General features: G+C 34.8%; 1 protein-coding gene across 1 annotated transcript; it reads right to left on the bottom strand.

The window, feature by feature from the left end:
* Positions 1-55,503: 55,503 nt before the first annotated feature.
* Positions 55,504-215,180, bottom strand: LOC123381506. The gene is made up of 4 exons (XM_045042719.1): positions 215,065-215,180; positions 214,409-214,957; positions 60,748-60,857; positions 55,504-60,061 (listed from the first exon to the last, which is right to left on the bottom strand). The coding sequence occupies exons 1-4, from the start codon at positions 215,178-215,180 to the stop codon at positions 60,054-60,056; spliced, it is 783 nt and encodes a 260-aa protein (XP_044898654.1). The 3' UTR covers positions 55,504-60,053.
* Positions 215,181-236,440: the final 21,260 nt, after the last annotated feature.

The following is a 236,440-nucleotide window of genomic DNA, read 5'->3' on the forward strand; positions in this document are numbered from 1 at the left end:
GACATCATTGGATTAAAAATCTACCATCTTGCTAATTTTTTTCCTCTTTACCAATTTGGTTTTTTCCCTTTTACTTTTCTTTTTATTCTGCCTTATTTTGAATTAATTGATTTTTCTATGCTTCAATGTTAACTTACTTATCTGCTATAGCTCTTTTAGTTGTATTAGGAAATATATATTGTATATATCTTTAATTTATAGTATATTTCAATATCAAAGTACTTCATGAAATGTGTAAGAATCTTATAATAGTATATTTCTATTTCTCCCCTGCTAGCACATGTACTATCATTTTCATAACCTTATTTTGTATATACTATACTGCCTCATTGCATTTTTTATATTCAGTCATCTTATGTTAAAGAGATTTGAATAAGAATAAAAATCTTAACTCTGTGTCTTCATCATTTATGGTGCTCTTTATTTCCAAGATCTATACTTTCACCAGGTATCATTTTCCTTCTGCCAGAAGAGCTTCTTTTAATATTTCTTATAGTGCATTTCTACTAGTTATGACACATTTCAGATTTTCAATGATTAAAAAAGTCTTTATTTCATCTTCACGTTTCAAAAATATTTTATTAAGTATAGAATCCAAAGCAATTTTTCTTTCTATACTTTAGAAATATTGTTCCTCTGCCTTCTCAGGTGCATTGTTTATGATGAGAAATCTGCTGTCATTAATTGTTATTTTGCTATAGCTAATGTATCTCTCTCTCTCTCTCTGGCTACCTTTAAGATATTCTCTTTATCACTCATTTTAAGTAATTTGAATATGATGTGCCTTTTTTGTAGTTTTCTTTGTGCTTCTTGTACATGGGATTTGTTCTACATCTTGGATCTGTGAGTTTGACATATCAAATTTGGAAAAAAAATCGAGCCATGATTTTCACATACGTTCTTCTGTGTCCCACAATTTGGGGGGGATTCCAATGTTTTCAGTTACTTTAAGTTGTGTTAATGCTCACTCTAACTCTGTACTTCTCTTAAAGTCTTTAAACTCTTGTGTTACATTTTGGATAGTATATGTCACTATGTCTTCGAAATCAACCTGTATTTTCTTCAACGGTGTTTTCTGCTATTAATCACATCCTGGGTATTTTTAATCTCAAAAATTATAGTTGTTTTGTTGTTTTTTTATCTCTTGAAGTTCAAATTTAGATCTTATATCTTTTAGGTCTTATTTTTAAGCTTTTTGGGGATATAATTCACATACCTTACAATTCATTTGTTTAAAATTTATAATTCAGTGCTTTTTCATTTTCTTCCATGTATGTACAATTATTACCATAGTGAAATATCATAATAATCTCTGATTATTCCCTTAATATTTAGTAATAGAATTTCTGAGATAAAGGATATATAAAATTGTAAAGCTTTTGGTATATACTGGCATCCACAAAGTCATCAACACTCTCTACAGAATTACATGTGTTAAAAACATTTTTATGAAGGCTTTTCTTTTTAATTTTTTTCATTTCAGAATATTTCACACACAATGTTACATTAGTTTCAAGTACACAACATAATGATTCAACTTCTCTATGTATTATGCTATGCTCACCATAGTCTAGTTATCATCTGATACCACATAACACTATTATAATATCACTGACCATATTCCTTTTGTTACAGTAAAATTACAAAAGCAAAAAACTATGATTGAATAAATTTACATTTTAAAATATTTTATTCATAATCTTCAAATGTTTCTACTTCAGATTCTTAGACCTATAGGCAACCCTATACCTTTACCCTGTTGTTTTCAAATACTGTACACATTTTCTCAATAACCATGAATTCAACACCCTCAAGTCTAGCTCATGTAGAGGCTAGAATGCTGGAATGAATGTGAATGGTGTCTGTTTTTAAGAAGTCATTCCTAAAGTAGTAGAATCAGTGTGGACAGAGTTGGTTTTGGACTTAACATTTGAGATGGTGATAGAAACATAGCTATTACTATTTGCTGGTCCTTTATAGACTCAAAAATGTCATTTAAGCATGGAGTTAATATTTAAATTTATTTTCTGATTAAGAAAAGTGGAGAATATTTAATCATAGTGTATTTTGAAAAAGAATGACACCCATTTGAAAAATATATATCAGAACAGTGGACTCAAGAAAGGAAAGTGCAAAAGAAACAGGACAGATTTTCTACAGTATTATTTTCTCTTCTCATACTACAGGTGATTTGTGGAATCAACATCTTCCATCAATGCTCTTACTCTTTACAATGATCAAGTATACATGCATTTGGATCAAATGAAATGCCTTGGCTTACTCTGGGAATGTTTATTCACTACAGGAGCCATCTGGACACTAGACTTTTTTTTCCACTTCATCCTTTTTCAGAAACTTGAAGTGTTCATAAGTGTGTACTCCTTGAGTTTATAAGGGAATATATGGAGGAATGAAAAATCACAGTAATTATCTCAATAATTTAAAAAATTAAGATAGCTTGATATAAAGGCAGAGATCTAAAATGATATTTAAAAGTAGGCAACTAACCTCTGTAATAAACTCAAATTTCAAATATGAATGCCACCTTTTATCTTTCAAGTTCAAATAGAGGTGATATTCAAACAACATTATCAAGGCAGTGATCTGAAAGTTTTAATTCTGTGTCTTACTCTAAAATTTTACTTCATTTATAAAGCACATCTCTGATTACCTAATAAGAATGCCCCTTTCTTCATTATCCTCTTCAGAGCTTTATTAGTGCCACTTTAGACAGATTACAATAAATTGAGGGTTTCTTATCACTTATTTCCAATTTTTCAATGAACAACTGTTGCAAATGCACTATATCACTGCTTTTTACTGCTGTCCTTGGACCCACTGACCACAATTTAGATCAAGGACACCAAATCTTTGTATATTAATTACTACTTAACATTTCCTTTGAGAATGAAAAGAAATATATAATGTAGCCTTATAAAAATCTTCCCTTAATCCTAACACTCTCCCATTAAAGATGCGCACTTATGAAGACTTCATTTACAGAAGTAATTAATTTTGAATAAAAGATAATACAAAAAAAACTTTCAAAAATTTGTTCTTTCAAGGCTCATAAGTAATTGCAACTTCTTACATTTTTTTTACTGGCTGTTGTCTTTGTCTTAGATCCTGTTACCCCAGATCTTTCAAATGATTGGTTGACTTCTCATTATTGAGGACTCACCTCCTCAGAGTTTGTTTTCCTTTAACAACCTATTTAAAGGAGTCATGAATTATCCCGTCTTATTTTCTTTTTATATGACTGGGAAATATCTTTAATCCCAATGTACTTATGTTTTGGCATGCTCATTATCTGCCTCCCATTGTAGAATGCAAAACTCCTTAAGGGCTAATACTCTACCTCCCCAACACCTAACATGATTCCTGGGACAGTAGGCACTTAAATGTTTATGGATATGAGTGCTGAAGTAGTATATCTGCATGCAACTTTTTCAGCAATTTTACTGGCTCTTATCTCTCTAATGCAAAAATGAGCAAGCAGGATAGGTCTTGCCCCGAGAAGCCACAATGGAGAGACAAGTATAAATTAATATTAATAACATGATACAATAAGGGATCTTCAAGGTGGTATTTAACTGTTACAGGAACATAGATAGGGTAGTCAGTTGTTCTGCTTTCAGAGTCTAAGAGGCAACATAGATTACCTTGTACTGAGGCTTATGGGAGAAAAGAAAGCACAAATTGTTTAACGGGCATTAAAATAAGCATTAGGAGAGGTGATAGCAGGAATAGAAACTAAAAGATAAAATCCTATTAATATTTTGCATTGCTTCTGGCAAACATCTTACCTTAAGGCTATAGGGGTGGTTTCAACACTGAGAGTTATTTCAATAATGACTGTGTTAATATCACTATTTATAGTGCTTGTATGAAATTCCTTTCATGTGTTATCTCATTTAATACAATCTTGAATAACTGATTTTATTTCTCTTACAGGGAGGAGTAAACCATCTCCAATCTAGTTTTATATGCAAAAATTCATTATGACACTGAATTTTTTTACCTTGACCATTCCTGCACACTTGTTCTTAAGATGACAAATACAGGGGTGCCTGGGTGGCTCAGGTGGTTAAGTGTCTGACTCTTGATTTTGGCTCAGGTCATGATCTCACAGTTTGTGAGTTTGAGGCCCACATCAGGCTCTGTGCTGACAGTGTGGAGCCTGCTTGAGGTTCTCTCTCTCCTTCTCTCTCTGCGCCTCCCCCACTCACGTGTGCTCTTGTGCTCTCTCTCCCAAAAATACATAAACGTTAAAATAAATAAATAAAAAGATGACAAATACAAAGGGAAACATGGTGGCCCTGTTGATTTAGAGCTGCAACTAGCTTATTGCTTTTTAGGGACTGATTTTCTTAGTTTTACAAATTTTATGTAATGTGTTCCTTTTTTTTTTTTAATTTTTTTAATTTATTTTTGGGACAGAGAGAGACAGAGCATGAACAGGGGAGGGGCAGAGAGACAGGGAGACACAGAATCTGAAACAGGCTCCAGGCTCTGAGCCATCAGCCCAGAGCCTGACGCAGGGCTCGAATTCACAGACCGCGAGATCGTGACCTGGCTGAAGTCAGATGCTTAACCGACTGCGCCACCCAGGCGTCCCTATGTGATGTGTTTCAAGAGAAAATTGATCAAGAGAAAATTAACTTCTGTATGAATTTCTGCATGATACTGTAATTTTAATAAAACACAAGCTGGGGAGCTGTAATAGGAGTCCATCAAAAGCAATAAGAAATATAAATCCCAGATCCTCAAAAGAGATATCTACATATCCCTTCGTTTCAGTCCTACGATATCCCAAAACATGGTGAAATAGAATAAGAAAGGGGAGAAAAAGAAAAAGACAAAAACTCTCATTCCTGCAGTCTATATTTTTCATCCTTCTCTTAAAACATTAAACAATTTTGTTAAATAATGTTTGAGTCTTCCATGCATTTCGGCTTAACATTCTGGACTACATTTTCAATTTCCTAGTTCCAAGGACTATGCCGCTTTGATGTTTTCCACTATATGTAGTTTAGAAAACATCTTTAATTATTTCTCAAATGTGATTTTTAAAATATCTTAAGATGTCTTATTAATTTTCCTCAAATGACCTTATATTTAGATTAACACATTATATTATATGAATAATGTCATATTTTGTATTTACACAAAATGCATCTTTATTGCTGCAGAATAGGTACACAAGAGGAACTAAGATGTGATTTGTTGTATAAAGCTCAGATACCCACTCACAGATAGAGAGATGGAATTTGGAATCAGAACAGCCAAGTTTGAATCACATATTTGAGTCCAATCAATCCATGCTTTGGCAAATCATTTAGCCTTTGTGAGACATTTTTTTTCATCTCTTAATCTGCATAGTAATGACACTTATTTCAATTATTATAGTGAATATAAAATATAATGTATAAGGAAGTACGTTGTAAACTATAAATTTCCATTCTGTTATTATGTAAGCAATTGCATGTAAGAAATTTTTTTACCAGAGATTAGTTTCTTGCCTCTGCCAACCAAACCCAGCCAATGCCAAAATTTAAAATATAGCCATTTAATATCAGCTCTTTTTTAAGGGACAAAAAATATACATCTCCCCTGAGGCCCACAAATAGGTCAGATATTGGACAACTCATTAATTTCAAACTGCATCCATCTCTTCAGAGAAAATAAATAATCCAGGGTTGTTTCTAAAACTATAAAGCGAAAACCATTATATTAAAAGATTGATAATCTCTCATGTTAAGTCATAATCGTAAGTCATTCCTGTTAAAACTGGACCTTACAATTCAAGGGTAATTTAATCAGGTGTCAAATCATAGTTACATTAGTATTTTTAAACAACTCTTTTTAGTGCCTTTTATTTAAAATTAGCGTTAAATGGCACATGTTCTTATTCAAAACTATCTCACTTTGTCAGTCTACTAATTCAATATCATTTTAGGAAAGCCTTTAATCCAGAACTGTAATATTTGGAGAAGCATTATTTTAAAGGACTTTTATAAGGGTTTTTAAATCTTCAGAAATTGTGTACAAATCTAATATCAAGCTTCCTCTTTTGCATTTAGAAATAATAGTTTTAAAACTCTTCACCCAGAATCTAAATTACAGAAGACCAGAAACATTACAACTCTCAATAATTCAAGAGCTATTTGTCACACAATCTGATGGAAAGTAAAACCAGGTATTCAAACAAATCAATGGAAATACAACAAAGAAATGCTGTGCATATCATGACATGTTCCTGGAAATTAAGTTATTTTTGAGCAGAGGTTCAGCCCCTCTCTTCTTCCCCATCCCCTAAAGGAATCTGTGGAACATTGTTTTGGTCTTCAACAAATACTAATTTAAGAAGGAAAAATAAATTAAATAACTTTGGACTTCCACTTTTAAAGAAGAGTAGAGCTATCTTAGGTTTATAAGTAGAACATGTTAGGATGCATTGGAGAGAACAGAATGGGAGGATGTTATAAAGGGTACTGAAGCAAATTTCACTTCTTTCTAGTAACTTGGTAAGGTAAAATAGGCCAGAGCCAAATAGGGCAAATCCATCTCTCTATTTGGCATTCTCTGTCTCTTTCCTCTCGCCCAGTGACTCTCAAGTTTCCTTACTTCTGCAAACCTGTAGGAAAGCCCAACAGGAATTAGGGAGAAGAAAGTCACTTAGAACAACAAAGCTATACTTACAACTAACTGCAAGAACAGCTGCTGTTAGTGGGATTAAAGATCCGAGGACCACAGAAGGATTATCAAACTACTAGAACAGCTACATTTAGGTGGGCAAAGTCTTAAGAAAGAGGAAAGCATATACACGGTCAACGATCTCTACAGGCAAAACTGATCATATGGGTTTTAGGAATTCTCAATATAGGTGGCCTTGAAAAATCTCAGAATGCAGTCAGCTGCACTTTTGGTAAATAAATGCCTATCTGTAGAGGGAAAAGCTCTTGGATCTTGATCATTCTTTTTTCCTGGTTAGAGAGATTTCAGTGTCTTCCTGCCCACCCCTTCCAGGGCACTGGGGTAGGAATTGCTCCAAACAGGGAAGTCTGACTTACAGACTTTCCATTAATGATGTCCATTGTGGTAGGTGGGAAAATATTTGCTACCCAGATTCCTTTTCCCTTTATTCTGTTACTCAACCATACTTTACAAACATTTCTCAGTGAATTCCAAATGCAGCAGAAAAATCACACAAAGACATTTTATTCTGCAACTGTGATGGTTAATTAAATGCCAAGAGATGCAAACACTAGGGAAAAGCAAGGTATGAATGGAAACACATTTTTATTGTTTTTAAGGTTGTTTGTTGGCTTTTCTTTGAGAATAAAATTAGAGAAAGGCTAATGGATGCAACATTTGGTTTATAATAAAGTTCTCAGGAGTGAAATCCATAGACATATAATAGAGATCCCTCTATAAGGCTCCTCCAATTGAGCTTTTACATTTACATTGTATCATTTCACAGTAGGTTTTAATTACACAAGCACATATTTTGCAACATGCACTTTATTAAAATATATATATTTTATATATATATATACTATATATATATAAATATACTATATATATAGTACCAGATTTATATTTAAAAAAGTTCTTCTCATTCCTGTCTGATCTCATTCCTAAATGGTAACTAGTATCAGCAATTTGATTTTGTTTTTCCTTTTTGATGTTAAAATATATACAGTAAGTTCATTCATTTTGGTAACTGCATTGACATGAGTTACTGAATCAATTACTATTTGAAAACATTTGGGTGATGATATTTTTATTGAATAAATAATGCTGCAATTAACACATAAGATTTAGAGTTTAAAGTGTTCTCAAGAGAACCACCAAGCTAATGCCCTGTCTTTAGGCTAGCAGATAGTATCATAATGAATGAACACCCAAAGTACCAAGCAAGTCTCTTAACTAATAGAGTTGTGGTTAGTATCAGTCTGGTTAAGAAACAATGACAAAGTCGAATTTGTACTAATACAAATGCTTCTAACAGGTAGAATAGCTTTAAATGAAAAAAAAATGCATGTGTATTTTTAAAAACTTTAAATAGTGCAGCTCCCCAACTCCCAAACCCAATTTACTTTTAATTTCACAGGTTATAAACTCCAGACAACTAACAGCAATTGGCAGGCATTCTGCCAAAATTACAAAACAGGAAATCTTATCTTTTAGCTCCCATTTTCCCTATCTTTCCCCCAAATATTATAAAGCCTTTATTATCAATCCTAGTTGTTAATAAAAATGTGAAACTAGATTATAGTTCGTATTATTTTCTCTGGGAGAACACTTTTGCTTATTATGAGAAGTTTGGCCCTTATGTATAGGAAGCTACTGTGGCCATATTTGATTCTAGATATATATTTGCATTTCCTAAATTTTATGGATACATAGCTGGTGCTTTGATCATATTATATGTCCTGTTGTTCTTCCAGACTATTTTTGTATGAAAAACACTAAAAGAGCGACACAATTCCTACTAGAGGAAAATCACAACTGCTAAAGGGGAAACATAGAACTCCAAATAGGAAACCAAGATTTCTCTGTTGTAATGAAACAGAATAATTTAAAGTACAATATAAAGAGGATATAGTGTACGTGTTTAAAGGCCATGATATTTCATGTATGAAGAACACAAGAATTACTCTGAAATCTTTTAAATTCTCTATGTAAAAGCAGAAAGATATTTGTTTACTATTTATTACTGAGCAGTAGACTATTTCACTATCTCCTAGTTTGGGCTTTTTGTTGTAGTTGTTGGTCTCTAATGCACATTACATAATCTTACTTGAATTTGTTCAGGCACCAAAAATGAGCATAATCAATAAGTATCTTAAGTCAGATGGAATTCCCAAACTGAGGCACAATATGTCCTCATTTAATTAATGCATAGATTTTCAAATTTCAGTAACTTTGAGGGAAACATCATATTCCCTTCTAAAAGTTTTCAACAACTTTCAACAGTAGTCCCATATGGATGAGGGGGCATGGCTGGGGAGAGAAGTAATGACCTGAAAAAGCGTGGGCAGAGATTCCCTAATTCTTTGCATATTTCTTCCTTTGATAGAAAAAGAAGAATCTACAGTTGACTGTGAATGGGCTATAAAATGGTTTGTTTGGGTAAAGATGAGAACTAACTATTTGAAGAAAAGCAATAAGGACAAAACCAGAAAATACCTAATAAGGAGAATATCACAGCTGGCCTTTCCTCCACAGCACTACCAACTAGAACTCAACAAAAAGTGTTTATGAAGACATTAATAAGTATATTTCTCAGAAGAAGTGTAAAAACTATTTTTTTTAAATCAAATGGCCATTTGATTTCTTTCTCCAAAAATGCATGCATACTCTTAGAAAATTTCCAGGCCATTCTCACTTGACTCTCTTTTTCTTGATTCTGCTCTTTGTATTCTCTGGAAACATTTTTCCATGATTCCAAAAAAATAAGATTAGCTTTTGCTCTGCCTGGGAAGGCCTAGGTAAATTCAAGGCCAAGAAAATTTCAAATTAATATTTTGCTCTGATGTTTTTGTTTCTTGCTAACATATTTGTATATTGGGACAATTCTATTCTTGTCACTAGAGTCCTGGAGACAGAGAACATTGAGCATCAATGTGGAGTTTGGAGGAAAGGGACTATAGAGTCATTTGCTACTGTTGGATCCAGGCTCTGGAGTTGTCTGTAGCGCAGCCATTAGTGATTCCTTGTAGTCCAGGAGTTCATGAGGGATTGCATTAGAGTTTGGAATCAAATCTCCTAACATTGTAAAACAGTCCCTTTTTCTATGAAACCACAAGGATTGGTAGGTGACTAGATGAGAATAACAATCAAGGACTTAGGGTCCCATATTATCAGGAAAACTGGGTTTAAATAAGCATGCATAACTGAATGTAAACCTGAAACATGACACTAAAGATAAACAGCCAAATATAAAGGAAATTCTGTGGGATATTTCAAACTTTTGAAAGATGTTAATTAAAAATCAAAATTAATTGTTTTAGGATAAAAAAGAAAGAAGTGCAAACAAGAAAGAATCTCATATATAAAACCAAGTTATACTCGCTTGATTTCAAAAGGAACATTTCAGTATGAAGAGTATTTTTTGTTTCAGCTTCTAAATGTATTGTCCCTTATTACAGATACTAAACCACATAATGGTGCATATTATTGCAGGTCCGTTCATTATTTTTCCTTTACTGGATCCTGGGCTCAGAATTATTTTCCAGTTTCAAATGTTGAAAAAATAAACTCCCCTAGTAAACACTAAACATGATAATGACTTTGAATTGACATTTTAAAGGTATGGGTGGGTATATACAAATCTGAAGACGAAGTTGTGGAGTGCACTCAGAATTTTGGCCCATCCGCATAGCTGGATCTTTCTTACTTAAAATACCACTTTCATGCAAAATTTTCAGCGATTGTATACAAATTCTTTCTACCTAATAACAATGTCACCTAGGAAAAAGACTGGAGTATATCAAGCTACTACCAAAACTTTATGATTCTGTGTTACTGATTTATATCCAATTTATGCGGGTACTCATTTTTTCTTTAGTGATTTTAAAGAATCAGAGTTTACAGTGAATTTGTAAAAGTGGCTAAAAAATAATTTGAAAATTTTTTAGGGATTCTTATAAGCCTCTAACAATTTGGGGGAATAAATTTTTGAAACTGACAGGCCATATTTTGCAAAAGTACACCAGTGAATCTTTTATCATAACAGAATCGGAAAGAGAATGCAAACTTATCAGTGAAAAATACACCATCTCTCCTAGTTGATAATTTTAAATCCAAGTGTTACCAAGTGCTGGAAAGTGCTAGCACTTGACTTTATAAACATCAGAAAATAACTAATGATTCTGAGAAGGACAAAACTAAAATGAACTTAAGGTTGCATAATATTCCATTGTATATACATGCCACATCTTCCTTATCCATTTGTCTATTGATGAGCATTTAGGTTGCTTCCATACCTTGGCTATTGTAAATAATGCTGCAATAAATATAGGGATACAAGTATCTTTCAAATTAGTGAATGATATCACTATATTGTTATAGTGGTGTATTGGGAAGATTGTGGATGGCAGATGGTATCTACACTTGTGGTGAACAGAGCATAATGTATAAAATTGTTGAATCACTATGTTGGACACCTGAAATTAATGTAACATTGAGTGTCAACTATACTAAAAAAAAATACATCCAAGATTGGTTAAATTGTGATTTTAAATAATGTCATAGAAGATTATTCATTTACATGGGTAAATTTTTATAATATATCAGGTGAAGAAAGCACATAACAAAATAGCATATTCAATATGATTATATTTTATAAAAAGTATAGAACTATTTCTGGATAATACAGTGATACATGATTTTTATTTTCTTCTTTGTATCTTTTCATGTTTTCCAAATTATCAGTAAGCATGTGTTAGTTTAATGGTCAGAAATAAATGAATAATAAATGCTTAAATAAAACTAAATGAGTTTATCTGGTAATAAATGCACTAACCTACAACATAAATATTATAAATATAGGGAAGAAAGGAGATTTATCATTATTTACAGATAATAGCATCATATACAAAATGAAAAAGCAAAGAGAAACAGTTACAAAACAACCCAAGGAATTGAAGAATGATAAGATAAAATTAGAATACCAACAGCATACTTATTTATCAGGAAAATAAAATTGAAGAATATAACGAAAACACACTTAACCTTGAAAGTACCAGACAAAAGTCATAAATACATAGGAATAGCCATAATAAAAATGTGCTACATCTGGATCTATTTTTAATAAAAATTAAGGAGATAGGACTAGAGTGTATAGAGTTTTATACTATAATGCAAGATAGAAAGCCTATTAATTATTTTCTAAAATAAAATTATAGATTTAACACACATCTACCAATATTTAGTGGAATGTATATTGGAACTTACAAATTTATTCTAAAGTCCACATAAAAAATATTGTATTTCATTGATTCTACAATGTACAATTTTTTTTACATGTTAACAGCTCTAAAATCAAAGTGTGTTTTATAATTGAGGGAGTGTCCTGCTTTATTTGAATTTTTTTTCTTAGTTTTATATAATATAAAGGATTTTATTATAAATTATAGTATCTCATATATGATAAGGTATACAAATACAGTTAAAATACTTTTCAGAAGGGAAATGATTATTGGACAAGAATAGTGAAAGTAAAATCACTATATAAAATATCAAGTAGAAAGATTAAAACGTGTCTACAGAGTGCTAGACAGAGAGAACACAAAAACAGAACTAAGACATATGCAAGGATTTAAGCCTAATTAAAAAAGAATTATAAACTAACTAGAAAAGTGTTATTTCATAACATGTGTTGGGGTACTTTCAAATAAAACTTAGAGTCTCACACCTCAACTTATTTAAAAAAATAATGTTTATTTTTGAGAGAGAGAAAGAGAGGGAGAGACAGAGAAAGAGAAAGAGAGCATGAATGGGGAAAAGGCAGAGAGAGCGGGAGACATAGAATCCAAAGCAGGCTCCAGGCTCTGAGTTGTCAGCACAGAGCCCAACATGGGGTTCCAACTCATGAATCGAGCGAGATCCTTATCTGAGCCGAAGTCAGACGCCCAACTGACTGAGGCACCCTGACACCTCAACTTTCATTAAAATATACTGTAGATGAAACAGTTAAAGTATCTTTATATAAAGTATATCAACTATGAAAATGGAATTAGAAAGTTGAGGGGTATCTGGGTGGCTCAGTAGGTTAAGCGTCCCACTCATGATTTCAGCTCAGGTCATGATCTCACAGTTTGTGAGTTCAAGTCCCGCGTCCAGTTCTGTGCAGACAGCATGGAACCTACTTATGATCCTTATCTGTCTTTCCCTTGCTTATGCTCCCTCTCTCTCAAAATAAACTTAAAAAAAAAAAGAAATATAGTAAAACCCTGGTTTGCGAGCATAATTCATTCTAGAAACATGCTGTAATACAAAGCACTCATATATCAAAGCAAATTTCAAGAACCAATGGTTCAGTTGTGATCATGTGACATTCGCACCACTTACTACACGTATTGAAAGACATCACTCGTTTATCAAGTTAAAAATTATTAGAAATGTTTGCTCGTCTTGCAGAACACTTGAAGAACAATTTACTTGCAATCCAAGATTTCAATGTATTTGAGACTTTAATAATGGAAATAACTTACCAGCTTAAAAATTACTGAAGAATCACACAGAAGAAATATGATACATTTGTCTATTTACAATGTTTTATTGTACTTGATTTATTTTTTTCCATTATGAAACTTTTACATATACACTAAACTAAAAACTATATTTGTACAGTTTATGCAGTAATAATGAATAAGTTGTGTAAATTTCTACAGCTTAATAAATAATGTATTACCATAACCTCATAACTCCTTGGATACCTTTTCTGATTTCACAGCCTCCTTAGAGGAAAGACTTATATGCAATAATCATTTCCTTGCATTCCTCAATAATTTTACACATATAGCTGCCCTTACTATTCAGATTCCACATTTGCAATTTGCATACTTGCTAAAATTTATTTGTGATCCCCAAATCAACTATCACAGTACTTTCATGATTAATTATAGCTAAACACAAACAGGTAAAAAAAAAAATTGGAGTCTCCTGATGCATACATTCTCAGGTGAGATAGAACAAGGTGATGTTCCATCTTTGGATTTCAGCTCTCATACTATAAATGTGTCTTTTTCACTGTCTACTTAGTGTCACTTTTTCTCAGGTTTGTATTTTTTAGTAGTGATTTCACTTTTAAAATGATTCCCAAGCATAGTGCTGAAGTGCCATTTAGAGTTCCTAAGCATGAGAAGGTGATGAAATGTCTTATGGACAAAATATGTGAGTTAGATAAGTGTCTTTCCATATGAGTTATAGTGCTGTTACCAGTGAGTTCAATGTTAAGGAATCAATGGTGTATATTAAAAAAAGGGTATCTTTAAACAGAAACACACATTACACAAATTATGTATTGTTTGGCTGATAAAATGTTGTGACAAGAGACTCACAGGAATCTGTCCCTATATTTCTGCTAGGAGCAATGGTTCAGTATTCATCAATCCATTGTTTGCAGGACACTTTACTATAATGAGGATCAACTGTCCATATTAACCACAAGTCACTATAAGATTCAGTTCTGACTCTTCATGTTTACATTTAGCTTTTCATACTATATGTATTCTTCTGTAATACATTCTTCTTGTTATTTTGCTAAGTATTTTGACATGTGTCAATGGTGAAAGAAGTCAACAATAAAATCGGTTAAAATTGTTATGATAGCTAGAGAAAACTGGTTATAGTTTTGGTTGTTAAATACTCACAGTACTTCAGAAGGAAACAGTGCAAATAAGTCTTATAATGAAAGTCTGGTGTGTGGTCAGGCAGTTTAGAGCAGAGTCTCACTATATTTCAGGAGCAACTGTAGATTTTTTAAATATTTTGCAACGTTGTCTGGACCCAAGTCCTATACTTCATGCTTCCTCTCAGTCTGGTGGTAGCTTTCAACAAAATATTTTAGCATATTGATTTAGCACTGGCACTTACTTCAAATGACAGAGAAGAAGGCATGCTGAATGAATACATTGATGAGCATGTCTATAATAATGGCATTCCATTTTAATGGTATTTAAGTGGGGTAACTTCTAATTTCTAGTGTCCACACTCTGTAAACATATCTGCAATTAGATGGAATTATCAAATAGGTCTATGATTATTTAACTTAATCATCTGACCAGCTTGGTACATAGGGCAACCATTATAGTGAAAGCAGTAATGATGATCTTTAGATGGAGTTTTATGACTATGACATAAAATTTTATCTAATTGCCAAAAACCCTTAATTTTCAAAAATCAAATGCAGCACTGAGGATAATACATCCAGCTATACTTAACCAAAGGAAAGTTATCTGCTTATTTATTCCCTGCTCCAGGAAGCAAGGTGCTGGGAGTCACCCCAGACTTTCTGAAAGTAAAATTTAAAGATATGCTCCTTAAATTTGCAAGTCTGATCATTTTCAAATGTTTATTAATAGCATAGTTTCTGTGCTAGAAAATTTCAAAATCTTGACTCAATACATTGAAGTAATTTAAGCAAATGCGCAACGGTTCCTCTATTAGACATCTTAGTGGTTAGATGGGAAATGTCATGAACTGCATTAATTACACTAGGATTCAAAATATTGGCAGCAGCTTCTCTGTGTGTTCTAATTATGCTGCTCACAATAGTTATTCCAATTAGGTTTCTTGTAATGCTAAGGTTTTCATTCTTGAAACCTAAAGTTTTTGTTTGTTTGTTTGTTTCAGAGGGTGAAAGGACTGCAGAAAGAGTGGACAAAACAACATATTAGGGAATCTCCTACTGACCCTTTTCACCTTAAGACCACTATTAGAAGCTGCTGGTTTCTGTTTGTTTGTTACAAGGTACAGAGGTTTTCCAAAGGCACTCTAATTTCTGCAGCTCTAAGCCCTTAATTCTAGTGGCTGCTGCTCTAGCTAGAGAAAGTGATATGTGCACTAGGAAATGAGAGTGAATTTTCCTATCCCTATTTTGTCCTTCAACAGCCTCCAGAGGCAAAAGTTGTTTGTCTGTAATATTGGATTTTAAAGGTCACTTTTTATTTTATAGCTCTAGGTTGGTTTTTATTTCTAGATATTTTACATGACCTGTGGTAAATTAGAATCTAACCTGTACTGAAGGACAAACTCTGTGTCTAATACCCTAGAACTTCATTTTCACACTTTAAAGTAAATATTTTAAAGCTGCCCTAACAAAGCTCTGTGGTAATTCCTTTGGATTGGTACTTATAGAGTGTATTATAACTTTTAAAAACTTAAATATTAGGATAAGACAAACACAGGTTGGGCTTTTTAAATATTTACTAGCTGTTGGACACTCTATATGTTGAAAATGAAGCATATAGACGATATATTTTATGTAAAACTGAGGCAATCATGGTTCTATATTATGGGATTGCTGTAAAAATTAAGTGGAATAATACATTTAAGACATTAATAAAGAGAACAGATGTATAAAAATGATCAATATATTATTAAATGAGACCATATTTTATATTTTATTATATCCTAAAAGTCATTAAAGCATTTAATGATTTTTAAAATCATTTTCATACAAAGTTAATGACAGCACTTTAAATTTCACTATAAAATCATGCAAATAGTAAGAATATAACAATTCAATTAGATAAGTATGGCAGGTAGAAAAATGTTCTAATTTCACCTTTCAGAATATAATTGAAATTAAACTTGAAAAATAAGCTTACACTTGCTATTTTTATATATCCTTAAAATAGGTATATAAAACCTAACACCAGTGGTTAGATAGATGCTATTCCCAAAGTTGTTTATGATGTGATGGCTTCCTTTGCATTTTTGAACAGTGAAAGATCTTGTAATTTCCAAAAGTTTATCCATGTTTAAATTAATGGTGAGTGTAATACCTGGTGCTAAGTAAATGCCTTTTGAATGAACTAGTGTTTGAATGAGAAAGCCTCTGGTGATTGTCCAAGCATGTCACTTTTGGAAAACTACTGTTCACATGTTTATTTTTTTTAACCATCTAATTTTTAAAATAATCTACCTGAGTTATAACTCAAAGATATAACCAATGAAATTATCTGGCATAAAATGTGGAAAATACCATAAGCCTATAAGAATATACAGTACAATTCAGTGTATTTGTTCCCTATTAAAAGCACCATAAACCATATATTGATTCTTTAAAAAAGAAAGGAGAATAACCTTGTACCAACTGAGGCATACAAATTACCTGGCAAATAAAACAAGTCCCTTTCATGGAGTTTCTACACTGTAATTGGTATGCTGACTGTGTCAAAAAGAATAAAGGACAAGAAAAAAGTGTAAAAATGAATGTAAAGCAACAAATATTTACTCACAGTGATCCCAATCCCAGTTCAAAAGAAATATTAATCAAAAAGACATTTGTCCAGAGATCAGTATAATATTAAAAGTTCAGATAATGGTAGTACATTTACAGTTAGGAAAAAAAATTTCTAAATGAATCAAAAAGTTGTATGATGCTAAGTCATTCAGTCAGAAATTTGGATTCTATTTCTTATCGGCACACATACTTACACATACATGTGCACACACACACACACACAAGTCCAAAATTTATGAAAAGGTTTTTATTGGGAGTAAATGCCAAGGTAACTGAAATAATTTCCAGTATATATAAAAACACTAAGCACAATAGAAATTCTATTTCAAAGAGAACAATCAACTTCCTTTGACAAAAAGGTAGATTAGACTTCTATTTCCCTCCTCTTCACACTAAGTACAATTAAATATCCTTCATATTACATATAAAGCAAATAATAATAAGGCTCTGAAAGTTGGAAAGAAGTTAAAACAATGAAAGACCATGGAAGCCAAGAAACAACACAGTGGTGAGTTTCTTGGAGTTTCATTTTGCCTCATATTTCCTAGGCTTAGACATGAAGAAGCTGGCAAACCAGAGATATAAATGGACACAAATCAAAAAATCCCCAATAAAAACCCTCCTTCTAATCAAAAAACCAGGAAAGAGATAAACTAGCAAGACAGAAAAATTTTAGACTACAACTTCTATATATAAATATGGCCCCATTCCAACCATGACCAGCAAAGGCGAGCTAGGGAGTTTGGATTTCCTCCTTTGCTTGGCTATAAAAAGTCACCTACTACCCCACTGGGGTAGTGTCAGAGATGATCTAATATGAAGCTGGGATTTTATTTCCACTTGGTACTAACAACATCTTCTTCTCATATTAGTACATATCATGTGCAGAACTTGGATTTCTATTCTTACAAATACAGTTAAAAAGCAAATTAGAAAATATTTTTCAGGAGGTGCTTGGGTGGCTCAGTTTGTTGAACTTCCAATTCTTGATTTTGGTTTAGGTCATGATCTCATCATTCATGGGTTCAAGTCCCACACTGGCCTCCTCACTGACAGCACACAGCCTGCTTGGTATTCTCTCTCTGCCCCTCCCCCACTCATGTGTGCTCTCTTTCTCAAAATAAATAAATAAATAAATTTTTAAAAAAAGAAAATAGTTTTCAGAAGGAAAATAATTATTGGACAATAATAGTGTGAATAAGATCACTATATTAAATTATGATGCAGAAAGATTAAAAATTATGCCTATAGTATGCAAGACAGAACATAAAAACAGAACTAAGACATATAAAGGATTTTAGGCCTAATTAAAAAGCATTATAGGGGCACCTGGGTGGCTCAGTCGGTTGGGCGGCTGACTTCAGCTCAGGTCATGATCTCAGAGCTCGTGAGTTAGAGCCCCGTGTTGGGCTCTGTGCTGACAGCTTAGAGCCTGGAGCCTGCTTCAGCTTCTGTGTCTCCCTCTCTCTCTTTACCCCTCCCATGCTCACGCTCTGTCTCTCTCTCTCTCAAAAATAAATAAACATTAAAAAAATATTTATTTTTAAAAAGTATTATAAACTAACTGGAAAAAGTTATTCCATACACTGTATTGGGTTAGTAGTTAATAGCTTGCAAATAAAATTTAAGAGTCTCACACCTCAACTTTCACTAGAATATACTATAGATGAAACAGTTAAAATATCTTTATAAAAGGTATATCTATTATAAAAATGGAAATAGAAATAGCTGAAACTTCAATAATGAAAATAATTTACCAGCTTAAAAATTACAAAAGAAACCATGCAGTAAAAGTATGATTGATACCTTAGTCTGTTTACAATATTTTTATGTTTGAGGAGTTGGTTTCAGGACCTATTGGAGAGTAAGGATTTTCGTCACCACCAAGTAGTAACAAGATCCCTATGGTGTCAGCAGAAGTCATAAGAGAAGCAGTAACAAGGCATTCCTATCCTCACCAGTAAGGCAACATCTGGAGAGGTCTGGAGAGAAGCCAGAACTCCCACAGCAGTAATGAGGAGCCCTCACCCTTACAAGTATCAATAGAGGCAGGGGAGGGAGCCTGGATTCCTACCCAATTCTTTTTCTTTCTTTTTTTATTCTTCTCTTCTTTTTCTTTTTTTCTTTTCCTTCCTTCTTTTTTTTTTCTTTGCCACAACAGTATCAGGGAAAGCCAGATCAAATAAAATCTTTGAATAAGTTCCAGAGTCTTATAATAACCACAAGATAAAAAAAAAAACCATATTACTGAAAATAAGGAAAACTCCAACTTGAATGAAAAAGACACAATCTATGTAACAAAGACATAAGAATTATCTAACAAAAGTTTTAAAGGTGCCATTATAAAAATGCTTCAACAAGCATTTATCTACATATTTGAGACCAATGGAAAAATATATAAAAGTATAAGATATGAAGAACCAAATACTAATTTTAGGACTAAAATATACATAACTCCTTCCCACAACACACAAATTCAGTATTGGCTTTAATAGCAGAATAAAGCATACAACAGGAAGAAATCAGTGAATTAAAACATAGAAGAAGGAATTACCCAATCTGAACAAGAGTCAGAAAAAAGAAAACATGAAGAGAGCCTTTGGGACCTGTGACAAGTACAGCCAAAGATTTACCATGTATTTTGTGGGAGACCAGCAAAGATAAGAGAAACAGGGTGAGGTTGAAAAAGTACTTAAAGGAATACAACTTCCCAAATTTGGCAGAAGATGTAAATCTATAGATTTAAGAGGCTAAATAAACCTTAATTAGGATAAACACAATAACAGTCACTGCAAAGCACATCATAGTTACAGCTGGGAAATGAAGGCAAAGAAAATACCTCACAAGAAGCCAGAGAGGACTGATGCTTAACCTGGAACCAAATCTAATGACAGTGGATTTCTCACATGAAACTATGGAGGCCAGAATAAAATGGATCTCCATGTTTTAAATGCTGAAAGAAAAGAACTGTCAAATCAGAATTCTATTTCCAGTGAAAATATCCTATGGGGATAAAAGAAAACTAAGTGAATTTGTTGTCAGCAGACCTACCTAAAAAAACGGCTAAAGGGAATTGTCTAATCACTACAGAATCCTGTAATACAAGGAATGGAGAAAGAACAACAGGAATAATAAAAGACTGGGTAACTGGGCAATTATACACATTATTATTTTCATTTTGAATTTTCTAAAGAATGTTTTATGACTAAAGCAAAATTATAATACTAGCTGATATACTTTTCAATATACATAAAATATTTAAATCAATTATATGATAAATTAAAAAGGTAAAGGGGCATAATGAGAGATTAATTTTATACATTGTATATTTTGTTCAACCTGGTAAAATGTCAATACCAACAGACTGTGATAAGTTACATATATATAATGTAACACCAAGAACTATTAAAAAATAATGCAAAGAGATGCATTCACAACAAAAAAATTTACATCAATTCCAAAATAACCCAAAGAAGGCAGGAAAGGGAAAACAGAAATAAAAGGCAGAGAGAAAAAACAGAAAGCATAAAATAAAATAGCTCACTAAATCTCTGACATATCAATAACTATATTAGATGTAAATGGCCTACACACAAAAATTAAAATTCAGATACTGGTAGAGTGAATTAAAAAAATTACCTAATTATAAAACTGCTGTAGAATTACCTCTCCCTTTGAGAAAAGTAGACAATAAAACACAAGAGATCTCTGAATTCTGGTAGCAGCTTGCTACTTAGAGATCTGTGGATCCTGTAGGAGCACTGGGAGTAAGTCCACATTGGCCTTGTATGAAAATCAGATCCTCTAAGGAGCTAAGAGATTAAGCAGGTAGGCCGAATTTCTGTGCCACTCATGTAGGAGGATCAGAAAGAAATCCAAGACCAGAGAGGGTTTTTCTAGATAACTATAAAGGATAGGCATCGTGTCTACTATTACATTGTAGGCTCACAAGTGTGGGTATCACTGTGTTTCACTATTCAAAGAATTGATTCCATTTGCCTCATAAGATACTGAGATGAAGTGAGTTAGAAGGAAGGAGGTAGGAAGAATGGATGGATGGATGGAAGGAAGGAAGGAAGGAAGGAAGGAAGGAAGGAAGGGAGGGAGGGAGGGAGGGAGGGAGGGATGATGGTAGTCCCAAATCATCCATGAGGGCCATGTCAGAGAGAGTATCAAACAAAACGAATACAAACCATAGGTGGTTAAATAGTTTAACTGTTGGAACACATGGTCAAGAAACTGAATTGAAAATTTTTTTAAAATAGGGGTGCCTGGGTGGCTCAGTCAGCCAAGTATTCAACTTCGCCTCAGATCATGATCTCACAGTTCATGGGTTCAAGTCCCACATCAGGTTGGCTCTGTGCTGACAGCTGGAGTCTGCTTTGGATTCTTTGTCTCCCTCTCTCTCTCTGCCCCTCCCCTGCCTGTGCTCTCTCAAAAGATAAACAAATATTAAACATTTTTTTAAATTATCTCATTAAAAATTAAAGAAAAATAATAAAAAAAATCCTTTGTGAACTTTAAATGAAACACTTTCTGGAGACAAATGTATGACTTTACAATGAAAGGAGACTGATCTGGGTAAATATATATGAATGTACAGACAAAATTTTAAAAAATCATAACAAAACATGAAGTATAAACCCAGGAAAAATAGCTTATAGATAATGGCTGCATCAACAATAATTGAAAATAATTTCTAAACGAAAAATGAAAATTCATTGAGGTAAAGAAAGGTCTCAGTGTCAAAATTGAAAGGGTTCTCTAGGTTCCAGGTTGCAATTATTTGAAAACACACACACACACACACACACACACACACACACACAAACTCTCTCTCTCTCTCTCTCTCTCTCTCTCCATATACACACGTGAATCTGAACCTTCAGGATAAATTCATGTTTGACTGTGTTCAAAAACAGAAAACTTCTCAGAAGCATGAGACTCCTTCCATAGAATAAACCATATCTAGACTTCTTATAAATATATAGTGTATTTCCATAATTCTTCTTATACATGAATACAGTGGGAAAATATCTCACTTGTCTCTATTAGTTCTTAAAATGTGATAAAAGCTAAGAATCACCTGACAGCAATAGTCCCAAATAATTTTACACCACTGCCCCAGGTCTTCCTTTTGCTATCTATTAACACTCTGGTATTAGATCTAACATTATGTAGCTCTCAATATGCATACAAAGCAATACACACTTCTAATTACAGATGTTTAAAATTATGTTACATACTTTATATACTTAGTTTTCAGTAATTTTCATAATGCTTCAGGAATACCAAAAAAATATAGTACTCAATCAGGGTTTTGAAAGCATAAAAGTAAACTTCTTCTAAACCTCTCTCTCAGTTTAATCAGAATCGTTTCAACCTTGAAAATACATAAATGGCTATAGTTGTGATATCACTACAAAAATTTGGGCAAAAGCATACACACATACATACATGTATGTACACATATGTTGTAATTGTATATGTATATGCATATTAAGGAAATATAATTAAAAACAAAATTCTGTCAACTCAGAAATCCCTTCCACAAAGGTATTAGAGATAGAAAACACTTTCACTGTTAAATAAGTATTAAGCTGAAATGTAATGCACATCACAAGCAACCCACCCTCACTCCTACATAGCCAAGCAGGTACAACGTAAACAACATAAACAATGACCAGTCTTCACATAAGAGGTTGACAGCACCTTTTGTCACACAGAGTTCACCCTAAATGTATCTATTAGTTGGGCTGACCAAATGTTTAGGATTGACCTTATCTGGGGTGCCGTGGTGGCGTGGTTAGCCTTTGACTTTGGCTCAGGTCATGATCTCCTGATTCATGAGTTCGAGCCCAGACCTATGCTGACAGCTCAGAGGCTGGAGCTGCTTTGGATCCTGTGTCTCCCTCTTTCTCTGCCCCTCCCCTGCTCATGCACAGTCTCTATCTCTCTCAAAAATAAACATTAAAAAAAAGTAAAAAAAAAAAAAAAAAAGAATTGACTTTATCCAGAAGAAAAAAAAAAAAAAACTTCATATGTCTTTATTGCAAGAGGTAGTTTTACAACTTGAAGCAAGGTGTCTACGGGTTAAGTTCAGGCCTCACTGTAGAAACTGGGAGTCAGGTGTGCTATCTAGCTTCATGTTTACATTTCAAAGAAATGGTTCCCACATCTTGAAAAAGATATTGTCGGGTCACAAAGCTGACAAAATTCCTACTTAGTTTTCAAAAGGATTTATACAGATTCAAAGAGAAAAAAGTACTTACAATTACAAGCTTTCTAAAGTAAATGCTCTAAGAGAATGGATAGGAGAGAAATCTCTTTTCTTACTTCAATAAGGAAAATTAAGTCTCTTATTTTTAATTTACTTTTGCCCTTACAATAGTTAAGTTCATATTCATATGGATTATGTATGTATTTGTAGATGAACATGTATATGCCATATATATTCTTCAGTTTAGTCATTCCTAGTCCTCCTCCACTCTTTATTTTCTGTACCTGGTATCCACTGCTGTATCCCACATCTTATTTTCTATTGTCAATATCAATATATAATCTCTTCTTCCTTTTCTTCAAATGAAATATGCTGCCTTAAGTGAATCAGCTTATTCAATTACAAATTAATAAAGTTGATGAATAAATCTTATACATGGAATCATAAGTAAATATTTAGGAATCTTAAAAATGTCTTAATTCAATTTAAAATAAATCCTTCTGGGGGCATCTGGGTGACTCAGTCTGTTAAGCATCCAACTCTTGATACTGGCTCAGGTCATGATCTCATGGTTGTGATTGTGAACTCCGTGCCAAGGTTGATGCTAAGTGTGGACCCTGCTTGGGAATCTCTCCCTCTCGCTCTTATTCCTTTCCCTGCTTGCTCGCTCTAAAAATAAATAAACATTAAAATTAAATTAAATTAAATTAAATTAAATCAAATTAAAATTAAATTAAAATAAAATAAATCCTTCTATTGTCATTATCTGAAATTTACATATGATCTTGTTGATTTCTGAGACCTCTGTCCTAAAAATCTCACGGGGAATATATCCACATTTGGCAGTACTTACATGTAATTATGTGTTATTAATTAATGAGATGCAAATCAATTCATACAAACTACGTTCTTAGGCTTCTAAAACCATAATTCTCCACCCAAGAGTAAGTGCAAAAGGCTGAGGTAGAAAAAACTGAAACTAGGACTAGTTATCTAATTATCTTTACCTTTAGGAATGATACATTTCCCTTGCTAGAGGTTTTATTCCTTACTGCTTGTGTCAGTTTTTTGTGGCTCTTATAGTCAGAGACTATATTTTCCTCTAACAAATATTATATTGGTTTGAAATTCAATAGAATAACACATTTCATATGTTAATAACAAATACATTTTAAGGTCACTTTGTAATTCAGGTATGTTATGTGATTAAAATTCCTATATTGTACATTCCCCAATTAAATATGGTTGAAATAGAAATTTTGTGTTTCAAGTTTATTTCCCCATCACAACCCTAGTCCTAGAGTGGACAGGCATTCCATAAATATATTGACCAAAAGAATGATGATAATGCCTCATAACCAAAATGTCATGAGAGTTTTTTTAGCTCTATAAAATTATAAATCATAAAACTGCCAGAATATGTCCAGCCTGGCAACTATAATATTTACATAAAAAGGCAGAATATCAAAAATGAAAGTCACTAATGTAAACTTACAGATTTGAAATAGCAACCATGTTTTTAAATGTTCAAAAATTCTATAGTTTTTAATGTATACTTTTAAAAAGACTAAGCATGGAATTGCTCGAATGTCTAAATATCTTCACATACCAAAAACAATTTAAGACAAAGGACAAAGATGTTTTAGTTAAGATTATGACTAGTTCCTCATTTCTTTGTAACCTACCTAGGTAATCAGGTTCTCTGATGCCTCTCATTTGGCTGTTTACCAAGATGCTTAAGGAGAGCTGATTCTTCAAAGTCAATTACTTGTCCTGAGTACCAACTCCCTGATACCATTAACTCCTCCTAATTCTTTCAAGGAGTAGAGAGAGACTATTGAGCTAATTGAACCATATTTCCAATGGCTGTTAATGATTTAATGTGCTCATCCTCCCAGATAATATATTTGCATTTTAACAGGAAAATAAAATGTCTAAGTGGAAAGAATGACTACTGTGACGACTTTCAGATAGATTATGAATATTAATGCACTTTAAGTGAAGTTCCCTGGGAGATATGGTTGTGTTTGTTGAACAGGAAAATGTAACTGACAACTGTTTCAAAAATATGTTTGGGGAAATCAATTCCTTTGTACAGTCATTTTAATAAAAATCTTAGTCCAAAAACTAGGCAAAATTTGTCCATTTAATCTAGATGAAATGACATATAGTAAGTAAAAATTTGAGAGAATAAAACTTTAAACAATTACCAGTTGAGATAAAATTATTAGTTATTTATGCAATTATATTTTCAGCTCTTTCAGTGTTATTGCCTCCTTAGTTTTACATTTAATAGACTTGTTGAGTATAACTAATATATAATAAATTTCATAAATTAAAAGGGTACAGTTTGATAAGGTTGAAATATCTATTAAACTATGAAGCCATTACCACAACCAACATATATTCATTACCTTCTGAAATCACCATGCAACCGAGGTAGGAAAGCTGAAGGGACTCCTTTTTAGAATGGCTCCATCTTAGGGCACCTGGATGGGTCAGTCTGTTGAGCATCCCACTCTTGGTTTCAGCTCAGGTCATGATTTTGTGGTTCATGAGTTCAAGCCTGGAGTCAGGCCCCACACTGACAGTGCAGAGCCTGCCTGGGATTCTCTCTTTGCCCCTCCCCTGCTCATGCACTCCCTCCCTCCCTCTCTCTCTCTCTCAAAATAAATAAATAAACTTAAAAAAAAGGCTCTGCTATTTTTCTACTAGGCCTCATTTACTCATGTTCTATATTTTGCTTCTGAATCAGCCAAAGAAGTTTTGTTCCTACTTCAAGAGGGAAGCAATAAAGTAAATCATTCTGAGTTTTGTCCTAGGTCCCCAAATATCTGATATTATCTAAGACCCAGATCCCAAACATGTTCTAGGACATTAGCTTCACACAAACCTCAACTGATTCTGGCATCAACACCCCCTACCCTCATGATTTCTAAAATAACACCTATTATTCACCTGTCACTTGCCTTTGATTGGACACTAGCTTGGATTCCTACAGGAATACATATCATAGACACCTTTTCCAATATAGCCCCTAATCCCTAGTGACAATGAGACCCCTCCTTTCCTTTCTGAGCCTCCCAGACACTCCATCTATTATTCTCTACCTGCCACTTACAGTATTCAATAAACTGTTTTCGCTTTCTCTGGCTCCAATTTGATTTCTATCCTGTGTGAAGCCAAGGACCCTCTTGGCTGGTCCTGTGGGACCCCTCTCCAGATTCTCAGACCCAGCTTGCCTGAATCACAACTTTCTGCAATCCATTCTTCTTCCCTCCTATCCCTACCCACAGTCCTCTGGCATCTACTGATCTTCTCTGTCACTAGAGATAACTTTGTATTTTACAGAATTTTCCCAGAATAGGATCATACAGTATGCAAAATATTTTTTCTGAACTCTCATTCAGCATAATTGTTTTAATTTTCATTCATATTGTTGCATGTATCAATACTTGATTGTGCGGCTGAGTTGTACTACATTGTTTGGATAAACCACATTTTGTATATCCATTTGTTGATGGACATTTGTATTGGTTTTAGTTGATGTCTATTTCAAATAAAGCTGCTAAAAATGTGTGTACAATTCTTGGTATGATCATATGCTTTAATTTATATTGGGTAAATTACCTAGCAAGAGAATCTTTGGTATATAAACACCTTTAAAAAGTAAACAGTTTTAGAAACACAAAACAGTTGAAAAGATGGTACAAATAGTTCTCATAAACCTCACACCCCAATACCCCTATTATCAACATCTTACATTAGTATGGTATATTTGCCACCAATATTGAACCAATAGTATTCATTAATTGGAAACTAAAGTCCAAACTTTATTCATATTTCTTTAGTTTTTACCTAATATTCTTTTTCTGTTCCAGATCTCTAGCCAGGATTCCACATTTACTTGTCTTATCTATTTACAATGCTCATGGCTGTAACAGTTTCTCAGACTTTCCTTGTTTGTTTGTTTTTATTGATGAACAACTTTTCCCCCAGCTTTACTGAGGTAACCTGACAGTGAAAAATTATATATATTTAAGGTATACAACTTAATATTTTATATATGTATATACTGATAAATATGGAGCACAATCAAACTAATTAACATTTACATCACCTCAGTTACTGTTTCTCTTTGTTTTATAGTAATAAAACTTAAAATCCATCATCTTAGCAGAGTTCAAATATGCAATACAATTCTGTTAACTTTGTTTTTGATAGCCTTCGGAGTACTGAAGAGTATCAGTTATTTTGCAGCATGCCTCTCTACTGGGATTTTTCTGCTATTGTCTCATGATTAGACTGCATTTTATATTTTGGGGAGGAAAACCAGAGAATAAAAGCTATTTAAATAACATATCAGAAGCACATTCTGTCACTCTGATTTGACATTCTTAATGTTAACCCTAATCACATGACTGAGGTAATAATGACTGTAAGGTTACACTTTCCCCCCTTTCCATACTGCACTCTTTAGAACAAAGTCAGTATGTACAACCCACATGTAAGGAGTGGGGAGTTATGTTCTATCTCCCTGGGAAAAGGTATTGATACAAATTTTGGGGGATTATTTGCGTGGACATTTGTCTGTTTTCCTCTATCTTAAGTAGCCAATCATGTATTTATATTAGCATGGACTCAAAGATATCTATTTTCTATTCTAAGAATCCTTACATATTCTGAATACAAATCATTTGTCAGATACACAATTTGTAAATATTTTCTCCTACTTTGTTGCTTATCTTGCATTCTCTAATGGTAACTTTCAAAGAGGGGAAGATTTTACTCTTGATGAAGTTCTATTTGTTACTGCCTTCCTCTTTTATGGGTCATACATTTGGTATCATACTTAGAAAGTCTTTGCCTATCCAAAGTCCCAAATATTTATATCCATGATTTCTTTTAGGATAGATACATTTTAGGGGCACTTGGGTGGCTCAATTGGTTAAGCGTCCAACTTCGGCTCAGGTCATGATCTCATGGTTTGTGAATTTGAGCCCTACGTCAGACACTATATGGACAGCTAAGAGCCTGGAGCCTGCTTTGGATTCTGGGTCTCCCAGTCTCTCTCTCTGCCCTCCCCCACTGGTGCGCTCTCTCTCTCTCTCTCTCAAAACTAAATAAACATCAAAATATTTACAATGTATACTTTTTAATATTTATAGCTATGAATAATTTTGAGCCAATCTTAATATATGCTGCATAGTGTGGTCAAAATTCAGTTTTATTTTAGACTAGGCATTAAACTAGAATGTAATGTACAACACAAGCAATCCCCTAAGAGACTACAAAGACAGAAAGAAATCTTACCCTTGTATATATAGTCAATCAGATACAACCGATTACATACATGTTCAAAAAGTACATGGTAAGTAGTCCTCAGGCAAGAGGACTTGATAGCTCTATTTGTCACACATAGTTTATCCTAATTTCCCCTGACAACTGGGGTGGTCATTGATATTTGCTAATTATTGATTTTTCTTTAAAGAGCTAATTATCTTTAAAAGATTTTTAAAACTAGAAAAATCGATGGTAAAAACATATTTCCAAAGATATTTATCATTTTCCCTACTCTTAATTCCTTTGTGTAGATCCAGATGTGCCTCCATTAAGTGCCTAAAAGACTTCTTTTAACATACCTATAAATGAGGGGCTGCTGGTGACAAAATCTTTTTACCTCTTTTATGCCTGAGGTATTATTCTCATTAATATTTAATGGTCGTTTGAATACAAATTTAAATAGTCTTGTTTATTTGTGGTTGGAGTATTTTGACATTGGCAGATCTGTAGCTTTATGGTTTTAATCAAATTAGGAAAAGTTCATCAGTTATTCAAATATTTTTTCTCTCTTCATCCCTTTCCATTAGGAATTCCAGTAACACTTAGAAAAGCCAATAATGTCTCATAATTTACTGATACTTAGTTCATTCTTTTGTAGTTGGACCTTTTTTCCTTCTCTGTGTTTTATTTTCAATAGTTTCCAATGCAATGCATTCTATTAACTTACTTCTTCAATGTCTAATCTGCTGTTAATTACATCTAGCATATTTATTCTTAAATCCAGGGTAGTTAATATACAGTGTAATAATGATTTCAGGAATAGAATTTAGTGATTCATCACTTACATATAACACCCAGTGTTCATCTCAACAAGTGCCCTCCTTAAAGCCCATTGCCCATTTAGCCCATCCCTCCACCCACATCCCCTCCAGCAACCCTCAGTTTGTTCTCTGTATTTAAAAGCCTCTTATGATTTGGCTTCCTCTGTTTTTATCTTGTTTTTGCTTCCCTTCCCCTATATTCATCTGTTTGTTTCTTAAATTCCACATGAGTGAAACCATATGATATTTGTCTTTCTCTGACTTATTTCACTTAGCATAACATGCCCTAGTTCCATCCACGTTGTTGCAAATGGAATGATTTCATTCTTTTTGATAGCTGAGCAATATTCCATTGTATATTTATACCACATCTTCTTTATCCATTCATCAGTTGATGGGCATTTGGTCTCTTTCCATACTTTAGCTATTGTAGATAGGGCTTCTAAAAACACTGGGGCGCATGTGCCCCTTTGAATCAGCATTTTTGTATCTCTGGGTAAATAACTAGTAGTGCAATTGCTGTGTCATAGGGTAGGTCTATTTTTAATTTTTAGGAACCTCCATACTGTTTACTAGAGTGCCTACACCAGTTTTCATTCATACCAGCAGTACAAAAGAGTTTCCATTTCTCTGCATCATCACCAACATCTGTTTTTCCCTAAGTTGTTAATTTTAGCCATTCCAAGTGAAGTGGTATCTCACTGTGGTTTTGATTTGTATTTACCTGATGATGAGTGATGTAGAGCATTTTTTCATGTGTCTGTTAGCCATCTGGATGTCTTATTTGGAGAAGTGTCTATTCATGTCTTTTGACCATTTCTTCAATGGATTATTTGTTTTTCGGGTGTTGAGTCTGATAAGTTCTTTAGAGATTTTGGATACTAACCCGTTATCTGTCATTTGTAAATATCTTCTCCCATTCCATTAAGTTGCCTTACAGTTTTGCTGATTGTTTCCTTCACTGAAGCTTTTTATCTTGAGGAGGTCCCAATAGTTCATTTTTGCTTTTGTTTCCCTTGCTTCTGGAGACAAATCAAGTACAAGCTTGCTGTGACTGATGTCAAAGAGGTTGTTGTCTGTTTTCTCCTCTAGGATATTTATGGTTTCCTGTCTTACATTTAGGTCTTTCATCCATTTTATTTTTTATGTATCATGTAAGAAAATGGTCCAGGTCATTCTTCTGCATGTTGCCATCCAGTTTTCCAAACACCATATGCTGAATAAACTGTCTCCCAACCCCCCACCCCCACTGGATATTCCTTCCAGCTTTGCCAAAGATTAGGCAGGCATACATTTGTGGGTCCATTTCTGAGTTCTCTATTCTGTTCTATTGATCTATGTGTCTGTTTCTGTGCAAGTACCATACTCTCTTGATAATTACAGCTTTGTAATATAGCTTAAAGTCCTGAATGCTGATGTTTCCAGCTTTGGTTTTCTTTTCAAACATTGTTTTGGCTATCCAGGGTCTTTTCAGGTTCCATACAAATTTTTTAATTGTTCTATCTCTGTGTAGAATGCTGGTATTATTTTGATAGGGATTACAGTGAATATGTAGATTGCTGTGGGTAGTATTGACATTTTAACAATGTTCTTTCAGTCCATGAGCATGGAATGTTTTTTCCATTTCTTTCTGTCTTCTGCAATTTCTTTTATAAGCTTTCTATAGTTTTCAGTACATAGATTTTCCACCTCCTTGGCTAAGTTTATTCCTAGGTATTTTATGGATTTTGGTGCAATTGTAATTGGGATCAATTCCTTGGTTTCTCTTTCTGCTGCTTCATTATTGGCGTAAGGAAATGCAACCAAATTCTGTATGTTGGTTTTATACCCTGTGACTTTGATGAATTCATGTATCAGGTCTAGAAGTTTTTTGGTGGAGTCTTTTGGGTTTTCCACTTAGAGTATCATGTTGTTTGCAAACAGTAAAAGTTTGACATCATCCTTGCCAATTTGGATCCTTTTCTTTTTGTTGTCTGATTCCTGAAACTAGTACTTCCAGTATTATGTTAAATAGCAATGGTGAGAGTGGACATCTCTGTCTTGTTCCTGACCTTAGGGGGAATCCTCTCAGTTTTTCCCCACTAAGGATAATATTAGCTGTGGGTCCTTATATATGGCAGTTATGATCCCGAGCTATGTTCCTTCTCTCCCTACTTTTCTTGAGGGTTTTTATCAAGAAAGGATGATGCATTTTGTCAAATGCTTTTTCTGCATCTATTGACAGGACCATGTGGTTCTCTTCCTTCCTTTTATTGACGTGATGTATCACATTGATTGATTTGCAAATATTGAACCAGCCCTGTATTTCAGGAATAAATCCCACCTGATTGAGGTGAATAATTCTTTTAATGTACTCTTGGATACAGTTTGCTAGTATCTTGTTGAGAATTTTTCATCCGTGTTCATCAGGGAAATTGGTCTATAGTTCCCTTTTTTAGTGGGGTCTTTGGTTTTGGAATCAAGGTAACCCTGGCCTTGTAGAATGAGTTTGGAAGTTTTCCTTCCATTTCTACTTTTTGGCACAGCTTCAAAAAATAGATGTTAACTCTTCTTTAAATGTTTGGTGGAATTCCCCTGGGTATCCATCTGGCCCTGGACTCTTGTTAGTTGGGAGATTTTTGATTACTGATTCAATATCTTTACTGATTATGGGTCTGTTCAAATTTTCTATTTCTTCCTACTTCAGTTTTGGGAGTTTATGTTTCTAGGAATTTGTCCATTTCTTCCAGATTGCCCAATTTATCGGCATATAATTGCTCATAATATCCTCTTATTATTGTTTGTATTTCTGTGGTGTTCTTTGTGATCTCTCCCCTTTGTGATTTTATTTATTTGGGTCCTTTCCTTTTCCTTTTTGACCAATCTGGCCAAGGGTTTCTCAATTTTGTTAAATCTTTCAAGAACCAGCTCCTAGTTTCACTGATCTGTTCTTTTTTTGTTTTTCGTTTTTCCCATAGCATTGATTTCTGCTTTAATCTTTATTATTTCTCTTCTTCTATTGGCTTTAGGCTTTATTTGCTGTTCTTTTTCCAGCTCCTTTACGTGTAAGGTTAGGTTGTGTATTTGAGACCTTTCTTCCTTCTTTAGGAAGGTCTGGATTAATAAATAATTCTGTCTTATGACCGCCTTTACTGCCTTACAGAGGTTTTGGACTGTGGTGTTTTCATTTTCATTGGCTTCCATGCACTTTTTAATTTCCTCTTTAATTTCTTGATTAACCCATCCATCCTGTAGTAAGACATTCTTTAATCTCCAAGTATTCATTGTCTTTTCAAATGTTTTCTTGTGGTTGATTTCAAGTTTCATAACATTGTGTTCTGAAAATATGCATGGTGTTTAATCAATCTTTTTGCAGTTGTTGAGGGCTGATTTGTGAACCAGTATGTGATTCATTCTGGACAATGTTCCATGTGTACTCAACAAGAATGCTTATTCTGATGCTTTAGGAAGAATTGTTCTGAATATATCTGGTAAGTCAATCTGGTCCAGGGTGTCATTCAAAGCCATTGTTTCCTTGTTGATTTTCTGCTTACGTGATCTGCCCATTGTTATAAGTGGGATGTTAAAGTTCCCTACTATTATGGTATTATCAAAGAGTTTCGTTATATTTTTGATTAAGTGATTTATATATTTGTGTGCTTTCAAGTTGGGGGCATAAATATTTATAATTGATAGATCTTCTTGGTGGATAGACCCCTAATTATGATATGATGCCCTTCTTCATCTCTTATTACAGTCTTTATTTATTTACTTTTATTTATTTTTAACTCTATATTTTAAAATATAGGGGTGCTTGGGTGCCTCAGTTGGTTAAGTGCCATGATCTCACAACTTATGAATTTGAGCCCTGCATTGGGATCTCCACTCTCAGCATAGCGCCTCCTTCAGATCCTTGATCCTCCGTCTCCCTCTCTCTCTCTCTGCCCATCCCCTGCTTATGCAAGCACTCTCTCTCTCTGTGTCTCAAAAATAAATAAACATTAATAAATAAGACAAAATAAAATAAAATAAAATAAAATAAAATAAAATAAAATAAAATAAAATAAAATAAAAATATCAAGTTTTTCTGATATAAGTATGGCTACCCCAGCTTTCTCTTGACGATCATTAACGTGATAGATGGTTCTCCATCCCTTTACTTCCAATCTGCAGGTGTCTTTAGGTCTAAAATGAGTTTCTTATAGGCGGCATATAGATGGGTCATGTTTTCTTATCCATTCTGATACCATATGTAGCATATTTTTTATCTCAAATATTTTTGTTTTCATATCTAGGAGTTTACTTGGGCCATTTTATTTCTCCCATATCTCTACTTGATATACAATCCTCTCTCAGCCTTTGTGAGTATAGAGAATATATTTATATAACATTTAGTGCCCTTGTTTGCTAGTTCTATTATGAATGCTCTCACAAAGATTATTAATATTGATTTTTCCCCATTATGGGTCAAACTTTCCTGCATCTTTGTATTCCTGGTATTTTTCTTATTTGAATGCCTGATATGAAGAATTTTATCTTGTTGGAAGCTAGATATGTTATATTTTTATAATTACTCTTTAACTTTGCCTTGGAATTAAGTTAAATTGCTTGGAAATCCTTTTCTGGTTTTATTGTTAAAATTTCTTAGATAAGAAATTAGTCTTTGGCTAATTTTAGGTAAAATTCTCCAATTATTCCATCCAACGTCCTATGAATAATGATGTTTTCCACTCTAGTTAGTGGGAAATGAAGTTTTCCCAGCTCTGTTTGAGCTTTGGGATTGTTCTCTGTTTCTTTTGCCCACTTCTTTTCCCAGCCTCAGACAGTTTTCTAACTTACATCCATTGATACCTAAATAAAAACTAAGGGACCTTACAAGTCTCTGGAATTCTCTTTCTGAGGTTTCTCCTCTCAGGTATTCTGCTTGCAATCTCTAACTGCCATGGTCACTGTATTCCCAATGATTACCTTAACTCAAGTAGTTCTGGATTCTGACAGATTTTCCTATCTCTATAATGTAATTTAGGAACACCTTCCAATCAGGAAGGCTGAACAACCCTAAAGATGCAAAACAAAAACAAAAACAAAAACAAAAAACTTTTTTCTGGTGAAGGTACAACTCATTCAATTTCATACCTTTCACCACCCTGGAAGAAGTCAAATTTGTATCTAATACAAATTTATTTCAGTAATTGCCACTGTCCATGCATGTGTCTGTTCCCTGGATTCTCCCCTGAATTATTTTTTTAACACCGTACTGTATCCTTTACTTATAGGTCAAATAATTAGCACTTGTTCATTTTATATTTGAAAAGTAACAATTCTACCTATTTTAAAATTATCTTTTTAAAAAGTATAGGTGTAATATTCCATGAGGTGGAATTTTCTTAACTCCCAACTGATGGATATTTGGATATTTTTCATTTTTGCTATTATAAATTTATCAACTCATTCCATATATATGGCTTATTTTTTTTCTATTTAAAACTCTTATTCAGGGAAAATCCAAAGTATACACAGATATGCCAAGAAGACTATCATTTTTAAAGACCATGGCACAGATTGCTTAATTGGGATATTAGTTCTGACTACTCACCTACAGGTATGCCTGCCCATATCTAATTAAATTGTTAGTTGCAGAAATTTTGGCTGTAAAGATATTGTGCTTCAGCATCAATAACTTTGTTATTGGCTTTGAGATAAAACTTGAAGATGCACAGTGGGATTTTAATTATATTTTTGTTAATAAAAGCTGATAGTAAGTACAAGAATGAAGTTCAAGTTTCCTAGTTTAGTATGTTTACAGTTGGGGCTTCTGTAGACCCTACTAGCACTAATTTATAGTTTCCTGCTGCAGACACTTTCTTTCTTTATGGCCTCATTTAAGATGATGTAAAGTCACCAAGGGCATGTATGGCATAAAGACTCATTTCTGAGGTTAAAAATAAATAGTAAGTACTGCCAAGAGAGTTCCTGTGCATATATGTTTGAGTGTGTGTGCATTTTTCATTTAGTAATGCTTCTTTAAATAAGAAACAATTCTTTAACTTTTATTCCTAATAGTAGGTCAGAGAAGTTCATGAGAAAAAATTATCTTCAGTGACTTTGATTTCACAGCCATCGCCTACTGACGTGAAATAATAGAATTCAGAACCTAATTCCTTCTCACAATATTTTAACTGTACCTTAACTGATATTCCTACCAATGTGTCTAGGTCTAATTGAAGCCTCATGATTGCAGTACTGTTATTTCTTATTAGACTGAAATCCAAATCAAGTCAAGCAGAATTGACAATCCGGGATCTTAATATAAACTTTAAAAACTGGTCCTTAAACTTTACCAAAATTTACAATTGGGAAGCATAACACTGGATTGTCCTCTAATGCTCAAAAATAAATTACTGTACTTATAACCTTGTGAAGGGACAGTTACATTATACATTCATTTGTTTATTCTTATATTTATATATTTTTATCTAAACAATTATTGGGTATCTGTTTTGTGTCAGGCTAAATATTAGTATGTGGAAATAAAAATAAAAGTGCTATTTTGTCCCTGCATTGAAGACATGTTAGAAATGCTGTGTAAAAAGGTCCCACAAAATCAGAAAATTGCGGGGGGATGGGGCAATCCAGCACTCTGGAAGCACCAGAGGAAGATTTGTATGTAAGCACATATTTTAGTCTAAACCATGGGTAGATTAGTATTTCTGAAGTGACAGAATAAATGCCAGGCACAAGAAACATGAACAAGTGGAAAAATTTACCCTATGGTTAGAGAAGAATTCCAGGCACAGTTTATATGAGTTTTGTGGAGACATAAAGCTAAAGGTGATAGAATTTATGTAGGGGAATTAGGTTATACTTAAATAATGCAAGAGTCATGTAGATAATATAGTATTTTGACCTTTTCAAATTGGGGAATTTTAGAATGTTCAAGGAAATAATTATATTTGCAGGACTGAGTACAAGGAGAAACTGAAGCACGTAGATCACAATTAGGAGGCTCTTATAATAATCTTGATAAAAATTGCAGTAGTTAGAATTAAGATGACCAGATGGCTCAAAGAACCTTCACAGATGGAATTTTTAGAGTGAAATGGGGAGAATAATTTTCCAAAGGTTGGGTCCTGATTTTAATATTATTTTATTAAGCATAACATTAAAATATTTTAATTCCAACACTAATAATAATAATAATAATAATTTAGTATTGTGATAGACAAGACTATTTTAAGAATAATTTCAACCTTTCTATTTTGAAAGTTCAAAATGTCTTTAATTTTTTTTAATGTTTATTTTTGAGAGAGACAGAGAGAGACAGAGAGAGAGACAGACAGAGCATGAGCAGGGAAGGGGTCAAGAGAGAGGGAGACACAGAATCTGAAGCAGGCTCCACGATCTGAGCTGTCAGCACAGAGCCCAACACAGGGCTCGAACTCAGGAACCATGAGATCATGACCTGAGCCAAAGTCAGATGATGCTTAACTGACTGAGTCATCCAGGTGCCCCAAAGGTTCAAAATACTTTTAGTAGCAAATTTTAGACATTTAAATGATCTCTTTCAAATTCTAGTATAGCATCCAGTTGGGATTTTAGAAAATTAAAAACCACATTTCCCAGATTCCCTTGCAACTACAAATCTCAATATTTCCTAATAGAAGAACTCTTTTGAGACTTACAAAGAAATAAGAAAAAAACAGCCTTGGATCTATTCCCCAGAGTTAGTAGCGTTCTTAAATCTCAGAATCTGTTTGTTATGGGAATCATATGGAAAGCCTAGAGTAGAATTTGATTCTATAATCATTCCAATGATTTTAAAATATCTAGAATGGTGTTTCTGCTGTTTATGCTCAACTCTAACAATCAGGTTTATGTTAGAGAACATACAAATAGTTTCAAATTCACACTCTTGAAAAATTACAATGTATACACCCCCTAAACTAGTACTATGTGTAGATTTTAAACATTATAATTAAGACACAATTAGTATATCATCAAATCATGTAAACATGTTAATGCATGTAAGTAAGTACAGTTTTTTGTTTTGTTTTGTTTTTTTAGTATATTTACACTGTTGCATAACCATCACCACTCATTCCAAAACACTTTCATCACCCCAAAGAGGAAACCTGGGGTTCCTCTATGATGAAACGTTAAAGAATATTTTTTTGCTACAATATTAAATATGTAATACATTTTGAAATAAGTATAAATAAAACCTTTCTAGATAAATGGGTAGTTGGTAAAAGTAGCCATGATGCATGATGACTGGATGTTTGCCACAAGCTTTTGTTCTAAAGCTCATGTTATATCCAATATTTCTTTTTTTTCTTCAAGTAGTCATTTGGATGTAAAGTGTAATACTCCCTATTTACAAACTGGGCCGCTATTTACAAACTGGGTATTAAATAAAAATACATTAACATCCAAATCATAGCTTTTAAGTGCCAGAGCTAGGATTTAATGTTCTTTGATTCCAATGTCCATGTTCTTAAAAGTATTAAATAAAACAATTATATCTACCTCTAGGTCGTGCTATTAAGAGAAATGTTAACATTTTGAAAAAAGATACTGTGAAATTTCTATAGTGAAGTGATAGTTAATAGAGATAAAGGGATCATAAAAAATGTATAACTGATTTTCATTTCTTCTATGTGTATGGTTATTTCTGAAATCCTTGAAGTGTCATGAAAATATATCATAAATGCTTTGATAGTGCTTAGACTCTATAATTTTTACTCATTGAAAAAATAGATTTTTCTCAAATTATCTTTGGTTTTGGAAAATATGCTCATCAAATTGACAGGCAACCTTAAACTTCCTTAAACACAATTTAGTTTGTCTGTATAACATTCTCTATTTGGAAAATAATTTACTTAAATATATAAATGATGGTATGCTCTTAACTTATAGCCCTCAAAATTATTACATAACAAATATTTCTGAATTTTTCTTCATATTTTTGAGTATTTTCTAAAAAAACAGGAATTCATTAAAAATCTATTTGTCTTGAAGTATATGGATACATTCAATGCTCTTCACATATATCACCAAATTTAAACATACATATTTTAAACAATCATTTTCAAATTAATTAATAGACTTTATATTTAGAACCGTTTTGAACTTACAGAAAAGTTGAGCAGATAATACAGAGATTGCCATATACTGTCCTTCCTCATACACCTTTCACCTAGTAATAACATCTTGCACTCGATTAGCCCACCTTGTATTAACATCTTATATATTTGACACAATTAATGAATGACTATTATTTTAATCTTACTAACTATAGCTCACTTCTATTATTGATATATTGATTATAATGTTTGAAAATAAGCAAAAAAAAATCTACAGATACAGCTTTGGTTGTATATCTACCTATGCAGGGATGTATTTTAGGGTCACTCTGACATGGAACAATAATCTCATTCTTAAGATATTCATAATACAATCAGTGGCCATTCATTAAAGCATAGATGCAAACCACAGCATTTGTCATAATGGTAATTTAAAAAATAACAATAGAGCTAATAATAACTATGCTTAACTTTTTCGAGAACTTACTTATCAAACGTTCGTCCTTTATATGCATTGCTTCATTCGAATCTCTTAATATCATAAAGATCTAGTATTTGTTACTGTATTTTATAAAGAAAGTGATACTTACAGGGATTAAATAAATAGCTTGAGCATCACATAGCTAGTATACTGCAGAAGTGGGATTTGAAACAAAACCCAACCTGAAGACCATTATACCATAGCTACAAATTGACAGTTGCTATTTCCCTGGTGCCAACTCCCTAAAAACTTTCCAAATTAGACTTCTAAAAAGAAACAAAGTTAACCAAAAGTTTACTTTTTATAACCTGTAAAAGTAATAGGATATTGAGTAATAAAGGCTTTAAAAGAGCAAAATGAATTCCGAATATGATCCAGTGACTACTAAATACTGCATGATAATTCTATATTAATGGAATTTAAGAGACAGAGTAGTTCAAGCAGGTAATCCCTAGTCCCAGTTTACTGTGAATTTATCTTTTTTTTATTTTTTTAATGCACTTAAAACTGTTTCTAAAATTATAGTGGATGTGTACCTGTCCTAGAAAGGATGAAATCTTCCACAACTGAAAACAACATTTATTTACATACAGGTCATTTTTTCCAGGTGCCCAGACATTACTGTTTGTACTGTTTCTCTGTAAACAAATGGAAATAATTCATCAATCTGAGAAATAGTGGATAATCTTTACTAATCAGTGATGGGTTTCTGCAACATGATAAATCGTCTTTTCTTACCATGTGTCTATAAATAATTAAAACCATCCTTTAACAACATAAGGAGAAAAATATTTTTTTTTAATTTGTGGGTTAGCAAACTAGAGTCTGGAGAGCATTAAAAAATACTTTAGGGAAAACTTTTTCAGTCACAAAAATAAGAATATGTAAGATTTTCAAATCTTTATCTAATAAAAACAATTCTTGTAATTGATAAAATAAAAAAAAACAGCTTCATTAGGAGATAATATGAATGTAATTGTCAAAAGAAATATCTCAGGTATATAAATGAAATGTTGTTGATTCTTCAATAAGGTACAGGGGCGCCTGGGTGGCTCAGTTGTTTAAGAGTCTGACTCTTGATTTTGGCTCGGGTCACGATCTCATGTTTCTTAGGTTTGAACTCTGCACTATCAGTGCAGAACCTGACTGGATTTTCTCTCTCTCTCTCTTTCTGCCCCTCCCGTGTGCTCACTCACTCTCTCTCTCAAAACAAATAAATAAAACTTTTAAAAAATGATGTACACAAACATATGGAACACATGGTAGAGGGCAACTGCATTCATAAAAGCATCTCAGTTTCAGTTCTACATTGTTTGGTATTTAATTAAAAAAAAAATAGTCCTTGAAATAATTCCAAACATATTTTAAAAATAGATTTTAATAGATAAGTAAATAATTTGTAGATTACACCAATCTATATCTTAAAGGCTCTGAAACATAACAGTGGCTATTATTTATTAAGAAGATATTTCAGTGTTTATACCACTAAGGACTTTGGCTACTTAAGAATGAATAAAGTAAATCCTCACTCTTTAGAAAGAGAACCAGAGAAAATAAAATGTAAGATATAACAACATGTTATTGCCTACATAAACAATGCAGAGTCACTGAAGGATTCATAGCAGAGTTCATGTCTGGGAGAAGTCTTGACAGATAAGAATTTGGGAATATGGCAAGAACATTCTGTGGATAAGAAAAAAAGAAGCATTGTGTATATATGCAGGAGCATAGGAGTACTTGAACATTACTGAAGAAATGGTTAGAAAGAAAGACAACTAAGAAGTTATTTTCAAAACATGAAAGGCTGGTATTCTTTGGAAAAAAAATAACACAAAATTATAATCATTCATTCCTTCATTGAAAAAAAAATAGATGTTTCAGTAAGTGCCAGCCATTGAAGTTATCAAGCAAATTACAGTCTATTGGGAAATGTATACTAATAAACAGACCATTAAATTACACTCTGGTAAATCCTATATTAAGGGTAAGTTATTTGGGAGGATAACTTTGTGTAAAGGAGAGTCACCACTGTAAGGTACCCAGAAGTTAAGTAAGTTAAGACTAAGGTCATAAATAACTGGGGAAACAGTATCCAAAAGAGCAGAAAGAGCGGTTGCAAAACACAGAAACTAACAACCATCATGCTGCAGTCAAGTCCTTCTACATGCCCAGACAACTGAAAATAAGGACTATAGAACTTTTTTTTTCAAAGAAAATTAAGTTCATGGACTTTGAGATTTAATAGATCATGGTTCCAGTCCAAAGACTTAATAATTAATTGTTACGCCTTAGTTAATAGACTTCTCTTAAGTAAAGTTTTTTCCTCTGTAAAATGTAGCAAATAATAGTGGCTTTCTCGTGGGGCACTGCAGGAATTATAGGGAATTACATAATTTATGCTCAGCTTCTTTCTCAGAGTAAGTGCTAGATAAGTAAAAATGATGGTGGTTATGAGATACCTAGTTAGTTCTTAGAACAGTACCTGACACATAATAAGGTACTAATTTAGGTTCCTGAATGCATCAACATTGAATTATCACAGAATCTAAAGGATAAGCTTTTGGTACAGAGGTAGGCTAAGACTTAACTGCACCCACATAAGAACAACCCTGAAATATTATTTTCTTCAGTTATGAAACAAAGAAGTCACTAGTAATTTCTATTATCAATTCAGCAATAGGTGAGTAGGAATTAATGATAAATTAAGAAATATAGAGACCAGTATAAAAACATTTTTCAAGCAATTACCATAAATAAGGAGGATGGAAATAGGACTGTGGTTGAAGGAAGGGATAGAGAATTTTTTTTTTCCAAATTGGATTTGGGAAGAGGTAGCAAAGAAAGTTAAATTTTAGTTAATATACAGTGTAAAAATGTAAATAATAAAAAAAAGGACACCCTGCCATATGTAACATGGACGCATCTGGAGGACATTATGAATAAACCAGCCACAGAAGGACAAATACTGCATGATTACACTTGAATGGAGTATCTAAAATAATCAGACTGCATCGAAACAGAACAGAATGTTGGTTTCCAAGGACTGGGGGGGGGGGGGGGAAGGGGTAGTATAATGTTATTGTTCAACAGGTATCAACTTTTGGTTATGCCAGATGAGTGAGTTCTACAAATGTGCTGTGCAACATTGTGTCCACAATTAGTAACACTGTATCGTACACTGAAGACTTTGTTAAGGGTACAGATGCCATATAAAGTGTTCTTTATATGCCAATAATAACAGCAATAACAATAACAATAAAAAAAGACATTTTTAAAATCTAAAAAAAAAGAGAAAGTTGTTAAAGAAACAGAGATATCATGGATGAATGAAGTCTGTGATGAGATAAAAAGAAGAGAGAATACAGATGGAGAATTAGGTCACAACTCCAGCATCACTTCCAATATACCATAAGGAAGACGACTCAGATGAACAGGAGAGTGGACTCAGGAGGCCTGGGTTACTCAATATTTGAACATTCAAAACCTAGACTATCCTTTGGCCAGTCATAGGAGATGATCTTTGAGGTCCTGAATTATTCTGCTTGATAATTGTTTCTATATGCTTGAGGGCTTGAGACACACTGTTACTGTTTGATCAAATAAGTTTATTCACTAATATAATGTATGAAACCTCCCATATCCTACATATAACACTTCCATTTTGTCATGACCACAACCAAGAAAGCTGGGGAATAAAGTCTTTATTGAAGGTAAGTATATGTCTAGTTACAGAATTACACAAATTCATAATTGAATTCAAATTATGAATTTGTGTAATTCTGTAACTAGAGCAGAAGAATTGAAATGGGATAATTGGCCACCAAGAAAGTTGCTATACATGGGTTTTACATAGACTCTGTCATCTAATTTACACCACAGTCTTATGAAAAAGAGTCCTAGGTAGATTAAATAGATTTCCTAAACTCACACAGGTAGTAAATGCCAGGTCCAGGAAACAAATCTAGCTACATATGATCTCCAAGTCCATATAATTTTCACTAGAAAAATGATTTTTAAATATGTAGGCATTTTCAAGATGACTTGAGAATCTCAAAAAGTTATAGTCCATAGAAAAACATACTGATAAGACTTCTTTAAACTTCTGAGGGCAGAGCCTGTGAAGCCAAAAAGAGTACATCACAGCAGTAATTCTTAACAACACTATGAAGGGTTATTTATTAGAACCTGATCAGAATTTGTATTAGCAGCGGAGAGATGGATATAAATATGCACAATAAATATATGACCTGCATCTTTAACTAGTTATTCCTAGGCTACTGGTTTACAGTAGCAAGGCCCCAGAAGACACAGGGCCTATTAAGAACTATCAAGACACCCTGAAACACACCTTGTTCCTCAAAATTTTCTCAACTGCAAAGAATTTAAGAATAGAACTGCAAAGGCTCTGGATGGCTCAGCAGTTTAAGCACTTGACTCTTGATTTTAGCTCAGGTCTAGAGCTCATGGTTGTGAGATCAAGTTCCATGTCAGGCTCTGCGTAGTGCCTGCTTAAGATTCTCTCTCCCTCACCCTCTGCCCCTCTCTTTCTCTTTCTCTTTCTCTTTCTCTCTCTCTCTTCCTTCCTTCCTCACTTCCTCCCTCCTTCCTTCCTTCCCTCTCTCTCTCAAAAAACAAAAACACAAAAAACAAACAGAATTTCAGATTTTAATATACCTGTTTTTGTTTTTAGGCAATTTTTAAAATTGTACAAAAAACCCCCCTCTATTTTGGGTGTGTGTGTGCCTGGCTATATGGAGTATAAAAGAACACCTAGCTCTCTAACCTTCAAACATTTCTAAGAATTTTAAAGATTCCAATTATTATCCTTTTTGGTTTTTTTAAAGATTCAGAAATTTAAGAAGGTATGGGTGGGAAGAAACAGCTTTCCTCAGATCTCAGAAGCAAATGAACCAAGACCACTACTACAAATACTTTTTATATTAAAAGCAGGTCAAATCCTAAATTGTTGCACTTTCCCCAAGTAACAAATTACTTATGTAGATGGCATTCAAAAAAGTGTGTAAATAATTAACATTAGTGAACTATCTTAGAAAAAAGAACTGTAAAATGCAAATAAGATATTTAGAGAGAACATTGATTATAAATACTGTAATTATCTTCATAGCATTCTATTATATCCATTTTAAAACTGGGTCATGGTTTCTCACGAAGGCATAAAAGCATTACTTCTTTTCCCTTCCTTTAAGATACCTATTAGTTCAGTCATCATTTTATGACATTGCACTTACCCAGAGAAAATTATGGGGAATTAAATGTAAAAGCTTTCCTGTCCACCCACTGACTGCCCCATCCCCTGGAGTTCCTCCTTTTCAGAGAAAATCATATAGAATTAAATAATGCTGGAGTTGTAAGGAGCCTTAGAGGTTACCCACTTAAACCACCTTTCTGAAGCATGAATTGGATACTTGATTGTAAGGTGTGACAATCGTAGTGAATGTAATTTCATGGAGAAATAGTTAGGGCTCTAGGATATGTCCTGTAGACAACAATAAAAGTAGAGAAACTTTCTCAAAAACTTTTAATCTGTGGAGGCCAGGACAGGACTACAGCATTCCTCTCACACTTAAAACTACAGACAGATGTTGCTACACAGATATGGAAATGATAAAAAGAGAAAGCCAAAAATACTTGAGAAGCAGCCGCCACCCAAGTAAGAGGGAATGATTTGAAAACCTCAGAGAATATCTATGTTACACAGGTTGCTCCCATGGGTGACTCTATATATTGTTCATTTACTTATTTTTGGAGTGGTGGTGCTGACAGTAGGGGAGAAACTACAAGGGAATGAAAATCAGGGCACTGACAAAAGAGAAACCAGGGAAGGTAGATGAAGACATTTGTGCTGAAATAGGAGGTCAGTTTTCTCATTCTTGCAGAGAATTAAATCCTGTAATTAAATCTTGTAATAGCATAGCCCCACATCAATATCCCAGAGATATTTAAATGAGAAGTAAGTATGTTTAGAGGGTGTGAAAATATACTTATTAAAAGCAGAGGGCATGCAAGTTTGTTATTATTCCCTGTCCACATAGTACCTGCCTTCTGCATAAAGTACAGCTGTACATCTTGAACAGAGTAAATATCACATTACCCTGAAAGAATTATCTGACAATCCTTATAGTTTCAAGGATAAAATTCATAATTTTTAAAATTCTTATGTTGCACTATTCAAATTTATGGTGTCTCTGTGTTTGTATACTAGTCAGCTGTGTCTGAGTTTGTATCCTTCAATGCATCAGTGAATATAGGGACCTCATTTCATACGATGCGGCACCATCCTCTCAGCATAACGCATAAAGAGCACAGCAGTATATGGAATGGAACAGGCACTAAAAAACTTCTGAAGAAATACATGAAATTTGGTAAGACACTTTGATAGACATAGAGGAGTGATAGTTACAGAAGTAGCAAGGATTTTATTGCACTAATTTTCTGATACCAAACTTTTACTTGATCCATCCCTCCCATTAGATATCCCATCTTAACAAGTCAAGGCATCCCAAAGTTTTAGATATACGTTTGTTAATATTGAGTGTATTAATTATTTAGTCTATTTCATATCAGTTCCATGCTTATATGAGTAACACAGTCAAGTTATCTAAGTTTGAAACAAAGTGTTTGGTATTACATTCTTCTATCTTTCCTTCACTCTCCAATTATCTCCTAACTGGTGACTCAAGCAGGTGTCTACAACCTGAATGTATACTCATTCTCAGTTAATTCTGTCTGGAATTGATTGTGTTGCATTCTTCCTGCTACTTGGGCAAAAAATTTGATATATTTTAATACCATCTATATAATATAATATAATACCATCTATATAGTAAGGTTGTCATGAAGGTTAAATTACATTTTTTAAAACAAATACATAGCCAAGTTCTTGGAATATATATATATATATATATATATATATATATATATATATATATATATATATATATAAAACACCTCCAGTGAAAGTAAGCTATTATTTTTCTATCAGTGTTGCTGCTATTGCTGCTGCTACTACAACTACTGCTAGTAGTAGTAATTTCTTTTTTCTGGGTTTTTTTCTGCTTTCTGGGCTTTTTACACCATACACAAAATAAATTCAAAATGAATTAAAGACCCAAGTATGAGACCTGAAACCATAAAACTCCAAGAACAGAACACAGGTAATAATCTGTTTGACATCAGTCTTAGTAACACTTTTCTAGATACATCTTCTAGGACAAAGAAAAGAAAAAGCAAAAATTAACTATTGGGAGTAAACAAAATAAAAAGCATTTGCACAGTGAAAGAAGCCATCAACAAAGTGAAAAAAAACAACCTAATGAATAGGAGAAGACATTTGCAAATGATATACCCAACAAGTGGTCCAAAAATATAAAGAACTTATACAACTCAATATACACACACACACACACACACACACACACACACACACACACACACACACACACAAACAAAACACAAATAATCCAACTTAAAAAAATGGACCTGAAAAGACCTTTTTTGCAAAGAAGACATACAGATGGCCAACAGACACATGAAGATGCTCAATAATATTACTTATCATCAGGGAAATGAATATCAAAATCACAGTGAGATATCATCTTACACTTGTCAGAATGGCTAGGACAAAAAGACAAGAAATAACAAGTGTCAACAAAGGATGTAGAGAAAAAGGAACCTTTGTGCACTGTTGGTGGGAATGCAAACTGGTGCAGCCACTGTGGAAAACATTATGAAGGCTCTTAATTTTTTTTTTTAATACCATACAATCCAATAATTCCATTACTGGGTATTTACCCAAAGCAAATGAAAACGCTAATTTGAAGAGATACATGCACCTCTATGTTTAATGCAGCATTAAACACCATAGCGAAGATATCATAGCAATCTAATGTCCATCCACAGATGAATGGATAAAGAAGATATGGTACACACACACACACACAAATACTGTACAGCCATAAGAAAGGATGAGCTCTTCCCATTTGTGACATAAATGCCTGGAGGACATTATACAACATAAAACAAGTCAGACAGAGAAAGACAAATACCGTTTAATTTCACTTATATGTAGAATCTCAAAAACAAAACAGACAAACAAAAGCAGAAACAGACGCATAAATAGAGGGAAAAACTGCTGGTTACCAGAGAGAGGGGAAATAGGGGGATGGGAAAAAAGTGTGAAGGGGAGTGAGAATTATAGACTTCCAGTTATAAAATGAATAAGTCACAATGTTGAAAGGCACAGCATAAGAAATGTAGTCAATGGTCCTGTAATAACATTGTACGGTAACAGATGGTAGCTACAGTTGTGGTGAGCATAGTATAACTACAGAGTTGTCAAATCGGTATGTTTTACACCTGAAATTAATCTAACAGTGTGTGTCACGTATACTTCAATTAAAAGGGAAAAAAAATATCAGTGATGTCCTACCTGAGCTACTTTTCAACCTTGAATCTTTCCCTTCAAAAAACAAAACAAAACAGAACAAAAACAGTATTGTTTGGTCTTCTCAAAAGATTTTCAGATTCCAGCCAGAAGACCTCTCTCAGAAATGTCTCTTTCACTAGTGCACAGACATGAGTCTGGAATCCCACCTTCAAGTACAGCCAAGAAAAGTGAGATGATGTATGGCTATAATGACCACCACATAAAACTTTTCAGTGCATTCATTTGCACAAATCTCTATTGCATGTTCTAATTACTGCAAAAGGTGATTTCAAAATTATTGACTCAGCAGATAAGCTCTAAAGATTAATATGTGGGAATTGAAAGCAAATTATTACTACAATGATCCCAAATTGTTTGACGTGATTGATGCTCAACTCAAATAACTACATAATGCACAAGCAAGTTCTGGAAGCATACAATAATTCCTAAAAACTCATAAATTAGAGAGTAAGATTTTTAATATTTTCTATCCTCAAGAAGTTTTGCTCCAAAAGTCTGACTGAATATATACTTTTAAAACCATCCTCAATGTTCACTGGCATGTTTCAGATCTCAGACATTCTTGAGAATCTTAGGTGACTTCTGAAATGAAATTCATGGCTTTATTCAGGCATACAAAATTCCCTATACAGCACCCAACATCTGAACATCCTGTGAATTAAATGGAAGAATATTTCTAATGGTAGCTATTGATCTTAAGGGAATACAATCAGAATTTTAGAATATATATATATATATATATATATATATATATATATATATATATATATATATATAATGTCAACTGTGAGTTATCGTTGAAGAGCATGAATCACAAAGCCAGCCCTTGCTTTAAACCACAACTTTGGGTCATAAATATTTGTTTACTCATTCAACAAATATGTCCTACCTATAAGCACTTTGCCGCAAAACTACAGGCAGATCGCTTCACTTCTGTAAGCTTTGTTTCATTAATTAATATGGTTAACATTATGTACCTTCACAATAACTGTGAAGCCTATATTAATGCTTAGTAAAAGGGCAAAGTGAGTATATGATCCCTGCTTCTCTTTAAACATGTGATCAAATGTCTACATTTCAGATAAGAAACAGCATACTCCTCTCTAAAAATCATGGCAGTGAAGAATTTAAAATTATTTCACATTAGCAGATTTCTTCTATAAACTGAAGAGCAATAGAACTCCAGAAAAATGAATATCCTTATAGGAAAATGGTTAGATCACTCCCGATCTTTTCACACTTGTTGCAGAAGTACTTCATATTTGTGCTTCTTTTTGTTTTATTTTGAGCTCTATCATTTTACCCTAATAAACTGGCGAGTTTTCCAGACATATGAGCACAAACAAAAATAATTTTGTGGAGCAACTTTGAGCCTTAGTCACAAGCTGGTCAGAACACTCCACTCCAACAGTTCTCAGTCTCTAATGTGGAGTAAACAGATCAGTCTGGACTCCCAAACCCCACATTGTAATTAATATTGATGAACAAAGGGACCTTCCCGTCTCCTTCTCTTTCTTTTTTAATTCAGTGGAAATTCTTTCAAAAAGAGCATAAACCACTTGAGAAATGGAAAAAGTAACTGCTTGTATCTTTTCCTTTTAAGTTTCTGGACCCCAAAATAATTTTGACTACATGTTCCCTAAGCAAATTCTCTGTGCACTACTGGCCTATCTTTATGAAATAAGTACTTATTCATATACACTTAAGAAGAGAGAATGCCTATCTCTCCTACATTTCATAAACTAAGCAGAGGCACTTAACTCTTCCTGGAACAAAAATGTTTCCTTGAAAGGTAATTTTTTAAACTGAATATACAGAGTTAGAGACAATATAGTGGAATTTAAGAAAGAGAAGAAAAGAGAGGTGCCTGGGTGGCTCAGTCGGATAAGCATCTGACTGGATTTCAGCTCAGGTCATGATCTCGCAGTCTGTGAGTTTGAGCCTCACGTAGGCTCGGCTCTGTGCTGACAGCTCAGAGCCTGGAGCCTGCTTCCGATTATGTGTCTCCCTCACTCTCTGCCCCTCCCCATCTCGTGCTCACTTGCACTCTCTCTCTCAAAAATGAATATTAAATTTTTTTTTAAAGAAACAGAATAAGCAGAGGGAGAGAGAGAGAGAGAGAGAGAGAGAGAGAGAGAGAGAGAGAGAGAGAGAGAGAGAGAGAGAGAGAGGCAAAGCAAGACATAAACTCTTAACTATAGAGAACTGATAGTTACCAGAAGGGAGGCAGGTGGGGGAATGGGGTAAATAGGTGATGGAGGTTATAGTGGTCATTTGTGATGAGTACCAGAGTTGTATAAAAGTGTTGAATCACTAAATTATACACCTGAAACTAATGTGCAGTATGTAATCTAACTCGAATTTAAATAAAAGCTTTTAAAAAATCAAAAAAATAAAGTGGATAGAAATCCCAAATCACCTATGTTTTGGCCACTAATAATTAACAAATGTTGGGGTGTTATCACACGTGCTTCATACCACACCCTTCCTCCCCCACAGATATAATTAAAACCTCATGCGTTCTACTTTACTTTATTTCCATCTCTTTGAGTAATTTTCTTGCATATATTTCTATTTTTCCATGAAATATGTATTAATGAAAATGTATACATATACTGTAACATTTTAAGGATATTGATATATCATTTTCCAACATGCTTTATAGTCACTTGCTACATATTATGTAATACATTCTAACTTCATGCAATGTTCCATTTGTAAAAATTCCACAATATCTTTATTCAATTACCTATTGATGGCATATATAGGCGAATTCAGTTCTGGAATGAATCCTGCTGCATGTGCATAACACTTTCTTTAGGGTATCTAACTAGAAGTCGGTTTATTGAGTCATAAGTAATTTACACCTTCACCTTCACAACACATTGTTAAATGCTCTTCAGCATGATATTTCCAACGTGGACACTCAAAGGAATTGTTTTTTTCCTTCTTTGATATTTGCCAAACTTTCTGATTGTTGCCCTCTGATAAATTTGAAAGAGTAGCTTATTGTAGAGTTTTTCTTCTACTTATTTCATGCAAAGTTGAGTATTTTTGAAATGTTTATTTACTTTTCTGGTTTCCTGTTTCTCAGTAATTCTTTAAGTTTCCCTTTTCTGTTAGTTTATTATTTATCATGTAGTTTCAAAAAACTATTTTGAATATATATCCTCTCCAGTCATACAGTGATAATGTAGATATATTATCACTTCTCCACTCTATGACTTGTCCTTTAACATTGTTATAATATTACAATATTATAATATATATGATATATATAAAATACAATATATACACAATATATATGTATATATACATATAAATATGTACATATTGTATATATATATACATATATTGCATATATGTATATATATGTACAATATATACAATGTTACAATATATACAATATATATATTATACACAATATATAATATATTGTATATATTACAATATTACATATTGTATCTTTCACCCAACAGAAATTGTTTTCAACACAGTAAAATATATCAATATTTTATTTTTTGAATCATGCTTTTTCATAAAATATCTCTAAAATTAAGTTTTCCACTTTAAGGTATTTATATTCTCTTACACTTTTACAATAAAGTATTATTTTACATTTAGGTCTTTAACCAGCTGGAAAATTAGGGTGAATTTCAATATCCACCTGGTTAAAGAAGAAACTGGAAGCTTTCTCACTAAATAAAATTCTGCCATGTACTAGGTGCCCAGATAAAGAAAATACTGGAACATCTTATTACTGGGTTAGTCAAAAGTAAATCTTACGCTAAGACTAGATTCTAAAATAAACACACAAAGCAATAACCACTTACTGTCAAATCTGTTATTAAAAATTCCTTAAGAATGCGCAGTAAAGGACTTCAAAATACTACCTTTCTATCATGTAATTAAGACATTTCCCCTTCCACTGTTGGGCCAAATTATGTTGATTTACTGAGTCCAACTATGGGGGTGACATGCTGTTTTACTTGCTGGAATTCTGGTCACTACATTGAGACACACTTTTGGGATATAACGAAGGACTGAGACATACTGTAGAAAATTCTTCCATCTCAGTAGCATCTGTGTCATATGATTATTGAATACAATTTCTACTACTTTGATATTAAAGGGAAAAAGATTTTTGGAGACACCTACATAGATCTTGGCCCTAGTGGAAGTCATTGCTTATTAAATGAATGATTATCACATATGGTAAACAATAGTTCACTCAACCGAACATATGCAATTATTTCTTATACAGCTTCTTATGTAAAACTTTTCAATAACAGACATCCACTGAAGAAATCAGTGTAAAGAAGGGGACACTGACTTTAGACCACATCAGCAGAGTGGACCAAGGGTGACTGAATGATGATCAATGACCTAATATGCAGCCTAGAATAAAACGCAATGCCCAGCTAATACTTACAAATGAAATACATTCTCTGGTATTTGAATTGGAGTATAGCTAGGACTTGATTGTTGACAGCATGCCAGATAGAAGCACACAAAGTGTAGCTGAATGATGTCATAGCAGAACACAAGAATGAAGGTCCTCAAACTACAGTTGAAATCTCTAGAGCCACTTCTGACTTCAGAATCATCAATACTGAGAGCATGGAATAAAATAATAAAACACTACCAATTACACCATGAAAGAGAGGACGTTAGCAATAAAAAGCATATGTAACATACTTTCATATGTTGTTCATAGTGTGTCTCTATAAAACCATCCATGATGGGCTGAATGTAACTCACAGTTATCAGGGATAAACAAAATACACCCTAAGGGAGGACTTCTGGATTACGCTGACTGCCCTTTTGAAAGGTAGTGCAAAATTTATTCACCAAAAAGGCTAAGAGAAACTTGGCTTTATAATTCATGAAAGATCTTAGAAACTACCAGGAATTCCCAGATGGAAACAGTAGTTTCCCCAAGATTCCAAAGATACAATTTTTTATCGTAACATCAGGTTGGTTAATCTGAAACTTTTCTAGATTGGTATAGTGAGGCAGATTTCACTATTAGAATGCTCTTCTTCCCTTTAACTTGAAATCTGTCTCCTTCTTACTATTTCTCCATACGTGGCTCAGTCAGTTAAGTGTCTGACTCTTGATTTCACAGTTTGTGAGATCAAGCCCTGCATAGGGTTCAGCGGTGACAGTGTTAAGCCGGCTTGGAATTCTCTCTCCCTATCTCTCTGCCCCTCCAATGCCCACATTTATTCATTCTCCCTCTTTCTCTCTCTCTCTCAAAATAAAAAAAGAAACATTAAAAAAAGAGAAGAAATTTTTTAAAAGGAAGGTAATTTTGTTCTACCTGAAAAGACAAGATTTATTGTTTATATTTGTACTTTTCAGTATGAAATGGTGATAAAAATAGAAAACAGAATGTGATGTAATTTTGGCACAGTATAATAAATGAAAAATTACCCAATGAAATAAAGATATAATATTAGGTTGGAAACTTTTTCTCACTTTCCAGTTATATATATGTATAGGTCTCATAATACATAGTATATTTTTACATATATATGCATATACATATATGCATAATATACATATACTATATATACATTCAACTATATTTCACATACTAGTTTTTAGTAGCCAAAAGCAAAACTTATAATTTAGATTGCTTTGAATCCACCCATACTAACACAGAAATAAAATATGCTAATTGCAGATAAGAAATCTGAGGTTCTGATAAGACATTTTGTACAAAGACATACAATGGGTAGACCCAAAGCTAGACTTTAAAAAAAAATTTTTTTAATGTTTCTTTGGTTTTGAGACAGAGCATGAGCAGGAGAAGGGCAGAGAGAGAGGGAGACACAGAATCCTTAGCAGGCTCCGAGCTCTGAGCTGTCAGCACAGAGCTCAACTGTGGCTCGAACTCACAAACTATGAGATCATGACCTAAGCTGAAGTCAGACACTTAACTGATTGAGCCATTCAGGCAGCCCCCCAAAGCTAGACTTTGAATTCAGATTCTTTTGTCCCTAATGCCACAGAAGTTTCTATTTTCAATTGTATTTATTAAATTATTGAGTTTTATAAAATTTGAATGGAAAACTGTTTGACATTCATGAAATTTAGAGCAGTACTTTTTATCATGATGATAGTATGTTAACAAATATTGGACCTTTGGTCATGGTAAAGTTTTACAAATATTTGCCAAAGAAATCAAGATTTTATGTCTTGACTGAGAATGAAATATTGAGTAAGTAAGAATTCACTTACCTATTATGGAAAACACACACTATAGTGGTCCCCATGATTCTTACACCCTAGTACCCATGCCAAACTCTCCTTGAGTTTGGGTAGGACATCTAACTTTAAGTTATTTAAAATGGAGATTGTCCTTTGTAAGCCTGACCTAATTAGAGAAACCCTCCAAAACATCTTGTAGAGATCACTCAAATAAGCAGAGATAAACACTCTTTTTATTTGTTGCTGGCTTAGAATACATAAGTGTCAATGCATCAGACAATTGAAGAGAAATGGGTTCTGCCTGTAATCTTAGGATGCCTAGAAGTAGATCATTTCCTGCTCAAGCTTCCAGATGAGTATGCAGCCTGGTTTCAGCCTCATGATATCCTTAGCAGAGAACCCGTGTAAGTCTGTACCCAGACTTCTAACCCACACAAATTGTGAAATAATAAATGGGTATCATTTCAAGCTCCTAAATTTGTGATAATTTTTTTACATAGTCATAGATAATGAATGCCCCTAATGAATAAATAATAATGAAGAAAAAGGCAAGACAGAAAGAAGATTTTAGTAATTTTAAGGATTTTAAATTATAAGTTTTATGTTTATAAAATGTATAAATGAATATGCTAAGTTAAACAATGAAAGCTTTATTTTGTTAACATCCCCAAATCCTCTCATTTAAAAGTCAGACGTAAAAAAAAAGAGATGAAAGTTTAACTTCTGATTTCCAAGTCACATAAGAAGTGAAGAAAGTGAGACAGTAGCACCTTTACTGAACCTTAGTGCAGTAAAACAACCATTTGTTATATTTATGAATACTACGGGTCTACAGTTTCAGCTGGGAGCAGGGGAAATGACTTGATTCTGCTTCAGAATGTCTGGAGATTCAAACAAAAGACTCAAAGAGTAGGAGCTAGAATAATGTGAGGAGAATTCCCTTAAATGACTGGAGGATGATGTTAGATATGAGATGGGTACCTCGGTTCTTCTAAATATGGGTTTTTCCATGTTGTCTTTCCACATGATACAGCATGGGCTTCTTAAGGATCTGATGGCCGAGTGAGTTCCAAGTGTATCAAGAAACTATAAGTGCAGAGGGCAAGCAAGAATACACAACGGTGCCAGGAAGAAGCCATATGTGGTTTTCTTTATAAAACGTAGCCTCATAAATCATGTAACATAATGTCCACCATACTCCATTGTGAGGAAGAATCACAAGCCTACCCAATACATAGGGAAGGAAAAGTAGACCCAATCTATTGATGGAGGACTGGCATTGCTCCATTAGGGTAAGTAGGAACATAAATATTTCTACAGCGATTTTTGAAAAATATAATCTCTCACCTGTGTATTTCCTATTCCCTCTAATTTATACTTGGATCTAGATTTATTTGACAAATAAGAAGGGGTTACAGTCTTATATGTTACACAATTCATTAAAATGTTAATTTTAGCTGTTCTGCATATTTTCAATTTAGAAAATAATCTGCAAAAATATATGTATCTTTAAACCAGGTACCTTCAAATCCTTATGAATTACAGGGACTCTCTTGTCTGCTGTTTCCTTTATAAATTCATTATGGCTTCCCAGAAATTTATGCTCCTAAACTACAGTTATCTTTAGCTCTCAAGAATTGAGATACCTTCCTTTAAAAGCTGTTTCCCGAAGGATAATTTGCATGTTTAAAAATCTGAAACCGGGACGCCTGGGTGGCTCAGTCGGTTAAGCGTCCGACTTTGGCTCAGGTCATGATTACGCGGTCCGTGGGTTTGAGCCCCATGTCGGGCTCTGTGCTGAAAGCTTGGAGCCTGGAGCCTGCTTCGGATTCCGTGTCTCCCTCTCTCTCTGACCCTCCCCCGTTCATGATCTGTCTCTCTCTGTCTCAAAAATAAATAAACGTTAAAAAACATTTAAATCTGAAACCTAATCAAAGATTTCCTTTCTTTTCTTTCTTTCTTTCTTTCTTTCTTTCTTTCTTTCTTTCTTTCTTTCTTTCTTTGAGAAAGTTCTCCATACTTCACTGGATTATTCTTTCAAACTTGGCCTTGTCTGACTTCCTTATGTTTGCAAATGCATTCAAGTAGTGTTCTCTAAACATAAGGCAAACTTGTCTCCTTAACTTTCCTTGTTCTAATCTCCCTTTATGAAAAAACTTTCGCTTTACTATCCACAATACTATTCACCATATTTTAGTTCCCATGTCATTTATACTCTCCCACATAGTATTCATTTTTCCCATATTTAGAGCAGAGATGAGATCTCACTTGTATTTCCAGCACTTATTATGGTGTAATATATTATAGCAATTAAGATTCTAGGTAGTTATCTGTTTAATTATCTGGCCACAGCCTGACTCTCCCTAAAGACCTGAGATCTTCTATAGTAGATGTACCCGGGGATTAGAATTAACTTTTTTTCTTAATCAGATTTGGTGGTAATTGGAATAACTCCGTATCAAGTGTTCATGGGCAGACATGAGCACATGTACATACAGACTCCATTAGAAGTAGTTATAATGCATAAATCTTTTGCTCAATCCTTTCAACATTTTAAACAATTAACAGCAGTAAATGTTGTCTAATTGAGGCTTGCAAAATATAAGCAGAATCTGTGTAGTCACTGAATTTCAGTGGCTTAACACCCCACACATGTACACACAAATTCATTATTTCTAATAAAACCTTACTGGGAAAATAACCAGGTCTTGGACTACCCACATCCATGCTTTAATTCAGGCATCTATGTTGACAGACTGCCATCTTCAATGCACAGATTTCAAGATTAACCTACAGGGTACACTGAAGTTGGTCAGAAAGAGAAAGACCATTGCAGAATGAAAAGGATTTTATTTTTCCAGAGCCATAACTGATGCACATTACCACTGTTTCTATTCCATTCACTATAACTCAGGCACATGAAAATTTCTAAGTACAAGAGAGATAGAACATGAACAGCTATCCAGTAACAGCACTGTATGATGGCAGGGTGGACAGACTTCTGGTGGACAGTCAGCCCTATCATATGATCAATCACGTATTCCTGGGTAAAGGTTGGAGCTAAGTAAGGTCCAAATTCTGCTCAATTATTTTATTTGAAGCACTACTACGCATTAGGTCAATGTGTCTTATGCATTCTATATGTTTAAATGCATATGATGATGTAGAAATGATGAAAAAGTACAAATAACTCCATATTATATTCTTCCACAGTGCCCAGTTCCATACTACTCGAAATTGACTTTAAAATGGTTAAATAACCCCACTAAATTCATTTATATATGGTTGGTTTCTACAGACTAGTATATTCTGAATTGTAAAATAAACTGACACCTCAAAAATATGTTATTTTTTTTTCTAATGTTTACTTATTTTTGAGGGGGGTAGGGTAGAGAAAACGGGAGATACAGAATGTGAAGCAGGCTCCAGACTCAGAGCTGTCAACAACAGATCAGGGCTTGAACTTGTGAATCATGAGATCATGACCTGGGCCAAAGTCAGAGACTTAACCAACTGAGCCACCCAGGCATCTCGTTGATTTTATACATTTTTACCACAAATTAGAGACTTTACCACAAGTTAAATATCCACAAGTTGTGTTTTCTAAGGTAGCCTTAGCTTTAGTAGTAAGCCAAAGATTTCATTGTTGTAAATGAAAAATGCTTTAAATGTTAAAAAATGTATCTACAATAAGTATTAGTTTTTTTTTTTTAATTTTTCACACTTGCCTACCACAACAGATGATTCTGTGTATACCTATATGTATGGCTGTACATTCAAGAACAATTCATTTAGATAATTATGTAAGAACACATTAACAAACTTTATATTGAGTATTTGTTTCTCCCAAATTTATATGTTGAAATCCTAATTCCCAAGATGATGGCACTGGGGGATGGAGCCTTTAGGAGGTGATTAAATCATGAAGTTAGAAACCTCATAAATGATAACCATGGCCTTATAAAAGAGGTCTGAGAGAATTCTCTCACCAACTTCCACCATGTAAAGAAACAAAGAGAAGTCAGCAATCTGCAACCTGTAAGAAAGTACTCCCTAGAATCTGACCATGCCAGCACCTTGATCTTAGACTTTCCACCTCCAGAATGGTAAGCAATAAATTTCTGCTATGTATAAGCCACCCAGTCTATAGTATTTTGGTATAGCAGCCCTAATCTCCCTAAGACACTACTGTTAATACATTAATACTAATTGCTCATTTGCCTCTAAAATAAGCAATTATGCTAATAAACAGTGTTAAACTTGTTCATATAAATTAACCCTGCATAACGGAAGCTGTATTGTTAATAAATTATTTCAGTGTGTACTTCTTTATTGAAACAATGTAAGAAAAAAATGGTAGAAAAACCTCACCCACTATGTAATAAGAATAACAGATTGCCTTATGAATCTGATTTATGACCAGTAACTAAATATGGTAACCTTGAGAACAGGGTAAAAAACAAATTGAAATGCCAGATAATCTAAATTCAGCAGACTTTAGGTGATGTTTTCCTATAAATCATGGCTTGTTTCCTTCAAAATCTAACACTTCACAACACTGTTAGGTAATTTTCCTAAGTGAAACATACACACTAATTAATAGGACTCGAGATCTAAGGTTTTAAAAATATTTTAGTCCATGCTATTCCTATGGAAAAGATGTACATTACATACCAGGAGCACAGCTTTTCCTTTTCTCTTACAGCCTTGCCAGTCTCTAACAACAACCTGGACCAAGTCTTATACCATCAGTTTTCCTGGTTCTCAGGCCTTCAGACCCAGACTGGTATCAATACCATTGGTTCTTCAGCTTGCTGACTTCAGATCTTAGGACTTTTGGGCCTCCATAAGCATGTGAGTCCATTCCTTATAATAATTCAACAAATATAACAGATATATATAGCTCCTGTTGGTTTTGTTTCTCTGGAGAACCCAGACTAATATATCACTACGTTACAAACATTCACTAGAGTTTCTTCTAGTTATGACTTCAACTTTTTTTGTCTTTCTAGTACATCTAAAGAATTTTTGGTATATGAATATTTTTGTAGCATTTCAAAGTGATCTGAATCAAGTTGAAATTTTTGAGCCTTTTTAAACCACTATTAATTTTTAGAAGATTTCCATATTGAAATCATATTATATGTGCTACATATAATCATGCTTTAACTGCACTTCATATAAAGGATTATTCTGATTCTTTAGAAATATGTCATGATTTAAGTACAGAGGGCTGTTTATTACTTCATTTAGTGTAAGAACTCTGATTTATTCTTTTCTTGCTACTCATTTAGAATGTTGCCATAATTTATCACTTATTATATGTTAGACACTGTGCTTTTTTCATATTCATATTTAATTCCACAATTATTTCTTCTTTACAGATGAGAAAATGGAAGCATATAGAGGTTAAGAAACCTAGACAAGATAAACAGAAAATAAATGGCCAACCGAAGATTTGAATCCGGCTATCATCCTATACAAACCATGTTCATATACATACCATATTCGGTCTTGTTCTCTGTCTAAATAATTATTTTTGATTTGCTGGTATAAGGTAACAAATTTCCTTTCAGGAAAATAATGTTGTTTGTATTTACTATGATTATATTGTTCAGTACAATACACTTCCTGTCCTTATCAGCATTAGTTATGTTATTTTTTATATTTGGTAATTTAAAACACCAAATAAAATTTCTATTTCATTTTAACTTCTTACATTACTAGTTTAAAAAATACCAAATTATCAATATAGACTGATTTTGATACACAAGAATGGCAATTTAATACGGTTCAAGTAATTATAAATGAGGTTGAAATATATTTTCCGTTTTTAATATTTTAAAATCTCTTGTGAATTTTCTATCACACTTGCTTTTTCTTACATTGCCAAAGTATTTTTCTTATCAATTTGTATGAGCTTTGCACATACAACATTAACTTTTTGATCTAGTAACTTGATGAATAAACAAGGGTATTAAAACATAACCAGATAATGCTCAATATTTCAATATAAAAGATTAATGTTGTAGGGTAATTTTGATGTTATCTAGAGACAAAAACCCAAAACTCACAGATATTTAAATATTATTAAGGTAAACAGAGACAACTGATAATTTTGCATTTTAAACAAAAATACCACTTAAATAAAACAGGTGCATATGGAAAGCAAAAGTACCTACATTTATTATTCTTTTTTTATTTTTTTAACATTTATTCATTTTTGAGAGACAGAGAGAAACAGAGTATGAGCGGGGAAAGGGCAGAGAGAGGAAGACACAGAATCAGAAGCAGACTCCAGGCTCTGAGCAGTCAGCACAGACCCCGATATGGGGCTCAAATTCACAAACTGCAAGATCGTGACCTGAGCCAAAGTCGGTTACTCAACCGACTGGGCCACACAGGCACCCCCATACACTTATTATTCTTTAGCATTATCTTAACTTAAAATAACTCTGGTGCAAAATTGAAGTAACTGATTAGTAACTTCATTTACTATATCCAGTCACATCCAGAAGTACATCAAGATTCTGTGGGATAAGGAAGAAAGGTGGTGGAGGGGGGAAATGGAGTTACCTGATTGCCAACTAGTATTCAGGATAGACATTACATATTTTTAACATTTAATCTCACAAGTACAGAACCTAAAGAATTAAATATTTGCAAATGTATATTTATACATTCACAAAGAATTGTTTTAGAAATTATGTACTTATGTATACAAAACTGAAGTATCAACTTTTCTCTTTCTTAATAATTTCCACAGAGGTCTTTCTTGACTTCATCTTTAAAATATACTCATTGTGTACATGTAATTAAAAGCTTTTGATTGCTGTAGTTTTTCTTGACTCTTTCAAAAGGCAGTGAATGAAATCATTGATACTAATTACATATAGGAAGAAAAGATTTATTTTTACTAAATCAAATATGTGAAATACTTAAATATATGCTTTGCATATTTTTATAAGTTTAATCCTCATAACAGCATTATAATTTTATTAGCTTTAAACTAAAAAAACTAAACTAAAAAAAAATCTCAAAGGTTGCTAAAGAACAATTAGGCACTGTATGGTGGCTTTGTAAAGCATCAGCTTTACTAGGCTGAACTGCATTTCCCAAAATGCCTTTTCTTGTATGTTTCCATCTATGGGAGGTTTTTGTGGAAGACAGAAGCGAAGTGGCAGCTATTTAGTAGCTCACACACATTGTCACTTACCTGCTGGCTCATCATTTTGGCTGGAGGTATTCGCAAAGTCTTCCTCTGGATTCTCCTTCTGTTCTCTGACCCCAGCTATAGATTTAGCTCCAAGAGGAAGGTCCTGGTTCCTACAAGACAGCCATACCATCAAGGTCAGAGGCAACAAGAATCCGTATGGATTTTCACTCATAGTCGTGGACTCTGGTTTGTGTTTGGAGGTCCAGATTCTTCTAGTTCTACTTCTCTGATAGAATCCTAATACAAGTACAAAATGATCAAAGAGTAGATGACAATCCCTGTGCCACAATGGTGCTTACTTGGTGAATATAAGCTCAGGATTTGGCCAATGTTTGAACCTGGTGTTTTGTAACACAACTATTCCGTCTCTTTTCGCTGCCAACATAGTGACTTAATATATTAAAGCACTTTGAGAAGTTGTGAGGTATTATACAAATTTAGGTGTTTATTGCTATTACTAGTATCAACATTATTATTAAATTTTGCCTGCTGAATAGGCAAAGCATGCTTTCAAATACAAACTTTATTAGAGGTATACTAATACTAAATGTTAAAATTTGGTTACAGATGATACAGGTTTCCATTTTTATTGGACCTTGAAATCCTCTCAAAGGCATTAGGTTGTTTAATTACTGAGCTAAGAAACAGCTGAAAAAGTCAAGAAGTCAAACAATCTTTTAATTGAACCCACTGGTTCAACACAGAATCTCAATGTACTTAGTCCCTTTTACTGTTGACATCTGTTATACAGCTACCAGCTACTGCCCTCATTTCTGCCATAATTGAACACAATGAATATATAGAGATAGAGATACACAGTTGACCCTTGAACAACATGGGTTTGAACTGTGTGGGTCCACTTATACACAGATTTTTTTTTCACTAAAGTAAAGCGCTCTAAATATATTTACCTTATGAATTTCTTAACATCTTCCTTTCTCTAGCTTACTTTATTGTAAGAACACACTATATAATATGTGTAACATACAAAATGTGTGTCGATCAACTGTTATTGGTAAGCTGGCCGAAAGTAGGCTACCAGCAGTTAAATTCTGTGGGGGAAGTGGGTTAAAAGTTACACACAAATTTTAGACTTAGAGTGATGTCAGTGCCCCTAACCCCTGTATTTTTCATGGTCAACTGTACATTACATGTATAACAAATAAATACATATACTTTAGAAAATGAAAGACAGGTTTCCCACTGATGGAAGAAGTCAGAAATCACCAAATAGAGAATGACATAATAAATCCCAAAGTGCTGGATTAGATTTGGAGTTATCAGTTATTTGGAGTTATTAGTTATTTTGAGTTTGGTATGATTTCACACCTTTTAGAAATATGTGTGTATATAAAAGAAATATAGGAGTGTGAAGCATTTCCTGTCTGTATCCAACGAGAGAACCTAGAGCAGTGATACTGAGGTAGCAGCTAGTACAACTAGTGAACCAGTGCACAGACCTTAGTTTCTAAATACAATCCCCGAATAAAAGGGACCAGGGACTCTTGGAAGTAGTTGATTCTAAGGCAAAGATGAAGAAAATAAACATAAACCAGGAGTATCTTAATATTGCCAAGAGATAAAGAACTGATAAAAGAAGAGGACAATGATGACAGCATGTCAAAGGGACACAGAAGCCAATATGAAAGAGCTCTCAGTGGCCAAATCTAAAACAATTTGAGAAACAAGTATTGATAGTTTTGTATAATAACCCAGAGATTAAAGCAAATATCGATGGGTCCATGGCAGTATAAATAAAACTCTTCATTAAATTTTCAATTTTATAAATGTAATGAAGGAAGACCAGAACCCCACAGTAATAATTGTTGTAGCTCAACATTAGTGAATAAAATTACAAAGAGAAATAGAATTTTGTATAACCTCAAATGATTTTCCCTCTGATACTGCTTAATTACCTGAGGTAAAATTGTAACTCTACAGTTGGAGAAACTAGGTAGACATCACCTTAACCAAAAGATCAAAGTTAAAATCAGCATAACAAGCATACTGACATCATGCAACTGTTGATGTGATCCATTCATATTAGCAGGGCCCATCTCTTCTATTTTTTTACCAAAATTCAAAACTTCAACATAATCATGAGAAAACATCAGCCAGACATCAGACTCAAACTGAAAGACATTCTATAAAATACTTTCAAAAATGTCAAATGCTCCTCAGAAATGTCAATGTCATGAAAGACAAAAGACAGAAACTGTCACAAACCAGAGGCAACTAAGAAGAGAGGACAACTAACTGCAAGGTAGGGTTCTGGATTAGATCTTGGAATAAAAAAAAATAAGGAAAGATAGCAAAATCCAAATAAATTTTGTATTTTAGTTAACAGTATTTTACCAGTGTTTATAGTATCACCCCACTTATCTTAATTTTGAGAACAGTACCATGACTATGATGTTAACTCTGAAGGTGGGTAACGGGTATCCAAGAACTTTAATTTATTTTAGGGCAGAATTGATATGAGGTTAAGAAAACACTGGCGCTGATGCTGGCATTGATATTTGGTAAAATGAGGTGTTGAATTTTGAAGCTGTCTTCAGTCTTGATTAGAAATCAGAACAACAACGGAGCCTGGGCAGCTCAGTCGGTTAAGAGTCTGACTTCAGCTGAGGTCATGATATCGTGGTTTGGGAGTTCAAGCCTCATGTCTGGCTCTGTGCTGACAGCTCAGAGCCTGGCACCTGCTTCAGATTCTGTCTCCCCCTCTCTGTCTCCCATGATCACGCTGTCTCTCTCTCTCAAAAATAAATAAATATTTTAAAAAATCAGAATAACAAAAGTGCTTCTAAAAATTATGTGGAATCTGATCCTCACACTGTGCTGTACTTAGTCATGCAGCTATCATTGAGCATATAAATGATTCAGTCAGAAAGAGTTAACACTATTAGAATATACAATTTTTTTCAAATATTAAAGCAGTTTTAAGCTATTAACATTACACAAATTACATGTGGTCTTCAGAACCATTTATTTATAAATATTACCCAAAAACTATGTATTAAAATATAAGTATGAATCTAATGTTATGCTTTCATTTATGATCTACCTTGTTTTATCAGGATTTAAAGTAGATATGCCCTAATAAACCTATTAGTAATAATGGGCCAGAAAAATTATTTTTCATAATTTTCCCATAGATCTGGGAAAACTTCTTAGATAAGGGAGAGGCAAAATTGAACTATCTATAGAGGTATTAATAACTGACAAATCAGCTAATTTGGGTCATAAGCTAACAATTGTAAGGAATATTACAGGAAATCATTTAGTAGATACAAGCAGCCATTTAAATTTTGCAAAAGAATGAATTTATCATTTTAGATCAGATGGTTTTGATTCCAATTATACTGATATATTAGTACTATATAAAACCTGAGAAGACCATAGCCAGACCAATCATTTCTTTTTTTTAAAAAAATTTTTTAATGTTTTATTTTTGACAGAAAGAGCGAGCGAGCACACACACATGAGTAGGGGAGGGTTAGAGAGAGGGAGACAGAATCTAAAGCGGTTCCAGGCTCCGAGCTGTCAGCACAGAGCCCCACACAGGGCTCGAACTCACCGACCACAAGATCATGACCTGAGCCAAAGTTGGATGCTCAACTGAGCCACCCAGGTGCCCCCCATCATTTCACTCTTTGAGTGAAGAAACTAAAGCCATTTATGGGTTCTCTATTAGAATACTGAACTTCACTTTTGCACAACAGATTTGCTGCCAGAATTCAGGTGTTGTGAAAACCACCACTAAACCTAAACCTAAACCTAAACCTAAACCAAAATGGGAAAAGACACGTGTCAATATCTGCGTCATTGGACACATTGATTCTCCAACTCTAATACCACAGGTCATGTGATCTACAAATGTGGTAGAATCAACAAACTATCAAAAAATTTGAGAAGGAGGCTGCTGAGCTGGGGAAGGGCTCCTTTAGGTATGCCTGGGTCTTGGATAAACTGAAAGCTGAACATGACCGTGGTATCACCATTGCTATTTTCCTGTGGAAATTTGAGATCAGCAAATATCACTGATGCCCCAGAACACAGAGACTTTATCAAAAACATGATTATAGACACATCTCAGGCTGGCTCTGCTAATTCTGATTGTTGCTGATCGTGTTGGCGAACCTAAAGCAGGTCAGATCTGTGAACATGCCCTTTTGCCTTATGCACTGGGTCGGAAACAACTAATTGTTGGTGTTAACAAAATGGCTTCTACTGGGCTATTCTATAGCCAGAAGAGATACAAGGAAATCATTAAGGAAGCCATCACCTACATTAAAATAACTGGTGGGGTGCCAGGTGGGTCAGTCAGTTAAGCGTCTGACTCTGGACTTCTGCTCAGGTCATGCTATCGTGGTTCATGGAATCGAGTCCCATGTCAGGCTCTGCACTGGCAACAAGGAGTCTGCTTGGGACTCTCTATTTCCCTCTCTCTCTGCCCCTCCTCTTCTCTCTAATATAAATAAACATTTTTTTTAATTTTTTTTTCAACGTTTATTTATTTTTGGGACAGAGAGAGACAGAGCATGAACGGGGGAGGGGCAGAGAGAGAGGGAGACACAGAATTGGAAACAGGCTCCAGGCTCTGAGCCATCAGCCCAGAGCCTGACGTGGGGCTCGAACTCACGGACCGCGAGATTGTGACCTGGCTGAAGTCAGACACTTAACCGACTGCGCCACCCAGGTGCCCCTAAATAAACATTTTTTAAAAAAAGAAAGAAACTTGGCTACAACCATGACACAGCAGCATTTTTGTCAATGTCTGGTTGGAATTGAGACAACATGCTGGAGCCAAGTGCTAATATACCTTGGTTAAAGGTATATTTATCCATCCATAAAGATGGTAATACCAGTGGAACCACACTGCTTGAAGCTCTGAATTGCATTCTACCTCCAACTCATCCCACTGAAAAGCCCTTGTGTCTGCCCCTCCAGGATGTCTACAAAATTGTTGGTATTGATACTGTCTCTGTGGGCAGAGTGGAGACTATTGTTCTTAAACCCAGCATGGTGGTCATCTTTGTTCCAATGTTACAACTGAAGTAAATTCTGTTGAAATGCACATGAAGCTCTGAGGGAGGCTCTTCCCAGGAACAATGTGGGCTTCAACATCAAGGACATAACTGTCAAGGATGTTTGTCATGGCAATGTGGCTGGTGACAGCAAAAATGAGCCACCACCAATGCAAGGAGCTGGCATTACAGCTCAGGTGATTATTCTGAACCATCCAGGCCAACTCAGTATTGGATACCCACCTATGCTGAACTGTTGCACAGCTCACATTGGATGGATCATTGTTCTAGAAAAAAGCTGGAAAATGGCCCCCCAACTTCTTGAAATCTGTTGATACTGCCATAATTGATATGGTTCCTGGCAAGCCTATGTGTGTTGAGAGCTTCTCTATCCTCCTCTGGGGTATTTTGCTGTTTGTGACATGAGACAGATGGTTTCTGAGGGTGTCATAAAAGCATTGAAAGAGAAGGCAACTGGAGCTGGCGAGGTCACCAAGTTTTCCCAAAAAGCTCGGAAGGTTAAATGAATACTATCCCAATATCTGTCACTCATCATTTTTTTTTATTTCTCTTTTTGAGAAAGAGCAAGCAGGGAAGAGGGGCAGAGAGACAGAGAAAGAATCCCAAGCAGGCTCCCTGCTCACTGCAGAGCCAGACGAGGGGTTTGATTCCACAACCTTGGGATCACTACCCAAACCAAAATCAAGAGTCAGACACTCAACTGAGTAAGCCACCCAGGCTCCCCACCAGTTTTCATCACTGGTGGAAGAATGGTCTCAGAACTGTTTGTGTTACTTGACCATTTAAGTTTAATAGTAAAAGACTGGTTAAAGATAACAATAAAACATTCCGAAGTAAAGGAGATAAAATAAGTACTTTTTTTGTAGTTTCAAGCTATTTAAATTCCAGTTAACATATATATTGTAATTTAATTTCAGAAGTAGAATTTGTTAATTCATCGCTTACATACAACACCTCACAACAAATGCCCTCCTTAATACACATCACTCCTTTAAACCATCCCCCACCCACCACCCCTCCAGCAATCTTCAGTTTGCTCTCTATAGATAAAAGTCCATCATACGGTTTGCCTTTCTTTTTTTCCCCCTATATTCATCTGTTTCATTTCTTAAATTCCACATATGAATGAAATTTTGGTCCAGTTGTTTCCATTTAAAAGTACTGATTTTAGTCAAAACTTGACCAAAAATCCATCACAGAATTTTGAGATCCATTAAAACAAAAGTTTAATGAGAAGAAAAAGAATACTAAGCACCATGTTGGTCTTCAGCTGATTAATTTTTCATCACGTATGGAAAAAAAATATCTAATTCTGTGTGAAAACATTCAAAAATAAGCAAATAGATGTCCCAATCATAATTTTATGAACATATCTGCCAGTCTTCCTTTTATGTTTTCTCTGTCTTTACCAACTAGCCTCTATGCTATCTATCCCCCAAAATACATGTGTTCTACTTTAAGTCTGTTTGCTCTGTTTCTCCTACCTAGAAAAATTTCTCATTTTTCTTTTCCTAATGTATGCATTTCCATTCCTTCTTTAAGAACCAGTTAAAGTAACACCTATTCTAAAAGAATTCCCCAGCAAGAATTAATTGCTCTCTTCCCTGTACTCTCTATAACACTGTTTTTCTCTAACTACACTCATTCATTAGCCCATCTATCCATTTTTCAACAAATATATATGTTGAACTATGTATATGTAGAACTATGTGTTAGTTCTAAGAATTGGATGTACATTGATAAAAAGAAAAAGCACACATGGTTCCCAGATCGAAAACACAGTAATAGCAGAACATTTAAATGTAAGTGTGTGGGTTTTTTTCTAGGCATATAGATTAACAGATGATGGATAGGCATAAGCATTTATGATATGTAAGTGTAATATGTAATTTTTACCTACCATCTCTGAATTACTATATTTCCTATATTGGAATAATTACTATCATTCTATGAGCATCATGCGAAACAATAAAGCAGATTGTATTTTTTTTTCTAAAACCACTATGTCATCCTAGGAGTTAAAAAACATCATACCACAGAAGTAATAAAGAAATTAAAGACAAACTTGTATGTTTACAATTATCACAAAATACAAAAAGGCAAATATTTCCAATTGGTCTACCTAGAATGAGTCAGTCATGTTTCCTACACATTTAAAACTTTGCTAATAAACTGCTGTATAGAATCATAGTGGTATGTTATATGCACAAAGTACCCATTTTAATCTTGAATTTTCACACATTTTTCAAGATAAGATAGTAAAATTAAAGTGAACTTCACTGGTAATCATATCCAATTTCTTAAATGACATGCTGAAAAACAAATGTTTTAACCACTGAAAAATGTGTTAGCCCCTACAGGAAAATGTAATTAACTTTTACAGATGGTTAATTAAAAATATGAGGCAATTATGGTGCAAAGCTTTCTGTATGTGTCCTTTCTTTCAATTCAATATAGCAATACTAAAACAAAAATAGCAAAGAGACTGTCCCAGCCCATGTCTCTAATTCCAGTGCTCACAATAATGCCATAATAATGTACATAATACCCCAATAGGAGTTTGGGGAATTGACTTATATTTTACAAAGAATAATGCAACCCAGATAACCTAGACATTAAGCAATAGAAGTGGAATTCTGGGGCACCTGGGTGGCTAGGTCGGTTAAGCATCCGACTTCAGCTCAGGTCGTGATCTCATGGTTTGTGGGTTCAAGCCCTGCATTGGGCTCTGTGCTGACAGCTCAGAGACTGGAGCCTGTTTCAGATTCTGTGTCTCCTGCTCTGCACCCCACCCCCCCACTCATGCTTTGTCTCCCTCTGTCTCAAAAATAAATAAACATTAAAAAAATTTTTAAAAGAAGTGGAATTCTAACTTCAGCTCTGATTGAGTTCAAGATATTTCCAAAGTGAGTTTATTCATTGGACTAGCCCCCCCTCCCCCCCCCCCGCCAAAAGAGAGAGAGAGAGAGAGAGAGAGAGAGAGAGAGAGAGAGAGAGAGAGAGAGAAGTGCAATTAAAGTAACATTTTTTTAAAGTAACATTTTTAGCAAGAAGCCCCCCCATACTGTGAGCATACGATGTGACAAATCAAATGTTTAGTGATTTGATCCCTAACAGTGGAAATACCAGGTGTCAACAATGTTCCCATTTTCTTGGAGAGTTATAGCCACTTCAAAATTTCAGAGAAAACAGAAATTTGTTCTCTAAATGGACAATTGAATGAAATTTTCTCTCCTGACAGAAACCCTTGGCAATTATGTAACTCTAACTCAAAAAAAAAAAAAAAAAAGACAAAATAGCTTTCCTCTTCCTTTTACCAAAGATGATCCTTTTAAAAAGGTAAACTTCATATTTCATCATAGAATAAGAAAATGAAAATAAAAAACTGGACAGCTCGCTTCATTTTATTCATGGAGAGATCATTCTATACAACACAAATTCAAAAATTAGCCATTGGAAATTTTAGGGCATTAATCACAATTTTCAAAGACAAATAGAAAAAAATGCCCATGATGCTACAGTGAGTTGGTAACAAAAATAATCTACATTCCAAGTTAACATATAATATTTTCAAATTAATATTAATTCCTTGAAAACTATAATCCAGTATACACTGAACCTTAACTGTAGATGTCACCTATTCCTTCTGGAACGTTAAAGGATGATATAGTAAAAACAGCAACACCTCTGTTTGAATGAATTAGGGAGACTAACTTTGAAATCCACCAATACTATCAGTACAGACGAATTATTTGCCTCTCTGAGCTTCAATTGCTTTATCTACAAAATAAGTATAAATATTAAACAAGAAGCACGTATTACAAAATTGAAACAAGTATACTTAGACATGTATCAATGCTTAAATAAAATATTTGAGCTATTGTAAAATCTTGGAAATATGAGAACTTGTATTTACAGATGCCTACAAAACATTTCTCAAAATGTTGTCTATAGACTGTTGGGAGTCTCTAAAACAAGTGAGTTCATGAAATTAAAACTTTTCATACTAAGGCATGGTTTGCCTTTTCTTTTTCTCTAATGCATGTGCAAAAGAGATTTCCAGAGGTTACAAGACATGTGATAATATGACTCTGGAAACTAATGGAATGTTTATTTCCATATTATATTTTGACTATCAGATTAACTAACATGATAAATACTGATAGATATATACCACACATACAAAATTTCATGTGTTCTTCAATAATTTATAAGTGTCCTGAGATCAAAAATTTGAGAACTGTTGGCCTAGAGATATATTGACTGCCACAGTATTTTAGAGCATAATGATCATAGAAAAAAAATGCTAGATAATTTCAATCTTCCTACCCTTACAGCTTGAAAATATTTAGACAAGACAAAACTGTCTAAAAAACTTCCAGGAATGTGTTATCAGGTTGAACTAACACAGTCAAACTCCAGTCCTCAGTCTTATTTTTATAGAAACTGACTGCTTTCAATAGATCCAGAGCTGAACAGTATTTGCTACACAAATGTACCTATGTATAAATGTGCATCAAAAATAAATCTAAATGTCAATTTTTATGTAAACTATGACAGCTATCCCTGTGCCATTTATCTATGGAGTTTCTTTTTCCACTTTCAGGAACCTGGAAGTATGATCTTAGCCATATCACTCATCCAAAATGTACAGGGTTAGAGCAAAGTGATCTGAGATATATTATGACATGGTTTGCTCAATCCATGTAAAACTTTGGAAATATCTTGACCCAGGCCAAAATATAACCTAATATTTGTCATGATATTTAAGTTAAACTTATCTCCCTCCAAATAAAAGTCAACCCCAATATTTAAAAAAAGACAAAAAGGATTATATTAAAAGAATACCAGATAATTCACAGAATCTATGGGAAGACTGGAGAAACAATAGTGCCATAAGTGTAAAATCCAAAACAAAAGGTGTGGTGCCAAAAAATAGAGTCAATATCATGAACACAAATATTAGATATGTAAGATACTATTATATAGTATCTTATCTACAGTATAATATAATTTGTAGTATAATATCTACAAATATTAGATATATAAGATACTATTGCCACAAAAGACTGGATACTGCCTCTAGTAGTGTTGTCTTTCTTTTCTAACATGAATGAGTCCCAAAATATCCTTGCTCATTCACTCCAAATTAAAAATTCCAAATGGGAGCTTCAGATTGGTCAAGTTTATAGGTCCTTGCCCCATTTTGGTGTTTGGCTCCATTGATTTAATCAGAATAATGCAACCATTTTTCAAACCACAGAAATTGGAATCATCCACATTCCCAGAGACCTCACCAAAATCTCATTAGTTAACTACATTAACCAGTTCCAAGCCAAGATCTCCAGGGGAAATAAAAACCTCCTCTAGTTCAGGCACCCTTCTGCTTCCATATCCCATATACCTACACACACCTACACACACCTACACACACACACACACACACACACACACACACACACACACACACTTCACTACCACAAAAGTCCCTTATTTAAAAAAAAGCAAAAATAGGAAACCAGACACAAAATCAGGTAAAATAAATACATGTATGATTCAGCCAAGAATAAAAACTAAATAGAGGTTGCAGTATTCATTTCTACAACTACCCATGTGGTTGTAATCAGTATTTTAATTTTTCCCCACCTTTTTGAATGGTCTTTTTTGAAACATAAAAAGCTGTATGTATTTAATGTATACAGCTTGTTGAGTTTGGAGATAAATATACACCCGTGAAACTAACACCACAATCTATGCCATAACAAATCCATCACCTCCAAAAGCTTGTTTTCTGGTGTTAGCATTCCATGTGTCCTTTCCCCTCAAGCAACACCGGTTTTAAAATTTTTGACCAAGTAGTGTACTTTAATTTCCTATTGTTGCTATAACTTTGTGGCTTAAAACAACACAAACATGTATTATTTTAGAGTTCTGAAACATGTCTTACTGAAAAAAATCAAGATTCTGGCAGGGCTGCATTTCTTCTGTAGGCTTTAGGGAAGAACCTAGCTCTGTTTTTCTGTCTTCTAGAGGACTCCTGTGTTCCCTTAAAACCAGGTGTATAACACTTTCAAAATCTCTTATTCCCCTGCCTCCCTCTTAAATGCCACCTGTGATCATCTTAGGACCAACTGGGCATTCCTTACCTTAATAGCACCTACAATGTACTTTTTAGAGATAAAACAATTACAGAGTTTGGGAATTAAGATGTTGACATCTTTGGGGAACCATTATTCTGCCTACCATGTGGTTAAACCAAATCTTCATTCCTGTGTCACCTAAGAATTTTTCTTATCCCTGTATTGTAAATAGTTGTAGTAGTTTCTATTAATATTTACCCTGGCCATGGTAGTACTAGTTCCATCTATACACCTCCCTTAACCCATTGTAAAGCCTTGTCACAGTTTGATATACAGAGGTAATACCTCCCATTTATTGGAAACTTGTTTTGTGTCCTTTTGTAGAATCATTTCTCCTTTTAAGTTAAATCAATAGACTCCAGAAACTATGGGTTAGAAACTTACATATAAGTAATTAGATATGACGGTAACAGAAGTCATCAAGTCTTCCACTTCATGGTTCCCAGATCTGAGGACTTTGGTTAAGGAAGAAATAAATCATATATTAACAGATGAATGAGTATGTATCTTATTACTGATATTACCCAAATCACCTTATTCTTGCAAAGTGCAAGACGCAGCTATGATGTAGAATAAGCAAGTCTTTGCACTAGATACATCTATGTTGTTGATTATATATATGTATATGTGTATATGTATATGTCTATGTATCTGTCTCTACCTAATAGCTTTTGTTTTATCAAGACATTGATCAAGCTAAGGGGTGGCAAATAAAACAAGTTCACATGATTGTTTCCCACTATTCTTTGCTTTTTCATCCTTAAAATAAGAGTGCAAATTTTATGTAGAGCTGCAATGTGTCTACCTAAAAGACTTTTTTTTGTCCCCCATCCAGGTGAAAGCACATGGTTAAGTTCTGATCAGTGATAAAAAAAAAAAAAAAAAAAAAAAAAAAAAACTATTGTGAAAGATTTCCAAAACATGGCTTAGCTGGTATTTGGGTCATTTTGTAGTCCAGCCCTCCCTCATTCCTGTCCCTTGGCATGCAAAATTGAGGGCTGGAGTCTCCAGTAACAATTCTTTGCCATGAGCTGAACTTGAAAGTGGGAGGAACGTTAGTAAGAGTGAGGCAGAAAATAGAAAGAAAATAGTTCACTCATGAAAATGAAACTCCCATAACAGCCATGGACTGCATAGCTCAAGGTGTTTTCTATTAGAGAAAAATATACTTCTAAGTTTTTAAAATTGCTGGCCTTTTATTTTTCCTGTTATATACAGTAATGCCTGATTTTAAATTATTTAGAGATCACTGATATTTATACAAGTAGATGTTCTTAACTAACATGAAGAACCACCTCCTTAGGGGTGCCTGGGTAAGTCAGTCAGTTCAGCGACCAACTCTTGATCTTGGCTCAGGTAACTATCTCACAGTTTGTGAGATTGAGCCCCATATTGAGCTCTGTGCTGACAGTACTTAGCCTGCTTGGGCTCTCGCTCTCTCTTTCTCTTTCCCTGCTTGTGTGCGCTCTCACTCGCTTGCTCTCTCTCAAAATAAAATAAGTAAAAATAAAATTTAAAAAAAACTTAAAAAAAGGAACCACCTCCAGAGTGGGACATTTAATATGTATTTAAAGCAACTATTTTACAAGTTTTGTGAGGTCCAGTCATATACTACTTCTTGAAACACCGTTATCACTAATTCTACAATTTTATTCCTCCCAAATCTCTGATCATCAGCCGAAAAAACTGGTCACTTCCCATGAATCCCTGAAGATTATTATCTCAAACCAACTCATCTTCCTGGCAGAGGCAATGATGTTTCCTGCTTAGAGTTTTTTGTTTTGTTTTTTTTGTTTTTTTGTTTTTTTGTTTACAATAAAAGAACTTTCCTGTAGATGTTGAGGGCACTTCTGTATGAGGTTCTAACGGCACAGCAGTAAACATTTGGCCGTTACAATCAATAAAGTCATTTATAAATCAAGCTCATGTTTTCCAACTCATTCAGTTATTTATAAGGCATTCCACATGAATCCTTGAGTGTGTGTTAAGGACAGAGGAGAAGTGAAACCAAACTGTTGGGGATAGAAGAAGCTTTTACCCACAACTAACGTACGCCTTCAGAATATCCTTGGGTCTGGTGTCATAAAAAGTACATTCACAAGAAGAAAAGAGTGTTTCAGGGCACAACTGCCTTAATGCTAAGCAGATAGACACCATCTAGTTGATAAAAGACAACTTTCTAGGAGGCATGTTCACTTGTCCCATGCATGGTCAGACGTTCAAACTTCATAAGGGTTTAGTAGCAGATGAAAGGCCTTTTATTTTAAAGGAGAATCACTACTTATTAAAGAGAGAATGACTTTAATGAAAGAAGGAGAGGAGAGGAGAGGAGAGGAGAGGAGAGGAGAGGAGAGGAGAGGAGAGGAGAGGAGAGGAGAGGAGAGGAGAGGAGAGGAGAGGAGAGGAGAGGAGAGGAGAGGAGAGGAGAGGAGAGGAGAGGAGAAAGAAACAAATCAGGGCCTCGTGTTTCTCACAAGATTGGAAAATGAGTTGGTTTGAGATAGGTTTTGCCTTGGTTTAAATAAAGCACCCTTTTCTACTACAAGAATTGTGAGCCATCAGTGGACTTGCTGAGTTATAAAGGTGAATACGAAATTGCTCCAACTGAAATCTAACAGGTAAATGGTTTAAATGTAAAAGCCTTTCAATGACAACTACATCAATTGGAGTAGTATCCTCAAAAGTAATTTGAATTGCATCTAAATGTTTCTCACTTTTCATTTTTTAATTGAGGCATAATGGACAGTGCAATGTTACATTAGTTTTGGGTGAATAGCACAATTTGATATTTGTATGTATTGTAAGATGAGCAAACCAATAAGTCTAGTTAACATCCCTCACCATACGTAGTCACCAATTTTTTTTGAGAACTTTTAAGATTCACTAACAACTTTCAAATGTACAATATAGTATTATTAATAGAGTATTAACTATAGCAGCCATGCTGTACCTTGCATCCCCATTACAATTCAATTTTTATTAAACTCACTAGGTGTTTTAACTCTTTCCTGGTGAAACTGGTTCTATGATGGATTTATCTGTTGCTTTGAAGGAGATTTTGCAGTATGCTGCAAGTCACTGTACATGTAGAAAGTTTAGTGAGGATGAAAATCTGTTTTTTCATTGCCTTTGTTACACATTTTTGAGTAAGATGGTTTTTCTTACCTAGACATTTAATGAAGAAAACTCTACTTCCTGTTTTCCAAGATTTTTAAAGAAAACTAGATGATGGTTTAAGATTTTTAAGTACCCTACTAAGCTGCTGCCCCTGCCAGGTGAAAGCAGAAAGCTTTTTATGTTTGCTGTTTACTGGTTTAGAGTGGGAAAAAAGTTATCTCTGGATCAATAACAGCATACCAGATGCCAGGGGCTGTATTGATTTGCTTTAGTAAGGAAAGCACATTTGGGATAGTAGTTGCGATTGGAAACCACCTAATTAAATTCATGATAAAGCTCTGTAACTCTTAAGGATAAATTTATCTTTTGTCTCAGCCAAACTGAAGAGTTAAATGGTAATGTAATAGGGATTAACACTTCTGAAATTTGCTAGTTTTATGATGTGTGATTCACACAGAAGTGCACTATTGCTTTTGACTACTGACACACAGAACTATTCCAGGAACTTCCATTTCATCTTTCTTAAAGTCATGAATCTCCCAAAGGTAAGAAAAACAAGTATGAGAGGATGTGAGATGAGATGTATCCTTACTATTCACTTATAAATGGGAGACATTTCAATGCATGGATTCCACTGGACGTAACACAAAACTGACTAGTTTAAAAAGTATATTACTTTACCTATCATAAGCCTCTTCCACATTTTCTTGTAGGTTTCAGTAACAAATTTGTACCAAAGGAAAATTATCTCAGAACAAATTTATCAGAGTTAATTTAAAACAACACACATACATATCACTAGAAGGATTGTAAGAATAAGGTCTTTAACATGGAATTTAAAAAATATATATGCATAGTAAGTGGTCGGATGTGCAGGTTACAATCTACCATAGCAACTGTCGAGTATTCCCTGAAATAAACTCTGTATTTTCCTTTACACTGTATACTGTTACTTGAATAAATAGGTGCAGATCACCCTAGGGTATAGTAAGAAGGAGAGTGAGAATATCTATGATTTGACTACCATATGCTTCCTTTGGTGAACCTAGTCTCCCTTTATTTACAAATAACTTTAATAGCTAGTGAACATTTAAAACTTGCAGTTTTTATGGCTAAATAACCAGATTAACTGAAACCCAAAATTTTTTGTCTGTTTTGATTATGAATTCCAAGTAGCACCTTATCTGTATGAACAGATGAGTCATTTATTCCTAAGGCCATCATGAACAATTAAAATGAAGAAAGATCCTTTAGGGTTAGATTGTTTTGTTTGCCATGTTCATTCTCTTGTTTATTGAGGTAAACCATATCCATTTGGCCCCTGAACAAGTAGAAACTAAGCGCCTCTACTTACCATCTGGCACCCTGCTATCCTCTCACCCTCTTTCAAATCAAGGGTCCTTTTTCAACTATACAATCTCACATCAGAAAGCAAGACTACAGAACAGAGACATTCAGGCATTATTCAAAAATTCTGCTCCCTCATCAATTGGGCAGCTGAGAGCTAACACAGTTTAGAAAGGCCTACACGTGGGGCGCCTGGGTGGCATAGTCGGTTAAGCGTCTGACTTCAGCCAGGTCACGATCTCGCGGTCCGTGAGTTCGAGCCCCGCGTCAGGTTCTGGGCTGATGGCTCAGAGCCTGGAGCCTGTTTCAGATTCTGTGTCTCCCTCTCTCTCTGCCCCTCCCCCATTCATGCTCTGTCTCTCTCTGTCCCAAAAATAAATAAACGTTAAAAAAAAAAAGTTTAAAAAAAAAGGCCTACACGTAAAGTTGGAAATTGGCTAGATTCTGGAAACTTGGGATTTTACAAGGGTTCTCACAATTCCTAGAACTGATAAAAATGGCTCACCATGCCTAGACGGTTTGTATAAACAACATGGTTTATGCTGAACACCCGCTTTACTTCTAAAGTCTGAAATTTTGGCATGTGCTAAGAAGAAGGTGCCTATGTGACCAGGTCTCAATAAAAACATTGAGTAGTGAATCTATAATGAGCTTCCCTGGTAGACGACATTTCTCACACGCTGTCCTAACTCCTTGCTAGAGGAATTAAACATGTCATGTAGGCCTCCACCAAGAGAAGATTCTTCAAAGCTTGAGCTTGGTTTCCTCTGGACTTTCCCCTCATGCACATTTTGCCTTTGCTGATTTTGTTTTGTACCCCTTCACTATAATAAATCATAGCCATGACTACAACTACATCATGAATCCTGTGAGTCCTCATAGTGAATCACTGAATCTGGGAATTTTGGGAACTCCCTACACACCAATATATTTTTTCAGACTTTGGTAGAGGATTTGTTTATGGAGTCCTCAAGGATGAGAGGGGTAATAGGTGAGTTTACATATTTAAAGTCCAGTACATCATTTTTATTTCCCTAAATCATTGGATTCATTCCCCAATATAAAATAAAGGAAATTCTAGTACCTCAACTTTATTTGCCACTGCATCCAATTGTCAACAGGTGCACAAAAATTTGAACAATGTCCCACTGCTAGAATTAACAAAACTAATCCAGAAATTCTGGTAAATGTACTTCTATTAATAAATCCAGATTGATTCAACATGTTATTCTTCTCTTCTTAGTCAAGCATCATCAAAATGTCTTCACACATATCCTCAACATATTTTATATAAATTATAAAAATATTCCAGCTACTTTTGTATTTTAGAATTGTTCCTCCACTCCCAATAACACATCTGAACTTAATTCTAGATATGGTGGTAGACACAGAGAAGAGCAAATGTAATGCCACAACGAGAACTTGCCTAATTTCCCACATAATTCCCTACATTCATGACATAACAATTATTTAACAGAGAGGAAAAATCAGTTTCATTGCCAAGGGGAAAGGGCACTTTAGTAAGTTCTTTCAGTAACATGTTTTTCTTTTTTTAAAAATTTCACTATCATTCTTGAGATTTCGAGAGAGATAAAAGTCTCTAAACTCTAACATTTCCAATTCTTGGTCTCTCACACTTAAAACAATAAATGCCCCAAATTTTACAAAAGAGGCCAAGCAAGGTTGCAAAACAAGTAACATTTTAATTTAGTAACCTTAAAGGTAAAACTTCACATTAGGTTTTCAGTTACTTCAGCTTGCAACATCAGAGTACAAGAGATCAATTATGGATAGAAATAGAAAGCCTGAAACATTCATTTGGTGCCTCAGGTTATTAGTTGTCTGAACAGTTTTTCTTTAAGCTATCCAAGTGCAATATTTGTGGCTTTTTCACTCTGATATTCCTTATGCCTGTCATACTGTTGTATGGAATTGGTAATTCTCTCCCCAACCACTTATTTTTATCTGGAAATTATTTTCAAATAAATATACATGATTATGTGGCTATTTCTCTACTATGCATTGTGTGCTTTTACCCAAACTCTGATTATTAAATTTGTGCTGCCTCTAATTTCAAATGTGCAAGACACCAACCCACTCAAATTCCCTCTATCTAGGTGTCGTTATCTGTAACAAACTTTTTAGATCCCAGTAATAACAAACTCTGAAATAGAATTTATTAAAGCTATGGAGTGGCCCATATAAACAAGAAGATGCTAGAAAATTTATCTGAGAAAACTAGCCAAGAATCAAGAATATGTAGGCAACTGAATTCATGACCAAGGGCATAACTCAGGAACAACTTGGTTCCATGGTCCCACCACTGGCACACTATGGCACACTTACTGAAATATCACTGTTACCAGCAAAAGAATGAATTTTAAGGTGTTTCTGTCTTACACCAATTTATTAAAATAATTTGGGGGGATTAGATTTGTCAAGCTTAGGTTACCTGCTCACATGCATGCAGTATCTGGCCTTTTTAGCTTTAGCAATAGAGTGTTCTAGGATTGTGGAAGATCCCTGCCTTATGGAAGGGCTCGTTCTATGATGGGATTCCCAAAACATACCATTGTCATCTGAATTCCATTATTACATGAAGTTTATAAGCTTTCCTTCCTTCAACCTTAGAAATTTAAATAACTAACTTCCTATGGTTTCAGGTTGTATCACACTTTAGAAACAGAATACTAAAGATTACAAATGATACCTATACTTAATTAATACAGTATAGAAGTGAATCAGATTTGCACTATTGGTTTTGGCTTAATGGCAAAAAGTTTCCCATAATGCACAGATTGAGATTACTTTTTTGGATACAAATGTAAAGAGACCCAAATATAAAGATACTTCAGCAACCTGTTGAAGTAAGGATAATATATTATCAGAAATGGCATACAAAGCATATATTTAATGATGGTGTATTTGCCAACACTTCTTTTCTATAAGAAAACTATTTCTATTAATTAGGCTTTCTTTTTTCTCTAATAGTTATTTTTATATATCCCTGGTTTTTTCCTGATTTTTTCATTGGAGAGTCTTAGATTTATGATATAAATTGCATAAATTTTTAGCTAGGCCTAAGCTTTAGAATTACTACCACATCTACTACTACCTAATATGTCCTCAGGCTTAGTATGCCACACCTGGTTCTAAAGGCTTTGCATGCAGTATCTCATGTTTTCCCTGCCCTCTCTAAAATCCTATGTGTTCCTGATAATGATTTCCCACATTGATTAGTGAACAAGACAATGACTTTTCTTTATCTAAGAATACAAATTAAAAGGCCTTCAATCCACAGTAGCTGGGTTTTGATCAGTATTTTTGAAGACATATGATCAATTAGGTATTCATTCTCAAATCTCTATTTTCTTGCTTACTGAGTTCATTGTAAAGATCACTCTGTTTATGTATACCCATTGAATCATTCTCAGTCTCTACAGAAGTTTCTCTGACCACATTCATTGCATTTGCATAAAACTCTTAGCGTCCTGCAAGATAAACATAATATTCCTAAATTCTGCTACTTAGGCTATATTACTCAAGAGAATTAAGCTAGATTTTAGGCAGTTTGGGGGTCAGGTTTTTAGCCTTCTTTTCAAAAAATTCTTTGTACCTCCTTGCAATTCCTGGATATTACACTTATTTGTGTAATGTACTCCAATCTGTAACAGCTGTTCCTCATGTACTCCTGCAAAAATCAGTCAGGCTTCAAGCTTATGTGGTATTTCTGGAGAGGTACTGTTTTTCCATGTGATCACCACCACACTGAAATGTCAAGACATCTGTTTGAAGTTACTGTTTTTGGTTAGCCTTACACTACTGGAAAAACATTGGTTTCTTCTGCAGGAGACAGAAAATAAACTCTGACAAAACTTCCAACTTTCCTGATACCCATGTTACCAAATTCACTTGAAATCCAGTTTGTCAGTTTCCACTTTAAAACCTAAAGTGGGTGCTTAATATTAAGCCTACTATGTATTCATTTATTCTTTTGCTCATTCTATAGGTTTTAAAAATATTAGGGGCGCCTGGGTGGCGCAGTCGGTTAAGCGTCCGACTTCAGCCAGGTCATGATCTCGCGGTCCGTGAGTTCGAGCCCCGCGTCAGGCTCTGGGCTGATGGCTCGGAGCCTGGAGCCTGTTTCCGATTCTGTGTCTCCCTCTCTCTCTGCCCCTCCCCTGTTCATGCTCTGTCTCTCTCTGTCCCAAAAATAAAAATAAAAAAACGTTGAAAAAAAAATTTTAAAACAAAAAAAAAAAAAAAATATTATTTATGGTTTTCCAGACACTATATTTTCCTTTGATCACTTCTGACAATTTTCTTCTAAGATTATATTTTATTTCCTTTTTTCCCCCATTTAATCAGAATTGGGTTCATGTAGATCTGACAAATATTTGAGGGCCTTCTTTGAACTATAGATTGGGATACGCGCTAGGGAGTCACATTGGTCAAGAATATACAAAGAGATACAATCAGTATTCACACTGCCCAGTCACCTAGCAACTGAAAAAAGATGAATAAATCCTAGAAGCACTAAGAAGTAGTGGTGGAAGTGAATAGTTTCTAGACAGTGCATCCCAGAGCCAGCATGACAAATCGTAGGAACTGAAGAACTGAACTTCTGCTATCAGGGAAAAAACAAAACAAAACAAAACAAAAATGATAATTCTTCAGAACCAAGGACTTTACTCCCTGGTTGGCTTCAGATATTCAGCAGTGCTTTGCACTTTCAAAGGACAAATGTGAGAAATAATTAACACTTAAGGCAAGATTTTGAGTTGTTTTGATTTTCTGCATGACTCACAGTCCAAAAACTTCTGAAAAATACAAAATAAAATGGACTCATAATTTTGTTGAATTGCATTTCACATTATCTATAATAAATGGAAAATCTCAAAAATTCCTGAAAAATATAAATGCTTAAAATACACTTACATGCCATGGTTCAGGTAATCTTTGGAAACCCTCCCAATTGTTACTGAGAGACCATAAATATAATTATAAACACCTAAGAACTGCTACATGGTAGCAGACATAAGAGATGAAGGACTGAAAGAACAGTTAGCTCCTTTAATAAAAAGCTAAACAGTTGACTTTGAAATTTTTATAGCAAAGCAAATAAAAGAATATGGGCATTGTAAATCACTTTTTAAACAGAATAAAAATACATTCTGAATATGCATAATCTTCCTGATGAGGACTATAATAACAACTACTATATTAGTCAACTATGTCTACTCATGATTTTCAGGCTTAGTTGTGTAACATTTTAGTATGAATTAAATGTTAAGGGAGATATGGTTTTATTTTATAATATATTCCAATTCATATTACAACAAAACATATAAAATTAGATTCCACTACAATATTTTATAGCTTACTAAATTCTTTCACCAAATGTATTCTCACTACATTTTAACAACAAACCTATGTTATTGGTAGAGCAGATTATTGTTTCCATTTACCTGACGCTCAAAGATGTTACGTAACTAGGTTAATATGAAAAAAAAAAAAGCCACATATCTCATCCTCCAGTTCAGAACCTATCATTCATGTGTCCTTATAATTTCCACAGCTTTTAACAGAACAAAAAATAATAATGAATTTGGGAAATAATAGGGGGAAAAGTTTTTTACATTACGTACCTATCTTCATTATGTTTAAGTAACGTGCCTTTTCTTACAGTTCTACTTTTTGTATTAGTGCTATATACTCCCAAAAGCTTTTGCATCAAAGAAGACCTAATCTGGTTGAATAAAAATTCTTTACCTTGGCAATGGCAGGATGAAGTTGGCAGGATTGACAAACAGTAATGTGCTTTTTAGACAAATCTATTTAGCCATCTAAGAATGAAACCAGGACCCAATGTCCCAAATATAGCATTAAAGGAATATTTTTGAGCAAGTAAGTATCCTGACCATACCTTCAATCCACAACATGCAATGTCATTTGTGTAAACAAGGTTACTTACCATTTGTATTCCCAAAGACAATAGTTGCCTAATGTCTTCTATCAAGCTCTTAAATACAATATGATAATCTCTTTTAGAGGACAGAGGAAAGTTTTGTGTTTGGGATTAAAAAGGATAATTGTGAATTGGACTTTCACGATACAAATAATGATTTAATACAAAGAAACATGGTAAAGCACTTAACATCTGAGAGTCACTGCACACTTTTCCACATGGTCACCATGGGCTCCTTCGTTTCACATATGTGGCTACCTACCTGGAGAGAATGGACTATTTTCCCAATTCCTGGTTTAAACATCTTGAGAAAGAATTCTAACAGACCTGGGTTGGTCCAAGGGACCAAACAGAAGCTAGTCACTATTGACAGAGGGAAGGAGTAGTATTCCTAGTGGGCCTTCTATGGTTAAATCTCTGGGACAATTAGCTAAAGACAAAATGACAGGATCTTATAATATAGACTTATAGACTTATAATATAGATAAGACTTCTTTATATTTTCAGAGAGAAGAAAATGTTTTAGAGGAGAAGAGTAAATTCAGGATTTTCTAAATTACAAATAGTATCTAATTTTGTTTGTGAAAATAATGTAAACTTAAACTTCATTACAAAATTGAAAATTTACAAAGAAAACAAAACTAAGCATATTTACAATGAAGTGATAATAAATGTTTGTAACTAAAAATAACCATTAATTTCACATTAGTAAAATTGATATTATAAGACATTTTTAATATTGAAATAATTATACATGTTATTTCATATTAATATGGGAATTTATTGCATTGTTTACAATGTAGTTAGTGTGAAATATTTCTGGATGTCATATTCCCACTCATCAGAGCTCTTGAGAATGTCTGAAATATTGGATCAGTATTCAGTTCAAGTTACGTCGAGTTTAATCAACATCAAATGTTATCCATAAAGCCAAGAAATGTGTAGAATGAACGAACATACTAGAAATTCCTGACACACCTTAGTACTCAGAATTTACTCACTAACAGGTAAACGTGTTGTCTAGAATAAATAGTGCAATTTTGTGATTTTTTTTCAATTCGAAGATGCCTAAAATTTCATTTGATTGTGCTGATCCACAGACCTACTAATAAAAAGAAGTTTCCATTTTCATGGGATTAACCTGGAACACAATATTCATGATTTAAGGTTACTTCAAAACCTATTTCTGATCTTCTTCAACACAATTATTATCTCCTTGACATTTTTTTTGGAAATCATACAACCTTGCCATTGTGCCTAGTTGTCTATCATGCTCTTTCTCTTCTCTACATGATTTCAGACCATCATTTGCTGATTCTACTAATAGGGAGGAAACTGCATTTTACTTATTGGAGGTCACGACAGTTTTTCTTTCCTTAAATCCTATTTCAGAATATCTTCATTCACTTTATACATGTTCTTGTAACATTGCCAAGATTTCTCTTCTAACAGTAATTTAAACAATAATGACATAAAAACACAGACAATAAATCTCAACACCTATCTAAAAATCAAAGGCAACTGAGGCGCCTGGGTGGCTCAGTCGGTTAAGTGTCCAACTTCAGCTCAGGTCAGATCTCACGGTTTGAGTTCGAGCCCCACATCAAGCTCTGTGCTGACAGCTTGGAGCCTGGAGCCTACTTCAGATTCTGTGCCTCCCTCTCTCTCACACGCTCTCTCAAAAATAAATAAACATTAAAAATCAAAGGCAATAAAAAATAGAATATATCAGAAAGTATGGAGTTGAGGTTACGCAAATAGCAATATTTTTCATCCCTTCCTTCCTAATTCCTTCCTTGCTACTTATTTCTTTCCTTCTTTGTGAAAAATTATTCAAAATATTACTCTACTACTTTTATATTGTAAGCTAGAATGAAGCATGAGGGTAAAATCAAAACTTGATTTCCATTAGGAATGTATGTTGTCCAAGTACTTCATTATTTTAAATTAATATGTTGCTACATATTTCTACAATTCTTTAACAGATTAAAAGTGATCCCAGTACAGAGTTGGTCCATCTGAAGAACTTATTAAAACAACCGATAAAATAAGCTGGCTGTTAGAAATATGGCAGGTGACACATTTTGATGAAAATGAAAAGGAATGCTTTTGTGACTTTTCACAGGATCTTCAATTTGAAATGAAATAATATTCAAGTAAGGTCAATTGGAAGATGGAAAGATGAACATAAAATGTACCCATTATTCCAAGGAGGTATCCTGTGTTGCAAATGCAATCAATATTTTAAGTTTTAAGAAGAAATAATAAACTCTGATATTTAAAATTTTACTATTGACAGTAAAAGAACAGAGGAGTTTGGTGCGTGATATTTTTAACACCCATCAATGAAGGAGGGTTTAATGAGAAATATCCTAATGTTCAGTGAGTAGTTTCAGATGTAAAGTATAGAAAATACCAGGTTAAAAATTAAAAGATGGGGTAATAGAAAGTATAGAATATCCAGAATTGACCTAGAGTTAATCCAGGCAATGCTGCAGTGCTTATCTGGAGTAGCTGTGGGCAGGGTCTGCGCCGCCCTGGTGGATACGCAGTTACCCAGTGCAAGAAATGCAGTTTGGTGTAATCTGGACCCACCTCCACCATGGGCCCCAGGAGTGATCCCTGAGGCCCCGCCTTGGTGGTGGTGGAGTGGGGGGAGGTGAAATGGTGATCCCCCAGTCTCTTCTCCACAGAGCCGGATCTGGTGGACTCTGTTTGAATCGTCCTCAGTGTGCCACGGGTGCAGCCGGCGGGAGGGTTCCTTCCTGCTCCCACAACTCCCCTGATCCTGTGCTTGGCTAGGATTCAAAGTCCTGCTCCATGCGCTCTGGCACTGGGGAAGCGCCTCTCAGTGCGCGGGATCTGTGGTCCTGGCTGGCTTTATGTTTGCCTCCGCACTTCAGGGAGGACAACCTTCTCCTACTGCGGACTGAGCCGCAGCCTCAGGGACGCAGGCAGACACAGGCTTTGTCCATTCCCACGGCACTCCAGGAAGACAGCCACCTTTTCCTACTGCAGACTACACCCTCAGCCCAGCCACAGAGCCCAGGGGTGGCGGACACAGGCAGGCTATGTACTATCGCGCAGCCCTCCAGGGAGAAAACCACTTTCTCCAACTGGGGACTGATCCCCTGAATTAACACTGCACCCAGGCCTGGCTCCCCTCCTCCCCAGGTGCACAAACAGGGAGCTGGCCCCAGTCCGAAGAAAGCCCCGCAGTTGTAGATCGGATCCCTCTCAGTCTCGGTCCAAGGTCTTTCTCCTGCCCAGGTAGGGTCCTACACTTTGCTAGCTGCTCTTTCTCTTCCCTTTGTCTCTCCGCAGAAGGGGGTTCCTCTCCTCCGTGCCCATGTGGCCTTTTTTCATCTCCCCCAGTTCTCAGTCACCCACCTATCTTTTCTCCAGCTTTCCTATTTTCTTCCTGGTACATTCAGTCTCTTTTCCTCCCAGGCTCTGGTGTTCAAAGTCCTTTGGCTTCTGCACTTTGTTTGAGAGACGTGGGAAGTATGGATTCCCCTACTTCTCCGCCATGGTGGCCCCTCCTATTATGAATTCTCAATATAAATACATTACAAAGGTTTAGGGGTTTTGTTGTCATTTCTTAATCAGCAGCTTTTATTTTCAATATGAATATATTCAGCTAAGTTCCTCACCATGTTCTTTGTTCAAGGAATTAAATTGAATGTAACTTTTATATTTTACACAGACTTCTTATACCACTCTTCTATTCAATGTTGTGATGTCATATTAATGTCCAGGTAATTTTTGCTATATGCCTGGAATATGCAGGATGTAACAAACGTGTATACAGGATGAATGCAAGCATTAATTCTTGGTTTCCTTGGAAATATCTCTTGTCCCTCTGAGAAGACAAAATGAGTTTCCTTTACCAAGGATCTTGGCTATAATGCAATCTGCATAGCATCTGCCTGATAAAGTTAGGCTTAACATAATGTCTGTATGATTACAATCCTTCAGGTATTTCACATTTCTGCAGATTCGGCTTTGGTTAAGTCTTTCAAATTAATCATTTTTCCTGTGTTCCATTTTTGCTGGAAAAGACTTCTGTATGTCAGAATAATATCTTCCATTATATTTGAAGCATGAGAAAAGGAAAAACAAATATTGGGTAGAATTGAGAACAAAGACATGCCAAGTACTAAGTCACTTCTCTGCCTACAGTTTGTAAATGGCACAGTAGTAAGTTATGTTCTTTGGCATTTTCGTAACTAAAGGACAGAACAGATGGTAAAGGCGTATTTAAAATTCAAAGAGAGAAAATATTTATTTAAAAGAATTGAACTGCCAAGATGCAATTTATTCGGTGTAGGGGTTGGGCATGTGTTCAATGAAGCTTGGTCTTAACTAGAGTGCGATAATACACTACAAATTGATAGCCCCTTCACTTAAGTGAATTTACATTAAGAAATCCACAGTGACAGAAAAATATTCTCCACCGCATTTGCTGTGTATCACCCTGAAATGTTAGGCACAGCATTTTAAATTCAATTATTGTCTTTGGTTTCCAAGAAACAATCCATATATGAGACTGATGACTAGATACTAATTACTGGATTTATGTTTGAAAGAAAAGACAATCTAATTTCATTTGAAGTCTGCACGAATAAGATATTGAACTTGATATTCCTCAGTGGAAAAAAGAAAAAAAGAAAAAAAAAACCTAGACAGTAAGTCAAGTGATTTGGAAAACAGATTAAGTTTCTTAGACTATTAGGTACTGTATGGCTACTTCTTAACTTTCTATTGCAGATGCATTCCTCTGATATTCCTAACTTGAAAATTGGGTTAAACTAATAAACCCCACTTCTGTTGGTAAATAGCATACAACTGATTGAAATACAGAAATCAAGATTCATAAGTATTTCTATTGTTGGGTATCTCAAACCAGGGTTCACAAACTCTACTACCTACCTATAGAAGTAAAGGTGGGTATAAGGCAAAAGATACATATTTAATGCTAAATATTTTGCTTTCATAGTCAATTCTCAGAAAAATGTTTATTTCCTAAGTCTCTCCCACTTTTTAAAATCATTACCTCGTCCAGATTTACTTTTCACTTACACATTTTTGTTAGAGACCTAGAAACAGGGAAATATTTGCTTATTCTAAGAGAAACAACAAATGTGATGATGAATTATAGTTGACATTCAGCTTTTCTGTCAAAGAAACAATAAATTGATGGTATTTTGTTGAACTGGAAAGTGTTATCTTGTCTAAACTGTGTAAGAGCAATTTAGTTCCAGTAGAATGCTGGTCAATGTTTCCAAATCTTTCGGTCATTTTCCCCAAGAAATAAAGAAAATCAGATTTTCAATGGGAAGATACTGATTTTTAAAATGTTGGCCTACTTTAATAAAAGTACTTAAAAACTATGTAAAAGAGAACATTTTAGGCTAAACAATACTGGTATTCAGACTAGGCTTGGCAGTAGGCAAAGAATTCCTAGGTATTAGAATATTTAAGCAGATATTGACAGAAACAAACCACCTGAAAACAAAGGAAACTAAGAGTTTGATTCTATGGTAGTAAAAAGCTAGAAGATGCAAAGCTCCAATCAGTTGAGTAAGGACTATATACCAGTATCCAAACTATGAATATGTGCTGTTTTAAGTGCCTCCAGATGTTACCTATATTCCCTAGTTTATCTAAAATGAACTAAATAAAAATGATTAGAATGCCAAGTATTTCTTATTTTTGTATATAACTCTTCATCAACTTGCATTAGCTGCCTATAGACTTTTCCTAATGTGTTGTGATATGATTAGGAAGAATTATTACATCAAAAATTTTCCCATAAACCATGTGCATGAAATTATTTTAGGTTTTTGTTATTTACATTTTGAGGTGTTTTTTTATATATTGTGCGCAGCTATTAAGTAACTAGGAATTAACTACATTTTGAGTAAAAACTACTCAGAAAAATAAAACTTGTCACTAACATGGTGGCTAGCAATCTAATGGCATGAGCCACTTTTAAAAGAGTTGCCTTTACAGTCAATGTAGTTGTCCACAGAGGAAAAATGAATAATAGTAAAGTTACTACTATCTTTTAGATAGGCAGCTAAGTTACTAGTCAAAGAAATAAAAACAGAAGACAGGAAATTACATCATTTGTCAAAGTTACAAAGCTACAAAAATGTAATAGGAGGAATTCAAATGTGGACCTCTCACACTCAAAATCATGCTCTTCTATTGCTGCCTTTCCATTTAGGGAGTAAGATATTTTTCACTTAATAATCACTAAGAAACAATTGTCTGAACAAACAAATGCATGGGTGGAGAATAAGAATTTTCACACAAGCACACTATACTAATTTACCAACTGGTAAGGGACATTAGCCACTTGTTCATAGGCATTATCCAGTTGCTGGGATTATTTGTAACATATTTAAGGTCCGACATGGATTTAGGAATAAAATAATGATTTCTATCCAATCATAAGCTGGAATCTTAAGACTCATTGAGAGGTGTTTTGTTTTTAAATACCACAAGTATATCAAAACTGTATCATCAGTTGCATTTTCTTTGACAATAAAAATGAAATTGCTTTCATTAGCTTGGCTATATTCAGACTCATAATGACAGCCACAGAAGGAACATGCAAGTCTATCTCGTTCACTTACCTACACTGAGAGAACAAAGATGTGTGTAAATAAAAAGACAGGCCTAATAAATGGATTAGGGATTTTCTTCCTGGGTGACTAAAATATAACAGTTTCACAAACTCTGCAAATTACTTACTGAGAAATGTTTGAGTCCATTTAAATGTTTTATTTCCTCTGCTTGTCACAGAGAGACTTTCAAAGCCTTTCCTACTGATTGAATATAAATGTGTATTATTAAAACATTCTTCATTCCAAATAGGCCTTCATAATGCACTTTTAGGTGCTATAAGAACAACTCAGTGAGTGATGTGGTTAGAGTCCTTCTAGCTCAATGTTCTGTCCATCTGAATTTATGCTGACTATTCAAAAATCATGCCCTAATACTTCAGTTTTTCCCCAACAAGACTCTTCCAAATAAGTGCATACTATTAACAGCCAATAACTAACTTTTAAAGTGTAACCAATAATCTGCTGAAAATGTTCACTTCCAATTTAGTACATAACCACTACTTCAAAATAGAAAAAGACATAGAAGAGAACACATATGTTCTGATTTTCAGCAACTTGATAAAATAATTTTATGGAAGTTATACTCAGTGATCCTCAAATTAAGTTAACAAGTCATTGTTAAATTAACAAATAAGTCAACAAATATTGTGTAATATGTAGTATTAACCATGAAGGAGATCTGGACCTCCCCTTTAACACTCCTTAAATTCAAAGAAAAAAATTTCAATGCAATAAATGTCAAAATAGATTCTCTCTTGAGTAAGGCAGGAGACCCAAAAACATTATGGCATACATTTATTTGGTTGTTCAAAATCCAATGATCTTTTTATAAATCTATGTGTTTAAATTCAAGTTAGTTGACATACAGTATAGCATTTGTTTCAGGAGTAGAACCCAGTGATACATAACTTACATACAACACCTAGCACTCATCCCAACAACTGCCCCTCCTTAATGCCCATTACCCATTTAGCCCATTACCCCACCCACCTCCCCTCCAGCAACCCTCAGTTTGTTCTCTGTATTTAAGAGTCTCATGGTTTGCCTTACTCTCTGTTTTTATCTTATTTTTGCTTCCCTTCCCCTATGTTCATCTGTTTTGTTTCTTAAATTCCACTTATTAGTGAAATCATGTAATTGTCTTTCTCTGACTTATGATTTTTATTTAGGTAAGAATATTTCACATTTGTATGTATACTCTTGGACACAAAGGAACATCTCCTTTGTATGTGTCCCTTTGTTGGCAGCATGTAAGAGGTCTTATTCCTAACAACAAAAAACAATTAAAATATGGGCAAAAGACTTGAATAGACATTTCTCCAAAGAAGATATAGAAATAAATGGTCAACAAGCACATGATAAAATTCTTAACTTCATTAGCCATGAGGAATGTGCAAATTAAAATCATTAGACACTATTTCACAGCTTTAACAACAACTATAACAACAACAGTAACAAACAGAAAATAACAAGACTTGGCACGTACAAGGATAAATTGGAATCACTGAATACTGCTGATGGGAATGCATAATGGTACAGTCACTGTGGAAACCAGTTTGGTGATTCCTCAAAAAATTAAGCATAGGATCACTATATAACACAGAAATCCCACTCCTAGATATGTTACCCTAAGATTTGAAAATTTAAACAATTGTACATGGATATTCACAACAGCACTATTTAAAATAACCAAAGGTGGGAAAAATCCTAATGTTCATCAGTGTATGAATGAACAAATTACAGTATATGCATTCAATGAAATATTATTCCATATTGAAATATTATTCCATAAAAAGGAATGGAGTACTGATACACGTTATATAACAAGGATATCTCTATAGATTTATAGGCAAAAAGCAAATTGGTGGTTTTGAGGGTCCAGGGGAAAGGAAGAATGAGGAGTAATAGCTTAGTAAGTATGAGGTATTAATCTGGGGGCAATGAAAATGTTTTATAAACAGACAAAAATGGTGGTTGCCCAATATTGTGAATGTACTAAATGTCACTGAATTGTTGGGTTAATTTTACATCATGTGAATTTCACCACAATTAAAAACAAAAATATTACACAAAAAGATGTCCTCTTTTCCTCTGCCCAAGGGGATAACCACATGACAACGCTTGGACAAATAGTCTTTTATTTGAGACTTTGTTACATGAGAGATGAATTTATACAGAAATGTTAACCATTTTCCATTACAATGAAAGTTATGATGGTGATGTTTATTGGCATTATAATTATTTCTATAATTCTTATTTATTTTGAGAGAGAGAGAAAACAAGAGTGGGTTGGGGCAGAGAGAAAGGGAGAGGATGAATCCCAAGCAGGCTCCTCATTCAGCATGGAGCCCAACACGGGGCTTAATCCCATAACCATGAGATCATGACCTGAGCTGAAATCAAGAGTCAGTCACCCAAATGACTGAACCATGCAGGTACCCTTATGATTCTTATTAATAGATAATTTTGTTTTATACTGCATGACACCAAATATATTTCTGTGCACAGAATATACAATAAATCTATGAAGGAGGGTTTCCTAAGATTCTAAATCTATAGATTAGATTTATACAGCTTTGTGCTTTAAAATGTGGGTGGAGCTGCTAGCTTTATCATCATTCCACCACAAGATTCCCCTTGTTGTTTACTTGAATTCAACTTTATGAAAACAGTCCACTTGAAAACTTGTAGCCAGTTACTTAATCATACCATATTCTTAACACTATGTTACACTGCTCTCTCTTTATTATAACACACCTTAAACCCCAAACTGTTCCTAAAAAAACAAAAACAAAAAACTAATTTGTCATAAGAAAGCTAGTGTCCTCTCCTGAAAGCTCTACTTCTACAGTCCTCTCAAAAAGAAATTTCTCAAGAGCCCAAATGTCTATTGACTGATGTATGGATAAAGAAGATGTGGTGTGTGTGTGAGTGTGTGTGTGTGTGTGTGTGTGTAATGGAATACTACTCAGCAGTCATAAAGAATGAAATGTTGCCATTTGCAACAAAGTGGATGGAACTAGAGTGTATCAAGCTAAGCAAAATAAATCAGAGAAAGACACATATCATATGATTTCACTCATTTGTGGAATTTAAGATACAAAATAGATGAACATAAGGGAAGAGAAACAAAAATATAAAAACAGAAATGGAGATAAACCATAAGAGATTCTTAAATGCAGAGAACATACTGAGGGTTGCTGGAGGGGTGTTGGGTAGGAGGATGGGCTAAATGGGCAAGGAGCAGTAAGGAACACACTTGTTGAGATGAGCACTGGGTGTTTTATATGATTCTTACATACACAACATATATATATAATCCTACTTTCTATCCCTGACATCATTATTACACTATATGTTAACTAAGTTGGATTTGAATTTAAAAAAAAATAAATTTCTCATTAATTTGACCCTGTATTATTTCAAGTTTTTAAATTAGAGATAAAATGCTTAAGACAGAGTTTATTTCAGACTATTAATCTTCAAATTATTTCTAACAACACTGCTTTTTCTTTGAAAATTATCCAGTCTATTCTATAACGTTCTCATCTGTGTCATCTATTGATTTAGGACTTGCAGCTATTCCTAATTAATCAAAGAGTTTGTCAAATTACTCACAGTTTTCTCATCCAATTCAGCTTCTATCATCATCTTTGGGGACTTAAAAGTTCAACATCAAGGAGCACCTGGGTGGCTCAGTCAGTTAAGCATGTGACTCTTGATTTGGGGTCATCATCTCACAGTCATGAGATCAATCCTTGCGTCAGGCTCTGCACTGGTCATGGAGCCTTAAGATTCTCTCTCTTCCTGTGCCCCTCCCCTGTTCATGCTCATGTTCATGCTCTCTCTTTTTCTCTGTCTCTCTCTCTCCCCCCCCCTCTCAAAAAGAACTCAACATCAGATTTTCATACTGGTTATTTACCACACAGAAGACAAACACACTTCCTTTGATTATCTAATACAAGTTACCTAAGGCTTCAAAATAAACATTAACAATGACTCCCAAATCTCTACCTCCAACAGATATCCCTCACCTGGTGCACATCTCAATCTGGAAATCTTCCAGACATTTCAAAATTAACTTATGTTTCAACTATACTACAATTTTAAATAATTTAACCTGATCAAACTTAAATTTTAAACACGTTCCCCTTCTCAAAGTGAATCTTTCTACCTTTCAGTCAGAAACAGTACGTCATCCTTGACCTCTCCCTCACTCTTGCAGCCTATCACTCACCTCATTTAAAAATTTCTATTGTTAGAATTCTATCTTGAATCTATCCATAGCCACGTTCACACCTTAGATGGTGTCTTCATAATTTTAGATTACTGAAACATTCTTTAATTGTAGACCTATCTATGAGTTTCTGTATGCCTCATATTAGATATTTTCAAATGGTAAATGTGATCAGATATAATGCATACTTAAACATTCCATAATTTATTATATTTGTCATTTTAAGTTCAATATTCTTAAAACAGATTTTCTGCCATAGCTTTCCATCATCATATTAACTCCTTTCATATTTATAGATCCACATCCCTTTATTCAGCCCTAAGTCTTTGATTATTGTGTTCCTTTTACCTTGATTGCTACTAACCAATCCTTGTTTTGATGCTTATTCTAAAGAAATTAGTTCTGGCTAAGTACCTCCTAGAAGCTTTATTCTCTCCATGACACTACTACCATTATATATGTACTTACCATTGTCATATCATCTGTGTATCTTATCGTTGCATTTACGAAGTTATTTTCTACATAAAATGCTTATATTATATAAGCATTACGTAAAATAGTTTATTAAACAGTACATGATCATTACAAATATGTGAATGCATAATTTACTAAATCAAATTTTAAAAACAAGTATTTAAATGTATCCATAGAAAATATTTGTGGGAGGTGAAAAAAAGCTTTACAGTATATGAATTTTATGTGTTTGTAGTTGGGAATGTTTACAACTAGAAATGCAGTTGTAGGTAAGACAGCTATGGTCTTTTCTCTGAAGATCTAACACTGACTTACAGTGAAAGAAAACAATAAAATGGACCCCCAAAATACACAAAATTTATTATAAGTGTGGTAGGTTTTAAGAAAGATAAATTAGAGCTACATGATAGGGAGTAATTACTTTTTGGGAAGGTGTTTTGTTTCAGATAATCAGAGACCTTTTAGAAATGGTGTCATTTTAATTCCGACTTGAATAATAAATGGGGGTCAGCTTAATGGTACTCTAGGACAGAAAGGCACAGGATGATAGAAAGGCAAGTGAAAGGCCCTTCAATAGGAAATTTTTGGCATTTTTATGGAAATGAAAAGGAGACAATGTGATTAGAAAGTATAAAATGAGGCTGAGGAGATGTCTGTTCATGTGTTTAGTCATAGAAGGCATTCTTAACTTCGATTTTATTATGCTTTCACACAACAATGGAAAAACCTCAAAAGATTTTAAACAGATAAGTGATATAATCTGAGCTATTTTTAAAAGCCATTCTGGATAATGTAACTCAATTCTAAGAGGACAGGTGGATTGTACCAAGAGTAGAGGCAGGGAGACCAATAAAAAAGCTATTGTAGTCATCTAGTGAGAAGCAATGGAAGGGGGTAGTGTGAAGGTACTAGAGAGGAAGTGGAGAGATTTCATTTCATCTTTTTAAGATAGTCTGAATAAGAACTGCTGACAGATTACATAGGGGGTAGGTTACAGGAAGGGAGAATACACACTGTATCTGAAGTCATTTGCTTCTCAATTAGATAAATGGACATGTAAACATTTATTGATACAAGGAAGAAAGAGGAAGTGCAAATTACCTGTTTTGATATTAACTTGGATATGCCTAACATCACCCAAATGCAGACATTAGGTAGATCTATGGTATCACAATAGAATGTTAAAATTTGAAAATTTGAAATTTGAAACAAATATTCAGCAGATATCAAATTCCAAAGCAATTACTGAGATAGACCTTCCTGATGGCTACATAAAGAAAGTATTGGAGGATTTATTTACATTTACTTTCATAAGCATTGACACTGTTGTGTGGCTAGAAAATGAGAAAGTTGTTGAAGGAAAGCTATTTGGAAAACAAAAAAAAAGCCTTGTACAGGAAGTCCCACCCTTCCTCAAAGGAGATTTAATGGGATTCTTTGGAGAGCTTCATAAATTGCCTGGCAGTTAGGAAATACACACCAAACAGGTATTTTTTTTAAGTCTTCTTGGGAAATCTACAGGATGAGAGATGGGCTCCCTGCTTTGGGGGCAGAACAAAAGGGAGTGGCTCCTGCCTTGGGATTCATCTCTACTCCCAGCGATGCTTCAGGAGAATGCTTGAGTGGATCTTGTGGAACATCTGTGGGGCATATAGGACAGAGAGCTACCTACTCATGCCATGCAAGCTACCTAAAGGCTGATATGGAAATTAGAAGGAAAAGATGTCTATTGAGTATATGACTATGAGAAAGGATGAAGCAACTGCAGGACTGGACAGGATTTGCCAACAACAAAACTGCCAACAAAATTCTCTATTTAGGAAGCAGTGAGATTTAAACAACTTATAAACCCAGACATGGTAACAGCATTGTTTGACAATATTGATAAGGAAATCCCCTGCCTTCCTAACCTCTACTTGCTTTTTATTTTCCCATAAACAATAATGAAGGAGAGAATTATATTATATACTTACTACTCTATAACTATACACTTAACTAGTAAAGGTACGAATTATACCCTTACTAATTGACAGCATATACTGTCAATTAGGATCTAGCCCACAGTAGGACTTTCCTAATAAGAATTTCAGGGATTTTATTACATAAGTAAAACATGTTTATTACTAAAAGGTCATGTTGGCAATTTATAATGGTCATACAACTTTCTGGTACCCATGAATGACTAGGAAAAGTATGTGGCCTCACAAGCACTCATCCATTTGAAAGGGAAGTGTGAAGTGAGATACAAACTGGAAGCCAAAAGATATATTTGGCATTTAAAGGCATAAAAGTGAATGAGTTAACTCATAGGGTCCGAGACTCAGAGGTAAATGCATGCTGTTCTTACCTCTGTGGTTCTGAAGAGCCATGTGTGTATCTCAGTAAAGGATGAAACAGTAAAGAATGATGTCATTTAGGACTATATTTTCTAATTGCAAAAATGTCAGGTATCCAGCAAACTTCTAGATCTGCAGTATTTTTCTTTAAATTTTGTTAAACTTCTATTTAGAGGAAATAACTATTTCAATGGAAATAGAATTATTTAGCAATAATCAAAAAGATCATTAAATATATTTGAAAACATTAAATCTCACTTAAATTCCCTCTAATAGCAAATATGTACAGTATCATAAGGAAGGAGAAAACTGGAAGCTAGGGGTGCCTGGGTGGCTCAGTTGGTTAAGCATCTGACTTGGGCTCAGGTCAGGATCTCACATTTCATGGGTTCGAGCCCTGCATCAGTCTCTGTGCTGACAGCTCAGAGCCTGGAGCCTGCTTCAGATTCTGTGTCTCCCTCTCTCTCTGCTCCTCCACCATTCATATTCTCTGTCTCTCAAAAATAAATAAAAGTTTAAAAAGAAATTTTTAAAAACCTGGAAGCTAAAGCTATGGGACATAATGGGGAAAAAATAAAATACTGGATTCACACAAATACAGTATTGAATCTGCTGAATCTAGGCTTCAGCACTTCTAAAGTATGGAACCTAGAAATTATCCTAAATGACAAAATATATCAACTTCATGTAATCTGTTCTGTAGATTACAGAACAGGGAAAGTATCTTACATAGTACTCAAAACATGTTAGTTTTCTTTCTTTTCATAATATGTTGTAAAGAACTTATTTTTCCAAGTCATACTTCCTAAATACTGCATTGATAAATATATATACAAGCATGCAAATTTTCAAAACCTACCCTTCATTTAAATCTCAAATACAGCTGTGAACTACCTATAAAAAGCTTTCCTAAGTCATGAAGGTATTTTCTGATTCTTTTGCACTGCTATTTCTTCAAATTATTAATAGGCTTTGAGACAGATTTCATTTCATTTAAGAAATTTCACTTTCACGGGCTCTGCTGTGCTCACCCCCAGGGCATCCTCTACCCATAGCCAAATGATTCATTGCACAGTTGTTACAGTTCATTAAAAGAATGAGGGATGCTGATAATTCAGAAGATGAAATTCGTTGGCCTCTTTATGGGTCAGCTACCACTGTGAGCTTTGCCCAGTGGAATGGGGCAGCATGAGGTGGGAAAGTTAAAAAAAAAAAAAAAGAAACAAACTTTGTCTCTAAGCTTTGGTTTAGTACACCCTTTGTAAATCAAATCAATAAATGTCTCCCAATAGTTTCAAGTTGCAGGGATTTTTTTTTCAACATTATTTTGACCATCACTGTTTCACATCAAGAGATGTTCACTACGACTCAGTGTGAGTTGTTTTTATTTTTATTTTTTCTAGCAACACTGATCTCTATATGGGTAACAACAATGGAATTTTAATACCAAGAAAGACCATACATGGATAAAAAATAATTAACATAATATGGCAATATTGAGAATATTGTCAGTGATAGGTATTTAGTGTGTGCCAGGCCATGTTTTAAGTACTCAAAATATAGTGGTAAAAAAAACAGGCATAGGATATAAGGAAAGAAAGACAGGAAGATTACAAACTGATGCACTATCAATCCTGCTACCACTAAATGACTACAAGTAATGAGAGATATGGTTGCTCATGAGACTTACACACTTTCTACACAGGATTTGTCTGATTAGAACAGGAGGGTGAGCTAGTCTTTGGTGTAGTCTATGAGAGAGTGAGGAGAAGGGAAATGTATCTCTTAACTCCTACTGGTCAAAATTCAACCCACAGGGTGATGCGTTCCTTTCTATTCTGAATTCCATCTTCTGGGCCATTTGGAGGCCCTCAGAATGTCAGATCTAATATTCTGTGGTGTGCTGCTTCATCTAAATCCAGAAAATGTGGGAAAAGCTTCAACCGACTATGAGCTGTTTGGCCAGTTAGCAAAAAGGAAGGCCTCGTGTGCTCAAAGCATGTCACTTGGAGGTTCAGGATGCAGTATGAGAGAAAAGCAGCACTTAGACAATGCAGGGGCCAATCACAAGTGAGGAGGTGCCAAAAGATGATTTCCAAAAAAATGCCATAGACTTAACGCAGACAGCATTGTGAAGTCTGCCAAAGACTAACTCAACAGTTAATGTTTGATAATTAATAACAGATTGACTGAATAGATGACTGAAAGTCACGTACTAGACAACTGCTTTGTGAGACATAAAAGATGGGAAAGTGAAGATAAAAAAAGATTAAATACATAAATTATTTTTCCACAAATGATGCTCTTTTTTCAGTTTATGGTAGAGCTGCAATTTATGTCTCCATAATGTGATTTTGAAACATAATTCTTCCTTAAATACTGAGAACTATGGAGAATTATAAAGCAAAGATATATTGTTCATTAAGATGCTGGAAAAGAAAGCAATCAATCGTTGGCTAATTCAGCTAAAACAAAAGACAAATGGAATATTTGCAAAGTGTTCATTTTAATAAAGAAAGTTTACATACTTTACCTCTCCTAATCCTTTTCTGTTCTTAGCTATCAAATTAGTCTTTTCCAAACTATTTACATCAAGATAAAAGAGCTTACTGCATATTTTCATAGTTCAAGTCACTGTCACCTTCTCTTCTCTGACAAACATGCAGGAAAAATGTGCAAGTAAAATGTGTGATATTAAATCCTAGTATCTTGGTGTTGTAAAGAATGAGCTAAATGAGTTTTGGAAGTGTAGGCAACTATTCCCCAAAACAAAGCTTTTTAAAAATGTGTTAAGGCTCTATCCATTGCTGCGCCTTATGGAATCTGTATTTTTCAAAATGTGTTTTTCAAGTCTGGAAGGAATATACAGATTGTGGTAGACAGGTTGCACAGTTTGTGCCACGTGACAAAAGCTTTATTCTGGCCTCCTCCACGCCAGAATTATATTCTCCAGAAACATAGTACTCATAGAAACACAAGCATTTATAGTATTTATATACTTAAATATTATACTTATGGATACTTATGTATGTATAGTACATACATACTTATGTATTATAAGGGCCAGAAATTTTCTTTTATTTGGTTCACAAATTTATGTGCTTCTCTTGTAGAAATTATATATGTATCACCAAAGCACACACTATACACCCCCCAATTTTATCATTAAAAATTTTTTCTCATTAAAGGTCAAATAGATAGTAATATATGGTTAATTTTCAATAGTTCCAAGTGTAAACACACAACTGATTGCAGTTTCAGAAATCTGAATTTGTTAGTACTTTCTAATGCATTTAGAATAAAGTTTAACCACCAAGGCTACTATTCAGAATCATCCAAGGAATAAATACTCTAGACAAATATACATAATATAAATAGTATATACTTATATATATGTATATAATATATATGTAATATAAATACTATAAATAATAAATACAGATTACACAAAGTAGAGCTTAGAACTTCCTGATTAGTGTGTTATGTGGACATAGGGATGCAGTGGCAGTTACAATAGGAAGAAGGTTTCATTCAAAATTTGAAAAGCCTTTTGTTACCATGATGAAGATTTGTGTTATTCAGACATTGCGGAGTCTGAACAGCTATAAACCTGAAATTTGCCCTCTATGTGTATACCTTTCTCCTACACATGGTATTGTCACCTACAGTTCCCTATGTAGACATTTTCAAGCCAGACTTTCCTGATTGCACTTGGGAACATGTACAATCTCTCAGATCTCTAGACCTTCAAATGCCACTGAGGTATGATGTTAGATTTGCCACCTTCAGAGCTTCATAATCAGATTTTGTCTTGTGCTTGAATGTCAAACATGATGTGTTATCAAGTATATAGTAGGAAGGAATGGCTTGTGGAGCTTACCACAATGTTTAATTTTTTTCCCAATAGAAAATATAAAACTATATTTTATCATCTTGATGAAACAAGTATCACATAGACCAATCAGGTAACCAGACCACCTATACTGTCCTTTTCTTTTGAGCATATACTTTCAACAGCAGAACCATTTGAACATCAATTACAACTTACAAAATTTGGTTTTAATATACATCATTCCCCAGAACCAAATTTTAATTTAAGTGTTCTAGTCAGTTACCTATTTGAGGCCTTTGCAGACTACACTGTGTACTTACAGCATAAGAATTCATGAGACAACTTCAGCATTTTCATTAGAAACAGCATGTCCAAAATCATGACTCTCCCTTCAGGCTCCTCAGCTGACACAGAAATCTAATGCAGACCTAGTAATATATTTTAAATTTCCTTGCTGCTACATATATCCTCTCAAGAAAAAAGGCCCATATATTTTGATGAGGGCAAATTATAACTCTGTTTCCCAAGTTAACGTTTGTCTCCACTGAACGTGAACCTACAAGGGTGTTATGCAATCAGCACATCAAAACTAATGATGGCCTATGTTCAGGGCACAAAAAAGTTGAAACCGACTACCTGAGGATTTTCTAACTGCTGTCACAAGTCTACATATTTCTTTTCTACTTTAAAAAAAAACAGTAATAGGAAGAAAAGGGTAATAATTGTGAGAAGGCAAAGGGAAGCTTATGAAATACTGAAAATATGGTATTTCTTTCCTGAGAAAAGATTATACATAGATGTCCACATGTTGGCTTAGGAGCTGTGCATTTTTTTTTTTTGTATATATGCTATAACCAATTAAAAAAAAGTTTTTTTTGTTTTTTTTTTTTTAAATGACCATCTGGGAAGATGGCAACGCAGAAGGATTCTAAGCTCATCTCTTCCCACGGATACAACCAGATACCACTCACATCAGTGTAAATAACCCAGAAATTGACCCAAAGACTGGCAGAACAGAATCTCCACAGCTAAATATAGAGAAGAGGCCACATAGAAGAGAGTAGCAAATCAGAGACGAGAGAAGGAGCTAAACAGACCCAAAGAACTAGCTACAGAAGGAAAGGATGCCAAGGGTGCAGAGGAGGAAAACAACAACAACAACAACAACAACAACAACAAAAACATACCCTCACACTAGGCACCCCAGGCACAAAGAAACTACACAGAAATACGGATCCCTATAACATTTGGCTTTGAAAACCAGAAAGGCATAATTTCATGAGTTCTTACAATCAGCAGTTCTTAACACCTGGAACCTTAAAAATCAGCAGGTTAGGCTCAAGAAGAGCCAGGAGGGTGATAAGAAACTGAGTTCCCACAATTAAAGAAACAGTACAACAGTCCCATGGAGATACAGCATAGAAGCAGCCGTTTAAAAAATGCCTGGAATATACAAGAGATCTATTCACTAATCTCAGAGTCTGTGCTGGAGGAATAGAGATCATGGGGAGACTTTTCTGGGAAAAGAGGAACTGATGGGCGACATTTTCCTCCCATGCACCCCAGCCTCAACACAGGGACACCTGCATGGAACCTGTGCAGCACCAATACTATATACCTAATTTTCTAAGAGCATGCCCTGCCCCCAAGTAGGAGTAAAAAAAGGAGGAAGCACAAAAGCAATAAAATTAAGTATATCTATAGAAGTCACTCAAAGAATTCAACAAATAAAAGCATATAAGTATGACACCATATACCTGAAACATGGAGGAAAAATAAGGAAAATTAGGTTCAAACTTATGCAACCATCAACTTAATATACACTACTGTAGGCATAAGATGTTATATACAAACTTAATGGTAAACACAAATCAAAATCCAGCAAGAGATATTCAAAAACTAAAGAGAGGAATCCAAGTATATCACAAAGGAAGCCAGTAACTATGAGAGAAAAGAACAAGAAAGGAACAGAGAGCTACATAAACAAACACAAAATAACAAGATGGCAGTAAGTACATATCTACATAGTAATTATTTCAAATACAAATGGACTAAATGCTCCAGTCAAAAGACACAGGGTGACAGAATAGATAAAAAACAAGACCCGTCTATCTGCTACCTATAAGAGATATATTTCAGATATAAAGATACATGCAGATTTAAAGGAAGGGATGGAAGACATTTATCAGGCAAATGGAAGTGAAAAGAAAGCCAGGGTAGCAATACTTATATCAGACAAAATACACTTTAAAATGTAGACTGTAACAAGAGACAAAGACAGATGCTACCATAAAGGAAATAATCCATCAGAAAAGACAACAATTATAAATAATTATGCACCCAAAATGGAAATACTGAAATATATAAAGCACCTATTAATGCAATAATGGGAGACTTTAATACCCCCCACTTACTTCAATGGATATACCACCCAAACAGAAAATCCACAAGGAAACAGTGGTTTTGAAAGGTACGCTGAACCAGACGAATCTAACAGATATATTCAGAACATTTCACCCTAAAATATCAGAATTCACATTCTTTACAAGTGCCCATAGAACACCGTCCAGATTAGATCACATATTAGGCTGCAAAACGAGTCTTAAGAAATTAAAAAATAATAAATTAATACCAAACATATTTTCCAACCATAATGTTATAAAACCAGAAATCACAAGAAAAAATACGGAAAAAAGATAAATACATGGAGGCAAAATAAGATGCTACCAAACAATGAATGGGTCAACCAGAAAATAAAAGAGGAAATCAAAAATTACATGGAGACTAATAAAAATGAAAACACAATAGTACAAAATCTTTAGGATTAAGCAGAAGCTGTTCTAAGAAGATTACAGCAATACAAGCCTACCCCAAGAGGCAAGAAATATTTCCCAAACAACCTAACTTTATAGTTAAAGCTTAAAAAAACAACAAGATGCAAAACTAGTAGAAGGAAGGAAATAATAGAGATTAGAGCAGAAACAAATGAAATGGAAAGTAAAAACCAAACAAAAAAACAAAACCAGGAGCTGGTTCTGGTTCTTTGAAAAGATCAAAAAAATTGATAAACTTTTAGCCAGACTCAACAAAAATAAATAAGACTCAAGTAAACAAAATCCGAAGTTAAGGAGAAGAAATGACAACTGACACCACAGAAATACAAAGAATTATAAGAAAATATTATGAAAAAAATTATATGTCAACAAATTGGACAATCTAAAAGAAATGGATACATTTCTAAAACATAAATCTACCAAAACTGAATCAGAGAGAAACAGAAAATTTGAACTGATTACTAGCAATGAAACCAGATCAGTAATCCAAAAAGTCCCAACAAAATCCAGAAAAAGATTATTGATTTCTACCAAATATTCAAAGAAGAGTTAAACCAATTCTTCTCAATCTATTCCAAATTGCCAAACTCATTCTAAAAGGCCAGCATAAAACAAGATAAAGGCACTATTTAAAAAAATAAATAAATAAATATAGGCCAATAGCTCTGATGTATATAGATGCAAAAATCCTAATCAAAATACTAGGAAACAGAATCCAATAGAATCCATTAAGAGAAAAAAAAACATTCACCACAATCAAGTTGTATGTATTTCTAAGATGCAAGGGTGGTTCAACATCTGCAAATCAATCAATCAATCAACATGTATGTCACATCAACAAGAGAAAGGATTAGAAACCATATGTTCATTTCAACAGATGAAAAAAAGGCATTTGACAAAGTACAATATCCATTCATGAAAAAATCCTCAACTAAGGGTTTAGAGGGAACACACATCAACATTACTAAGCCCATGTAGGAAAAAGCCATAGCTAATATCATAATGGGTAAAAACTGAGAGCTTTTCCCCTAAAATCAAGAACAAGACAAAAATGTCCACTCCAACTACTTTACTTAATAGAGTACTGGAAGTCTTAGCCACAGCATTCAAACAACAATAAGAAATACAAGACATCCTGGGGCACCTAGATGACTTAGTCGGTTAAGTGTCTGACTTTGGCTCAGGTCATGATCTTGCAGTTTGTGAGTTTGAGCCCTGTGTGGGGCTCTGTCCTGACAGCTCAGAGCCTAGAGCCTGCTTCAGATTCTGTCTCCCCCTTTCTCTGCCCTTCCCATGCTCATACTCTGTCTCTGTCTCCAAATAATAAATAGAAAAAAATTAAAAAAAAAAAACAGAAGACATCCAAATTGATAAAGAAGAAGTAGGAGATGAGGGAAGATGGCAGCATAGGAGGATACTGAGCTCACCTTGCCCTGCTGATCGCTTAGATTCCACCCACAGTGGCCTAAATAATCCAGAAAACTGCCAGAAGACTAGCAGAATGGACTCTCCGGAGGCAAGCATCGACAAGAGGCCCACAGAAGAGGGTAGGAAGGGCAGAGAGGTGGTGCTTGCTACACAGACTGGCGGGAGGGAGCCGGGGTGGTGAGAGAGCAGCCTGCCCAGCAAGGCAGAGCCCCTGAAGTCTAGCGTGCAAAAGCCGAGGGGCCAGACTGTGTGAGTTCTGACAGCCAGTGGGACTTAACATCTGGAATGGTAAAAGTCAACAGCTCTGCTCTCGGAGAGTGGGGAGGGCGAGAGGACACTGGGTGGGAGAGTTGTTGAACCCCGGAAGACAGAGCTCAGCGGGAACAAAGGCGCTGGCAAGTACCATTTCCCTCTCCCATCCCCAGCCAAAATTCCAAAGGGAACCAGTTCCCAGCACCAAACTTGCTTGCACTATGCAAACGCCCAACACTGTGCTTCTGTGGATCCATCCCTCCGATGGGCCTGCCTCCCTCCTGGTGCTACAGGGCCACTCCTGCAGAGGACCACTGGCAAAGCTAGCTAAACCTGCCCCTCCTGCCCCTGTGCACCTTGCAGATCCATCCCCGCTAATATGTCCTTGGCAAGATCCCATGGAAGCAGCACCACAAGCAGTGTGCAAGCAGTCCAGACAGGGGCCACACCACTCCACAGTGAGTCTTGTCCCTAGGAGAGGAGAAGATAAGGTACACACCAGTCTGATTGTGGCCCCAGTGGTTGGCTGGGGGCAGACATCCGGTCTGACTGCTGCCCTGCCCACCAACACAAGGTTCTCAGGACAGGACAGGGGAAGCGCCCTGCAGTTTAGAGCTACCACAGGAACAACCCAAAATGATGAAATGGAAGAATTCTCCTCAAAATAAACTCCAGGAAGCTAATGAAATTATCAAAACCGATTTAAGCAATATAATGGAACAAGAATTTAGAATAGTAGTCATAAAATTAATTTCTGGGCTTGAAAAAAGCATAGAGGACTCCAGAGAATCTATTGCTCCAGAGATCAAGGGACTAAAAAATAGTCATGAGGAACTAAAAAATCCTATAAATGAGGTGCAAAATAAAATGGAGGTGGCCATAGCAAAGATTGAAGAGGGAGAGAACAGGTGAATTAGAAGAAAAAATTACGGAAAAAGAGGAAGCTGAGGAAAAGAGAGATAAAAAATAAATCCAGGAGTATGAGGGGAGAAGTAGAGAACTAAGTGATGCAATCAAACAGAACAATGTCTGTATCACAGGAATTCCAGAAGAAGAAGAGAGAAAGAGAAAGAGAAAGGGCTGAAGGTGTACTTGAACAAATCATAGCTGAGAACTTCCCTGATCTGGGGAAGGAAACAGGCATTGATATCCAAGAGGCACAGAGAACTCCCTTCAGACCTAACTTGAATCCATCTTCTGTACGACATATAGTGAACTGGCAAAATACAAGGATAAAGAGAGAATTCTGAAAGCAGCTAGAGATAGACAGGCTCTAACTTACAAAGGGAGACCCATAAGAGTAGTGGCAGACCTAGCTACTGAAACTTGGCAGGCCAGAAAGGAATGGCAGGAAATCTTCAATGTGATGAACAGAAAAAATATGCAGCCGAGAATTCTTTATCCAGCAAGTCTGTCATTCAGAACAGAAGGAGATATAAAGGTTTTCCTAAACAAACAAAAACTGAAGGAATCCATTACCACTAAACAAGCCCTACAAGAGATCCTAAGGGGGACTCTGAGTGAAATGTTACAAGGACCACAGAGTACCAGAGACACCACTTCAAGCATGAAACCTACAGACATCACAATGACTCTAAACCCATATCTTTCAATAATAACACTGATAACATGTATATGGTTTAAATGCTCCAACCAAAAGATACAGGGTATCAGAATGGATAAAAAAAAAAAAAGACCCATCTATCTGCTGCCTACAAGAGACTCAAATTAGATCTGAAGACACCTTCAGATTGAAAGTGAGGGGATGGAAATCTATCATGCTACTGGAAGTCAAAAGAAAGCTGGAGTAGCCATACTTATATCAGACAAACTAGACTTTAAATTAAAAGCTGTAATAAGAGATGAAGAAGGGCATTATATAATAATTACAGAGTCTATCCATCAAGAAGAACTAACAATTATAAATGTCTATGCGCCAAATAAGGGAGCCCCCAAATATATAAAACAATCACAAACATAAGCAACCTTATTGATAAGAATGTGGTAATTGCAGGGGACTTTAATACCTCACTTACACCAATGGATAGGTCATCTAGACAGAGGATCAATAAAGAAACAAGGGCCCTGAATGATACATTGGATCAGATGGACTTGACAGATATATTTAGAACTCTGCATCCCAAAGCAATAGAATATACTTTCTTCTCGAGTGCACATGGAACATTCTCCAAGACTTATCACATACTGGGTCACAAAACAGCCCTTCATAAGTATAAAAGAATGGAGATCATACCATGCACACTTTCAGATCACAATACTATGAAACTTGAAATAACCACAGGAAAAAGTCTGGAAAACCTTCAAAAGCATGGAAGTTAAAGAACACCCTACTAAAGAATGAATGGGTCAATGAGGCAATTAAAGAAGAAATTAAAAAATATATGGAAAGAAATGAAAATGAAAATACAACAATCCAAACGTTTTGGGATGCAGCAAAGGCAGTCCTGAGAGTGAAAATATATTGTAATCCAGGCCCATCTCAAGAAGCAAGAAAAATCCCAAATACAAAATCTAACAGCACACCTAATGGAAATAGAAGCAGAACAGCAAGGACACCCCAAACCCAGTCGAAGAAGAGAAATAATAAAGATCGGAGAAGAAATAAACAATATAGAATAAAAAAAAACACAGTAGAGCAGAACAGTGAAACCAAGAGTTGGTTTTTTGAAAAAGTAAACAAAGTTGATAAACCTCTAGCCAGGCTTCTCAAAAAGAAAAGGGAGAGGACCCAAATAGATAAAATCATGAATGAAAATGGAATTATTACAACCAATCCCTCAGAGATACAAACAATTATCAGGGAATACTATGAAAAACTATATGCCAACAAACTGGACAACCTGGAAGAAATGGACAAATTCCTAAGCACCCACACATTTCCAAAACTCAAACAGGAAGAAATAGAAATAGAAGAAATAGAAAATTTGAACAGACCCACAACCAGCACATGAAAAGATGCTCAACGTCACTCCTCATCTGGGAAATACAAATCAAAATCACACTCAGATATCCCCTCATGCCAGTCAGAGTGGCTAAAATGAACAAATTAGGAGACTATAGATACTGGAGAGGATGTGGAGAAATGGGAACCCTCTTGCACTGTTGGTGGGAATGCAAACTGGTGCAGCCACTGTGGAAAACGGTGTGGAGGATCCTCAAAAAATTAAAAATAGATCTACCCTATGACCCAGCAATAGCACAGCTAGGAATTTACCCAAGGGATACAAGAGTGCTGATGCATAGGGGCACTTGTACCCCAATGTTTATAGCAGCACTCTCAATAGCCAAATTATGGAAAGATCCTAAATGTCTATCAATTGATGAATGGATAAAGAAGTTGTGGTTTATATACACAATGGAATACTACTTGGCAATGAGAAAAAATGAAATATGGCCTTTTGTAGCAACGTGGATGGAACTGGAGAGTGTTATGCTAAGTGAAATAAGTCATACAGAGAAAGACGGATACCATATGTTTTCACTCTTATGTGGATCCTGAGAAACTTAACAGAGGACCATGGAGGAGGGGAAGGGGAAAAAAAAAGCTACAGAGAGGGAAGGAGGCAAACCATAAGAGACTCTTAAAAACTGAGAATAAACTGAGGGTTGATGGGGGTGAGAGGGAGGGGAAAGTGTGTGATAGGCATTGAGGAAGGCACTTGTGGGGATGAGCACTGGGTGTTTTATGGAAACCAATTTGACAATAAATTTTATTAAAAAAGGGAAAAAGTAAAATTTTAATTATTTGCAGATGACATGATAGGGTGTAGAACACCCTAAAGACTCTACCAAAAAAACTATTAGAACTCATCAATGAATTCAGTAAGGTCACAGGATACACAATCATATACAGAAACCCACTGCATTTCTATATACTAATAATGAAGTAGCAGAAAGAGAAATTAGGAACAAAATCCCATTTTCAATTGCACTAAAAATAGTAAAATACCTAGAAATAAACTTAACCAAGGAGGTATAAGACCTGTACTCTGAGAATTATAAAACACTGATGAATGAAATACACTGAAGATGACATGAACAAAGATATTTCTTGCTCATAGATTAGAAGAATAAATATTGTTAAAACATCCATACTACCCAAAGAAGTCTACAGATATAATGCAATACCTATCAGTTTTTTTTTCATGGAACTAGAACAAATAATCCTAAAATTTGTATGAAACCACCAAAGACCCAAAATGGACAGAGCAATCTTAAAAAAGAAGTACAAAGCTGGAGGTATAACAATCCACAATTTCAAGATACACTACAAAGCTGTAGTAATCAAAGCAGTATGCCGACACAAAATAGATGCATAGGTCAACAGAATAGGATAGAGAGCCCAGAAAGACAGACAGACACACACACACAATTGTATGGTCAATTAATCTTCAACAAAGGTAGCAAGAATATACAATAGGAAGACAGTCTCTTCTACAAATGGTGTTTGGAAAACTGCAGAGCTACAAGCAAACAAATGAAACTTTCTTACACCATTACACAAAAGTAAACTCAAAATGGGTTAAACACCTAAATGTGAGACCTAGAAGAAATATCCTAGAAGAAAGCACAGGTAGTAATTTCTCTGACATTGGCCACAGAAACACTTTTCTAGATAGGTCTCCTGAGGCAAGGAAAATAAAAGCAAAAGTAAACTATTGAGACTACAACAAAGTCAAAAGTTCTGAACAGCAAAGAAAACTATCAAAAACCTAAAAAACAACCTACATAACGGTAGAAAATATTTGAAAATGACATTTTATGGGAAAGGGTCAGTATCCAAAACGTATAAAGAACTTATACAATTCAACACACACACGCGCGCATGCACACGCATGCATGCACAAAACAATCTAATTTAAAAAGTTGAAAGAAGACATGAAGAGATAATTCTCTAGAGAAGATATAAAGATGACCAACAAATACATGAAAAGATTCTCAACATCATTCATCATCAGGGAAATATAAGTCAAACCACAATGAAATACTACCTCACACCCGTCAGAATGGCTAAAATCAACCACTCAACAAACAACAAATGTTGAGGAAGATGTGAAGAAAAAGGCGCCCTCATGCACTATTGGCAGGAGAGTAAATTGGTATAGCCACTGTGGAAAACAATATGGAGGTACATCAAAAAATTAAAAGTAGAATTACCATATGATCCAGTAATTCCACTACTAGGTATTCACCCACAGAAAATAAAAACACTAATTTGAAAATAATATGCATCTCTATGTTTTTTGCAGCACTGTTTATAATAGTCAAGATGTGACTGTAACCTAAGTGTCCATCAGTAGAATAGATGAATGAATAAAGAAGTATATATACACACTGGAATACTATTCTGCCATTAAAAAGGAATGAAATCTAGCCTTTTACAACAACGTGGATGGATCTAGAGTATAATGCTAAGTGAAAAAAGTCAGAGAAAAACAAACACCATATGGCTTCACTCATGCAGAATTTAAGAAACAAAAGAACAATGGGGGAAAAAAAGAGACAAACCAAACCATACAGAACAAGCTGCTGGTTTACAGAGTGGAAACGGGTTGAGAGATGGGTGAAATAGGTGATGGGGATTCACAGTACACTTATCATAATGACCACTGAGTTATACATAGAATTGTTGAATCTCTATATTGTACATCTGAAATAATAAGCTATGTTAATTATACTGGAATTTTTAAAAATGACAGTCTGTATAATAGTTTCAAGAAGTTGAAACCAACATCAGAGGATTTCTTAACTGCTACCATCATGTCAGCATCTCAAACTTCTCTTGGTTAAACAGTTACAAACATAGCTTAACTCATTTGGGAGCGTAGAATGAGATCATGACAACACTGTTAAATTTTAAGTCCTTGTTTGAAGAAATGGGATTCTTTTGTTGTTCTTACCCAATTTTACTCATAAAATACTGCAGCAACTTGTGAATGAAAAATTCTATTTAAGCCATCAATATAGCATTTTAAATTATCATCTCTTATTTGTTCATTAACAGTTACATATATGGCCTTGAAGCTCAAGGTCTGGAATATAACCAACAGACTATTTATGATAGTTAATTCAATGAAAATGGATGAAAATGCTGAGAGAGAGAGAACACAGAACGAGAAAAAAATGACCAGGAATACAAATGTGAGAGATACCAAGATTAAAAGGGAAAGGGGAAGATGATCCAGTAGAAAACAGGACCAGCTACCTGAATAGCTAAAGTGTAGCTATGTGTTATCAGAATCCAGTGATGATGGGTCAAAACAGAGGGAAGACCAAGCACACAAAATGAGGCAAAGGTAGAGTCAACATTTAAAGTTGCTGCCTTGGGCAGGTCTAAAATCTAAAAAGGTAATAATAAGAAAGTTAAAAATATACAAGAGAATGAAAATCCAAAATCCAGGTATGAGAAATTCACTCTAATCAGAGTTAAGACTTATTCAATAGCTACTAAATGCTAAACATTTTAGTCATCTTGTCTAGTGTGAATTTTACTCAATACCACAAGAAATTAATCACTGCTTTACTGCTAACTTTACCAAAATATCATCCTTAGAGTAATTAGCAAGTGCTTTGTATTTATTCATACATCGACCATACTATCACTGTATGCTAATTTCTCTCCTGTTAATTATGGAATTTTTCCAAGAATCTTTTAATTTTACCCAGGTCTAAGGTCTAACATGATATTTTTATAATACTTTAATTTTTATACGTGTTGGTATAGGTTTTTTAAAATAAATTTGGCCATGATTGGTACCCCGATTATATTTACCTGTGTTTACGCCTCACAAAGTCAAAGTATATATGTTAAATTATGCAAATTGAATATTTTATTGAAATTTATTTAATTGTAAACTCCTTTGTGAGCGTTTTACAGTAAATGATCTAACACAAATAAGTAAAGGTAACTTCATTTACACAGTGAGGGTAAAAATAGTCTTCCAAAATAAACTTTCCAAAGTTATATGCATTGATTTGATTAGTTATATTCAATAAGATCCATTAATATACTAGGCAAGAAAAAAAGCAAAATTACAAAGGAGATACTTTAATCCACCGACCATAAAATGGAACCATGCAGTAATTTTACAAGAATGGTTTCATCATTGCTAATTATAGGATCAATTGTGTAAATGCTTTTTGGATTCTTATGTTATGTAAAATATTCTTTCAAATGGATACAATTCTAAAATCCTTGTTCTTTTGTATCTGAATCAATAGCCCTTTCTCCTCTTATCTGTCGTTTGTAAGGCCTTTATTTTCATGACTATGGGCAGAATTCTGTTTGTATAAAGTGAATCAGAAAGTAAGGGGCTAAAGAAATCCTGTTGTAAAAACAGAGAGAAAGTACAGGGGCTCAGACAAATATATAGTATAACTGATTTTTAGGAAACAAATATGAAGCCCACAATAGTTTCTTTTATACTGATTACATTACTCTCCAGCTTGAAATATTTTAATACCTCCCTTTTGCCAAGGCCCTTAGAACTATAAACTGGTCTTCCACAACCTGTCTTCTTAATGCTTCCAACCTAATCTCTTTCCTCAGGCCCTCATGGACTCTATGCTTAGGCCATACCAAAGAGCAGTTTTCCAAATGCCCCAGACCACTTCAAACCTCTATAAATTTCCATACTTAAAGCATCTACAATATTAGCTCCTTCTTATACCTGAAATGGTTTCTCTCTTTATCCTCTTACCTGTTATTCTTTCTAACCTATTCTTTAGTATCCTCCTTGGTAACTCCCTCCTTACACTTGGCCTCCCTCCACTGTACCCAAAAGTACTGACACGTTTCAAGCCCAGTCTCTTTTTTATGTTCTATGACATCTGCTAAAATCCCTGCTCCTCTAACACCTTAAGCATTTTGAAGAAAAGATTATGATTCACTCACCTCAGTATCCTCTGCAAACCTTAATTCTGAATACCATTAAAAAACTATCTATGAAATAAGGAATCCAGAAATAGACCCACACAAATATGCTCAAATGATTTCTGACAAAGACACAAAAGCAATTTAATGAAGGTAGTACAATCTGTTCAACAAGTACTACTGGGGCAATTGAACACGAATAGTGAAAAACAAGAATCTTGACCTAAACCCCACAAAATTATGTAAAATTTAACTCAAAATAGGTCACAGATTTAAATAAAAAACAAACACCATCAGGGACATGCCAATTAAAACTACAACAAAATGTTACTACACACCTATCATAATGCCTAGAATAAAAAAAAAAATAGTGACAATATCACTATGGCAGGAATGCAGACAAATTGAAACACTTATCCATTGCTGATGAGAATGTACAATAATTGTACAGTTGATGAGGGAGCATGAGACAGCCTAAGGGCCAAATACAGGTTGGCACCCCCTTTCCCCCACCCATAGGATATGTGTGATATTCCTGGAACACTCCCAGCTACCCAAGAACAAAAGAAAGGGGTTTAAGTACTTGCCATGGTTATGTGGGAAACTAAGGCAAATGAAAAACTAAATTCCCTTACTGCCTACAGCCCATTGACAAGTTCTTGAAACCAGCAGAGTGGCCTCCCTCTAGTTCAGCTGCCTTGATGATGATGACACTTGGCAAGGGGCCAAAGAGAACCTTGGCTTAACACCGTCCCAACCTCAAGGATCCTGTAGGTCTACTTCCTTTATTTCAACTGCCCCAGGATATATGCTGGCAATCAAGCTCCAAGCTTATGGCCCCCCAGAGATATGCATCTGAGGACTCTCACAGCTGAGGTTTTAATAAATGGTGATAGGGGCGCCTGGGTGGCTCAGTCAGTTGAGCGTCCGGCTTTGGCTCAGGTCATGGTCTCACAGTTTGTGGGTTTGAGCCCCTCATGGGGCTCTGTGCTGACAGCTTAGAGCCTGGAGCCTGCTTCGAATTCTGTGTCTCCCTCTCTCTCTGCTCCTCCCTTGCTTATGTTCTGTCTCTCTCTCTCTCTCTCTCTCTCTCTCTCTCTCTCTCTCTCTCTCTCTCTCTCTCTCCCCCCCTTCAAAAATAAATAAAAACATTTAAAAAAATTTTTTTTAAAATAAATGGTGATAAATTGCGTTTCCTTAGCAACAGCTAGCCCCTAAAGGTCCTGGAAACCTTGCTTCCAAAATACCTTAGAGACTTACTCAATCCCTGACCCCCTCCCAACCTGAGGGTATATAATAAGTTACCATCATGACTCCAGTGCAGCTCCTTCTGACTATGGGTCCTGTCCCCATGCTTTAATAAAATCATCTTTTTTTTTTTTTTTTTGCACCAAAGACGTCTTCAAGAATTCTTTCTTGGCCATCAGATATAGACCCCATGAACCCCACATCACCCCAAAACTTCATCAGAGACACTGTAGAAGACAACTGGGCAGTTTCTCACAAAAATAAATATGAACCTATCATGTCTTAGCAATTGTAAATCTTGGCCATTTTCCCTAGACAAGTAAAACTTATGTTCACAAATGTTTGCAGCAGCTTTATTGTCACAGCAGCTTTATTTTTAATAATCCAACACCGAAAAGAACCCACACCTTCAACAGGCATATACAAAAACATGGAATATTACAACAGAGATAAAAAAGAATGAGCTATTGATACTTATGATCACTTGAGGAAATCTTCAGGCATTTTGAGATTTAAAAAAAAAGCCAGTATCAAAAGGTTACATTGTATCATTCCGTTCACATGTTGGAGAAGTGAGTAAGTATGCCAAAGATGGCCAATGGGGCTAAAACAAACTCTGGTCTCTAGCTTAGAAAGCCCCTCCTCTGGGTTCTTCTTCCTTTGTTTGCTGCACATGCAAAAACCCCCACAGATAGGAAAGCTGTCGACTATAAATTACCCTCCCCACTTGCATTCAGTGCTCAGATCTTTGGAGAAACGGTCTCCTCTGAGCCCACTGGTGTTAAATAAATCTCCAATCCACCAAGATCTCCGAGTGCCACTTGGTTTTTCTGCCAGTGTTCCAGCCTGGTTCCATAACACATAGAACACCATGAAATAACAAAATTTTAGAGATGCATATGAGATTAGTGATTGCCAGGTGCTAGGGTCTGGATAAGTAAAAGAGGGAGATAATTATGATTACAAAGAGGCAATATGAGCGATTCTTGTGACCACTGAACTGTTCAGTATCTTGATTGTGGATACAATCCACAAGGTTGGACAAAAGAACATAGTCACGACACAATTGTACAGAATTAAACACACAGACAGGAGTACAATTGAGGAAATCTGAGTAAAATCAGTGGGTGTTATCAGTATCAATATCCTCATTGTACTACAGTTTTACAAAATGCTAAAACATTGGAGGGAATTGATAAAGGGTATATGGGGGGGGTGCCTGGGTGGCTCAGTCGGTTGAGCATCCAACTTCGGCTCAGGTCATGGTCTCAAGGCTCCTGAGTTTGAGCCCCGCATGGGGGCCTGTGCTGACAGCTTGGAGCCTGCTTCCGATTCTGTGTCTCCTCTCTCCGCCCCTCCCCCACTCATGCTCTGTCTCTGTCTCTCTTTCTCTCTCTCAAAAGTAAATAAACATTCAAAAAATTTTTTTTAATTTTTTAAATAAAAAATAAAAATAAAGGGTATATGGTATCTTTATTTATTCTTACAACTGCATGTGAATCTATAATTACCTCAATATAATTTTCAATAAAATACATTAGTTGAATAAATGCATTGTTTGTGTTTGCAACAAATATTTTGTTTAATAAAACCTATGGAAACAAAACAAGCAAAATGACAAATTTACCTTTTCAGCTAAATACTTTAATAAGCCTAGTTCATTTTTTAAATTAAATTTGGGGGTAACTGAGATAATTATTGGGGCTTTTTTAGGAGGAACATAGGACTGTACCTCACTGGCATTTCCAGATTTCTGGCTTCTTTAGCTTCATATCTGTTACATATAAAGCCAAAAGCCCAGAGAAATTATCATCATGTTGTTCCCCATGTCCTTAAGTGCCTAGCCAAGTCTGCCTTTTCTCCACACTTCACAGTCTTGTTTTGTACATAATATTCAAGAATACGAGGTACAGGAGGGAAGTTGGAGAGTAGAGAAATTAACTTTTACTTCTTCTAAATTAAAAACTAATGCTGTTACCAGTAAATATCAAAGGACAATAAAATAAGATCCATAGAGCTGACAGTATCAGATTTACCAAAAAGATTACAGATTCTTGTGTCTGCAATATATGGAAACGTCACACACTGAAAATGTTTTAAAGCAAGCAACCTCATTATCTCATCATATTTAGTAGATGGTTTCCTAAAAACATGTGTTGGGGGTAAAAAAAAATTTTAAAAAAAGCTATATTAAGAAGTATAATAGAATATTAATTACAAATCTTTGTACATAATTGTAGTAGTTGGGTTTTATGGTAATGAATATGAGTTATGGGGAAAATCTGGACTGAATACTAATAAAATTTTTTTAAAAACTATACTAAGTATATCAAATTTCCTTCTACATATTAAACTGCATACGAACCTTGTAAAAAAATATTGCATTTAGCCTACCATACAACCTATTTTTATGTAACCTATATTTATGTAAAATTGTGAAAATACATTGTTTTACATATTCAAAGAGCCCATGTTTGAATCAGTAAATATTATATTTATATCACAGATATCTAAGAATGTATGTATTACTTAGGAAAAAGTTGGAAAAATAGCGGTTATCTATAGTGATTATATTAACAGAGGAATGCAATATATAGGCCTCTCCATCCTTTTTTTTTCTTTTTAATATTTGTTTATTTTTGAGAGAGAGAGACAGAGAGTGCAATTGGGGAAGAGGCAGACAGAGAGGGAGACACAGAATCGGAAGCAGGCTGCCGGTTCTGAGCTGTCAGCACAGCCCAACATGGGGCTCGAACTCACGGACTGTAAGATCATGACCTCAGCTGAAGTTGGACACTTAACCAACTAAGCCACCCAGGCGCCCCAAGTTCTCTCCATCCTTAAATTACATACTTTTTAAAAGAATTGCAATTATAATAAATATCACATTTTCAATGCATGAAATTGTCAAAACATTTTCATAAACACTCTATGGATATTAAAATTACTCTAGAAAACAAAGATGAAGTGACAATTACATTTTACAGACATTTAAGTGTAAAATGTTTTCCAATAGAGGATCCAGAAAGTTGTAGCCAATAGATTCTCTCTTCAATATAATGATTTAAATTATCTTTATGATAGTAACTTAATTTTATCATTAAATAATGAAGGGTTTTAAATATATATAGAGATTTTTGTTACCTCATTTCAATTTATTCCTATATGTAATTCTTATTTTAAAACATTATTTAACATTTTATAAGGTATCATAACTACCCTCAAATAAATCTCAACGTGCTCCACCATATTCTGCAAGGAAAATAGCTTCCTGCTGTCAGAGCACTAAGATTTGGTATTTTAGTAGAACAAAAAACACAAAGCTTTCCCTATGAAAATGTATATAGTATATTATAAAATGCACAAACATGATTGAAATAATAATGTTCAGGGCAAGAAATAGAAGGGAAAACCAGAGGGGCACCTAGGTGGCTCAGTTGGTTAAGTGTCCGGCTTCGGCTCAGGCCATGATCTCACAGTTCCTGAGTTTGAGCCCCACATCGTGCTCTGTGCTAACAGCTCAGAGCCTGGAGCCTGCTTCAGAGTCTATGTCTCCTTCTCTCTCTGCTCCCCCCACCCCCCCCCACCCCTCGCCCCACTCGCACTCTGTCTCTCTCTCAAAAGTAAAGGTTAAAAAAAAAAATAAGGGAAAACCAAAGCAAAACCTAAGGGCTAAAGATCTAACAGCCTTCTAGATGCCTGGAGCTCCAAGTCCTTAATGTAAAATCACTGACTATATACACTGAAGAACCTATGATGTCGATGAAGAGAGAAGAATAGATAAATCCTGGGAAATACGACTGAAAAAAAGTTACAAAATATCAGAAACAATGCCATGATGTAAAAGACATACACCAAACTCAATAAATGCACAGATTTGTACGTTAAGTATCTGAAACATCAATGTTTCAAAAGTGTAAATAATTGTGCTTAAAATGATAAAAAATAAAAGGAATAGCACTCAAACATAAGCATAGGAGATCATAAAACAGTAAAACAACTAGGTGGTCAAGCCCCATTAATTGTGAGATATGAAAATAGTTTGAAATCACAAAAATAAAATGTCTTTCTAGGTATGTGTGGTGGGGTAGAAGGGAAAAGTTTTGTATAACAGATTAAAGTAAATATCTCTGCTGGGCTTCTAATTCAATATATTTTTTCCTTTGAATAAAAATAGCTTATGATTATTTGTTAATCTACTTTAATTTTCCACATCACTTATTTCTTATTCCATCAAATCAATACTGTCGTTTACTTATGCCGAGGCTTATTATAATTTAATGATGTCATATATTCTCTATCATGCACAGAAAAAATACAACTTAAAAGTATGAATGTCATTAAGGTTTTGTTTTTAATGTTTATTTTGAAATACCTATAGACAAGGAAGTTGCAAAAAGAATACACAGAGTTCTGTGAACCTTCACAGTGTTTGCCAATGGTGACATCTTAAATGACAGTAGTACAATATCAAAAGTATGAAACTAAAATTGATCAGTATTTTTAACTAGACTATAGACCTCATTTAGTTTTCACTCATTTTTGCATACATTCGTGTGTGTGTGTGTGTGTGTGTGTGTGTGTGTGTGTGTGCGCATGGAGGGTTATAGTTGCATGCAATTTCATGCCATGCATCCATAGAATCAACATATAGAACTATTCCATCAACACAAAGGAACTTCCTATCGCTACTCCCCTATAGACTCACATCCCCATCCCATCCTCATTCTCTGGTACACATTAATCATTTACTTTTTCAACATTATACAATATTTAAGAGGCAGGTAAATGGAGAAAAATAAAAATCTATCTTACATTTTTTATCACTTAAGTGTTTTCTTACCCATTTACAGACACATCACACAGTTACTTAAACAATGAGATAATACATACTCATTATTCTGCTTGATTTTTTTTAACCAACAATATGGAAGATCTATTTATTTATATTTAATATTTTTATTTCTATTTTCTAGTTATATTGTGGTCTTTTTGTATTTCTGAAATTTTTCATTAACTTCTAAATTTTGTATGGTGTACATAAGAAATGTGCACAGAGATAATTCAGAGCTCAGTCATCGTATCAGTAGGCACTCAAAATCACAATGGCCATGCTACTTCTCCAAAGGGCCCTAAATCCTAGCTTGAAAAAATACAGTTTCAGGGCATCTGTATGGGTTAGTCAGTTAAGCACCCGACTTCGGCTCAGGTCATGAGCTCATTGTTCATGGGTTCAAGCCCCGCATGAGGCCCTGTGCTAACAGCTCAGAGCATGGAGCCTGCTTGGGAGTCTGTGTCTCCCTCTCTCTCTCTGTCCCTCCCCCACTCACACTGTGTCTCTGAAAAATAAGTAAACATTAAAAAATGTATTTCCATTTTTTCTATTTTTGAATTTCTATAAATGGAATCATGCAGTATATATTCTTGCATTTTTTTTATTAAAATGTCTCTTAAAAATCAATTACATTGTCATTGGTACCTGTAATCATTACATTGTTCTTACTCTACAGTATTCTATGTGTGAATATAACAAAATGTATTCACCTATTACATCACTGATTGAATCTGAATGACTTAAATTTTTAATTATAAGATAAAGCTCCTATGAACATTTCTATTCTTTTCTCTCAGTACATATACACAGACTTTAATTGACTATGTAAGTAAGAATAAAATTATTCAGTCATAGGTTACACATATGTTTAATTTTAACAGAAAGTGCTTTTATTTTCACTGATAGGAGTGAGACTCAAGCAAGACCAGCCTCTCCACAAATAACAACTAATTATGTATTAAAAACAACAACTAGGTGCCTGGGTGGCTCAGTAGGTTAAGCCTCTGACCCTTGATTTCGGTTCAGGTCATGATCTCACAGTTGGTGAGTCAGGACCTGCATCAGCAGGCTCTGAGCTGACAGTGTGAAGCCTGCTCAGGATTCTGTTTCCCTCTCTCTCTCTGCCCCTCTCCCACATGCTCTCCCTCTCTCTCTCTAAAAAAAAAAAAAAACACTTTAAAAATACATACATAAAAACACCAATAACAGTACTATACATCCATGAAATGTCTAGTGAATAAAATCATGAAATTTTTTCTCAAAGGAAGAAATAGGCATTAAATGAGATTCACACTTTTATGATTTTTAAAATGAGGGAAGACTTCAGTCAGCATCACATATGGCCTTGAACAATTACATAGAAGTACACTGCATTGAGTTACTAGAGAGCCTAAGTTAGGGTAAGACCGCAGCTAGAAAGTGAGGAGAAAAATACTGGGGAGGCAAAGTCAAAAAGAGTGAGCATCAAATTCTGCACATATGAAAATGTAAATTGGTAGAAAACTGTATGGAGGTACCCCCCCCCAAAAAAAAAGAAAACTGTAAAATTCAGCTATTCCATTTCTGGTTATTGATCCAAAGGAAACAAAAACACTAATTCAAAAAGATATCCGTACCTCCATGTTCACTGTGGCTTTATTTACAATAGCCAAGACATAGAAACAAACTATCCACTGACAGATAAATAAATAAAATGGGGTATAGATGTATATGTCTGTCTGTGTGTAATGGACAGCCATAAAAAAAAAGGAAATACTGTCATTTGTGACAACATGGATATAATGAATAGACCCTGAGGACATTAAGTGAAAGAAGTCATAGAAAGGCAAATACTGTAAAATTTCACTTTTATGTGGAATCTAAAAACAAACAAACTCATAGATATAGAGAATCACCCCTGGTGATTGCCACCCACAGGTGAGAGGTAGCAGATAGAGCGTCAAAATGGTTATAGGGCATCAAAAGGTACAAATTTCTAGCTATAAAATTAGTAAGTCCTGGGGGACTTATAAGCATGGAGGCTACATATATACAGTATATACAGAATATGTATACATAGATACATATGGAGCATGGGGACTATAGTTATTATTGTATACTTGAAAGTTGCTAACAGATCTTAAAAGTTCTCACAAGAAAAAAAATTAACTATGGATGGTGGTAAATATTAACTAAACTTATTGTGGTGATCATTTCACAATATACACATATATTAAATCATTATATTGTATACCTGAAACTACCATAATGTCAATTATATCTCAATTTTTTTTAATTCAGCATATAATATCCTTAATTCTCTGGTTGATCACAGAACCATGCATGTCCAGAGTATACCCAAGCAGTCCATATAAGAACAAAAGAACTAAAAAATAAATATTTCAGCTGTGACCTCCCACAAGAGATACAGTGTGGAGTTTAAAACTCACCAAGTTAATTTCATGCTAAAGCAAAAAAATCCACACTAATATGAAGAGTATAACAGAATTGGAAATCTCTAAAAAATATAATTTACAATGTCCACGAAACAATCCAAAACCACTAGAACTCAAACAGGAAAGCAAAACATTACCAGAATACAAAGAAACAATAATTTTCATATTATTTGTTTCTGATACAAAGAAATATACTTTTTTTCTATCTTGACTTTGTATGCAGTGACCTTGTTATGTATTTAAATTTTTAATCAAATTTGTTAGCTAACATACAATGTAATACTAGTTTTACGTGTACAATAGTGATTCAACACTTCCCTACAATACCTGGTACTCATCACAACAAGGGCACTCTTTAACCTGCATCACTTATTTTACCCATCCAAACACCTACCTCCCCCTCTGGTAACCATTAGTTTGTTCTCTATACTTCAGAGTCTATTTCTTGGCTTGCCTCCTCCTTTTTACTTCCCTTTGCTCATTTGCTTTGTTTCTTAAATTCTACATATGGGTGAAATCATATGGTATTTGTCTTTCTCTGACTTATTTCACTTAGCATTGTACTCTCCAGCTCCATCCACGTTGTTGCAAATGGCAAGATTTCACTTTTTTTTTTATGGTGGAGTAATATTTTACTATGTATATATAATATATAAACCACATTTTCTTCATCCATCCATCAATTATGGACACATGGTCTGTTTCCATAATTTGGCTATTGTAAATAATGCTACTATAAACATCAGGGTGCATATATCCCTTCAAATTAATACTTTTGTATTCTTTGGTTAAATACCTAGTAGTACAATTGCTGAATAGTAGGGTAGTTCTATTTTGAACTTTCTGAGAAACTTCCATACTGTTTTCCAGAGTGGCTGCACCAGTTTGCATTCCCACCAACAGGGTAAGAAGGTTCCCCTTTCTCCACATCTTTGCCAATACTTGTTCTTTCCTGTGTTGTTGATTTTAGCCATTCTGACAGGTATGAAACATAAAGGAAGTAACAGACAGTGAACTTGTTATATTTAATTCAAAAAAATTCTGATTTGATGGGGCATCTGGGTGGCTCAGTCAGTTAAGCGTCCGACTTCAGCTCAGGTCATGATGCACTGTTTGTGAGTTCAAGCCCTGCATTGGGTTCTGTGCTGACGGCTTAGAGCCTGGAGTCTGCTTTGGATTCTGTTTCTCCCTCTCTCTCTCTGCCCCATCCCCACTAGTGCTCTCTCAAAAATAAATGAATATAAAACAAAATTTAATTCTGATTCACTAGATATTTTTGCATATACATCATAATAACCTATAAAAGACAGTTTTAAAACTTAACTTCCCATCCTTATACCTTACTTCCTTTTTTTATAATCCTACTGTCTAGCGTGATCAGTATAATGTTGAACATGAGTCGTACTGCAGGCATAATTTTTGTTTTTCAGTTATTAATGGAAGAGTTTTAATAATTAATCATTCAGCATAATGTTTTTTCTAAGTTACTAGCAGATACTCCTTATCAAATTAAGTTAGGTACTTTATATTTCTAATTGGCTAGAAGATGAAAATGAATGCGCTGTATTTTATCAAACCCTTTTTCTGACTAACAATATGGTCACATTTTTCTATTTTTTCTTAATGTGCTGAGATAACAGTGTTACATATTCTATTGTTATAACAGATTTGCATTTCTGGAATGAAATCTTTAAGTTCATTATACATATATACCACATTACATATATACACACAGATACGTGTGTGTGTGTGTGTGTGTGTGTGTGTATATATATATATATATACACACACACACACACACACACACACATACATACACATATACATATATACACACATACATAAATTTTTGTTATATGATGTTATTGTTGGCTGAATTTGATTTAGTAACATGTTTTGGATTTTTATACCTGCATTCATGAAGGAGATTTGCCTGCAAATTTCTTTTTTGTTGACTTTTAGAGAATTACTTTGGGAATATTTCTTTTTTCTTTTTCTATATTTGAAAGTCTTTTGTAGTATTTCTTCATATAATTTTAAAAATTATTTTATTGCTAAAAGCATTTTGGCCTGGAGTTTTCTTTGCTTGGCTTTCTTTACATCAACTTTATTGATATATATTTTCCATTTAATAAAATGAACCCATTTTGATTATGCATTTTGATGGCTTTTTATAAATGTATACACCTATTTCACCACCACCTAAAATTAACAGAAAATACACATATCAGCCCAAAAATGTCCTTCCACATCCCTTTCCATATGATGAGCAAAAAAAGCCAGATGTAAAAGAATACATACTGTAAAAGCACTTTTATTGAAATTCCAGGGAAGTCAAATCATAATAAAGTATGAGAAAAGGCCAATCAATGGTTTCCTGGGTCAGACAAGAGAAACGGACTATCATATTTTAATGGTGATTTTCCAATTAGAAAATATCAACTATGCACTGCTAAGAAAAAACACCAAATAAAATTTGATTACGTTTTCAATGAGTGACTTTCATGTTCATATTACCGACAAATACCTGGAGACAGCTAAGTAAGTGTATTAGCTACCTGAGTGTTCACCTGGCTCCAAGTAATGTGCTAGGCACTTTCATGTATAATGACTGTTAACTCTCAAAATGATTACACAAGATCGATGGTGTGGTTTATCATACCAATAATGCATTTAATGAATTTGAGGGTGGTCTGTGAAATAACTAGAACTTAAATAAACACTTTAAAAGTTAACATACAGTGTAATACTAGTTTCAGGTGTACAATATAGTGACTCAACACCTCAATACAACCAAAACACCTGGTGCTCACCCAACAAGTGCTCTCTTTAATCCCCATCACCTATTAATAGCCCAAGTGTCCTTCGACTAATGAATGGATTAAGAATATGTGGTATATATACACCGTGGAATATTACTCAGCCATGAAATAACTTTGTCAAATCACTCACCTAGTAATTGCAGGACAGTGAATTCAACTCAGGTTTGACATCTAAGTCCATACTATTGACTGTTATGACTTTTCAGGAATTTTTTTCTTAGATTATTTCTTTTACTTTCCATTTTTTGAGTAGTTGACCCACAATGTTATACTAGTTCAGGTAGGTGTACAGCATAGTGATTCAGCTTCTCTATATATTATGGTATGCTCACCGCAAGTGTAGTTACCATCTGTCCACCATACCATGCCATTACAATATCATTGACTATCTTACCTATGCTGGCCTTTTATTCCTGTGACTTATTCATTCCATGACTGGAAGCCTAGATCTCCCACTCCCCTTCTCCCATTTTGCCCATCCCCTCACCCTCCCTCCCTCTGGCAAAGCATCAGTTTTTACTCTGTATTAATAGGTCTGATTCTGTTTTTTATTAATTTGTTTTTATAAAATTCCATATGAGTGAAATTATATGCTATTTGTCTTTCTCAATATGCCTTTACATGTTTATATTAAAGTTATATACAAACAGAGATGAACCCTCAATAAGTTCTATCAGCATTCCTCCTTAGGTAGGATCCATTTGGTCTAGGAATATATTTTGATTACACTATTGCACAGAAATTCTAGAGTGAAATTCTAGAGTGAAAACATGAAAGTATGAACTAAATTATAATACTATAACAAGAGAAAAAGTGATGTGTGTGTGTGTGTGTGTGTGTGTGAGAGAGAGAGAGAGAGAGAGAGAGAGAGAGAGAGAGAGAGACAGAATGAAAGGAGAGAAGAAAAGGGGGGAGAGAGGAAAGGAGGAAGCAAGAGAACACTAAATTACTCCTTAAGTATTTGCAATCTTGGAAGGCAGAAGAGGAAGATGGCAAGAGGATAGTGTTTATTTCATTCTGAGCCATGTCACAGAACTAGGAATCCAGATTTGGGCAGAGATCTGTGTGCTGGCAGGATGGCATTCATAGCCAGACTGACAGATTCTGTCTTTGGTTCATAACTGTCTTCCTATAACAGGTACTGGTTAATAGCTGATTTCAGTAGCAAAGCCTCTACAGAAGGAACTGTAGCTATTAGTAGAAAAACTGTTCTAACCTGACCCAGGCAAGTTGCTCAATGCAGGCACCTGGGACTGAGGTCCCTGGCCATACTGATAACTCAAAGCATATGCCTGACTTAGCAACTGAATTCATTGGAATTTAATTACTCAATATGATTATACACTGACAGAAACTCATTATTGGAGGGATTATTATACAAACACTTCCATTACTCATTTATTGGAAACTTGGGCATACTTCCCAAACTAGAATTGAATCCTCCACTTTTCACATCATTACCTTTTTAGTTGAATATGTTTAACTTTTTAAGGTGGTTATTTTGATTTATTTTTTAACATGATTAATCTATTAAAATTAATTCAGGAAATGGACTTCTATTCAGATAAAAAAACAGCACTATGACGACAAAATAAAAGATAGTTCTGTCAATTTTTCTCTGACAATTTAGCTTATAGTCTCTTACTTACCTGCTCATAGTCCTTTATATGACCTAAAAAACAATAATTTGGCATAATAGATCGGCTGCTAAAATGTGAGTCATAAGGGTTTGCTATAAATATTTCAAGAGTGAATGCTGGTAATGGAAATGGACTCTACTTTGCCTTTATTTATCTAATGTTTTAAATTCGAGGAGATGACACTTGACCTTATTTTTTAAAGAGGAGAGTATCTTCAAGCAAACATCAATAAATACCTTATTCAAACAAAATTTCATTAAACTTTATGAATATGTCATACTATTTTATGTTTGCATGGGTATATGAAGAAAAATATTTTCTTTTACTAAAAAACTGATCTCCACATTATTCATTCCAAACAAATTCACAGAGAAAGTTTCAGATACTATAGGTCATAAGTGCTGTTAAATAATACAAAAAAAAAGTTGATTTTTTACTGTTCCACATATTAAGGTCTGTTTTGTCTATTCCTATGGATTCAAGATGATATTTTTGGAGTTTAAAATTGTTGGGGTTGGAGTAGTACTGTACATTCAGGGATTATCAAATCTGTATCTTTACTCTACTCTAGGTCATCATTTTTGAAGAAGAATCACTTCCTGGATAAGCCTGGATGGTGACTTCTGACCTAATAATAAAATACTAATTCATATTTCAAAGACACTGAAAGCCATTGTGATAAAGTAGTTCATGCCTCTCTGCATGCTTACTTTTTTATGAAAAGTCACAGGGTTTCTTATTTTCTAATTAAGATCTTAAAAAAAAACTAAAACAAGCAACTACACAGTTGTAGAGGTGAAAGCTCGGTATGCTCTAGATTCATAGAGATCCTTCCGTGTTTATTTCAGAAACAGCTGCAAACTGTCAATGTTAGTCAAATAAATCCATGAAAATGGTTTGGGCTCTGAAATACATAAAAAGTACACTTTCTCAGAATTTCCCTTGCTTTCCCCACTACTGCTTCTAATTCTGATAGTGACGGAACATTAGCAATAAAATAGGTCTCACACCTAAAATGTGAAATATAAAATACAATTACACGATCTATAGGAGATATACTACAGAGAGACCTCAATCTATAAGACGAGCTATATAAAGGTATACACACACTGGTGGCAAGGCAACGTAGCCTAAGAGAGGGAGGACAGGTGGGGCAGACACTAATTGAAGATAGATTTCACAAAATGACAAAAAAAAATACGAGGCCATAAATTACAAAATTCTATGAACCCCATGGAGAGGGAGAAATCCACATTTCAGTTCATAAAATTAAAACTGATGACAAGTAAAAGATTATCATTAAAATAATAAAAAGACACATTTATAAAGACACAAATTAGATCAGTGGTTGCCTAAGGCAAGAGGAGGTACAGTGTGGGGGGATAAGGAGCAACTGTTAGTGAGTACATGAATTTCCTTCCCAGGGGACAAAAATGCTCCAAAACTAAGTTGTAGTAATAGTCACACAACCCTATGAACATACTAAAAACACCGTATTATACACTTTCAAATGTTGAACTGTATGATATGTGAACTGTATCACAATAAGGCTGTTAAAAATAATCTGTAACAGACTTCCAGCTGTGAAATGAACAGGTCATGGGGATACGATGTACAGCATGGTGACTATAGTCAGTGGTATTGTGTGCATATTTGAAGGTTACTAGGAGTGGATCTTGAAGGTTCTCATCACACACACACACACACACACACACACACACACACACACACAAATGTTTTATAACATTTTATGGTGCCAGGCAGTGTCTAGACTTACTGCGGTGATCATTTCACAGTGTATATAAATGTTGAATCACTGTACACCTGAAACTAACATATATCAATTATGCCTAAATAAAAATAACATACTAGTGTATGTAAAAAAACAGATATCACTCAAAAACTTAGTAGCTTAAAAGAAAAAAATAGTCTGTAACAGAAATAGCAACTTAATTCACAAAAACTACGTATATTGTTCTTGTAAACACATTAATAAACACACACACACTTATTTTTTAATGCTTAAAGTTGTTAAAAACGGACACAAATATCAAAAACATTTGCCAGATTCACAACACAAATATATTTACAAGCATTTCCATTTAACATATTGTCATCTTTAAAACCTCCATATTGCCTATCAGCGTTTACATATGCTAAAGGTGATTTGCTGAAAAACAGAAGAGCTGGAACTACAGCGGTAACAGCATCCAACATCACTACAATGATACCTGTCTTTGATATTAAAGCAAAGAGTAAAGACAACTCATGAAGCAATGGGAGACACACATAGTCCTGTAACAACAATGAAGTAAGAATGGATAGAATATTAAAATAGATAAGGTAAGGAGATAAATAAAAACTGGACAGAGAAAGAAAAAAGTCAGCTTCCATTGGTATGGCACTGATATGTCACTATGTGGTGCTGTGTCAAGGATAGGTCAAACACTTCCAACACCTACATTAAGGCTCTGCTAAGCAAGTTGAAATGTGAAACTAGAAGGCCCTTTGAGCACTGTGAGGATGTTTATGGCGCATTAGCCCCACATCGTTTAGCACAGGTGTTCCAGTAATTGTGGAATACTGGGAAAATACACAGTGCTCCATTTATCTTCATCATATCCCAAGGTGATACACTAGTAGCAATTTAGCACCTGCTAGAGCAATTTGGCATCTGTGGTATTTACCAAAGTGTTTGGTCTTAAAGGTTGGAAGTGTTATTTTATACTTCCATACATGCTAGGGAATTATCAAGCATTTGCCAGTACCAAATGCACTGTAAAACCCCCTCAGTGAAAGCTGTGAAAGCAAACTAAAGCTTAGTAAATAAAAGTATCATAACTGTGGAAGATTGGATTTTTCACACCTCTTCTTTCCATCAAATTGAGTCTTTTCTCTGACCACCACCAAGAATAATCATTATAACACTTGCTTAACAATATAACTTAAATATTATAAACAATTTGGAATGTAATTGTTTCAATATTTTCTGCAATGCCCTGTTTTAGCTCTATTTGTTACCCTGCAAGGAATTAGGTATGTTAAGATAAACAGTACTTGCTCCTCTATGTTTCAAAATGATCTTGAAATATGAGGAAAGGAGTAATTTACTAAGAAAAGATAACCAAATATTTTTCATCTGAAAAAATAAGATATAAACAGATTAAATTCCTTTTTATCCTAAAATCCTGGCTAATACTGGGCTCTATGATTGAGGATATCCATTAAGTAATCATAAGTTGAAGTTTCCACATTTTTTCATAAAATGTTTAAAACAAGATGCCATAATAATATTTGGCTTAGAGTTATTTGTGTTCAAAATACCTTCTCTGACTACAAGTAGGCTGATAATAAGTAAAGGAAATAAGGAAAAAATAAAATTATTCAGAAGGAAGAACTAGAGAAATATAAAACACTAGCAAATACTTTAAAGACAAAGATAAAATTATAAATCAGGCATATTTCAGATTCAGCAGTTCCTTTTAAAAAAGATTATAATAATGTATCTTTATACTTTCCTCCACCTTAGCACAATATTTTATAGCAGTAATCATATGCCAAATCCACAATATAGCTGGCTATTACCCTTTCCCTATAAGATTGAAATAAACTATCAAGGTATGAGGCCCTCTAGGTTGTAGTCAAAATTATAATACAACTGCTATTTAACAAACATTTGTAAAGTAAAGAATGTTTTTTATAACTTATATGGATGTTGAATGTGTAACAGGTAGATTTGTTTTTGTTCAGATGAAAATGAAGCTACTCAAAATATTGAAACAATATAGCAAATGTATTAGGTAAATATTAATAAATAAAAATTCTTAAACCGAAAAATATAGAAAATGAAGAAAAAACTGGATGAAGGAAATTTAACAATGTAACCAAAGAATCAATCATATATTCATCTCTCTATACAAACTATTTATATCCTCCTGTACTAGAAAGTAAGCAGTCTTTATCAAGCCTATGGAGAATATATAGAAAGTATTCAAAGCAGATATAATGAAAATATAAACACATTTTAAAACGATATACATTCTTCAGGCTTTCACTTTTGAATGCCCCCTCTCTGTAAAGAAAGCTTTGATACTATTATTTCGAATCTTATACTCTAATATTTTGCCTCTTGGTCAAAAAAAAATAAAAAATAAAAGGATATTCAGGGAACATTCTTTGCTTATAATTTTGTTCCTATATAATTCTTCAATCAAAAAAGGAAACAAAAGCTAAACACCACAAACTACTAAAAGAAAACATAACAAAATCTTGGAGAACAAGTAAAAGCTAGACTTAGAGGAAAATGTATAGCCATAACACTTTCATTATTGAAAAGTATATACCAAAAATATACTGAACAAACAAGGATCATACCTGTTTTAAGGATAATTTTTAAGTGATCTAATAAATACTCCCAATATCTTTAAGCTTTACAAATGTTTAGCAAAGAGTATTTAAAAGGAAATCAAGGGACATCCATAGAAAATAAAAAAATGTACTACAGAAAATTGACAGAAGTAATCAAGCACAAAAGGAAGTGATAAAGAGGGATGATGCATAATAAAAAGGTCATTTTTAAAAAGATAAGTTACTTCTAAATATAGGTGTTTTTATTGAGAGTTATAAAAATTCTCAGCAATCTAGAAATAGAAGAATATGCTGGAGCTAGCCAAAGGAAACTGTTAAATTTTCAAAAATTGTGTGTTTTAATTAATATCATATTGATAATTTAAGTGGCTACAGTGAGAGTTTTTATACCATGAAAACTGGCTAATGCAACCAACCAGGCCTCCTCTTTAACCCCAGAAAACTGGTTGTCAAACATTTACCAGCTTATCACTCAGTAAGAGGAAACTCACTCAACCTGGTAAAAGGCAACTATGAAAATTCTGCAGCCATAATCATAAGAAATTATAGAGGAATGGTTTTTCAAGGTTAGTGATAAAGAAAATATTTAAGAGAGTTTGATATTAGTGTAAATATATATTTATAGATCAATGAAACCAAATAATTGCTTCAGAATAGATTTTTTTGGTGTTTTTGACAAAACAGTAAGTTAATCCAATAGAAAAACATAGTCTTCTCAGCAATTGCATAGAAATGAATGGATGCCTCCATTTTTAAAAAAAAAAAAATCAAAGTTAATGTTTATCTCACTCCAAAAAAAATTACCTTGAAATGAAACATATATGAAATTTAAAACAATTAAAAATTGTCTAACATGACAGTCAGATGGTTCATGGTATCTTTTTTCCAGAGGTGGAGGGGGATTTTTTAATATACACCGTAATAATAGTTTCAGGTGTACAATTCAATGATTCAACATTTTCATGTAACACTTGGGGCTCATCACAACTGCACTAATTCCCATCATCTATTCAACAGCCCAACTGATGAATGGATCAAGTATGTATGTATGTACATACATGGAATGGAAGAAGTTTTTTACTACAAAGGGGCATGAAGGAATTTTTTTGAACTGATGACAATTTTTACAACTTGAATAGTGAGTTGGTTACCTGAGTGTTAAAATTGTCAATACTCATCAGAGTGTACCCTTAAAATGGATGTATTTTATTCTACGTAATTTAAACTTTAATGAAGTTGATTTTCACAATTATCAGGGAGGACCTTTTCTTCTGGCTATCATTAACTACGGCAGACTAACATTCCCACTAAATAACTAGAAAAGTCAGACACACAAAAGTACGTATCTTGTGATTCCATTCTTGTGAAACTCTAGCCAAAGACAAATCTGCAATGGCAGATCAGTAGTTGCTTGAGGCCAAGTATGTTGATGAAGAAACTGTCTTGGAAGGAACTCACGCAAAAAGATAAACATGTCTTGGGGCGCCTGGGTGGCTCAGTTGGTTGAGCGTCCGACTTCGGCTCAGGTCGTGATCTCGCAGTCTGTGAGTTCAAGCCCCGCGTCAGGCTCTGTGCTGACAGTTCAGAGCCTGGAGCTTGCTTCAGATTCTGTGTCTCCCTCTCTCTCTCTGCCCCTTCCCTGCTCATGCTCTGTCTCTGTCTCAAAAATAAATAAAAACTTTAAAAAAATTTAATAAAAAATACAAAAATAAAAATGATAAACATGCCTCAATAAAGTATGAAATGCCAGTGTATTCTCTACCTTTAGTACAAATATGTTAGGGATCAACATCCAAAAAATAACTAGGAAGTCCTCATATGTTTGGAAAACTCAAAAATTATCCTAAGTAACCTATAGGCTGACAAAACATAGGATTTTAGGAAAATATTTTAAATAAAAATATGGCATACTCAGACTTTTAATACAGCTTAAAAAAAAAACCAAAACTTCTATGTTTTGTCTTTATCAGGTCTTTGATTAAAGTTCAAAGTTCTCAGTGTTATAGGAATTAACTTTTGCTAACAACTATGTAACTCTACATATTTGCCTTTGGAAACTCTTATTGTCACTTTGGTTAAATAAGTAAGTTAAGTTTTGTAATGATCTGTAATCCTATTTAGGCACGTGCCTTACAACTTTCTGAGGCTTTTTAAATAAACTTCCCAGGATTTAAATTGTAAATAAGTTTGGGATGCCTCAGTGGCTCAGATGGTTAAGCATCCAAGTCTTAGTATCAGTTCAGGTCATGATCTCACAGTTCATGTAATCAAGCTCTATGTTGGGCTCTGTGCTAATAGCATGGAACCTGCTGGAGATTCTCTCTCTCCCTCTCTCTCAGCCCCTCCTGCACTTGAAAGCACTCTGTCTCTCAAAATAAACAATAAAAAAAAGAAACTTACATTGTAAATAAACTCTTTTTGACCAAAAGAAAAAGAGACAGAGAAAAAATGTGTATTAGAAAAATAAAGGAAACATACAACAAAATAAATTAGAAGGTATGAAATATAAAAGAAGCTGCATAAAAGAGAAAAAACACAAAAGTTCAATAGGATCAAAAGTTAATTCTTTAAAAATTCAAATAAAACAAATAAATCTCTAGCAAGACTGACAGAAAAACAAGGAAAAAGACCAAAAATTAAAAAAAACAAGTAGGTGTAATGAAATGTAGGGCATCAATTCATATTCTGCAAATATTAAAATGTTTCTGGAGTAGATTGTAAACAACTGTATGCTAATAAATTCAAAATATGCATTAAATACATAAATTTCTAGGGAAAATATTAAAAGAAACTGAAGAGTAGTTAGAGTGCCTGAAAACACCTATAACAATAAAGTTTAATTGTTGAACAAAAGCTTTCATAAACAAAATTCTGAATTCAGAGGACTTTGCTGCTAAGTTCTACCAAAAAATTCTAAATTTGAACAAAATATGCCAGAGAATTAGTTTAAGCCTTGATATGAAATCAGTAAGAGCAGTACAAGGAAAATCCTAAGGCAAATAACCTTAAATACAGTTGTAAAAATAAAAACTAAAATATTATCACACAAAGTCTAAAGTATATTTTAAAAAGCTAATCATGTGTAAGCTTGGTTTATAACAAGAACATAGATTTTTTTTAACCTTAGAAAACCAATCAATGCAAGCCACTATATTAGCTTCATAAAGTAAAAAATATACATGAAAATTTTCAGAAAATCTGAATATATAAAATAGCAGTTTCTGTGATAGAATGTTCATTTACAACTTAAAACCTTAGTAAGCTAGGAATTAATATTGTAAACACAATTTTTCATTGTTTTTTTTCACTTGCTATTTTTTAACTTTGACTAATTTATGAACATTAAAGTTTTGTACAAACACATGGTATTATGTTTGAAAAGAATAGATAGATAAGCTTGCTTTCATTTGGTATTTATTTCTAACAATGTTTATTTTGAAAATTTTAAGGAAAAGTTTGAAGGATATTACAGTAAATTAAATTATATTCACTGCACTTCACTACAATGCTGTAAACATAAAATTTTGAATGATGACATCAACAGGCAATTTACACTTTTACCCTAAAAGTATCCTCCTGGTAATATTGCAAGTAAGTTGTACCAAAAGAACTTATGCTATTTGAATTCACATATGGTAACAAATGAAACCGTTGATATTTCTCTCTGAATTAGGTTGCTATCATCTGTTATTTTATCATTACTTTATAAGGTTTATTTCATTTCATAGCTTTGATGTTCCCTGAACACTATTTCTAATGAATTATGGATGGGGAAAATACTTGCAACGTATTTTTAGCATAAATTATTCTGCTTCTTGTGAGCAATCTCCAGTAATTCTGCACCAAAGAATTCATAATAAGCATGGAATCAAACTGCTTCCATGCAAAACATCCCACATTTGGTGTGTCATTTCTTTGGAGATGCATGTTGAATCTAACTGTCCATAAAATATGCAATTTGATTATACATTTCACTGTGAGAAAGAAAAAAAAAACTGAACCTTTGAGTAACAAGGTACAATACATTTACAAAAGATTGTTTAGGAATAAAACATTCTTGAGGGAGACCAGGTTGCAACTTTTAAAAACCTACCACCTCATGTTTTTCCACTATCATATGGAAGATACGTGGAAGATATCCTAAGTGTCTGTTTTTTGTTTTTTTGGTTTGGTTTTTTTAAAGTTTATTGTGAGAGTGTGTGCAAGCAGGAAAGGGGCAGAGTTAGAGGGAGAAAGAGAATCCCAAGCAGGCTCCACACTGTCAGCACAGAGCCTGAGGCAGGGCTTGATCTGAGATCATGACCTGAGTGCTTAACTGACTGAGCCACACAGATGCCTCAGAACAGTAACATTTTTAAAACTAACTTTTGGAATGTGTTTTCATTCACTGAATAATAGCATGACAATGCAGGAAATTAATACAGTCTATTCTCCATCATCAAGGGCATTTAGAAAAGAAAAACCAGTAGGCAGAAATGAAATGAACATATAGCAAAAGTTCTCATTTTTCCCAGGTCAAATTCCTGTTCTAAATACCAAAACCAACTTTGCTGACCTCTAGTACACTGTTTCTCTGTTTACTATAAACTCTGCCTGTCCATTATCATGGTACAAAGTAACAAAGCTTCAAGTTATTCTATTTGTTCATGTTTCTCTTAAAGTGTATGTATGTGTTGCCATCTCTCTTTTGAATTTCAAATCAGTAACACCGTATGTCTACTGGGACAGCTCTGTCTCCACATAAACAATCTCAAAACACTCAAAATACTTTTGGGCCACGAGGCACCTTGGTGGCTCAGTCAGTTAAGCATCCAACTCTAGATTCCGGCTCAGGTCATGATCTCACAGTTGTGATATCGAGCCACCCATGGGGCTCCATGCTGGGTGTGGAGCCTGCTTAAGATTCTCTCTCCCCCCTCTCCATCCACTCCTTCCTCTCACGTGCTCTCTCAAAAAAAACAAAAACAAAAAAAAGCTTTTTGGGCCACTACTATCTCCCAATCTATCTCCTTTTCTGATCCCTTTGTGGGTTGGTTAGAAACCACTCAATAAAAACTCATAAATACAGTAAGCAATTGTTTAAAATATGGCCACATTCCTTCTTCTTACCCTTTAATTCCAACAATTGACAAATTCTTGTTGAGTTTACCACCCAAGATCCTCTTACATCTTCCTTTATTTTCCATCCATACCACTATGTTTCTAAATAAGATTTTCATTCCCTTCCTCAGTTCATTACATCCTACAATATACTCCTCATATTACTGACAGGGTAACTTTAAAAAAATGCAAATATGACTATGTTATTCCTTTTTCTTACACCCTTATCTCTGCATCACCTACGTTACAAACTAGGCCTTTTCTACTTATATATCTGCTGTTATAGATAACTGGATAACTTGAAAAAAATCTCTGAAAACATGAAATAATATTTTATAAAACCACTTTTATAAAACTATCATGGAACTACCAAGATAGTAAGGGATATCTTCAGAGATCAAAATTAAATACAAAGACACATATTTGTATAGATATATAAAGTACAAAGGTGAAGCTGCCTAATTGAAATGTACAAATCCTTATTGATCTAATTCTTCATTTATTTTGTCTATAGAATGAACAATAAGCAAAACCTTTTAAATGACCATGAAACTAATTTCAATTTGAAAATTCCCTTTTTAAATAAAAATTTTTAAATACAGTTCACTTTCTTTAGTAATGCTGTGGCACAAAATATCTCATACTAAAAGTATAAAAATACAGAAGACAGATAAAATTAATCTATATCTAAACATACTGTTGTATAATCAATTTTTTTAAAAAAGACTACCAAAGTAGCTAAAAGATTATTTAAAACAAGCCAAAATTAAATTCAAACTGACTTAAAACAGAATTCAGACAATAACTACAATAAAAATCCAAAAAAACCCCAAAAAGCAATTAAGATAATATCTTCAAAGCTTGGGAGACAATAAACATCTAAAAATAAATATGATAAAAGAGAGAATTTAACAGTGAAAGAACCTGACTAAAGATATGTTGTCTACTGATTCATGTCAAATCACCACAACTTAGGTGTTTAAAAAAATGACATCTATTATCTCATGGTACAGCAGGTCAGATATATAGGCAGGCTTGACTGGGTTCTCTGCCCAGGTTCTCATTAGGCTGAAATCAAGGTCTCAAGACCGTATCAAAAAATCCACTTTCATGCTCATTCCTATTGTTAACAGCTTTCTGCTGGTCAGACTACTCTCAGCCTCTAGGTCTTTGCACTGTGGCCTGCTCAAGCTCAAAGCCACCAATGGAGAACCTCCCTCACATCAAATCCATCTCCCATTTTCAATTTGAGTTCCCCTTGGCAACCAGTTGAAGAAATCTCTGGTTTTAAGGGACTTTAGTGATTATGTTAGGCATACCTAGACCACAGTGAATTAGAGACTCAATACACATTGTTTTAATAGAAGATAAAATCACCACAGCCATTATATTTATGGTAGTGATAAAAAATTAAAGTTTAGAAAAATATATTAATTTGGTCAAGGTCACAAAGGTAGTTAGTACATGATGGCTGTTTAAACCTAGTTAACTCCTCAACCTGGCAATTTTCCCAGGGCCACACCACTTTGCCCACTTTCAATCTACGTGTTTAATGCTACTTGTCAGGAGTTTACCCAGGAGTGCCTGGGTGTCTCAGTTAAGCATCCAGCTTTGGTTCGGCTCATGATCTTGCGAGATCATCTGAGTTTGAGCTCTGCGTCAGGCTTTGCACTGTCGGTACAGAGCCTGCTTGGGATTCTCTCTCTCTGTCCCTCCCCAAATTGTGTGCACACTCTCCCCCTCAAAAATAAATAAATAAACTTAAAAAACAAGATTCTACCTAAATTACTCTGTAATATTGCTACTCAGCATCAATTTTGTGTGGCCAAGTGACAGGGCCCTTGACTAACTGCTATCCATTCTCACAATCCTATACCTTAAATAACTATCAAAAGAGTTATAAATAAATATGTGATTGATATGAATCCCTCAATAGTCTTTGTGATTAACGGTCTCCCCCACTTCCCAGGACCTTCCCCTTGGGTGCCCTTCTGGAGTTTACTGAAGTCCTGCTCTTCGGTTACACTGACCAATCTGTCCTTAGCCTGGAAACCCCAAAGCACTCTACCCATGGAACCTAATAACATCTCAGGTCCTGCCACATTCTCTACCTGATTCCGCCTTGACCTCCTCACATGGCCCCTCCAAGCATGCTGTGTGTACCTCCTCCGGGGCCTGTGAGTAATAAAACTCTTATTTCAATTCTCTGGTGCTCTTTTGTTGAAAACTTAGCTAACCAACCAACACCCTAGGTACCACATAACAAATGTTAATTTAACAGTCACAACACTACAATAGCTGCATTTGTACTCTGTACTGAAAAATATTTTCCCAACATAGTATGTTCCTACCCTGCCCCCAAAATGTTGTGGTTTTCCTATCATTGTCAGTTTCAAGATTTGCTGAACACTTCATTGGAGAGTTTATGCTTCTCAAACACATGGGACAATGCCAAACCAAGAAAGGGTCTCAAAACAAGTTTATAATGATACATTTTGATCAAAAAAGAACAGCCATCTGAGAATTTTCACAACATTCTGGAAGCACAGGTGTAGCCTTTCTTCAGGTTTATTTACAAAAACTATGTAGCTTCATAAAAATCCATATTCAGATGCAAAACAATTTGCCTGCACAGCTGCCTCAAACTCCAAGTGGGCTAATCAGCTAAGGATTGTGCAAGGGCCTCTCAGGAGTACTTACTGTTTTTTAGGTATAGGAACTTTTCAAAATGTAGAAACAGTGTGACATTCCAAGTTGCCTTAAGACAATTATATTCAGCTAACTGAACTAGAATGTTGCTTTTCTCTAATTCCACAGATAGAAGGCATGTGCCAAGAATGAATAAGGAAAAATAGCTCCACTATTGCTGGATACTGATTGCCGAACATTTTTAAGGATGTAAACAAAGCTATTTTTAATAATCTTGGAACAGAAGTCTTATACCTGTATAAGTGATGCTTTATACTTTTCCAAAGATCTTCGCAAAACATTAAAACATAATTGTTCTGAATTCTTCTTTTGACCCTAAAACATTGTGATTTTTTATTTTATTCATGCATTTATTGAAAAATCATTGAGCAACTATTATAAGATATATATTATAATGGATAATGGAAAAACAGTCTTTACAATCAAATAGTTTATGATTTTGGTAATGGGAAATTCCATATTCTCAGCTACTGTAGAGTAGCAAGTTTGAATACTGCTTAGAAATCTTTATTACATTCAATTTAAATTAATATATAATGACTTCTCTTTGGTTTTCATATTCAACTCACAGTTCCTTCTTTATTATATTTTGGAATCCATATTCACTTCTGGACAGACTCTCTATTCTAAATGCTCTTCATATAGAATTTACATTATTTCAAGACCCTCCTTGACGTCTTTCTCCCATTGATTTTCCCCTACAATTCTATTCTATAAAGTTCCACCTAGAAACTGTTATCATACTATTTAATTGTTGTGATTCTCTACCATATACAAATTAAATTCATGTGTTGTTATACCATCACATATTTAACAAACTGTTATCAAGCATCTACAATATGGAAAGAATAATGCTATGTGATACAGCCCCAGAGATGAATAAGATATTCAAGGATGTCTCTCTGTAGCTAACCCATAATATACCACATGATAGCCTTGATAAATAAGTTGGCATAATTTGCAAATATGTGAAAATATATTTTCTCTTTAAAACTTAAAATATGTCCAAAAGACTCGTGTAAAGCAACCAAAGAGAATTATGATCTAATCCATGTCTGGATGTGATCAATTACTCCTTCTATTGTGTCATAATGTCAAAAAGGTTGTTACATTACATTTACTAAATATATACAATGAAGTTCCAAAGCACATGTTTTAAATACTTATTTAGTTATTGAGAGAGACAGAGACAGAGAGAGAGCCTGAGTAGGGGAGAGGAACAGAGAGACAGGGAGAGATAGAATCTCAAGTAGGGTCCCCACTCAGCATTCAGTCTGATGCAGGTCTCATCCCACAACCCTGGGAGCATGACCTAAGCTGAAATCAAGAGCCAGATGCTCAACTAACAGAGCCACCCAGGCTCCCTCAGGCAATACTTCTGCCCAGAAAGAGCTTCATTTAAAAAATAAAATTATGATTCATGATACATTTTTCCTACCGTTGAAATAAAAATCCTGTCAACAAGAATAACTTGTCAAACACGAAAAATTTTAAGGTGCTAGAGAATTATTATATATTGGTAACAACTTAGATATTACCCTATAGAATGAGGAATTTAAAGAGGATCAAAACATACAACTCCACAGTCATAATAACTTACAACGATGTATCATTGCTTCATTTGTTCAAGAAAGGGAAAATTGGAAATTTCCATCAAGTTAGAAAAATAATATTGATTTAATAAACACCAGAATAAATACTAATAGATGTCCGTACATAGTCACATACTCCAGTTTTACATTATTTCAAAGCCATTTTGCTGGTTTGGTCAAGAGTAGAAAAGTAACTGAGTTACTCTAATGTCGATGGTATGTAAAGACTGAAGAACTTGACTGAACGGTAATTTTAAGGTTCCAGTGGAGATATTGAGCATGAGATCTAAAGAGGAATGGAAGTAGCGGCCTGTAGTATTAGAATGAATTCTCAAAAGTTAAACATAATCTTTTTGGAGAGGAGTTAAAATGGCAGAGGAATTGGGGGACTCTAAGCTAGCCTCATCCCTCAAACACAGCTAGATAAATATCAAATTATTCTGAGCACCAAAGAAATCGATCTGAGGACTGAGAGAGAACTGCACAACTAGACGTAGAAAAGTGGCCAAATTATGGAATGTAGGAGTTCCAGAGAGTTGATTTGGGGGAGAAAAGAACTGTGGGTGCTGTGAAGGGGAGGAAACCTTGATCACAGAAAGAGGATCTAGAGAGAAAGTGGGAAAAACTAAAAGGACATGGAGGGGATTGTGCAAGAAAAACACTTCCCCAAAACTACTGACTGGGAAAAAGAGTCTGACCACAAGTTATTATAAGCAGCAGACTGCAAAGTTGGAAGTTTTAAAAGTCGGCACCATTACTAGAGTTGTGTCTGGCCAGGTGGGATGCTCCTGTGGGGAAGGAGAGTGGAGACACAGGAGCAGGCAGTGTGGTCTGAGGATCTCCTGGTTCTCAAAGGGAGAAACAGTTACCCTGCTTGGAGTGCATTTGGAGTAGCAGCACAGCCTCTCCCGGGGGTGGGACAAAGAACCAGCAGCACCAATGTGCTGCCTTGTCCCCTAATAGAGAAACAAAGACACAGTCTGAGGACAGCAAACCTTGGTGCTCGCTTTGTGCTGAACGTTACCATCAACTCCAAACTGCTGCGCAGTTGTCCAACTGCTTTTCTGGGACAAAAAGGAAAATGGCAAAATCATGGTAAGACCGTCCCCCAGAGGATCAGTACATGTCCATGTCGTGCAAGTCCCTAAAATTTGGAGCTTAGTATTTTCATACCCAGCCACATGTCTGAGATAAAACATAGAGGAGTACTGGGCTGCCCAGCAGGCAGAAAACTTGGACTAAGACAGGATGAAGGTAGGGATCTGGCAGAAGCTGAGGACACAAAAAAGGTGATTGTTCGTTCTTCTGTTAGGGTTTTTTGAAAAGTGGTAGGGGCAAACTCCCTATTTTGAGGACAAGAGAGCAGGCCAACTCCATTCACTCCCCCACCCTCCCAACCCCAAAACTACTGACTGACTTTAGGAAGCAAAACAGCACCCTGGAGCTGCTTAAACCAAGTCCCACCCCGCTGTGCCCTGAAGGTGCCATCTCCGCCAGGGCAAATCCACCCAAGAATCAAAATGTTAGGCCCCACCCTTATTAGAACAGCACAAACCCCTCAAATGAATCATATTATACTGCTACAAAGCCTCAGCACTGGGAGAAATAGGATCTCACTTTTTTTTAATCTCTTAATTATAGTCATTATTCTCAAGAGAAGGAATACAATATACTAACAATCATGCACACACAAATAAAAACAATGACCCTGACAAAACAATAATACATAGAAATTCACTCCATATGAAAAACAAGAAGTCACAGCCAGGGATTTAATTAAAATAGATACTTGTAAGATGTCTAAAACAAGAATTTAAAACAATAATCCTAAGGAGACAAGCTGGGCTTGATAAAAGCATAGAAGACACTTAAGAATCCCTTACTACAAAGATAAAAGAACTAAATAGTAGTCAGGCCAAAAAATCCTGTAACTGAGATGGAAAACTGAATTGATGCAATGCTAATGAGGATGTCTAAAGGAGAGGAATGAATTATGTGATACAGAAGATGAATTTATGGAAAATAATGGAACTGAAAACAAGAGGAAAAGAAAGGTATTGCATAATAAATGCAGACTTATAATATTTGTTTCATAGGAGAAGAGAAAGAAAAAGCAGCAGGTTTGTTTGAGCAAATTATGGGTAAAAACATCCCTAATCTAGGGATAGAAACAGATAATCAAAATTCAGGAGGCATGGAGAACATCCACAAATTTCAAGAAAAGCCAGCTATCACCAAGACATATCAGAGTCAAATTCACATAATACATAGACAAAGAAAGAATCCTGTAAGCATCAAGGGGATAAATGGCCTTAACCAACAAGAGAAGACAGATCAGGTTTGCAGCAGATTGGTCCACAGAACCTTAGCAGACCAGAAGGGGAGTAGCATGATATATTCAATATGATGAACAGGAAAGACATGCAATCAAGAATAATTTATCCAGAAAGGCTGTCATTTAGAATAGATGGAGAGATAAAGGGTTTCCCAAACAATACAAACTAAAGGAGTTTGTGACCACTAAACCAACCCTGCGAGAAATATTAAAAGGGATTATTTAGGTGGGAATAAAAAAGATCAAAAGCAACAAAGACTAAAAAGTAACAGAGAACATCACCAGAAACACCAACTTTACAGGTAACACAATAGCACTAAATTCATATCTTTTGAAATCACTCTTTATTTAAATGTACTAAATGTTCCAATCAAAAGACACAGGGTATCAGAATGGATTTAAAAACAAGAGCCACCTATATGCTGCCTACAAAAGACTCATTTTAGACCTAAAGGACATCTGCAGATTGAAAGTGAAAGGATGCAAAAGTATCTTATCATGACAATGGACTTCAAAAGAAAGCTTGGGAAGCCATACATATATCAGACAAACTAGATTTTAAACCAAACACTATAACAAAAGATGAAGAAGGGCATTATATATAATTAAGTGGTCTATCCATCAAGAAGATCTAACAATTGTAGATATTTACGCTCTCAACTTGAGAGCATCCATATATAGATATCTATCTATCTATCTATACACACACACACAACAATAAGAAACATAAGGAGACTCATTGATAATAATGCAATAATAGTAAGGGACTTTAGCACCCCATTTATGGCAATTGGCAGAAAATCAACAAGAAAACAATGGTTTTGAATGACACACTGGACCAGATTCACTTAACGGATATATTCAGAACATTTCATCCTAAAGCAGTAGAATATAAATTCTTTTTGAGTACACATGGAATATTCTCCAGAATAGATCACATACTGGGTCACAAATCAGCTCTCAACAAGTACAAAAAGACTGAGATCAAACCATGCATATTTTCCAACCTCAGTGGAATGAAATTTTAAGTCAATTAAAAGAAAAAAAATTGGAAAGACCACAAATACATGGAGATTAAAGAACATCCTACTAAAGAATGAATAGGTTAGGGCATCTCAGTGAGTTGAGTGCCCAGCTCTGGATTTTGGCTCAGGTCATGATCTCATGGTTTTTAATATTTAGCCCCACATTGTGGTCTGAACTGACAGCATGAAGCCTGCTTGGAATTTTCTCTCTCCCTCTCTCTTGGCCCCTTCCACACTTGTGATCTCTCCCCCATTTATCAAAATAAATAAGTAAACTTTAAAAAGAATGAATGGGTTAACCAGGAAATTAAAGAAGGTATTTACAAAATACATAAAATCAAACTGAAATGAAAACACGATAGTTCACAACCTTTGGGATGCAGCAAAGGTGGTCCTAAGAGAGACTTTGAGGGACCTAAGAGGGCAATGCAGGCCTACCTAAAGAAGCAGGAAAAGTCTCAAATATACAACCTAACCTTACACCTTAAGGAGCTAGAAAAGGAACAGAAAATGAAGCCTAAAGCCAGCAGAAGCAAGCAAATAAAAATATTACAGAAGTAATCAACTATATAGAAACAACAACAAAAAACCCGAAGAACAAATCAATGAAACTAAGAGCTAATTCTTTGAAAGAATAAAATTGATAAACCCCTAGGCTAGACTAATCAAAAGCAAAAGAGAAAAGTACCCAAATAAATAAAATCACAAATGAAAGAGGAGAGATCACAACCAACACTGCAAAAACACAAACAAGAATAAGAGAATATTATAAACAACTATATGCCAACAAACTGGGCAATCTAGAAGAAATGGACAAATTCCCAGAAACATACAAACTATCAACTCTATGACAGGAAGAAATATAAAATTTGAACAGACCCATAACCAGCATAGAAATTGAATCAATAATCAAAAATCTTCCAACAATCAAAAGTCCAGTTTGACTTCCCAGTAGAATTAAACAAGATATTTAAGCAAGAGTTATTACCTATTTTTCTCAAACTATTCCAAAAAAATAGAAATCGAAGAAAAACTTCCAAACTCATTCTACGAGGACAGCATTACCCTGATTCCAAAACCAAACAAAGACCCCACTAAAAAGGAGAATTACAGACCAATATCCCTGATGAACATGAATACAAAAATTTTCTTTTTTTTCTTTTTTTTCTTTTTTTTTTTCAACGTTTATTTATTTTTGGGACAGAGAGAGACAGAGCATGAACAGGGGAGGGGCAGAGAAAGAGGGAGACACAGAATTGGAAACAGGCTCCAGGCTCTGAGCATCAGCCCAGAGCCCGACGCGGGGCTCGAACTCCCGTTTCGCGAGATCTGACCTGGCTGAAGTTGGACGCTTAACCGACTGCGCCACTCAGGCGCCCCATGAATATAAAAATTTTCAATAAGATACTAGCAAATTAAATATAATAATACATTAAAAAATTATTCACCATGATCAAGTGGGATTTATTCTTGGGCTGCAGGGCTGGTTAATATTCACAGATCGATCAATGTGATATACCACATTAATAAAGGAAGTGAAAAGAACCATGATCCTCTCAATAGATGCAGAAAAAGCATTTGATAAAACACGGCATCTTTTGTTGATAAACACCCTCAACAAAGTAGACATAGATGCAACATACTTCACCATCATAAAAGCTATACACAAAAGACCCACAGCTAATATCATCCTCAATGGGGGAAAACTAGGAACTTTTCCTCTATAGTCAGGAACAAGACATGGGTGTTCACTCTTACCATTACTATTTAACATAATACTGGAAGTCTTAGGCGCAGCAATCAGACAACCAAAAGAAATAAAAGGCATCCAAATCAGCAAGTAAGTCAAACTTTCACTATTTGGAGACACTCTGTAGAAAAACCAACAAGAATGAAATCTTGCCATTTGCAACAACGTGGATGGAAGTAGACTGTATTTTACTAAGTGAAATAAGTCAGAAAAAGACAAATACCATTATTTCAGTCATATGTAGAATTTAGGAAAACAAAACAGATGGGAAAGGGAAAAGGGGGAGAGGAAAGGGGGGAGAGGGAGGAGAACAAATATTGAAGCAAATAGGTGACTTCGTGAAGAAAAGGACTCGTAAGGGGGTTAAAAGAGAGCTAATAATTTCTGAAGTGACTTTGTATTTGGCAGTGTGCAAGGTGGTTTTTTAATCATTTCTACATTTAAACGGCTACAGACTTTAATCGTGAAAACGTTTTCTTCTTTGGGCATGCCAATATTCCAATGCTACAGCAATAGAGAGGGTAAGCTAACACTAACATATAGCAAGGCAGTGGACTGTAGATCTTACTCTGATAAGGGTTAGTTTTCCTCTCTGACATGTTTACAGAGTCATGGCAACTTTCTATTTGTAAGTTTTCTATTGCAGATAATTTTTTTTGCAGATAAAAACATTTTTAACCATGAGAGATTTTTTTTTCCTTCTTTTTCATGTTTTTATTTAAATTCCAGTTATTTAATAGAGTTTCAGGTGTAGAATTCACTGAAACATCAGAGAAGATTCTTCATTTAAGTGTAATCTCAATAGCTAAGAAGCTAGGAATTATGCATATACTACTATATATACTCCCCAACCCACCTCAAAACTTACCTTCTAACCAATGATATGTCACAACTTTAGGATTCCTGAAGACTATTTTCAAACTCTAAATCAGGGTGACTAAAACACAATTCAAGTTGGCCCTACCAAGTCCACCAAAAAAAAAAAAATCAATATCAGAGAAGAGGAAGTCTGACGTAAACCTACTAAAAAGTCTTTCAAAGGTCCTTTATCCCTCAATAATATTCAGAAGTATCACAAAGCTTAGTAATTTTTTTAATGTTTATTTATTTTTGGGACAGAGAGAGACAGAGCATGAATGGGGGAGGGGCAGAGAGAGAGGGAGACACAGAATCAGAAACAGGCTCCAGGCTCTGAGCCATCAGCCCAGAGCCTGACGCGGGGCTCGAACTCCCGGACCGCGAGATGGTGACCTGGCTGAAGTCGGACGCTTAACCGACTGCGCCACCCAGGTGCCCCAGTAATTTGTTTTTTAAAAAACTATTTTAAAACTTCAAAATCAATAAGGTGTCTTTCCCCACAATTTTTGCAAGATTCTTACTATTTATTATTTCTGTTTGTGAACTATATTTATACTACTACTTCATTTCAGTTCATATTGAAGAGAATGGATTACAATATAATTTTGTAATATAATTCATATTTCTTAAATGACTATTTATCTTTTGATTATTGTAGACATAATTGCCTCACAATCTTAGAATGGACATGGCAACTGCTGAATTTAATGATATCATTCAGCAGAGAAAAACATACCAACAGGAAGGATTCCCTCAGTAACACTGAGTGAACAGGACAGAGCCCAGCACAGAATCCCTGCAGGGTGGAAAAGCTCTGAAAATGTGGCATAGGGAAGATTCACTGTCTGGTGTGGCTGCTGAGGAACCCAACTTCTGATGGAGGTCCAGCCCCTGAGGGGTACGAGACCAGTAGCCCCCTGGCACACTCGCCCTCATCTTTCTGAAGCTGTATTGCTTGGAAGTGCAACCCAAAGTAGGTGGTAAATCCCTCCTAAGGCTAAATGCGAGCATAAGACCTATAGTAGATATAACAGACATAAACATAAGAAATGTGCAACCCTTAAGCAATCAATTGATCTTTTTGTCTTACAAAACCTCTTCTAAGGTAACTATAAACAAAAATTCTCAGGGCACCTTGGTGGCTCAGTTGGTTATGCATCCAATTTTGGCTCAGTCAGGATCCTATGGTTCACGGGTTCAAGCCCCATGTCAGGTTCTTTGTTGACAGCTCAGAACATGGAGTCTGCTTAGGATTCTATATCTCCCTCTCTCTGAACCTCCTCTGCTTGCGCTCTGGCTCTCAAAAATAAATTAAAATGTTAAAAAAAATGAACAGAATTTCCTCATTTAAAAGAAATCTCTAAGTTTGGTTATAGATACACAAAATAAATTAATGGGTAACAGGGCATTCTAAAATACTTGATAACTACCTTGAACTATCTATTTTTTTTACAAAGCCTAGTCTGCTGTTTTAAGGTACACAACTCTATTTACTTGGTGTTGCCCTCATTTGAACACTAGCACTTGCAACATTCTAAAATCTAACAGGTATTTTTTTTTATAGGATGGTAATCCAGCAAATGTTGTAAATAAGTCAAAATATTCTCTTACAGACAAAATTTTAGCAATAAACTAGTCTTAGCCCTCAGTCAATTCATGAAGCAATATTACTCAATACTGCTCCATCCCACAAACTCTACCTGATTAATAACTCAGAAATTCATCAAACCAAGTCTCTAAGAAGTATCTGAGCAGAAACCCCTCTTGCCTCAGGTCAGTATTTGCCATATTTGGAAAGTTCTACTACTAGGACATATTAATTGTATTGAAATGAAACTCGAATGGCATAATTTTTATCAGTTTCTACTGCCCTTCTACACAAAATATATTTGAAGCACAGAATAAAATATGCATATGCAGTATAAAATTAAGAACATATAGCTGTCAGTAAAAAAAATGATAATACTTTTCAGTGTCAACCTATGCTCTGAGCAGAATTTAACTCTATATATGTGTTCTGCTGTCATACACACTAATCATGAAAATGCTCTTTGAAATAAAAAAAAGGTTATCAAAAGAGGTATACAGCAGCTTGTGTTACTGAATCAAGCAGTGATAGAAACTGTAATGCAATAATCAAGGGCCACAAGGTCAAAATTTAATGAAATTTAAGAACTTCTAATAAGAAACAAAATAATACTGTTAGATCTATGATTTGCTGGAGATATTAGAAAAAAGGCAGAAGCCAGAACCTCCTCTGCTTGACATTGAAGCAGAGATTAGTCAGAAAGATTTCAAAAGATGTATGTATTTAGTTAGCAAGGATAAACATTTCAAATACAATTTTGACTTAAAGGTACAAAAAATAAATGTCTATTCAACAATCTTTGATAACGGGGTGCCTGGGTGGCTCAGTCGGTTAAGCGACCGACTTTGGCTCAGCTCATGATCTCACAGTTCATGAGTTTGAGCCTCGCATCGGGCTCTGTGCTGACAGTTCAGAGCCTGGAGCCTGCTTCAGATTCTGTGTCTCCCCCCCCCCTGCCCCTCCCATGCTCACCCTCTGTCTTTGTCTCTCAATAATCAATAAACATTAAAAAACATTTTTTAAAATATTTGATAATGTTTGATAGAAGCATGCATATATGCATATAGATGCTATATACAATATACCTAACAACGTATATTATCGTATGTATAATATACGTTTATATGCAGTATTTATATACACTACATATATACAAAGGTTCTAATATGAAAGAAACTTGGAGCCGGGTAGTACCAGTAGCTTAGAAATACACACACACACACACACACACACACACACACGGAAACACCACAACAAATTCCCATACCTGAAATAAAACTAGCTTGGTTTAAGTGTAGTTTCAGATATTCACTAGCTATAATACCTTGGGCAAATCATTTATTTACTCAAAAAATATATTTTACTCAATTACAAGACCAAATACTTTTATTAACAACTTGTAATTTGAAGGCATCTTACTTTGATAAAATCTTTCAGCCTCTACTGAGTATCATTATAGATGAAGAAAACCACTGAAAGCAGGCATTTCCCTTATTTAATATTTATCTTTATGCCTAGTTTATGTCAAAAACTATGTTAGTTTAAAAATTATTGGGGCGCCTGGGTGGCTCAGTCAGTTGGGCGACCGACTTCGGCTCAGGTCATGATCTCACACTCCGTGAGTTCGAGCCCCGCATCGGGCTCTGTGCTGACAGCTCAGAGCCTGGAGCCTGTTTCAGATTCTGTGTCTTCCTCTCTCTCTGACCCTCCCCTGTTCATGCTCTGTCTCTCTATGTCTCAAAAATAAATAAACGTCAAATAAAAAAAAATTTTAAAAAAATAAAAAATAAAAAAATAAAAATTATTTTTATGCCAACACAAAAATTAGGGAGATCTCAAAAATAAATTTAGAAGACAAAGTAATACAATATCCTATACTGCAATATAATTTATCTTTGTCCTTAATATTCCTAGAAGCCAACAGGGTAAAAAGGAATGTTTTACTAACCATAATGTTAATTCAAGATTACTCAGAAATACAACAATTATCTCCTACACCAGATATGCATTTCTCATTTAGGTTTTAATATAAAGATAATATCCTCACTGTGTATTAAAAAGGGTATTATATGGGGTGATAATATCTATTAGGCTGCTTCTAAATATATCCCTTAAATGCACAAAAGGCTAAGCCAATCAGTTCCACAAAGGACACTATGAGATGGTTCAGGTTTCTCTCTGAAGAACGATCATGGTCCATACATAGATGCTAATGCAATGGCTCTTTAACTCACTAATCCTAGAAGAAAAAATAGGCAGTAAGCTCCTTGACATCAGTCTTAGTGATGGTTTTTTGGAGCTGACTTCAAAGGCAAAGGTAAACCAAAGCAAAAATATTATAATGGGACTATATCAAGGTAAAAGGTTCTGTACAGCAAAGGAAACCATCAGCAAAAGAAAAAGGCAACCTAATGAAGGGGAGAAGATATTTGCAAATCCTATCTCAGTAAGTGGTTAATATCCAAAAAAATATTAAGAACTCCTAAAAATCAGTAACAAAAAACCAAACCAATTAAAAAACGGGTAGAGAATCTAAACAGGCATTTTTTTGTTCAAAGAAGACACACAAATAGCCTGCAGGCACATGAAAAATTCTCAACATCACTAATCATCAGAGGCCACAAGTGCTAACCAAAATGAGTTATCACCTCACACAAGTCAGAATGGCTGTACTCATAAAGAAGAAATAAGTATTAGCAAGGATATGGAAAAGTGGAACCCTTGTACACAGTTGGTGGGAATATAAATTCATGCAGCCACTGTAGACAAGTGAATAGATGTTCCTCAAAAAATTAAAAACAGAGACACCATATGATCCAGTAATTCCGTTACTGGGTATATATCCAAAGAAATCAAAAACATGAATTCAAAAAGATACATGTATCTCTATGTTCACTGCAGCATTATTTCAATAGCCAAGATATGAAAGCAACCTACATGTCCACCAATGGATGAATGGATAAAGATGTGGTATATATACAAAATGGAATGCCACTCGGGCATCAAAAAAAAAAAAAAACAACTTATCTTTTGCAACAACATGGATGAACCCTGAAAGTTTAATGCTAAATGTCAGAGAATGACAAATACACAATTTCCCCCCAAAAGTGGAATCTAAAAGACGAAACAAAACCCCAGACCCATAGATGCAGAAAACAGATTTGTGGTTGCCAGAGGGGAGGAGAGGTAAGAGGGTTGGAGGGAGAGCAAAATGGGTGAAGGGTGTTAAAACGTACAAGCCTCCATTATAAAATAAATAAAAGTCATGGGGATGTTATGTACAGCATGGGGAATATAGTCAATAATGCCATATTAACTATGTAAGTAACAGATAGTAATAGATTATTGCAAAGTATACAAATGTCAAATCGCTATGTTGTACACCTAAAACTGATACTGTATGTCAATTATACCTCAATAAAAACTGGCTTTCCATAATTAATAGCCTCTTCAGGGATATTGTAATACAGTAGACTTTATAAATAATATCCTAAAGAGTACCTTTATTCATAATTCTTCATTTGGTGTTGTAAAAAAAGCTTCATTTGGTGTTGTATTTTTAAATACATTTACATTTACATTTAAAAATCTCCCAACAGGGGCGCCTGGGTGGCGCAGTCGGTTAAGCGTCCGACTTCAGCCAGGTCACGATCTCACGGTCTGTGAGTTCGAGCCCCGCGTCGGGCTCTGTGCTGACAGCTCAGAGCCTGGAGCCTGTTTCAGATTCTGTGTCTCCCTCTCTCTCTGCCCTTCCCCCGTTCATGCTCTGTCTCTCTCTGTCCCAAAAATAAATAAACGTTGAAAAAAAAATAAAAAAAATACATTTACAAATGCAGATTATTGGAAAACTATAAAAATTTCTATGATATTTGAAGTACATTACCATAATATTTTTAAAGAAGGCTGTAACAATTTTTCCTACCACTAGCATTCTTATCAGTTTTACTACACACTTGATGGTATATTATCACCATTGATTTTTAATTTTGCAAATTTAGTTGGCCTAAAATGGCACTTTTTTAAAATTCTGATAATTTACTTTTGTATAATAACTAGTGAAGTTGTTCATATTTTCATATAATTTTTTTATGGACTTAACAGTTCTTTTCCAAGTTTCCTATTGGTGTTCTGTGCTCATTTTCAAACTGCTTGTATTTTCTCCTTGAGGATTAACTTCAAGGATATTTGCATTATTTGCAATTTTTGTGAGTAATGGTCCATTCTCCACTCTCCAATTACAGAGATATTAAAAGGAAAAATTCATTTCTTTCATACATTATTATTCATAACATATCCATTGCTCATTCATCCATATTTATTGTCCAAAATAATTTATGCAAGAATTTGTGACAAAAACATACACAGACTGCAATTAGCATCATTAAATCGGCAAAAAAATAAATTTCCTTAGTTTATGTTGTTTCGTTGTTAACTAAAGTCATTGAAACAAACAATTCGCAGGTTATACATAAGTCGTCTCCATTTGTATGTTTGTCCATGTAAGTTCATTATGACAAATAATACCGAATACCGAAATAAAATTATTCATTTTTGGAACTATTTATTAAACAGTTGATATGTCAGACATAATGGTGACTTCTAGAACAGCAAAATATTAATATATAATCCTTCAAGTTGCTGAGTTTAGAATGAAAAACAAAGTGTAAATCTTAAATTAACTAATAAGTCCTAGAATGAGAAGTATGCATATGATGCCACTATATTGAGGAGATGCTTGACTTAGTTGTTAAGATCACCTTTTTTCTCCTTTAAAAAGGTGAGAATAAGAAATAATTTAGACAAATAAGGACTAAAGTCTATTCTACATAGAGGGATCAGCAAGAGTAAAAACACAGAGGCATGAGAAATAACAAGAAATTTAACATAACTAACATGAAGTATACACTTAAGTATTAGGAATTGATCAGGAAACATTTGGATATTATGATATCATTTCTATCTTTATGCCAAGAATGGAATTAAAATTTTATCCTTTAAGTTTCGTAGAGCCATTTACATTCTTTAGAGTGGCATTATCAGATTTTAATTTGGAAATAATAATTTTGTAACATGTAAAAATTTTTTAAGGAGGAATCTTTGGAGCTAGATCAAACAGGATGCCTTGAAATAAGTCACGTTATGATATGCGAAAACATCACTCACCTCTTAAAACATGTTTCAGAAGTGAAGTGGCTAATAGGTCTATAAATACAGTGACCATATAATTTATTGTCCAAACAGATACTTTGGAGAATAATTTTTTTTTTTTTTTTACTTGTTGAAGGGTCAATGACTTGTTGAAGGGTCAATGAGAAGCCTGTGGATATATTAACTTGTAACATTTTGCAGAGTGACTTCTAGGCATAAAACAAATAGTCTGAAAGCAGTGGTATTAGAGAAATTGCTTCAGCTGCTCTAGTAAGATGGCTACAGAGCCAGCACATTCTAATGAATTCCTATGTGAGAGTCCTTCCCTTTTTTGTACACAAAGATATTTCTTGCCAGTAGGAGATTTCCACTGCAACTTCACTTGATTTGCTTTTGAATGATAACAAAAACTACTCAAAACATGTGTAAAGCCATCTGCCCCATTTAAGTTTAATTCCAGTACAGTTAACATATAGCATTAGTTTCAGGTGTACAATATAGTGATTCAACAATTCTGTACATTACTCAGTGCTCAACATGGTAAGTGTACTCTTTAATCCCCATCACCTATTTCACCCATCCCCCCCCCCCCCCCCCCGCTCCCCTCTGGTAACTATCAGTTCTCTATAGTTAAGAGTCTGTTTCTTGGTTTGTCTTTTTTTTCTTGTTCACTTATTTCTTAAATTCCACACATAAGTAAAATAATGTGGTATCTGTCTTTCTGTGACTGACTTATTTCACTTAGTATTGAGTCCTTCTCATCTTTAATGGAACTATCTGGGATGGAAACTATGCTATTTCTTTCTTACCTGAGTAGATATTGTTTATTCAAATAAATAAGCATAAGTCCTTTTCATTTGCAGCAGCAACAATGTAGGAAAAATTGTTTCCTCGGGATGTAAACTTTTAAGCAGCAGACCCACTTACATACTTACTGTGAGCCTGGATTCATATTGCTACTTCAGTAATACATGGCCTTTTGGGGGTATACATGGCCTTTTGAGGGAGGAAAACAGTATTTACCTAATCTGCCCTCTGGACAGCTCAATCTTGACATCAGGGTGTCTTCTAGATTCAACTTGAGTCTTTTAACAATGTAACAATACTTGAAAGAGTTCTCTATAGAGGGAAAACGACATTTAACTGCAAATAATAAATTCATTTCATCTAACAATGTGTGTAATTTGCTAAAAAAAAGTTAGCTTGAAAAAATCTGCATCCATATCCACAGTCTATATCAAATATTTATCTCGAGCAAATCATTATACATAAATACATGCATACATATACAAACATGCGTAACTAATATACATATGTGAACACACACGTGATAATATAATCCCTTTGAACCCAATTCCCTTAAGGAACTGGCAAAGGATAAAGCAAAATGCCACTTAAGGGAAACGCCTATGCCTGATTTTCTTTGTATTCCCTGATCATCAATTTTGGTGTTCCAAGAAACAGAAGATATTGATAGAAAGAATGTACTTTGCTTTTATTGTTTTCTTTAATCTTTTCCACATTTATATGTTTTCTTTAGAAGAAATTTTAACACATATATATATGAATATCAAATTTTATACAATTAAGTTTAAGTAACAGCAGATTGTTTACCTCATGTTCTTAGAGAATGGGACCTTCTGTTTTTTGGGGGGTTATTTGTGGGGGTTTTTTGGGGGGTTTTTTTGTTTTTGTTTTTTTACTTGTGAAAGCATTCTTCCTGAAGTAGTTACTCACATCCTTATAAAAAGCTCATCTTTAACAAAGTTTTTCTCCATCAGATTTATTCCCAAACTAGAGAATCATTTAACATAAGTGATCCATTTTCTGTATATTTCTTCTTTCATCACTATGTAAGTGCTTTATTAGTTCCTTTATCTTTTGAGCAACTATTTATTGAATAAATAAATAAAGTGCTAGATGCTAGGCCAAACACTGGAAATAAAAAGACTGACATGTGATCACAGTGGAGCAGGAATTCCCTTTAACAATGTAGTAATGGGAACAAGTACCATAGTAGAGAATACAGAAGTTATTCTTGAGGACTTGCTATTTGCTAGACATTGCACATATCCTGTTACAGTCAACGGAGGTAAATCCAAAGGCTTCAGGAGTAAAAAAGGAGAAAATGATTCATTCATCTGATGAAGTTAAGAAAAGGTTCAGAGAATAGATTATATTTGAGCAAAGTCTTGGAGCAAATGTTGAAATTTAGCACAAAGAAAATTAACAGAGAAATACCAAGAAAGCAAAACATGTAAAGACTGATTTCCTGTGGGAGAGCAAACAAAGTAATGTCTTTTATTTCAGAAACACTATTGAAAATCTAGGTGCAAAGATGTTCTAAGAATTTTGTATTGAATCATTAAACAGTATTTGTGTGTTAAATACTGATGATTACAAGTATTCTCTTTTTATAATCTGACATATTGTTATAAAGTTGTTTTTCCCTCTCAATTCAGAGATATACAGGACATTCTACCCAACCATCTAAAATAAAGAAATTTAAAGACATAGACTCTTTTAAAATAAATCTACCAAATGTACAAACTGTTATTTTTTCTGGTTATTTAAATAAATACATACAAATTGGTATATACATGTATATATTTTATTTAAATTTTAGTTAACATACAATGCAATAGTGGTTTCAGGAAAATTCAGTGATTCATAATATACATACAATACCCAGTACTCAACCCAACAAGTGCCCTCCTTAATACTCATCACCCATTTAGTCACCCACCTCCCTCCATCAACCCTGAAATTATGGTCTATTGTTAAGAGTCTCTCGTGGCTTATGTGTATCTCTCCTCTCCCCAACACCACCCTTCCTATACATTCATCTGTTTTATTAAATTCCAAATGAGAGTCAAATCATATGATATTTGTCTTTTCCTGACTTATCTCACTATTTTCTAGCTCTGTCCATATTGTTGCGAATGGCAAGATTCCATTGTTTATATACATTTACCACATCTTCTTTATCCATTCATAAATAAATGCTTACTTGGGCTGCTTCTATATCTTGGCTATAATTAATGCTACAATAAGCATAGGGGTGCATGTATCCCTCTGAATTAGTGTTCTTGTATTTTGGGGGTAAATACCTAGTAGCGGGAGTAATGCATCATTGGGTAGTTCTATTTTTAACTTTTTGAGGAACCTTAATACTGTCTTCTACTGTGGCTACACCACTTGCATTTCCATCACCAGTGCACAAGAGTTCCTTTTCCTCTGCATCTCCCCCAACACTTGTTGTATCTTGTGTTTATTTAGCCATTCCAACAGGTGTGAAGTGGCAGCTAATTGTAGTTTTAATTTGCATTCCTTTGATGACTGTTGATGCTGAACATCTTTTCATGTGTCTTTTGGCCATCTAGATGTATTCTTTGGAGAAATGTCTATTCATGTCTTCTGTCCAGTTTTATTTGGATTATTTTTGGGGGGGTGTTGGGATATAGAAGTTATGTGGGTTTTTTTATACATTTTGGATACTAACCTTTTACAGTCTTCCCCCATTCACTAGGCTGCCTTTTATTTTTGATTGTTTTCTTCACTGTGAATAAGCTTATTTTGATACAGTCCCCACAGTTTACTTTTATTTCCCTTGCCTCAAGAGACCTACCTAGAAAAATATTGCTATGGCCAATGTCAGAGAAATTATGATCTGTGCTCTCTTCTAGGATTTTTATGGTTTCGGGTCTCACATTGAGGTCTTTAATCCATTTCAAATTTGTTTTTGTATATGATGTAAGAAAGTGGTCCAGTTTTCCCATTACGATTTGTTGAAGAGATTTTTTTTCCTGTTGCATATTCTTTCCTGCTTTGTCAAAGATTAATTGACTGTATCATTGTGGATTTCTGGGTTTTCTATTATGTGTCAATGATCTATGTGTCTTTGTGCTAGTAGCATACTGTTTTGATTACTACAGCTTGGTAATATAACTTAAAAGTCTGTGGTGATTGTGATGCTTGCTTCCTTCATTTTTCTTCTGCAAGACTGCTTTGGCTATATGGGGTCTTTTGTGGTTCCGAACAAATTTTAGAATTATTTTTTCTTGGTCTGTGAAAAATGCTGTTCATATTTTGATAGGGATTGCATTAATGTGTAGATTGCTTTGTAGATTGTTTAATAGATACATTTTAACAATATTTGGTCTTCCAGTCTGAGCATGGAAGGTCTTTCCATTTCTTTGTCTTCAATTTCTTCAATTCACTGAATTCATTTATCAGTTCCAGTACTCTTTCGGAGGAGTCTTTAGGGTTTTCTATTTATAGTATCAACACCTCTTCTATACCAATTTGGATGCCTTATTTCTTTTTGTTGTCTGATTGCTTGTGGGTAACATGTTGAATAAAAGTGGTGACAGAGGATACCCTGGTCTTATTCCTGCCCTCAGGGGAAAACTCTCAGTTTCTCCCCCACTGAGAATGATGTTAGCTGTAGGCTTTTCTCATAGAAGACCTTCATTATGTTGAGGGATGTTCCCTGTAGACCTCCCTAGACTAGGGCTCTTCTGAATGGATGCTATACTTTGTCAAAATTTTTTATGCAACTATTGGAAATGATCATATGGTATTTATCCTTTCTTTTAATGATATATCACATTAATTGATTTGTGAAAAGTGAACCACCATTACATTCCAAGAATAAATTCCACTCAACCATGGTGAATGATTTATTGTTGGATTTTGTTTACTAACATTTTGTTTAGGATTTTTGCACCTATGTTCATCTGAGATATTGCCCTTGTAGTTCTCTTTTTTTGTATTGTCTTTATCTGGCTTTGGTATCAGGGTAGTCCTAGCCCCACAGAATGAATTTGGAAGTTTTCCTTCCATTTCTGTTTTTTGGAATAGTTTGAAAAGAATAGGTATTAACTCTTCTTTAAATGTTTGGTAGAATTTGAGGCACCTGGGTGGCTCAGTCGATTAAGCATCTGACTTCAGCTTAGGTCATGATCTTATGGTTTGTGAGTTCAAGCCCAGCATCGGGCTCTGTGCTGACAACTGAGACCCTGGAACCTGTTTTGGATTCTGTGTCTACCTCTCTCTCTCTCTGCTCCTCCCCTGCCTGTGCTCAGCCTCTCTCTCTCTCTCACGTGCTTTCTCTTGCTCTCTCTCAAAATTATTTTTTTTTTAATATTTGGTAGAATTCGCCTGTGAAACAGTCTTGTCCTGGACTTTTTTCCGTTGGGAGTTTTTAAATTACTGATTCAAGTTCATGGCTGGTAATCAGTCTCTTGAATTTTCCATTTCTTCCTGTCTCAGTCTTGCCAGGTTATGTGCTTCTAGGAATTTATCCATTTCTTCTAGGTTGTCTAATTTGTTGGCTAAAATTTTTTAATTTAAGTATTGTGTACATACAACAAAATGCATAAATCCTAAATATTCATCTTGAAATTACACACATAGAAAACATGTCAGTATAATGGTATCTAGATCAACAAGAACACTGCCAGGATCAGAGCCCTCTTTGTGTTCCCTCCTACACAATACTATCCCCCAAAAGAAACCAATATTCTGGTCTATTACCAGAGACTTATTTCCTCTGTGGTTCATATTAATGGATCCATGTAACATCAAGCTTATTTGTATGCAATATCATGCCTGTAAGAAAGAGCTGTTTTATAGAACAATCCACGTAATTCCATTGTATGACAACACCAGGATTTATGTATCCGATTTTTATGGACTACTTTTAGTTTGGGACACTTATGAATGAATGGGACACTTATTTTGAATATATACCTAAAAGGCAACTGCAGGATCACAAGTTGAACAAATATTCATCATTAGTAAATACAAACAGATTTGTTTTTAATTATGAGCTATCCCAATTCAAACTATTTCCAACAGTGTATTCCAGGGGTGAGTTGAATTAAGATGGTGAAACAGAATACCCCAGACCTTCCTTCCCCCATGGAGACACTGATTCAACAATACATGAAGAAATTCCATGAAAAATCTAGAAGCCAGTTAAGAGGCTCTTGCACTGTAAGTAAACACAGATCCAGCCACATCTAAGCGAGCATAAAAATCTGTGATACTCACTCACCAGAATCCCCCTTCCACAGTGTAACAGACATAAGTGGTAAGGAGACTCAATCAGTAATCAAAAGCCTCCCAACAAAGAAAATTCACTGGAGAATTTTACCCAACATTTAAAGAATTAACACCAACCCTTCCCTAGACTCTTCCAAAAATTTGAAGAAATTTCAAACTCATTTTACAAGTCCAGCATTACTTTCTACCAAAGCTAGTCAAAGACACTATATGAAAACTGAACAATATCCTGAATGAATATGGAAGCAAAAAATTCTCATCATATTCCACTATATATATAATAATTTCCTCTAAATAACAGGCAACAGAAGCAAAAATAGACAAATGGGATTATATCAAACTGCTTATCTGTATAGGTTTTTATCCTGTGCAGCATGAAATACTCAATAGATCAAAACCATCAACATAGTGAGAAAAAAATATGTGCAGGCCATATTGCTAATAAAGGGTTAATTTCCAAAAGATATAAAGAAACTATACACCTCAGTAACAAGAATAACCTAACTTTTAAACAGGCAAAGGATTGCACAGGAACTTCTCCAAAGGAAACAGGCCAATAGGCATATGAAAAGATGTTCAACATCACTAATCATCATGGAAATGAAAAATTAAAAAAAAACTGCAATGAATCACCTCACACTTATTAACATGAATATATATATATATATAACATGAATATATATATATATATAACATGAATATATATATATATAACATGAATATATATATATATATATATATATATATATATATATATAATTAAAAAAGTGTTGGCAAAAGTATGGAGAAATTACAACCCTTGTGCTCTGTTGGTGAGAATGCAAACTGATACAGCTGCTATAAAAATAAGATGGAGTTTCCTTAAAAAAGGAACCTTGATTATGATCCAGTAATCCCACTTTTGAGTATTTACCCACAACAACTGAAAAGTGATCTCAAATAGATAGTTGCACTCATGTTCACTACAGCAATATTCACAATAGCCAAGAGGTGAAAAAAATCTAAGTGTCGATTGATTGATGAATTAATAAATAAGATGTGGTACAAAGGAATATTACTCAGCTTTTAAAAAGGAGATCCTTGGGGTGCCTGGGTGGCTCAGTCAATTAAAAGCATCAGACTCTGGATTTTGGCTTAGGTCATGATCTCACGGTTGTAAGATTAAGCCCTGCACTGGCTCTACACTGGGCCTGGAGCCTGCTTGAGATTCTTCTCCCTCCCTCTGCCCCTCCCCCCACTTCAGTGCATGAGTTTTCTGTCTCGCTCTCTAAAAATAATAAAAAAGGATATCCTGCTATACACTACAATATGCATGAACCTTGAAGACACATGCTAAGTGAAAGAAACCAGGCACAGAAAAGCTAATATTGCATTAATCCACTTACATAAGATACTTAAAGTAGTCAAATTCACAGAGACAGAAAACAGAATGATGGTTCCCAGGGTTTGACAGTCAGGGAAAATGGGATGTTCCCTGCAATGGGTACAGAGTTTCAGTAATACAGGATGAAAAGATTTTACAACAATGTACATGTGGAGGAATACTGTGCTGTACACCTGAAATTTATGAATGGCATACATGTTACGTGTGTTATACCACAATAAAGTTTCTTATTCCTTATCCTTGCTAACACTTGGTACTCATTTTTTCAAGTCATTCATTTTTGTTGTTTTTGAAGACAGTATTTTCTCAGAAGTTCAACACAAGTTCAACTTATTTTTCCCATGACCTGAGTGGATACCATCCTCCATCACAATGTCAGAGTCATCCCAGAAAGAAACGCACTCATATATTCCTCATCAAAATTTGAGATTTGTTACTACCCTACACAGATCAAACTTTCCAGGCATAGGAGAGATGTGGTTAAAACACATTTCTGGAAACTTTAAAATTACAAGTGCAAACCCAGACCCACCATCTAAAGAATGTACTGGAAAACTAATCTGAAGAGTTGACAAACTGTGTACTAAACAACATGGAATGCAATGACATTTCCTGCACTAAAACTTATCTTAGCATGCAAAACAATGATGTGTATATTATATAACAGTGATGTATCTGATATCCCACATGTAATATACAGTTTGTATGAATGCATGTATTTAAAAACATATGTACAATACAGCTAACATAAAACTGTAGTATACCTAAAGGATATTTCTAGTATCTAATATTGAGTATAACTCACTTTGTGTTTGCATCACCTTGGAACTACGGTAATTATAATCAGTGTAACCAACATTTATAAATCAGCTTGACAACTGTGCAGTTTATACGTACGTATTTTTAAATAACTTTCACAATTTTCCCGAGTTAATAGTGAGTTATGTGTCACAATAAAAAAAAAGCAAGATATTATTTACTGACTTTTGTTTGTTTGGTTTAAATAACGTAGACACTCTTCACCCATAATCTGGGTGTGATTTCCTGTTTGTAGATACCCAAGAGACTTCAGCAGTCATCAGCCTTAATGCTTGTAACAAGGCATTACTGTGATTTATCTGAAATTTTTAATCCATGTGAAATTAGAATTTATAAACTGATTTGGGTTGCAAATGTTATAGAATGACTTATGTTATAAATAAAAAACAGAGTTCCTTTTTTCCTTATCCTTGGTAACACCTGTTATTTTTTAAACTAATTCTCATACATGTGTATGATTATTTTAATTTTTTGAGAAAGTGGGGGAGCAGCAGAGAGAAAGACTGACGATCTGAAGTGGGTTCCAGGCTGACAGCATCAAGTCCGATGTGGGGCTCCAACCCACGAATCACAAGATCAAGACCTGAGCTGAAAGTTAGATGCTCAACCGACTGAGACACCTAGGCACCCCTTGATTTTAATTTTTTTGATCTTGCTATCTCTTGACTAATAGCTAAATATAGTATTTCTTGGTGCTATTTTTTTTACCCCATCCTAGGTATTATTTGTATGTTTTCATGAACTAGTTCGTATGTATCATACATATAATTTTAATAATACAACTGCTTACCAACATCAAGCTTAAGGAAAGTAAATCAAAACTTTAAAATCACTATTTCCTGATCCCATCTTCCTTCTTCTGATCATATTGGTGACTATTAGGAGAAACATATGCTTATCATTCTCTTGTCTTTATAGTTTTATTACAATCACATATTTCCTCAAATGTTTAGGTTTTTTTTATTTTAAGATCAAGTTATACATTTAAATAAGCCTGACAAGTTTTAATATATTTTTCAGGCATCCAGTATCAGCAAACAAGGTAATGAACATTTCTATCCCCATAAAAAGTTCCCTTAGTTCTTTTTGAGGTCAACTCTCTCCCCTAGAGTCTCTGGCAACCACTACTCTTATTTCAGTCCTTGTAATTCTGCTTTTTCCAGAATACAGTTTGTATACAATGCAGTGTCTAGTCTTTTGTGTGATTTCTTCCAAGGAGCATAATGTTTTCAATGTGTCCACCTAGTAGCACATAATAGTTTATTCCTTTTTGTTGCTAAATAGTACTCCGTGTATGTGCAAATTGCAATTTGTTTAGTACCGCTGACTTTTTCATGTTTTGAGATTATATATAAATGGATTATATATATATATATATATATACACACACACACACACACACACACACACACTGCATAAAATTACTTTGTAACTTGCTTTGTTCCTCATTATTATGCCTGGACCATTCAACTATACTGATGTATAAAAATGTAGTTAATTTATCTCCATTACTAATAGTTCACTGTGTAAAAACACCATAATTTTGCTTTTTATTCATCTGGTAAATGAATACTTGGATTTCTTCCAGTTTTTATTCTATTAAACACTAGAATACTATTCATAGCCCTATACAAGTCTTTGGGTTCACATATAAATTAATTCTAGGGAAAAAACCCACTATGTTCTAGATTATGTGTGTCTTGTTTTTCATATCAGAAAGCCTAAAAACAGAATACAACACCATAGTTTAATATCAGTGCCAAGCCTTTTTAAATTGTTTTTGGTGGTAGGGGAGGTGGTATGGATAGTAAATCATGATGTTAGCATTGTCCTGATTGAAAACGGGTACAGGCATCATTTCACATAGTTTATTAGTCGTGCTATTCCTTCAGTGAAATGCCTAGATATGCCTTTTATACAAGTGTCATTTTTATGTGTTTTTATCTTGGTTTTGGTATTTCTTGAGTATCAGGAATCTTTTATATTCTAGATATTAATCCTTTGTTAGATTGAATAATGTATTTTATGTTTATGTCATTTAATTTTCTTTATGGCTCTTTTAATAGAACTTTAAAGGAGTAAAATTGACCAACATTTATGTTTGTGCTCTGTATGTTTTGTTTAAAAATATTTTCCTGCTCCAGTTTTATAAATGCTACTTATATTTTCTATTATTTTAAAGTCTTGTCTTTTATACTAAAAACCCTCCCATATTTATGTGGAATTGACACCAATTTGCCATAAACACAGATTTACTTTCACTATTCCTTGTAAAAAAATATTTTCACTATACCACTACATCAGTTTTAAACAATTTATTCCTTCTTATAGGCAAGGATACATCTAATATTTGCAAAGTATCCCTATGTATGTGAAATATGTAGTTCAATGATCTAAGCTAATCTTTGACCAATACCAGACTCTTAATTACTGTTGCTTTATAAAAGCCTTAAAGTTTCAAAGGGAAAGGTCTCATTTTCTTTTTGCTTAAGGTATAGGATGGCTAACCTTACTCCTTTACCTACCCAAAAAAAATTTTTACTTATAAACATGTTAGCTTGTCAATCTGTAAGTGAATTTGGAATTAGAATTTATGATTCTGTAACCCTCTGTTCATGAATATAATTATTCCTTCGGAATTCTTTTAGGTGCTTCAGTAAAGCTTTATATTTTTCCCATAATGTGAATTTATATTTAGTATATTTATTGTGAGGTGCTTTATATTTATTTATTCTGGGAATTCTACCTGAATTAAGACATTAAAGTCTAAAGTTATTAAAGATATTCATTCTCTTTCTGAAATACAAAAACACTTAAATCACATTGTATCAAATAACTGTCACCTTTCCAAATTTCTATAGCATAACTATTTTTTTTTTACTACAGAAATCATTTTTCTACCTATATCTCCAGAGTTATTTCTGGTATCATTTTCATTTTACATCTATAGCTTTAAAATAATTATTGCCTAGACCCTTTATCTCATTGGGAGTTTAAAAATGCTTGTTCAGCCAGTCATCTATTGCTGCATAACAAGCTACACCAAAACTAAGTGACTTACAATAATAACCATGTATCATTGCTCATGAGCCTCTGGTCAACTGTGTGGTTCTGCCAGGATAGGTGCAATTCATCTCAGCTAGGCTAACTTGTGTATTTGAGCTCAGCTGGTCCACTGGCTAGAGCTGGCTGCTCTAAGATATCTTTTATCATCCAGCAGGCTAGCCTGGGCTCGTTTACATAGTGTACCAGGGTTCAAAAAGTGAAATGAAAAGCATGCAAAATTTCTTGAGGTTTAGGCTTAGAACTGGCATCTTATTCACTGTACTCTTAAGTTTTTGATTTAAATTCCAACTAGTTAACAAGCAGTGTAATATTAGTTCCCAGGATACACAATTTAGTGATGCTACACTTATATACAATACCTGGTACCCATCACAAAAAGTGCCCTCCTTCATCCCCAATCACCTATTTAACGCACTGTATTCTTATTGGTCAAAGCAAGTCACAAAGCTCTATTCAAAAAGTGAAGAAACAAGACTTTACTTCCGGAGGTAAAAGTCTGTTAGGTATCATTGGAAAAAAAACAGTGGATAACTGTGGATACTGTTGCAGCCCACAGGGTTATTCTTCTTTTTCTGTCATTTCTTCTGAATTTCTTACTTGGAATTCTTTTATTCTTTCCTTTAACAATTTGTGGTCTCCCTGACATACAGATCAAAGCAGAAAAGACAAATGTCTAATTCTATGTGTCTGTGCGTGTTTATTTATTTTTTTTGGTAAATAAATTTCAAAAATAACATATTGGTACCACAGCCATCACCAGTGTTGACAGTGATTTCTTAGCCTTCTCCTATATTCACAGTTTTTGTCAGAGCCATTGCTGAAGATTCCACTCACAGCAGGGTCTTTTTTATGGGTATGTTTTTGTAGGTGATTACTGAGGTCTAGTACTCTCCTTTTATTATACATTCCTCAGAGCTTGTTCAGACATTTTATATGTTAATATACAAATGCTTTATGTAGTCCACAAGGCTGGATTCCAGACTTGTCCTTTTCATCTGCCACAAGAATGATTCACTCAGTAAAGAAACATAACCTTGGGCCATTTCTGATCATTTAAATATGCTATTCAAATTAATGCACATGACCGGCAGAATTCTATACATAAGAAGCATACTTTATTCCTATATCTTACATATTTTAAATATTTAATTCTTTATTTGGTATCCCACAGATTATAAACTAAACCTCTAAAACAAAAACAAAAAAGTTGAGAGAGAACACATACTTAGGATATTAGCCCTAAATTCCTATGGAAAAATGTAGAAGGCAGGCTTTGTAAATAAGATATAGATATACAGTATACATGAACAGACAGTATTTAATAGAAATATGATGTGAGCCACATACAATTTTAATTTTTCTGGAAGCCACATTTTAAACAATAAAAATAGATAAAATTCATTTTAAAAACTTATTTTTAGTTAACTCAAAATATTATGGCAACAAAAGCTAATAAACTAAGAAAATTATAAAGGATTTTTGATGCTTTAAATATTTTATACTAGGTCCTTAAAATCCAGTATATATTTTTAAACTAACAGCCCATCTCACTTCAGAGCTACATTTTAGGTGCTCAATGGTCAGATATTGCTAGTGGTGACCATATTTTACATCACAGTGAAATCTACAATAAGCATGCATTTTGTACTACCTTGAGGCAGTAATTTCCTTCTTCACTACCATACTACCTTGGAGTAGAGTTTTAACAGATTTGCTAAAGCACATATACACATACATACAAACAAAACAAAAATACTATACTTTACCCTCCAGGAGAACTACTGATCTTTTCATTTGACCTGCTGAACTACATCCTCCTTAAGATAGGACAGAGTGGGGAAGGAAAGGATCTATATTCTGCCCAGAATTTAGAATGGGTAGCTTTCACATGGTTATCCATGCATAACTTCAAGCTGCAGCTGGAAGAAAATTATGTATATAATTTGGAACTAACAATGCAGAATTAAAGTTATATACTGTCATCGCAACAAAGAGTTGATATAACTCCTTGTAAATTTGATTATTTTATCCTAAGACTATGGTAGCCATGTATAGAAGATCACATTTTTACTTACCTCAGGATTGCCCTTAATACTACCATTTCCAGGTTTTCTTGAACATAAACTTAAAACACTTCATAAAATGACTTCATTATACTGAATAATCAAGAAGTAGATTGCACATGGCTTTCCATTCAAAGGAAAGGATTTAGTTACTGACTTGGAAACATTTTAAAGCATATTCTTTTATGAAACAGTTCCCTAATATGGATCATTGAAAACAGCAATGAAGTAAGTGTCACTGCATCACTGTAAACATTTTAGATGCAATAGTAGGGATGACATCACACTTATTCATCTGGCCTGCCCAATAAAATCAAAGTTTTATTATAGAAGAAAAAGGTTCTGTCTGCTAAACGCTGTAATTTTTTCAGCCCTGAACAGATCAATGTATTAACAGGTTAACGGCTTAAGAGAAAAAAAAATGAATTTGAGAATATAGTTATTATTTATATAAATAACTTTGTACTGTTGCAGGTAATTGTATTCCTTAATAAATACATAAAATAAGATTAACACACTAAGCTGCCTCACTCAGGTTCACTCATTTGACTGTTCTGTATGTTATGAAGGATGAGAGGCAGAAGCAGAAAAAAAACAAAATCCTTGATAATTATACATCAAAACTATTCTAGGCATATTAAGTGTATCTTCACTAATCTTCACTACAATATATAAAGAGATTATTTATCTTCAACTCATAGATAAGGAAATATGCTTTAATTAAATAATTCTCCAAGGTCACATAGGAAAAAAGTAATGGAGCTGGGTTTCCAGGCAGGATAAGTTTGTCCTCGATGCCCCCCCACTTCTATTACCACTTAATATATTTCCTTCTATAATTAACTGACCTTACACTTCAACTGAATACTAGAGAACACTTGCAAATAGAAAGCACAGTTGGTGTTTTGGAACTGACAGTCAACAATTTGCAGGCTAATAAATCTAAGGACCCAACTGTTTCTCTCATTGGCAGTAATGGAGCAGCCACTTTAGGCTCTGCATTTTGGGTTAATTAGAACACTTCTCAGGTGGTAAAATTCATAGCCTTCAGCTTGGTATGCTTTAATGCCACCTGAGGCATACTGTTATTCAGAAATGCACTGCCTGCCAAGTACTACTTTTCAATTCACATAATTAGTTCAGCACTATAATCTGAACTGTTTTCCAAATAGGATATGGAAGAAAAAAATTACACATACACTTAAAATTTTTACCTAGTTTTAGAGATTCCTGTCATCACTTTAGATAAAAGAATTTACCAATTGTCTTTAAGAGTTAATACAAATATAACAATAAAAATCAGGTAAGTATTACTGATGACTTATGTTCTGGTCACTATGATCTTTAGATCTACTTGATCTTTACATCAATCATCTGATTTATACCTTGAGCCTACTTTTTATGTTGTAGTAGCTACTGTTATCCCAGTTTTCCAGATGAGCAATGTAAGCTTAATGATATAACTTGTTTCTGGGGCGCCTGGGTGGCGCAGTCGGTTGAGCGCCCGACTTCAGCCAGGTCACGATCTCGCGGTCCATGAGTTCGAGCCCCGCGTCAGGCTCTGGGCTGATGGCTCAGAGCCTGGAGCCTGTTTCTGATTCTGTATCTCCCTCTCTCTCTGCCCCTCCCCCGTTCATGCTCTGTCTCTGTCCCAAAAATAAATAAAAACGTTGAAAAAAAATGATATAACTTGTTTCAAATCATACAAATATAAAATGCCTGAGAAGGGTGCCTGGGTGGCTCAGTGGTTAAGCTACTGACTCTTTATTTCAGCTCAGGTCATGATCTCACATCACGGTTCATGAGATCATCTGCATCTGGCTCTGCACTGACAGCAAGAAGTCTGAGTGGGATTCTCTGTCTCTGCCCCTCCCTTGACTCACGCTTCTCTCTCTCCCCCTCCCCCTTTCCCCCTTCCCCCTCTCAAAATAACCATTTAAAAAAAATGTTTGCCTGAGATTTCAAACAGCCTCACTCTAGACCTTGTACTCTTAATAAATATGTACTTTTAAGTCATTAACAGTTATAAATATAGTGATTTCTCTACAGATCTACCAACACATTCACTAATGATTCAAGAAAGCAAAGTAATGTTAATTTGAATTTTAAACTGCACATATATTAACCTTGCAAAAGGATGTAAGATTTTAGATCATCCTAATAATATACTTTAAGTCATTTTTGATGGCATCTTATATTAAATGAAGTGTTTTATTTTGAAAAGCATCTCCACGATGGGCCCCAAAGTGCACATTTAGTCCACCTTGAGAAAGACAACTAAACTGAGAACTTCCTACTTGAAGTACTCACTAAATATCTAAAACATACTTTACTGAATTTATAAAACCCTTTGAATTGCTACTTTTATTAATGCTCTGAGGTTAATTATGACTAAGCCTACTGGAGTCCCTTTGGCCTGAAAAGTTTAAAGTTTCAGCATGTGCTCTTCAGATATTGTATGACTTTTGTAGAAATAATTTTATTGTTTAATAAGTCATTCATGAAACAAGTGCTTTCCAATGCATACTCTACCTCAAAACCTATACTAAATAGATGGGATAGAAATAAGAATAAGAATCACTCATCAATTAAGGAGCTTACAACCAGCAAGAGGTTTACACACTTGACAATGGAGGATTTATTCTTGACAAATTCATTGAAAATTTTGCCCTATTTTTTTCATAAAAATTTCTAAGGTCATTCCAAAGATTTTAATATCAGTAATAGGACAGTGTGGCAGATTAAATATGGCCACAAATCTTTGGAGTTCCTGTCATCAACTTTTGGAGTCTATTTTCCTACCTGTTAAATTTGGATGGGCCCAAATCTTTCTTTCACTAATAGAATGTACCAGACATGACGCAGCAGGAGTTTTTGAACCTAAGCTTCAAGATGCCTTGTGGCTTTGCCTTTGCTCTCTTGAAATAGTGCTTTCAGAACCCCTGTAAACAAATGATTGAGCTTATTGGAGTATTAGTAGCCATGTAAAAGACAACGGAGTTGCCGCAGGTGACAGCCAAGTAACAACTGTGAGATGTGTGTGTGGTGACTTCCGACCTTCCAACCCAAACACTGTAGCCAAATTCAGTCCTTGAAGGAGCTCGGGTGAAACCAAAAGAACCACCACCTACTGAACTCACAGAATCCTAGAAATAATAAGCCAACATGGTTTTAAGACATTAAATTGTGGCAGGGCACCTAGGTGGCTCAGTCAGTTAAGTGTCTGACTTCAGCTCAGGTCATGATCTCACAGTGTGTGGGTTCGAGCTCCACGTCAGGCTCTGTGCTGACAGCTCAGAGCCTGGAGCATGCTGTGGATTCTGTGTCTCCCTCTCTGCCCCTCCCCTGCTCATGCTCTGAATAAACACTCTAAATAAACATTAAAAACAAGTTTTTTTAAAAAGACATTAAATTGTTGGGGTTTTACTTGACAATAGTTAGCTGAAGTAGATATAGTTTTAAGCTACTTACGAGCTTCAGAGGTTAATTTCTTAAAGGTGGCTTGGATTTTCATTCCCTATTATAGGTCTTAAGTAGTGGCACTAAGGTGAATGAATTTTCAATGGGTAAAGAAACGTCTAGTTAAATTTTTATCCATCTTATCAGGACTTTAAGTATAAGCTTAAATTATTTTTATGGATCAGAACTAAAATACCACAAAGGTAGATATGTATTATACATTTGACAAAACCCATACAACATAGAATACCAAGAGTAAACCCTAATGTAAACTATGGACTTTGGGTGATAATGATGAGTCAGTGCATGTTTATTGATAGTAACAAATGCACCACTATAATACAGGATGTCAATCATAGGTGTGTTTATGCATTTGGGAACTCTGTACTTTCTGCTTAATTTTGCTGCGAACCTAAAACTCCTCTAAAAAATAAAAAACTTACTAGGCTCTGGTTTCTCTTCAAATCGCATAAATCTTTCGCCTTTTAATAAAAAATAAATCTTACTAATTGTGTTTGATGATTCCTTTTTATCATATAAACAGATTCAATTTTAAATGTAAATTAGTTGTATCAGAATTAAATCAGGCTTACCTGTAATATATCCCTTCATAGTCCTAAATTTTTGTTTTGTACTCAATACTATAGAACTCAAAATATTCAGTTAAATCCAGAAAGAAAGGAAAATTATTTGCAATGTTGCTTACACATGAACACAGATATCTGAGGGAAGTCTTTCATTAGTCACTGAACAACTCTATGCCAACAAACTATAGCTGTGGTAAGAAACTACAAAATCATTTGACAAAAATGCTTAATGATGTCAGTATTTACTTCCCTTAATAAAATTTAGATTAGGTAGGAAGTGAAAGATGTATGAAGTGTATGTGTGTGCGCGCATGTATGTATGTACAGGGAGAGGGGAAAATATGAGTAAGTGAAATAGTTTTCCTTAATTGTATTCCTAGCTACTGCTATTTTAAATGGTCTCATTGGAGTTTTAGGGCACTAAAGATATTAAGTCCCAGCTCTTTTTTAATTAAGTTAACTTATTAAATATAATCTAAATTTTCTTTTATTTTTGCTTCACTTGTGGAATGATCCTTTCACTGTATATAAATGGATTAGACTGAGATATAAAAGTGAGAAACAATTTATGGATAGTCAGTAACATGGTAACAGCAATGATACAGTATAAAATTTTAGGGAATAACAACAATTAGGGAACATCTTGATAAGCCATGGGTTCAGGGTATTACAGCTCTTAAACTGTATTACAAGGCAATAAGATAAACGTGAAATATAAATGAATGTCATTTCGAGAGAATTTCATACTTTTGATTGCTAACATGAGAACATCCAGCATTTATTGTGTGCATATTATGTGCCAGGCAATCTTCTCATCAGTTCACATATAACATCTAATTTAATCCTCTTAAGAACTATTTCAAGTGGATACCCATTTCACAGATTAGGAAACAGAGGCATAAAGAGACTCATTTAGTTAAGGTCACATGGCTATTAGGAACTGGAATTTCAACAGAATTTAACTCCAACTCTTAAATATAGGAGCCAAAAAGGAAACTATAATGTGACAAGCTGGAAACATATTTTATACATTTTTTTCCTAGAACTTCTAATTGTTCAGAGAAGGACACAGAATTTGGTCAGCATTAACAAATGATTTGTCCAAATAACACAAAAATTAATACTCTGCCTGCTTAGATCTGTTTCCAAGAGGTGGTTTCTACCCTAGAAACACTTGTCAGTTGGTTAAATATATAAAATAAACCATTAGCCTAGTTTTGTAAAACAAGTAATGTTGATAGTTATTTTGCTCTCTCCTCTCTAGATCTGTTGCAATTAAAATCTGAGTCAAATTATTTAACACACAATGCAGTTTCACCGTTCTGTATGCCATACTCTCTTTCTCGACACAAAGATAGGAACCATGTGATGCTATATAAGCAAATTAGCTATTTATTCTTTATTTCTGTATTCTGTAAAGAAATAGGTCACAACAATCAATTCCACCCATACTTAAAACACAAATTTTGACCTCTATATACTGTTCCTCAAAGTCTGCTTTCCTGGCTATTAACACCACCAACCTAATTAATTTATGGATTTTAATCCACGTCAGCCTCTTGGAGCCTTTTTTCATTTGAGTCTTTGCTAACAAATTTACAGGTCTCCAAGTCTATCTGAAATGACCACTGATAAAAACTGTCTACCTGAAACTTCATATTACTCCTTCATTAGCTTTATTTTTGTTATCTTTGAAGACTATAATATCCATTCATCTTCCTGGGTCTCTGATGTTTTTTCTGCTCTTTTTGTTCATATCCCTTAGGATCTACATCACAGGCTATAATTTCATTAAATTGGAAACAATCGGTCTCATTTTGTGGCCATCTGAGACCTTCAGGGTATTGAGACTTTCTCATTGGGTGTATTACAGTCTTGACTACCATGTATTCATTAGCTATTGAACCTTATACCCAAGTATATGTGAAGTTTTCAACTACCTTCAAGATCCCAACCCTTGATGTCCTTAATCATGTCTAGATTTTTCTATATTTGATTTTAAGTTTACCAAGCATCAGTTCCTTCATTTTGACAGAGTTCAATGATCTAATCCTCAATAACTATAGGCTTTAAGATAATATTTTGGAATATTCTCCACAGAGCACAGCCACCTGAAACACACGTAAGTTTTTGTTTATTTGCATTCATGTGTGATAAGTGGCATTCTAACTTTATCAGTTTTACCAAGTATGGCGTACTGAGTTTAATTTTTAAAAAATGTAAAATTTCTTAAAGATAGGTTAAAGGACCCACCCCTGTGGATCCACAAATAACTTCAGTTACACCCAAAGTTTTCCACAACAGTACCCTTAATATGAAAACTTTGATGTACTTAATTCTTTTAATGAGACTAACTGCCAATTTACTAAGTTACACTGACAGAATTAAATGGGCTTTGGAAATTCATTTCTTATTATCTGGATACCTTTGTAGATTCCCCCGATTCTAATCAAATTTTCTCCAGGTATTTTCATTACCATTTAATTCATTTTACAGTGTATTTGCTATGTGCCTCTCATTTAACCAGCAGTCATTGATTTTGTCTATTCAAACACCTCAGATGAGTTTTCTTCAGTTTAATTCTCTCAAGTTTTAGTAGCTCCGAAATCCTCAGAATATCCTGAGATATGAAAAGGAAAACAGTCTCTCCCATGCCTCACTCTTTAATTCTTATCTCTCCTCTTCAAAAGAGACTTGAACACATTTATGCTTGGTATGAGTACTATGGTCATAACGATGAAGGGTCTGAATAAATGACTCCCTGAGGAAATATCTGAAAAATGTGAGTTCTGTCAGTCTGTAGAGGAGGTAAAATGTTGGGCATTAGAGCTTGGGATATCAACATGGAAACCTTCAAATATTTAAGGGCTGCTTTATATATAAGAACACAGACTTGTTATGTAAAGTTTCAGAGAACAGAATGAAGATTACTTTGTAGAAGATCCCAAGAGTTGGACTTACTATAATTACATAGAATAAAATATGAAATAATCCACATGTCAAGAAGTTTTATTCACTGCATGTTAACTTAATTCAATGAGCAATTATCCAGTTCCAACCACAGACACTATTGCACTATACAGGGCACTAACATATAAAGAAAAATACAGCACAGTGTTCACTCAGTTCAGATCTCTGTGCCACTAACTATGGTCTCAAGAAACTTTTTTCTACAGACCCCTGACCATGCAGCTTCTCATTATCTTCTACAGTTTGAAACAGTTAACACCTAATATTGAATCTCCTATTTCTTACCACAGTGGCCTCTGAAGTCATTTACCTCTGTTTTGTCACTCTGCCCCATGGCAGATGCACATGCATGACTTAATTTTCTTTTGTCTTTATGAGACTAAGTTGGGACAACAGCTCTTTACTAAAGGTTCAAAGACAACAAAATATGGTAATTGGATTATGCGAGATATCAAAATTAAACAGGACAGAAATTAAGAGCCACAGCCATGGCACATCTTGCTCAGTTCTTCACAGCAGAACTTCTCAGACTTGAATGTCCATTACACATTGCCGGGGATCTTATTAACACGCAGAGTCTGCAGGAGGTCTCAGGTGGAGCCCAAGTGCCCAGGTGATGCTGCCACCGCCACCACCCTGCTCACCACACTGTGAGTGGCAAGGTTCTTCCAGATGCCTTTCTAATAAGCTAAAGGGCTTCCTCTCTGTCACTTGTTCTGTGTCAAATCCAGATTCACCTCAGGGTGCCCTTAAGCACACATGATCTGCTCAGAATCTAGTTCAGAGTGAATGAGGCACTTAGAAGGGAAGAGATTTACTTCTCAACCCAAAACACTGACTAAGTTCACAGGCCATATTTCCGATCTCAAAAATGTTTGACAGAATGTTTTTTCCCCTGTGATTACCCAATTTCCAACTTAACCAGAAAATTCAAGGGGATAAATATTTGTCATCAGTTTTAAAAAAAGGAAATTGGTAGTTTTTATTTAAAACCCTTGCCAAATTAAATGGGAAACTCCAGGAATATTTCCCATTCCTCAAAAACTTCTATCAGATTAAGGGCAATATCTGTTCAGTCCAAGACAGCACTTCTTACATCCCATCCAGATACTTCAAACAATCTCTCATCTTGATTCAGGTGGAAGTAAGACTTGCATACCTCTCCTGCAGTCTTTTCCACGTGCTCAAAAACAAACCAACAAAAACCCATACACTTCTCCAGAAGAATAAATGTGTTTACCAACACAGCACAGATTAAATCCACTCTAAGAAAGAAGCATTTTTTTCTGAGGAAAGACAGAACACCACCACAATGTATTCAACTGTTTTCATTACTACACAAAGTATTTGCACTCCTTATAATCACAGTTCCACATCTCTCTTCAATTTCAATTTTAGTCTCAATTATAGTTTTATGTTAGCCTAAAATGCAACTAAGCAGTCCTTTCCTTGGCCCTCAAGTACTGAGAGAGTCCACTCCACAGGGATTTAAATGTTTTACCTCATATTACAATTTTTTTCTGATTCCATGATCTATCGAGATGTTACAGCCATCTCTCCACTTTTTCTCTTACTATCCTCACTGTAAATACATGTATACTGAAATTATAAATTAAAAAGTAAAAATTTTTAAACCACAATTAGGTTTAGAAATAAAAACAAAAAGGACATCTACAGCTACCATAGATGAAGAAAGTGGAAGGTCAGTGGTAAACATATCAGCTGATTCTATGGTGGCCAGGAAACTCAGATAATGACCCTAAGAATTAGACTATAATACCCATCAGAAGATAGCAAAGGTGAAATTAAGCTTCTATCAAGTATAGTGCTGGAACTAAGGACCCTCAGCTTTTCAAAATGGCTGACCTGACTTTGGATAAGAATGATAAAAAAAGAACTCCACTGAGTAAGCAAATGTCAGGGAAACTGGTCACAGCTCAGAAATCTAGATAAAAAAAAAAGTACATTCAGCAAGGACTGTAAACCTAAATTATGAATTTATATTTCTGATAAAGTAAGAGGCCCAGAAAAATAAAACTCATTTACAAATTGTTCTGGAGACAACTAAAACTCTGGGAACATAAGAGGAGTTATAACAACAGAAAAAAACATTTTGTGACTGTAATTTTCTCCACTCATGGGGGTTGAGGATAGAGGGATGAAAGCAACTCTTTAAATGAGAAACTTTCAAATAAAATTTATACTTCATACAATGGGGAAAAAATTGACATTAGAGAACTAAAATTTGTACACAAAGAAAATTATTCAAATGAGGAAAAATTACCAAATGTTTTAAGTTATTACAAAATAAGAGATAAACTAACATTTTATTTTAAAAACTGGGATGGAAAAAATGAAATAGAAAAGGAGTCACTAGAACTAAAAAATCCTGAATGTAAAGCTTAAATAGCTTATCAGAAATGTATAACCAAAAGAAATGATTAGTGAAATGATGTACAGAGCATAGGAAATTTTCAGAATAAATCACAGAGAAATTATAAAAAAAAATTACTAAAGGAGTCAGAGGCATAGGACATAGAATGAGAAGGTCCAATCTGCATCTAACAGGATTTGTAGAAGAAAATGGGAGAAATCGTTTTCCAAAAAGTAATTGCTATCATTTTCCCATATTAAATAAAGACTTAGGTAAAATTTTTAAAGAAGTATACTGTATCTTTCTCATTATAAATATTTAAACTCTATGACAAAACCCTAATCAGAAAAAGAAATGAGTTAAGAAAAAGTTCATTAATTTCAAATAACTGCAACTTGACTGATAACACTTTTTGTTTTTAATTTTTATTTTTGGGAGAGTGCAAGTGAAGGAGGGACAGCAGGAGGAGGACAGAGAATCTGAAGCAGGCTCTGCACTGACAGGCTGATAGCAGTGAGCCAGATGTGGGGTTCAAACTCACAAACCCGTGAGATCATGACCTGAGCCAAAGTCCGATGACCAGCTGAGCCACCCAGATACCTCTTGACTGACAACACTTTTATGAGCCCAATAGAGACCATAAAAACAGGAACTGTTACCTTCAAATTCCAAGAAAAAGTAACTGTCAAATTAACTGTATATTCAGCTGAACTCTCTCATTGAAAAGCATTAAGTATCAAGAAATTTTGAGAAAACATATTTTAGGGAAAAAGATAAATGAATCCATAAACAAAACTGAGGCTACAAGAAGCAATGGCAACAAAAGAATTAACATGTCAATATATAAAAATATCATTGATTTTTTTCATCTCTCTTCCCAACAGCTCTCTAGATTGTACCTCTAGGTACAATTAATGCCCAGTTCCTCCACAGTCTGAACAGCCATGTTTCCTCTCTTTTGCCAGGAAATGAGGTATACAAACCACAGCCTAAATTTCAACACCTTACATGGGTCAACATGGGTCAAACAATGCCTTACGACAACTAGCAAGCCTAAGACCTTTCATGCCTCAGATTTTGCATTTCTTGTGAAATGCCCTTTTCTTTCCATTTCTACCTATCAAAGTCTTGATCATTCAGACTCAGTCTTTCCAAAATTTTTTAAATGTAGTAAAATACATACAACATAAAATTCACCATTTTAAACACTTAAAATTTACAGTTCAGTGGTATTAGATACATTCATAATGGTATGCAACCATCAGCACTATCTCTCTCTATAACCCTTTTCATGTTGGAAAACTAAAACTCTATTCCCATTAAAAGGTAAGTCCCCATTTCCCCCTCCCTCTAGCAACCACCATTCTATTTTCTATCTTTAGGGTTTTGTTCACTCTATCTCAATATAGGTAGAATAATACTACATTTTTTTTTTTGGACTGGCTTATTTCTTTAGCATAAAGTCTTCAAAACTCTTCATTTTTAGCAAGTCAGAAATCCCCACCTTTTAAAGGCTGAATAATATTCCATTTTATGCCTATACCACATTTTGGTTATCCATTCATCCATCAATAGACACTTGGGTTGCTTCCACATTTTAGCAAATGTGAATAATGCTGCTATGAGCATGGGGATATGAATATCCCTTCAAGACCTTACTTGTAATCATTTGGGCATATACCCAGAAGTGGAATTCCTGAATCATGTGATGATTCTATTTTTAATTTCTGAGGGAAGATCATATTATTTTCTATAGTGGGTGTACCATTTCACATTCCCACCTACAATGCACAAGGGTTCTAAATTCTATACACTCTTGCTAATAACTGTTAAATTTTGTCTTTTTGACAGTACTTATCCTAATGGGGGTGACCTAGTATTTCGCTATAGTTTTGATTTGCATTTCTCTAATGACTAGAGATGTTGGACATCTTTTTCTTGGCTCCATTAGTAGGTCTATGCTGATCTTAAAAAAAAAAAAAAACTTTTGGTTTCATTAATTTTTCCTATCATTTTCTCTGTTTCATTTATGTCTGTTTTAACATTTACTATTTCCTTCTTTCTGCTGTCTTAAGGTTTAGTTTGTTCTTTTTCTAGTTTAAGTTGTAAAGTTAGGTTGTTGATTTCATTGTTAATGTTTTTTAACATAAGTATATCTGTAAGTAAATTTCCCCCTTACCACTGCTTTTGCTGTGTCTTGTTGGTTGTGGTATATTGTGCCTTCATTTTCATTCATTATTTTCTAATTTCCCTGTGACATCTTCTTTGTTCAATTGTTTATTTATTTAGAGAAAGAGAGAGAAAGCAGGGGAGGGACAGAAAGAGAGAGAAAGAGATGGACGGACAAAGAGAATCTCAAGCAGCCTCCATGCTGTCAACACAGAGCCCAAAAAGGGGCTGGATCTCACAAATGGTGATATCATGACCTGAGTTGAAATCAAGAGTCAGACACTTAACCAACTGAGTCACACAGGCACCCCTGTTCAAATGGTTTTTAAAGTTTGTTAGTTTCTACTGTTTTGGCATTTTTCAGCTTAACTTCTGTTACTGATTTCTTCTTTCTGTTGTGCATAAAAAAGATACCTTGTATGGTATCTTTTCAATCTATTGAGACTTAATATGTGGTCTAAGATATGGCCTACCCTGGAAAATTTCCCATGTGTACTTAAGAAGAATGAGTAGCTGTTGTTGACTGAAGTGGATATATGTTAGATCTAACTGGTTTGTTATTTTAAGTCATTTCTTCCTTATGTACTTTTTCTATCCATTATTAAGAGTGGAGCACTAAAGTTTCTAGCTATTATTGTAGAACTATCAAGTCTTTTTTTAATGCTTTTTAATGTATATTTATCTTTGAGACACACACACACACACACACACACAGCATGTGGGGAGGGGCAGAGAGGGAGACACAGAATCCAAAGCAGGCTCCAGGCTCTGAGCTGTCCGCACAGAGCCTGACACGAGGCTCGAACTCACGAACCGTGAGATAATGGCCTGAGTAGAAGTCAGAGGCTCAACCGACTGAGCCACCCAGGCGTCCCTCAAGTTCTTCTTTCAATTCTATCAGCTTGGTTTTTTTTTTTTTTTTTGATATTCTGTCATTAGGTATATAAAAGTTTTTATAATTATATCTTCATGTTGTATTAAATGTGTTATTAATATATAATGCCCCTTGTCTCTTGAAAATTTATTTAAATTTAAACTCTAATATTAGTATAGCTACCCTTTTTTCTTTTGGTTACTATTTCAGTATCCTTTTCCATCCTTTCAATCTGTGTCTTTGGATCTAACATGAATCTCCTATAGGTAGCATAAAACTGGTTCCTGTGTTTTTACCCATTCTGCCAACATCTGACTTTTATTGGAGAGTTTAAGCCATTTACACTTAATGTTTTCTTCATATAGTTTCCAGTTCCCTATTGGAAACAGGGAAGAGACTTCCTCCTGCTTTTCTTAAAGCAATCACTTTACGTAACACACACACACACACCTTTGCTTCACAGGGGTATAAAGCCACACCACACAAATTTCAATATTGGCAAACTGAAGTAAAATATTTAGGGCATCTTCTGTCAGCTACAGGCTACAGAGTGTTAAAATCTAGGAGTCGACTCATTTTGTAGGTAAAGTGGTCTATTAAAAAATCTTAGGCCATTTATGACACCAGTAAAGACAGTAGATTCCAGCTTTTGCAAAGTCATCACAACCTCTGATGGAACTGCATGATGACCGTGGACCTCAAACTGAGAGCCTTTCAACAACTAAAATTGGCTACAACTTCTCTCCCAATTTTAGAGATTCCAATTTTGAAAAACCCAACATGATTTATCTGATATATCTATTCATATTACAGATTTGATAATGTTTATTAATAGTCATGTACTTGGAGTAAAAGTGGCCCAGCAACATAAGGCTATGCTGTGGTGACTTACCATAAAACCTGAGGAACTTAGCCCTTGTCTGGAATTAAACTGATTGGTTAATAACAGTTACTGGATTTAGAATCAAGGTAATGCTGGCCTCACAGAATGAGTTTGGAAGTTTTCTTTCCATTTCTATTTTTTGAATCAAATTCAAAAGAATAGGTATTAAGTCTTCTTTAAGTGTTTGGTAGAATTCCCCTGGGAAGCCATCTGGCCCCGGACTCATGTTTCTTGGGAGATTTTTGATTACTGATTCCATGTCTTTACCTATTATGGGTCTGTTCAAATTTTCTATTCCTGGAGTTTTAGTTTTCATAGTTTATCTGTTTCTAGGAATTTATCCTTTTCTTCCAAATTCCCCAATTTGTTGACATATAATTGCTCATAATATTCTATTATTATTGTTTGTATTTCTGTGGTGTGGGTTGTATTCTCTTTCATTTGTGATTTTATTTATTTGGGTCCTTTTTCTTTTTGATCAGTCTGGTTAGAGGTTTATCAATTTTGATAATTATTTCAAAAGAACCAGCTCCTATTTTCATTGATCTGTCCTGTTTTGTTTGTTTTGTTCTTTTTATTTCAAGATCATTAATTTCTACTCTAATCTTTACTATTTCCTATCTTCTGCTGGTTTTGTGCTTCATTTGCTGTTCTTTCTCCAGCTCCTTTAGATGTAAGATTAGATTGTGTATTTGAGAACTTTCTTCCCTCTTTAGGAAGGCCAGGATTGTTATACACTTCCCTCTTATGACCACCCTTGTTTCTCAAAAGTTTTGGACTGTTGGTCATGTTTCCCTTTTCATTGGCTTCCAGGTACTTTTTCATTTCCTCTTTAATTTCTTTCTTTAACCCATTGATTCTTTAGTAGGATGTTCTTTAATCTCCAAGTACTTGTGGTCTTTCCAAACTTTTCTTGACCATGCTAAAAAGGAGAATTACAGCCTAAATTCCCTGATGAACATAGATGCAAAAATTCTCAACAAGATACTAGCAAATCGAATCCAACAATACATTAAAAGAATTATTCAGTACTATCAAATGGCATTTATTCCTGGGCTGCAGGAGTGGTTCAATACCCACTAATAAATCAACATGATACATCATATTAATAACAGGATAGGAATATGATCCTCTCAATAGATGCAGAGAATGCATTTGACAAAATACAGCATCCTTTCTTAATAAAAATCCGCAAGGAAGTAGGGATAGAAGGAACATACCTCAACATCATGAAGGCCATATACTAAAGACCCACAGCTAGTATCCTCTTCAATGCGCAGAAATAGAGCTTTTCCTCTCCTGTCAGAAATATGACAGGGATGTCCACTCTCATCAGTGTTGTTCAACATAGCACTGGAAGACCTAGTCTCAGTAATCAGACAAAAAAAAAAAAAAAAAAAAAAAAAAGAAAGAAAAGACATCCAAATAGGCCAAGAGGAGGTCAAACTTTCACTCTTCGCAGATGACATAATACTCTATATGGAAAACCCAAAAGATTCCACAAAAAAAAAAAAATGCTAGAACTGATCCATGAATTCAGCAGTCGCATGATATAAAGTCACTCTATAGAAATTGGTTGCATTTGTATACACCAATAATGAAGCACCAGAAAAAGATATGAAGTAATCTATCCCATTTACCACTGCACAAAAAACATAAAATACCTAGGAATAAACCTAACCAAAGAGATAAAACATCTCTATGCTGAAAACTACAGATAGCTTATAAAAGAAATTGAAGAAGACACAAAGAAATGGAAAAACCTTCCATGCTCATGGATTGGAAGAATATTGCTAACATGTATATACTACTCAAAACAATCTACCTATTCAATGCAATCTCTTTCAAAATAACAGCATTCTTCACAGAGCTGGAACAAATCATTTTGTAAAATTTGTATGGAACCAGAGGAGACCCCAAAAAGGCAAAGTATTATTGAAAAAAGAAAACCAAAGCTGAAGGCACCACAATTCTGGACTTCAAGCTGTATTACAAAGCTGTAATAATCAAGACAGTATGGCACTAGAAAAAAAAAGACACATAGATCAATGGAACAGAATAGAGAACCCAGAAATGGACCCACAAATGCATGGCCAACTAATCATCAACAAAGCAGGAAAGAATGTCCAATGGAAAAAAAAGACAGTTTGTCAACAAATTGTGTTGTGATAACTGGACATGCAGATTGTGGACATCCAGAATAAAATTGGACCATTTTCTTACACCATATACAAATATAAACTCAAAATGGATGAAGGACCTAACTGTAAGACAGGAAACCATCAAAATCCTAGTGAAGAAAACAGGCAACAACCTCTTTGACCTCAGCCACAGCAACCTCATACTAGACAGGTCTCCAAAGGCAATGGAAACAAAAGCAAAAATGAACTATTGGGACCTCATCAAGACAAAAAACTTCTGCACAGCAAAGGAAACAATCAACAAAACCAAAAGGCAATTGACAAAATGGGAGAAGATATTTTCAAATGACCTATCTGATAAAGAGTTAGTATTCAAAATCTATATGGAAATTATTATACTCAACACCCAAAACCAAATAATCCAGTGAAGAAACAGGCAAAAGACATGAACAGGCACTTTTCCAAAGAAGACATCCAGATGGCTAAAAGACACATGGAAAGATGCTCAATATCACTCATTATCAGGGAAATACATATAAAAACCCCAGTAAGATACCATCTTACACCTGTCATAATGGCTAAAATCAACAACACAAGAAACAATAGGTTTTAGTGAGGATGCAGAAAAATGGGAACCCTCTTACACTGTTGGTTGGAATGAAAACTGGGACAGCCACTCTGGAGAACAGAGTTCTCAAAATTAAAAATAGTTACTCAAAATTAAGAATAGTTCTAGCAATTGCACTACTAGATATTTATCCAAAGCAAAAATGCTGATTAGAAGGGGCACATGTACCCCAACGTTTATAGCAGCACTATTAACAATAGCCAAAGTATTCAAAGAACCCAAATGTCCATCGACTGATGAATAGACAAAGATGTGGTGTATACACACACACACACACACACACACACACACACACACAAATGGAATATTACTTGGTGATCTAATAGAATAAAATGTGCCCACTTGCAACAATGTGGATGTAACCAGAATGTATTATGCTAAGCAAAATAAGTCAGAGAAAGACAAATACCTGATTTCACTCAAATGTGGAATTTAAGAAACACAACAGATGGGGCACTGCGGTGGCTCAGTCAGTTAAGCATCTGACTTCACTTCAGGTCATGATCTCATGGTTCATGGGTTCAAGTCCCATGTCAGGCTCTGAGCTGTCAGCACAGAGTTGTCTGTGCTGACAGCTCAGAGCATGGAACCTGCTTCGGATTCTGTGTATCCCTCTGCCTCTCCCCCCCTCATTCTCATTCTCTCTCAAAAAGAAACATTTTTTAAAAATTTAAAAAATAAAATTTTAGTAAGGTTGTTATTCTATGGTAATTCTGATACTTGCTTTTCTTTACCATGGACTTGCTGGATATTTAGATGGCTGCAACCTGACCAGAAAAAGATAGAAACAACAATGGAGATAGCTAAAAAATTGTAGTGTTACTATTTTATGTTAAAGTGGGAAGGAAATTTTAAGGACAAATATAACCTAAAGAAAAAAGAAAAAAAAAGGCTTCATTCTCCCTGTTGGTAATAAGGGAAAAGACTTAACCCCTACATCTCCCATTCATCCTCACTTTTCTTAGAAAATAGATCTTAGAAAACTTGTCAGTTCTTCCTCTGTCTCTTAAATGTATATGTCTTTTTAAAAAAACAAGCCTCTTGCCAGCTATAAGACCAAAATTGTCTTTCTTAAGGATCTAGAAAGTGTTTCTTTGAAATGTAAACAAGATAGTGTCCCTATCTCCCACTTTCTTCAGGTATAGGAGTCTAACTTCAGAAGGCCTCATTCCACATTACAAAATGACTTCTTTTTTATAAAGCAAATTTACTAATATGTATAGTCATCCCAAATACTAAGTAAACTTAGTATGAATTACACATAACAAATTAACAAATTGTGCTGTTCAGTACTCTTTCTTACTTGAGGACTAGTCATTTATCTTGAGAACATGTATATAATGAATTGTATCTGTTTGGTTACATAAAAGGGTGAAACTTCTGTCTTTACAATAGCTTAGGGGATTGTCTGTGATGCATACATACTACATCCTGAATAATGTTTATTCAGTAATAAAACTGTTTTCTTTCTCTTCTATCTTACCCTTATAGAGAGATCTTCTGGGTTGGGAGATTTTGGTTTTAACAGTTACTTCCCCAGCAGACTTAAGCACACGTTATCAAAAAAAAAAAAAAAAAACTATATACATATAGATAGATATCAAAATCTATCAGTGACCAGAGAAAATGTGCAGAGAAAATTTACTTGGAGTTTCGTGGAAATGCAATGAATTTATGTTATCAATTTGGGAAAAATTATCTTTACAATACTGATTCTTCCAATTCTTAAACACTGATTTAGCTCATTTCTAAATTGTAATTCTGTATTGAAAAGTATTTTTCTACCGTTATCTTATTTCTCTTTTGATTTCAACATATTAAATCATAGTAATTTTAAAATCCTTCTTTGCTAGTTGAAACATCTGGATCATATGTGCATCTTCATTTATTGTTGACTCTCCTTGAGATTATCAGTCATATTTTTTTTTTAACGTTTATTTACTTTTGAGACAGAGAGACACAGAGCATAACAGGGGAGGGTCAGAGAGAGGGAGACACAGAATCTGAAACAGGCTCCAGGCTCTGAGCTGTCAGCACAGAGCCCGACGCGGGGCTCGAACTCACGGACCGCGAGATCATGACATGAGCCGAAGCCGGCCGCTTAACCGACTGAGCCACCCAGGCGCCCCTATCAGTCATATTTCTAAGTTATTTTTATATATATGTTTATGCTGAGAATTGTATTAATTCATTTCATCTTTCACCAGAGTATTTCTAGACCTTTAGTCTATCAAGAAGATGAACAGATTAAGTTAATCTAGTAACATATATATATACATACACATATATGTATATACATATATATGTATATATATGTGTGTGTATATATGTGTATATATATGTGTGTGTGTGTATATATATATGTGTGTATATATATGTATATACATATATATGTGTGTGTATATGTATATGTATATACATATATATGTGTGTATATGTGTGTATACACACACATATACACACACACACACACATATATATGTATACACACATATTTATGTATACACACACATACACACACATTATATACACACACACACACACACACACACATATACACATACATATATAGCTTATTTGGGATTGGACTTCAGTTTCACAAACATTAAATACACTTCCATGATATCACCTTTGTTCCTGGAATATGTCCTTCCAGGGCCTTTGATTACAAACCTAGCAGGTCTGACTCCATCCCTAAAAGCTTAAGTAGGTGGTTATATCCATGCCCTACTTCTGTTGCCCCAGCTCTGTTTACTTTCTTTCTTGTCCACTCCTAATGGACCCGGAGAAAAAAGAATCAAGGACTTTGTCCTCCTTCTTTTGATTTGAATGGGACATTTTAGGTCATATTTGAGTTTTTGTTACCCTATCATGTAGGATAGTAATTTTTCAAGTATGAAGGCTAGAATGAGAAGATGGACTCTTATGCTCAAGTGAGCTGAAGTAATTTTAAAACGTCTTATCTCAAATAAAGGACATTTATTTTCTGCTGGGAACTAAAAAATAATTTCAAGTGACAAAGTTTAAGCAGTTACATTTTTATTCTGGCATATATCAATCCTTCTGAAAGATTAAAAATTTTTTAACAAGTATAAAAACAAAAATAAAACTTTTTACACAGTAAAATTAAAACTAAGCTTATTTTATAAAAATATTATATATATGCATATGCCTACTGAATATTCTTGAGAGTCAACAAGTATGAAAATAAAATAGAATGAGCTAGCCTTCAAGTTTTAGCGTTCTACTCTGAGCCATATTTTAAGAGATGTGAAAAAATATTCTTTTAAAAATGAATAACAGTAATCCAATGCAATCAATGGCAACAATAAAACATAATTGGCTGATCTGCAAAGTGGAAAAACTTTTGATTGCATATATGCAAGATGAGATGTAGCAAATCCATATGCCTGTAAACCAAGCAGTAATTTCAGCAAATATGTTATTTCAGTTCAAAGTAAGTGAGATGTGGCTAAGTGATACATCAAAGCAAAAATTTTTGACAGCAGTAAGTTTCAGTATGACAGCTGCTGGAAGCAATGGTTAAAATAAAATTTATTTCCATATAATGAGCAACTTCTATATACCAGGCATTGTCCTATTGACCTGTCACATTCTTAAGAACTTACATTTTCATGTAAGGTTAGAAGTAACAATGAAATAGATGTAGACTTTCAAGTGGTGTAAGTACTACAAAACCAAAGGATAAAGAAAGGGAAGATAGAGTTTTGACCTGGTCAGGAAACATGTGAAGTATTTTTTGAAGAAGGGATAAATGAACCGAGATCTGAATGGTAGCAAGGAGTTAGCCAGAAAAAAAAACGAAACTAGGGGAGTGTGCCAGTGAAAAGAAACAACGGGAGTACGGTTTTGATGCCAGGAAAACACAAGTGTGAAGGAACCAAAGTCCGTTTGATTGAAGCAGAGGGGATAGGGCAGCAGGAAAGACCAATAAGCTCATTTACAAAAGCCTTTTGAAAATTGTCTCTCTCTTTAAAAGGAAAAAACAGCGTTTAAAGTGCATAAGTATAAATGAGACATGGAAGAAAATGAAGGTATTTTGATCAAATTCGTATCTCTAAACCATGGCTCTGGAAGCAACATTGAGACAAAACACAAAGGGACAAGAATAGACACAGGTCGAGTCATTAGGCAATTATTTAAGTATTTAAGATATAAGAGTAATAACTTGATTAGAGGGAAGAGATACAGAAAAGTAAATCAAGTCAAGAGATATTGGGGCGCCTGGGTGGCTCAGTCGGTTGAGCGTCCGACTTTGGCTCAGGTCATGATCTCACAGTCTGTGGGTTCGAGCCCTGTGTCAGGCTCTGTGCTGACAGCTCAGAGCCTGGAGCCTGTTTCCAATCCTGTGTCTCCCTCTCTCGCTGCCCCTCCCCCACTCTTTGTCTCACTCTCTCAAAAATAAAATATTAAAAAATTAAAAAAAAAGATATTTAGGGGGTAAAAGTAATAGGGCTAATGATCTTAATCATCAGGTTCTGCAGCCTATTAAAAAACTTGACAATCTTTCTGGATTACAATAAATACATATTTTCATGCTTATAAGTCCACAGGTTTGCAGGTGTGGAAATAAACTACTATTTATTTTATCTAAACTGGACTTGTCTGAGCCTTAAGATAAGCCAAGCTACTGGCTGGTTTCAGGTCTACTCAGTCCGTGTGTTACTATTCTGAGGCCTAGGACAAAGAGTGTGCGGCTATTCTGGGAGATGTTGTTGTCATGGTGGTTTGCAACAGTGCAAGAAAGCAAGCTTAATCACATCAGGAGTATAAGGGGAAATACTGTAAAAATAACCTAAGAAATGGTGCAGATATATAATCCTACTATACAGGAGTCAAGAATTTGAAACATAATTCAATACACCAAATTTATGCATGTAATATGGTCGTTATGGAAGCGTTAGGAGTCCAGAATGATCTCTGCATTTGCATAACTTCTATGTATTATTGGCTGGATGGTAGTGCCATTAATGACTATAAGGAGCAAAACAAAAAAACAAAACCTCTATTATGTGAATGAAAAACCAGAACTCAGTTTTGAACATATTGAAACTTAGTTGCCCTTTAAGGATCTAAGAGGAGAACTCAAGGAAACTACTATAAACTCAGAGAAATAGATAGATGCTGGGAATGAAAATATGGATGGCTTCTTTGTATAAGTGGCAATTTCATCTTCGATCTGATAAAAGTTTCCCAGAGGAACCACAAAATGAGAAAAGAGTAGAACAGAAAGCTGATACTGAGGAACTCAAATATTTTATATTTGGATCAAGAGTTACACAGTTCTCAGAAGATAGCAAAAGGATTTGCTAGAGAGGGAGGAGAAAAGGTAGATTATTTCATTTAAGCCTAAGAAGAAAGTTTCACCTATCAAGACTGCATCAAGATAAGGAATAAAGCATGTTCATTGTACTTAGTTACATGAGGGTTTACTGCCAATTTAGAATGAACCATTTGGGTGGAGTGATAGGGTTTGGAATTAGAATTACAGTTTTTAAGAGGGAGTGAATAGGAAATAAATGAAGGAAATGCTTAGAATTTTCACAAGTTTTGCTAGAAAAGGATAAAAATAGAGTAGGTGTAAAAGGATGGTGGAATGAGGGGATTTTCTTACTCTTATTTTCTTTTCAAAGGGCAATGTTAAATGTACTTAAAATCCAGTGGGAAATTTCATTTTAGAAAGAGTAATTGAATATTCAGAAGACTGAAGGAGTAACCTCCATGCAGGAAGAAGTATGTTCCAAAGCACATTAGGTATGATTTAGCCTAGTTAATGAGTTAAGTGAGAAAGAAAGATAAAAGTCAGATACAAAGAATAAAGACATTAGAAATCCCCAATTCAAAGAAAATGGATAAGATAAACAATTTAGAATGAGAACAAAGAGAATTTAGTCTTGACAAAAATCACAATTTAATAAATAATGAAGTCAGGGTATCAAAGGAGAATTTTATTATCATTTTTTTAACACAATGAGGAAGCCCAAAGTCCAAGGTAACCTATAAAATAACCAATTAAACTAATTATTGAATTATTATGAAGGGCCATTTTTCTCATGCTTTTAAAAGCCACCTTAGCGTCTTGTTTATATCATCTCCTTGTATTCTTTCAGCGCATTAAATTCTGGATTCCAGGAAATACCCACAAATTGATAACCTCTACTTTAGCCAACTTTAGTTTCAAGAGCTGCTGATATCCCTTGCACATGTTACCAGACTCTGCTGGTTTGCACTAGGAAAGTCTGATTACTTTTTTACTTATCAGATCCCACCTATCCTTAAATGCATGCTGTAACTTAATCGTATCTACTGGGATTTGGTCAAGTAGAGAAAATGAATACATATTGTGAGAGGCGCACATGTTGTCTTAGGGCAAGTCTCTTAATCTTCAACCAAGGCATAGTGACAATATTTAATAGAAAATACTGGGCCATTCGAACAGGTTCAGGTGATCCTAAAAATATGCACTTCCAAGACTTTTCAGTGTATCAGTCAAAATTTCTCATCTCATGGAGCAAGTTCTCATTCTTTCCCAAACAGAACTGTGACCTTGGCATATCAGACGTACCTTTTTGGGAGCTCAACTAATTTGATAGTTGATTCCTGGGGCAAGCCCTCAGTTTGCTCTGCTCTCCCTTTAAAGAGAGGAGGACTTTTTTATGTGAAAGCACTTAGATTTCACTTACCTATTAATTATTCTCATCACAGCTACCCAATTTCACTATCCACACATTTATTATTTTCCCCACATTTGTCAAATGCAATGTATTTCCTATCAACTAATTCATTTCTTCCCAGCAGTATACCATCCCAGTTTACCAAAAGTGCAAACAACTGTACTATTATCTTGTGTGAGGGTCTATGTTCCACTGATAGGAAGAATCAGTGTGAAGTCCTATTGCCAGTCTGGCAGCAAGTAATCCAGCTACAACACATCACCCTATTGTCTGCTTTCCTGGACCCCACTTCTCATATGAATTGTCTTAAGCTGAATTTCCTAGTAAGCAGACACTGATAGATTCACTTTTGTAACATCTATTACAGCATGCTCTAGTAATTTAGCAAAATAGAGTAGCAGGATATTTTCTAGCTACTTTTGTTTGCATTGCTAAAATAAATACATAAGGTCTTCTCATTCCCAATTTTTGTTTCCCCAACTTTCACTTCACGGAATTTGAAAAGATGAATGTGAAATGGTCTTTGATGACTCCATTAAATTTCCTCCCTCATCCTTCTCTTCTGTCAGCACAAGCATGATTTATTCTACAGGTTTAAAGTGAGTACCTAAAAGTCTAACTCTTGTACAGATATGAAAGTTTTAACATCTCATCCAAACATTTGATAATGGCAGAAAGCAATCAATAGTTTAAACATGACAATGTCATCTTTTAAGAGGCCAAAAATTGGCCTTGACAAAGAATATTCTAGTTATAAATATAATTTAATATTGATTTTCCAATAACTTACTTTTCAACAGCTGTGATTTCCTATCCAGGAAATATCTGAAAACCAAAACTGTCCCATATTCAACAAATTGTCAAACAATTGAATAATCCATGAACAATCATCATATAGCTGAAGATTCTAAGATTAAATTTTCAATTATTCCTTAAGACATCCTACTATCTGCTCAAATTTTGATACTGTATTTTAATAGATTGTTGCAGAACTAAAATAATCTTAGATAATCGAATCACCCCTGCATTGGTATAAAGACAGCTGTTCTGTCTGATGTTCCATGTCAAAAAATGGTAGATTATAATTTAATTCATTTATTCAATTATTTTTTTAAATGCATTTATTTTTGAGACAGAGAGAGTGAGCAGGAGAGGGGCAGAGAGAGAGAGAGAGAGAGAGACAGAGAATATCAATCTGAAGCAGGCTCCAGGCTCTGAGCTGTCAGCACAGAGCCCTACACAAGGCTCAAACTCACTAACTGTGAGATCATGACCTGAGTCAAAGTTGGGATACTCAGCCAACTGAAGCACCCAGGTGCCCCTCAATTACACTTCTTTAGCACTAATTTGCTACTACTAGGATAAGAATAAAGATGATTTTCAGCCCTCAAAAATATTAAAATAAAGTTTTAGGATTAGCATTTTAAAAGGATATAATTACAGTGAGGTATTATAAGGTTAAAATGAAAAGTTTATGTTGTCACAGGAATATTTATAATGATCTGAGATTTAAGACCTCTTTGGAAAAGACAAAGGATGAGAAGGAGTTACTGAAATGCAGGGGAAGCAATGAAAGAAAAAGAGTCTCCCAGAAAACAGTGCATGCAAAGTCTAGAATCCAGTAAGAGTTGCCTACCCAAGAGCCACAGAAACTACTCAAAAGCCAAAGAAACTCAAAAGCCCAGATTTCGGCTCAGATACACATACACCAAATTCCCTTTCTACCTACAGAGTTCAAAGACTTTGTTTTACTAGTCTCCCTCTCTCAAATTTGCCCCTCTTCATTTACCTTCACCATACTGAAAGGGTTCTATTCAAAGCCCCCTCCCCAGCCACGCTTACAGACAAAACTCACAGTTGTCTGTACTTGGCCTTAACTTTTTGTTTTTCTAGGTCACAGGGCCTTACATTCTTGAAAAAATAAACCACAACTACAAAACATATTCTTGTCTAGCCTGACCACATCCACTTCCCAGAGGAGCCCCAGGCAGAGCCCCTCAAGAAACTTGCCACCTCCTGTTCTAGATGGCCAAGAATCAAAACCTCTCCACACTTCCAATAGGCACAGCTACAACCCTGTAGGTAGGTAGGTAGGTAGGTAGGTAGGTAGGTAGGTAGGAAGGAAGGAAGGAAGGAAGGAAGGAAGGAACTCAAAAGGCCCAATCCAACAGAAGCTAGTGCAACAACTCTTGATATCTGGCCCCTCTCTTCCCTTGGAAAAGAATAAACTATCCTGCTTGTTGCTCTACTCTTGGTGCAATTCTTGGCCACCTGTGTCACTAGCCACCCTAATACATACTACTCATTTTTTCACAGAGTCCTGAGTTTTAGCCTGCAGTATATTTGAACAAAGGTTGTAAGCTCTTCATGTCTCATGATTTCCTTGCAAAAAATCTTTTTGTTGCTGGTGTCTAGATTTCTCTTTAAAGGTTTATTATTTTATTTATATACATTGTGATAAGACTATTTCCCATGAGATCTACCCTCTTAAAATTTAAGTGCACAATATAATATTGTTAACTATAGGCACAATATTGTACAGCAGATCTTTGGAACTTACTCATCTCGTGTAACCAAAACTTTATATCCATTGGATAGCAATTACTCATGTCCCTCTTCCTCAAGCCCTTGGAAACCACAATTTTATTCTGTTTCTATGAATTTGAGAGTTACCTCATGGACAAGTGAGATTACATCAAGCTACAATGCTCCTATATAGCAAATGATTATCAACACACAGAAAATGCAACCTATGGGATTATAGAAAATATCTGCAAATTATTTCCTATTTCAATTTAAATATTCTGAGAGGCCCACAATAACCTGGAAAGCCACAGACACCTACTCCACAAATAGTAATTGTTAGAATATTGACAGTAGTTTAGGGAAAATAAAATTTTAGGGCAAAATTTAGATGCAAGATGGTATACTTATGCTGAAGGTCCATCATGGAAATATGGGATACCTTATTTACAATCCATGTTTTTAGGGCAAGAAAATATTCTGGAGCCTGTATGATGGCCAGCTACATGCTCTTGTGATCCATTCTCTCATTTCTAATAGATTTTAGAATTCTCTCATTTAGAGCATATTCTCAGCTTTGTATCCCCCTCCCTTCAGAATTCCGTCAATGATTCTCCCAAAGAAATCAAAGAGCATGCATAGTGGTATTCAAATTATTATATCCCTTCTCCCCTTCCCCTACCATCCTTCTTAAAAATCTCCACATCCAACAACTCATACACAAATTTAGATTTTCTCTTCCTCTAGGATACAGGTCAGTGAATATGCTCGATTGTCAATGGTATACAAGATTGAGTGAATGTATATATGTGACTAAATCCCATTCTTCTTGTTAAATATTAAAATTTTATAAATCATCAAGACCAAATTGATCAGTATTATCAAGGTAAAGCAATTCTACTCCCATTCTAAAATCAGTAGGGTGACATTATGTATACCAACTTCAGAACGTTGCTTATAGAAAGGGCTGGAGTGATCTGCTCATATAATTATCTTCACAGGAAAATAAGCTGCTTTACAAAAATTGCTTTTTACGTGTCATAAATAAAATAAAGTGTTCTTTGAGTGTTTAATACTCTTAAAATTGTAGCTTAAGATATCAGAGGCGATTGTCTAGGACTATGATTTTAAATACATTAAGTATTTTTGCTAATTTTTACAAGTTGAAGATTATAGTTGCTACAATAGCAAAACAGATCTCTCATGTAATTTCAAGATTGTCAGTACTATTCCTTTCAGCACTATAGTTTATTTATACACAGAATTCATATAAGTTTAAAATATTTTTGTTTTGAATTAATTTTCTTTAATTTTAGTGATTTAGATTACTTATATTATTCTTCATCTTTTGGTCATCCAAAAGTGATTTTATTTCTAAAATAAAGGCAAACTTTGAAAATTCCAGAGCCAACAGAAAGAAAAAGAAATTTCTGCTGTTTAATTATGTAACCAGATGTTCACTGTTGCTACCCTCAAATTGAAAAACAAAAACAAAAACAAAAAACCAAAACTGCCCTTACCACGCCCTTATTCTAGGTTTCCTGATTTTCAAAGACATTTCCTACTTTTATTTCTCATCCTTTTTGACTTCTAAACAGTGCTAGATTACTTAACAAAAACAAAAACTCCTCTTTTGCATTTGATGATTCGCCTCACATTAAAGCTCATTTTGTTACTATTTCTGTGGATGCCCCCTCATCTACCTTGTCCTGTGAAGGTTTGTATTCCTCAAGAAGCCTGTACTTGACCCTTCCATCCTTTCTATAATCTCTGCCTTGAAATGTTCTACATTCTTATGACCTGGCTGCAATAATCTATAGTCTAAATTCTTACTCTTATTTCTGTATCTGTACAATCTTAGCACTTGCTCCATACTTACTGGACATGTAAAATTCAGTTTAAAATTTATCTCTTCTCTCACCAAATTTGTCCTCTCTTCTATATTATGTATCTATAATTGAATAATATATGGTTATATTGACTGTTTACCACAACAATCACATCAATTCATATATCATGTTGATTCTAATTCCCAAAACTGAGTCAAACTATATTTTCTTACGTTGTCAAGACTGATTAAGAAAGGCTAACCTAAGCATAAAACTTAATCTATGCTGTTATGTCTTACTTGGATACCTACAAAGGTTTTCAGACTTTTTATTTCACTTATTTTCCATACTTCCTCCAAGATAAGGTTTCTAAAATATGGATCTGATGTATTTCATATCATCAGTTCCTGGTACATACTAGTGGCTCCACAAATATATACTGAATTCAGACCATTCACTTTGTCTTCTGAACTCTACAATCTATAACAGAGTATCCTGTTTGACAAAGAATAATAATGGAACCACTGGCTATATGCTGTCAGGAGCTTTTATCTTTTAGCAAGGATAGAAATCACTTTGAAGCAGATTGTACATATTTTGCAAATATTCACTTAAATGATCCCCCTAATTATGTAAATGTTGAGCTAGTCAGCATCCACTGACTTAGAGAAAATGTAAAAGAAACTTTGGTGACTTCATCAAGGACATTACTGAGATCCAAAAATATTTCATAATTTCAAAGTTGGCTGTGGGGCCTCAGGACCAGAGTGTAATGTCACCAACATCTTTCACAGACACAGGTTTTTAGAGGTAAGGAACAAGAACTCCAGAATCTGCCCTCTAGATTTAAGGTTAGGGAGGCCTATCATGGCAGGCTGAAGGGTCTCTGACAAAAGCACACAGATAGGGAACAACAAGTTGCCTGAAATAAAATTACCTAAAAAATTGAGTCTAGACTCCTGTTGAAGCTCAACGCTGAAGTTTTAAAATAGTCAAGGCCATTTTGTCCTCTTTTTGTTAAGTCTTGCTCGAAATGTTCATTAGGAAACTAGAATGTCTTATGCCTTAGTTCAAAAGGTATCCAATCAAACATATTAATATCCAAAATTCTCAGGTTTTTTAATTTAGTGTATATGGACAATTAGATGGATTTGTAAACAGTGAATTAATCTTGCATTCCTGTCATAAACCCTTCAATGACATAATTTTTCACACTGTGGGATTAAATTTCTTATAATTTTATCGAGGAAACTTTTGTCTATGTTCTTAAAGTTATTGGTTTTCTTCTGATTTTCCTCAAGTTTTGATACTGATGGAATTTTTTATAATATAAAATACTAATTTTACATTATTTCCTACTCTTATTTCCTAAAAGAAGGTTTCTCAATCTCAGCATTATTGACATTTCAGGACTATTGTTAGTCTTACTTACTTTGGACTTTTTATTTAACTCTGGAGTTTTAGAAATGCTCAGTTTTATATCCAATTAAGAATTTTCCAGGTATCTTTTGATTACATTTTATGGTTTAATTATGATTTGGTCTAAATTTCTTCATATGATTTAAATTCTCACATTTTAGAAGTTTAATATTCCAAAAGTGATCTATGCTGAGAAGTACTATGCATTTAAAAAAATGTTCTGCTGTCTGTGATGGAATGTTCTATGCGTGTATATTAAAGTACTTCATTTGTGTGATTCAGTTTTATATTGTTACAAATTTTGTCTACTTTTGCTTTAGAGAGGTGTTGAAATCTCAAAAAAAAAACATGGAATTGCTTTCTTAATACCATCAGATTTGGTTTTATGCATTTTGAAACTCTACTATTAGACATGTACAGGTTTATGATTTTTAGGTTATTTATCAAATGTCCTTATTAATCTTTAGTAACATTGCTTTCTCTGAAATCTACTTTATCTGATATTAACAATGCCAGGTTTCTTTTGAGTAATATTTGTGTAATATATGTTTGTCTATAACTTTAGTCTTAACCTATATATGTCTTTATATTAAAAGTGAGTTACCTGTGGACAGCATATAGGTGGGTGTTACAAAGAAAGCCACAGGCCCAAAATGGTGTTGCTTTGGTTAAGGCCCCAAGTCAGCAAACCAAAATTTAATACCTAACCTCACTGCAGTTTGAACCCTCCAGAAATATAACCTTTTAACCAGTCAACATGGGATTTCCTGGTTAACACTAAGAAATCTGGACCATTTCTGTTCTCCCTTAGAAGGGTGACATTGGCCCTTTGTAGCGACATGGATGGAACTAGAGACTGTTAACTTACATTTAAATAAAAATTTTAAAAAACGTAAATAGTAATTATCTCCAAAAATGGTTTGCTAACCCTTTCTTAGTACATGGGCTGAGTGAAACTAATCACAAGCTGGGCTACATTTCGGTGTAGCTGGGGTGGCATCCTTATTAATGGTTGCTGGGGTTTGTTCTTATTGCACCACCATTTTCAAATTCTTCAAATGTTAACTTGCACTTAAGACAAAAGCTAGATTCCTAGAATTTTCCTGCACATGGAGCTTTTACTCAGAGGTCTCTCTTCACACTACTGCCCTTCTACCAACTACAGACTGCTTTGCTTGTTACTGAGGAGTTTGGCTCCTGACTAAAAAGCCTATGAGTGCTTTTAGGCTCACCCATAGGCATTTACAAAGGCTTTACCCAGTAGGCTTATAGGGGAAAGCTGCCTTCCCCCATACAAGACTGGAGGCATAGCCAATACGTCGCAGATCGTGAAGGGAGTTATGGTCAAGGATTCAGGCTCCCCTAGCCAGCAAGGCTCTTATACAAATCCGCATTCCTCATCCAGAAGCCTCCGTTCAGAACCCTCTATTCTGGGCCATTTGGCAAAAGCCTTCCTCAGTTTCCTCTGTCAAGACTTCTTTATTGGGGCATGGAGAAAGGAGAAGAACCTTAAATATACTTTTTACTCAGTACTTTTGCACTTCTAGCCCTTCTCCCTTGCTCCCCTCCAGCCCTTAGGTCCATGCAATGGCAAGCACTGTTTGTTCATGGCTCCCCCAACAATGAGATGACCCCCCACGTGTGTGCCAACTCACCTTATCAGCAGGTGAGCCATTCAATGTGGAGAAATGGAACCAGGAGGAGTTGGCATTTTCTCCAGTTTATCTCTTGCCTTAGCTATCAAAATAGGTGATTAAAGCCTTGATTATTACTTTTACTCTGGGTTCTTGTCTCAGTTGTGTACTTTGACTCCTGGCAGCTCAGCTCCATAGGACTTAGCTAAGTTCTTAAGAGTTGCTTCCATATATGCTAAGCTGGTGGTGGGAAACAAGCTTTAAAAAATATCATCTCCCTGAGTTTCAAGGTTGTACTATTTCAGAGATTCTAAACTTCCTCTGGTGGTAAGAGAGTTTCTAATATAAACACAAGATGGTTTCCTTTCTCTAATAAATCAAGGGATGATTTTTTATCCTTCCTCCAGGCACAATGTGTCTCCACCTATGTTGGAAGCTACAGGTCTTACTGCCCTTCTTCCAATGGCTTAAAGCTTCCATAGCTGAGAAGCATCTGGGGTAGGGCTTTGTTATCTTTTAACAAAGATTCAACATATCTTTGTTACCCCTCTTCCTGTATACATGACTGACAGATGACTGATTCACTCCTCCATCCTAACCCCAATCTTTCTCCTTAATGCCTTCTTGAGGTCTACAGAGAAGAGCCTACCTGTGGGCCCAAACTATGCATGTTTCTTTGACTCTCATGGGTTCTACATCAGTACACTAGACCAGACTCAGCTGTTACTTTTTCCATATTTCTCTTTTGTATAGTGCACAGTAGGTCTTCTTCTCATACGCTGTAAGAGAAGACCATGTGTTTCCATCTTGTTTCTCTGGATTTAAAACATTTTCCCTGTTATTTCAGCTGTCTCATGGGTTCATGAAAGATTATGATTTTCTAGATTACCTAGCTCTTTCTGTTAGTTTGGAAGTGATGCTCTTTCCAGCCACTCCTTCTACACCCTATGCAGAAATAGAAACTTATATTTTGATCGAAGTATTTACTTGTGTCTTTATTTCTAAAAGCAAAGTCACTTTTTGGTTCAATTCATAGATTTAAAGCATAAAACTGATGTAATAGCTATCTCCCAAACTGAGTTCTTATTCTTAACATCACTGTCTACTTAAATTGGTTTTCAGTCCATTCTATCAATCAACTTACCAGGCCTTTTCTTACATCAGATTTGTGACAGATTAATGTTGATCATGGAACAGAAAAAAAGTATAATTGTTTTCCAATAGAAATCACCTCTTCCTATGTATCACATATTCTCATTGACAGTTGTGTGACAGAAGCCATATTTTAGTTTTAGTAAATTCTGGCCTCTGCTTTCCAGTTATAACCATATTCCACATATCCTAGTATAGGTTTTACAGGTACAGGTGCCATTATGTAATATTGAAACAGTAAAAACACTGTGTTATTCTTTGATCTATCCAATCCCAACCAACTGCATCATAGAGAAGATCCATGTTATTTTCTATACCAAGCCATTAGAAAACTAGGATATTCGCTCAACTGTCCAGTGATAACCTGCCTTAAAATTGTAACAAACCCCATTAACACAACTTTCTATTCCCTTCTAGCACTCTTAACCACTGACCTTTAAAAATAGTAGATTCCAGGGCACCTGGGTGGCTCAGTTGGTTAAGTGTCTGACTCTTGATTTCAGTTCAGATCATGATGTGACATGTCATGTAGTTCGAGCCCCATATGGGGGGCTCCGTGCTGACAGTGTGGAGCCTGCTTGGGATTCTTTCTCTCTTCCTCTCTCTGCCCCTCATTTGTGTTCTCTCTCAAAATAAATACAAATTTTAAAAATAGATTCCATAAATACTAGAATATTCACTAGTCCTTTCTTTATATGAGAATACAAGACTTCTCTCAACGTTGATAGTGGTTTTCCATGAGAATTATTGCCCAATTAATTGATTTTTTTATAGCAAATTAAATCTTCCAGATTGATTCCAGCCATGGTTATGCTCTTGAAACAGAGGTCCCTCTAGTGTTCCTATTTGAGTTAAGCACATCTTTTACTCCTGTTGACAAAGCTCTAGAAATGTTATTTTAGTCATACTCACTAATTTCAAGACCAACTCCTTAAGTCTTCACAATACCTTAGGCTGAGTGGACTTATCTGATAAAGCCACAATATATATTACTGCCATTGAATATCCACTGTTTATGTGCAATTTTGGAAACTATATGTACCCAGAAACATTGTTCCACGAAACTGTCATTTAGGTACTGTCAAGGTCATACGATAACCCCATCTGGGTGTAATATAAAGTATCACATAAATATCCCTTATTTATCACCTGAGGGATATTATTGCTAATATCAAGACATCAAATCACATCCAAACTGACCTCCCTTGAGGCTCTTCAGGTCCCATTTGCACCTCCTTTAAATGCATTCCATTGAAATTCACATTCCATATATTCAAAGTAGCAAATAAACTTCTGACATGCTGGGAAGGCAGCAGCAATCTCCTTTGTCACACCCAGGCAGCTGTCTTGGCAATGCATCACATTGATTAATAGCCACAGAGAATGACAGAAGCTCTGTTCAGCATTCTCCACCTTCTATGATTCATTGGTAGTATTTTTCTCAAGTCATCAGAAAAATAACAAGAATGGTAAATATAGACTATAAACCATGAATCAAATGGTAGTAGGTGGTTACTGATAAGTTGAGTTATCATGGGTACTGTGTCACATCTTTTCACCAAATTATCTAGGTGGAATTTTGAAGCAGAGTTCATAAATCATCAAGAATCCAATTCCTCTTGGGGCACCTGGATGGCTCAGTAGGTTAAGCACCTGACTTCAGCTCAGGTCATGATCTCACAGTTCGTGAGTTCTAGCCTCACGTTGGGCTCTGTGCTGACAGCTCAGAGCCTGGAGCCTGCTTTGGTTTCTCTCTCTCTCTCTCTCTCTCTCTCTCTCTCTCTCTGCCCTTCCCCCACTTTCACTCTCTCTCAGTCTCTCAAAAATAAACCTAAAAAAAAATCCAATTCCTCTTTGTGGAGAAAACAGATGCAGAGGTTTCTCCTAGAATCTGCTGCTAGTAAATGTTAGAGCTGATGAAGATAGCTAACAGTCTTATTCTATTGTTCTAAAGCACTCCTGTGGAAACAGTGTGATTGCTTTCTTACCAGAGATTGTAACTCACTTATGAACATCCTTCATTTGCCACAACTTCCCCTGTTTCCATTTACCATTCACTGGTCTACATATTTCCCACCATGGTGGTTTTTCTAGCTCAGATGTATAGTCCTCTATAGGGTACACAATAACAGCATGCATGCTAATGCTTCTTATCTTCTCCAGACCAGAAGGATTTCAAATTTTTGACAAGTAACAAATATGCAGACAAGTGCATACTGCTAAGAGCATTTCACAGAAAAGGCCATTCCTTCTAGTAAGCCCTATAGCGTATTTTCCAGAATTTCCATAATCAGCATGTTTATGGTTGATTTTACAGCTTGTATTTCTTTCTTGAGTGTCCCAAATAGAAGAGAAATAGGTTACAGGCCTAACGCTAACTCTTTCCTTTCTGGTAATGAATAGACAATATATGATTAATGAAGAATTACTTGAATGGATTTTGTACTATTCATATGGTTGAGTTTATATCTATTGTGTATGTTACTGATGAATAAAGAGAAATCTACACCATATGCATAAAATACACATGCCTTTCTACAGACCAACAACACAAGTGAAGGGACAGTTATAATGGATTTTGAATGTAACTAAGTGTGTTTAGTCAGATTTATAGAGAAAATACCTATGCAGTAAAATTTACTGTATTGAATTATGTAAATATATATTTTATGCATTATATAATATATGCAGAATATATATAACAAATACATGGTTATCTGTGTGTGCGCTGATTTCTATAGATGCCTTGTGTATTTTCTATGGCTGAAATTGGCTAGGAAATTGACACAATACAGATCTCTAAAAAAAATCCATTTGTTTGGAGACATGCCAACTTTGTAAATAAACTGATCAACTGAAATGATGTGAAAATCCAAAACTAAAAAACAGTAAAGGTATTGTATTCAACCTTACTCGCTGCTAAGGGAAACATTAATTACTAAAATGTTAGCAAGGCCATTTGTAGATGGAGAATAAGAATCAAAATTTTTTCACTTTTGGTTATATAGCTGAAGAAATAGTGTGTAATAGAGGCAAATACTTCCAAAAAATATTAACTGCTTGAATATAAAAGATTACATTTTCTTAAGCTATCTTAAATCATTTCTTAAATATACATATTTCCAGGGCACATTTACAATAGCTGGAAAATTCCAGTTGGCCAGGAGTTAAAGAAATTACTACTTAGTTTCTCAAGGGAAACTGCAAGAAGTTTTGTTTTGTTTCTTTCTTGTTCATCCCAACCCATATTATACTCTCAGTATTTCTCAAAGTTTTCTTAAAGATTTACAGTCCTCTGGCTATATGGTCAATGTCAGAGTTCAGATTATGGCAAGGGAGAAAAATTTGTCTTTAATAAAAACTACCATACTTTGGAAAAGATTAGGTATTAGATATAAACTTAGACAACCTAGCCATCCCCAGAAAATACTAAAATGCTCTTCTCTGCCCTACTTCAGTCTCTATTATTCACAAGGGGAACATGCAAAGTTCATAGAGTTTCATATGCCATAATGAAAACAATTACCAAAACCATGGAGAACATCACTAAAACCATTGATCTGTTCCCTAGAGAAGTGATCAAAATTGTGAAGACCATAGATCAAAAGCTAAGAGCACAAGATACATTCTTGAACTCACACGGAAAAAATAATTTATGTCCCTAGATACCCCTATGGACTATTTAGAGGGAAAAATAAATCTGAAAAATAAATCAACTGTTAACCCACATTTAGAACCAAGATGTTTTCTGGAAAGTAAAGTTTAGTAATTCTTCATGTATAATTTTTAAGATTCTTTCCAGAGTTCTGTTCAGCTTTATTTTCTTTATTGTAACTCTTCTTTATTCACTTGGGTTGATATTGCTCAGGCCGGAAAATTTTTCTTGAACAGTTACAATGACTCTACAGTCTTTCCTAAAACTACCAAAACTGCATAGGTTTACTCCTAACCCAGATATTGCCATGAAATTTATTGAAAATTTTGGTTATCACTGCAAAGCACTCAAGAAGCCTTCAAGATCTATATGACTGTTCTAACTATAAGCCGTGTAGTTTGAAGTCCCTGCCCCCCGTTCATGTTAAAGTTCAGCTAACGGTGCCTATCTTTCATCTGTTGTAAAGACTGGCAGCAACCTATAGGAATTGCGATTTCTCTAGCTACATCAAAATGAGAATGAGGATCAGTGTTTGTATGTCTGTTCCATTTCCCTATTATTACCATATTAATATCTTTTCTTTGGGTACAATTTGGAGACTATACAGATTAAGTATACACATGAAAATCTGTATTATTTACTGTTTAATTGTCCTCAGTATCTTTTATACCTATACTCTCCATCTAGGCTTGGTTCTACTTCTCAGACATTAATAAACATAATTTATGTTTCCTAACTTTGATTTACTGAGAGAAAGCTAAGGCCTAGAATCCTTAATAAATTTCTTACTCTTTTCCTGAAATCAGTTTTCTTCACTTCCAACATGACTTCATTATCCTTGGTCTTCAAAGACCAGGACAACCTTTATCCCTCATTGAAGTATTGACACTGTGCCTTAAAATAACAACCTGATATTAATAATAGCTAACATTTTTATAGCACTTAGTATATGCCAGGCCCTGTGCTAAATATTTTATATGTATTTGATTCAAATAACCTACATAGCAGCTGTTTAAACTTGGTAAAATTATCTCCATTTTATGGATGGGAAACAGATACTGAGCTGTTAAGTAACATGTTCAAGGTCACATAGCTAGTAAATGGCAAATTTAAAAACTGAACCCTTTTGTAAGTAATGACACATTTATAAGTAGCCATTTGATAGGATTCCAAATGATCTGCAGAACGTGTACAAAATCAACCATGGGTTTACTGCTTGAGCACAGTGCTGAGATATTGGTCTTCTACAATAAAAGACATTTCTATTAGCACATAAAAGTGTGTTTTACTGTGAACAGCATCCATATCACTGATCATAAAACCTAGATTTTATTTATACCCCACCAATATTTTAGATCCATGCTAGTATGCTAAGATACACTTCACTCATATGATAAGTGGAAATAATATTACTGGCCTGGCTCATAGAGCCCTATGAATATAAAAGAAATTTTAACAGTTACCATCATTAAACTATTATGTAATTGAGTTTAAGAGAATAGGTAAAATGCAGCAATAATTAAACTTTTAACTTTGGAAATGTCAGATGACCCTATTCCAGAGGATTTTCTAGGAATTGACTGTTCCCTATATATAGGTAGAATATACTAACATAATTTTGAGAATCAAACTGCTTCCCCTCCACACCCATTTATTAAAATATGCAGATAAAATATTAACTGAGTTTATATGGGACCAATAAACCCAACTTTTACTAGTTGAAATTGATAAGCGAGCTCCATTCTCTGATATCTTACTGCTAAATACTTATTTGCCTCTTAATTACTCCAATTCCTTGGGAGTAAAAAGTTTGTGTTTCTTTAAATCATAATACTAGTCTTGAAAAATCCAAAATTACTGCTCACTGCTTATTACCCAAACCCTGGATATTTTTCAAATATTGCAAAAACTGCACTAAGATATGAATCACCATTGATGAATATTAACGGCATATATTTAACTACTGAAGGGGGGAAAAAAGTCGGTTGAATGACTAAAGAAAACAAGAAAATACAGCAATATATTCTTCATATTTACTGACTTTCACTGCTGCCTTTTTCCTGATTTAGGTACGTGAGGGTTTCTACCAAACATGGAACTGAGCAGCACTTCTATGTGTCTAATGTAACCCAAATCATTTTTCTCAATCTGCCACTACTCCATGAAATTCTTCTCACTCTGCTTGCATCCAAAGCTGCCATTTCAAGAGAGTAAGAAGGAATAACACTGGACCATCACCTGAAGGAAAACATAACCCTGACAAAAAGAAAATACAAGAGGAAATATAAAAATATACAATGGAAAAAATAAGGGATCTGAATGCTTAGAGAAAATGAGAGAAAAGCTATCACAAGATTAGATTCTTTCCACCAGTAAACTTTAAGCAAACAAGATGTTCCATGGCAACATTTCTCCCCTCCCCACAGTGCATGTGTCTAAGTGCTTCTTGATGGTTCTGTCATTTCAATAAGAAAGTTGATAGATGAAGGTCTGGTTTTGACTGATGGTTTCAGCATCAACAACATGGTATCTAAGCAACATGGTCTCCTTGGTTCTGTCACAAGTTTACAAATTCTAAAGAGGTAATGGCAATGGCTACTAGAACTGCAGGCTGCCTAATGTGGGGTTTCAGCAGCTACAAAAGTTAGTTTCTGCTCCCTGATTTTCATGTTTTCTATCTTTATAGTACCTGTCACCAATATGGAAGAATTCTTCACCCCTATTGAAGGTGGGTTTGGCCATGTGATTTTCTTTTAGTCAACAGAATACAGGTGGAAGTGACAGAATGACAGCTCAAGATCAAAGTCGAAAGAGGTGTCAGATGTTTACCCTCATGCTCCTGCCATATGCCATAAGGAGAACTTGTCTCAGGTTGTTGCTTACCCAAAAATAATATAGAGACACTTCAAACAGCCCTGAATCCAAACTGTAGCTGGAACCAAGTCCAGCTCATAGGCATTCTGAAAAAGTTTCTCCGCCTTAATCAGCCAAGCCAAAACTGACTTGCACGTTTTGGTGAACATGAAAAACCAGCATACTTGTTGCTACAAACTATTGAGATTTGTTTGAAAACAATACAATCTACTTGATTGATGAAAGTTGCTACAGTTGCACCATTTGGTTGTAATGTTCTCATCATTTGACTTGACAATGAATTCCATTCTAAGACACATACTTTCAGGACATATAGGACTGTTAGGATTAGAGTCATGTTTTCTTCTTTCAGGAGTTCAAAAAAAAAAAAAATTAAGTAGGCTTCATACCCAGCCAGGAGCCCAACCCGGGGCTTGAAATCACGACCTAGAGAGCAAGACCTGAGCTGAGATCTAGAGTTAGTCACTTAATGGACTGAGCCACCCAGGTGCCCCTTTCGAGCTTTTCTATATAAATTCTCCATTATACAAATATTTATTCCAGAAATAAATATTTTATAGAATTGTAAAGATGCTGACTATACTATTTGATGAGTATTTTCTTCTTCCCACAATACTTTGTGTCATTTTGGATTAAAATTTCACAAGTATTTTATGAGGATTCATATCCTACCACTCACTCTGCACTCTGGCTACACTAGCCTGAAATCTGAAGATTTTCCAGATCTTCAAAAAGGTATCATGCTAATTTCCCCATCAGGACTTCTAATAAAGTGTTCCTCTACCTTCAATATCATCTTCCCATTCATTTATCCAAATACAATCTGGTTACCCTTGAGATAGCAGTTCAACTATATCCTTGGTTAAGCTTTCCTTAATGTATCCAGACTAGATCAGTCTTCCTTTCATATGCTCTTACAGCCCCCTTATAAAACTTTAATGGTTTTAGCTGATTATTACCTATCTCCCCCACTCATATGTAAACTCTGAAAGGAATGTATGTACTATTTAAACACACACACATTCATATGTTGAAAGTGGGAAGAAATTGAACAATTGATTATTTAGAGGAAACCTTTTGTTATGTGCATGAAGAAGTCTAGTATTTCATCTACCTGTCTAAGAACTTTGAATCCTGTCCTGAATCCTGAATCCTTTGAATCTTGTTCTTCAGAATACCAGCAAGTTCTTCTCTCCTACTTATCAGACATTTTACATTTCTGTTACTGAACTCAATGTATAGAAGTTAATGAGATTATGGTTAGTCTTACTGGTTAGTTAATAACCTATGTAAATTCTCTTTAAATGGAAATATTTTTGTTGAGAAAACTTCATGCATGATTTCTTTTTGTACTCAACAACTTCAAACAACAAATCTTGAGTAATTTATATAATAGCAGTCCTGCTTACCATGCATGTGTCACAATATAATTCTCAACAAGACAAATATGTATGATTACATTCACTAAGTAACACTGAAGAGCTCCAAATCATTCACTGTGAAAGCTTTAACTGCTTAAGTAAAATTAGTTTGGCTTCTCATTTAGTTTCTACTTCCTTTCACTTATTTAGTTTTCAATGATTGGGAGGAATAGCAATTTTTGCCTTATTCAAGTTCACAAAGTGGAGGGATCAAGGAAGCCTCGGATATTGAGCTCAATAATTGACCTCCAACATTTTTGTGTGAAACTAGGAATATTAATATAGAGAGGGTCAAAGACAAAGGAGTTAGCTTTACTTAAAATTATGAATGACATCAAATTAAGGAAATAAAGTCATTATAACATTGAGTTTTATTGTTCATCTATGCCCTATCTAGTTTTTTTAAAAAAAGGTTTCAGGGGCGCCTGGGTGGCGCAGTCGGTTAAGCGTCCGACTTCAGCCAGGTCACGATCTCGCGGTCCGTGAGTTCGAGCCCCGCGTCAGGCTCTGGGCTGATGGCTCAGAGCCTGGAGCCTGTTTCAGATTCTGTGTCTCCCTCTCTCTCTGCCCCTCCCCCGTTCAAGCTCTATCTCTCTCTGTCCCAAAAATAAATAAACGTTGAAAAAAAAAAAGTTAAAAAAAAAAGGTTTCATAAATATGATATAATGTAATAGGTGGCTAAAATATGGTAATAATTTATTGAACACTTTCTACTGTTCAATACCAGAATATACTTTAAAATATATACGTAGAATACATAGTAATCCTCAAAGTTCTCTTCAGATAGATATTATTAACATTATTTTACCACATGGAAAATTCAGACCTGGGGATTTGAAGTAACTGAAGTTCACACAGCTGCCACCTGACAGAACTGAATTATAGCAGAATCTATGTGATTTAAAATCCTACTACCATGAGGGAAGATTAACAGATGAAGCGAGGATAAAGCTTCTGGCATATGCCATGCCATAATAACTTGTGTATCTGCCTTAAGTGACAGATTTGGCTCAGATTTTTCAAGAGGGATGAAAAGTTATACTATTTACAGATTCTGCTTTTTTGATAGAGTCCCACCTAAACAAATACAAATTAATTGACTCTCAACATCTGCTTTTACAATGCTCCCGAAGGGGACAAATAATTGGTAGTCAATTATCTATGAAAAATTTAATCTAAACAACCTTACATTTTTCTCAGTGGATTTTGCCTGGCTCTATAATTGAAGCATCAGTAATACTAATTCATTTTCCTAAGCACTGCATCTTTAATATTGTTAATACAACATACCCAGACACTCCTCACAAATGAGAATGCTGAAGGTCACAGAATTAAAGTTTGAATTTGAATCCAGGTTTGCCTGAGTCTTATCACATGCTTTTACTACAACTGTACTCAAAATGCTCAAACAATGCTAAATACATTTCAATAACTTGTTTTACATTGAGCTATATAGTTAATATACACACAATCTTGCCTCTTTAGCTTCTTTTAATAGGGATAAGGAAGACATCTAGATTTCATATTCATAGAATTTAATATAACTTGTATCCTAAGATCGTTATTAATGATGAAAGTACACAAATAAACGAACTTTATGTTAGATTCAGAGTTATTACTACCAAAATACTTTTGCTTGCATATGGGCAATAGGGTCTTGTAAGGAGCTCAGGGTAGGATGACTAGACTCCAGATCTTAAATCCTTTCCTTCCATCTCCTCTCATTACATCAGTCTTGATTTTCAAGGAAGAAACTTGAATATATGCATTCCTTCTCTTTAGCGTTAATTAAAAATTTATTTTATTTTTTAAACTGGCATTTTACTTTATTCTCAACCAAAAATAGAGATCACTTACATTATAGAAATTTAATTCAATACTTGAGGCATATAAATAAAAAATGTCTACTAAGTTCTGTGGTAGGTAACTGGATTACAGGATTTCCCAGGAGAAATCTTTTGCTCTAGTAATAAAACTGAAAAAATTTACTTAAGACATGAAAACAACTGCTCATTTCAAGTAATTGACAATTCCTCCTCTATAATTCCATAATTCTCTACTGCACCTCTGTTAAAACCTTACTGTTAAATCTCTGTTCACCTTCTATTCCTCTTCCATCTGTGAGTCACTGGAGATTTAGCTAATGTCTTTCAATACCCTGGGTCCTGGTGTATTTAAAAATATTTTTAGATTTTCAACCATTTTATATGATGTATGCATACATATGTACACAAGAAGATTAATTAAGCACAATACTCTAGAGGTGCTTAGAATGATTTAGTCTAATTCCTGATTATCAAAGGCTTCTATGTGGGACAAAGTACAAGAAATCCAGAAGTTAGATGCAAATTAATTTCAGGGGGAAACTGGATTTATTTAATGGGCATATGATATATACCTCCATCAGTATGCACAAATTGTGACAGAATCCTCACAGATAAATAGGAGATTAACCTGGGCTTGGCAGAAAAACTTCAGTTTCAGCTATCAAGATTGAATAAAAATGTATTTATGGGAAGGAAACAAATATAAGTGTTGCTATGTATCCAGAAAGTTTAAAACTCGTCAGGCTCTGGGCTGATGGCTCAGAGCCTGGAGCCTGTTTCCGATTCTGTGTCTCCCTCTCTCTCTGCCCCTCCCCCGTTCATGCTCTGTCTCTCTCTGTCCCAAAAATAAATAAACGTTGAAAAAAAAATTAATTAAAAAAAAAAAAAAGGGGCGCCTGGCGCAGTCGGTTAAGCGTCCGACTTCAGCCAGGTCACGATCTCGCGGTCTGTGAGTTCGAGCCCCACGTCAGGCTCTGGGCTGATGGCTCAGAGCCTGGAGCCTGTTTCCGATTCTGTGTCTCCCTCTCTCTCTGCCCCTCCCCCGTTCATGCTCTGTCTCTGTCCCAAAAATAAATAAACGTTGAAAAAAAAAATTAAAAAAAAAAAAGAAAGTTTAAAACTTAATTGTGGACTTTTGTTTACAGGGACCATTTTACAACCCAACTTTTAAAGTAGAAGAAAAAATGTTTAAGTATATTTGAACACCAACTGAAACTTGTTCTGAAATTTATGAGGGCTTAATACAAATAGTAGAATATTGAGGAAGAGAGGCAAAAGTAAGCAAACAAGACCCCCCCAAAAAACAAGCAACCCCCCCCAAAACCAGAACATGGTAAAAAATGAAAAGTAACACTAATGACATAACCATAAGTCACATGCAAAAAAACAGGTATTAAATTGGCTGCAGACTTTGCCTCTGCAATATTAAATTCAATGATAAAATAAGTTGTGAATTTACAAAAAAACATGATGAACTTAAACCCAGCTATTTTCTCCTGCATAAAGAACAGCAAATTTCTCAAATATACAAAGGATTAGAAATAGTGACACCTGTTTCTTGCAAAGGACAAAACGATCATTTATATTCTGTAGCCAACTGACAAGACCTAAATAAAAATTAAGAATCAAAGCATGGTAGGTAACAGCATACTTTAGCAAGAACCATCCAGCTTAACACTGCAATTGCATAAAGAATTGAAAATCAGAAGCTCTCGGGGAACCCATCTGATGCCTGATTTTGGCTCAGATCATGATCTCATGGTTCCTGAGTTTGAGCTCTGCATTGGGCTCTGTGCTGAGAGCACAGAGCCTACTTGGGATTCTTGTTCACTCTCTGCCCCTCACCCACTCACACTTATGCACCCCCCCCCCCTCAAAAAATAAACATTTAAAGAAATTCAGAAGCTCTCATTATGAATCCTGGATAACTAGGTGATTTGGAACAAATCAATTGCTTTCAGATTGCATAAATACATATGCATATATATAATTTTAAAAATTAATGATCATTCCTTAGTGATGAAAACTTACCCAGCAGCAGTAACATAAGTTTGTGCTTCTCTTTCTGGCCGGATATACATTAAGATATAGTTAAGCTCTTCCTTTTTCATGACTACTGTTTGATATAGAACATTAGTTGAAAAAATTTCATTCTTTATGACAAAGACTAAACCTATTTAATGCAAATTTAATTGGCCCTTGCTAAAGGAGATAATTCTTTTACCTAAATGCGGTGCCCAGAACCTGGCCTTTTCTTCTATTCAAGTTTTCCCCTCAATCTCCCATCATGAATCCAGTCAGCTTGCCCTCTTAGTGTATCATCCCCTCCTTGGGCTAACTCCTCAGAAAACATTCAGTTTTCGCTTATATTTTCTTCTCACATTGTAGTCCGTTTCAACAGTATTAACATTCTCTGTCCTCCACTGATTTCAATTTGCCTATTCTATACAGTACTGCTGATTACTTTAACCATTATTGGTGTCCCGTAACTCACCATTTAGTTTATTCTAAATGGCAAATCCTAGGATAGTCATGTTTCTAGATTTATGGGTGTAATGTATTAAAGATATAAAGTCTAAAATAGATCTTCTAAATAACCTTCATGGTCATTGAGTTAAAGAGCAAGGAATGGAATGATGAATTTAAGTAGAAAAATTATCTCAACTAGCTAGACATGTTCGGTAATATAAAGGAGTCTGAAAGTATAGGTTTTCTGCTAATTCTCAGAATCTGTCCTTAAAGTCTTAACTAAAAAATATAATCTGAACAAAAAATGTATACAATACCAGAGTAGACAACAGACACTCAATAGTTCACACTTAACTACTGAACAGTCACAGAAACAGGAATACTTAAGGTCATGCCCTTAGTATTGGGAGATCAGGATAGTGAAGCCCAAAACATAATGAAAACTTTGTTATTTTTTCTTACTGTCTTCTTACATGAAAAATCTTAACATAGTTTCTTTGAATTTCTCATTGCACATTAACTATGTTCAGTACGTGTTGAATACTGCAATTTCAATGCAACTGAGTAGGTTTTCAATATTTCCTGGAATATTTCAATATTTACCAAATAGACTTCTTTGGAGCTATCTTTTCTCTGGATGACTTTAATTTTCCCCTCTGTACTACTATTTTCTGTGGCCTAATTTTGTCTTGCTTCTACAGATTTACTTGGTCTTAAGCTAGATTCTCATAACTGGATTAGGAGAGATCCAGAAGCTTTTCCTACAACTAGCTCTAAAAGGTTTTGAGTTCAGAATTTACCAAATTCCCCTGGTAAATATTTGTTCCCTAGTTTATTTCCTTAATTTTTAAGTTTTAGGGAGTTGCTTCACTGTTTCACTCAGGAATTGAAAACAGGTAATTTTTTAGATTTTTGAGAGAGAAAGAGAAAGAGCATGCGCTCCCGAGAGCCTATGCCTGAGAGTGCATATAAGCCCAGGAGGGAAGGGGTGGAGGGGGAGGGAGGGACAGAATCTCAAGCATTCTCCACATTCACCATGAAGCCTGAGCAGGGCAGGACTCCATTTCGAAACCTTGAGATCACCACCTGAGCTAAAATCAAGAGTCAGACACTTAATCAACTGAGCCACCCAGGCACCCTGAAAAGAGGTATTTTTATAGATTAAATGCCCCATAAACATGATGCAATCTCAACTAGTATTTTAATGATAGCTACACATTTTTTGCTCATTATATACCCATGGCAGATTTAGCAAAGTTTATTTGGTTTATCTATTCATCTTTGATTCAAGTAATTAAGACAGACACGTGCTTGAGTTTTTATTATTCAGTCAATCTCCATGGGAACGAACACCCAGATTAGATTTCCCTCACAAGCAAGTCTGAGGTATGCACTTTATATTAGCAAACACATGTATTTCTGGATAAAATGGCAATACAAAGATTACATTTAAAATCTGAAATTCCCTTTCAATTTATTAAATTTCGAATTTTGTTGATTCTACAGATCTAAATTAATCCGAGAGATTATTTCTGAACATTTCCACAATATACTGTTACTAAATACATTTCCAAGAGCTTAGTGAAATTTGAAAATTATACAATGCAACATAATTCAATAAAGTTAACCACTTATTAACATTAGTTGTATGTAATCAAAATAGACAAAAGGACATGACTGACTTGAAGCCTTACTTTTTCCAGAGCATTTAAAGATGTTCAAAGTTACAACCTTTTTATGAATCACAGTTTAAATAGAAAGTATTATGTTGAGGGCAGAAGCCTATAAAGGGATGTTGTTAGATACACATATGGGAAAGGAGTTCTATGTTGTATCAAAACTACGCAAATTGCTAAATTCTGTATACATCTTAGCATTGCCTGAAACTGAGGTCTTACATCATTCACGGAGGAGCAGGAGACCCAGGCCAGCCCCAGTACTTCTGTTTCTGGCCCTTCATCTCCTGTATCCCTCAACGGAGTTTTAAAAAAAAAAAAAAAAAAAAAAAAAAAAAAAAGACAAGGACTGTCACTTCTACCATGGTCAAATAGCTCCTACTATACCAAGCTCTCTTGCACATTACTATAAAGTCCAAACAACAAAAGGACTTCAAAGCAATGGATAGTGATCAAGTACATTCTAGAGCAGGAGTTGGCACTTGTTAAAGACTACTACTGTGTGAGTTATGTGGTTTTTTCCTGGCTTTTGTTTAAAGTTAAGCCAACATTTTCAATGCATAAAATGGCTAGAACACTTAGAACCTACAGACTTTGACTTTAAAAACCAAAAAACATGGGGCACCTGGGTGGCTCAGTTAAGCATCTAACCCTTGATTTTGGCTGACGTCATGATCTCATGGTCATGAGGTGGAGCCCCGCGTCAGGCTCCACACTGGGCATGAAGCCTGCTTAAGTTTCTCCCCGCCCCCCCCACCCCTCACATTCTCTCCCTCTCTCAAAACAACAACAGAAAACCGAAAACGTATTTCAAAATGACTCTACTTCTTAAAAATTTACGCAAGATTCCTGGTAAGGAGAAAGCCACAGAAAAAGAGCCCTAAATCTGGAGTATAAAACCTATCTGAGGGGCTCCTGGGTGGCTCAGTCGGTTAAGCGTCTGACTTCGGCTCAGGTCATGATCTCACGGTCCCTGAGTTCGAGCCCCGCATCAGTCTCTGTGCTGACAGCTCAGAGCCTGGAGCCTGCTTCAGATTCTGTGTCTCCCTCTCTCTCTGACCCTCCCCCATTCATGCTCTTTCTCTGTCTCAAAAATAAACAAACATTAAAAAAAATTTAAAAAAATAAATAAAACCTACCTGAATCTCAGAACGGTTTCTGAAGCATACGGGCACAGTGCAGCCTCAAAGTAGCTTGCAATGAAGGTCAAAATAAGTACACTGAGATTTGAGATGTAATAAAATGTTTGAGATTTGAACCTAACCAAATTGTCTATTAAAAAAAAAATCCCACCATTCTTAATATAATCAAATGCAAATTACCTATATAATATCCCCTTCACAATGAGAGGAATATAATTAAAAATAAGGTATGAGAAACCAGAAAAAAATGCTAGTCATTCTTACAGGAAAAATTAACAGATTTTAACCTTACATTATCCAGATGTTTAAATCAGCACAGACTTTAAAAGAGCTTGCGTGTGTGTGTGTGTGTGTGTGTTTGCGTGGTGTTATGTATAACACACACTATGTGATGACAGAGAAACACTCCACGTATAAAAACCTAGGAAATCTAGGCAGAAAAAAATAAAGATGGGGCACCTGGGAGGCTCAGTCAGTAAAGCACCGACTTTAGCTCAGGTCATGATCTCGCCATTCATGAGTTTCAGCCCCTTGTCGGGCTCCTTGCTGACAGCACTGAGCCTATTTCAGAATCTGTGCCTCCCTCTCTCTGCCTCTCCCCAGCTCGTGCTCAGGGTCTCTCTCTCGCTCTCAAAAATAAAACATTAAAAAAATTTTAAAAAGAAAAAGCTTGATAATATTCCAGATAAAGTCAAAATAAAACAGTTTTTGGAAAAAAATACAGATGACAGTAAAGAAAATCAGTGATCTTCAAGATCTAGCAATAGAAAAAAAAAAAAAACCTCAGTCTGAAGAAAAAGAAGAGCTTCAAGGATCTGTGGGACATATCAAAATTATAAAGTGAACATAATTTGAGCTCAAAAAGGATTGAAAGCAGAGCAGGGAAAAAACCATTTAAGAAATAACCATCAAAACTTCCCAAGTGTGTGGAAGACATAGTTTTATACAAACAAGAGGCTTAGTAAACCCAAGTAGGAAAAAAGTTAAAACTAAACAGCAACACAGAAAAAAATTGTTGAAAATTAAAGAGAAAAAATTTTAATTATCTAGGGAACATGGGCAAGAGTAACTCATATTACCAGAGGTTTCATATGAGCATCCATGGAAGCAAGAAAGTGGAAGAATATCATTAAGAAGATAAAAGAAAAAAGAAGGTAAACACAGAATTATGTTCACATACAAAAATAAGGAATTTTGTCCTGAGTACTGCATGTGTAAATGCTAAAGGAATTCCTTCTAACTGGAGAAAAAAAAAATTATATATATATTATAAAATCAGAGGAGAAAGATGGACCATCAAGGAGAAATGAAGAATAGCAATATATATTAAAAGATCAGTTTTTCCCTTAGTTGAGCTAAAATGCACATGACTTTTTGAAGCAAAAATTATAATGCTGTCTTTTGGGTTCATAACATCCATAGCATAAGATAACATATGAAGAATGAGGAGGTTACAGTAAATGAGTCCAGTGGCTGCATGTTTTCTATGTAGCATATGAAGTACTACAACATTGATTCTACAGATTGCAAAGAACAATCCTAAAGAACTACTGAAAAAGGGTCAATAGGTAACTTAAAATGGAATTCTAAAATTCAAATAGTAAGAAAGCTAGAAAATATGGCAACAAGTAGAGGGGATGTACAGAAATTATCTAATAAAATGGCAAACCTAAATCAAGTATCAATAACTACACCGGGTGTTTATGGATAAAACAATTCTAATTAAAAGGCAGGGCTTATAAGAATCAAAGAAAGCAGGATCTAACTCTATGCTATATAGAAGCCATGCAATTTAAAGCTCACACAGGTTGAGGGCAAACAGATATAAAGGATATATAATAAAAACCCTAAGCAGAAGGCTGGATTAGCCATTTTAATAAGATAAAGTAGACATCATGAAAAATTTATTGTCAGAGATAAAGCAGGCTATTTAACAAGGATACAATGCCTAGTTCATCAGGGAGACACAACAACCAAATGTGTATTACCTGACAGCCAACCTTTAAAACATGGTATGAAGACTACAGAATTTTAAAAAAGCTAGTTAATTCCATGATTATAGGATATTTTAATAGTTCCCTTGAACTGAGTAAACCACTAGGAAAATAAAAAAACAAAAAACAAAAAACCCTAAGACAAAAATCTTGGTCTAATAATGATAGGACACTATACGTATATATATGTACATATAATGTCAGAAAACACATTCTCTTTCAATGTTCGTATTTTATTTACCAAAATGGACCATGAACTGGGCCATAAAGTCTGAATCAACTTATCAGAATTGAAATCAGAGGAAATAAATTCTGATCCCAGTTAAATAAGATATCAACTACAACGCATCTCAGGAGAGCTACATATATTTTCAATTAAACCACGCTTAGAATCCAGAGGTGAGAGAAGGGAATCAAAAGGAGAAATCATAGTAGTTTGAATATACAAAATACAGCATACAAAAATTTGGAGAAACAATTATCAGAGGGAAATTTTTACCTGTAAGTGTTCATACGGAAACAAATTTTAAAGGTCTAAATTTTAAAGATTTTAATGACCAAGAACCTGCATTTCAACAGAATTTAAAATAGAGCAAACTAAAAGTCGAAACTGGAAAGTTGAGAGAAGTAGAAATCAACGAAATAAAAATCCAGCCAACAAAGTAGAACATTAACAGCACAAAGCTGCATTTTAACTCAGAATATCTAGTAATCGGGCTGCAGAAGACGCCTTCTCCCCCACCCCCCGAAAAACGCAGGCACCTGTGGCTGCTGGCCCTGCAATGACCTCATCAGGGCGGCACACCAGCTGGTAGCAGGAGATTTGACACCTGTGGCCCACAACCCCCCGCGGAACCGACCGCAAGGCTTACCTAAGAAATGGAGCCTGTCTGTCGGGACACCAGTGGCAGTCGCCAGGATGCTGAACGAGAGCCACACAGAAGTGGCTTCTGCTCGGCGGGATCTGCTGGCGAACGCCTCGAGGCAGAGTGGAGCTTCTGGACCCTTCGAGGAGACACAGCCCCGCACTGGCGGGCAGGAGAGGCCCGTGAGTAGATGCAAACGCCGCCGAGGCCTGGGGGGCCGCTGGAGCGGGTCTGTCCGAGGTGCCACACTGCGGGCACAGGTGGGCTCTCTGGGGAGCAGGGAACGGACGGTGTCTTCCTCGTCGGTGTGGAGGGCCGCTGGGAGGAGGCCCGACAGGCTCGCAGGAGCCCCGACACCAGGCAGCAGCGGGCAGCCATGTTCTGAGAGGCTCACCGCCAAGTTGCTTTCGGTTCGTCTTATGCTTGGTCTCAGCGAAGGGGGCGCCAAGGGACTCGAGGCCTAAGGAATGCGGGCTGGGGTCTTTCAGCGGCCTGGGTGTGCAGAATGCCAGGGCTGTTGCTGAGGCGAGGTAGCAAGCTGCGAGCCTTGAGGTTCTTCAGGGGGAAGGATGTGGCTGGCTGCTCCGACCGGAAGTGGGCACTGGCAGTATTTTTGCGCTAGCTCCGACTGAGGCTTCAGCTTAAGCGGTCTTCAGGCGTACTCGGTTCGCCGTCGTCTGCTGCAGAGACTTGTGGCTGATTTATTCTCTAACCCAATCAAAACTACTGGGAGAGTGGTTTTTATGATGATGGGCTGGGAATGTTCCCGAAACCCCATCCCAGCAGGACTAGCGCCAGGTCTCCAGGTTGCTGTAGTTAAGAGTCCAGGCCAGTCAGTGGCGGCACCTGCTCCTGGAGCTGCTGGAAGAGCATGAAGTCTTGTAATTGCCGACAGATGGTGGTCCAGTAATCGATCTGCCCTAGCTCACACTCCAACCGCAGATCTTTGATTTCCGTTTCCTTCTCACTCTGTTGCTCCTGCCCCTTCTCTTGCCCTCTATCTAATCTAAAAAAGGAATGGAAATAGAAATGGAATTATCAAAAGAACTCCCACCAAAAAACAACAACAACCTTGTGATCATATATTTTCACCAAGAATTCTATCAAACATTCAATCCTGGAAGTTTTTTGGACAAAGCAGAGGAGATGGAACTTTCCCTGACGTCTTTTGAGACTCGCTACCTCTAAAGATGTATCCTGACAATAAAATTAGAAAAATTCCTGACAAATATTCATCATGAATATAGGAACAGAAGCCTTTAACAGTATTATTAAAATGGATCCATATGTGAGGGAAATACATTATGAACAAATAGGTTCAATTCCAGGAATGGAAGGTTATTTGAACTTGCTTAAATTAATCAATGTAAGTCGTCATATTAACAGAATAAAGGACACAAAACATTTCAATAGACTGAGAAAAAGAATTTGACAAAATTCAACACTCCTTATTCATCAAGAAAATTCAACAAAGAAGAGAAAGAAATTTCTTCAATTTGATATCCAGGAGAAACATAAAGGTAATATCATGTTTAATGTTCAAATATTTAATGCTTTTCCTCTAACATTAGGAAGGGGACAGTAATGCCTGCTCTCACTTATTTAACATTCTGCTTAAATACTTGATTCATGTGCCTAAAAACTAAACAAGTTTAAATATTGTGTGAATTCACATGTCCACCACTATAATCAAGATGGAAAACCATCCTAGAGTTGTCCTTGTTTTATTGATTTCTAATTTGATTTTATTATGGCCAGAGAACGCATTCTGTGTGATTGCAATTATTTTAAATGTGCCAAATTTTGTTTTGTGGCCTAGGACATGGCCTATCTTGTTGAATGCTCCAAGGGCCCTTGAAAAAAAAATGTACATTTTTTATGTTAAGTGGAATATTACATTATGTAAAATACAGTCTTTTAGTTGATGGCATTGTTCAGGTCTTTTATGTCTTTGTTGATTTTCTAAGAGTTCCTTCAATTTTTAAGAGGTGGGTTGAAATCCCCAACTATAATTTCAGATTTGTGTTTCTCCTTAAAGCACTATCAGGTTTTGCTTCATGCGGTTTGAGTCTTTGTTGTTTGATGGGTACATATTAAGAATCATTTTTTTTTCTTTTGGATCTTTTATCTTTATGTATTTGAGGAATGGAGGAGTGTTTCCAATGGCAGTTTAATTTTTAGGGACTTTGCAATCTTGTTACGTGGGTCTGCTTGGTTTACCTTGTACTGCTTGGACTCCTACTGGTCTCTGTTGATGTTGCCTAATTGGGCAGAACAGGTTTTCCCAGACCAGCCAGGAATGCCTCTCCCTGGGGAAATCTTGTGTTGGGGTGGTTTTATCAGTGCCCCCCCTCATGTTGCCATGATAGCCCCTGCTCAGACAGAAAAGCCTCAGCCTATGTAAAGAGATGGGCTTCCCAGACTAAGGCACTTGCAGGGACTGCATGCGTTTTTCTTCTGTGTTCCTTGGCAGGAGAGGAGATTCTCAGGCTTGTGAGATCAGAAGCTTCCCAGATTGATAAACCTACTGTAGCTGAGTTTCTCTTCCAAGTTATGCTCTCCCACTTTTTAGTCTCTTGACAAAAAAGGGGTGTGTTAGCCCCAATGGGATAGAGAATGCTTTACCTGGCCACTTATTTTTGGGGGCTCCTGATTGATACTCCTTGCCAGTGGTGTCGAGGTTGGTTGATGTTCCCCTAGGGACTCCCATTTCATTGTGGAAGGATGAGCCTACCTGGGCTACCTTCTGTTGCTGTATTGGAGGTGAGAAACATTCAATCTACATCCTTTCTCTGTTGGCTGGGAGGACCCAGACACCTTTCCACTATGATATTCTTTCATTACTCAGTCTTCTCTTACTACCTTGAGAATTCTTTGTCTCTTGTACCATTTCTAGGGTATATACGTGTGCTTAATGGTGAGCAAAGGGGGGCAGGGAACGGATTTATACCATCCTCCCCACTGGAAGTCTCTGAGAGAAATTTTTAAAAAGAAGAAGCCGGAGAACTTACATTACCTGACTTCAAGTCTTATTATAAAGCTACAGTAATCAAGAGAGTGTGGTATCGACAAGAGCATAGTCACTGGATCAAGAGAACAATTAGAAAGTATAGAAATAGAATCGCTACATACTATTAATTGATTTTCCCTGAAGTTTCCAAAGCAGTTAAATGCAGAATGCAAAGATTGTAAACTGATGCTTAAAGAACTAGATATTCATTCAGGGGCTTGGAGCACCTGGCTAGCTCCCTTGATAGAGCATGTGACTCTTGATCTCTGGGTCATGAGTTCAACACCCAAACTGGGTATAGAGCTTAATTTAAAAAAAAAAAAAAAAAAGGAAAGAAAAAAGGACCTTAAGCTTTACCTCATACCATACACAAAATTAAGCATAAAATGAGTCATGGATCTAAATATAAAAGCTAAAATATAAATTTCTATAAAATGTTTATGATTTTGATATTATTAAATATTTTTAGATAGTAATACAGAGCAAGAACCATAAAGTTAAAACAATAAGTAATGAATTCGAATTTATCATAGTGAGAAACATTTGATCTTTGAAGGACACCATAATGAAACTAAATAGCAAGTCATAGATAAGAATAAAATATTCTTAATCCGAGAAAATATTTGTACCATAATGTATACGGAACTCTTACAATAGTAAAATAGTAAAAAAAAAAAAAAAATCAACCCAACAGGAAAAAATGGCAAATGATTTAAACAGATAATTAACGAAAGAGCTAATAAGCATACATTCTCAACATCATTAATCATGAGGGTATTACAAACTAAGGACATTTTGTGATATTAATGTACAACTCTTAGAATGGCAGAAATTAAAGAGACTTAAGTTCACAATTATTGGTGAAGATGTGGAAGAACTTGCACTCTCATGCCCTGCTGCTGGGAATGTGAAATGATACAATCGCTTTGGAAATCTGTCCAGCAGTTTCTTTAAAAGTTAACTATTCACCCATCATGAAACTCATCCATTCCACTCCCAGGTATTTACTCCAAAGAAATGAAAACATATCTTCACATAAAGAACTGTGAAAAAATATTCATGGTAGCTTATTTGTACTAGTGAAAACTGAAAATAACCCAGGTGTTCATTAACTGGTAAATGGCTAAGTAAAATGTGGAATATTCATGCAAAAGAATGCTACTTAGCAATAAAGATGACCATGTCACTGATACAAAAAAAACTCAACATGATGAATCTTAAAATCATTATGCTGAGTGAAAAAAGTCAGAATATATACTTTAGAAAAAGTAAACCAATCTATAGTGACAACAAATAGTGCGGGGAAAGATTGCAAAGTGGTACAAAAAACGGTGATGGGAATACTCTGTACCTAATTGTAACAGTGATTTTACAAATGTATACATATGTAAAAATGTATCTAGTTATATACTTTAGTTAAGAATTTCTTTCCTCTCTCTTCATGGAACCTAGATGAATAAAGAAGAAACCAATTTTATATCAAATAGATCAAGATAGGATTTTTTTTAAATGTTTAGTTATTTTGAGAGAGAGGGCAAGGAGAGAGGAAGAGAGAGAATCCCAAGCAGCTTCACACATTGTCAGTGCAAAGCCAGACATGAGACAGAGCTGGATCTCATGAACCTTGATATCATGACCTTTCCAGAATCAAGAGTCAGACGCTTAACCCACTGATCCACCCAGGCACACCAGTCAGGATAGTGTTAAATTATTTCTCTACCACTCAAGGAACAGATGGCTTATCATTCTTTTCCCTACCACTGTGTATGTGAAGGTATAGGTCAAACTGTTAAAAACTAGATTTTATTTAGGAAAAAAAAGAGTCACATTAGGATTGAGTCCAGAGATACTAGTGTTAGTATATTTTTAATTTCTAAACTGTGCAGTATCTGTTGTTTAAATTATTGCCATAAAGCATATATTCAAATTACAATTTAAAATTACAGTAATAAAAATAGAAAACAACACTATTCATTTTCCCATCAATCTAGGATAATCACTGTCAATATTTTAGTATAAGTGTTCTCACAATTTTCCTTCTATTTTTCACAAGGGAACTGTCTCGATTATAAAATAAATGGTTTACTGTAAATAATTTGAAGTGTACATACATATGACTGTTAGGAAGAAAATAAAAATTGCCTAAAATCTCATTATACTGATAACCATCAGCCACAGCCACAGTTTGGTGACTATTCAGACATCTCTTTTATTCATGTGTATACACATACATACTCATATATAATTTTTAATGTATTGAATTATGTGTTAAATGGTAATTTTTAATAGGTACCTCTTTTTTCTTTAATGTATTTATGCTTAGGGGTACCTGTGAGGCTCAGTTGGTTAAGCGCCCAACTCTTGTTTTCTGCTCAGGTCATGATCTCACTGTTTGTGAGGTCAAGCCTTGCATTGGGCTCTGCACTGACAGCATGGACCCTGCTTGAGATTCTCTCTCTGCCTCTCTCTCCACCCCTCCCCTAATTGAGCATACTCTGTCTCTCTAAAAATAAATAAACAAACTAAAAATTGTATTATTTATGTTTAGACAGTGAGGATCACACTAAAACGCTATATAATAAAAATGTCTATGTTGTTACAATGCTAAATTAACATCGACTTTTCCCACATTGAGAGTAGTTGGCAATACCATTCCTACAAAATAGAAAACTTCTCAATTTTGCGATGGGAAAAAATAGGTAATATGACTACTATTAGCTCACCTGATTAGGTCAGGCCCACACAGGATAATGTCCCTTTTGACTCACCTAAAGTCAGTATATTAGGAACCTTAATTATATCTGAAAAATCCTTACAACTTTGCTATATGAAGTTATCAAATTACAGGAGCAATATCCTATTCATATTCACAACTTCCTCCTAAACTCAAGGAAATGAGATTATGCAGAGTTTCCACATCAGGGAATGGGACTGTTAGTGTTCAATTTAGAATTCTATCTACCACATAGGGAAAGCATAGGAAGAGAAGCCCACATCTATATTATAGAGAGAAGGAAATTTGAAGTCTTTAATCACTAGATTCTGAAAGGTGTCAAAATTTAAGAGAAAGAACAAAGTTTACTTTTTCATAAATGTGAGATATAGTTGTTTTATTTAACCTAGATATAGTAGTTTCATTGGTAGAGTTTATACTATGTTAACTACATTCATAAAGAAGAAAATGTGTAAAATCTATATTAAAAAGCCTGCAGAAATTGCTTAAAGTTTCTTTTTTTTTTTTTTTTTTTTTTTTTTTGCAAATTCCTATGTCAGTGTTAGTAATCTCTTAATAGATAAAAGTTCAAAACACAGACTCCAGGTCCAAAATGCCTGGGACTGAATACTGGCTCTGCTATTTTTCCTGCCCTGTGACTTTGGCCAAAAAACTTAACCTTTTTATACTAGAGATTTATTACCTGCAAAATAGTCAATAATAATAATAATAATAATAATAATAATAATAATACCTATCTTCTAGTACTGTTGCCAGAACTGAGTTAATTATATAAATTATTAGAACACTAGTTGTAACTTAGTAACATAAATACTATAATTATTATCTTTGTAGTTTTAAAAGTCTCTTTCACATTGAAATAAGACTTAGAATGTGGCACTGATACATGATTGCAAAAATCATGAAAATAAGTAATCTGTTCAAAATTACAGAGTTGAAATTCAATTCCTAGACTTGTGTTATCCATGATAAACTGTTTCCACTTGGCAGCATTTGATGATGCTTTGAAAGAATATCAGATATTTTACATAAAGACTCTCTCAGGCTATAATTTCTTTTTCAATTATCACTCACTGCTAAATGACAACTACTAAAGAGGGATAAAAATCTGGTTTATATCTAAGACTATCAATTGGCTACTCTCATGGAAAAGACAATTGGCTGATAGAAAATTCTAGATACAGGGGGCACCTGGATGACTCAGTTGGTTAAGCATCGACTCTTGATTTCAGCTCAGGTCCTGACCTCATGGTTCATTAGATCAAGCCCCACATCAGGCTCTGTGCTGACAGTGCATAACCTGCTTGGGATTCTCTCCCTCTCTCTCTCTGCCCCTCCCCTGCTTGTGCTCTCTCTCTGTCTCTCTCAAAATAAATTGACATTAAAATAAACAAATAAATAAAATTCTAGATATGAAATATTTTCCTTCATAATCCATTGCAAATCTCCCCTTTATTCAGTTATTTAGAACTACAGAAGAAAAGTCTGAGCCTAGCTTTTGTTTATAAAGTTTGCAGCCCAAGTTCTTCAAAGATACTTTGTTTAAATTTCTACTGAAAAATTTTTCCACATGTATAAAGTGTGATTTTTATTCCATCATTTTTTCTGTTATGTTAATAAGTTCACTACCTTTTTTTGTCTTCAGTAATAATTTGAGGCAAATTTAATAAATGCAGACTGTGATTACAAACCAGTTGAAACTTCAAATTTAAAAACCTTTTTTTAATATTAATCAGTATGTTTAATTACTATGAATTTGTAAATGTTTAATGTGGATAATTTTAATAAATACAGAAATATTTAAATCAGAAAATAAAAACAAATACTGAAATTTATAATTTGTAGTAATGAAAGCCACATTTGTTTAGCAAAAATATTAACATATCGAAAAGCAAATAATAAGACTGTGATTTTATTCCTCCCTCACTGAGAATTCGTAAAACTGTCTTTCACATACGACCAAAACTAAATGTTTGGTTCAGCTCAGCACCAATTTTTTATTTTAATGTTTATTTATTTTCTAGACAGAGAGAGACAGAGTATGAGTCGGGAGGGGACAAGAAAGAGGGAAACACAGAATCCAAAGCTCTGAGCAGTCAGCACAGAGCCCGATGCAGGGCTCCAACTCACAAACCATAAGATCATGACCTGAGCCAGAGTCAAATGCTTAACCGACTAAGTCACCCAGGCACCCCATCTCAGCACCAATTCTTAAAAGAACTGACGTCTCTTTGAAAGTATCAGTTACAAAGAATTGCTTAATTGTGTGATTTTGGAGTAGAAAGGATAAGTGAAGGAGTAAGACAAGATTAAAGGCCAGCAATGGAAGGAATATATAGCCCAGACAGAAAAATGCAATCAATGCATTTGCTATATTTAAAGTCTTACATTTAAGGAATTGCAACCAGAGAGCTTAGTGTCAAAAGATATCTTTTCAAGATCCTGCTGTGAATACCACCCAGTTTAGAGCTAAGAGGTATGAATTAGAATGGCTGTTTCCCTGTGTTTGGGGTTTAACACCAAGTAAAAACAGTAGTTCCTGATCTAAGCAAGTATTTAGCCCCTCCATATTTAATTAACTTTTTAAAATATTGCTGTTTACTTTGAACTATCAATGACAATTGAATGAATATTTTTAAATGAGGTCACCAATGAATGAATGATATCTGTCTTCCTTGCAGTTGTTTAGCAAATATTTCTTGACTAAAAAACAAAAAGCTATTTACCCATTAGGATTTGCTTCATTTGAAGTCCAATGAAAGTCTATAATATATATTTTCCAAGCTTTTACTTTGAACTGATGTCTCATTAAAACTATCAGTCACAAAGAATCGCCTAATTGTGTAGTAGGGCCATACTCAAATATCCAATTACATTTTCTTCAATTAACTTTCACTAGCTAGTGTTTACAAGTAATTTAGTGAAATTAGGTAAAGGTTAAATTACTGTAGCAATCAGAGGTGTATTTAAGTGGTAAAATACAGAGAAAGTCTGACTTGTTCTTATAAATATGCATATTAACACCACTGCCCTTAGAATATAACATCAGCCCTCCTTACTTAATGCTAGTAATAAATCTCCACTTGCCACTCCTTCAGAATGCAAAACTACGTGATGTGTACTCAGTCATTTAAACAAATAAGCTTTCATAAACAGATTTTTAATCTATGCTCTTTAAAGCTGTACTCCATTTATCTGCATTTATCTGCAGCTATTCCCCATTCTATATTCTAGCTCTAACTTTTTTTGAAATTCATACCTAAACTTCCAACTTCCAAGTAATTATTGCTAATTTCTAAGAAATGTCCACCACTTTCTAAATTGAGCTTTGAGCCTCCAATATAACTTTTCTTTCTCATGAATTCTCAATTTACATGTAGTGTTACCATCTTGTAAAACACAAATTTTATCTATCCCCATATCCCGCCGCCCCCCAAGTTTTTTAGTTCTTCTCTAGAATCTATTTACTGCAACCACAAATAGCATTTGTTTTTCATCTCATCTCCAAATGCATTTATTAGAACCTATTTCAGGAATAATTTAGTAATGCTCATTTTAGAAAATGTAAAAATTACAAATAGGTCTCAGCAAAATAAAAATGGTCTGCAATCCCATAAGTTGGAATTAGTTATCTTTAAAATGTTCATGTATAAACTCTGGTTTCTTACACATAGTCATAAACATTTAACATATCATTCAACATGCTAAATTCTAGTTTTAGGGTTTTTGGATCTATTGTTATATTTGAAGTGAATTTTTAAAATATCATGTAAGTGGGGCATATTTTTCCCTTATGATAATCTGTCTCTTAATTAGTGTGATTTACATTTAATTTAATTACTGATATTTGTGGATTTAGATCTACCATATTCTCCCTTTTTGGAGGAAAAAATGTTATTTAATAATTTTTAGTATTAACTTACCATCTTATCTGTCACAATTTTGACTATATCTAGTGTTTTTTTTTTTGAAATTGCTTTAGGAATTACAAAAGACATAACCTGTCACAGTTTACTAAGTATCAGTATTTTACCATGTCTATTATAATGTAGAAGTGTTGCCACCATATGAGGTCATTCAATCTATAATTTTCTTACGTATTATATCTATTCGCATCGAAAACTCCAGCAGAAATTGTAATTTTTGCTTTTAATCATCAGAAAAAATTTTAAAAACTCAGAAAAGGAAAGAAGTTTTTCTTAATGCTTATTTATTTTTGAGAGAGAGAGCGAGCGCATAGGGGAGGGGCAGAGAGGATCCCAAGACATTCCATGCAGAACCTGATGTGGGGCTCTATCCACGACTGTGAGGTAAGGACCTGGGCCAAAATCAAGAGTTGGACGCTTAACTGACTGTACCACCCAAGAACCTGTAGAAGATATTTTTCAAACCAATCTGTTGTCCTTCATCTCAGAATGTTATTATTTCATTTTTATTTCTAAAGGATATTAGTACTGAATACAGAATTGTTGCTCAGATAAGATAATTTCTGTTGACTTTTCATGGACTCTTCCACCATGTCTATTCTGCTATTAAGTCTATCCAGTGATTTTTAAAACTCTCATTATTGCATTTTTAAGTTCTAGATTTCCACTTGGTTCTTCTTTATATCTTAAATTTCTTTGCTGAAACATTCTAATATTTGTTGTATGAGTGTTCCTGGTTGCTCATTTGAGAATTTTTATAGTAGCTGCTTTAAAGTGTTTGTCATGGGGCACTTGAGTGGCTCATACATCCAAATCTTGATTACTGTTCAGGTCATGATCTCACAGTTCATGGGTTTGAGCCCCATGTGGGGTTCTTTCACTCCCTCTCTCTCCAAAATAAATAAATAAACAAACAAACAAATAAATAAAAAAAAAATAAAGTGTCAGATCTGTGTTGGTATCTGTTGATTACCTTTGTGAGCAGAAGTGTAGGTGGTGTTCATATGCTGAGTAGTTTTGTATTCTGGGTATTTGGAATATTATGCTATAAGATTTTTGGTTTTGTTTAAATCTTATAGAAAATAATATTTTGTGTTTGTATGCATGTATGCATGTATTTACTTTTTATGCATGAAGTCCAATCTCATTAGATATATGTACAACACAAGGCTAAGGAGATTTCACTATTTCTTCTAAGGGTTTCTTTTTAGCTCTCTATGTTCTCATTCATTCATTCCCAAGGTTCATCGAAAAAAGTTATGGAGAAAGCTGGCAATACCTTCTGTGTCCTGTAAGTGTTGAACTTGTTACTTCATAACTTCCTGATTACCAAAAATTTTCCAGATTTCTCTATTCTCGAGGAAAGCTAAGTCAAATCTATACCTTGCAATAAGAATCCATAAATTCCTCCCAAGAAAAAAGGGATTAGAAATCATGAGTTCATTTCTAAAGCCTGCTTTCCACTATGAAATTCTTTGTTGCTTACACAGTTCTCTTAGGCTTTTAAAAATGTGATTTTGTAATTTCTTCACTATTTTTCAGGTCTTTTTAATTGCATTGACCTTCCATATTTTATTACATCACAGCTGGAAGTAGAAATTGGAGTTCATTTTTTTTTTTAATTTTTTTTAAACATTTATTTATTTTTGAGACAGAGAGAGACAGAGCATGAACGGGGGAGGGTCAGAGAGAGAGGGAGACACAGAATCGGAAACAGGCTCCAGGCTCCGAGCAGTCAGCACAGGGCCCGACGCGGGGCTCGAACTCACATACCGCGAGATCGTGACCTGAGCCGAATTCGGACGCTTAACCGACTGAGCCACCCAGGCGCCCCAGGAGTTCATTTTTAATAAAGAAAAAAATCAATGCCTTTGGTAGACTTGAAATGAAGATTCCTTTTATTTGACAATAACATGAAAAATAAGTTGACAAGTGAAATGTAAAATATATAAATACATGTTTCTGCAATTAAAATTAAAATTTTTTTTAATGTTTATTTATTTTTGAGACAGAGAAAGACAGAGCATGAATGGGGGAGGGTCACAAAGAGAGGGAAACACAGAATCCGAAGCAGGCTCCAGACTTTGAGCTGTCAGCACAGATCCTGACGCGGGGCTTGAACTCACGGACCATGAGCCGAAGTCGGACACTTAACTGACTGAGCCACCTAGGCTCCCCTCTGCAATTAAAATTTAAATTCATCAATTTATTTGCAGCAAAACATCATTAATCATTTTAAATGAACAGCTCTACTTTGAATCAAACATAGTTTCATGAAGCATAACTAATGTCATTTAAAAGATAATATAGAATAAACATTAATACAAATAAGATAAATGGAAATATTGAAAGAATTATTTATATATATTTCTGGAAGATGGTACTAGTTTTACTTATTTCTTACTTTTAGTTATTCTATCTTTTGAATTCTTATATCTTATTTTCATCTTTCTTATGTTTTCCTTAGTAGAGAATGCAGATATTAGGATATATTCATATTATCTGTGTATGTCATTTCCCCATATAAGAACATCAGTTTCATGAGAAGATTATAATTGATTTATATTTTTTCTCCATTACACCTATCACAGTGTCCAATAAGTAACAGCAGAAAGAATACAAAAATTTGTTGAAGGTCTACTGTTTTTCACCTAATGGGCATCATATATACATATATATAATGCCATTTGCCTTTAAGTGTTTTTGAAATATAGTTATTATTTCTATTTCATATATTCAGAGACTAATGATCAGAGAATTTAGGTAGTTATGCATGATAACACAACTACTCAGATACAGTTGCTACTTACAACCTAGTTTGGCACTAAAATTTTTCCTCTACAGTATATATGTTATGCTCTTCAAATAGTAGATACTCCAAATATGTTTGGTGGAAGAATAAGAGAATAAATAATTTGATAAAAAAGAAAATAAAATTTGTTGATTACCTACTATGTATTTTAGAATAGAATCTTTAACATTCTGTTTACATTTAATTATTTCTCACATGTGTCCTGGGGTAATATTTTTTTCCTTATAGTATAGATGAAGAGACAGATGGTCAGAGAGATTAAATTGTCCAACAAAGGACAGTTGGTATATAGTTTGAAAGGGTTCTTGGCTGAGCTCCTTGCAGACAGTACATAGAACCCTTTTAAATGTCATGTAATATCTCATTAATTTGTAATAAATTTTGTGCAGACCAGGCTTAAATACTGAGATTTCACTCTTCTTTATTCTTAAATAAAGTCCCATTACAAGTGTTTTTTTTTCCCTTATTACTTTGCTAAGTAATTCATCTCTGTGAGTACAAATGCAATTGGATAATTTCTTTAAGTTATCACACATTCCAAATTAGTTGTGCTTGTTAAATTTTGTATAGTACCTTTTTAAAAATATGTAAATAACTGTAAAAATATATTTTTTAATCTGTTGGCAAAAATAGCAAAAATGGAAATCTTCCCTTTTAGCCTGCCTAATTCATCCATATCCTTCAGGTCTCAAGTTAGACACAATTTCCTTAGAGAAGACTTTTCTGATACCACTCACTCTCCGTATTAGGATAGATTCCATTATTACATATATAGATGTTTATTAAAAATATTTCTAACTAATTGCTTAAAACTTTCATCTTCAGCAGGCCAGAAGTTCTGTAAGGGCAGAGTCTATACTGCTTTGCTAACGGACCTATCTCAAGTGCCTCATTCACTTCCTTGCATATAAAAATGTTTAAAAAAAATAGTTGACTTGGGGTGCCTCAAGTCAAAAATAGTTGACTTGGGGTGACTTGGTGGCTCAGTGGTTAAATGTCCGACTCTTGATTTTGGCTCAGGTTGTGACCCCAGGGTCATGGGATTGAGCCCCATATTGAGCTACATGCTAAGCGTGGAGCCTGCTGGGGATCTCTCTCTGTCTCCTTCTGTCCCTTTCCCCATCTTGTGCTCTCTCTCTCTCTCTCTCTTTCTAAAATTAAAAAAAAAATAGTTGATCTACTGAATAAAGATTACCCTCTCTAAAAGAGATCTCTACATTTAAATCATTGTATCCAAATATCTGCTTCTGTAATACTCTTGAGTTTTCCCATATAAGACAAAAGTATAATATCTTTCTATATCATATTGCCAGCAACTAATAGTAGAAAATTGAATGAATGCAAATTAACATTCACCTAGGTTTATCTAGACAAATAGCACATTCTTTACTTACAAAAGCATTCCACCCTCGAGTTTTTTCTTCCCCTTTCTACAGCACTGAAATCAACATACATATTGTTAAAATAGACATCATAAGCACGGTAGATTGCCAAATGGCTTAGGTAGTATAGAACATAGAATAGTTCATCTCTTGATTTATTTAATCACTACTCTCCATGTGTATTTCTTTTCTCTTCTGAATGCATTTTTCTTCCAAGTACTTGGTGTACTGTTGCTTGGTATAATTTCAAAACCCTTTACTGATAAAAACAAATGAAAATCACTTCCTTAATCACAGTACCAAATCAAAGAGAAGACATTTATAGCTTTTTTTTTTTACTAAAATATGGCAGACAAGAAAATTGTTTTGGGAAGAAAATATTTTGAAAAGAGGCAGGACATGAAGTCAATTTTATTAGTGTGCAGAAAATGTTATTTCAGATTTTTACAGCTTTTATATGCTATTTATTATGTGTTGTGACGAACAAGTCAAAAGTTTTTCACAAATATCCCTTTATCACAGAGCTTACTATTCAAGCATACCTTCTTATGGAAGGTGGTATATGATATTATGTAATAATTATTCATTTATTTATTCATTTAACATATAAATAATGGGTTCTTATTATGTAATAGGCACAATGCCAATGCTACAGTTACAGAGCTGAATAGGATAGTCCCAAACTTCAGGATTTCATAGACTCACACAGGCAGGGTTGGATGGATATATAACCTGCAGGGCTCAGGGCAAAACGAAATGCTGGGACCCTTGTTCAAAAAAAGGGAAAGAGGTGCCCTTAGAAGTAACAATATCAACGGTTTTTGTTTTTCACAGTACCTTTCTTTGACCTGGGAATTTTTTTTTTTAATTTAGTATTTAATGTGGCATTGGGAATAATTTTGCTCTGTTTCTACCGGCTCAGAGCCTAACCCCTCACACATAGTCTACGCTCAGGTTACAATCTCTAATCATGCAGCCTTTGATTCCTGAATCAGAGATAGGTGGTCACCCTCTGAATACATAGTAATGTACTAGTCCTGGGGTGGAAACAGCCATTTGCCCCTCACTGAGAGACCCTAGAGCATACACTTGGCCATGACACAACTCTTTGGTGTGCCTTATATGTGAGAGGAGGGGTAGGGGAATGGTATTTGGACTCAAGAGTACCACGTGTTAGAGGATTGGGCAGCTGACAATCCATTCAAGGGAAGTGGGAGGCAATAGGAGGCCAGATATCTATGAGCTAGGGCTGTAAGCCTCCTCCCCATCACACACACACACACACACACACACACACACACACACACACACACAGTATACCCTCTATTGTACTATCAGACTTCACTTACAAAACACGAATTCAAGGTAAGATTATCAAACATTTCAAGGCCGTGACTATGGATCATTGGAACCCAAATGTGGAGACCTTCTGAGAGTTGGGTTCTATGCAGTTGCACTAATCATATGCCTGTGAAGCTGGCCCAGCAAGCAGAAGATTATAGATCATTTAAAAATCATGATGAAGATTTGGTAGCAGAATATTATTGGAGACCTAGGAGAGGAATACCCGTCTCAACACTCATCTCACATCTTTGTATGTGTATATTCAAGTGGGTACAAAGAACATTTCTTAAGAAGTATGACCTCTGGGGGCGCCTGGGTGGCGCAGTCGGTTAAGCGTCCGACTTCAGCCAGGTCACGATCTCGCGTTCCGGGAGTTCGAGCCCCGCGTCAGGCTCTGGGCTGATGGCTCAGAGCCTGGAGCCTGTTTCCGTATCTGTGTCTCCCTCTCTCTCTGCCCCTCCCCCGTTCATGCTGTGTCTCTCTCTGTCCCAAAAATAAATAAATGTTGAAAAAAAAATTAAAAAAAAAAAAAGAAGTATGACCTCTGGGGAGCCTAGGTGGCTCAGTCTGTTAAGCATTTGACTCTTGACTTCAGCTCAGGTCTTGACCTCGCAGTTTGTGGTATTGAGCCCTGCATTGGTCTCTGCACTGAAAGGATGGAGTCGGCTTGGAATTTTCTCTCTCCCTTTTTCTCCCCACCCTCCTCTGCTTGTGCTCTCTTTCTCTCAAAATAAATAAACTTAAGAAAAAAGAAAGGTTGACTTCTGAATTTTAAAGATGAATAGGAATGAGCTAACTAAAGAGGCAAGAGAAAAATATTCCAAGTAGAAAGAGAAAAATCAGCAAAGACACAAATTCAATACATGTGTGTTTTCATCTTAAAACAGTGTTTCTGGAGCCCAGAAACTGGAGCCAGGAGGTATATGAAGTGAGGCAGAAGAAAGCAGGGCAATGCTAGTAGGCCTTATGTGTCTTACAAAGGAGCTTAGGTGTCATCATGAAGAAAATTGGAAGAATGATGAGATATGTTTCATCTGACAATGGCCTGGTAGAAGAACACAAACTAGGTCCAGACAGCCCTAGGTTATGAGTTCCCAAAATACCTATAGAAGTAAGTTGACCCTTTACCATGAATCTCTTTCACCTGTTTCTTTTAAGGTCCCAAGGAGTCTGGACGAACTGGTTGGGATTTGATGATTCAGAGTTACAGAAATCTCTGTCTTTCTGTAGAAAAGTAAGAACAGAAGACTCTATAGCCATGAAAATTTTCACTGACAAACTGAAAAAACCATTTTCTCATTTATGAAATAAGTGTCTTGCCCTTTTGGGATTCCTGGAACCAATTCCAATGAATGTGTGTTGGGGGAATAATTCCACCAAAAAGCAATTCTCACTAACACCAGTTGGTGTCCTACCATTCAAATCAATTCTAGCACTTTATATCCAGAGACAGCATCCAATTCCACAGGTTAAGTGTTCCATCCTACAAGATTATTTCCCCATCCTTTTAGGACACCAGTTGCAAGCCCAGGTTCTGGCCAACCAGCTACAGATTAGAGGTTCCTACAACCGCTTCCTTGGACTTCAGATGGCCAGTGACAAGTCCAAGTTGTCACCCGTGCTTCTGACTGGCTATAGATCATAAGTTAAGACAACCATGTCCTTGGTTCAATTTATTTGCTAGAGTGACTCATAAAACTCACGGGAACATTTTACTTAGTAGATAACTGGTTCAATGGAAAAGGATAAAACTCAGAAACAGCCAGATGGAAGAGATGCAGAGGGCAAGGCACAGAAAGGGTGCAGAGTTTCCAAGCCCTTTGTGAGCACACCTTCTCCCCAATTCCCCATGTATTCACCAACCAGAAGTTCTCCAAAGCCAGTCCTTTTGGGTTTTTATGAAGACTTCATTACATAAGCACAATTGCTTAAATCATTCACCATTAGAAACTGATTCAGCCTTCAGCTCCTCTCCCCTCTAGGGATGTCATAGGGAGGACTGAAAGTTCCAACCCTCTGATCACAAGATTGGTTCTCCTGGCAACTAGTCCCCCTCCCTAGGTGGGTTCCAAAAGTTACCTCATTAATACAACAAAAGGCCACATGGCTCTAATCACTTAGGATATTTTAAGGGTTTTGAGAGCTCTGAGCCAGGAAAGAACAAAGACCAAATATATAGTTTTTGTTATAAATCACAATATCATACCTGCATATATTATAATGATTAAATTAGATATTGCTCATGAAGACACTTTTAAAACACAAGTTTTTGCAGAATTTAGCTTTTCAAGTAGTACTTTACAGAAGAAATGTGAGACTCAAATTAATCAGAATTACAAATTTATAATCTTAATATAGATGGTGTGAGGAAAGAATTCAGTAGGCAGAAAGGAAGAGGCTAGGGCTTGAAGGTCCCTGGGTAGGGAAAAACATATTTTAAAGCATTTCTTCTGAGAAAGTCTGGACTTTAACAAACTCCTAGTTTACAGGTATAAATTTCCTCTTGAGAATGTGACAGACATGGCCTACTCCCCCTCAGGTTCTTCTCAGGAATTTGACAAAAGACCTGACTAAAAATAAATAGACCTTTAAACATATGGCACACAAGGAACAGTATGGCCATAGACGACTCCTCATGCAATGGAACAGATCAAAAAGGAATGACTAGGCATTTAGTATTACCTAGCTAATAAGGGTAGAACCTGAGAAGGAACAAGGGGGAAGGAAAGGGGCAGACCAAAACCTTGTAAAACAACCCTAAGTCCACAATTATTCACTTTGTATTCACTTTTGATGCCTTCTCTATAAAAAGAGCTTTCATACTATTCTTACTTTCTAATCTTCTACTCTAATAAACTTTTGCCTGCTGCTCATTTTATTCTGTGTCCACCTCTTCATTCTTCAAAGCAGCAAGACAACTAATCCAGGGCATTGAGGTCAAGAATCCTACAACAATAGGAAGTATGAAGAAAATGGTTGGAGGCTTTAGGAGAGAATCAGTTAAGAGATAGCTAAGTCATCTGGGCTCTTGTCTAGAGAATTCAGTTTCTAGTAAAAATATTCAAAATATCTATCATCTATAAATCCCTGAATTTATTAAATGTGAGATATAGACACGGTTATATCCACTACTCTTATTTTACTTTTCCAGAGTATCAAAAATGTTCAAATGGATTGTATAATGATTTCAGAAATAGGTACCATATTTTTTTCTCGAGGGAAGAATTCTTAATATTCTATATAATGTATGAAGATGGGAAATATAAATAAGAACACACTGCAAACTCCATAACTGAACAACTTCCTAGTATAAACTGGGTAGCAATCAATTGGGAGAGAATAAAGGTCTGTCATAGTAATGCATGATGGTGATTATATTTTGTACACACATTTCATATCTGGAACTGATAACTAGGAAGTATTTTGCAAGTCAAGGATGTTGCTGCTAGTTAATTTAAAATGCATTATTTATAGAAACCTGTTCTGCTTTCAGTCATGGAAAATGCTATAACTAATGCTATTCTTAGCATTACTGATTCTAATGCTTGGGAAAAGAATGGAAGCAGAAAATATAAAATGAGTAATTCTGAAAGAATCAAACATAGTCCTATCTGTATTTCAGCACTTCCAATAATAGAATTTGTACTGTAGTTCCCTTTTTCAACTACTTATAACTGTATTATCTAAGGAAGGCATTAAGTTAAAACTTAGGAAGCAATAGATTAGAAAAGCTATTTTGGATTTATATATATTTTTAACAATATGCCAAAAAATATTTGCTGATATTAAGAGACCCAGGGAAGAACATTTCTATCCAAGTTGATATGCTAATTAAGCATGATTCATATAAACCAGGATGAATGGATATAAAAAACACTGGACTCTGATCATGAGTTTTTAAATGTGACTTTTACATTCCAATACATTTATACATTTAAATGCAATCAGATAGGAAATCTGAGGAATGTCCCTTATCTAAAGTAAATTCAGGGCGTATAGCCTTATTAAACCAGAGAGATTTGAATCATGAAATATTACAAAGAGCTCTGGTCTTGTCAAATGCTTTAAAGGAGTGATCCTGGGTTATAGTCTAGGTGTTCCCACCATCTTGCTAATGTATTTAATCAGATCATTTCTTCTTTGCTTCTTACTATGTGTAAAATACATGAATGGTCTATATCATTTGACTGGTCTCTACAATGCTATAAATATTATCAATTCTTTCATTGTAACTCATAAGATATTGGTGTCCTATATCTCTCTGGCTACTTGAAAGCTAGATATGATAGCTTAAATTGAAATTTTCATCCTCTGAAATCGTCCCCAAGTATTTTGAGATGTGTTAGAGGATGGTAAAAATGTTCATATTCTCATGGTGCAAACATTACTTCTTTAGTTGATATGCTTTCTTGCCATCCTATATATGCACCATCTGACCTGCATAATGTCAACCTGAACTGCAAAATGACCCTACCTTTTGCTTTTGAGGAAAAACAAAGCAAAACAAAACACCCATTATCACTACCACATATGAAGCAGTGCGCGCGCGCGCACACACACACACACACACACACACACACACACACACACACGCATATGCCTTTGACTCAAGAAATGGAGTTGTTTGCTAGATGTTATTGAGGATTTGGGAAAAGTTGGGAAGGTGAATGTCATATCACATCAAAATAAGTATCTTCAAATTGAATATTAGCAACGCTGTTTCACAAAGAGCCTTTGGCCACTGGAGACTTTTAATACCTATTTAAACTTCAGTAGCCTGAATCTGACTGGATTATTTCATGCTTCTCTCTTTTCTCATTTTTAGTTTTTCATGATGAAACTGAATCTCTCACTTTATCTTGCTGAGAGTTATGACTGTTTCTCCTAGCCCGTGCCTCCTGGTTTCCTTTCCCTACTTTCAATCCATTAAAGAAGTCTGCTGCCAGCTTTAAATGTTCACACTTTTCACCTATACTACATAAATGCCAAGCACCATGCTGGCATGGAAGATAGATTGTCAGTTTCAAACTAGAAACAATTTTTGTACACAAGAAGTAGATAGGTGATTAATACATACTTTACTCTTTGTGCTGAGGGAAGGGAATATAGTGGAATTTTTAAAAGTTCTTCTCTGCTGGAACCAGCACCATGGAGCATGTTTTACAAGAAAGCAACTATAATTTAATAATAATTATTAAACTAATAAACACTCTTGAAATTTGGGATTGTGATACCTCTAGTTTTGTTCTTCTTTTTGAAGATTGCTTTGGCTATTTCGGGTTTTTTTATGGTTCCATACAAACTTTAGGATTATTCTAGTTCTGTTAAAAATGCTGTTGGTATTTTGATAGGGATTGCATTAAATCTGTAGATTTATTTGGGTGGTATGGACATTTTAACAATGTTGGTTCTCTCAATCCATGAGCATGGAATGTCTTTCCATTTGTATCATCTTCAGTTTCTTTCATCAGTATTTTACAGTTTTTGGCATACAGCTCTTTTCACCTCCTTGGTTAAGTTTGTGCATTTATAAATGGGATTGTTTTCTTGATTTCTTTTTCTGCGACTTCATTATTAGTGTATAGAAATACAACTGATTTCTGTTCATTGATTTTGTATCTTGCAACTTTACTGAATTCATTTTTGAGTTCTAGAAGTTTTTTGGTAGAGTCTTAGGGTTTTATACAGTATCATGTAATCTGCAAATAGTAGAAGTTTTACTTCTTCTTTACCGATTTGGATGACTTTTATTTCTTTTCGTTGTCTGATTGCTGTGGCTAGGTCTTTCAATACCATGTTGAGTAAAAGTAGCGAGTAGACATCTTTTTCTTGTTTCTGACCCAATAGGAAAAGCTCTAAGTTTTTCCCCATTGAGTATGATGTTAGCTGTGGGTTTTTCATATATGGCCTTTATTATGTTGAGGTATGTTCCCTCTACACCTACTTTTTGAAGGTTTTTATCATGAATGGATGTTGTGCTTTGTCAAATGCTTTTTCTGCATCTATTGAAATTATCATATAATTTTTAGCATTTCTCTTTTTATGTGAGGTATCTTATTGATTTACAAATATTGAACCACCTCGCATCTTGGGAATAAATCATACTTGATTGTGGTGAATAATTTTTTAATGTATCGTTGGATTTGGCTTGCTAATATTTTATTGAAGATTTTTGCATCCATGTTCATCAGAGATATTGGACTGTATTTCTCTTTTTTCTTTGTATCTTCTGTATCTGGTTTTGGTATCAGGGACATTTTGGCCTTGTAGAATGAATCTTTTATTCTTCTTCTATGTTTCTGGAATAGTTGGAGAAGAATAGGTATTAATTCTTGTTTTTGTTCCCCTGAATTTTCATATTTATTGTACCCGTATTCACACCATCCAAGACATAGAAACAACCTAAGTGTTCAGTTGACCCTTGAACAATGCAGTGGTAAGGGGCATCAACTCTCATGCAATTGAAAATCTGTGTATTAACTATTAATTCACCCCAAACTTAACAACTAATAGCCTGCTGTTGCCAGAAAACTAATTGATAACATAAGCAGTTGATTAACATGTTTTGTATTTTACATGTGTTATATACTATATTCCTACAATAAAGTAAACAAGAAAAAAGACAATGTTATTTAAAAAATCATGAGGAAGAGAAATATATTTACGGTACTCTGCTGTATTTATTGACAAAAAAATCCACAAGTAAGTGAACCTTCACTGTTCAAATACATATTATTCAAAAGTCAATTGCATTCATCCAGGAAGAAGAAAACCCTGCCATTTGTGACAACCTGAATGGAACTTGAGGAAATTATGCTTCATGAGATATG

Source organism: Felis catus, chromosome D4, assembly GCF_018350175.1.
Source record: "Felis catus isolate Fca126 chromosome D4, F.catus_Fca126_mat1.0, whole genome shotgun sequence".
Lineage (NCBI taxonomy): Eukaryota > Metazoa > Chordata > Mammalia > Carnivora > Felidae > Felis > Felis catus.

What these genes read in the sequence shown, in the direction of transcription:
- LOC123381506 (XM_045042719.1), bottom strand. Translation starts at nt 215,180, where the DNA reads ATGGGGTTTCGGGAACATTCCCAGCCCATCATCATAAAAACCACTCTC. An exon ending in AGCAGACGACGGCGAACCGA is followed by an intron (nt 214,958 to 215,064) that starts GTACGCCTGAAG and finishes TTCCCCCTGAAG; the next exon opens with AACCTCAAGGCTCGCAGCTT. An exon ending in AGACAGGCTCCATTTCTTAG is followed by an intron (nt 60,858 to 214,408) that starts GTAAGCCTTGCG and finishes GCTGTCTTGTAG; the next exon opens with GAACCAGGACCTTCCTCTTG.